The sequence below is a fragment of the Schistocerca gregaria genome, unplaced genomic scaffold (assembly GCF_023897955.1).
Source record: "Schistocerca gregaria isolate iqSchGreg1 unplaced genomic scaffold, iqSchGreg1.2 ptg000139l, whole genome shotgun sequence".
In the NCBI taxonomy this organism is placed as follows: Eukaryota; Metazoa; Arthropoda; class Insecta; order Orthoptera; family Acrididae; genus Schistocerca; species Schistocerca gregaria.
In genome coordinates, this window is record NW_026061718.1 from 1,359,390 (window position 1) to 1,647,747 (window position 288,358).

Here is a 288,358-nt window from a genome sequence, read left to right on the forward strand (position 1 = left end):
AGTTGATGTAATAGCCAGTAAGAAGTAGTCCAATTCAAGATTTAGGTTTCGATTATTGACTTTTTAGCTGGGTTTTGGTGCCTTGGACATGAGGTAGGACCTTAATATTCTGCATGAAAGGAGGACTAGCAGCCGAGTTGCATGGGGGAATGTGAAAAGTGTTCAAATGTAGTAAAAACCTGAGAAATCCGTCCGTTTTCGTCATTTGTTATCGAATCGACTTAAAGCCAGATCGTCACATTGGCTGCTCTTCTCTTTGAAACGGTTGTACTTATCGTCTGCAAAGCTATGTCGCATGATGCGGTATGCGGAGACACTAAAAGCAACATAGTAGAACACCCATTAAGCTTCTAAGTTGATGTAATACCCAGTAAGAAGTAGTAAAATTAGAGTTTTAGGTATCGATTATTGACTTTTTAGCTGGCTTTGGTGCCTTGGACATGCGATAGGACCCTAACATTCTGCATGAAAGGAGGACATGCAGCCGAGATGCACGGGAGAATGCGAAAAGTGTTCATATGTAGTAAAAACCTTAGAAATCCGTCCGTTTTCGTCATTTGTTATCGAATCGACTTAAAGCCAGATCGTCACATTGGCTGCTCTTCTCTCTGAAACGGTTGCACTTATCGTCTGCAAAGCTATGTCGCGTGCTGCGGTATGCGGAGACACTAAAATCACCATAGTAGAACACAGATGAAGCATCTAAGTTGATGTAATAGCCAGTAAGAAGTAATCCAATTCAAGTTTTAGGTATCGATTATTGACTTTTTAGCTGGCTTTGGTGCCTTTGACATGAGCTATGACCTTAAGATTCTGCATTAAAGGAGGACTAGCAGCCGAGTTGCATGGGAGAATGTGAAAAGTGTTCATATGTAGTAAAAACCTGAGAAATCCGTCCGTTTTCGTCATTTGTTATCGAATCGACTTAAAGCCAGATCGTCACATTGGCTGCTCTTCTCTCTGAAACGGTTGCACTTATCGTCTGCAAAGCTATGTCGCGTGCTGCGGTATGCGGAGACACTAAAATCACCATAGTAGAACACAGATGAAGCATCTAAGTTGATGTAATAGCCAGTAGGAGGTAATCCAATTCAAGTTTTAGGTATCGATTATTGACTTTTTAGCTGGCTTTGGTGCCTTGGACATGAGCTAGGACCTTAAGATTCTGCATGAAAGGAGGACTAGCAGCCGAGTTGCACGGGAGAAAGTGAAAAGTGTTCATATGTAGTAAAAACCTGAGAAATCCGTCCGTTTTCGTCATTTGTTATCGAATCGACTTAAAGCCAGATCGTCACATTGGCTGCTCTTCTCTCTGAAACGGTTGCACTTATCGTCTGCAAAGCTATGACGCGTGCTGCGGTATGCGGAGACACTAAAATCACCATAGTAGAACACAGATGAAGCATCTAAGTTGATTTAATAGCCAGTAAGAAGTAATCCAATTCACGTTTTAGGTATTGAATATTCACCTTTTAGCTGGCTTTGGTGCCTTGGACATGAGCTAGGACCTTAAGATTCAGCATGAAAGGAGGACTAGCAGCCGAGTTGCACGGGAGAATGTGAAAAGTGTTCATATGCAGTAAAAACCTGAGACATCCGTCTGTTTTCGTCATTTGTTATCGAATCGACTTAAAGCCAGATCGTCACATTGGCCGCTCTCCTCCCTGAAACGGTTGTACTTATCGTCTGCAAAGCTATGTCGCGTGCTGCGGTATGTGGACACACTAAAAGCACCATAGTAGAACACAGATGAAGCTTCTAAGTTGATGTAATAGCCAGTAAGAAGTAGTACAATTCAAGTTTTAGGTATCGATTATTGACTTTTTAGCTGGCTTTGGTGCCTTGGACATGAGCTAGGACCTTAAGATTCTGCATGAAAGGAGGACTAGCAGCCGAGTTGCACGGGAGAATGTAAAACGTGTTCATATGTAGTAAAAACCTGAGACATCCGTCCGTTTTCGTCATTTGTTATCGAATCGACTTAAAGCCAGATCGACACATTGGCCGCTCTTCTCTCTGAAACGGTTGTACTTATCGTCTGCAAAGCTATGTCGCGTGCTGCGGTATGCTGAGACACTAAAAGCACCATAATAGAACACAGATGAAGCTTCTAAGTTGATGTAATAGCCAGTAAGAAGTAGTACAATTCAAGTTTTAGGTATTGAATATGGAACTTTTAGCTGGCTTTGGTGCCTTGGACATGAGATAGGACCTTAACATTCTGCATGAAAGGAGGACTAGCAGCCGAGATGCACGGGAGAATGCGAAAATTGTTCAAATGTAGTAAAAACCTTAGAAATCCGTCCGTTTTCGTCATTTGTTATCGAATCGACTTAAAGCCAGATCGTCACATTGGCTGCTCTTCTCTCTGAAACGGTTGCACTTATCGTCTGCAAAGCTATGTCGCGTGCTGCGGTATGCGGAGACACTAAAATCACCATAGTAGAACACAGATGAAGCATCTAAGTTGATGTAATAGCCAGTAAGAAGTAATCCTATTCAAGTTTTAGGTATCGATTATTGACTTTTTAGCTGGCTTTGGTGCTTTTGACATGAGCTATGACCTTAAGATTCTGCATTAAAGGAGGACTAGCAGCCGAGTTGCACGGGAGAAAGTGAAAAGTGTTCATATGCAGTAAAAACCTGAGACATCCGTCCGTTTTCGTCATTTGTTATCGAATCGACTTAAAGCCAGATCGTCACATTGGCCGCTCTTCTGTCTGAAACGGTTGTACTTATCGTCTGCAAAGCTATGTCGCGTGCTGCGGTATGCGGACACAGTAAAAGCACCATAGTAGAACACAGATGAAGCTTCTAAGTTGATGTAATAGCCAGTAAGAAAAAGTAAAATTCAAGTTTTATCTATCGGTTATTGACTTTTTACACTTCTTTGGTGCCTTGGACACGAGCTAGGAACTTAAGATTTTGCATGAAGGAGGACTAGCAGCCGAGTTGCACGGGAGGATGTGAAAAGTTTTCATATGTAGTAAAAACCTAAAAATTCGTCCGTTTTCGTCATTTGTTATCGAATCTACTTAAAGCAAGATCGACACATTGGCCGCTCTTCTCTCTGAAACGGTTGTACTTATCGTCTACAAAGCTATGTCGCGTGCTGCGATATGCAGAGACACTAAAAGCACCATAGTAGAACACAGATGAAGCTTCTAAGTTGATGTAATATCCATTAAGAAGTAGTACAATTAAAAGTTTTAGGTATCGGTTATTGACTTTTTATCCTTCTTTGGTGCCTTGGACATGATCTAGGAACTTAAGATTTTGCATGAAGGAGGACTAGCAGCCGAGTTGCACGGGAGAATGTGAAAAGTGTTCATATATAGTAAAAACCTGAGAAATCCGTCCGTTTTCGTCATTTGTTATCGAATCGACTTAAAGCCAGATCGTCACATTGGCCGCTCTTCTCTCTGAAACGGTTGTACTTATCGTCTGCAAAGCTATGTCACGTGCTGCGGTATGCGGAGACACTAAAATCACAACAGTAGAACACAGATCAAGCTTCTAAGTTGATGCAATATCCAGTAAGAAGTAGTACAATTCGCGTTTTAGGTATCGATTATTGACTTTTTAGCTGGCTTTGGTGCCTTGGACATGAGCTAGGACCTTAAGATTCTGCATGAAAGGAGGACTAGCAGCTCAGTTGCACGGGAGTATGTGAAAAGTGTTCATATGTAGTAAAAACCTGAGAAATCCGTCCGTTTTCGTCATTTGTTATCGAATCGACTTAAAGCCAGATCGACACATTGGCCGCTTTTCTCTCTGAAACGGTTGTACTTATCGTCTGCAAAGCTATGTCTTGTGCTGCGGTATGCTGAGACACTAAAAGCACTATAGTAGAACACAGATCAAGCTTCTAAGTTGATGTAATAGCCAGTAAGAAGTAGTACAATACAAGTATTAGGTATTGAATATTGACCTTCTAGCTGGCTTTTGTGCCTTGGACATGAGCTGGGACCTTAAGATTCTGCATGAAAGGAGGACTAGCAGCCGAGTTCCACGGGAGAATGTGAAAAGTGTTCATATGTAGTAAAAACATGAGAAATACGTCCGTTTTCGTCATTTATTATCGAATCTACATAAAGCCAGATCGTCACATTGGCCGCTCTTCTCTCTCAAACGGTTGTACTTATCGTCTGCAAAGCTATGTCGCGTACTGCGGTAGTCGGAGACGCTAAAAGCACCATGGTAGAACACAGATGAAGCTTCTAAGATGATGTAATAGCCAGTAAGAAGTAGTACAATTCAAGTTTTAGGTATTGGTTGTTGACTTTTTAGCTGGCTTTGGTGCCTTGGACATGAGATAGGACCTTAACATTCTGCATGAAGGGAGGACTAGCAGCCGAGATGCACGGGAGAATGCGAAAAGTGTTCATATGTAGTAAAAACCTGAGAAATCGGTCCGTTTTCGTCATTTGTTATCGAATCGACTTAAAGCCAGATCGTCACATTGGCCGCTCTTCTCTCTGAAACGGTTGTACTTATCGTCTGCAAAGCTATGTCGCATGATGCGGTATGCGGAGACACTAAAATCACCATAGTAGAACACAGATGAAGCATCTAAGTTGATGTAATAGCCAGTAAGAAGTAATCCAATTCAAGTTTTAGGTATCGATTATTGACTTTTTAGCTGGCTTTGGTGCCTTGGACATGAGCTGGGACCTTAAGATTCTGCATGAAAGGAGGACTAGCAGCCGAGTTCCACGGGAGAATGTGAAAAGTGTTCATATGTAGTAAAAACATGAGAAATACGTCCGTTTTCGTCATTTATTATCGAATCTACATAAAGCCAGATCGTCACATTGGCCGCTCTTCTCTCTCAAACGGTTGTACTTATCGTCTGCAAAGCTATGTCGCGTACTGCGGTAGTCGGAGACGCTAAAAGCACCATGGTAGAACACAGATGAAGCTTCTAAGATGATGTAATAGCCAGTAAGAAGTAGTACAATTCAAGTTTTAGGTATTGGTTGTTGACTTTTTAGCTGGCTTTGGTGCCTTGGACATGAGCTAGGACTTTAAGATTCTGCAATAAAGGAGGACTAGCAGCCGAGTTGCACGGGAGAATGTGAAAAGTGTTCATATGTAGTAAAAACCTGAGAAATCGGTCCGTTTTCGTCATTTGTTATCGAATCGACTTAAAGCCAGATCGTCACATTGGCCGCTCTTCTCTCTGAAACTGTTGTACTTATCGTCTGCAAAGCTATGTCGCGTGTTGCCGTAGGCGGAAACAGGAAAAGCACCATAGTAGAACACAGATTAAACTTCTAAGTTGATGTAATAGCCAGTAAGAAGTAGTCCAATTCAAGATTTAGGTATCGATTATTGACTTTTTAGCTGGCTTTGGTGCCTTGGACATGAGCTAGGACCTTAAGAATCTGCATGAAAGGAGGACTAGCAGCCGAGTTGCACGGGAGAATGAGAAAAGTTTTCATATGTAGTAAAAACCTAAGAAATTCGTCCGTTTTCGTCATTTGTTATCGATCGACTTAAAGCCAGATCGTCACATTGGCCGCTCTTCTCTCTGAAACGGTTGTACTTATCGTCTGCAAAGCTATGTCGCATGATGCGGTATGCGGAGACACTAAAAGCAACATAGTAGAACACCCATTAAGCTTCTAAGTTGATGTAATACCCAGTAAGAAGTAGTAAAATTAGAGTTTTAGGTATCGATTATTGACTTTTTAGCTGGCTTTGGTGCCTTGGACATGAGATAGGACCTTAACATTCTGCATGAAGGGAGGACTAGCAGCCGAGATGCACGGGAGAATGCGAAAAGTGTTCATATGTAGTAAAAACCTTAGAAATCCGTCCGTTTTCGTCATTTGTTATCGAATCGACTTAAAGCCAGATCGTCACATTGGCTGCTCTTCTCTCTGAAACGGTTGCACTTATCGTCTGCATAGCTATGTCGCGTGCTGCGGTATGCGGAGACACTAAAATCACCATAGTAGAACACAGATGAAGCATCTAAGTTGATGTAATAGCCAGTAAGAAGTAATCCAATTCAAGTTTTAGGTATCGATTATTGACTTTTTAGCTGGCTTTAGTGCCTTTGACATGAGCTATGACCTTAAGATTCTGCATTAAAGGAGGACTAGCAGCCGAGTTGCATGGGAGAATGTGAAAAGTGTTCATATGTAGTAAAAACCTGAGAAATCCGTCCGTTTTCGTCATTTGTTATCGAATCGACTTAAAGCCAGATCGTCACATTGGCTGCTCTTCTCTCTGAAACGGTTGCACTTATCCTCTGCAAAGCTATGTCGCGTGCTGCGGTATGCGGAGACACTAAAATCACCATAGTAGAACACAGATGAAGCATCTAAGTTGATGTAATAGCCAGTAAGAGGTAATCCAATTCAAGTTTTAGGTATCGATTATTGACTTTTTAGCTGGCTTTGGTGCCTTGGACATGAGCTAGGACCTTAAGATTCTGCATGAAAGGAGGACTAGCAGCCGAGTTGCACGGGAGAAAGTGAAAAGTGTTCATATGTAGTAAAAACCTGAGAAATCCGTCCGTTTTCGTCATTTGTTATCGAATCGACTTAAAGCCAGATCGTCACATTGGCTGCTCTTCTCTCTGAAACGGTTGCACTTATCGTCTGCAAAGCTATGTCGCGTGCTGCGGTATGCGGAGACACTAAAATCACCATAGTAGAACACAGATGAAGCATCTAAGTTGATTTAATAGCCAGTAAGAAGTAATCCAATTCAAGTTTTAGGTATCGATTATTGACTTTTTAGCTGGCTTTGGTGCCTTGGACATGAGCTAGGACCTTAAGATTCTGCATGAAAGGAGGACTATCAGCCGAGTTGCACGGGAGAATGTGAAAAGTGTTCATATGCAGTAAAAAGCTGAGACATCCGTCAGTTTTCGTCATTTGTTATCGAATCGACTTAAAGCCAGATCGTCACATTGGCCGCTCTTCTGTCTGAAACGAATGTACTTATCGTCTGCAAAGCTATGTCGCGTCCTGCGGTATGCGGACACACTAAAAGCACCATAGTAGAACACAGACGAAGCATCCAAGTTGATGTAATAGCCAGTAAGAAGTAATCCAATTCAACTTTTATGTATTGAATATTCACCTTTTAGCTGGCTTTGGTGCCTTGGACATGAGCTAGGACCTTAAGATTCAGCATGAAAGGGGGACTAGCAGCCGAGTTGCACGGGAGAATGTGAAAAGTGTTCATATGCAGTAAAAACCTGAGACATCCGTCTGTTTTCGTCATTTGTTATCGAATCGACTTAAAGCCAGATCGTCACATTGGCCGCTCTCCTCTCTGAAACGGTTGTACTTATCGTCTGCAAAGCTATGTCGCGTGCTGCGGTATGTGGACACACTAAAAGCACCATAGTAGAACACAGATGAAGCTTCTAAGTTGATGTAATAGCCAGTAAGAAGTAGTACAATTCAAGTTTTAGGTATCGATTATTGACTTTTTAGCTGGCTTTGGTGCCTTGTTCATGAGCTAGGACCTTAAGATTCTGCATGAAAGGAGGACTAGCAGCCGAGTTGCACGGGAGAATGTGAAACGTGTTCATATGTAGTAAAAACCTGAGACATCCGTCCGTTTTCGTCATTTGTTATCGAATCGACTTAAAGCCAGATCGACACATTGGCCGCTCTTCTCTCTGAAACGGTTGTACTTATCGTCTGCAAAGCTATGTCGCGTGCTGCGGTATGCTGAGACACTAAAAGCACCATAATAGAACACAGATGAAGCTTCTAAGTTGATGTAATAGCCAGTAAGAAGTAGTATAATTCAAGTTTTAGGTATTGAATATGGAACTTTTAGCTGGCTTTGGTGCCTTGGACATGAGCTAGGACCTTAAGATTCTGCATGAAAGGAGGACTAGCAGCCGAGTTGCATGGGGGAATGTAAAAAGTATTCAAATGTAGTAAAATCCTGAGAAATCCGTCCGTTTTCGTCATTTGTTATCGAATCGACTTAAAGCCAGATCGTCACATTGGCCGCTCTTCTCTCTGAAACGGTTGTACTTATCGTCTGCAAAGCTATGTCGCATGATGCGGTATGCGGAGACACTAAAAGCAACATAGTAGAACACCCATTAAGCTTCTAAGTTGATGTAATACCCAGTAAGAAGTAGTAAAATTCAAGTTTTAGGTATCGATTATTGACTTTTTAGCTGGCTTTGGTGCCTTGGACATGAGATAGGACCATAACATTCTGCATGAAAGGAGGACTAGCAGCCGCGATGCACGGGAGAATGCGAAAATTGTTCAAATGTAGTAAAAACCTTAGAAATCCGTCCGTTTTCGTCATTTGTTATCGAATCGACTTAAAGCCAGATCGTCACATTGGCTGCTCTTCTCTCTGAAACGGTTGGACTTATCGTCTGCAAAGCTATGTCGCGTGCTGCGGTATGCGGAGACACTAAAATCACCATAGTAGAACACAGATGAAACATCTAAGTTGATGTAATAGCCAGTAAGAAGTAATCCTATTCAAGTTTTAGGTATCGATTATTGACTTTTTAGCTGGCTTTGGTGCCTTTGACATGAGCTATGACCTTAAGATTCTGCATTAAAGGAGGACTAGCAGCCGAGTTGCACGGGAGAAAGTGAAAAGTGTTCATATGCAGTAAAAACCTGAGACATCCGTCCGTTTTCGTCATTTGTTATCGAATCGACTTAAAGCCAGATCGTCACATTGGCCGCTCTTCTGTCTGAAACGGTTGTACTTATCGTCTGCAAAGCTATGTCGCGTGCTGCGGTATGCGGACACAGTAAAAGCACCATAGTAGAACACAGATGAAGCTTCTAAGTTGATGTAATTGCCAGTAAGAAAAAGTAAAATTCAAGTTTTATGTATCGGTTATTGACTTTTTACACTTCTTTGGTGCCTTGGACACGAGCTAGGAACTTAAGATTTTGCATGAAGGAGGACTAGCAGCCGAGTTGCACGGGAGGATGTGAAAAGTTTTCATATGTAGTAAAAACCTAAAAATTCGTCCGTTTTCGTCATTTGTTATCGAATCTACTTAAAGCAAGATCGTCACATTGGCCGCTCTTCTCTCTGAAACGGTTGTACTTATCGTCTACAAAGCTATGTCGCGTGCTGCGATATGCAGAGACACTAAAAGCACCTTAGTAGAACACAGATGAAGCTTCTAAGTTGATGTAATAGCCAGTAAGATGTAGTACAATTAAAAGTTTTAGGTATCGGTTATTGACTTTTTATCCTTCTTTGGTGCCTTGGACATGATCTAGGAACTTAAGATTTTGCATGAAGGAGGACTAGCAGCCGAGTTGCACGGGAGAATGTGAAAAGTGTTCATATATAGTAAAAACCTGAGAAATCCGTCCGTTTTCGTCATTTGTTATCGAATCGACTTAAAGCCAGATCGTCACATTGGCCGCTCTTCTCTCTGAAACGGTTGTACTTATCGTCTGCAAAGCTATGTCACGTGCTGCGGTATGCGGAGACACTAAAATCACAACAGTAGAACACAGATCAAGCTTCTAAGTTGATGCAATATCCAGTAAGAAGTAGTACAATTCGCGTTTTAGGTATCGATTATTGACTTTTTAGCTGGCTTTGGTGCCTTGGACATGAGCTAGGACCTTAAGATTCTGCATGAAAGGAGGACTAGCAGCTCAGTTGCACGGGAGTATGTGAAAAGTGTTCATATGTAGTAAAAACCTGAGAAATCCGTCCGTTTTCGTCATTTGTTATCGAATCGACTTAAAGCCAGATCGACACATTGGCCGCTTTTCTCTCTGAAACGGTTGTACTTATCGTCTGCAAAGCTATGTCGCGTGCTGCGGTATGCTGAGACACTAAAAGCACTATAGTAGAACACAGATCAAGCTTCTAAGTTGATGTAATAGCCAGTAAGAAGTAGTACAATACAAGTATTAGGTATTGAATATTGACCTTCTAGCTGGCTTTTGTGCCTTGGACATGAGCTGGGACCTTAAGATTCTGCATGAAAGGAGGACTAGCAGCCGAGTTCCACGGGAGAATGTGAAAAGTGTTCATATGTAGTAAAAACATGAGAAATACGTCCGTTTTCGTCATTTATTATCGAATCTACATAAAGCCAGATCGTCACATTGGCCGCTCTTCTCTCTCAAACGGTTGTACTTATCGTCTGCAAAGCTATGTCGCGTACTGCGGTAGTCGGAGACGCTAAAAGCACCATGGTAGAACACAGATGAAGCTTCTAAGATGATGTAATAGCCAGTAAGAAGTAGTACAATTCAAGTTTTAGGTATTGGTTGTTGACTTTTTAGCTGGCTTTGGTGCCTTGGACATGAGCTAGGACCTTAAGATTCTGCAATAAAGGAGGACTAGCAGCCGAGTTGCACGGGAGAATGTGAAAAGTGTTCATATGTAGTAAAAACCTGAGAAATCGGTCCGTTTTCGTCATTTGTTATCGAATCGACTTAAAGCCAGATCGTCACATTGGCCGCTCTTCTCTCTGAAACGGTTGTACTTATCGTCTGCAAAGCTATGTCGCATGATGCGGTATGCGGAGACACTAAAAGCAACATAGTAAAACACCCATTAAGCTTCTAAGTTGATGTAATACCCAGTAAGAAGTAGTAAAATTAGAGTTTTAGGTATCGATTATTGACTTTTTAGCTGGCTTTGGTGCCTTGGACATGAGATAGGACCTTAACATTCTGCATGAAGGGAGGACTAGCAGCCGAGATGCACGGGAGAATGCGAAAAGTGTTCATATGTAGTAAAAACCTTAGAAATCCGTCCGTTTTCGTCATTTGTTATCGAATCGACTTAAAGCCAGATCGTCAATTCTCAAGGCTGTCAATTCAACTAAGTACCTGGGTGTTAAAATTACGAACAACTTCAGTTGGAAGGACCACATAGATAATATTGTCGGGAAGGCGAGCCAACAGTTGCGTTTCATTGGCAGGACACTTACAAGATGCAACAAGTCATCTAAAGAGACAGCTTACACTACACTCGTTCGTCCTCTGTTAGAATATTGCTGCGCGGTGTGGGATCCTTACCAGGTGGGATTGACGGAGGACATCGAAAGGGTGCAAAAAAGGGTAGCTCGTTTTGTATTATCGCGTTATAGGGGAGAGAGTGTGGCAGATATGATACACGAGTTGGGATGGAAGTCATTACAGCATAGACGTTTTTCGTCGCGGCGAGACCTTTTTACGAAATGTCAGTCACCAACTTTCTCTTCCGAATGCGAAAATATTTTGTTGAGCCCAACCTACATAGGTAGGAATGATCATCAAAATAAAATAAGAGAAATCAGAGCTCGAAAAGAAAGGTTTAGGTGTTCGTTTTTCCCGCTCGCTGTTCGGGAGTGGAATAGTAGAGAGATAGTATGATTGTGGTTCGATGAACCCTCTGCCAAGCACTTAAATGTGAATTGCAGAGTAGTCATGTAGATGTAGATGTCACATTGGCTGCTCTTCTCTCTGAAACGGTTGCACTTATCGTCTGCAAAGCTATGTCGCGTGCTGCGGTATGCGGAGACACTAAAATCACCATAGTAGAATACAGATGAAGCATCTAAGTTGATGTAATAGCCAGTAAGAAGTAATCCAATTCAAGTTTTAGGTATCGATTATTGACTTTTTAGCTGGCTTTGGTGCCTTGGACATGAGCTGGGACCTTAAGATTCTGCATGAAAGGAGGACTAGCAGCCGAGTTCCACGGGAGAATGTGAAAAGTGTTCATATGTAGTAAAAACATGAGAAATACGTCCGTTTTCGTCATTTATTATCGAATCTACATAAAGCCAGATCGTCACATTGGCCGCTCTTCTCTCTCAAACGGTTGTACTTATCGTCTGCAAAGCTATGTCGCGTACTGCGGTAGTCGGAGACGCTAAAAGCACCATGGTAGAACACAGATGAAGCTTCTAAGATGATGTAATAGCCAGTAAGAAGTAGTACAATTCAAGTTTTAGGTATTGGTTGTTGACTTTTTAGCTGGCTTTGGTGCCTTGGACATGAGCTAGGACCTTAAGATTCTGCAATAAAGGAGGACTAGCAGCCGAGTTGCACGGGAGAATGTGAAAAGTGTTCATATGTAGTAAAAACCTGAGAAATCGGTCCGTTTTCGTCATTTGTTATCGAATCGACTTAAAGCCAGATCGTCACATTGGCCGCTCTTCTCTCTGAAACTGTTGTACTTATCGTCTGCAAAGCTATGTCGCGTGTTGCCGTAGGCGGAAACAGGAAAAGCACCATAGTAGAACACAGATTAAACTTCTAAGTTGATGTAATAGCCAGTAAGAAGTAGTCCAATTCAAGATTTAGGTATCGATTATTGACTTTTTAGCTGGCTTTGGTGCCTTGGACATGAGCTAGGACCTTAAGAATCTGCATGAAAGGAGGACTAGCAGCCGAGTTGCACGGGAGAATGAGAAAAGTTTTCATATGTAGTAAAAACCTAAGAAATTCGTCCGTTTTCGTCATTTGTTATCGAAGCGACTTAAAGCCAGATCGTCACATTGGCCGCTCTTCTCTCTGAAACGGTTGTACTTATCGTCTGCAAAGCTATGTCGCATGATGCGGTATGCGGAGACACTAAAAGCAACATAGTAGAACACCCATTAAGCTTCTAAGTTGATGTAATACCCAGTAAGAAGTAGTAAAATTAGAGTTTTAGGTATCGATTATTGACTTTTTAGCTGGCTTTGGTGCCTTGGACATGAGATAGGACCTTAACATTCTGCATGAAGGGAGGACTAGCAGCCGAGATGCACGGGAGAATGCGAAAAGTGTTCATATGTAGTAAAAACCTTAGAAATCCGTCCGTTTTCGTCATTTGTTATCGAATCGACTTAAAGCCAGATCGTCACATTGGCTGCTCTTCTCTCTGAAACGGTTGCACTTATCGTCTGCATAGCTATGTCGCGTGCTGCGGTATGCGGAGACACTAAAATCACCATAGTAGAACACAGATGAAGCATCTAAGTTGATGTAATAGCCAGTAAGAAGTAATCCAATTCAAGTTTTAGGTATCGATTATTGACTTTTTAGCTGGCTTTAGTGCCTTTGACATGAGCTATGACCTTAAGATTCTGCATTAAAGGAGGACTAGCAGCCGAGTTGCATGGGAGAATGTGAAAAGTGTTCATATGTAGTAAAAACCTGAGAAATCCGTCCGTTTTCGTCATTTGTTATCGAATCGACTTAAAGCCAGATCGTCACATTGGCTGCTCTTCTCTCTGAAACGGTTGCACTTATCCTCTGCAAAGCTATGTCGCGTGCTGCGGTATGCGGAGACACTAAAATCACCATAGTAGAACACAGATGAAGCATCTAAGTTGATGTAATAGCCAGTAAGAGGTAATCCAATTCAAGTTTTAGGTATCGATTATTGACTTTTTAGCTGGCTTTGGTGCCTTGGACATGAGCTAGGACCTTAAGATTCTGCATGAAAGGAGGACTAGCAGCCGAGTTGCACGGGAGAAAGTGAAAAGTGTTCATATGTAGTAAAAACCTGAGAAATCCGTCCGTTTTCGTCATTTGTTATCGAATCGACTTAAAGCCAGATCGTCACATTGGCTGCTCTTCTCTCTGAAACGGTTGCACTTATCGTCTGCAAAGCTATGTCGCGTGCTGCGGTATGCGGAGACACTAAAATCACCATAGTAGAACACAGATGAAGCATCTAAGTTGATTTAATAGCCAGTAAGAAGTAATCCAATTCAAGTTTTAGGTATCGATTATTGACTTTTTAGCTGGCTTTGGTGCCTTGGACATGAGCTAGGACCTTAAGATTCTGCATGAAAGGAGGACTATCAGCCGAGTTGCACGGGAGAATGTGAAAAGTGTTCATATGCAGTAAAAAGCTGAGACATCCGTCAGTTTTCGTCATTTGTTATCGAATCGACTTAAAGCCAGATCGTCACATTGGCCGCTCTTCTGTCTGAAACGAATGTACTTATCGTCTGCAAAGCTATGTCGCGTCCTGCGGTATGCGGACACACTAAAAGCACCATAGTAGAACACAGACGAAGCATCCAAGTTGATGTAATAGCCAGTAAGAAGTAATCCAATTCAAGTTTTAGGTATTGAATATTCACCTTTTAGCTGGCTTTGGTGCCTTGGACATGAGCTAGGACCTTAAGATTCAGCATGAAAGGGGGACTAGCAGCCGAGTTGCACGGGAGAATGTGAAAAGTGTTCATATGCAGTAAAAACCTGAGACATCCGTCTGTTTTCGTCATTTGTTATCGAATCGACTTAAAGCCAGATCGTCACATTGGCCGCTCTCCTCTCTGAAACGGTTGTACTTATCGTCTGCAAAGCTATGTCGCGTGCTGCGGTATGTGGACACACTAAAAGCACCATAGTAGAACACAGATGAAGCTTCTAAGTTGATGTAATAGCCAGTAAGAAGTAGTACAATTCAAGTTTTAGGTATCGATTATTGACTTTTTAGCTGGCTTTGGTGCCTTGTTCATGAGCTAGGACCTTAAGATTCTGCATGAAAGGAGGACTAGCAGCCGAGTTGCACGGGAGAATGTGAAAAGTTTTCATATGTAGTAAAAACCTAAGAAATTCGTCCGTTTTCGTCATTTGTTATCGAATCGACTTAAAGCCAGATCGTCACATTGGCCGCTCTTCTCTCTGAAACGGTTGTACTTATCGTCTGCAAAGCTATGTCGCATGATGCGGTATGCGGAGACACTAAAAGCAACATAGTAGAACACCCATTAAGCTTCTAAGTTGATGTAATACCCAGTAAGAAGTAGTAAAATTAGAGTTTTAGGTATCGATTATTGACTTTTTAGCTGGCTTTGGTGCCTTGGACATGAGATAGGACCTTAACATTCTGCATGAAGGGAGGACTAGCAGCCGAGATGCACGGGAGAATGCGAAAAGTGTTCATATGTAGTAAAAACCTTAGAAATCCGTCCGTTTTCGTCATTTGTTATCGAATCGACTTAAAGCCAGATCGTCACATTGGCTGCTCTTCTCTCTGAAACGGTTGCACTTATCGTCTGCATAGCTATGTCGCGTGCTGCGGTATGCGGAGACACTAAAATCACCATAGTAGAACACAGATGAAGCATCTAAGTTGATGTAATAGCCAGTAAGAAGTAATCCAATTCAAGTTTTAGGTATCGATTATTGACTTTTTAGCTGGCTTTAGTGCCTTTGACATGAGCTATGACCTTAAGATTCTGCATTAAAGGAGGACTAGCAGCCGAGTTGCATGGGAGAATGTGAAAAGTGTTCATATGTAGTAAAAACCTGAGAAATCCGTCCGTTTTCGTCATTTGTTATCGAATCGACTTAAAGCCAGATCGTCACATTGGCTGCTCTTCTCTCTGAAACGGTTGCACTTATCGTCTGCAAAGCTATGTCGCGTGCTGCGGTATGCGGAGACACTAAAATCACCATAGTAGAACACAGATGAAGCATCTAAGTTGATGTAATAGCCAGTAAGAGGTAATCCAATTCAAGTTTTAGGTATCGATTATTGACTTTTTAGCTGGCTTTGGTGCCTTGGACATGAGCTAGGACCTTAAGATTCTGCATGAAAGGAGGACTAGCAGCCGAGTTGCACGGGAGAAAGTGAAAAGTGTTCATATGTAGTAAAAACCTGAGAAATCCGTCCGTTTTCGTCATTTGTTATCGAATCGACTTAAAGCCAGATCGTCACATTGGCTGCTCTTCTCTCTGAAACGGTTGCACTTATCGTCTGCAAAGCTATGTCGCGTGCTGCGGTATGCGGAGACACTAAAATCACCATAGTAGAACACAGATGAAGCATCTAAGTTGATTTAATAGCCAGTAAGAAGTAATCCAATTCAAGTTTTAGGTATCGATTATTGACTTTTTAGCTGGCTTTGGTGCCTTGGACATGAGCTAGGACCTTAAGATTCTGCATGAAAGGAGGACTATCAGCCGAGTTGCACGGGAGAATGTGAAAAGTGTTCATATGCAGTAAAAAGCTGAGACATCCGTCAGTTTTCGTCATTTGTTATCGAATCGACTTAAAGCCAGATCGTCACATTGGCCGCTCTTCTGTCTGAAACGAATGTACTTATCGTCTGCAAAGCTATGTCGCGTCCTGCGGTATGCGGACACACTAAAAGCACCATAGTAGAACACAGACGAAGCATCCAAGTTGATGTAATAGCCAGTAAGAAGTAATCCAATTCAAGTTTTAGGTATTGAATATTCACCTTTTAGCTGGCTTTGGTGCCTTGGACATGACCTAGGACCTTAAGATTCAGCATGAAAGGGGGACTAGCAGCCGAGTTGCACGGGAGAATGTGAAAAGTGTTCATATGCAGTAAAAACCTGAGACATCCGTCTGTTTTCGTCATTTGTTATCGAATCGACTTAAAGCCAGATCGTCACATTGGCCGCTCTCCTCTCTGAAACGGTTGTACTTATCGTCTGCAAAGCTATGTCGCGTGCTGCGGTATGTGGACACACTAAAAGCACCATAGTAGAACACAGATGAAGCTTCTAAGTTGATGTAATAGCCAGTAAGAAGTAGTACAATTCAAGTTTTAGGTATCGATTATTGACTTTTTAGCTGGCTTTGGTGCCTTGTTCATGAGCTAGGACCTTAAGATTCTGCATGAAAGGAGGACTAGCAGCCGAGTTGCACGGGAGAATGTGAAACGTGTTCATATGTAGTAAAAACCTGAGACATCCGTCCGTTTTCGTCATTTGTTATCGAATCGACTTAAAGCCAGATCGACACATTGGCCGCTCTTCTCTCTGAAACGGTTGTACTTATCGTCTGCAAAGCTATGTCGCGTGCTGCGGTATGCTGAGACACTAAAAGCACCATAATAGAACACAGATGAAGCTTCTAAGTTGATGTAATAGCCAGTAAGAAGTAGTACAATTCAAGTTTTAGGTATTGAATATGGAACTTTTAGCTGGCTTTGGTGCCTTGGACATGAGCTAGGACCTTAAGATTCTGCATGAAAGGAGGACTAGCAGCCGAGTTGCATGGGGGAATGTAAAAAGTATTCAAATGTAGTAAAAACCTGAGAAATCCGTCCGTTTTCGTCATTTGTTATCGAATCGACTTAAAGCCAGATCGTCACATTGGCCGCTCTTCTCTCTGAAACGGTTGTACTTATCGTCTGCAAAGCTATGTCGCATGATGCGGTATGCGGAGACACTAAAAGCAACATAGTAGAACACCCATTAAGCTTCTAAGTTGATGTAATACCCAGTAAGAAGTAGTAAAATTCAAGTTTTAGGTATCGATTATTGACTTTTTAGCTGGCTTTGGTGCCTTGGACATGAGATAGGACCATAACATTCTGCATGAAAGGAGGACTAGCAGCCGCGATGCACGGGAGAATGCGAAAATTGTTCAAATGTAGTAAAAACCTTAGAAATCCGTCCGTTTTCGTCATTTGTTATCGAATCGACTTAAAGCCAGATCGTCACATTGGCTGCTCTTCTCTCTGAAACGGTTGGACTTATCGTCTGCAAAGCTATGTCGCGTGCTGCGGTATGCGGAGACACTAAAATCACCATAGTAGAACACAGATGAAACATCTAAGTTGATGTAATAGCCAGTAAGAAGTAATCCTATTCAAGTTTTAGGTATCGATTATTGACTTTTTAGCTGGCTTTGGTGCCTTTGACATGAGCTATGACCTTAAGATTCTGCATTAAAGGAGGACTAGCAGCCGAGTTGCACGGGAGAAAGTGAAAAGTGTTCATATGCAGTAAAAACCTGAGACATCCGTCCGTTTTCGTCATTTGTTATCGAATCGACTTAAAGCCAGATCGTCACATTGGCCGCTCTTCTGTCTGAAACGGTTGTACTTATCGTCTGCAAAGCTATGTCGCGTGCTGCGGTATGCGGACACAGTAAAAGCACCATAGTAGAACACAGATGAAGCTTCTAAGTTGATGTAATTGCCAGTAAGAAAAAGTAAAATTCAAGTTTTATGTATCGGTTATTGACTTTTTACACTTCTTTGGTGCCTTGGACACGAGCTAGGAACTTAAGATTTTGCATGAAGGAGGACTAGCAGCCGAGTTGCACGGGAGGATGTGAAAAGTTTTCATATGTAGTAAAAACCTAAAAATTCGTCCGTTTTCGTCATTTGTTATCGAATCTACTTAAAGCAAGATCGTCACATTGGCCGCTCTTCTCTCTGAAACGGTTGTACTTATCGTCTACAAAGCTATGTCGCGTGCTGCGATATGCAGAGACACTAAAAGCACCTTAGTAGAACACAGATGAAGCTTCTAAGTTGATGTAATAGCCAGTAAGATGTAGTACAATTAAAAGTTTTAGGTATCGGTTATTGACTTTTTATCCTTCTTTGGTGCCTTGGACACGATCTAGGAACTTAAGATTTTGCATGAAGGAGGACTAGCAGCCGAGTTGCACGGGAGAATGTGAAAAGTGTTCATATATAGTAAAAACCTGAGAAATCCGTCCGTTTTCGTCATTTGTTATCGAATCGACTTAAAGCCAGATCGTCATATTGGCCGCTCTTCTCTCTGAAACGGTTGTACTTATCGTCTGCAAAGCTATGTCACGTGCTGCGGTATGCGGAGACACTAAAATCACAACAGTAGAACACAGATCAAGCTTCTAAGTTGATGCAATATCCAGTAAGAAGTAGTACAATTCGCGTTTTAGGTATCGATTATTGACTTTTTAGCTGGCTTTGGTGCCTTGGACATGAGCTAGGACCTCAAGATTCTGCATGAAAGGAGGACTAGCAGCTCAGTTGCACGGGAGTATGTGAAAAGTGTTCATAATAAGTAAAAACCTGAGAAATCCGTCCGTTTTCGTCATTTGTTATCGAATCGACTTAAAGCCAGATCGACACATTGGCCGCTTTTCTCTCTGAAACGGTTGTACTTATCGTCTGCAAAGCTATGTCTTGTGCTGCGGTATGCTGAGACACTAAAAGCACTATAGTAGAACACAGATCAAGCTTCTAAGTTGATGTAATAGCCAGTAAGAAGTAGTTCAATACAAGTATTAGGTATTGAATATTGACCTTTTAGCTGGCTTTTGTGCCTTGGACATGAGCTGGGACCTTAAGATTCTGCATGAAAGGAGGACTAGCAGCCGAGTTCCACGGGAGAATGTGAAAAGTGTTCATATGTAGTAAAAACATGAGAAATACGTCCGTTTTCGTCATTTATTATCGAATCTACATAAAGCCAGATCGTCACATTGGCCGCTCTTCTCTCTCAAACGGTTGTACTTATCGTCTGCAAAGCTATGTCGCGTACTGCGGTATTCGGAGACGCTAAAAGCACCATGGTAGAACACAGATGAAGCTTCTAAGATGATGTAATAGCCAGTAAGAAGTAGTACAATTCAAGTTTTAGGTATCGGTTGTTGACTTTTTAGCTGGCTTTGGTGCCTTGGACATGAGCTAGGACCTTAAGATTCTGCAATAAAGGAGGACTAGCAGCCGAGTTGCACGGGAGAATGTGAAAAGTGTTCATATGTAGTAAAAACCTGAGAAATCGGTCCGTTTTCGTCATTTGTTATCGAATCGACTTAAAGCCAGATCGTCACATTGGCCGCTCTTCTCTCTGAAACTGTTGTACTTATCGTCTGCAAAGCTATGTCGCGTGTTGCCGTAGGCGGAAACAGGAAAAGCACCATAGTAGAACACAGATTAAACTTCTAAGTTGATGTAATAGCCAGTAAGAAGTAGTCCAATTCAAGATTTAGGTATCGATTATTGACTTTTTAGCTGGCTTTGGTGCCTTGGACATGAGCTAGGACCTTAAGAATCTGCATGAAAGGAGGACTAGCAGCCGAGTTGCACGGGAGAATGTGAAAAGTTTTCATATGTAGTAAAAACCTAAGAAATTCGTCCGTTTTCGTCATTTGTTATCGAATCGACTTAAAGCCAGATCGTCACATTGGCCGCTCTTCTCTCTGAAACGGTTGTACTTATCGTCTGCAAAGCTATATCGCGTGCTGCTGTATGCGGAAACACTAAAAGCACCATAGTAGAACACAGATGAAGCTTCTAAGTTGACGTAATAGCCAGGAAGAAGTAGTACAATTCAAGTTTTAGGTGTCGGTTATTGACTTTTTAGCTGGCTTTGGTGCCTTGGACAAAAGCTAGGACCTTAACATTCTGTATGAAAGGGGGACTAGCAGCCGATTTGCATGGGAGAATGTGAAAAGTGTTCATATGTAGTAAAAACCTGAGAAATCCGTCCGTTTTCGTCATTTGTTATCGAATCGACTTAAAGCCAGATCGTCACATTGGCCGCTCTTCTCTCTGAAACGGATGTACTTATCGTCTGCAAACCTATGTCGCGTGCTGCGGTATGCTGAGACACTAAAAGTACCATAGTAGAACACAGATCAAGCTTCTAAGTTGATGTAATAGCCAGTAAGAAGTAGTACAATTCAAGTTTTTGGTATTGAATATTGAATTTTTAGCTGGCTTTGGTGCCTTGGACATGAGCTAGGACCTTAATATTCTGCATGAAAGGAGTGCTAGCAGCCGAGTTGCACGGGAGAATGTGAAAAGCGTTCATATGTAGTAAAAACCTGAGATATCCGTCCATTTTCGTCATTTGTTATCGAATCGACTTAAAGCCAGATCGTCACATTGGCCGCTCTTCTCTCTGAAAAAGTTGTACTTATCGTCTGCAAAGCTATGTTGCGTGCTGCGGAATGCGGACACACTAAAAGCACCATAGTAGAACCCAGATGAAGCTTCTAAGTTGATGTAATAGCGAGTAAGAAGTAGTACAATTAAAGTTTTAGGTATCAGTTAATGACTTTTTACTCTTCTTTGGTGCCTTGGACACGTTCTAGGAAATTAAGATTTTGCATGAAGGAGGACTATCAGCTGAGTTGCACGGGAGAATGTGAAAAGTGTTCATATGTGGTAAAAACCTGAGACATCCGTCCGTTTTCGTCATTTGTTATCGAATCGACTTAAAGCCAGACCGTCACATTGGCCGCTCTTCTCTCTGAAACGCTTGTACTTATCGTCTGCAAAGCCATGTCGCGTGCTGCGGTATGCGGAGGCACTAAAAACACCATAGTAGAACACAGATGAAGCTTCTAAGTTGATGTAATAGCCAGTAAGAAGTAGTACAATTCAAGTTTTAGGTATTGATTATTGACTTTTTAGCTGGCTTTGGTGCCTTGGACATGAGCTAGGACCTTAAGATTCTGCATGAAAGGAGGCCTAGCAGCCGAGTTGCACGGGAGAATGTGAAAAGTGTTCATATGTAGTAAAAACCTAAGAAATTCGTCCGTTTTCGTCATTTGTTATCGGATCGACTTAAAGCCAGATCGTCACATTGGCCGCTCTTCTCTCTGAAACGGTTGTACTTATCGTCTGCAAAGCTATGGCGCATGCTGCGGTATGCGGAGACAATAAAAGCACCATAGTAGAACACAGATGAAGCTTCTAATTTGACGTAATAGCCAGGAAGAAGTAGTACAATTCAAGTTTTAGGTATCGACTATTGACTTTTTAGCTGGCTTTGGTGCCTTGGACATGAGCTAGGACCTTATGATTCTGCATAAAACGAGGACTAGCGGCCGCGTTGCACGGGAGTATGTGAAAAGTGTTCATATGTAGTAAAAACCTGAGAAATCCGTCCATTTTCGTCATTTGTTATCAAATCGACTTAAAGCCAGATCGTCACATTGGCCGCTCTTCTCCCTGAAACGGTTGTACTTATCGTCTGCAAAACTATGTCGCGTGCTGCGGTATGCGGAGAAACTAAAAGCACCGTAGTAGAACACAGAAGAAGCTTCTAAGTTGATGTAATAGCCAGGAAGAAGTAGTACAATTCAAGTTTTAGGTATTGATTATTGACTTTTTAGCTGGCTTTGGTGCCTTGGACATGAGCTAGGACCTTAAGATTCTGCATGAAAGGAGGACTGGCAGCCGAGTTGCAAGGGAGAATGTGAAAAGTGTTCATATGTAGTAAAAACCTGAGAAATCGGTCGGTTTTCGTCATTTGTTATCGAATCGACTTAAAGCCAGATCGTAACATTGGCCGCTCTTCTCTCTGAAACGCTTGAACTTATCGTCTGCAAAGCTATGTCGCGTAATGCGGTATGCGGAGACACTAAAATCACCATAGTAGAACACAGATGAAGCTTCTAAGTTGATGTAATAGCCAGTAAGAAGTAGTACAATTCAAGTTTTAGGTATCGATTATTGACTTTTTAGCTGGCTTTGGTGCCTAGGACATGAGCTAGTATCTTTAGATTCTGCATCAAAGGAGGACTAGCAGTCGAGTTGCACGGGAGAATGTGAAAAGTGTTCATACGTAGTAAAATCCTGGGAAATTCGTCCGTTTTCGTCATTTGTTATCGAATCGACTTAAAGCCAGATCGTCACATTGGCCGCTCTTCTCTGAAACGCTTGTACTTATCGTCTGCAAAGCTATGTCGCATACTGCGGGATGCTGAGACACTACAAGCAGCATAGTAGAACACAGATGAAGTTTCTAAGTTGATGTAATAGCCAGTAAGAAGTAGTACAATTCAAGTTTTAGGTATCGATTATTGACTTTTTAGCTAGCTTTGGTGCCTTGGACATGAGCTAGGACCTTAAGATTCTGCATGAAAGGAGGACTAGCAGCCGAGTAGCACGGGAAAATGTGAAAAGTGTTCATATGTAGTAAAAACCTGAGAAATTCGTCCGTTTTCGTCATTTGTTATCGAATCGACTTAAAGCCAGATCGTCACATTGGCCGCTCTTCTCTCTGAAACGCTTGTACTTATCGTCTGCAAAGCTATGTCGCATGATGCGGTATGCTGAGACACTACAAGCAGCAAAGTAGAACACAGATGAGGCTTCTATGTTGACGTAATAGCCAGTAAGAAGTAGTACAATTCAAGTTTTAGGTATCGATTATTGACTTTTTAGCTGGCTTTGGTGCCTTGGACATGTGCTAGGACCTTAAGATTCTGCATGAAAGGTGGACTAGCAGCCGAGTTGCAGAGGAGAATGTAAAAAGTGTTCATATGAAGTTAAAACCTGAGAAATCCGTCCGTTTTCGTCATTTGTTATGGAATCGACTTAAAGCCAGATCGTCACATTGGCCGCTCTGCTCTCGGAAACGGTTGTACTTATCGTCTGCAAAGCTATGTCGCTTGTTGCTGTAGGCGGAAACAGAAAAGCACCATAGTAGAACACAGATGAAGCTTCTAAGTTGATGTAATAGCCAGTAAGAAGTAGTACAATTCTAGTTTTAGGTATCGATTATTGACTTTTTAGCTGGCTTTGGTGCCTAGGACATGAGCTAGTATCTTAAGATTCAGCATCAAAGGAGGACTAGCAGTCGAGTAGCACGGGAGAATGTGAAAAGTGTTCATAAGTAGTAAAAACCTTAGAGATCCATCCGTTTTCGTCATTTGTTATCGAATCGACTTAAAGCCAGATCGTCACATTGGCCGCTCTTCTCTCTGAAACGGTTGTACTTATCGTCTGCAAAGCTATGTCGCGTGCTGCGGTATGTGGAGACACTAAAAGCACCATATGAGATCACAGATGAAGCTTCTAAGTTGATGTAATAGCCAGTAAGAGGTAGTACAATTCATGTTTTAGGTATCGATTATTGACTTTTTAGCTGGCTTTGGTGCCTTGGACATGAGCTAGGACCTTAAGATTCTGCATGAAAGGAGGACTAGCAGCCGAGTTGCAGGGGAAAATGTGAAAAGTGTTCATATGTAGAAAAAACCTGAGAAATCCGTCCGTTTTCGTCATTTGTTATCGAATCGACTTTAAGCCAGATCGTCACTTTGGCCGCTCTTCTCTCTGAAACGGTTGTACTTATCGTCTGCAAAGCTATGTCGCGTGCTGCGGTATGTGGAGACACTAAAAGCACCATATGAGATCACAGATGAAGCTTCTAAGTTGATGTAATAGCCAGTAAGAAGTAGTACAATTCATGTTTTAGGTATCGATTATTGACTTTTTAGCTGGCTTTGGTGCCTTGGACATGAGCTAGGACCTTAAGATTCTGCATGAAAGGAGGACTAGCAGCCGAGTTGCAGGGGAAAATGTGAAAAGTGTTCATATGTAGAAAAAACCTGAGAAATCCGTCTGTTTTCGTCATTTGTTATCGAATCGACTTAAAGCCAGATCGTCACATTGGCCGCTCTTCTCTCTGAAACGGTTGTACTTATCGTCTGCAAAGCTATGTCGCGTGCTGCGGTATGTGGAGACACTAAAAGCACCATATGAGATCACAGATGAAGCTTCTAAGTTGATGTAATAGCCAGTAAGAGGTAGTACAATTCATGTTTTAGGTATCGATTATTGACTTTTTAGCTGGCTTTGGTGCCTTGGACATGAGCTAGGACCTTAAGATTCTGCATGAAAGGAGGACTAGCAGCCGAGTTGCAGGGGAAAATGTGAAAAGTGTTCATATGTAGAAAAAACCTGAGAAATCCGTCCGTTTTCGTCATTTGTTATCGAATCGACTTTAAGCCAGATCGTCACTTTGGCCGCTCTTCTCTCTGAAACGGTTGTACTTATCGTCTACAAAGCTATGTCGCGTGCTGCGGTATGCGGAGACACTAAAATCACCATAGTAGAACACAGATGGAGCTTCTAAGTTGATGTAATAGCCAGTAAGAAGTAGTACATTTCAAGTTTTAGGTATCGATTATTGACTTTTTAGCTAGCATTGGTACCTTGGACACGAGCTAGGACCTTAAGATTCTGCATGAATGGAGGACTAGCAGCCGAGTAACACGGGAGAATGTGAAAAGTGTTCATACGTAGTAAAATCCTGGGAAATTCGTCCGTTTTCGTCATTTGTTATCGAATCGACTTAAAGCCAGATCGTCACATTGGCCGCTCTTCTCTGAAACGCTTGTACTTATCGTCTGCAAAGCTATGTCGCATACTGCGGGATGCTGAGACACTACAAGCAGCATAGTAGAACACAGATGAAGTTTCTAAGTTGATGTAATAGCCAGTAAGAAGTAGTACAATTCAAGTTTTAGGTATCGATTATTGACTTTTTAGCTAGCTTTGGTGCCTTGGACATGAGCTAGGACCTTAAGATTCTGCATGAAAGGAGGACTAGCAGCCGAGTAGAACGGGAAAATGTGAAAAGTGTTCATATGTAGTAAAAACCTGAGAAATTCGTCCGTTTTCGTCATTTGTTATCGAATCGACTTAAAGCCAGATCGTCACATTGGCCGCTCTTCTCTCTGAAACGCTTGTACTTATCGTCTGTAAAGCTATGTCGCATGATGCGGTATGCTGAGACACTACAAGCAGCATAGTAGAACACAGATGAGGCTTCTATGTTGACGTAATAGCCAGTAAGAAGTAGTACAATTCAAGTTTTAGGTATCGATTATTGACTTTTTAGCTGGCTTTGGTGCCTTGGACATGAGCTAGGACCTTAAGATTCTGCATGAAAGGAGGACTAGCAGCCGAGTTGCAGGGGAGAATGTAAAAAGTGTTCATATGAAGTAAAGACCTGAGTAATCCGTCCGTTTTCGTCATTTGTTATCGAATCAACTTAAAGCCAGATCGTCACATTGGCCGCTCTGCTCTCAGAAACGGTTGTACTTATCGTCTGCAAAGCTATGTCGCGTGTTGCCGTAGGCGGAAACAGAAAAGCACCATAGTAGAACACAGATGAAGCTTCTAAGTTGATGCAATAGCCAGTAAGAAGTAGACCAATTGGAGATTTAGGTATCGATTATTGACTTTTTAGCTGGCTTTGGTGCCTTGGACATGAGCTAGGACTTTAAGATTCTGCATAAAAGGAGGACTAGCAGCCCAGTTGCACGGGAGAATGTGAAAAGTGTTCATATGTATTAAAAACCTGAGACATCCGTCCGTTTTCATCATTTGTTATCGAATCGACTTAAAGCCAGATCGTCACATTGGCCGCTCTTCTCTCTGAAACGGTTGTACTTATCGTCTGCAAAGCTATGTCGCGTGCTGCGTTATGCGGAGACACTAAACGCACCATAGTAGAACACAGATGAAGCTTCTAAGTTGATGTAATAGCCAGTAAGAAGTAGTACAATTCAAGTTTTAGGTATCGATTATTGACTTTTTAGCTGGCTTTGGTGCCTTGGACATGAGCTAGGACATTAAGATTCTGCATGAAAGGAGGACTAGCAGCCGAGTTGCACGGGAGAATGTGAAAAGTGTTCATATGTAGTAAAAACCTGAGAAATCCGTCTGTTTTCGTCATTTGTTATCGAATCGACTTTAAGTCAGATCGTCACATTGGCCGCTCTTCTCTCTGAAACGGTTGTACTTATCGTCTACAAAGCTATGTCACGTGCTGCGGTATGTGGAGACACTAAAAGCAAAATAGTAGAACACAGATGAAGCTTCTAAGCTGATGTAATAGCCAGTAAGAAGTAGTACAATTCAAGTTTTAGGTATCAATTATTGACTTTTTAGCTGGCTTTGGTGCCTTCGACATGAGCTAGGACCTTAAGATTCTGCATGTAAGGAGGACTAGCAGCCGAGTTGCACGGGAGAATGTGAAAAATGTTCATATGCAGTAAAAACCTGAGACATCCGTCCGTTTTCGTCATTTGTTATCGAATCGTCTTAAAGCCAGATAGTCACATTGGCCGCTCTTATCTCCGAAACGCTTGTACTTATCGTCTGCAAAGCTATGTCGCGTGCTGCGGTATGCGGAGACACTAAAATCACCATAGTAGAACACAGACCAAGCTTCTAAGTTGATGTAATAGCCAGTAAGAAGTAGTACAATTCACGTTTTAGGTATCGATTATTGACTTTTTAGCTGGCTTTGGTGCCTTGGACATGAGCTAGGTCCTTAAGATTCTGCATGAAAGGAGGAGTATCAGCCGAGTTGCAGGGGAAAATGTGAAAAGTGTTCATATGTAGTAAAAACCTGAGAAATCTGTCCGTTTTCGTCATTTGTTATCGAATCGACTTAAAGCCAGATCGTCACATTGGCCGCTCTGCTCTCGGAAACGGTTGTACTTATCGTCTGCAAAGCTATGTCGCGTGTTGCCGTAGGCGGAAACAGGAAAAGCACCATAGTAGAACACAGATGAAGCTTCTAAGTTGATGTAATAGCGAGTAAGAAGTAGTCCAATTCAAGTTTTAGGTATCGATTATTGACTTTTTAGCTGGCTTTGGTGCCTTGGACATGAGCTAGGACCTTAAGATTCTGCATGAAAGGAGGACTAGCAGCCGAGAAGCACGGGAGAATGTGAAAAGTGTTCATATGTAGTAAAATCCTGGGAAATTCGTCCGTTTTCGTCATTTGTTATCGAATCGACTTAAAGCCACATCGTCTTATTGGCCGCTCTTCTCTCTGAAACGCGTGTACTTATCGCCTGCAAAGCTATGTCGCATGCTGCGGTATGCTGAGACACTACAGGCAGCATAGTAGAACACAGATGAAGCTTCTAAGTTGATGTAATAGCCAGTAAGAATTAGTACAATTCAAGTTTTAGGTATCGATTATTGACTTTTTAGCTAGCTTTGGTGCCTTGGACATGAGCTAGGACCTTAAGATTCTGCATGAAAGGAGGACTAGCAGCCGAGTTGCAGGGGAGAATGTAAAAAGTGTTCATATGAAGTAAAGACCTGAGTAATCCGTCCGTTTTCGTCATTTGTTATCGAATCGACTTAAAGCCAGATCGTCACATTGGCCGCTCTGCTCTCAGAAACGGTTGTACTTATCGTCTGCAAAGCTATGTCGCGTGTTGCCGTAGGCGGAAACAGAAAAGCACCATAGTAGAACACAGATGAAGCTTCTAAGTTGATGTAATAGCCAGTAAGAAGTAGACCAATTGGAGATTTAGGTATCGATTATTGACTTTTTAGCTGGCTTTGGTGCCTTGGACATGAGCTAGGACTTTAAGATTCTGCATAAAAGGAGGACTAGCAGCCCAGTTGCACGGGAGAATGTGAAAAGTGTTCATATGTATTAAAAACCTGAGACATCCGTCCGTTTTCATCATTTGTTATCGAATCGACTTAAAGCCAGATCGTCACATTGGCCGCTCGTCTCTCTGAAACGGTTGTACTTATCGTCTGCAAAGCTATGTCGCGTGCTGCGGTATGCGGAGACACTAAAAGCACCATAGTAGAACACAGATGAAGCTTCCAAGTTGATGTAATAGCCAGTAAGAAGTAGTACAATTCAAGTTTTACGTATCGATTATTGCCTTTTTAGCTGGCTTTGGTGCCTTGGACATGAGCTAGTACCTTAAGATTCTGCATGAAAGGAGGACTAGCAGCCGAGTTGCACGGGAGAATGTGAAAAGTGTTCATATGTAGTAAAAACCTTAGATATCCATCCGTTTTTGTCATTTCTTATCGAATCGACTTAAAGCCAGATCGTCACATTGGCCGCTCTTCTCTCTGAAGCGGTTGTACTTATCGTCTGCAAAGCTATGTCGCGTGCTGCGGTATGTGGAGACACTAAAAGCACTATAGTAGAACACAGATGAAGCTTCTAAGTTGATGTAATAGCCAGTAAGAAGTAGTAGAATTCAAGTTTTAGGTATCGATTATTGACTTTTTAGCTGGCTTTGGTGCCTTGGACATGAGCTAGGACCTTAAGATTCTGCATGAAAGGAGGACTAGCAGCCGAGTTGCACGGGAGAATGTGAAAAGTGTTCATATGTAGTAAAAACCTGAGAAATCCGTCTGTTTTCGTCATTTGTTATCGAATCGACTTTAAGTCAGATCGTCACATTGGCCGCTCTTCTCTCTGAAACGGTTGTACTTATCGTCTACAAAGCTATGTCACGTGCTGCGGTATGTGGAGACACTAAAAGCAAAATAGTAGAACACAGATGAAGCTTCTAAGCTGATGTAATAGCCAGTAAGAAGTAGTACAATTCAAGTTTTAGGTATCAATTATTGACTTTTTAGCTGGCTTTGGTGCCTTCGACATGAGCTAGGACCTTAAGATTCTGCATGTAAGGAGGACTAGCAGCCGAGTTGCACGGGAGAATGTGAAAAATGTTCATATGCAGTAAAAACCTGAGACATCCGTCCGTTTTCGTCATTTCTTATCGAATCGTCTTAAAGCCAGATAGTCACATTGGCCGCTCTTATCTCCGAAACGCTTGTACTTATCGTCTGCAAAGCTATGTCGCGTGCTGCGGTATGCGGAGACACTAAAATCACCATAGTAGAACACAGACCAAGCTTCTAAGTTAATGTAATAGCCAGGAAGAAGTAGTACAATTCAAGTTTTAGGTATCGATTATTGACTTTTTAGCTGGCTTTGGTGCCTTGGACATGAGCTAGGTCCTTAAGATTCTGCATGAAAGGAGGAGTATCAGCCGAGTTGCAGGGGAAAATGTGAAAAGTGTTCATATGTAGTAAAAACCTGAGAAATCTGTCCGTTTTCGTCATTTGTTATCGAATCGACTTAAAGCCAGATCGTCACATTGGCCGCTCTGCTCTCGGAAACGGTTGTACTTATCGTCTGCAAAGCTATGTCGCGTGTTGCCGTAGGCGGAAACAGGAAAAGCACCATAGTAGAACACAGATGAAGCTTCTAAGTTGATGTAATAGCGAGTAAGAAGTAGTCCAATTCAAGTTTTAGGTATCGATTATTGACTTTTTAGCTGGCTTTGGTGCCTTGGACATAAGCTAGGACCTTAAGATTCTGCATGAAAGGAGGACTAGCAGCCGAGTAGCACGGGAGAATGTGAAAAGTGTTCATATGTAGTAAAAACCTGGGAAATTCGTCCGTTTTCGTCATTTGTTATCGAATCGACTTAAAGCCACATCGTCTTATTGGCCGCTCTTCTCTCTGAAACGCGTGTACTTATCGCCTGCAAAGCTATGTCGCATGCTGCGGTATGCTGAGACACTACAGGCAGCATAGTAGAACACAGATGAAGCTTCTAAGTTGATGTAATAGCCAGTAAGAATTAGTACAATTCAAGTTTTAGGTATCGATTATTTCTTTTTAGCTAGCTTTGGTGCCTTGGACATGAGCTAGGACCTTAAGATTCTGCATGAAAGGAGGACTAGCAGCCGAGTAGCACGGGAGAATGTGAAAAGTGATCATATGTAGTAAAAACCTGAGTAATCCGTCCGTTTTCGTCATTTGTTATCGAATCGACTTAAAGCCAGATCATCACATTGGCCGCTCTGCTCTCGGAAACGGTTGCACTTATCGTCTGCAAAGCAATGTCGCATTTTGCCGTAGGCGGAAACAGAAAAGCACCATAGTAGAACACAGATGAAGCTTCTAAGTTGATGTAATAGCCAGTAAGGAGTAGACCAATTGGAGATTTAGGTATCGATTATTGACTTTTTAGCTGGCTTTGGTGCCTTGGACATGAGCTAGGACTTTAAGATTCTGCATAAAAGGAGGACTAGCATCCGAGTTGCACGGGAGAATGTGAAAAGTGTTCATATGTAGTGAAAACCTTAGAAATCCATCCGTTTTCGTCATTTGTTATCGAATCGACTTAAAGCCAGATCGTCACATTGGCCGCTCTTCTCTCTGAAACGGTTGTACTTATCGTCTGCAAAGCTATGTCGCGTGCTGCGGTATGTGGAGACACTAAAATTACCATAGTAGAACACAGATGAAGCATCTAAATTGATGTAATATCCAGTAAGAAGTAGTACAATTCAAGTTTTAGGTATCGATTATTGACTTTTTAGCTGGCTTTGGTGCCTTCGACATGAGCTAGGACCTTAAGATTCTGCATGTAAGGAGGACTAGCAGCCGAGTTGCACGGGAGAATGTGAAAAGTGTTCATATGTAAAAAAATACCTGAGAAATCCATGCGTTTTCGTCATTTGTTATCGAATCGACTTAAAGCCAGATCGTCACATTGGTCGCTCTTCTCTCTGAAACGGTTGTTCTTATCGTCTGCAAAGCTATGTCGCATGCTGCGGTATGCTGAGACACTACAAGCAGCATAGTAGAACACAGATGAAGCTTCTAGGTTGATGTAATAGCCAGTAAGAAGTAGTCCAATTCAAGTTTTAGGTATCGATTATTGACTTTTTAGCTGGCTTTGGTGCCTTGGACATGAGCTAGGACCTAAAGATTCTGCATGAAAGGAGGACTAGCAGCCGAGTTGCAGGGGAAAATGTGAAAAGTGTTCATATGTAGTAAAAACCTGAGAAATCCGTCCGTTTTCGTCATTTGTTATCGAATCGACTTAATGCCAGATCGTCACATTGGCCGCTCTGCTCTCGGAAACGGTTGTACTTATCGTCTGCAAAGCTATGTCGCGTGTTGCCATAGGCGGAAACAGGAAATGCACCATAGTAGAACACAGATGAAGCTTCTAAGTTGATGTAATAGCCAGTAAGAAGTAGTACAATTAAAGTTCTAGGTATCGGTTAATGACATTTACCCTTCTTTGGTGCCTTGGACTCGAGCTAGGAAATTAAGATTTTGCATGAAGGAGGACTATCAGCCGAGTTGCACGGGAGAATGTGAAAAGTGTTCATATGTAGTAAAAACCTGAGAAATCCGTCCGTTTTCGTCATTTGTTATCGAATCGACTTAAAGCCAGATCGTCACATTGGCCGCTCTTCTCTCTGAAACGGTTGTACTTATCGTCTGTAAAACTATGTCGCGTGCTGCGGTATGCGGAGAAACTAAAAGCACCGTAGCAGAACACAGATGAAGCTTCTAAGTTGATGTAATAGCCAGGAAGAAGTAGTACAATTCAAGTTTTAGGTATCGATTATTGACATTTAGCTGGCTTTGGTGCCTTGGACATGAGCTAGGACCTTAACATTCTGCATGAAAGGATTACTACCAGCCGAGTTGCACGGGAGAATGTGAAAAGTGTTCATATGTAGTAAAAACCTTAGAAATCCGTCCGTTTTCGTCATTTGTTATCGAATCGACTTAAAGCCAGATCGTCACATTGGCCGCTCTTCTCTCTGAAACGGTTGTACTTATCGTCTGCAAAGCTATGTCGCGTGCTGCGGTATGCGGAGACACTAAAAGCACCATAGTAGAACACAGATGAAGCTTCTAAGTTGATGTAATAGCCAGTAAGAAGTAGTACAATTCAAGTTTTAGGTATCCATTATTGACTTTTTAGCTGGCTTTGGTACCTTGGACATGAGCTAAGACCTTAAGATTCTGCATGAAAGGAGGACTAGCAGCCGAGTTGCACGGGAGAATGTGAAAAGTGTTCATATGTAGTAAAAACCTGAGAAATCCGTACGTTTTCGACATTTGTTATCGAATCGACTTAAAGCCAGATCGTCACATTGGCTGCTTTTCTCTCTGAAAAAGTTGTACTTATCGTCTGCAAAGCTATGTCGCGTGTTGCCGTAGGCGGAAACAGGAAAAGCACCATAGTAGAACACAGATGAAGCTTCTAAGTTGATGTAATAGCGAGTAAGAAGTAGTCCAATTCAAGTTTTAGGTATCGATTATTGACTTTTTAGCTGGCTTTGGTGCCTTGGACATGAGCTAGGACCTTAAGATTCTGCATGAAAGGAGGACTAGCAGCCGAGTAGCACGGGAGAATGTGAAAAGTGTTCATATGTAGTAAAAACCTGGGAAATTCGTCCGTTTTCGTCATTTGTTATCGAATCGACTTAAAGCCACATCGTGTTATTGGCCGCTCTTCTCTCTGAAACGCTTGTACTTATCGTCTGCAAAGCTATGTCGCATGCTGCGGTATGCTGAGACACTACAAGCAGCATAGTAGAACACAGATGAAGCTTCTAAGATGATGTAATAGCCAGTAAGAAGTAGTACAATTCAAGTTTTAGGTATCGATTATTGACTTTTTAGCTAGCTTTGGTGCCTTGGACATGAGCTAGGACCTTAAGATTCTGCATTAAAGGAGGACTAGCAGCCGAATTGCACGGGAGAATGTGAAAAGTGTTCATATGTAGTAAAAACCTGAGAACTCCGTCCGTTTTCGTCATTTGTTATCGAATCGACTTAAAGCCAGATCGTCACATTGGCCGCTCTTCTCTCTGAAACGGTTGTACTTATCGTCTGGAAAGCTATGTCGCGTGCTGCGGTATGCGGAGACACTAAAATCACCATAGTAGAACACAGATGAAGCATCTAAGTTGATGTAATAGCCAGTAAGAAGTAGTCCAATTCAAGTTTTAGGTATCGATTATTGACTTTTTAGCTGGCTTTGGTGCCTTGGACATGAGCTAGGACCTTAAGATTCTGCATGAAAGGAGGACTAGCAGCCGAGTTGCAGGGGAGAATGTAAAAAGTGTTCATATGAAGTAAAAACCTGAGAAATCCGTCCGTTTTCGTCATTTGTTATCGAATCGACTTAAAGCCAGATCGTCACATTGGCCGCTCTTCTCTCTGAAACGGTTGTACTTATCGTCTGCAAAGCTATGTCGCGTCCTGCGGTATGCGGAGACACTAAACGCACCATAGTAGAACACAGATGAAGCTTCTAAGTTGATGTAATAGCCAGTAAGAAGTAGTACAATTCAAGTTTTAGGTATCCGTTATTGACTTTTTAGCTGGCTTTGGTACCTTGGACATGAGCTAAGACCTTAAGATTCTGCATGAAAGGAAGACTAGCAGCCGAGTTGCACGGGAGAATGTGAAAAGTGTTCATATGTAGTAAAAACCTGAGAAATACGTACGTTTTTGACATTAGTTATCGAATCGACTTAAAGCCAGAGCGTCACATTGGCCGCTTTTCTCTCTGAAAAAGTTGTACTTATCGTCCGCAAAGCTATGTCGCGTGTTGCCGTAGGCGGAAACAGGAAAAGCACCATAGTAGAACACAGATGAATCTTCTAAGTTGATGTAATAGCGAGTAAGAAGTAGTCCAATTCAAGTTTTAGCTATCGATTATTGACTTTTTAGCTGGCTTTGGTGCCTTGGACATGAGCTAGGACCTTGAGAGTCTGCATGAAAGGAGGACTAGCAGCCGAGTAGCACGGGAGAATGTGAAAAGTGTTCATATGTAGTAAAAACCTGGGAAATTCGTCCGTTTTCGTCATTTGTTATCGAATCGACTTAAAGCCACATCGTCTTATTGGCCGCTCTTCTCTCTGAAACGCTTGTACTTATCGTCTGCAAAGCTATGTCGCATGCTGCGGTATGCTGAGACTCTACAAGCAGCATAGTAGAACACAGATGAAGCTTCTAAGTTGATGTAATAGCCAGTAAGAAGTAGTACAATTCAAGTTTTAGGTATCGATTATTGACTTTTTAGCTACCTTTGGTGCCTTGGACATGAGCTAGGACCTTAAGATTCTGCATGCAAGGAGGACTAGCAGCCGAGTAGCACGGGAGAATGTGAAAAGTGATCATATATAGTAAAAACCTGAGAAATTCGTCCGTTTTCGTCATTTGTTATCGAATCGACTTAAAGCCAGATCGTCACATTGGCCGCTCTTCTCTCTGAAACGGTTGTACTTATCGTCTGCAAAGCTATGTCGCGTGCTGCGGTATGTGGAGACACTAAAATTACCATAGTAGAACACAGATGAAGCATCTAAGTTGATGTAATAGCCAGTAAGAAGTAGTACAATTCAAGTTTTAGGTATCGATTATTGACTTTTTAGCTGGCTTTGGTGCCTTCGACATGAGCTAGGACCTTAAGATTCTGCATGTAAGGAGGACTAGCAGCCGAGTTGCACGGGAGAATGTGAAAAGTGTTCATATGTAAAAAAATACCTGAGAAATCCATCCGTTTTCGTCATTTGTTATCGAATCGACTTAAAGCCAGATCGTCACATTGGTCGCTCTTCTCTCTGAAACGGTTGTTCTTATCGTCTGCAAAGCTATGTCGCATGCTGCGGTATGCTGAGACACTACAAGCAGCATAGTAGAACACAGATGAAGCTTCTAAGTTGATGTAATAGCCAGTAAGAAGTAGTCCAATTCAAGTTTTAGGTATCGATTATTGACTTTTTAGCTGGCTTTGGTGCCTTGGACATGAGCTAGGACCTTAAGATTCTGCATGAAAGGAGGACTAGCAGCCGAGTTGCAGGGGAAAATGTGAAAAGTGTTCATATGTAGTAAAAACCTGAGAAATCCGTCCGTTTTCGTCATTTGTTATCGAATCGACTTAATGCCAGATCGTCACATTGGCCGCTCTGCTCTCGGAAACGGTTGTAGTTATCGTCTGCAAAGTATGTCGCGTGTTGCCATAGGCGGAAACAGGAAAAGCACCATAGTAGAACACAGATGAAGCTTCTAAGTTGATGTAATAGCCAGTAAGAAGTAGTACAATTAAAGTTTTAGGTATCGGTTAATGACATTTACCCTTCTTTGGTGCCTTGGACACGAGCTAGGAAATTAAGATTTTGCATGAAGGAGGACTATCAGCCGAGTTGCACGGGAGAATGTGAAAAGTGTTCATATGTAGTAAAAACCTGAGAAATCCGTCCGTTTTCGTCATTTGTTATCGAATCGACATAAAGCCAGATCGTCACATTGGCCGCTCTTCTCTCTGAAACGGTTGTACTTATCGTCTGTAAAACTATGTCGCGTGCTGCGGTATGCGGAGAAACTAAAAGCACCGTAGCAGAACACAGATGAAGCTTCTAAGTTGATGTAATAGCCAGGAAGAAGTAGTACAATTCAAGTTTTAGGTATCGATTATTGACATTTTAGCTGGCTTTGGTGCCTTGGACATGAGCTAGGACCTTAACATTCTGCATGAAAGGATTACTACCAGCCGAGTTGCACGGGAGAATGTGAAAAGTGTTCATATGTAGTAAAAACCTTAGAAATCCGTCCGTTTTCGTCATTTGTTATCGAATCGACTTAAAGCCAGATCGTCACATTGGCCGCTCTTCTCTCTGAAACGGTTGTACTTATCGTCTGCAAAGCTATGTCGCGTGCTGCGGTATGCGGAGACACTAAAAGCACCATAGTAGAACACAGATGAAGCTTCTAACTTGATGTAATAGCCAGTAAGAAGTAGTACAATTCAAGTTTTAGGTATCCGTTATTGACTTTTTAGCTGGCTTTGGTACCTTGGACATGAGCTAAGACCTTAAGATTCTGCATGAAAGGAGGACTAGCAGCCGAGTTGCACGGGAGAATGTGAAAAGTGTTCATATGTAGTAAAAACCTGAGAAATCCGTACGTTTTCGACATTTGTTATCGAATCGACTTAAAGCCAGATCGTCACATTGGCCGCTTTTCTCTCTGAAAAAGTTGTACTTATCGTCTGCAAAGCTATGTCGCGTGTTGCCGTAGGCGGAAACAGGAAAAGCACCATAGTAGAACACAGATGAAGCTTCTAAGTTGATGTAATAGCGAGTAAGAAGTAGTCCAATTCAAGTTTTAGTTATCGATTATTGACTTTTTAGCTGGCTTTGGTGCCTTGGACATGAGCTAGGACCTTAAGATTCTGCATGAAAGGAGGACTAGCAGCCGAGTAGCACGGGAGAATGTGAAAAGTGTTCATATGTAGTAAAAACCTGGGAAATTCGTCCGTTTTCGTCATTTGTTATCGAATCGACTTAAAGCCACATCGTGTTATTGGCCGCTCTTCTCTCTGAAACGCTTGTACTTATCGTCTGCAAAGCTATGTCGCATGCTGCGGTATGCTGAGACACTACAAGCAGCATAGTAGAACACAGATGAAGCTTCTAAGATGATGTAATAGCCAGTAAGAAGTAGTACAATTCAAGTTTTAGGTATCGATTATTGACTTTTTAGCTAGCTTTGGTGCCTTGGACATGAGCTAGGACCTTAAGATTCTGCATGCAAGGAGGACTAGCAGCCGAGTAGCACGGTAGAATGTGTAAAGTGATCATATATAGTAAAAACCTGAGAAATTCGTCCGTTTTCGTCATTTGTTATCGAATCGACTTAAAGCCAGATCGTCACATTGGCCGCTCTTCTCTCTGAAACACTTGTACTTATCGTCTGCAAAGCTATGTCGCATGCTGCGGTATGCTGAGACACTACAAGCAGCATAGTAAAACACAGATGAAGCTTCTAAGTTGATGTAATAGCCAGTAAGAAGTAGTACAATTCAAGTTTTTGGTATTGATTATTGACTTTTTAGCTGGCTTTGGTGCCTTGGACATGAGCTAAGACCTTAAGATTCTGCATGAAAGGAGGACTAGCAGCCGAGTTGCACGGGAGAATGTGAAAAGTGTTCATATGTAGTAAAAACCTGAGAAATCCGTACGTTTTCGACATTTGTTATCGAATCGACTTAAAGCCAGATCGTCACATTGGCCGCTTTTCTCTCTGAAAAAGTTGTACTTATCGTCCGCAAAGCTATGTCGCGTGTTGCCGTAGGCGGAAACAGGAAAAGCACCATAGTAGAACACAGATGAAGCTTCTAAGTTGATGTAATAGCGAGTAAGAAGTAGTCCAATTCAAGTTTTAGCTATCGATTATTGACTTTTTAGCTGGCTTTGGTGCCTTGGACATGAGCTAGGACCTTAAGATTCTGCATGAAAGGAGGACTAGCAGCCGAGTAGCACGGGAGAATGTGAAAAGTGTTCATATGTAGTAAAAACCTGGGAAATTCGTCCGTTTTCGTCATTTGTTATCGAATCGACTTAAAGCCACATCGTCTTATTGGCCGCTCTTCTCTCTGAAACGCTTGTACTTATCGTCTGCAAAGCTATGTCGCATGCTGCGGTATGCTGAGACACTACAAGCAGCATAGTAGAACACAGATGAAGCTTCTAAGTTGATGTAATAGCCAGTAAGAAGTAGTACAATTCAAGTTTTAGGTATCGATTATTGACTTTTTAGCTAGCTTTGGTGCCTTGGACATGAGCTAGGACCTTAAGATTCTGCATGCAATGAGGACTAGCAGCCGAGTAGCACGGGAGAATGTGAAAAGTGATCATATATAGTAAAAACCTGAGAAATCCGTCCGTTTTCGTCATTTGTTATCGAATCGACTTAAAGCCAGATCGTCACATTGGCCGCTCTTCTCTCTGAAACACTTGTACTTATCGTCTGCAAAGCTATGTCGCATGCTGCGGTATGCTGAGACACTACAAGCAGCATAGTAAAACACAGATGAAGCTTCTAAGTTGATGTAATAGCCAGTAAGAAGTAGTACAATTCAAGTTTTAGGTATCGATTATTGACTTTTTAGCTGGCTTTGGTGCCTTGGACATGAGCTAGGACCTTAAGATTCTCCATGAAAGGAGGACTAGCAGCCGAGTTGCAGGGGAGAATGTAAAAAGTGTTCATATGAAGTAAAAACCTGAGAAATCCGTCCGTTTTCGTCATTTGTTATCGAATCGACTTAAAGCCAGATCGTCACATTGGCCGCTCTTCTCTCTGAAACGGTTGTACTTATCGTCTGCAAAGCTATGTCGCGTGCTGCGGTATGCGGAGACACTAAAAGCACCATAGTAGAACACAGATGAAGCTTCTAAGTTGATGTAATAGCCAGTAAGAAGTAGTACAATTCAAGTTTTAGGTATCCATTATTGACTTTTTAGCTGGCTTTGGTACCTTGGACATGAGCTAAGACCTTAAGATTCTGCATGAAAGGAGGACTAGCAGCCGAGTTGCACGGGAGAATGTGAAAAGTGTTCATATGTAGTAAAAACCTGAGAAATCCGTACGTTTTCGACATTTGTTATCGAATCGACTTAAAGCCAGATCGTCACATTGGCCGCTTTTCTCTCTGAAAAAGTTGTACTTATCGTCCGCAAAGCTATGTCGCGTGTTGCCGTAGGCGGAAACAGGAAAAGCACCATAGTAGAACACAGATGAAGCTTCTAAGTTGATGTAATAGCGAGTAAGAAGTAGTCCAATTCAAGTTTTAGCTATCGATTATTGACTTTTTAGCTGGCTTTGGTGCCTTGGACATGAGCTAGGACCTTAAGATTCTGCATGAAAGGAGGACTAGCAGCCGAGTAGCACGGGAGAATGTGAAAAGTGTTCATATGTAGTAAAAACCTGGGAAATTCGTCCGTTTTCGTCATTTGTTATCGAATCGACTTAAAGCCACATCGTCTTATTGGCCGCTCTTCTCTCTGAAACGCTTGTACTTATCGTCTGCAAAGCTATGTCGCATGCTGCGGTATGCTGAGACACTACAAGCAGCATAGTAGAACACAGATGAAGCTTCTAAGTTGATGTAATAGCCAGTAAGAAGTAGTACAATTCAAGTTTTAGGTATCGATTATTGACTTTTTAGCTAGCTTTGGTGCCTTGGACATGAGCTAGGACCTTAAGATTCTGCATGCAATGAGGACTAGCAGCCGAGTAGCACGGGAGAATGTGAAAAGTGATCATATATAGTAAAAACCTGAGAAATCCGTCCGTTTTCGTCATTTGTTATCGAATCGACTTAAAGCCAGATCGTCACATTGGCCGCTCTTCTCTCTGAAACACTTGTACTTATCGTCTGCAAAGCTATGTCGCATGCTGCGGTATGCTGAGACACTACAAGCAGCATAGTAAAACACAGATGAAGCTTCTAAGTTGATGTAATAGCCAGTAAGAAGTAGTACAATTCAAGTTTTAGGTATCGATTATTGACTTTTTAGCTGGCTTTGGTGCCTTGGACATGAGCTAGGACCTTAAGATTCTGCATGAAAGGAGGACTAGCAGCCGAGTTGCAGGGGAGAATGTAAAAAGTGTTCATATGAAGTAAAAACCTGAGAAATCCGTCCGTTTTCGTCATTTGTTATCGAATCGACTTAAAGCCAGATCGTCACATTGGCCGCTCTTCTCTCTGAAACGGTTGTACTTATCGTCTGCAAAGCTATGTCGCGTGCTGCGGTATGCGGAGACACTAAAAGCACCATAGTAGAACACAGATGAAGCTTCTAAGTTGATGTAATAGCCAGTAAGAAGTAGTACAATTCAGGTTTTAGGTATCCATTATTGACTTTTTAGCTGGCTTTGGTACCTTGGACATGAGCTAGGACCTTAAGATTCTGCATGAAAGGAGGACTAGCAGCCGAGTTGCACGGGAGAATGTGAAAAGTGTTCATATGTAGTAAAAACCTGAGAAATCCGTACGTTTTCGTCATTTGTTATCGAATCGACTTAAAGCCACATCGTCTTATTGGCCGCTCTTCTCTCTGAAACGCTTGTACTTATCGTCTGCAAAGCTATGTCGCATGCTGCGGTATGCTGAGACACTACAAGCAGCATAGTAGAACACAGATGAAGCTTCTAAGTTGATGTAATAGCCAGTAAGAAGTAGTACAATTCAAGTTTTAGGTATCGATTATTGACTTTTTAGCTAGCTTTGGTGCCTTGGACATGAGCTAGGACCTTAAGATTCTGCATGCAAGGAGGACTAGCAGCCGAGTAGCACGGGAGAATGTGAAAAGTGATCATATATAGTAAAAACCTGAGAAATTCGTCCGTTTTCGTCATTTGTTATCGAATCGACTTAAAGCCAGATCGTCACATTGGCCGCTCTTCTCTCTGAAACACTTGTACTTATCGTCTGCAAAGCTATGTCGCATGCTGCGGTATGCTGAGACACTACAAGCAGCATAGTAAAACACAGATGAAGCTTCTAAGTTGATGTAATAGCCAGTAAGAAGTAGTACAATTCAAGTTTTAGGTATCGATTATTGACTTTTTAGCTGGCTTTGGTGCCTTGGACATGAGCTAGGACCTTAAGATTCTGCATGAAAGGAGGACTAGCAGCCGAGTTGCAGGGGAGAATGTAAAAAGTGTTCATATGAAGTAAAAACCTGAGAAATCCGTCCGTTTTCGTCATTTGTTATCGAATCGACTTAAAGCCAGATCGTCACATTGGCCGCTCTTCTCTCTGAAACGGTTGTACTTATCGTCTGCAAAGCTATGTCGCGTGCTGCGGTATGCTGAGACACTAAAAGCACCATAGTAGAACACAGATGAAGCTTCTAAGTTGATGTAATAGCCAGTAAGAAGTAGTACAATTCAAGTTTTAGGTATCCATTATTGACTTTTTAGCTGGCTTTGGTACCTTTGACATGAGCTAGGACCTTAAGATTCTGCATGAAAGGAGGACTAGCAGCCGAGTTGCACGGGAGAATGTGAAAAGTGTTCATATGTAGTAAAAACCTGAGAAATCCGTACGTTTTCGTCATTTGTTATCGAATCGACTTAAAGCCAGATCGTCACATTGGCCGCTCTTCTCTCTGAAAAAGTTGTACTTATCGTCTGCAAAGCTATGTCGCATGCTGCGGTATGCTGAGACACTACAAGCAGCATAGTAGAACACAGATGAAGCTTCTAAGTTGATGTAATAGCCAGTAAGAAGTAGTACAATTCAAGTTTTAGGTATCGATTATTGACTTTTTAGCTAGCTTTGGTGCCTTGGACATGAGCTAGGACCTTAAGATTCTGCATGCAAGGAGGACTAGCAGCCGAGTAGCACGGGAGAATGTGAAAAGTGATCATATATAGTAAAAACCTGAGAAATTCGTCCGTTTTCGTCATTTGTTATCGAATCGACTTAAAGCCAGATCGTCACATTGGCCGCTGTTCTCTCTGAAACACTTGTACTTATCGTCTGCAAAGCTATGTCGCATGCTGCGGTATGCTGAGACACTACAAGCAGCATAGTAAAACACAGATGAAGCTTCTAAGTTGATGTAATAGCCAGTAAGAAGTAGTACAATTCAAGTTTTAGGTATCGATTATTGACTTTTTAGCTGGCTTTGGTGCCTTGGACATGAGCTAGGACCTTAAGATTCTGCATGAAAGGAGGACTAGCAGCCGAGTTGCAGGGGAGAATGTAAAAAGTGTTCATATGAAGTAAAAACCTGAGAAATCCGTCCGTTTTCGTCATTTGTTATTGAATCGACTTAAAGCCAGATCGTCACATTGGCCGCTCTCTCTCTGAAACGGTTGTACTTATCGTCTGCAAAGCTATGTCGCGTGCGGCGGTATGCTGAGACACTAAAAGCACCATAGTAGAACACAGATGAAGCTTCTAAGTTGATGTAATAGCCAGTAAGAAGTAGTACAATTCAAGTTTTAGGTATCCATTATTGACTTTTTAGCTGGCTTTGGTACCTTGGACATGAGCTAGGACCTTAAGATTCTGCATGAAAGGAGGACTAGCAGCCGAGTTGCACGGGAGAATGTGAAAAGTGTTCATATGTAGTAAAAACCTGAGAAATCCGTACGTTTTCGTCATTTGTTATCGAATCGACTTAAAGCCAGATCGTCACATTGGCCGCTCTTCTCTCTGAAACGCTTGTACTTATCGTCTGCAAAGCTATGTCGTGTGTTGCCGTAGGCGGAAACAGGAAAAGCACCATAGTAGAACACAGATGAAGCTTCTAAGTTGATGTAATAGCGAGTAAGAAGTAGTCCAATTCAAGTTTTAGGTATCGATTATTGACTTTTTAGCTGGCTTTGGTGCCTTGGACATGAGCTAGGACCTTAAGATTCTGCATCAAAGGAGGACTAGCAGCCGAGTAGCACGGGAGAATGTGAAAAGTGTTCATATGTAGTAAAAACCTGGGAAATTCGTCCGTTTTCGTCATTTGTTATCGAATCGACTTAAAGCCACATCGTCTTATTGGCCGCTCTTCTCTCTGAAACGCTTGTACTTATCGTCTGCAAAGCTATGTCGCATGCTGCGGTATGCTGAGACACTACAAGCAGCATAGTAGAACACAGATGAAGCTTCTAAGTTGATGTAATAGCCAGTAAGAAGTAGTACAATTCAAGTTTTAGGTATCGATTATTGACTTTTTAGCTAGCTTTGGTGCCTTGGACATGAGCTAGGACCTTAAGATTCTGCATGCAAGGAGGACTAGCAGCCGAGTAGCACGGGAGAATGTGAAAAGTGATCATATATAGTAAAAACCTGAGAAATTCGTCCGTTTTCGTCATTTGTTTTCGAATCGACTTAAAGCCAAATCGTCACATTGGCCGCTCTTCTCTCTGAAACGGTTGTACTTATCGTCTGCAAAGCTATGTCGCATGCTGCAGTATGCTGAGACACTACAAGCAGCATAGTAAAACACAGATGAAGCTCCTAAGTTGATGTAATAGCCAGTAAGAAGTAGTACAATTCAAGTTTTAGGTATCGATTATTGACTTTTTAGCTGGCTTTGGTGCCTTGGACATGAGCTAGGACCTTAAGATTCTGCATGAAAGGAGGACTAGCAGCCGAGTTGCAGGGGAGAATGTAAAAAGTGTTCATATGAAGTAAAAACCTGAGAAATCCGTCCGTTTTCGTCATTTGTTATCGAATCGACTTAAAGCCAGATCGTCACATTGGCCGCTCTGCTCTCGGAAACGGTTGTACTTATCGTCTGCAAAGCTATGTCGCGTGTTGCCGTAGGCGGAAACAGGAAAAGCACCATAGTAGAACACAGATGAAGCTTCTAAGTTGATGTAATAGCGAGTAAGAAGTAGTCCAATTCAAGTTTTAGGTATCGATTATTGACTTTTTAGCTGGCTTAGGTGCCTTGGACATGAGCTAGGACCTTAAGATTCTGCATGAAAGGAGGACTAGCAGCCGAGTAGCACGGGAGACTGTGAAAAGTGTTCATATGTAGTAAAAACCTGAGAAATTCGTCCGTTTTCGTCATTTGTTATCGAATCGACTTAAAGCCAGATCGTCACATTGGCCGCTCTTCTCTCTGAAACGGTTGTACTTATCGTCTACAAAGCTATGTCGCGTGCTGCGGTATGCGGAGACACTAAAATCACCATAGTAGAACACAGATGGAGCTACTAAGTTGATGTAATAGCCAGTAAGAAGTAGTACAATTCAAGTTTTAGGTATCGATTAATGACTTTTTAGCTAGCTTTGGTGCCTTGGACATGAGCTATGACCTTAAGATTCTGCATGAAAGGAGGACTAGCAGCCGAGTTGCAGGGGAGAATGTAAAAAGTGTTCATATGAAGTAAAAACCTGAGAAATCCGTCCGTTTTCGTCATTTGTTATCGAATCGACTTAAAGCCACATCGTCTTATTGGCCGCTCTTCTCTCTGAAACGCGTGTACTTATCGCCTGCAAAGCTATGTCGCATGCTGCGGTATGCTGAGACACTACAGTCAGCATAGTAGAACACAGATGAAGCTTCTAAGTTGATGTAATAGCCAGTACGAATTACTACAATTCAAGTTTTAGGTATCGATTATTGACTTTTTAGCTAGCTTTGGTGCCTTGGACATGAGCTAGGACCTTAAGATTCTGCATGAAAGGAGGACTAGCAGCCGAGTAGCACGGGAGAATGTGAAAAGTGATCATATGTAGTAAAAACCTGAGAAATTCGTCCGTTTTCGTCATTTGTTATCGAATTAACTTAAAGCCAGATCGTCACATTGGCCGCTCTTCTCTCTGAAACGCTTGTACTTATCGTCTGCAAAGCTGTGTCGCATGCTGCGGTATGCTGAGACACTACAAGCAGCATAGTAAAACACAGATGAAGCTTCTAAGTTGATGTAATAGCCAGTAAGAAGTAGTACAATTCAAGTTTTAGGTATCGATTATTGACTTTTTAGCTGGCTTTGGTGCCTTGGACATGAGATCGGACCTTAAGATTCTGCATGAAAGGAGGACTAGCAGCCGAGTTGCAGGGGAGAATGTAAAAAGTGTTCATATGAAGTAAAAACCTGAGTAATCCGTCCGTTTTCGTCATTTGTTATCGAATTAACTTAAAGCCAGATCATCACATTGGCCGCTCTGCTCTCGGAAACGGTTGCACTTATCGTCTGCAAAGCAATGTCGCGTTTTGCCGTAGGCGGAAACAGAAAAGCACCATAGTAGAACACAGATGAAGCTCCTAAGTTGATGTAGTAGCCAGTAAGAAGTAGACCAATTCAAGTTTTAGGTATCGATTATTGACTTTTTAGCTGGCTTTGGTGGCTTCGACATGAGCTAGGACCTTAAGATTCTGCATGTAAGGAGGACTAGCAGCCGAGTTGCACGGGAGAATGTGAAAAGTGTTCATATGTAAAAAAATACCTGAGAAATCCGTCCGTTTTCGTCATTTGTTATCGTATCGACTTAAAGCCAGATCGTCACATTGGTCGCTCTTCTCTCTGAAACGCTTGTACTTATCGTCTGCAAAGCTATGTCGCATGCTGCGGTATGCTGAGACACTACAAGCACCATAGTAGAACACAGATGAAGCTTCTAAGTTGATGTAATAGCCAGTAAGAAGTAGTACAATTAAAGTTTTAGGTATCGGTTAATGACATTTACCCTTCTTTGATGCCTTGGACACGAGCTAGGAAATTAAGATTTTGCATGAAGGAGGACTATCAGCCGAGTTGCACGGGAGAATGTGAAAAGTGTTCATATGTAGTAAAAACCTGAGAAATCCGTACGTTTTCGTCATTTGTTATCGAATCGACTTAAAGCCAGATCGTCACATTGGCCGCTCTTCTCTCTGAAACGGTTGTACTTATCGTCTGTAAAACTATGTCGCGTGCTGCGGTATGCGGAGAAACTAAAAGCAATGTAGCAGAACACAGATGAAGCTTCTAAGTTGATGTAATAGCCAGGAAGAAGTAGTACAATTCAAGTTTTAGGTATCGATTATTGACTTTTTAGCTGGCTTTGGTGCCTTGGACATGTGCTAGGACCTTAACATTCTGCATGAAAGGATTACTACCAGCCGAGTTGCACGGGAGAATGTGAAAAGTGTTCATATGTAGTAAAAACCTTAGAAATCCGTCCGTTTTCGTCATTTGTTATCGAATCGACTTAAAGCCAGATCGTCACATTGGCCGCTCTTCTCCCTGAAACGGTTGTACTTATCGTCTGCAAAGCTATGTCGCGTGCTGCGGTATGCGGAGACACTAAAAGCACCATAGTAGAACACAGATGAAGCTTCTAAGTTGATGTAATAGCCAGTAAGAAGTAGTACAATTCAAGTTTTAGGTACCCATTATTGACTTTTTAGCTGGCTTTGGTACCTTGGACATGAGCTAAGACCTTAAGATTCTGAATGAAAGGAGGACTAGCAGCCGAGTTGCATGGGAGAATGTGAAAAGTGTTCATATGTAGTAAAAACCTGAGAAATCCGTACGTTTTCGTCATTTGTTATCGAATCGACTTAAAGCCAGATCGTCACATTGGCTGCTCTTCTCTCTGAAAAAGTTGTACTTATCGTCTGCAAAGCTATGTCGCGTGCTGCGGTATGCGGAGACACTAAAATCACCATAAAAGAACACAGATGGAGCTACTAAGTTGATGTAATAGCCAGTAAGAAGTAGTACAATTCAAGTTTTAGGTATCGAGTATTGACTTTTTAGCTAGCTTTGGTGCCTCGGACATGAGCTATGACCTTAAGATTCTGCATGAAAGGAGGACTAGCAGCCGAGTAGCACGGGAGAATGTGAAAAGTGTTCATATGTAGTAAAAACCTGGGAAATTCGTCCGTTTTCGTCATTTGTTATCGAATCGACTTAAAGCCACATCGTCTTATTGGCCGCCCTTCTCTCTGAAACGCGTGTACTTTTCGTCTGCAAAGCTATGTCGCATGCTGCGGTATGCTGAGACACTACAGGCAGCATAGTAGAACACAGATGAAGCTTCTAAGTTGATGTAATAGCCAGTAAGAAGTAGACCAATTCAAGATTTAGGTATCGATTATTGACTTTTTAGCTGGCTTTGGTGCCTTGGACATGAGCTAGGACTTTAAGATTCTGCATAAAAGGAGGACTAGCAGCCCAGTTGCACGGGAGAATGTGAAAAGTGTTCATATGTATTAAAAACCTGAGACATCCGTCCGTTTTCGTCATTTGTGATCGAATCGACTTAAAGCCAGATCGTCACATTGGCCGCTCTTCACTCTGTAACGGCTGTACTTATCGTCTGCAAAGCTATGTCGCGTGCTGCGGTATGCGGAGACACTAAAAGCACCGTAGTAGAACACAGATGGAGCTTCTAAGTCGATGTAATAGCCAGTAAGAAGTAGTACAATTCAAGTTTTAGTTATCGATTATTGACTTTTTAGCTGGCTTTGAGCCTTGGACATGAGCTAGTACCTTAAAATTCTGCATGAAAGGAGGACTAGCATCCGAGTTGCACGGGAGAATGTGAAAAGTGTTCATATGTAGTAAAAACCTTAGAAATCCATCCGTTTTCGCATTTGTTATCGAATCGACTTAAAGCCAGATCGTCACATTAGCCGCTCTTCTCTCTGAAACGGTTGTACTTATCGTCTGCAAAGCTATGTCGCGTGCTGCGGTATGTGGAGACACTAAAATTACCATAGTAGAACACAGATGAAGCATCTAAGTTGATGTAATAGCCAGTAAGAAGTAATCCAATTCAAGTTTTAGGTATCGATTATTGACTTTTTAGCTGGCTTTGGTGCCTTCGACATGAGCTAGGACCTTAAGATTCTGCATGTAAGGAGGACTAGCAGCCGAGTTGCACGGGAGAATGTGAAAAGTGTTCATATGTAAAAAAATACCTGAGAAATCCGTCCGTTTTCGTCATTTGTTATCGAATCGACTTAAAGCCAGATCGTCACATTGGTCGCTCTTCTCTCTGAAACGGTTGTACTTATCGTCTGCAAAGCTATGTCGCATGCTGCGGTATGCTGAGACACTACAAGCAGCATAGTAGAACACAGATGAAGCTTCTTCGTTGATGTAATAGCCAGTAAGAAGTAGTACAATTCAAGTTTTAGGTATCGATTATTGACTTTTTAGCTAGCTTTGGTGCCTTGGACATGAGCTAGGACCTTAAGATTCAGCATGAAAGGAGGACTAGCAGCCGAGTAGCATGGGAGAATGTGAAAAGTGTTCATATGTAGTAAAAACCTGAGAAATTCGTCCGTTTTCGTCATTTGTTATCGAATCGACTTAAAGCCAGATCGTCACATTGGCCGCTCTGCTCTCGGAAACGGTTGTACTTATCGTCTGCAAAGCTATGTCGCGTGTTGCCGTAGGCGGAAACAGGAAAGGCACCATAGTAGAACACAGATGAAGCTTCTAAGTTGATGTAATAGCCAGTAAGAAGTAGTCCAATTCAAGTTTTAGGTATCGATTATTGACTTTTTAGCTGGCTTTGGTGCCTTGGACATGAGCCAGGACCTTAAGATTCTGCAAGAAAGGTGGACTAGCAGCCGAGTTGTAGGGGAAAATGTGAAAAGTGTTCATATGTAGTAAAAACCTGAGAAATCCATCCGTTTTCGTCATTTGTTATCGAATCGACTTAATGCCAGATCGTCACATTGGCCGCTCTGCTCTCGGAAACGGTTGTACTTATCGTCTGCAAAGCTATGTCGCGTGTTGCCATAGGCGGAAACAGGAAAAGCACCATAGTAGAACACAGATGAAGCTTCTAAGTTGATGTAATAGCCAGTAAGAAGTAGTACAATTAAAGTTTTAGGTATCGGTTAATGACATTTACCCTTCTTTGGTGCCTTGGACACGAGCTAGAAAATTAAGATTTTGCATGAAGGAGGACTATCAGCCGAGTTGCACGGGAGAATGTGAAAAGTGTTCATATGTAGTAAAAACCTGAGAAATCCGTCCGTTTTCGTCATTTGTTATCGAATCGACTTAAAGCCAGATCGTCACATTGGCCGCTCTTCTCTCTGAAACGGTTGTACTTATCGTCTGCAAAGCTATGTCGCGTGCTGCGGTATGCGGAGACACTAAAAGCACCATAGTAGAACACAGATGAAGCTTCTAAGTTGATGTAATATCCAGTAAGAAGTAGTACAATTCAAGTTTTAGGTATCGATTATTGACTTTTTAGCTGGCTTTGGTGCCTTGGACATGAGCTAGGACCTTAAGATTCTCCAATAAAGGAGGACTAGCAGCCGAGTTGCACGGGAGAATGTGAAAAGTGTTCATATGTAGTAAAAACCTGAGAAATCCATCCGTTTTCGTCATTTGTTATCGAATCGACTTAATGCCAGATCGTCACATTGGCCGCTCTGCTCTCGGAAACGGTTGTACTTATCGTCTGCAAAGCTATGTCGCGTGCTGCGGTATGCGGAGACACTAAAAGCACCATAGTAGAACACAGATGAAGCTTCTAAGTTGATGTAATATCCAGTAAGAAGTAGTACAATTCAAGTTTTAGGTATCGATTATTGACTTTTTAGCTGGCTTTGGTGCCTTGGACATGAGCTAGGACGTTAAGATTCTGCATGAAAGGAGGACTAGCAGCCGAGTTGCCCAGGAGAATGTGAAAAGTGTTCATATGTAAAAAAATACCTGAGAAATCCGTCCGTTTTCGTCATTTGTTATCGAATCGACTTAAGGCCAGATCGACACATTGGTCGCTTTTCCCTCTGAAACGGTTGTACTTAACGTCTGCAAAGCAATGTCGCGTGCTGCGGTATGCTGAGACACTAAAAGCACTATAGTAGAACACAGATCAAGCTTCTAAGTTGATGTAATAGCCAGTAAGAAGTAGTACAATACAAGTATTAGGTATTGAATATTGACCTTTTAACTGGCTTTTGTGCCTTGGACATGAGCTGTGACCTTAAGATTCTGCATGAAAGGAGGACTAGCAGCCGAGTTGCACGGGAGAATGTGAAAAGTGTTCATATGTAGTAAAAACCTGAGATATCCGTCCATTTTCGTCATTTGTTATCGAATCGACTTAAAGCCAGATCGTCACATTGGCCGCTCTTCTCTCTGAAAAAGTTGTACTTATCGTCAGCAAAGCTATGTCGCGTGCTGCGGTATGCGGAGGCACTAAAAGCACCATAGTAGAACACAGATGAAGCTTCTAAGTTGATGTAATATCCAGTAAGAAGTAGTACAATTCAAGTTTTAGGTATCGATTATTGACTTTTAAGCTGGCTTTGGTGCCTTGGACATGAGCTAGGACCTTCAGAATCTGCATGAAAGGAGGACTAGCAGCCGAGTTGCACGGGAGAATGTGAAAAGTTTTCATATGTAGTAAAAACCTAAGAAATTCGTCCGTTTTCGTCATTTGTTATCGAATCGACTTAAAGCCAGATCGTCACATTGGCCGCTCTTCTCTCTGAAACGGTTGTACTTATCGTCTGCAAAGCTATGTCGCGTGCTGCGGTATGCGGAGACAATAAAAGCACCATAGTAGAACACAGATGAAGCTTCAAATTTGACGTAATAGCCAGGAAGAAGTAGTACAATTCAAGTTTTTGGTATTGATTATTGACTTTTTAGCTGGCTTTGGTGCCTTGGACAAAAGTTAGGACCTTAACATTCTGTATGAAAGGGGGACTAGCAGCCGATTTGCATGGGAGAATGTGAAAAGTGTTCATATGTAGTAAAAACCCGAGAAATCCGTCCGTTTTCTTCATTTGTTATCGAATCGACTTAAAGCCAGATCGTCACATTGGCCGCTCTTCTCTCTGAAACGTTTGTACTTATCGTCTGCAAAGCTATGTCGCGTGCTGCGGTATGCTGAGACACTAAAAGCACCATAGTAGAACACAGATCAAGCTTCTAAGTTGATGTAATAGCCAGTAAGAAGTAGTACAATTCAAGTTTTAGGTATTGAATATTGAATTTTTAGCTGGCTTTGGTGCCTTGGACATGAGCTAGGACGTTAATATTCTGCATGAAAGGAGGACTAGCAGCCGAGTTGCACGGGAGAATGTGAAAAGTGTTCATAAGTAGTAAAAACCTGAGAAATTCGTCCGTTTTCGTCATTTGTTATCGAATCGTCTTAAAGCCAGTTCGTCACATTGGCCGCTCTTCTCTCTGAAAAAGTTGTACTTATCGTCTGCAAAGCTATGTCGCGTGCTGCGGTATGCGGACACACTAAAAGCACCAAAGTAGAACCCAGATGAAGCTTCTAAGTTCATGTAATAGCCAGTAAGAAGTAGTACAATTCAAGTTTTAGGTATCGATTATTGACTTTTTAGCTAGCTTTGGTGCCTTGGACATGAGCTAGGACCTTAAGATTCTGCATGAAAGGAGGACTAGCAGCCGAGTTGCACGGGAGAATGTGAAAAGTGTTCATAAGTAGTAAAAACCTGAGAAATTCGTCCGTTTTCGTCATTTGTTTTCGAATCGACTTAAAGCCAGATCGTCACATTGGCCGCTCTTCTCTCTGAAACGCTTGTACTTATCGTCTGCAAAGCTATGTCGCATGCTGCGGTATGCTGAGACACTACAAGCAGCATAGTAGAACACAGATGAAGCTTCTAAGTTGATGTAATAGCCAGTAAGAAGTAGTACAATTCAAGTTTTAGGTATTGATTATTGACTTTATAGCTGGCTTTGGTGCCTTGGACATGAGCTAGGACCTTAAGATTCTGCATGAAAGGAGGACTAGCAGCCGAGTTGCACGGGAGAATGTGAAAAGTGTTCATATGTAGTAAAAACCTAAGATATTCGTCCGTTTTCGTCATTTGTTATCGAATCGACTTAAAGCCAGATCGTCACATTGGCCGCTTTTCTCTCTGAAACGGTTGTACTTATCGTCTGCAAAGCTATGTCGCATGCTGCGGTATGCGGAGACAATAAAAGCACCATAGTAGAACACAGATGAAGCTTCAAATTTGACGTAATAGCCAGGAAGAAGTAGTACAATTCAAGTTTTAGGTATCGACTATTGACTTTTTAGCTGGCTTTGGTGCTTTGGACATGAGCTAGGACCTTAACATTCTGCATGAAAGGAGGACTAGCTGCCGATTTGCATGGGAGAATGTGAAAAGTGTTCATATGTAGTAAAAACCCGAGAAATCCGGTCGTTTTCGTCATTTGTTATCGAATCGTCTTAAAGCCAGATCGTCACATTAGCCGCTCTTCACTCTGAAACGGTTGTACTTATCGATTGCAAAGCTATGTCGCGTGCTGCGGTATGGGGAGACACTAAAACCACCATAGTAGAACGCAGATGAAGCTTCTAAGTTGATGTAATAGCCAGTATGAAGTAGTACAATTCAAGTTTTAGGTATCGATTATTGACATTTAGCTAGCTTTGGTGCCTTGGACATGAGCTAGGACCTTATGATTCTGCATGAAAGGAGGACTAACAGCCGAGTTGCAAGGGAGACTGTGAAAAGTGTTCATATGTAGTAAAAACCTGAGAAATCCGTCCGTTTTCGTCATATGTTATCGAATCTACTTAAAGCAAGATCGTCACATTGGCCGCTCTTCTCTCTGAAACGGTTGTACTTATCCTCTACAAAGCTATGTCGCGAGCTGCGATATGCGGAGACAATAAAAGCACCATAGTAGAACACAGATGAAGCTTCTAAGTTGATGTAATAGCCAGTAAGAAGTAGTACAATTAAAGTTTTAGGTATCGGTTATTGACTTTTTACCCTTCTTTGGTGCCTTGGACACGAGCTAGGAACTTAAGATTTTGCATGAGGGAGGACCAGCAGCCGAGTTGCACGGGAGAATGTGAAAAGTGTTCATATGTAGTAAAAACCTGAGAAATCCGTCCGTTTTCGTCATTTGATATCGAATCGACTTAAAGCCAGATCGTCACATTGGCCGCTCTTCTCTCTGAAACGGTTGTACTTATCGTCTGCAAAGCTATGTCGCGTGCTGCGGTGTGCGGAGACACTAAAAGCACCATAGTAGAACACAGATCAAGCTTCTAAGTTGATGTAATAGCCAGTAAGAAGTAGTACAATTCAAGTTTTAGGTATTGAATATTGAATTTTTAGCTGGCTTTGGTGCCTTGGACATGAGCTAGGACCTTAATATTCTGCATGAAAGGAGGGCTAGCAGCCGAGTTGCACGGGAGAATGTGAAAAGTGTTCATATGTAGTAAAAACCTGAGATATCCGTCCATTTTCGTCATTTGTTATCGAATCGACTTAAAGCCAGATCGTCACATTGGCCGCTCTTCTCTCTGAAAAAGTTGTACTTATCGTCTGCAAAGCTATGTCGCGTGCTGCGGTATGCGGAGGCACTAAAAGCACCATAGTAGAACACAGATGAAGCTTCTAAGTTGATGTAATAGCCAGTAAGAAGTAGTACAATTCAAGTTTTAGGTATCGATTATTGACTTTTAAGCTGGCTTTGGTGCCTTGGACATGAGCTAGGACCTTCAGAATCAGCATGAAAGGAGGACTAGCAGCCGAGTTGCACGGGAGAATGTGAAAAGTTTTCATATGTAGTAAAAACCTAAGAAATTCGTCCGTTTTCGTCATTTGTTATCGAATCGACTTAAAGCCAGATCGTCACATTGGCCGCTCTTCTCTCTGAAACGGTTGTACTTATCGTCTGCAAAGCTATGTCGCGTGCTGCGGTATGCGGAGACACTAAAAGCACCATAGTAGAACACAGATGAAGCTTCTAAGTTGACGTAATAGCCAGGAAGAAGTAGTACAATTCAAGTTTTAGGTGTCGGTTATTGACTTTTTAGCTGGCTTTGGTGCCTTGGACAAAAGTTAGGACCTTAACATTCTGTATGAAAGGAGGACTAGCAGCCGATTTGCATGGGAGAATGTGAAAAGTGTTCATATGTAGTAAAAACCCGAGAAATCCGTCCGTTTTCTTCATTTGTTATCGAATCGACTTAAAGCCAGATCGTCACATTGGCCGCTCTTCTCTCTGAAACGTTTGTACTTATCGTCTGCAAAGCTATGTCGCGTGCTGCGGTATGCTGAGACACTAAAAGCACCATAGTAGAACACAGATCAAGCTTCTAAGTTGATGTAATAGCCAGTAAGAAGTAGTACAATTCAAGTTTTAGGTATTGAATATTGAATTTTTAGCTGGCTTTGGTGCCTTGGACATGAGCTAGGACGTTAATATTCTGCATGAAAGGAGGGCTAGCAGCCGAGTTGCACGGGAGAATGTGAAAAGTGTTCATATGTAGTAAAAACCTGAGATATCCGTCCATTTTCGTCATTTGTTATCGAATCGTCTTAAAGCCAGTTCGTCACATTGGCCGCTCTTCTCTCTGAAAAAGTTGTACTTATCGTCTGCAAAGCTATGTCGCGTGCTGCGGTATGCGGACACACTAAAAGCACCAAAGTAGAACCCAGATGAAGCTTCTAAGTTGATGTAATAGCCAGTAAGAAGTAGTACAATTCAAGTTTTAGGTATCGATTATTGACTTTTTAGCTAGCTTTGGTGCCTTGGACATGAGCTAGGACCTTAAGATTCTGCATGAAAGGAGGACTAGCAGCCGAGTTGCACGGGAGAATGTGAAAAGTGTTCATAAGTAGTAAAAACCTGAGAAATTCGTCCGTTTTCGTCATTTGTTTTCGAATCGACTTAAAGCCAGATCGTCACATTGGCCGCTCTTCTCTCTGAAACGCTTGTACTTATCGTCTGCAAAGCTATGTCGCATGCTGCGGTATGCTGAGACACTACAAGCAGCATAGTAGAACACAGATGAAGCTTCTAAGTTGATGTAATAGCCAGTAAGAAGTAGTACAATTCAAGTTTTAGGTATTGATTATTGACTTTTTAGCTGGCTTTGGTGCCTTGGACATGAGCTAGGACCTTAAGATTCTGCATGAAAGGAGGACTAGCAGCCGAGATGCACGGGAGAATGTGAAAAGTGTTCATATGTAGTAAAAACCTAAGATATTCGTCCGTTTTCGTCATTTGTTATCGAATCGACTTAAAGCCAGATCGTCACATTGGCCGCTCTTCTCTCTGAAACGCTTGTACTTATCGTCTGCAAAGCTATGTCGCATGCTGCGGTATGCTGAGACACTAAAAGCAGCATAGTAGAACACAGATGAAGCTTCTAAGTTGATGTAATAGCCAGTAAGAAGTAGTACAATTCAAGTTTTAGGTATCGATTATTGACTTTTTAGCTAGCTTTGGTGCCTTGGACATGAGCTAGGACCTTATGATTCTGCATGAAAGGAGGACTAGCAGCCGAGTTGCAAGGGAGACTGTGAAAAGTGTTCATATGTAGTAAAAACCTGAGAAATCCGTCCGTTTTCGTCATATGTTATCGAATCTACTTAAAGCAAGATCGTCACATTGGCCGCTCTTCTCTCTGAAACGGTTGTACTTATCCTCTAAGAAGCTATGTCGCGAGCTGCGATATGCGGAGACAATAAAAGCACCATAGTAGAACACAGATGAAGCTTCTAAGTTGATGTAATAGCCAGTAAGAAGTAGTACAATTAAAGTTTTAGGTATCGGTTATTGACGTTTTACCCTTCTTTGGTGCCTTGGACACGAGCTAAGAACTTAAGATTTTGCATGAGGGAGGACCAGCAGCCGAGTTGCACGGGAGAATGTGAAAAGTGTTCATATGTAGTAAAAACCTGAGAAATCTGTCCGTTTTCGTCATTTGTTATCGAATCACTTAAAGCCAGATCGTCACAATGGCCGCTCTTCTCTCTGAAACGGTTGTACTTATCGTCTGCAAAACTATGTCGCGTGCTGCGGTATGCGGAGAAACTAAAAGCACCGTAGTAGAACACAGATGTAGCTTCTACGTTGACGTAATAGCCAGGAAGAAGTAGTACAATTCAAGTTTTAGGTGTCGGTTATTGACTTTTTAGCTGGCTTTGGTGCCTTGGACAAAAGTTATGACCTTAACATTCTGTATGAAAGGAGGACTAGCAGCCGATTTGCATGGGAGAATGTGAAAAGTGTTCATATGTAGTAAAAACCCGAGAAATCCGTCCGTTTTCTTCATTTGTTATCGAATCGACTTAAAGCCAGATCGTCACATTTGCCGCTCTTCTCTCTGAAACGTTTGTACTTATCGTCTGCAAAGCTATGTCGCGTGCTGCGGTATGCTGAGACACTAAAAGCACCATAGTAGAACACAGATCAAGCTTCTAAGTTGATGTAATAGCCAGTAAGAAGTAGTACAATTCAAGTTTTAGGTATTGAATATTGAATTTTTAGCTGGCTTTGGTGCCTTGGACATGAGCTAGGACGTTAATATTCTGCATGAAAGCAGGGCTAGCAGCCGAGTTGCACGGGAGAATGTGAAAAGTGTTCATATGTAGTAAAAACCTGAGATATCCGTCCATTTTCGTCATTTGTTATCGAATCGTCTTAAAGCCAGTTCGTCACATTGGCCGCTCTTCTCTCTGAAAAAGTTGTACTTATCGTCTGCAAAGCTATGTCGCGTGCTGCGGTATGCGGACACACTAAAAGCACCAAAGTAGAACCCAGATGAAGCTTCTAAGTTGATGTAATAGCCAGTAAGAAGTAGTACAATTCAAGTTTTAGGTATCGATTATTGACTTTTTAGCTGGCTTTGGTGCCTTGGACATGAGCTAGGACCTTAAGATTCTCCAATAAAGGAGGACTAGCAGCCGAGTTGCACGGGAGAATGTGAAAAGTGTTCATAAGTAGTAAAAACCTGAGAAATTCGTCCGTTTTCGTCATTTGTTTTCGAATCGACTTAAAGCCAGATCGTCACATTGGCCGCTCTTCTCTCTGAAACGCTTGTACTTATCGTCTGCAAAGCTATGTCGCATGCTGCGGTATGCTGAGACACTACAAGCAGCATAGTAGAACACAGATGAAGCTTCTAAGTTGATGTAATAGCCAGTAAGAAGTAGTACAATTCAAGTTTTAGGTATTGATTATTGACTTTTTAGCTGGCTTTGGTGCCTTGGACATGAGCTAGGACCTTAAGATTCTGCATGAAAGGAGGACTAGCAGCCGAGTTGCAAGGGAGACTGTGAAAAGTGTTCATATGTAGTAAAAACCTGAGAAATCCGTCCGTTTTCGTCATATGTTATCGAATCTACTTAAAGCAAGATCGTCACATTGGCCGCTCTTCTCTCTGAAACGGTTGTACTTATCCTCTAAGAAGCTATGTCGCGAGCTGCGATATGCGGAGACAATAAAAGCACCATAGTAGAACACAGATGAAGCTTCTAAGTTGATGTAATAGCCAGTAAGAAGTAGTACAATTAAAGTTTTAGGTATCGGTTATTGACGTTTTACCCTTCTTTGGTGCCTTGGACACGAGCTAGGAACTTAAGATTTTGCATGAGGGAGGACCAGCAGCCGAGTTGCACGGGAGAATGTGAAAAGTGTTCATATGTAGTAAAAACCTGAGAAATCTGTCCGTTTTCGTCATTTGTTATCGAATCACTTAAAGCCAGATCGTCACAATGGCCGCTCTTCTCTCTGAAACGGTTGTACTTATCGTCTGCAAAACTATGTCGCGTGCTGCGGTATGCGGAGAAACTAAAAGCACCGTAGTAGAACACAGATGTAGCTTCTACGTTGACGTAATAGCCAGTAAGAAGTAGTACAATTCAAGTTTTAGGTATTGATTATTGACTTTTTAGCTGGCTTTGGTGACTTGTACATGAGCTAGGACCTTAAGATTCTGCATGAAAGGAGGACTAGCAGCCTAGTTGCAAGGGAGAATGGGAAAAGTGTTCATATATAGTAAAAACCTGAGAAATCGGTCCGTTTTCGTCATTTGTTATCGAATCGACTTAAAGCCAGATCGTCACATTGGCCGCTCTTCTCTCTGAAACGGTTGTACATATCGTCTACAAAGCTATGTCGCGTGCTGCGATATGCGGAGACACTAAAAGCACCATAGTAGAACGCAAATGATGCTTCTAGGTTGATGTAATAGCAAGTAAGAAGTAGTCAATTCAAGATTTAGGTATCGATTATTGACTTTTTAGCTGGCTTTGGTGCCTTGGACATGAGCTAGGACCTTATGATTCTGCATGAAACGAGGACTAGCGGCCGCGTTGCACGGGAGTATGTGAAAAGTGTTCATATGTAGTAAAAACCGGAGAAATCCGTCCATTTTCGTCATTTGTTATCGAATCGACTTAAAGCCAGATCGTCACATTGGCCGCTCTTCTCTCTGAAACGGTTGTACTTTTCGTCTGCAAAGCTATGTCGCGTGCTGCGGTATGCGGAGAAACTAACTAGCGGCCGCGTTGCAAGGGAGAATGTGAAAAGTGTTCATATGTAGTAAAAACCTGAGAAATCCGTCCATTTTCGTCATTTGTTATCGAATCGACTTAAAGCCAGATCGTCACATTGGCCGCTCTTCTCTCTGAAACGGTTGTACTTATCGTCTGCAAAACTATGTCGCGTGCAGCGGTATGCAGAGAAACTAAAAGCACCGTAGTAGAACACAGATGAAGCTTCTAAGTTGATGTAATAGAAAGTAAGAAGTAGTACAATTCAAGTTTTAGGTATTGATTATTGACTTTTTAGCTGGCTATGGTGCCTTGGACATGAGCTAGGACCTTAAGATTCTGCATGAAAGGAGGACTAGCAGCCGAGTTGCAAGGGAGAATGTGAAAAGTGTTCATAAGTAGTAAAAACCTGAGAAATCGGTCCGTTTTCGTCATTTGTTATCGAATCGACTTAAAGCCAGATCGTCACACTGGCCGCTCTTCTCTCTGAAACACTTGTACTTATCGTCTGCAAAGCTATGTCGCGTGCTGTGGTATGCGGAAACACTAAAATCACCATAGTAGAACACAGATGAACCTTCTAAGTTGATGTAATAGCCAGTAAGAAGTAGTACAATTCAAGTTTTAGGTATCGATTATTGACTTTTTAGCTGGCTTTGGTGCCTTGGACATGAGCTAGGACCTTAAGATTCTGCATGAAAGGAGGACAAGCAGCCGAGTTGCAGGGGAGAATGTAAAAAGTGTTCATATGAAGTAAAAACCTGATAAATCCGTCCGGTTTCGTCATTTGTTATCGAATCGACTTAAAGCCAGATCGTCACATTGGCCGCTCTGCCCTCGGAAACGGTTGTACTTATCGTCTGCAAAGCTATGTCGCGTGCTGCGGTATGCGGAGGCTCTAAAAGCACCATAGTAGATCACAGATGAAACTTCTAAGTTGCTGTAATAGCCAGTAAGAAGTATTACCATTCAAGTTTTAGGTATCGATTATTGACTTTTTAGCTGGCTTTGGTGCCTTGGACATGAGCTAGGACTTTAAGATTCTGCATAAAAGGAGGACTAGCAGCCCAGTTTCACGGGAGAATGTGAAAAGTGTTCATATGTATTAAAAACTTGAGACATCCGTCCGTTTTCGTCATTTGTTATCGAATCGACTTAAAGCCAGATCGTCACATTGGCCGCTCTTCTCTCTGAAACGGTTGTACTTATCGTCTGCAAAGCTATGTCGCGTGCTGCGGTATGCGGAGACACTAAAAGCACCATAGTAGAACACAGATGAAGCTTCTAAGTTGATGTAATAGCCAGTAAGAAGTAGTAGAATTCAAGTTTTAGGTATCGATTATTGACTTTTTAGCTGGCTCTGGTGCCTTGGACATGAGCTAGGACCTTAAGATTCTGCATGAAAGGAGGACTAACAGCCGAGTTGCAAGGGAGAATGTGAAAAGTGTTCGTATGTAGTAAAAACCTGAGAAATCGGTCCGTTTTCGTCATTTGTTATCGAATCGACTTAAAGCCAGATCGTCACACTGGCCGCTCTTCTCTCTGAAACACTTGTACTTATCGTCTGCAAAGCTATGTCGCGTGCTGCGGTATGCGGAAACACTAAAATCACCGTAGTAGAACACAGATGAACCTTCTAAGTTGATGTAATAGCCAGTAAGAAGTAGTACAATTCAAGTTTTAGGTATGGATTATTGACTTTTTAGCTGGCTTTGGTGCCTTGGACATGAGCTAGGAACTTAAGATTCTGCATGAAAGGAGGACTAGCAGCCGAGTTGCAGGGGAGAATGTAAAAAGTGTTCATATGAAGTAAAAACCTGAGAAATCCGTCCGGTTTCGTCATTTGTTATCGAATCGACTTAAAGCCAGATCGTCACATTAGCCGCTCTGCTCTCGGAAACGGTTGTACTTATCGTCTGCAAAGCTATGTCGCGTGCTGCGGTATGCGGAGGCTCTAAAAGCACCATAGTAGAACACAGATGAAGCTTCTAAGTTGCTGTAATAGCCAGTAAGAAGTAATACCATTCAAGTTTTAGGTATCGATTATTGACTTTTTAGCTGGCTTTGGTGCCTTGGACATGAGCTAGGACTTTAAGATTCTGCATAAAAGGAGGACTAGCAGCCCATTTGCACGGGAGAATGTGAAAAGTGTTCATATGCATTAAAAACTTGGGACATCCGTCCGTTTTCGTCATTTGTTATCGAATCGACTTAAAGCCAGATCGTCACATTGGCCGCTCTTCTCTCTGAAACGGTTGTACTTATCGTCTGCAAAGCTATGTCGCGTGCTGCGGTATGCGGAGACACTAAAAGCACCATAGTAGAACACAGATGAAGCTTCTAAGTTGATGTAATAGCCAGTAAGAAGTAGTCCAATTCAATTTTTAGGTATCGATTATTGACTTTTTCGCTGGCTTTATTGCCTTGGACATGAGCTAGGACGTTAAGATACTGCATGAAAGGAGGACTAGCAGCCGAGTTGCAAGGGAGAATGTGAATAGTGTTCATATGCAGTGAAAACCTGAGACATCCGTCCGTTTTCGTCATTTGTTATCGAATCGACTTAAAGCCAGATCGTCACATTGGCCGCTCTTCTCTCTGAAACGGTTGTACTTATCGTCTGCAAAGCTATGTCGCGTGCTGCGGTATGCGGAAACACTAAAATCACCATAGTAGAACACAGATAAACCTTCTAAGTTGATGTAATAGCCAGTAAGAAGTAGTACAATTCAAGTTTTAGGTATTGATTATTGACTTTTTAGCTGGCTTTGGTGCCTTGGACATGAGCTAGGACCTTAAGATTCTGCATGAAAGGAGGACTAGCAGCCGAGATGCACGGGAGAATGTGAAAAGTGTTCATATGTAGTAAAAACCTAAGATATTCGTCCGTTTTCGTCATTTGTTATCGAATCGACTTAAAGCCAGATCGTCACATTGGCCGCTTTTCTCTCTGAAACGGTTGTACTTATCGTCTGCAAAGCTATGTCGCATGCTGCGGTATGCGGAGACAATAAAAGCACCATAGTAGAACACAGATGAAGCTTCTAATTTGACGTAATAGCCAGGGAGAAGTAGTACAATTCAAGTTTTAGGTATCGACTATTGACTTTTAGCTGGCTTTGGTGCCTTGGACATGAGCTAGGACCTTAACATTCTGCATGAAAGGAGGACTAGCAGCCGATTTGCATGGGAGAATGTGAAAAGTGTTCATATGTAGTAAAAACCCGAGAAATCCGTCCGTTTTCGTCATTTGTTATCGAATCGTCTTAAAGCCAGATCGTCACATTAGCCGCTCTTCACTCTGAAACGGTTGTACTTATCGATTGCAAAGCTATGTCGCGTGCTGCGGTATGCAGAGACACTAAAACCACCATAGTAGAACACAGATGAAGCTTCTAAGTTGATGTAATAGCCAGTATGAAGTAGTACAATTCAAGTTTTAGGTATCGATTATTGACATTTAGCTAGCTTTGGTGCCTTGGACATGAGCTAGGACCTTATGATTCTGCATGAAAGGAGGACTAGCAGCCGAGTTGCAAGGGAGACTGTGAAAAGTGTTCATATGTAGTAAAAACCTGAGAAATCCGTCCGTTCTCGTCATATGTTATCGAATCTACTTAAAGCAAGATCGTCACATTGGCCGCTCTTCTCTCTGAAACGGTTGTACTTATCCTCTAAGAAGCTATGTCGCGAGCTGCGATATGCGGAGACAATAAAAGCACCATAGTAGAACACAGATGAAGCTTCTAAGTTGATGTAATAGCCAGTAAGAAGTAGTACAATTAAAGTTTTAGGTATCGGTTATTGACGTTTTACCCTTCTTTGGTGCCTTGGACACGAGCTAGGAACTTAAGATTTTGCATGAGGGAGGACCAGCAGCCGAGTTGCACGGGAGAATGTGAAAAGTGTTCATATGTAGTAAAAACCTGAGAAATCTGTCCGTTTTCGTCATTTGTTATCGAATCACTTAAAGCCAGATCGTCACAATGGCCGCTCTTCTCTCTGAAACGGTTGTACTTATCGTCTGCAAAACTATGTCGCGTGCTGCGGTATGCGGAGAAACTAAAAGCACCGTAGTAGAACACAGATGTAGCTTCTACGTTGACGTAATAGCCAGTAAGAAGTAGTACAATTCAAGTTTTAGGTATTGATTATTGACTTTTTAGCTGGCTTTGGTGACTTGTACATGAGCTAGGACCTTAAGATTCTGCATGAAAGGAGGACTAGCAGCCTAGTTGCAAGGGAGAATGGGAAAAGTGTTCATATATAGTAAAAACCTGAGAAATCGGTCCGTTTTCGTCATTTGTTATCGAATCGACTTAAAGCCAGATCGTCACATTGGCCGCTCTTCCCTCTGAAACGGTTGTACATATCGTCTACAAAGCTATGTCGCGTGCTGCGATATGCGGAGACACTAAAAGCACCATAGTAGAACACAAATGATGCTTCTAGGTTGATGTAATAGCAAGTAAGAAGTAGTCAATTCAAGATTTAGGTATCGATTATTGACTTTTTAGCTGGCTTTGGTGCCTTGGACATGAGCTAGGACCTTATGATTCTGCATGAAACGAGGACTAGCGGCCGCGTTGCACGGGAGTATGTGAAAAGTGTTCATATGTAGTAAAAACCGGAGAAATCCGTCCATTTTCGTCATTTGTTATCGAATCGACTTAAAGCCAGATCGTCACATTGGCCGCTCTTCTCTCTGAAACGGTTGTACTTTTCGTCTGCGAAGCTATGTCGCGTGCTGCGGTATGCGGAGAAACTAACTAGCGGCCGCGTTGCAAGGGAGTATGTGAAAAGTGTTCATATGTAGTAAAAACCTGAGAAATCCGTCCATTTTCGTCATTTGTTATCGAATCGACTTAAAGCCAGATCGTCACATTGGCCGCTCTTCTCTCTGAAACGGTTGTACTTATCGTCTGCAAAACTATGTCGCGTGCTGCGGTATGCGGAGGCTCTAAAAGCACCATAGTAGATCACAGATGAAACTTCTAAGTTGCTGTAATAGCCAGTAAGAAGTAGTACAATTCAAGTTTTAGGTATCGATTATTGACTTTTTAGCTGGCGTTGGTGCCTTGGACATGAGCTAGGACCTTATGATTCTGCATGAAAGGAGGACTAGCAGCCGAGTTGCAGGGGAGAATGTAAAAAGTGTTCATATGAAGTAAAAACCTGATAATCCGTCCGGTTTCGTCATTTGTTATCGAATCGACTCAAAGCCAGATCGTCACATTGGCCGCTCTGCCCTCGGAAACGGTTGTACTTATCGTCTGCAAAGCTATGTCGCGTGCTGCGGTATGCGGAGGCTCTAAAAGCACCATAGTAGATCACAGATGAAACTTCTAAGTTGCTGTAATAGCCAGTAAGAAGTATTACCATTCAAGTTTTAGGTATCGATTATTGACTTTTTAGCTGGCTTTGGTGCCTTGGACATGAGCTAGGACTTTAAGATTCTGCATAAAAGGAGGACTAGCAGCCCATTTGCACGGGAGAATGTGAAAAGTGTTCATATGTATTAAAAACTTGGGACATCCGTCCGTTTTCGTCATTTGTTATCGAATCGACTTAAAGCCAGATCGTCACATTGGCCGCTCTTCTCTCTGAAACGGTTGTACTTATCGTCTGCAAAGCTATGTCGCGTGCTGCGGTATGCGGAGACACTAAAAGCACCATAGTAGAACACAGATGAAGCTTCTAAGTTGATGTAATAGCCAGTAAGAAGTAGTCCAATTCAATTTTTAGGTATCGATTATTGACTTTTTCGCTGGCTTTATTGCCTTGGACATGAGCTAGGACGTTAAGATACTGCATGAAAGGAGGACTAGCAGCCGAGTTGCAAGGGAGAATGTGAAAAGTGTTCATATGCAGTGAAAACCTGAGACATCCGTCCGTTTTCGTCATTTGTTATCGAATCGACTTAAAGCCAGATCGTCACATTGGCCGCTCTTCTCTCTGAAACGGTTGTACTTATCGTCTGCAAAGCTATGTCGCGTGCTGCGGTATGCGGAAACACTAAAATCACCATAGTAGAACACAGATAAACCTTCTAAGTTGATGTAATAGCCAGTAAGAAGTAGTACAATTCAAGTTTTAGGTATTGATTATTGACTTTTTAGCTGGCTTTGGTGCCTTGGACATGAGCTAGGACCTTAAGATTCTGCATGAAAGGAGGACTAGCAGCCGAGATGCACGGGAGAATGTGAAAAGTGTTCATATGTAGTAAAAACCTAAGATATTCGTCCGTTTTCGTCATTTGTTATCGAATCGACTTAAAGCCAGATCGTCACATTGGCCGCTTTTCTCTCTGAAACGGTTGTACTTATCGTCTGCAAAGCTATGTCGCATGCTGCGGTATGCGGAGACAATAAAAGCACCATAGTAGAACACAGATGAAGCTTCTAATTTGACGTAATAGCCAGGAAGAAGTAGTACAATTCAAGTTTTAGGTATCGACTATTGACTTTTAGCTGGCTTTGGTGCCTTGGACATGAGCTAGGACCTTAACATTCTGCATGAAAGGAGGACTAGCAGCCGATTTGCATGGGAGAATGTGAAAAGTGTTCATATGTAGTAAAAACCCGAGAAATCCGTCCGTTTTCGTCATTTGTTATCGAATCGTCTTAAAGCCAGATCGTCACATTAGCCGCTCTTCACTCTGAAACGGTTGTACTTATCGATTGCAAAGCTATGTTGCGTGCTGCGGTATGCGGAGACACTAAAACCACCATAGTAGAACACAGATGAAGCTTCTAAGTTGATGTAATAGCCAGTATGAAGTAGTACAATTCAAGTTTTAGGTATCGATTATTGACATTTAGCTAGCTTTGGTGCCTTGGACATGAGCTAGGACCTTATGATTCTGCATGAAAGGAGGACTAGCAGCCGAGTTGCAAGGGAGACTGTGAAAAGTGTTCATATGTAGTAAAAACCTGAGAAATCCGTCCGTTTTCGTCATATGTTATCGAATCTACTTAAAGCAAGATCGTCACATTGGCCGCTCTTCTCTCTGAAACGGTTGTACTTATCCTCTAAGAAGCTATGTCGCGAGCTGCGATATGCGGAGACAATAAAAGCACCATAGTAGAACACAGATGAAGCTTCTAAGTTGATGTAATAGCCAGTAAGAAGTAGTACAATTAAAGTTTTAGGTATCGGTTATTGACGTTTTACCCTTCTTTGGTGCCTTGGACACGAGCTAGGAACTTAAGATTTTGCATGAGGGAGGACCAGCAGCCGAGTTGCACGGGAGAATGTGAAAAGTGTTCATATGTAGTAAAAACCTGAGAAATCTGTCCGTTTTCGTCATTTGTTATCGAATCACTTAAAGCCAGATCGTCACAATGGCCGCTCTTCTCTCTGAAACGGTTGTACTTATCGTCTGCAAAACTATGTCGCGTGCTGCGGTATGCGGAGAAACTAAAAGCACCGTAGTAGAACACAGATGTAGCTTCTACGTTGACGTAATAGCCAGTAAGAAGTAGTACAATTCAAGTTTTAGGTATTGATTATTGACTTTTTAGCTGGCTTTGGTGACTTGTACATGAGCTAGGACCTTAAGATTCTGCATGAAAGGAGGACTAGCAGCCTAGTTGCAAGGGAGAATGGGAAAAGTGTTCATATATAGTAAAAACCTGAGAAATCGGTCCGTTTTCGTCATTTGTTATCGAATCGACTTAAAGCCAGATCGTCACATTGGCCGCTCTTCTCTCTGAAACGGTTGTACATATCGTCTACAAAGCTATGTCGCGTGCTGCGATATGCGGAGACACTAAAAGCACCATAGTAGAACACAAATGATGCTTCTAGGTTGATGTAATAGCAAGTAAGAAGTAGTCAATTCAAGATTTAGGTATCGATTATTGACTTTTTAGCTGGCTTTGGTGCCTTGGACATGAGCTAGGACCTTATGATTCTGCATGAAACGAGGACTAGCGGCCGCGTTGCACGGGAGTATGTGAAAAGTGTTCATATGTAGTAAAAACCGGAGAAATCCGTCCATTTTCGTCATTTGTTATCGAATCGACTTAAAGCCAGATCGTCACATTGGCCGCTCTTCTCTCTGAAACGGTTGTACTTTTCGTCTGCAAAGCTATGTCGCGTGCTGCGGTATGCGGAGAAACTAACTAGCGGCCGCGTTGCAAGGGAGTATGTGAAAAGTGTTCATATGTAGTAAAAACCTGAGAAATCCGTCCATTTTCGTCATTTGTTATCGAATCGACTTAAAGCCAGATCGTCACATTGGCCGCTCTTCTCTCTGAAACGGCTGTACTTATCGTCTGCAAAACTATGTCGCGTGCTGCGGTATGCGGAGGCTCTAAAAGCACCATAGTAGATCACAGATGAAACTTCTAAGTTGCTGTAATAGCCAGTAAGAAGTAGTACAATTCAAGTTTTAGGTATCGATTATTGACTTTTTAGCTGGCTTTGGTGCCTTGGACATGAGCTAGGACCTTAAGATTCTGCATGAAAGGAGGACTAGCAGCCGAGTTGCAGGGGAGAATGTAAAAAGTGTTCATATGAAGTAAAAACCTGATAAATCCGTCCGGTTTCGTCATTTGTTATCGAATCGACTCAAAGCCAGATCGTCACATTGGCCGCTCTGCCCTCGGAAACGGTTGTACTTATCGTCTGCAAAGCTATGTCGCGTGCTGCGGTATGCGGAGGCTCTAAAAGCACCATAGTAGATCACAGATGAAACTTCTAAGTTGCTGTAATAGCCAGTAAGAAGTATTACCATTCAAGTTTTAGGTATCGATTATTGACTTTTTAGCTGGCTTTGGTGCCTTGGACATGAGCTAGGACTTTAAGATTCTGCATAAAAGGAGGACTAGCAGCCCAGTTTCACGGGAGAATGTGAAAAGTGTTCATATGTATTAAAAACTTGAGACATCCGTCCGTTTTCGTCATTTGTTATCGAATCGACTTAAAGCCAGATCGTCACATTGGCCGCTCTTCTCTCTGAAACGGTTGTACTTATCGTCTGCAAAGCTATGTCGCGTGCTGCGGTATGCGGAGACACTAAAAGCACCATAGTAGAACACAGATGAAGCTTCTAAGTTGATGTAATAGCCAGTAAGAAGTAGTAGAATTCAAGTTTTAGGTATCGATTATTGACTTTTTAGCTGGCTCTGGTGCCTTGGACATGAGCTAGGACCTTAAGATTCTGCATGAAAGGAGGACTAACAGCCGAGTTGCAAGGGAGAATGTGAAAAGTGTTCGTATGTAGTAAAAACCTGAGAAATCGGTCCGTTTTCGTCATTTGTTATCGAATCGACTTAAAGCCAGATCGTCACACTGGCCGCTCTTCTCTCTGAAACACTTGTACTTATCGTCTGCAAAGCTATGTCGCGTGCTGCGGTATGCGGAAACACTAAAATCACCGTAGTAGAACACAGATGAACCTTCTAAGTTGATGTAATAGCCAGTAAGAAGTAGTACAATTCAAGTTTTAGGTATGGATTATTGACTTTTTAGCTGGCTTTGGTGCCTTGGACATGAGCTAGGAACTTAAGATTCTGCATGAAAGGAGGACTAGCAGCCGAGTTGCAGAGGAGAATGTAAAAAGTGTTCATATGAAGTAAAAACCTGAGAAATCCGTCCGGTTTCGTCATTTGTTATCGAATCGACTTAAAGCCAGATCGTCACATTAGCCGCTCTGCTCTCGGAAACGGTTGTACTTATCGTCTGCAAAGCTATGTCGCGTGCTGCGGTATGCGGAGGCTCTAAAAGCACCATAGTAGAACACAGATGAAGCTTCTAAGTTGCTGTAATAGCCAGTAAGAAGTAATACCATTCAAGTTTTAGGTATCGATTATTGACTTTTTAGCTGGCTTTGGTGCCTTGGACATGAGCTAGGACTTTAAGATTCTGCATAAAAGGAGGACTAGCAGCCCATTTGCACGGGAGAATGTGAAAAGTGTTCATATGTATTAAAAACTTGGGACATCCGTCCGTTTTCGTCATTTGTTATCGAATCGACTTAAAGCCAGATCGTCACATTGGCCGCTCTTCTCTCTGAAACGGTTGTACTTATCGTCTGCAAAGCTATGTCGCGTGCTGCGGTATGCGGAGACACTAAAAGCACCATAGTAGAACACAGATGAAGCTTCTAAGTTGATGTAATAGCCAGTAAGAAGTAGTCCAATTCAATTTTTAGGTATCGATTATTGACTTTTTCGCTGGCTTTATTGCCTTGGACATGAGCTAGGACGTTAAGATACTGCATGAAAGGAGGACTAGCAGCCGAGTTGCAAGGGAGAATGTGAAAAGTGTTCATATGCAGTGAAAACCTGAGACATCCGTCCGTTTTCGTCATTTGTTATCGAATCGACTTAAAGCCAGATCGTCACATTGGCCGCTCTTCTCTCTGAAACGGTTGTACTTATCGTCTGCAAAGCTATGTCGCGTGCTGCGGTATGCGGACACACTAAAAGCACCGTAGTAGAACACAGATGAAGCTTCTAAGTTGATGTAATAGCCAGTAAGAAGGAGTAAAATTCAAGTTTTAGGTATCGGTTATTGACTTTTTACACTTCTTTGGTGCCTTGGACACGAGCTAGCAACTTAAGATTTTGCATGAAGGAGGAGTAGCAGCCGAGTTGCACGGGAGAATGTGAAAAGTGTTCATATGTAGTAAAAACCTGAGAAATCCGTCCGTTTTCGTCATTTGTTATCGAATCGACTTAAAGCTAGATCGTCACATTGGCCGCTCTTCTCTCTGAATCGGTTGTACTTATCGTCTGCAAAGCTATGTCACGTGCTGCGGTATGCGGAGACACTAAAATCACCACAGTAGAACACAGATGAAGCTTCTAAGTTGATGCAATATCCAGTAAGAAGTAGTACAATTCGCGTTTTAGGTATCGATTATTGACTTTTTAGCTGGCTTTGGTGCCTTGGACATGAGCTAGGACCTTAAGATTCTGCATGAAAGGAGGACTAGCAGCTCAGTTGCACGGGAGTGTGTGAAAAGTGTTCATATGTAGTAAAAACCTGAGAAATCCGTCCGTTTTCGTCATTTGTTATCGAATCGACTTAAAGCCAGATCGACACATTGGCCGCTTTTTTCTCTGAAACGGTTGTACTTACCGTCTGCAAAGCTATGTCGCGTGCTGCGGTATGCGGAAACACTAAAATCACCATAGTAGAACACAGATAAACCTTCTAAGTTGATGTAATAGCCAGTAAGAAGTAGTACAATTCAAGTTTTAGGTATGGATTATTGACTTTTTAGCTGGCTTTGGTGCCTTGGACATGAGCTAAGACCTTAAGATTCTGCATGAAAGGAGGACTAGCAGCCGAGTTGGAGGGGAGAATGTAATAAGTGTTCATATGAAGTAAAAACCTGAGAAATCCGTCCGGTTTCGTCATTTGTTATCGAATCGACTTAAAGCCAGATCGTCACATTGGCCGCTCTGCTCTCGGAAACGGTTGTACTTATCGTCTGCAAAGCTATGTCGCGTGCTGCGGTATGCGGAGGCTCTAAAAGCACCACAGTAGAACACAGATGAAACTTCTAAGTTGCTGTAATAGCCAGTAAGAAGTAATACCATTCAAGTTTTAGGTATCGATTATTGACTTTTTAGCTGGCTTTGGTGCCTTGGACATGAGCTAGGACCTTAAGATTCTGCATTAAAGGAGGACTAGCAGCCGAATTGCACGGGAGAATGTGAAAAGTGTTCATATGTAGTAAAAACCTGAGAACTCCGTCCGTTTTCGTCATTTGTTATCGAATCGACTTAAAGCCAGATCGTCACATTGGCCGCTCTTCTCTCTGAAACGGTTGTACTTATCGTCTGGAAAGCTATGTCGCGTGCTGCGGTATGCGGAGACACTAAAATCACCATAGTAGAACACAGATGAAGCATCTAAGTTGATGTAATAGCCAGTAAGAAGTAGTCCAATTCAAGTTTTAGGTATCGATTATTGACTTTTTAGCTGGCTTTGGTGCCTTGGACATGAGCTAGGACCTTAAGATTCTGCATGAAAGGAGGACTAGCAGCCGAGTTGCACGGGAGAATGTGAAAAGTGTTCATAGGCAGTAAAAACCTGAGACATCCGTCCGTTTTCGTCATTTGTTATCGAATCGACTTAAAGCCAGATCGTCACATTGGCCGCTCTTCTCTCTGAAACGGTTGTACTTATCGTCTGAAAAGCTATGTCGCGTGCTGCGGTATGCGGACACACTAAAAGCACCATAGTAGAACACAGATGAAGCTTCTAAGTTGATGTAATAGCCAGTAAGAAGAAGTAAAATTCAAGTTTTAGGTATCGGTTATTGACTTTTTACACTTCTTTGGTGCCTTGGACACGAGCTAGGAACTTAAGATTTTGCATGAAGGAGGACTAGCAGCCGAGTTGCACGGGAGAATGTGAAAAGTGGTCATATGTAGTAAAAACCTGAAAAATCCGTCCGTTTTCGTCATTTGTTATCGAATCGACTTAAAGCCAGATCGTCACATTGGCCGCTCTTCTCTCTGTAACGGTTGTACTTATCGTCTGCAAAGCTATGTCACGTGCTGCGGTATGCGGAGACACTAAAATCACCACAGTAGAACACAGATGAAGCTTCTAAGTTGATGCAATATCCAGTAAGAAGTAGTACAATTCGCGTTTTAGGTATCGATTATTGACTTTTTAGCTGGCTTTGGTGCCTTGGACATGAGCTAGGACCTTAAGATTCTGCATGAAAGGAGGACTAGCAGCCGAGTTGCACGGGAGAATGTGAAAAGTGTTCATATATAGTAAAAACCTGAGATATCCGTCCATTTTCGTTATTTGTTATCGAATCGACTTAAAGCCAGATCGTCACATTGGCCGCTCTTCTCTCTGAAAAAGTTGTACTTATCGTCTGCAAAGCTATGTCGCGTGCTGCGGTATGCGGACACACTAAAAGCACCATAGTAGAACCCAGATGAAGCTTCTATGTTGATGTAATAGCCAGTAAGAAGTAGTACAATTAAAGTTTTAGGTATCAGTTAATGACTTTTTACTCTTCTTTGGTGCCTTGGACACGTTCTAGGAAATTAAGATTTTGCATGAAGGAGGACTATCAGCCGAGTTGCACGGGAGAATGTGAAAAGTGTTCATATGTAGTAAAAACCTGAGACATCTGTCCGTTTTCGTCATTTGTTATCGAATCGACTTAAAGCCAGATCGTCACATTGGCCGGTCTTCTCTCTGAAACGCTTGTACTTATCGTCTGCAATGCTATGTCGCGTGCTGCGGTATGCGGAGGCACTAAAAGCACCATAGTAGAACACAGACGAAGCTTCTAAGTTGATGTAATAGCCAGTAAGAAGTAGTACAATTCAAGTTTTAGGTATCGATTATTGACTTTTTAGCTAGCTTTGGTGCCTTGGACATGAGCTAGGACCTTAAGATTCTGCATGAAAGGAGGACTAGCAGCCGAGTTGCACGGGAGAATGTGAAAAGTGTTCATAAGTAGTAAAAATCTGAGAAATTCTTCCGTTTTCGTCATTTGTTTTCGAATCGACTTAAAGCCAGATCGTCACATTGGCCGCTCTTCCCTCTGAAACGGTTGTACTTATCGTCTGCAAAGCTATGTCGCATGCTGCGGTATGCGGAGACAATAAAAGCACCATAGTAGAACACAGATGAAGCTTCTAATTTGACGTAATAGCCAGGAAGAAGTAGTACAATTCAAGTTTTAGGTATCGACTATTGACTTTTTAGCTGGCTTTGGTGCCTTGGACATGAGCTAGGACCTTAACATTCTGCATGAAAGGAGGACTAGCAGCCGATTTGCGTGGGAGAATGTGAAAAGTGTTCATATGTAGTAAAAACCCGAGAAATCCGTCCACTTTCGTCATTTGTTATCGAATCGTCTTAAAGCCAGATCGTCACATTAGCCGCTCTTCACTCTGAAACGGTTGTACTTATCGATTGCAAACCTATGTCGCGTGCTGCGGTATGCGGAGACACTAAAAGCACCATAGTAGAACACAGATGAAGCTTCTAAGTTGCTGTAATAGCCAGTAAGAAGTAATACCATTCAAGTTTTAGGTATCGATTATTAACTTTTTAGCTGGCTTTGGTGCCTTGGACATGAGCTAGGACTTTAAGATTCTGCATAAAAGGAGGACTAGCAGCCCAGTTGCACGGGAGAATGTGAAAAGTGTTCATATGTATTAAAAACCTGACACATCCGTCCGTTTTCGTCATTTGTTATCGAATCGACTTAAAGCCAGATCGTCACATTGGCCGCTCTTCTCTCTGAAACGGTTGTACTTATCGTCTGCAAAGCTATGTCACGTGCTGCGGTATGCGGAGACACTAAAAGCACCACAGTAGAACACAGATGAAGCTTCTAAGTTGATGTAATAGCCGGTAGGAAGTAGTACAATTAAAGTTTTAGTTATCGGTTATTGACTTTTTACCCTTCTTTGGTGCCTTGGACACGAGCTAGGAACTTAAGATTTTGCATGAGGGAGGACTAGCAGCCGAGTTGCAAGGGAGAATGTGAAAAGTGTTCATATGTAGTAAAAACCTGAGAAATCCGTCCGTTTTCGTCATTTGTTATCGAATCGACTTAAAGCCAGATCGTCACATTGGCCGCTCTTCTCTCTGAAACGGTTGTACTTATCGTCTACAAAGCTATGTCGCGTGCTGCGATATGCAGAGACATTAAAAGCACCATAGTAGAACACAAATGATGCTTCTAAGTTGATGTAATAGCCAGTAAGAAGTAGTCCAATTCAAGATTTAGGTATCGATTATTGACTTCTTAGCTGGCTTTGGTGCCTTGGACATGAGCTAGGACCTTATGATTCTGCATGAAACGAGGACTAGCGGCCGCGTTTCACGGGAGTATGTGAAAAGTGTTCATATGTAGTAAAAACCTGAGACATCCGTCCATTTTCGTCATTTGTTATCGAATCGACTTAAAGCCAGATCGTCACATTGGCCGATCTTCTCTCTGAAACGGTTGTACTTATCGTCTGCAAAGCTATGTCGCGTGCTGCGGTATGCGGAGACACTAAAAGCACCATAGTAGAACACAGATAAACCTTCTAAGTTGATGTAATAGCCAGTAAGAAGTAGTACAATTCAAGTTTTAGGTATAGATTATTGACTTTTTAGCTGGCTTTGGTGCCTTGGACATGAGCTAGGACCTTAAGATTCTGCATGAAAGGAGGACTAGCAGCCGAGTTGCAAGGGAGAATGTGAAAAGTGTTCATATGTAGTAAAAACCTGAGAAATCGGTCCGTTTTCGTCATTTGTTATCGAATCGACTTAAAGCCAGATCGTCTTATTTGCCGCTCTTCTCTCTGAAACGCTTGTACTTATCGTCTGCAAAGCTATGTCGCTCGTTGCCGTTATTCGGAAACAGAAAAGCACCATAGTAGAACACAGATGAAGCTTCTAAGTTGATGTAATAGCCAGTAAGAAGTAGTACAATTCAAGTTTTAGGTATAGATTATTGACTTTTTAGCTGGTTTGGTGCCTTGGACATGAGCTAGGACCTTAAGATTCTGCATGAAATTAGGACTAGCAGCCGAGTTGCAAGGGAGAATGTGAAAAGTGTTCATATGTAGTAAAAACCTGAGACATCCGTCCGTTTTCGTCATTTGTTATCGAATCGACTTAAAGTCAGATCGTCAAATTGGCCGCACTTCTCTCTGAAACGGTTGTACTTATCGTCTACAAAGCTATTTCACGTGCTGCGGTATGTGGAGACACTAAAAGCACCATATGAGATCACAGATGAAGCTTCTAAGTTGATGTAATAGCCAGTAAGAAGTAGTACATTTCATGTTTTTGGTATCGATTATTGACTTTTTAGCTGGCTTTGGTGCCTTGGACATGAGCTAGGACCTTAAGATTGTGCATGAAAGGAGGACTAGCAGCCGAGTTGCAGGGGAAAATGTGAAAAATGTTCATATGTAGAAAAAACCTGAGAAATCCGTCTGTTTTCGTCATTTGTTATCGAATCGACTTAAAGCCAGATCGTCACATTGGCCGCTCTTCTCTCTGAAACGGTTGTACTTATCGTCTGCAAAGCTATGTCGCGTGTTGCCGTAGGCGGAAACAGGAAAAGCACCATAGTAGAACACAGATGAAGCTTCTAAGTTGATGTAATAGCGAGTAAGAAGTAGTCCAATTCAAGTTTTTGGTATCGATTATTGACTTTTTAGCTGGCTTTGGTACCTTGGACACGAGCTAGGAAATTAAGATTTTGCATGAAGGAGGACTATTAGCCGAGTTGCACGGGAGAATGTGAAAAGTGTTCATATGTAGTAAAAACCTGAGAAATCCGTCCGTTTTCGTCATTTGTTATCGAATCGACTTAAAGCCAGATCGTCACATTGGCCGCTCTTTTCTCTGAAACGGTTGTACTTATCGACTGTAAAACTATGTCGCGTGCTGCGGTATGCGGAGAAACTAAATACACCGTAGTAGAACACAGATGAAGCTTCTAAGTTGATGTAATAGCCAGGAAGAAGTAGTACAATTCAAGTTTTAGGTATCGATTATTGACTTTTTAGCTGGCTTTGGTGCCTTGGACATGAGCTAGGACCTTAAGATTCTGCATGAAAGGAGGACTAGCAGCCGAGTTGCACGGGAGAATGTGAAAAGTGTTCATATGTAGTAAAAACCTTAGAAATCCGTCCGTTTTCGTCATTTGTTATCGAATCGACTTAAAGCCAGATCGTCACATTGGCCGCTCTTCTCTCTGAAACGGTTGTACTTATCGTCTGCAAAGCTATGTCGCGTGCTGCGCTATGTGGAGACACTAAAAGCACCATAGTAGAACACAGATGAAGCTTCTAAGTTGATGTAATAGCCAGTAAGAAGTAGTACAATACAAGTTTTAGGTATCGATTATTGACTTTTTAACTAGCATTGGTGCCTTGGACATGTGCTAGGACCTTAAGATTCTGCATGAAAGGAGGACTAGCAGCCGAGTAGCACGGGAGAATGTGAAACGTGTTCATATGTAGTAAAAACCTGGGATATTCGTCCGTTTTCGTCATTTGTTATCGAATCGACGTAAAGCCAGATCGTCACATTGGCCGCTCTTCTCTCTGAAACGCTTGTACTTATCGTCTGCAAAGCTATGTCGCATGCTGCGGTATGCTGAGACACTACAAGCAGCATAGTAGAACACAGATGAAGTTTCTAAGTTGATGTAATAGCCAGTAAGAAGTAGTACAATTCAAGTTTTAGGTATCGATTATTGACTTTTTAGCTGGCTTTGGTGCCTTCGACATGAGCTAGGACCTTAAGATTCTGCATGTAAGGAGGACTAGCAGCCGAGTTGCACGGAAGAATGTGAAAAGTGTTCATATGCAGTATAAACCTGAGACATCCGTCCGTTTTCGTCATTTGTTATCGAATCGACTTAAAGCCAGATAGTCACATTGGCCGCTCTTATCTCCGAAACGCTTGTACTTATCGTCTGCAAAGCTATGTCGCGTGCTGCGGTATGCGGAGACACTATAATAACCATAGTAGAACACAGACCAAGCTTCTAAGTTGATGTAATAGCCAGTAAGAAGTAGTACAATTCAAGTTTTAGGTATCGATTATTGACTTTTTAGCTGGCTTTGGTGCCTTGGACATGAGCTAGGACCTTAAGATTCTGCATGAAAGGAGGACTAGCAGCCGAGTAGCACGGGAGAATGTGAAAAGTGTTCATATGTAGTAAAAACCTGGGAAATTCGTCCGTTTTCGTCATTTGTTATCGAATCGACTTAAAGCCACATCGTCTTATTTGCCGCTCTTCTCTCTGAAACGGTTGTACTTATCGTCTGCAAAGCTATGTCGCATGCTGCGGTATGCTGAGACACTACAAGCAGCATAGTAAAACACAGATGAAGCTTCTAAGTTGATGTAATAGCCAGTAAGAAGTAGTACAATTCAAGTTTTAGGTATCGATTATTGACTTTTTAGCTGGCTTTGGTGCCTTGGACATGAGCTAGGACCTTAAGATTCTGCATGAAAGGAGGACTAGCAGCCGAGTTGCAGGGGAGAATGTAAAAAGTGTTCATATGAAGTAAAAACCTGAGTAATCCGTCCGTTTTCGTCATTTGTTATCGAATCGACTTAAAGTCAGATCGTCACATTGGCCGCTCTTCTCTCTGAAACGGTTGTACTTATCGTCTACAAAGCTATGTCACGTGCTTCGGTATGTGGAGACACTAAAAGCACCATAGTAGAACACAGATGAAGCTTCTAAGTTGATGTAATAGCCAGTAAGAAGTAGTACAATTCAAGTTTTAGGTATCGATTATTGACTTTTAAGCTGGCTTTGGTGCCTTCGACATGAGCTAGGACCTTAAGATTCTGCATGTAAGGAGGACTAGCAGCCGAGTTGCACGGGAGAATGTGAAAAGTGTTCATATGTAAAAAAATACCTGAGATATCCGTCCGTTTTCGTCATTTGCTATCGAATCGACTTAAAGCCAGATCGTTACATTGGTCGCTCTTCTCTCTGAAACGGTTGTACTTATCGTCTGCAAAGCTATGTCGCATGCTGCGGTATGCGGAGACACTAAAATCACAATAGTAGGAAACAGATGAAGCATCTAAGTTGATGTAATAGCCAGTAAGAAGTAATCCAATTCAAGTTTTAGGTATCGATTATTGACTTTTTAGCTGGCTTTGGTGCCTTGGACATGAGCTAGGACCTTAAGATTTAGCATGAAAGGAGGACTAGCAGCCGAGTTGCACGGGAGAATGCGAAAAGTGTTCATATGTAATAAAAACCTGATAAATCCGTCCGTTTTCGTCATTTGTTATCGAATCGACTTAAAGCCATTTCGTCACATTGGCCGCTCTGCTCTCGGAAACGGTTGTACTTATCGTCTACTAAGCTATGTCGCGTGTTGCGGTATGCGGAGACACTAAAAGCACCATAGTAGAACACAGATGAAGCTTCTAAGTTAATGTAATAGCCAGTAAGAAGTAGTACAATTCAAGTTTTAGGTATCGATTATTGACTTTTTAGCTAGCATTGGTGCCTTGGACATGAGCTAGGACCTTAAGATTCTGCATGAAAGGAGGACTAGCAGCCGAGTAGCACGGGAGAATGTGAAACGTGTTCATATGTAGTAAAAACCTGGGATATTCGTCCGTTTTCGTCATTTGTTATCGAATCGACTTAAAGCCAGATCGTCACATTGGCCGCTCTTCTCTCTGAAACGCTTGTACTTATCGTCTGCAAAGCTATGTCGCATGCTGCGGTATGCTGAGACACTACAAGCAGCATAGTAGAACACAGATGAAGTTTCTAAGTTGATGTAATAGCCAGTAAGAAGTAGTACAATTCAAGTTTTAGGTATCGATTATTGACTTTTTAGCTGGCTTTGGTGCCTTCGACATGAGCTAGGACCTTAAGATTCTGCATGTAAGGAGGACTAGCAGCCGAGTTGCACGGAAGAATGTGAAAAGTGTTCATATGCAGTATAAACCTGAGACATCCGTCCGTTTTCGTCATTTGTTATCGAATCGACTTAAAGCCAGATAGTCACATTGGCCGCTCTTATCTCCGAAACGCTTGTACTTATCGTCTGCAAAGCTATGTCGCGTGCTGCGGTATGCGGAGACACTATAATAACCATAGTAGAACACAGACCAAGCTTCTAAGTTGATGTAATAGCCAGTAAGAAGTAGTACAATTCAAGTTTTAGGTATCGATTATTGACTTTTTAGCTGGCTTTGGTGCCTTGGACATGAGCTAGGACCTTAAGATTCTGCATGAAAGGAGGACTAGCAGCCGAGTAGCACGGGAGAATGTGAAAAGTGTTCATATGTAGTAAAAACCTGGGAAATTCGTCCGTTTTCGTCATTTGTTATCGAATCGACTTAAAGCCACATCGTCTTATTTGCCGCTCTTCTCTCTGAAACGGTTGTACTTATCGTCTGCAAAGCTATGTCGCATGCTGCGGTATGCTGAGACACTACAAGCAGCATAGTAAAACACAGATGAAGCTTCTAAGTTGATGTAATAGCCAGTAAGAAGTAGTACAATTCAAGTTTTAGGTATCGATTATTGACTTTTTAGCTGGCTTTGGTGCCTTGGACATGAGCTAGGACCTTAAGATTCTGCATGAAAGGAGGACTAGCAGCCGAGTTGCAGGGGAGAATGTAAAAAGTGTTCATATGAAGTAAAAACCTGAGTAATCCGTCCGTTTTCGTCATTTGTTATCGAATCGACTTAAAGTCAGATCGTCACATTGGCCGCTCTTCTCTCTGAAACGGTTGTACTTATCGTCTACAAAGCTATGTCACGTGCTTCGGTATGTGGAGACACTAAAAGCACCATAGTAGAACACAGATGAAGCTTCTAAGTTGATGTAATAGCCAGTAAGAAGTAGTACAATTCAAGTTTTAGGTATCGATTATTGACTTTTAAGCTGGCTTTGGTGCCTTCGACATGAGCTAGGACCTTAAGATTCTGCATGTAAGGAGGACTAGCAGCCGAGTTGCACGGGAGAATGTGAAAAGTGTTCATATGTAAAAAAATACCTGAGATATCCGTCCGTTTTCGTCATTTGCTATCGAATCGACTTAAAGCCAGATCGTCACATTGGTCGCTCTTCTCTCTGAAACGGTTGTACTTATCGTCTGCAAAGCTATGTCGCATGCTGCGGTATGCGGAGACACTAAAATCACAATAGTAGGAAACAGATGAAGCATCTAAGTTGATGTAATAGCCAGTAAGAAGTAATCCAATTCAAGTTTTAGGTATCGATTATTGACTTTTTAGCTGGCTTTGGTGCCTTGGACATGAGCTAGGACCTTAAGATTTAGCATGAAAGGAGGACTAGCAGCCGAGTTGCACGGGAGAATGTGAAAAGTGTTCATATGTAATAAAAACCTGATAAATCCGTCCGTTTTCGTCATTTGTTATCGAATCGACTTAAAGCCATTTCGTCACATTGGCCGCTCTGCTCTCGGAAACGGTTGTACTTATCGTCTACTAAGCTATGTCGCGTGTTGCGGTATGCGGAGACACTAAAAGCACCATAGTAGAACACAGATGAAGCTTCTAAGTTAATGTAATAGCCAGTAAGAAGTAGTACAATTCAAGTTTTAGGTATCGATTATTGACTTTTTAGCTGGCTTTGGTACCTTGGACATGAGCTAGGACCTTACGATTCTGCATGAAAGGAGGACTAGCAGCCGAGTTGCACGGGAGAATGTGAAAAGTGTTCATATGTAATAAAAACCTGAGAAATCCGTCCGTTTTCGTCATTTGTTATCGAATCCACTTAAAGCCAGATCGTCACATTGGCCGCTCTGCTCTCGGAAACGGTTGTACTTATCGTCTACTAAGCTATGTCGCGTGCTGCGGTATGCGGAGACACTAAAAGCACCATAGTAGAACACAGATTAAGCTTCTAAGTTAATGTAATAGCCAGTAAGAAGTAGTACAATTCAAGTCTTAGGTATCGATTATTGACTTTTTAGCTGGCTTTGGTGCCTTGGACATGAGCTAGGACCTTAACATTCTGCATGAAAGGATTACTAGCAGCCGAGTTGCACGGGAGAATGTGAAAAGTGTTCATATGTAAAAAAATACCTGAGATATCCGTCCGTTTTCGTCATTTGTTATCGAATCGACTTAAAGCCAGATCGTCACATTGGTCGCTCTTCTCTCTGAAACGGTTGTACTTATCGTCTGCAAAGCTATGTCGCATGCTGCGGTATGCTGAGACACTACAAGCAGCATAGTAGAACACAGATGAAGCTTCTAAGTTGATGTAATAGCCAGTAAGAAGTAGACCAATTCAAGATTTAGGTATCTTTTATTGACTTTTTAGATGGTTTTTTGTGCCTTGGACATGAGCTAGGACTTTATGATTCTGCATAAAAGGAGGACTCGCAGCCCAGTTGCACGGGAGAATGTGAAAAGTGTTCATATGTATTAAAAACCTGAGACATCCGTCCGTTTTCGTCATTTGTGATCGAATCGACTAAAAGCCAGATCGTCACATTGGCCGCTCTTCTCTCTGAAACGGTTGTACTTATCGTCTACAAAGCTATGTCACGTGCTTCGGTATGTGGAGACACTAAAAGCACCATAGTAGAACACAGATGAAGCTTCTAAGTTGATGTAATAGCCAGTAAGAAGTAGTACAATTAAAGTTTTAGGTATCGATTATTGACTTTTTAGCTGGCTTTGATGCCTTGGACATGAGCTAGGACCTTAAGATTCTGCATGAAAGGAGGACTAGCAGCCGAGTTGCACGGGAGAATGTGAAAAGTGTTCATATGTAATAAAAACCTGAGAAATCCGTCCGTTTTCGTCATTTGTTGTCGAATCGACTTAAAGTCAGATCGTCACATTGGCCGCTCTTCTCTCTGAAACGGTTGTACTTATCGTCTACAAAGCTATGTCACGTGCTTCGGTATGTGGAGACACTAAAAGCACCATAGTAGAACACAGATGAAGCTTCTAAGTTGATGTAATAGCCAGTAAGAAGTAGTACAATTCAAGTTTTAGGTATCGATTATTGACTTTTTAGCTGGCTTTGGTGCCTTCGACATGAGCTAGGACCTTAAGATTCTGCATGTAAGGAGGACTAGCAGCCGCGTTGCACGGGAGAATGTGAAAAGTGTTCATATGTAAAAAAAAAACCTGAGATATCCGTCCGTTTTCGTCATTTGTTATCGAATCGACTTAAAGCCAGATCGTCACATTGGTCGCTCTTCTCTCTGAAACGGTTGTACTTATCGTCTGCAAAGCTATGTCGCATGCTGCGGTATGCTGAGACACTACAAGCAGCATAGTAGAACACAGATGAAGCTTCTAAGTTGATGTAATAGCCAGTAAGAAGTAGTACAATTCAAGTTTTAGGTATCGATTATTGACTTTTTAGCTAGCTTTGGTGCCTTGGACGTGAGCTAGGACCTTAAGATTCAGCATGAAAGGAGGACTAGCAGCCGAATAGCACGGGAGAATGTGAAAAGTGTTCATGTGTAGTAAAAACCTGAGAAATTCGTCCGTTTTCGTCATTTGTTACCGAATCGACTTAAAGCCAGATCGTCACATTGGCCGCTCTTCTCTCTGAAACGCTTGTATTTATCGTCTGCAAAGCTATGTCGCGAGCTGCGGTATGCGGAGACACTAAAATCACAATAGTAAGAAACAGATGAAGCATCTAAGTTGATGTAATAGCCAGTAAGAAGTAATCCAATTCAAGTTTTAGGTATCGATTATTGACTTTTTAGCTGGCTTTGGTGCCTTTGACATGAGCTAGGACCTTAAGATTTAACATGAAAGGAGCACTAGCAGCCGAGTTGCACGGGAGAATGTGAAAAGTGTTCATATGTAATAAAAACCTGAGAAATCCGTCCGTTTTCGTCATTTGTTTTCGAATCGACTTAAAGCCAGATCGTCACATTGGCCGCTCTGCTCTCGGAAACGGTTGTACTTATCGTCTACTAAGCTATGTCGCGTGCTGCGGTATGCGGAGACACTAAAAGCACCATAGTAGAACACAGATGAAGCTTCTAAGTTAATGTAATAGCCCGTAAGAAGTAGTACAATTCAAGTTTTAGGTATCGATTATTGACTTTTTAGCTGGCTTTGGTGCCTTGGACATGAGCTAGGACCTTACGATTCTGCATGAAAGGAGGACTAGCAGCCGAGTTGCATGGGAGAATGTGAAAAGTGTTCATATGTAATAAAAACCTGAGAAATCAGTCCGTTTTCGTCATTTGTTATCGAATCCACTTAAAGCCAGATCGTCACATTGGCCGCTCTGCTCTCGGAAACGGTTGTACTTATCGTCTACTAAGCTATGTCGCGTGCTGCGGTATGCGGAGACACTGAAAGCACCATAGTAGAACACAGATTAAGCTTCTAAGTTAATGTAATAGCCAGTAAGAAGTAGTACAATTCAAGTCTTAGGTATCGATTATTGACTTTTTAGCTGGCTTTGGTGCCTTGGACATGAGCTAGGACCTTACGATTCTGCATGAAAGGAGGACTAGCAGCCGAGTTGCATGGGAGAATGTGAAAAGTGTTCATATGTAATAAAAACCTGAGAAATCCGTCCGTTTTCGTCATTTGTTATCGAATCGACTTAAAGCCAGATCGTCACATTGGTCGCTCTTCTCTCTGAAACGGTTGTACTTATCGTCTGCAAAGCTATGTCGCATGCTGCGGTATGCTGAGACACTACAAGCAGCATAGTAGAACACTGATGAAGCTTCTAAGTTGATGTAATAGCCAGTAAGAAGTAGTACAATTCAAGTTTTAGGTATCGATTATTGACTTTTTAGCTAGCTTTGGTGCCTTGGACGTGAGCTAGGACCTTAAGATTCAGCATGAAAGGAGGACTAGCAGCCGAATAGCACAGGAGAATGTGAAAAGTGTTCATGTGTAGTAAAAACCTGAGAAATTCGTCCGTTTTCGTCATTTGTTATCGAATCGACTTAAAGCCAGATCGTCACATTGGCCGCTCTTCTCTCTGAAACGCTTGTATTTATCGTCTGCAAAGCTATGTCGCGAGCTGCGGTATGCGGAGACACTAAAATCACAATAGTAGGAAACAGATGTAGCATCTAAGTTGATGTAATAGCCAGTAAGAAGTAATCCAATTCAAGTTTTAGGTATCGATTATTGACTTTTTAGTTGGCTTTGGTGCCTTTGACATGAGCTAGGACCTTAAGATTTAGCATGAAAGGAGGACTAGCAGCCGAGTTGCACGGGAGAATGTGAAAAGTGTTCATATGTAATAAAAACCTGAGAAATCCGTCCGTTTTCGTCATTTGTTTTCGAATCGACTTAAAGCCAGATCGTCACATTGACCGCTCTGCTCTCGGAGACGGTTGTACTTATCGTCTACTAAGCTATGTCGCGTGCTGCGGTATGCGGAGACACTAAAAGCACCATAGTAGAACACAGATGAAGCTTCTAAGTTAATGTAATAGCCCGTAAGAAGTAGTACAATTCAAGTTTTAGGTATCGATTATTGACTTTTTAGCTGGCTTTGGTGCCTTGGACATGAGCTAGGACCTTACGATTCTGCATGAAAGGAGGACTAGCAGCCGAGTTGCATGGGAGAATGTGAAAAGTGTTCATATGTAATAAAAACCTGAGAAATGCGTCCGTTTTCGTCATTTGTTATCGAATCCACTTAAAGCCAGATCGTCACATTGGCCGCTCTGCTCTCGGAAACGGTTGTACTTATCGTCTACTAAGCTATGTCGCGTGCTGCGGTATGCGGAGACACTAAAAGCACCATAGTAGAACACAGATGAAGTTTCTAAGTTGATGTAATAGCCAGTAAGAAGTAGTACAATTCAAGTTTTAGGTATCGATTATTGACTTTTTAGCTGGCTTTGGTGCCTTCGACATGAGCTAGGACCTTAAGATTCTGCATGTAAGGAGGACTAGCAGCCGAGTTGCACGGAAGAATGTGAAAAGTGTTCATATGCAGTATAAACCTGAGACATCCGTCCGTTTCGTCATTTGTTATCGAATCGACTTAAAGCCAGATAGTCACATTGGCCGCTCTTATCTCCGAAACGCTTGTACTTATCGTCTGCAAAGCTATGTCGCGTGCTGCGGTATGCGGAGACACTATAATAACCATAGTAGAACACAGACCAAGCTTCTAAGTTGATGTAATAGCCAGTAAGAAGTAGTACAATTCAAGTTTTAGGTATCGATTATTGACTTTTTAGCTGGCTTTGGTGCCTTGGACATGAGCTAGGACCTTAAGATTCTGCATGAAAGGAGGACTAGCAGCCGAGTAGCACGGGAGAATGTGAAAAGTGTTCATATGTAGTAAAAACCTGGGAAATTCGTCCGTTTTCGTCATTTGTTATCGAATCGACTTAAAGCCACATCGTCTTATTTGCCGCTCTTCTCTCTGAAACGCTTGTACTTATCGTCTGCAAAGCTATGTCGCATGCTGCGGTATGCTGAGACACTACAAGCAGCATAGTAAAACACAGATGAAGCTTCTAAGTTGATGTAATAGCCAGTAAGAAGTAGTACAATTCAAGTTTTAGGTATCGATTATTGACTTTTTAGCTGGCTTTGGTGCCTTGGACATGAGCTAGGACCTTAAGATTCTGCATGAAAGGAGGACTAGCAGCCGAGTTGCAGGGGAGAATGTAAAAAGTGTTCATATGAAGTAAAAACCTGAGTAATCCGTCCGTTTTCGTCATTTGTTATCGAATCGACTTAAAGTCAGATCGTCACATTGGCCGCTCTTCTCTCTGAAACGGTTGTACTTATCGTCTACAAAGCTATGTCACGTGCTTCGGTATGTGGAGACACTAAAAGCACCATAGTAGAACACAGATGAAGCTTCTAAGTTGATGTAATAGCCAGTAAGAAGTAGTACAATTCAAGTTTTAGGTATCGATTATTGACTTTTAAGCTGGCTTTGGTGCCTTCGACATGAGCTAGGACCTTAAGATTCTGCATGTAAGGAGGACTAGCAGCCGAGTTGCACGGGAGAATGTGAAAAGTGTTCATATGTAAAAAAATACCTGAGATATCCGTCCGTTTTCGTCATTTGCAAACGAATCGAATTAAAGCCAGATCGTCACATTGGTCGCTCTTCTCTCTGAAACGGTTGTACTTATCGTCTGCAAAGCTATGTCGCATGCTGCGGTATGCGGAGACACTAAAATCACAATAGTAGGAAACAGATGAAGCATCTAAGTTGATGTAATAGCCAGTAAGAAGTAATCCAATTCAAGTTTTAGGTATCGATTATTGACTTTTTAGGTGGCTTTGGTGCCTTGGACATGAGCTAGGACCTTAAGATTTAGCATGAAAGGAGGACTAGCAGCCGAGTTGCACGGGAGAATGTGAAAAGTGTTCATATGTAATAAAAACCTGATAAATCCGTCCGTTTTCGTCATTTGTTATCGAATCGACTTAAAGCCATTTCGTCACATTGGCCGCTCTGCTCTCGGAAACGGTTGTACTTATCGTCTACTAAGCTATGTCGCGTGTTGCGGTATGCGGAGACACTAAAAGCACCATAGTAGAACACAGATGAAGCTTCTAAGTTGATGTAATAGCCAGTAAGAAGTAGTACAATTAAAGTTTTAGGTATCGATTATTGACTTTTTAGCTGGCTTTGATGCCTTGGACATGAGCTAGGACCTTAAGATTCTGCATGAAAGGAGGACTAGCAGCCGAGTTGCACGGGAGAATGTGAAAAGTGTTCATATGTAATAAAAACCTGAGAAATCCGTCCGTTTTCGTCATTTGTTGTCGAATCGACTTAAAGTCAGATCGTCACATTGGCCGCTCTTCTCTCTGAAACGGTTGTACTTATCGTCTACAAAGCTATGTCACGTGCTTCGGTATGTGGAGACACTAAAAGCACCATAGTAGAACACAGATGAAGCTTCTAAGTTGATGTAATAGCCAGTAAGAAGTAGTACAATTCAAGTTTTAGGTATCGATTATTGACTTTTTAGCTGGCTTTGGTGCCTTCGACATGAGCTAGGACCTTAAGATTCTGCATGTAAGGAGGACTAGCAGCCGCGATGCACGGGAGAATGTGAAAAGTGTTCATATGTAAAAAAAAAACCTGAGATATCCGTCCGTTTTCGTCATTTGTTATCGAATCGACTTAAAGCCAGATCGTCACATTGGTCGCTCTTCTCTCTGAAACGGTTGTACTTATCGTCTGCAAAGCTATGTCGCATGCTGCGGTATGCTGAGACACTACAAGCAGCATAGTAGAACACAGATGAAGCTTCTAAGTTGATGTAATAGCCAGTAAGAAGTAGTACAATTCAAGTTTTAGGTATCGATTATTGACTTTTTAGCTAGCTTTGGTGCCTTGGACGTGAGCTAGGACCTTAAGATTCAGCATGAAAGGAGGACTAGCAGCCGCGTTGCACGGGAGAATGTGAAAAGTGTTCATGTGTAGTAAAAACCTGAGAAATTCGTCCGTTTTCGTCATTTGTTACCGAATCGACTTAAAGCCAGATCGTCACATTGGCCGCTCTTCTCTCTGAAACGCTTGTATTTATCGTCTGCAAAGCTATGTCGCGAGCTGCGGTATGCGGAGACACTAAAATCACAATAGTAGGAAACAGATGAAGCATCTAAGTTGATGTAATAGCCAGTAAGAAGTAATCCAATTCAAGTTTTAGGTATCGATTATTGACTTTTTAGCTGGCTTTGGTGCCTTTGACATGAGCTAGGACCTTAAGATTTAGCATGAAAGGAGCACTAGCAGCCGAGTTGCACGGGAGAATGTGAAAAGTGTTCATATGTAATAAAAACCTGAGAAATCCGTCCGTTTTCGTCATTTGTTTTCGAATCGACTTAAAGCCAGATCGTCACATTGGCCGCTCTGCTCTCGGAAACGGTTGTACTTATCGTCTACTAAGCTATGTCGCGTGCTGCGGTATGCGGAGACACTAAAAGCACCATAGTAGAACACAGATGAAGCTACTAAGTTAATGTAATAGCCCGTAAGAAGTAGTACAATTCAAGTTTTAGGTATCGATTATTGACTTTTTAGCTGGCTTTGGTGCCTTGGACATGAGCTAGGACCTTACGATTCTGCATGAAAGGAGGACTAGCAGCCGAGTTGCATGGGAGAATGTGAAAAGTGTTCATATGTAATAAAAACCTGAGAAATCCGTCCGTTTTCGTCATTTGTTATCGAATCCACTTAAAGCCAGATCGTCACATTGGCCGCTCTGCTCTCGGAAACGGTTGTACTTATCGTCTACTAAGCTATGTCGCGTGCTGCGGTATGCGGAGACACTGAAAGCACCATAGTAGAACACAGATTAAGCTTCTAAGTTAATGTAATAGCCAGTAAGAAGTAGTACAATTCAAGTCTTAGGTATCGATTATTGACTTTTTAGCTGGCTTTGGTGCCTTGGACATGAGCTAGGACCTTACGATTCTGCATGAAAGGAGGACTAGCAGCCGAGTTGCATGGGAGAATGTGAAAAGTGTTCATATGTAATAAAAACCTGAGAAATCCGTCCGTTTTCGTCATTTGTTATCGAATCGACTTAAAGCCAGATCGTCACATTGGTCGCTCTTCTCTCTGAAACGGTTGTACTTATCGTCTGCAAAGCTATGTCGCATGCTGCGGTATGCTGAGACACTACAAGCAGCATAGTAGAACACAGATGAAGCTTCTAAGTTGATGTAATAGCCAGTAAGAAGTAGTACAATTCAAGTTTTAGGTATCGATTATTGACTTTTTAGCTAGCTTTGGTGCCTTGGACGTGAGCTAGGACCTTAAGATTCAGCATGAAAGGAGGACTAGCAGCCGAATAGCACGCGAGAATGTGAAAAGTGTTCATGTGTAGTAAAAACCTGAGAAATTCGTCCGTTTTCGTCATCGAATCGACTTAAAGCCAGATCGTCACATTGGCCGCTCTTCTCTCTGAAACGCTTGTATTTATCGTCTTCAAAGCTATGTCGCGAGCTGCGGTATGCGGAGACACTAAAATCACAATAGTAGGAAACAGATGAAGCATCTAAGTTGATGTAATAGCCAGTAAGAAGTAATCCAATTCAAGTTTTAGGTATCGATTATTGACTTTTTAGTTGGCTTTGGTGCCTTTGACATGAGCTAGGACCTTAAGATTTAGCATGAAAGGAGGACTAGCAGCCGAGTTGCACGGGAGAATGTGAAAAGTGTTCATATGTAATAAAAACCTGAGAAATCCGTCCGTTTTCGTCATTTGTTTTCGAATCGACTTAAAGCCAGATCGTCACATTGACCGCTCTGCTCTCGGAAACGGTTGTACTTATCGTCTACTAAGCTATGTCGCGTGCTGCGGTATGCGGAGACACTAAAAGCACCATAGTAGAACACAGATGAAGCTTCTAAGTTAATGTAATAGCCCGTAAGAAGTAGTACAATTCAAGTTTTAGGTATCGATTATTGACTTTTTAGCTGGCTTTGGTGCCTTGGACATGAGCTAGGACCTTACGATTCTGCATGAAAGGAGGACTAGCAGCCGAGTTGCATGGGAGAATGTGAAAGTGTTCATATGTAATAAAAACCTGAGAAATCCGTCCGTTTTCGTCATTTGTTATCGAATCCACTTAAAGCCAGATCGTCACATTGGCCGCTCTGCTCTCGGAAACGGTTGTACTTATCGTCTACTAAGCTATGTCGCGTGCTGCGGTATGCGGAGACACTAAAAGCACCATAGTAGAAAACAGATTAAGCTTCTAAGTTAATGTAATAGCCAGTAAGAAGTAGTACAATTCAAGTCTTAGGTATCGATTATTGACTTTTTAGCTGGCTTTGGTGCCTTGGACATGAGCTAGGACCTTAACATTCTGCATGAAAGGATTACTAGCAGCCGAGTTTCACGGGAGAACGTGAAAAGTGTTCATATGTAGTAAAAACCTTAGAAATCCGTCCGTTTTCGTAATTTGTTATCGAATCGACTTAAAGCCAGATCGTCACATTGGCCGCTCTTCTCTCTGAAACGGTTGTACTTATCGTCTGCAAAGCTATGTCGCGTGCTGCGGTATGTGGACACACTAAAAGCACCATAGTAGAACACAGATGAAGCTTCTAAGTTGATGTAATAGCCAGTAAGAAGTAGTTGAATTCAAGTTTTAATTATCGATTATTGACTTTTTAGCTGGTTTTGGTGCCTTGGACATGAGCTAGGACCTTAAGATTCTGCATGAAAGGAGGACTAGCAGCCGAGTTGCAGGGGAGAATGTAAAAAGTGTTCATATGAAGTAAAAACCTGAGTAATCCGTCCGTTTTCGTCATTTGTTATCGAATCGACTTAAAGCCAGATCGTCACATTGGCCGCTCTGCTCTTGAAACGGTTGTACTTATCGTCTGCAAAGCAATGTCGCGTTTTGCCGTAGGCGGAAACAGAAAAGCACCATAGTAGAACACAGATGAAGCTTCTAAGTTGATGTAATAGCCAGTAAGAAGTAGAGCAATTCAAGATTTAGGTATCGATTATTGACTTTTTAGCTGGTTTTTTGTGCCTTGGACATGAGCTAGGACTTTATGAATCTGCATAAAAGGAGGACTCGCAGCCCAGATGCACGGGAGATTGTGAAAAGTGTTCATATGTATTAAAAACCTGAGACATCCGTCCGTTTTCGTCATTTGTGATCGAATCGACTTAAAGCCAGATCGTCACATTGGCCGCTCTTCTCTCTGAAACGGTTGTACTTATCGTCTGCAAAGCTATGTCGCGTGCTGCGGTATGCGGAGACACTAAAAGCACCATAGTAGAACACAGATGGAGCTTCTAAGTTGATGTAATAGCCAGTAAGAAGTAGTACAATTCAAGTTTTAGGTATCGATTATTGACTTTTTAGCTGGCTTTGGTGCCTTGGACATGAGCTAGTACCTTAAAATTCTGCATGAAAGGAGGACTAGCAGCCGAGTTGCACGGGAGAATGTGAAAAGTGTTCATATGTAGTAAAAACCTGGGAAATTCGTCCGTTTTCGTCATTTGTTATCGAATCGACTTAAAGCCACATCGTCTTATTTGCCGCTCTTCTCTCTGAAACGCTTGTACTTATCGTCTGCAAAGCTATGTCGCATGCTGCGGTATGCTGAGACACTACAAGCAGCATAGTAGAACACAGATGAAGCTTCTAAGTTGATGTAATAGCCAGTAAGAAGTAGTACAATTCAAGTTTTAGGTATCGATTATTGACTTTTTAGCTAGCTTTGGTGCCTTGGACATGAGCTAGGACCTTAAGATTCTGCATGAAAGGAGGACTAGCAGCCGAGTAGCACGGGAGAATGTGAAAAGTGATCATATGTAGTAAAAACCTGAGAAATTCGTCTGTTTTCGTCATTTGTTATCGAATCGACTTAAAGCCAGATCGTCACATTGGCCGCTCTTCTCTCTGAAACGCTTGTACTTATCGTCTGCAAAGCTATGTCGCATGCTGCGGTATGCTGAGACACTACAAACAGCATAGTAAAACATAGATGAAACTTCTAAGTTGATGTAATAGCCAGTAAGAAGTAGTACAATTCAAGTTTTAGGTATCGATTATTGACTTTTTAGCTGGTTTTTTTTTGCCTTGGACATGAGCTAGGACTTTATGATTCTGCATAAAAGGAGGACTAGCAGCCCAGTTGCACGGGAGAATGTGAAAAGTGTTCATATGTATTAAAAACCTGAGACATCCGTCCGTTTTCGTCATTTGTTATCGAATCGACTTAAAGCCAGATCGTCACATTGGCCGCTCTTCACTCTGAAACGGTTGTACTTATCGATTGCAAAGCTATGTCGCGTGCTGCGGTATGCGGAGACACTAAAACCACCATAGTAGAACACAGATGAAGCTTCTAAGTTGATGTAATAGCCAGTAAGAAGTAGTACAATTAAAGTTTTAGGTATCGATTATTGACATTTAGCTAGCTTTGGTGCCTTGGATATGAGCTAGGACCTTATGATTCTGCATGAAAGGAGGACTAGCAGCCGAGTTGCACGGGAGAATGTGAAAAGTGTTCATATGTAGTAAAAACCTGAGAAATCCGTCCGTTTTCGTCATTTGTTATCGAATCTACTTAAAGCAAGATCGTCACATTGGCCGCTCTTCTCTCTGAAACGGTTGTACTTATCAACTACAAAGCTATGTCGCGAGCTGCGATATGCGGAGACACTAAAAGCACCATAGCAGAACACAGATGAAGCTTCTAAGTTGATGTAATAGCCAGTAAGAAGTAGTACAATTAAAGTTATAGGTATCGGTTATTGACTTTTTACCATTCTTTGGTGCCTTGGACACGAGCTAGGAACTTAAGATTTTGCATGAGGGAGGACTAGCAGCCGAGTTGCACGGGAGAATGTGAAAAGTGTTCATAAGTAGTAAAAACCTGAGAAATCCGTCCGTTTTCGTCATTTGTTATCGTATCGACTTAAAGCCAGATCGTCACAATGGCCGCTCTTCTCTCTGAAACCGTTGTACATATTGTCTGCAAAACTATGTCGCGTGCTGCGGTATGCGGAGAAACTAAAAGCACCGTAGTAGAACACAGATGTAGCTTCTACGTTGACGTAATAGCCAGGAAGAAGTAGTACAATTCAAGTTTTAGGTATTGATTATTGACTTTTTAGCTGGCTTTGGTGCCTTGGACATGAGCTAGGACCTTAAGATTCTGCATGAAAGGAGGAATAGCAGCCTAGTTGCAAGGGAGAATGTGAAAAGTGTTCATATGTAGTAAAAACCTGAGAAATCGGTCCGTTTTCGTCATTTGTTATCGAATCGACTTAAAGCCAGATCGTCACATTGGCCGCTCTTCTCTCTGAAACGGTTGTACTTATTGTCTACAAAGCTATGTCGCGTGCTGCGATATGCGGAGACACTAAAACAACCATAGTAGAACACAAATGATGCTTCTAAGTTGATGTAATAGCCAGTAAGAAGTAGTCCAATTCAAGATTTAGGTATCGATTATTGACTTTTTAGCTGGCTTTGGTGACTTGGACATGAGCTAGGACCTTATGATTCTGCATGAAACGAGGACTAGCGGCCGCGTTGCACGGGAGTATGTGAAAAGTGTTCATATGTAGTAAAAACCTGAGAAATCCGTCCATTTTCGTCATTTGTTATCGATTCGACTTAAAGCCAGATCGTCACATTGGCCGCTCTTCTCTCTGAAACGGTTGTACTTATCGTCTGCAAAGCTATGTCGCGTGCTGCGGTATGCGGAGACACTAAAAGCACCATAGTAGAACACAGATGAAGCTTCTAAGTTGATGTAATAGCCAATAAGAAGTAGTACAATTCAAGTTTTAGGTATAGATTATTGACTTTTTAGCTGGCTTTGGTGCCTTGGACATGAGCTAGGACCTTAAGATTCTGCATGAAAGGAGGACTAGCAGCCGAGTTGCAAGGGAGAATGTGAAAAGTGTTCATATGTAGTAAAAACCTGAGAAATCGGTCCGTTTTCGTCATTTGTTATCGAATCGACTTAAAGCCAGATCGTCTTATTTGCCGCTCTTCTCTCTGAAACGCTTGTACTTATCGTCTGCAAAGCTATGTCGCTTGTTGCCGTAGGCGGAAACAGAAAAGCACCATAGTAGAACACAGATGAAGCTTCTAAGTTGATGTAATAGCCAGTAAGAAGTAGTACAATTCAAGTTTTAGGTATCGATTATTGACTTTTTAGTTGGCTTTGGTGCCTTGGACATGAGCTAGTACCTTAAGATTCTGCATGAAAGGAGGACTAGCAGCCGAGATGCACGGGAGAATGTGAAAAGTGTTCATATGTAGTAAAAACCTGAGAAATCCGTCCGTTTTCGTCATTTGTTATCGAATCGACTTAAAGTCAGATCGTCAAATTGGCCGCACTTCTCTCTGAAACGGTTGTACTTATCGTCTACAAAGCTATTTCACGTGCTGCGGTATGTGGAGACACTAAAAGCACCATATGAGATCACAGATGAAGCTTCTAAGTTGATGTAATAGCCAGTAAGAAGTAGTACAATTCATGTTTTTGGTATCGATTATTGACTTTTTAGCTGGCTTTGGTGCCTTGGACATGAGCTAGGACCTTAAGATTGTGCATGAAAGGAGGACTAGCAGCCAAGTTGCAGGGGAAAATGTGAAAAGTGTTCATATGTAGAAAAAACCTGTGAAATCCGTCTGTTTTCGTCATTTGTTATCGAATCGACTTAAAGCCAGATCGTCACATTGGCCGCTCTTCTCTCTGAAACGTATGTACTTATCGTCTGCAAAGCTATGTCGCGTGTTGCCGTGGGCGGAAACAGGAAAAGCACCATAGTAGAACACAGATGAAGCTTCTAAGTTGATGTAATAGCGAGTAAGAAGTAGTCCAATTCAAGTTTTTGGTATCGATTATTGACTTTTTAGCTGGTTTTGGTGCCTTGGACATGAGCTAGGACCTTAAGATTCTGCATGAAAGGAGGACTAGCAGCCGAGTTGCACGGGAGAATGTGAAAAGTGTTCATATGTAGTAAAAACCTGAGAAATCCGTCCGTTTTCGTCATTTGTTATCGAATCGACATAGAGCCAGATCGTCACATTGGCCGCTCTTCTCTCTGAAACGGTTGTACTTATCGTCTGCAAAGCTATGTCGCGTGCTGCGGTATGCGGAGACACTAAAAGCACCATAGTAGAACACAGATGAAGCTTCTAAGTTGATGTAATAGCCAGCAAGAAGTTGTAGAATTCAAGTTTTTGGTATCGATTATTGACTTTTTTGCTGGCTTTGGTACCTTGGACATGAGCTAGGACCTTATGATTCTGCATGAAAGGAGGACTAGCAGCCGAGTTGCACGGGAGAATGTGAAAAGTGTTCATATGTAGTAAAAACCTGAGAAATCCGACCGTTTCGGTCATTTGTTATCGAATCGACTTAAAGCCAGATCGTCACAATGGCCGTTCTTCTCTCTGAAAAAGTTGTACTTATCGTCTGCAAAGCTATGTCGCGTGCTGCGGTATGCGGACACAATAAAAGCACCATAGTAGAACACAGATGAAGCTTCTAAGTTGATGTAATAGCCAGTAAGAAGTAGTACAATTAAAGTTTTAGGTATCAGTTAATGACTTTTTCCCTTCTTTGGTGCCTTGGACACGAGCTAGGAAATTAAGATTTAGCATGAAGGAGGACTAGCAGCCGAGTTGCACGGGAGAATGTGAAAACTGTTCATATGTAGTAAAAACCTTAGAAATCCGTCCGTTTTCGTCATTTGTTATCGAATCGACTTAAAGCCAGATCGTCACATTGGCCGCTCTTCTCTCTGAAACGGTTGTACTTATCGTCTGCAAAGCTATGTCGCGTGCTGCGGTATGTGGAGACACTAAAAGCACCATAGTAGAACACAGATGAAGCTTCTAAGTTGATGTAATAGCCAGTAAGAAGTAGTACAATACAAGTTTTAGTTATCGATTATTGACTTTTTAGCTAGCATTGGTGCCTTGGACATGAGCTAGGACCTTAAGATTCTGCATGAAAGGAGGACTAGCAGCCGAGTAGCACGGGAGAATGTGAAACGTGTTCATATGTAGTAAAAACCTGGGAAATTCGTCCGTTTTCGTCATTTGTTATCGAATCGACTTAAAGCCAGATCGTCACATTGGCCGCTCTTCTCTCTGAAACGCTTGTACTTATCGTCTGCAAAGCTATGTCGCATGCTGCGGTATGCTGAGACACTACAAGCAGCATAGTAGAACACAGATGAAGCTTCTAAGTTGATGTAATAGCCAGTAAGAAGTAGTACAATTCAAGTTTTAGGTATCGATTATTGACTTTTTAGCTGGCTTTGGTGCCTTGGACATGAGCTAGGACCTTAAGATTCTGCATGTAAGGAGGACTAGCAGCCGAGTTGCACGGAAGAATGTGAAAAGTGTTCATATGCAGTATAAACCTGAGACATCCGTCCGTTTTCGTCATTTGTTATCGAATCGACTTAAAGCCAGATAGTCACATTTGCCGCTCTTATCTCCGAAACGCTTGTACTTATCGTCTGCAAAGCTATGTCGCGTGCTGCGGTATGCGGAGATACTAAAATAACCATAGTAGAACACAGACCAAGCTTCTAAGTTAATGTAATAGCCAGAAAGAAGTAGTACAATTCAAGTTTTAGGTATCGATTATTGACTTTTTAGCTGGCTTTGGTGCCTTGGACATGAGCTAGGACCTTAAGATTCTGCATGAAAGGAGGACTAGCAGCCGAGTAGCACGGGAGAATGTGAAAAGTGTTCATATGTAGTAAAAACCTGGGAAATTCGTCCGTTTTCGTCATTTGTTATCGAATCGACTTAAAGCCACATCGTCTTATTTGCCGCTCTTCTCTCTGAAACGCTTGTACTTATCGTCTGCAAAGCTATGTCGCATGCTGCGGTATGCTGAGACACTACAAGCAGCATAGTAGAACACAGATGAAGCTTCTAAGTTGATGCTGAGACACTACAAGCAGCATAGTAGAACACAGATGAAGCTTCTAAGTTGATGTAACAGCCAGTAAGAAGTAGTACAATTCAAGTTTTGGGTATCGATTATTGACTTTTTAGCTAGCTTTGGTGCCTTGGACATGAGCTAGGACCTTAAGATTCTGCATGAAAGGAGGACTAGCAGCCGAGTTGCAGGGGAGAATGTAAAAAGTGTTCATATGAAGTAAAAACCTGAGTAATCCGTCCGTTTTCGTCATTTGTTATCGAATCGACTTAGAGCCAGATCGTCACATTGGCCGCTCTGCTCTTGAAACGGTTGTACTTATCGTCTGCAAAGCAATGTCGCGTTTTGCCGTAGGCGGAAACAGAAAAGCACCATAGTAGAACACAGATGAAGCTTCTAAGTTGATGTAATAGCCAGTAAGAAGTAGACCAATTCAAGATTTAGGTATCGATTATTGACTTTTTAGCTGGTTTTTTGTGCCTTGGACATGAGCTAGGACTTTATGATTCTGCATAAAAGGAGGACTCGCAGCCCAGATGCACGGGAGATTGTGAAAAGTGTTCATATGTATTAAAAACCTGAGACATCCGTCCGTTTTCGTCATTTGTGATCGAATCGACTTAAAGCCAGATCGTCACATTGGCCGCTCTTCTCTCTGAAACGGTTGTACTTATCGTCTGCAAAGCTATGTCGCGCGCTGCGGTATGCGGAGACACTAAAAGCACCATAGTAGAACACAGATGGAGCTTCTAAGTTGATGTAATAGCCAGTAAGAAGTAGTACAATTCAAGTTTTAGGTATCGATTATTGACTTTTTAGCTGGCTTTGGTGCCTTGGACATGAGCTAGTACCTTAAAATTCTGCATGAAAGGAGGACTAGCAGCCGAGTTGCACGGGAGAATGTGAAAAGTGTTCATATGTAGTAAAAACCTGGGAAATTCGTCCGTTTTCGTCATTTGTTATCGAATCGACTTAAAGCCACATCGTCTTATTTGCCGCTCTTCTCTCTGAAACGCTTGTACTTATCGTCTGCAAAGCTATGTCGCATGCTGCGGTATGCTGAGACACTACAAGCAGCATAGTAGAACACAGATGAAGCTTCTAAGTTGATGTAATAGCCAGTAAGAAGTAGTACAATTCAAGTTTTAGGTATCGATTATTGACTTTTTAGCTAGCTTTGGTGCCTTGGACATGAGCTAGGACCTTAAGATTCTGCATGAAAGGAGGACTAGCAGCCGAGTAGCACGGGAGAATGTGAAAAGTGATCATATGTAGTAAAAACCTGAGAAATTCGTCTGTTTTCGTCATTTGTTATCGAATCGACTTAAAGCCAGATCGTCACATTGGCCGCTCTTCTCTCTGAAACGCTTGTACTTATCGTCTGCAAAGCTATGTCGCATGCTGCGGTATGCTGAGACACTACAAACAGCATAGTAAAACATAGATGAAACTTCTAAGTTGATGTAATAGCCAGTAAGAAGTAGTACAATTCAAGTTTTAGGTATCGATTATTGACTTTTTAGCTGGTTTTTTTTTGCCTTGGACATGAGCTAGGACTTTATGATTCTGCATAAAAGGAGGACTAGCAGCCCAGTTGCACGGGAGAATGTGAAAAGTGTTCATATGTATTAAAAACCTGAGACATCCGTCCGTTTTCGTCATTTGTTATCGAATCGACTTAAAGCCAGATCGTCACATTGGCCGCTCTTCACTCTGAAACGGTTGTACTTATCGATTGCAAAGCTATGTCGCGTGCTGCGGTATGCGGAGACACTAAAACCACCATAGTAGAACACAGATGAAGCTTCTAAGTTGATGTAATAGCCAGTAAGAAGTAGTACAATTAAAGTTTTTGGTATCGATTATTGACATTTAGCTAGCTTTGGTGCCTTGGATATGAGCTAGGACCTTATGATTCTGCATGAAAGGAGGACTAGCAGCCGAGTTGCACGGGAGAATGTGAAAAGTGTTCATATGTAGTAAAAACCTGAGAAATCCGTCCGTTTTCGTCATTTGTTATCGAATCTACTTAAAGCAAGATCGTCACATTGGCCGCTCTTCTCTCTGAAACGGTTGTACTTATCAACTACAAAGCTATGTCGCGAGCTGCGATATGCGGAGACACTAAAAGCACCATAGCAGAACACAGATGAAGCTTCTAAGTTGATGCAATAGCCAGTAAGAAGTAGTACAATTAAAGTTATAGGTATCGGTTATTGACTTTTTACCATTCTTTGGTGCCTTGGACACGAGCTAGGAACTTAAGATTTTGCATGAGGGAGGACTAGCAGCCGAGTTGCACGGGAGAATGTGAAAAGTGTTCATAAGTAGTAAAAACCTGAGAAATCCGTCCGTTTTCGTCATTTGTTATCGTATCGACTTAAAGCCAGATCGTCACAATGGCCGCTCTTCTCTCTGAAACCGTTGTACATATTGTCTGCAAAACTATGTCGCGTGCTGCGGTATGCGGAGAAACTAAAAGCACCGTAGTAGAACACAGATGTAGCTTCTACGTTGACGCAATAGCCAGGAAGATGTAGTACAATTCAAGTTTTAGGTATTGATTATTGACTTTTTAGCTGGCTTTGGTGCCTTGGACATGAGCTAGGACCTTAAGATTCTGCATGAAAGGAGGAATAGCAGCCTAGTTGCAAGGGAGAATGTGAAAAGTGTTCATATGTAGTAAAAACCTGAGAAATCGGTCCGTTTTCGTCATTTGTTATCGAATCGACTTAAAGCCAGATCGTCACATTGGCCGCTCTTCTCTCTGAAACGGTTGTACTTATTGTCTACAAAGCTATGTCGCGTGCTGCGATATGCGGAGACACTAAAACAACCATAGTAGAACACAAATGATGCTTCTAAGTTGATGTAATAGCCAGTAAGAAGTACTCCAATTCAAGATTTAGGTATCGATTATTGACTTTTTAGCTGGCTTTGGTGACTTGGACATGAGCTAGGACCTTATGATTCTGCATGAAACGAGGACTAGCGGCCGCGTTGCACGGGAGTATGTGAAAAGTGTTCATATGTAGTAAAAACCTGAGAAATCCGTCCATTTTCGTCATTTGTTATCGATTCGACTTAAAGCCAGATCGTCACATTGGCCGCTCTTCTCTCTGAAACGGTTGTACTTATCGTCTGCAAAGCTATGTCGCGTGCTGCGGTATGCGGAGACACTAAAAGCACCATAGTAGAACACAGATGAAGCTTCTAAGTTGATGTAATAGCCAATAAGAAGTAGTACAATTCAAGTTTTAGGTATAGATTATTGACTTTTTAGCTGGCTTTGGTGCCTTGGACATGAGCTAGGACCTTAAGATTCTGCATGAAAGGAGGACTAGCAGCCGAGTTGCAAGGGAGAATGTGAAAAGTGTTCATATGTAGTAAAAACCTGAGAAATCGGTCCGTTTTCGTCATTTGTTATCGAATCGACTTAAAGCCAGATCGTCTTATTTGCCGCTCTTCTCTCTGAAACGCTTGTACTTATCGTCTGCAAAGCTATGTCGCTTGTTGCCGTAGGCGGAAACAGAAAAGCACCATAGTAGAACACAGATGAAGCTTCTAAGTTGATGTAATAGCCAGTAAGAAGTAGTACAATTCTAGTTTTAGGTATCGATTATTGAATTTTTAGTTGGCTTTGGTGCCTTGGACATGAGCTAGTACCTTAAGATTCTGCATGAAAGGAGGACTAGCAGCCGAGTTGCACGGGAGAATGTGAAAAGTGTTCATATGTAGTAAAAACCTGAGAAATCCGTCCGTTTTCGTCATTTGTTATCGAATCGACTTAAAGTCAGATCGTCAAATTGGCCGCACTTCTCTCTGAAACGGTTGTACTTATCGTCTACAAAGCTATTTCACGTGCTGCGGTATGTAGAGACACTAAAAGCACCATATGAGATCACAGATGAAGCTTCTAAGTTGATGTAATAGCCAGTAAGAAGTAGTACAATTCATGTTTTTGGTATCGATTATTGACTTTTTAGCTGGCTTTGGTGCCTTGGACATGAGCTAGGACCTTAAGATTGTGCATGAAAGGAGGACTAGCAGCCGAGTTGCAGGGGAAAATGTGAAAAGTGTTCATATGTAGAAAAAACCTGAGAAATCCGTCTGTTTTCGTCATTTGTTATCGAATCGACTTAAAGCCAGATCGTCACATTGGCCGCTCTTCTCTCTGAAACGGTTGTACTTATCGTCTGCAAAGCTATGTCGCGTGTTGCCGTGGGCGGAAACAGGAAAAGCACCATAGTAGAACACAGATGAAGCTTCTAAGTTGATGTAATAGCGAGTAAGAAGTAGTCCAATTCAAGTTTTTGGTATCGATTATTGACGTTTTAGCTGGTTTTGGTGCCTTGGACATGAGCTAGGACCTTAAGATTCTGCATGAAAGGAGGACTAGCAGCCGAGTTGCACGGGAGAATGTGAAAAGTGTTCATATGTAGTAAAAACCTGAGAAATCCGTCCGTTTTCGTCATTTGTTATCGAATCGACATAGAGCCAGATCGTCACATTGGCCGCTCTTCTCTCTGAAACGGTTGTACTTATCGTCTGCAAAGCTATATCGCGTGCTGTGGTATGCGGAGACACTAAAAGCACCATAGTAGAACACAGATGAAGCTTCTAAGTTGATGTAATAGCCAGCAAGAAGTTGTAGAATTCAAGTTTTTGGTATCGATTATTGACTTTTTTGCTGGCTTTGGTACCTTGGACATGAGCTAGGACCTTATGATTCTGCATGAAAGGAGGACTAGCAGCCGAGTTGCACGGGAGAATGTGAAAAGTGTTCATATGTAGTAAAAACCTGAGAAATCCGACCGTTTCGGTCATTTGTTATCGAATCGACTTAAAGCCAGATCGTCACAATGGCCGTTCTTCTCTCTGAAAAAGTTGTACTTATCGTCTGCAAAGCTATGTCGCGTGCTGCGGTATGCGGACACAATAAAAGCACCATAGTAGAACACAGATGAAGCTTCTAAGTTGATGTAATAGCCAGTAAGAAGTAGTACAATTAAAGTTTTAGGTATCAGTTAATGACTTTTTACCCTTCTTTGGTGCCTTGGACACGAGCTAGGAAATTAAGATTTAGCATGAAGGAGGACTAGCAGCCGAGTTGCACGGGAGAATGTGAAAACTGTTCATATGTAGTAAAAACCTTAGAAATCCGTCCGTTTTCGTCATTTGTTATCGAATCGACTTAAAGCCAGATCGTCACATTGGCCGCTCTTCTCTCTGAAACGGTTGTACTTATCGTCTGCAAAGCTATGTCGCGTGCTGCGGTATGCGGAGACACTAAAAGCACCATAGTAGAACACAGATGAAGCTTCTAAGTTGATGTAATAGCCAGTAAGAAGTAGTACAATACAAGTTTTAGTTATCGATTATTGACTTTTTAGCTAGCATTGGTGCCTTGGACATGAGCTAGGACCTTAAGATTCTGCATGAAAGGAGGACTAGCAGCCGAGTAGCACGGGAGAATGTGAAACGTGTTCATATGTAGTAAAAACCTGGGAAATTCGTCCGTTTTCGTCATTTGTTATCGAATCGACTTAAAGCCAGATCGTCACATTGGCCGCTCTTCTCTCTGAAACGCTTGTACTTATCGTCTGCAAAGCTATGTCGCATGCTGCGGTATGCTGAGACACTACAAGCAGCATAGTAGAACACAGATGAAGCTTCTAAGTTGATGTAATAGCCAGTAAGAAGTAGTACAATTCAAGTTTTAGGTATCGATTATTGACTTTTTAGCTGGCTTTGGTGCCTTGGACATGAGCTAGGACCTTAAGATTCTGCATGTAAGGAGGACTAGCAGCCGAGTTGCACGGAAGAATGTGAAAAGTGTTCATATGCAGTATAAACCTGAGACATCCGTCCGTTTTCGTCATTTGTTATCGAATCGACTTAAAGCCAGATAGTCACATTTGCCGCTCTTATCTCCGAAACGCTTGTACTTATCGTCTGCAAAGCTATGTCGCGTGCTGCGGTATGCGGAGACACTAAAATAACCATAGTAGAACACAGACCAAGCTTCTAAGTTAATGTAATAGCCAGAAAGAAGTAGTACAATTCAAGTTTTAGGTATCGATTATTGACTTTTTAGCTGGCTTTGGTGCCTTGGACATGAGCTAGGACCTTAAGATTCTGCATGAAAGGAGGACTAGCAGCCGAGTAGCACGGGAGAATGTGAAAAGTGTTCATATGTAGTAAAAACCTGGGAAATTCGTCCGTTTTCGTCATTTGTTATCGAATCGACTTAAAGCCACATCGTCTTATTTGCCGCTCTTCTCTCTGAAACGCTTGTACTTATCGTCTGCAAAGCTATGTCGCATGCTGCGGTATGCTGAGACACTACAAGCAGCATAGTAGAACACAGATGAAGCTTCTAAGTTGATGCTGAGACACTACAAGCAGCATAGTAGAACACAGATGAAGCTTCTAAGTTGATGTAACAGCCAGTAAGAAGTAGTACAATTCAAGTTTTGGGTATCGATTATTGACCTTTTAGCTAGCTTTGGTGCCTTGGACATGAGCTAGGACCTTAAGATTCTGCATGAAAGGAGGACTAGCAGCCGAGTAGCACGGGAGAATGTGAAAAGTGATCATATGTAGTAAAAACCTGAGAAATTCGTCTGTTTTCGTCATTTGTTATCGAATCGACTTAAAGCCAGATCGTCATATTGGCCGCTCTTCTCTCTGAAACGCTTGTACTTATCGTCTGCAAAGCTATGTCGCATGCTGCGGTATGCGGAGACACTAAAATCACAATAGTAGGAAACAGATGAAGCATCTAAGTTGATGTAATAGCCAGTAAGAAGTAATCCAATTCAAGTTTTAGGTATCGATTATTGACTTTTTAGCTGGCTTTGGTGCCTTGGACATGAGCTAGAACCTTAAGATTTAGCATGAAAGGAGGACTAGCAGCCGAGTTGCACGGGAGAATGTGAAAAGTGTTCATATGTAATAAAAACCTGATAAATCCGTCCGTTTTCGTCATTTGTTATCGAATCGACTTAAAGCCAGATCGTCACATTGGCCGCTCTGCTCTCGGAAACGGTTGTACTTATCGTCTACTAAGCTATGTTGCGTGCTGCGGTATGCGGAGACACTAAAAGCACCATAGTAGAACACAGATGAAGCTTCTAAGTTGATGTAATAGCCAGTAAGAAGTAGTACAATTCAAGTTTTAGGTATCGATTATTGACTTTTTAGCTGGCTTTGGTGCCTTGGACATGAGCTAGGACCTTACGATTCTGCATGAAAGGAGGACTAGCAGCCGAGTTGCACGGGAGAATGTGAAAAGTGTTCATATGTAATAAAAACCTGAGAAATCCGTCCGTTTTCGTCATTTGTTATCGAATCCACTTAAAGCCAGATCGTCACATTGGACGCTCTGCTCTCGGAAACGGTTGTACTTATCGTCTACTAAGCTATGTCGCGTGCTGCGGTATGCGGAGACACTAAAAGCACCATAGTAGAACACAGATTAAGCTTCTAAGTTAATGTAATAGCCAGTAAGAAGTAGTACAATTCAAGTCTTAGGTATCGATTATTGACTTTTTAGCTGGCTTTGGTGCCTTTGACATGAGCTAGGACCTTAACATTCTGCATGAAAGGATTACTAGCAGCCGAGTTGCACGGGAGAACGTGAAAAGTGTTCATATGTAGTAAAAACCTTAGAAATCCGTCCGTTTTCGTAATTTGTTATCGAATCGACTTAAAGCCAGATCGTCACATTGGCCGCTCTTCTCTCTGAAACGGTTGTACTTATCGTCTGCAAAGCTATGTCGCGTGCTGCGGTATGTGGACACACTAAAAGCACCATAGTAGAACACAGAGGAAGCTTCTAAGTTGATGTAATAGCCAGTAAGAAGTAGTTGAATTCAAGTTTTAGGTATCGATTATTGACTTTTTAGCTGGCTTTGGTGCCTTGGACATGAGCTAGGACCTTAAGATTATGCATGAAAGGAGGACTAGCAGCCGAGTTGCAGGGGAGAATGTAAAAAGTGTTCATATGAAGTAAAGACCTGAGTAATCCGTCCGTTTTCGTCATTTGTTATCGAATCGACTTAAAGCCGGATCGTCACATTGGCCGCTCTGCTCTTGAAACGGTTGTACTTATCGTCTGCAAAGCAATGTCGCGTTTTGCCGTAGGCGGAAACAGAAAAGCACCATAGTAGAACACAGATGAAGCTTCTAAGTTGATGTAATAGCCAGTAAGAAGTAGACCAATTCAAGATTTAGGTATCGATTATTGACTTTTTAGATGGTTTTTTGTGCCTTGGACATGAGCTAGGACTTTATGATTCTGCATAAAAGGAGGACTCGCAGCCCAGTTGCGCGGGAGAATGTGAAAAGTGTTCATATGTATTAAAAACCTGAGACATCCGTCCGTTTTCGTCATTTGTGATCGAATCGACTTAAAGCCAGATCGTCATATTGGCCGCTCTTCTCTCTGAAACGGTTGTACTTATCGTCTACAAAGCTATGTCACGTGCTTCGGTATGTGGAGACACTAAAAGCACCATAGTAGAACACAGATGAAGCTTCTAAGTTGATGTAATAGCCAGTAAGAAGTAGTACAATTAAAGTTTTAGGTATCGATTATTGACTTTTTAGCTGGCTTTGATGCCTTGGACATGAGCTAGGACCTTAAGATTCTGCATGAAAGGAGGACTAGCAGCCGAGTTGCACGGGAGAATGTGAAAAGTGTTCATATGTAATAAAAACCTGAGAAATCCGTCCGTTTTCGTCATTTGTTATCGAATCGACTTAAAGTCAGATCGTCACATTGGCCGCTCTTCTCTCTGAAACGGTTGTACTTATCGTCTACAAAGCTATGTCACGTGCTTCGGTATGTGGAGACGCTAAAAGCACCATAGTAGAACACAGATGAAGCTTCTAAGTTGATGTAATAGCCAGTAAGAAGTAGTACAATTCAAGTTTTAGGTATCGATTATTGACTTTTTAGCTGGCTTTGGTGCCTTCGACATGAGCTAGGACCTTAAGATTCTGCATGTAAGGAGGACTAGCAGCCGCGTTGCACGGGAGAATGTGAAAAGTGTTCATATGTAAAAAAAATACCTGAGATATCCGTCCGTTTTCGTCATTCTTTATCGAATCGACTTAAAGCCAGATCGTCACATTGGTCGCTCTTCTCTCTGAAACGGTTGTACTTATCGTCTGCGAAGCTATGTCGCATGCTGCGGTATGCTGAGACACTACAAGCAGCATAGTAGAACACAGATGAAGCTTCTAAGTTGATGTAATAGCCAGTAAGAAGTAGTACAATTCAAGTTTTAGGTATCGATTATTGACTTTTTAGCTAGCTTTGGTGCCTTGGACGTGAGCTAGGACCTTAAGATTCAGCATGAAAGGAGGACTAGCAGCCGAATAGCATGGGAGAATGTGAAAAGTGTTCATATGTAGTAAAAACCTGAGAAATTCGTCCGTTTTCGTCATTTGTTATCGAATCGACTTAAAGCCAGATCGTCACATTGGCCGCTCTTCTCTCTGAAACGCTTGTATTTATCGTCTGCAAAGCTATGTCGCGAGCTGCGGTATGCGGAGACACTAAAATCACAATAGTAGGAAACAGATGAAGCATCTAAGTTGATGTAATACCCAGTAAGAAGTAATCCAATTCAAGTTTTAGGTATCGATTATTGACTTTTTAGCTGGCTTTGGTGCCTTGGACATGAGCTAGGACCTTAAGATTTAGCATGAAAGGAGGACTAGCAGCCGAGTTGCACGGGAGAATGTGAAAAGTGTTCATATGTAATAAAAACCTGAGAAATCCGTCCGTTTTCGTCATTTGTTATCGAATCGACTTAAAGCCAGATCGTCACATTGGCCGCTCTTCTCTCTGAAACGCTTGTATTTATCGTCTGCAATGCTATGTCGCGAGCTGCGGTATGCGGAGACACTAAAATCACCAGAGTAGAACACAGATGAAGCTTCTAAGTTGACGTAATAGCCAGGAAGAAGTAGTACAATTCACGTTTTAGGTATCGATTATTGACTTTTTAGCTGGCTTTGGTGCCTTGGACATGAGCTAGGACCTTAACATTCTGCATGAAAGGAGGACTAGCAGCCGATTTGCATGGAAGAATGTGAAAAGTGTTCATATGTAGTAAAAACCCGAGAAATCCGTCCGTTTTCGTCATTTGTTATCGAATCGACTTAAAGCCAGATCGTTACATTAGCCGCTCTTCTCTCTGAAACGGTTGTACTTATCGATTGCAAAGCTATGTCGCGTGTTGCGGTATGCAGAGACACTAAAAGCACCATAGTAGAACACAGATGAAGCTTCTAAGTTGACGTAATAGCCAGGAAGAAGTAGTACAATTCAAGTTTTAGGTATCGATTATTGACTTTTTAGCTGGCTTTGGTGCCTTGGACACGAGCTAGGACCTTAACATTTTGCATGAAAGGAGGACTAGCAGCCGATTTGCATGGGAGAATGTGAAAAGTGTTCATATGTAGTAAAAACCTGAGAAATCCGACCACTTTCGTCATTTGTTATCGAATCGACTTAAAGCCAGATCGTCACATTGGCCGCTCTTCTCTCTCAAAAAGTTGTACTTATCGTCTGCAAAGCTATGTCGCGTGCTGCGGTATGCGGAGACACTAAAAGCACTATAGTAGAACACAGATGAAGCTTCTAAGTTGATGTAATAGCCAGTAAGAAGTAGTACAATTAAAGTTTTAGGTATCAGTTAATGACTTTTTACCCTTCCTTGGTGCCTTGGACACGAGCTAGGAAATTAAGATTTTGCATGAAGGAGGACTAGCAGCCGAGTTGCACGGGAGAATGTGAAAAGTGTTCATATGTAGTAAAAACTCGAGAAATCCGTCCGTTTTCGTCATTTGTTATCGAATCGACTTAAAGCCAGATCGTCACATTGGCCGCTCTTCTCTCTGAAACGGTTGTACTTATCGTCTACAGAGCTATGCCGCGTGCTGCGGTATGCGGAGACACTAAAAGCACCATAGTAGAACACAGATGATGCTTCTAAGTTGATGTAATAGCCAGTAAGAAGTAGTCCAATTCAAGATTTAGGTATCGATTATTGACTTTTTAGCTGGCTTTGGTGCCTTGGACATGAGCTAGGACTTTAAGATTCTGCATAAAAGGAGGACTAGCAGCCCAGTTGCACGGGAGAATGTGAAAAGTGTTCATATGTAGTAAAAACCTGAGAAATCCGTCAGTTTTCGTCATTTGTTATCGAATCGACATAAAGCCAGATCGTCACATTGGCCGCTCTTCTCTCAGAAACGGTTGTACTTATCGTCTGCAAAGCTATGTCGCTTACTGCGGTATGTATAGACACTAAAAGCACCATAGTAGAACACAGATGAACCTTCTACGCTGATGTAATAGCCAGTAAGAAGTAGTACAATTCAAGTTTTTGTATCGATTATTGACTTTTTAGCTGGCTTTGGTGCCTTGGACATGAGCTAGGGCCTTAAGATTCTGCATGAAAGGAGGACTAGCAGCCGTGTTGCAGAGAAGAATGTGAAAAATGTTCATATGTAGTAAAAACCAGAGAAATCCGTCCGTTTTCGTCATTTGTTATCGAATCGACTTAAAGCCAGATCGTCACATTAGCCGTTCTGCTCCCGGAAACGCTTGTACTTATCGTCTGCAAAGCTATGTCGCGTGTTGCCGTAGGCGGAAACAGGAAAAGCATCATAGTAGAACACAGATGAAGCTTCTAAGTTGATGTAATAGCCAGTAAGAAGTAGTCCATTTCAAGTTTTAGGTATCGATTATTGACTTTTTTAGCTGGCTTTGGTGCCTTGGACATGAGCTAGGACCTTACGATTCTGCATGAAAGGAGGACTGGCAGCCGAGTTGCAGGGGAGAATGTGAAAAGTGTTCATATGTAGTAAAAACCTGAGAAATCCGTCCGTTTTCATAATTTGTTATCGAATCGACTTAAAGCCAGATCGTCACATTGGCCGCTCTTCTCTCTGAAACGGTTGTACTTATCGTCTGCAATGCTATGTCCCGTGCTGCGGTAAGCGGAGACACTAAAATCTCCATAGTAGAACACAGATGAAGCATCTAAGTTGATGTAATAGCCAGTAAGAAGTAATCCAATTCAAGTTTTAGGTATCGATTATTGACTTTTTAGCTGGCTTTGGTGCCTTGGACATGAGCTAGGACCTTAAGATTCTGCATGAAAGGAGGACTAGCAGCCGAGTTGCACGGGAGAATGTGAAAAGTGTTCATATGTAGTAAAATCCTGAGAAATCAGTCCGTTCTCGTCATTTGTTATCGAATCGACTTAAAGCCAGATCGTCACATTGGCCGCTCTTCTCTCTGAAACGGTTGTACTTATCGTCTGCAAAGCTATGTCGCGTGCTGCGGTATGTGGAGACACTAAAAGCACCATAGTAGAACACAGATGAAGCTTCTAAGTTGATGTAATTGCCAGTAAGAAGTAATACAATTCAAGTTTTAGGTATCGATTATTGAATCTTTAGCTGGCTTTGGTGCCTTGGACATGAGCTTGGACCTTAAATTTCTGCATGAAAGGAGGACTAGCAGCCGTGTTGCACGGGAGAATGTGAAAAGTGTTCATATGTAGTAAAAACCTTAGAAATACTTCCGTTTTCGTCATTTGTTATCGAATCGACTTAAAGCCAGATCGTCACATTGGCCGCTCTTCTCTCTGAAACGGTTGTACTTATCGTCTGCAAAGCTATGTCGCGTGCTGCGGTATGCGGAGACACTAAAATCACCATAGTAGAACACAGATGAAGCTTTTAAGTTGATGTAATAGCCAGTAAGAAGTAGTACAATTCATGTTTTAGGTATCGATTATTGACTTTATAGCTGGCTTTGGTGCCTTGGACATGAGCTAGGACCTTAACATTCTGCATGAAAGGAGGACTAGCAGCCGAGTTGCACGGGAAAATGTTAAAAGTGTTCATATGTAGTAAAAACCTTAGACATCCGTCCGTTTTCGTCATTTGTTATCGAATCGACTTAAAGCCAGATCGTCACATTGGCCGCTCTTCTCTCTGAAACGCTTGTACTTATCGTCTGCAAAGCTATGTCGCGTGCTGCGATATGCGGAGACACTGCACTCACCATAGTAGAACACAGTTCAAGCTTCTAAGTTGAGGTAATAGCCAGTAAGAAGTAGTACAATTCAAGTTTTAGGTATCGTTTATTGACTTTTTAGCTGGCTTTGGTGCCTTGGACTTGAGCTAGGACCTTAAGATTCTGCATGAAAGGAGGACTAGCAGCCGAGTTGCAGGGGAGAATGTGAAAAGTGTTCATATGTAGTAAAAACCTGAGAAATCCGTCCGTTTTCGTCATTTGTTATCGAATCGACTTAAAGCCAGATCGTCACATTGGCCGCTCTGCTCTCGGAAACGGTTGTACTTATCGTCTGCAAAGCTATGTCGCGTGTTGCCGTAGGCGGAAACAGGAAAATCACCATTGTAGAACACAGACGAAGCTTCTAAGTTGATGTAATAGCCAGTAAGAAGTAGTCCAATTCAAGTTTTAGGTATCGATTATTGACTTTTTAGCTGGCTTTGGTGCCTTGGACATGAGCTAGGACCTTAAGATTCTGCATGAAAGGAGGACTAGCAGCCGAGTTGCACGGGAGAATGTGAAAAGTGTTCATATGTAGTAAAAACCTGAGAAATCCGTCCGTTTTGGTCATTTGTTATCGAATCGACTTAAAGCCACATCGTCACATTGGCCGCTCTTCTCTCTGAAACGCTTGTACTTATCGTCTGCAAAGCTATGTCGCGTGCTGCGGTATGTGGAGACACTAAAAGCACCATAGTAGAACACAGATGAAGCTTCTAAGTTGATGTAATAGCCAGTAAGAAGTAGTGGAATTCAAGTTTTAGGTATCGATTATTGACTTTTTAGCTGGCTTTGGTGCCTTGGACATGAGCTAGCACCTTAAGATTCTGCATGAAAGGAGGACTAGCAGCCGAGTTGCACGGGAGAATCTGAAAAGTGTTCATATGCAGTAAAAACCTGAGAAATCCGTCCGTTTTCGTCATTTGTTATCGAATCGACTTAAAGCCAGATCGTCACATTGGCCGCTCTTCTCTCTGAAACGGTTGTACTTATCGTCTGCAAAGCTATGTCGCGTGCTGCGGTATGTGGAGACACTAAAATCACCATAGTAGAACACAGATGAAGCTTCTAAGTTGATGTAATAGCCAGTAAGAAGTAGTACAATTCAAGTTTTAGGTATCGATTATTGACTTTTTAGCTGGCTTTGTTGCCTTGGACATGAGCTAGTACCTTAAATTTCTGCATGAAAGGAGGACTAGCAGCCGCGTTGCACGGGAGAATGTGAAAAGTGTTCATATGTAGTAAAAACCTTAGAAATCCTTCCGTTTTCGTCATTTGTTATCGAATCGACTTAAAGCCAGATCGTCACATTGGCCGCTCTTCTCTCTGAAACGCTTGTACTTATCGTCTGCAAAGCTATGTCGCGTGCTGCGATATGCGGAGACACTAAAATCACCATAGTAGAACACAGTTGAAGCTTTTAAGTTGATGTAATAGCCAGTGCGAAGTAGTACAATTCATGTTTTAGATATCGATTATTGACTTTTTAGCTGGCTTTGTTGCCTTGGACATGAGCTAGGACCTTAACATTCTGCATGAAAGGAGGACTAGCAGCCGAGTTGCACGGGAGAATGTGAAAAGTGTTCATATGTAGTAAAAACCTTAGAAATCCGTCCATTTTCGTCATTTCTTATCGAATCGACTTAAAGCCAGATCGTCACATTGGCCGCTCTTCTCTCCGAAACGCTTGTACTTATCGTCTGCAAAGCTATGTCGCGTGCTGCGGTATCCGGAGACACTGCACTCACCTTAGTAGAACACAGTTCAAGCTTCTAAGTTGATGTAATAGCCAGTAAGAAGTAGTACAATTCAAGTTTTAGGTATCGATTATTGACTTTTTAGCTGGCTTTGGTGTCTTGGACATGAGCTAGGACTTTAAGATTCTGCATGAAAGGAGGACTAGCAGCCGAGTTGCAGGGAAGAATGTGAAAAATGTTCATATGTAGTAAAAACCAGAGAAATCCGTCCATTTTCGTCATTTGTTATCGAATCGACTTAAAGCCAGATCGTCACATTGGCCGTTCTGCTCTCGGAAACACTTGTACTTATCGTCTGCAAAGCTATGTCGCGTGTTGCCGTAGGCGGAAAAAGGAAAAGCATCATAGTAGAACACAGATGAAGCTTCTAAGTTGATGTAATAGCCAGTAAGAAGTAGTCCATTTCAAGTTTTAGGTATCGATTATTGACTTTTTAGCTGGCTTTGGTGCCTTGGACATGAGCTAGGACCTTACGATTCTGCATGAAAGGAGGACTGGCAGCCGAGTTGCAGGGGAGAATGTGAAAAGTGTTCATATGTAGTAAAAACCTGAGAAATCCGTCCGTTTTCATCATTTGTTATCGAATCGACTTAAAGCCAGATCGTCACATTGCCCGCTGTGCTCTCGGAAACGGTTGTACTTATCGTCTGCAAAGCTATGTCGCGTGTTGCCGTAGGCGGAAACAGGAAAAGCACCGTAGTAGAACACAGATGAAGCTTCCAAGTTGATGTAATAGCCAGTAAGAAGTAGTCCAATTCAAGTTTTAGGTATCGATTATTGACCTTTTAGCTGGCTTTGGTGCCTTGGACATGAGCTAGGACATTAACATTCTGCATGAAAGGAGGACTAGCTGCCGCGTTGCATGGGAGAATGTGAAAAGTGTTCATATGTAGTAAAAACCTTAGAAATCCGTCCATTTTCGTCATTTGTTATCGAATCGACTTAAAGCCAGATCGTCACATTGGCCGCTCTTCTCTCTGAAACGGTTGTACTTATCGTCTGCAATGCTATGTCGCGTGCTGCGGTAAGCGGAGACACTAAAATCACCATAGTAGAACACAGATGAAGCATCTAAGTTGATGTAATAGCCAGTAAGAAGTAATCCAATTCAAGTTTTAGGTATCGATTATTGACTTTTTAGCTGGCTTTGGTGCCTTGGACATGAGCTAGGACCTTAACATTCTGCATGAAAGGAGGACTAGCAGCCGAGTTGCACGGGAGAATGTGAAAAGTGTTCATATGTAGTAAAATCCTGGGAAATCAGTCCGTTTTCGTCATTTGTTATCGAATCGACTTAAAGCCAGATCGTCACATTGGCCGCTCTTCTCTCTGAAACGGTTGTACTTATCGTCTGCAAAGCTATGTCACGTGCTGCGGTATGTGGAGACACTAAAAGCACCATAGTAGAACACAGATGAAGCTTCTAAGTTGATGTAATTGCCAGTAAGAAGTAGTACAATTCAAGTTTTAGGTATCGATTATTGACTTTTTAGCTGGCTTTGGTGCCTTGGACATGAGCTAGGACCTTAAATTTCTGCATGAAAGGAGGACTAGCAGCCGCGTTGCACGGGAGAATGTGAAAAGTGTTCATATGTAGTAAAAACCTTAGAAATCCTTCCGTTTTCGTCATTTGTTATCGAATCGACTTAAAGCCAGATCGTCACATTGGCCGCTCTTCTCTCTGAAACGGTTGTACTTATCGTCTGCAAAGCTATGTCGCGTGCTGCGGTATGCGGAGACACTAAAATCACCATAGTAGAACACAGATGAAGCTTTTAAGTTGATGTAATAGCCAGTAAGAAGTAGTACAATTCATGTTTTAGGTATCGATTATTGACTTTTTAGCTGGCTTTGTTGCCTTGGACATGAGCTAGGACCTTAACATTCTGCATGAAAGGAGGACTAGCAGCCGAGTTGCACGGGAGAATGTTAAAAGTGTTCATCTGTAGTAAAAACCTTAGAAATCCGTCCGTTTTCGTCATTTGTTATCAAATCGACTTAAAGCCAGATCGTCACATTGGCCGCTCTTCTCTCTGAAACGCTTGTACTTATCGTCTGCAAAGCTATGTCGCGTGCTGCGGTATCCGGAGACACTGCACTCACCATAGTAGAACACAGATGAAGCTTCTAAGTTGATGTAATAGCCAGTAAGAAGTAGTACAATTCAAGTTTTAGGTATCGATTATTGACTTTTTAGCTGGCTTTGGTGCCTTGGACATGAGCTAGGACCTTAACATTCTGCATGAAAGGAGGACTAGCTGCCGCGTTGCACGGGAGAATGTGAAAAGTGTTCATATGTAGTAAAAACCTTAGAAATCCGTCCATTTTCGTCATTTGTTATCGAATCGACTTAAAGCCAGATCGTCACATTGGCCGCTCTTCTCTCTGAAACGGTTGTACTTATCGTCTGCAATGCTATGTCGCGTGCTGCGGTAAGCGGAGACACTAAAATCACCATAGTAGAACACAGATGAAGCATCTAAGTTGATGTAATAGCCAGTAAGAAGTAATCCAATTCAAGTTTTAGGTATCGATTATTGACTTTTTAGCTGGCTTTGGTGCCTTGGACATGAGCTAGGACCTTAAGATTCTGCATGAAAGGAGGACTAGCAGCCGAGTTGCACGGGAGAATGTAAAAAGTGTTCATATGTAGTAAAATCCTGAGAAATCAGTCCGTTTTCGTCATTTGTTATCGAATCGACTTAAAGCCAGATCGTCACATTGGCCGCTCTTCTCTCTGAAACGGTTGTACTTATCGTCTGCAAAGCTATGTCACGTGCTGCGGTATGTGGAGACACTAAAAGCACCATAGTAGAACACAGATGAAGCTTCTAAGTTGATGTAATTGCCAGTATGAAGTAGTACAATTCAAGTTTTAGGTATCGATTATTGACTTTTTAGCTGGCTTTGGTGCCTTGGACATGAGCTAGGACCTTAAATTTCTGCATGAAAGGAGGACTAGCAGCCGCGTTGCACGGGAGAATGTGAAAAGTGTTCATATGTAGTAAAAACCTTAGAAATCCTTCCGTTTTCGTCATTTGTTATCGAATCGACTTAAAGCCAGATCTTCACATTGGCCGCTCTTCTCTCTGAAACGGTTGTACTTATCGTCTGCAAAGCTATGTCGCGTGCTGCGGTATGCGGAGACACTAAAATCACCATAGTAGAACACAGATGAAGCTTTTAAGTTGATGTAATAGCCAGTAAGAAGTAGTACAATTCATGTTTTAGGTATCGATTATTGACTTTTTAGCTGGCTTTGGTGCCTTGGACATGAGCTAGGACCTTAACATTCTGCATGAAAGGAGGACTAGCAGCCGAGTTGCACGGGAGAATGTTAAAAGTGTTCATCTGTAGTAAAAACCTTAGAAATCCGTCCGTTTTCGTCATTTGTTATCGAATCGACTTAAAGCCAGATCGTCACATTGGCCGCTCTTCTCTCTGAAACGCTTGTACTTATCGTCTGCAAAGCTATGTCGCGTGCTGCGGTATCCGGAGACACTGCACTCACCATAGTAGAACACAGATGAAGCTTCTAAGTTGATGTAATAGCCAGTAAGAAGTAGTACAATTCAAGTTTTAGGTATCGATTATTGACTTTTTAGCTGTCTTTGGTGCCTTGGACATGAGCTAGGACCTTAAGATTCTGCATGAAAGGAGGACTAGCAGCCGAGTTGCACGGGAGAATGTGAAAAGTGTTCATATGTAGTAAAAACCTGAGAAATCCGTCCGTTTTCGTCATTTGTTATCGAATCGACTTAAAGCCAGATCGTCACATTGGCCGCTCTGCTCTCGGAAACGGTTGTACTTATCGTCTGCAAAGCTATGTCGCGTGTTGCCGTAGGCGGAAACAGGAAAAGCACCATTGTAGAACACAGACGAAGCTTCTAAGTTGATGTAATAGCCAGTAAGAAGTAGTCCAATTCAAGTTTTAGGTATCGATTATTGACTTTTTAGCTGGCTTTGGTGCCTTGGACATGAGCAAGGACCTTAAGTTTCTGCATGAAAGGAGGACTTGCAGCCGAGTTGCAGGGGAGAATGTGAAGTGTTCATATGTAGTAAAAACCCGAGAAATCCGTCCGTTTTTGTCATTTGTTATCGAATCGACTTAAAGCCAGATCGTCACATTGGCCGCTCTTCTCTCTGAAACGGTTGTACTTATCGTCTGCAAAGCTATGTCGCGTGCTGCGGTATGCGGAGACACTAAAATCACCATAGTAGAACACAGATGAAGCTTTTAAGTTGATGTAATAGCCAGTAAGAAGTAGTACAATTCATGTTTTAGGTATCGATTATTGACTTTTTAGCTGGCTTTGTTGCCTTGGACATGAGCTAGGACCTTAACATTCTGCATGAAAGGAGGACTAGCAGCCGAGTTGCACGGGAGAATGTTAAAAGTGTTCATCTGTAGTAAAAACCTTAGAAATCCGTCCGTTTTCGTCATTTGTTATCAAATCGACTTAAAGCCAGATCGTCACATTGGCCGCTCTTCTCTCTGAAACGCTTGTACTTATCGTCTGCAAAGCTATGTCGCGTGCTGCGGTATCCGGAGACACTGCACTCACCATAGTAGAACACAGATGAAGCTTCTAAGTTGATGTAATAGCCAGTAAGAAGTAGTACAATTCAAGTTTTAGGTATCGATTATTGACTTTTTAGCTGGCTTTGGTGCCTTGGACATGAGCTAGGACCTTAACATTCTGCATGAAAGGAGGACTAGCTGCCGCGTTGCACGGGAGAATGTGAAAAGTGTTCATATGTAGTAAAAACCTTAGAAATCCGTCCATTTTCGTCATTTGTTATCGAATCGACTTAAAGCCAGATCGTCACATTGGCCGCTCTTCTCTCTGAAACGGTTGTACTTATCGTCTGCAATGCTATGTCGCGTGCTGCGGTAAGCGGAGACACTAAAATCACCATAGTAGAACACAGATGAAGCATCTAAGTTGATGTAATAGCCAGTAAGAAGTAATCCAATTCAAGTTTTAGGTATCGATTATTGACTTTTTAGCTGGCTTTGGTGCCTTGGACATGAGCTAGGACCTTAAGATTCTGCATGAAAGGAGGACTAGCAGCCGAGTTGCACGGGAGAATGTAAAAAGTGTTCATATGTAGTAAAATCCTGAGAAATCAGTCCGTTTTCGTCATTTGTTATCGAATCGACTTAAAGCCAGATCGTCACATTGGCCGCTCTTCTCTCTGAAACGGTTGTACTTATCGTCTGCAAAGCTATGTCACGTGCTGCGGTATGTGGAGACACTAAAAGCACCATAGTAGAACACAGATGAAGCTTCTAAGTTGATGTAATTGCCAGTATGAAGTAGTACAATTCAAGTTTTAGGTATCGATTATTGACTTTTTAGCTGGCTTTGGTGCCTTGGACATGAGCTAGGACCTTAAATTTCTGCATGAAAGGAGGACTAGCAGCCGCGTTGCACGGGAGAATGTGAAAAGTGTTCATATGTAGTAAAAACCTTAGAAATCCTTCCGTTTTCGTCATTTGTTATCGAATCGACTTAAAGCCAGATCTTCACATTGGCCGCTCTTCTCTCTGAAACGGTTGTACTTATCGTCTGCAAAGCTATGTCGCGTGCTGCGGTATGCGGAGACACTAAAATCACCATAGTAGAACACAGATGAAGCTTTTAAGTTGATGTAATAGCCAGTAAGAAGTAGTACAATTCATGTTTTAGGTATCGATTATTGACTTTTTAGCTGGCTTTGGTGCCTTGGACATGAGCTAGGACCTTAACATTCTGCATGAAAGGAGGACTAGCAGCCGAGTTGCACGGGAGAATGTTAAAAGTGTTCATCTGTAGTAAAAACCTTAGAAATCCGTCAGTTTTCGTCATTTGTTATCGAATCGACTTAAAGCCAGATCGTCACATTGGCCGCTCTTCTCTCTGAAACGCTTGTACTTATCGTCTGCAAAGCTATGTCGCGTGCTGCGGTATCCGGAGACACTGCACTCACCATAGTAGAACACAGATGAAGCTTCTAAGTTGATGTAATAGCCAGTAAGAAGTAGTACAATTCAAGTTTTAGGTATCGATTATTGACTTTTTAGCTGTCTTTGGTGCCTTGGACATGAGCTAGGACCTTAAGATTCTGCATGAAAGGAGGACTAGCAGCCGAGTTGCACGGGAGAATGTGAAAAGTGTTCATATGTAGTAAAAACCTGAGAAATCCGTCCGTTTTCGTCATTTGTTATCGAATCGACTTAAAGCCAGATCGTCACATTGGCCGCTCTGCTCTCGGAAACGGTTGTACTTATCGTCTGCAAAGCTATGTCGCGTGTTGCCGTAGGCGGAAACAGGAAAAGCACCATTGTAGAACACAGACGAAGCTTCTAAGTTGATGTAATAGCCAGTAAGAAGTAGTCCAATTCAAGTTTTAGGTATCGATTATTGACTTTTTAGCTGGCTTTGGTGCCTTGGACATGAGCAAGGACCTTAAGTTTCTGCATGAAAGGAGGACTTGCAGCCGAGTTGCAGGGGAGAATGTGAAGTGTTCATATGTAGTAAAAACCCGAGAAATCCGTCCGTTTTTGTCATTTGTTATCGAATCGACTTAAAGCCAGATCGTCACATTGGCCGCTCTTCTCTCTGAAACGCTTGTACTTATCGTCTGCAAAGCTATGTCGCGTGCTGCGGTATGTGGAGACACTAAAAGCACCATAGTAGAACACAGATGAAGCTTCTAAGTTGATGTAATAGCCAGTAAGAAGTAGTGGAATTCAAGTTTTAGGAATCGATTATTGACTTTTTAGCTGGCTTTGGTGCCTTGGACATGAGCTAGCACCTTAAGATTCTGCATGAAAGGAGGACTAGCAGCCGAGTTGCACGGGAGAATGTGAAAAGTGTTCATATGTAGTAAAAACCTGAGAAATCCGTCCGTTTTCGTCATTTGTTATCGAATCGACTTAAAGCCAGATCGTCACATTGGCCGCTCTTCTCTCTGAAACGGTTGTACTTATCGTCTGCAAAGCTATGTCGCGTGCTGCGGTATGTGGAGACACTAAAATCACCATAGTAGAACACAGATGAAGCTTCTAAGTTGATGTAATAGCCAGTAAGAAGTATTACAATTCAAGTTTTAGGTATCGATTATTGACTTTTTAGCTGGCTTTGTTGCCTTGGACATGAGCTAGGACCTTAAATTTCTGCATGAAACAAGGACTAGCAGCCGCGTTGCATGGGAGAATGTTAAAAGTGTTCATATGTAGTAAAAACCTTAGAAATCCGCCCGTTTTCGTCGTTTGTTATCGAATCGACTTAAAGCCAGATCGTCACATTGGCCGCTCTTCTCTCTGAAACGCTTGTACTTATCGTCTGCAAAGCTATGTCGCGTGCTGCGGTATGTGGAGACACGAAAAGCACCATAGTAGAACACAGATGAAGCTTCTAAGTTGATGTAATAGCCAGTAAGAAGTAGTACAATTCAAGTTTTAGGTATCGATTATTGACTTTTTAGCTGGCTTTGTTGCCTTGGACATGAGCTAGGACCTTAACATTCTGCATGAAAGGAGGACTAGCAGCCGAGTTGCACGGGAGAATGTGAAAAGTGTTCATAAGTAGTAAAAACCTTAGAAATCCGTCCATTTTCGTCATTTGTTATCGAATCGACTTAAAGCCAGATCGTCACATTGGCCGCTCTTCTCTCCGAAACGCTTGTACTTATCGTCTGCAAAGCTATGTCACGTGCTGCGGTATGTGGAGACACTAAAAGCACCATAGTAGAACACAGATGAAGCTTCTAAGTTGATGTAATTGCCAGTAAGAAGTAGTACAATTCAAGTATTAGGTATCGATTATTGACTTTTTAGCTGGCTTTGGTGCCTTGGACATGAGCTAGGACCTTATGATTCTGCATGAAAGGAGGACTAGCAGCCGAGTTGCAGGGAAGAATGTGAAAAATGTTCATATGTAGTACAAACCACAGAAATCCGTCCATTTTCGTCATTTGTTATCGAATCGACTTAAAGCCAGATCGTCACATTGGCCGTTCTGCTCTCGGAAACGCTTGTACTTATCGTCTGCAAAGCTATGTCGCGTGTTGCCGTAGGCGGAAACAGGAAAAGCATCATAGTAGAACACAGATGAAGCTTCTAAGTTGATGTAATAGCCAGTAAGAAGTAGTCCATTTCAAGTTTTAGGTATCGATTATTGACTTTTTAGCTGGCTTTGGTGCCTTGGACATGAGCTAGGACCTTACGATTCTGCATGAAAGGAGGACTGGCAGCCGAGTTGCAGGGGAGAATGTGAAAAGTGTTCATATGTAGTAAAAACCTGAGAAATCCGTCCGTTTTCGTCATTTGTTATCGAATCGACTTAAAGTCAGATCGTCACATTGCCCGCTGTGCTCTCGGAAACGGTTGTACTTATCGTCTGCAAAGCTATGTCGCGTGTTGCCGTAGGCGGATACAGGAAAAGCACCGTAGTAGAACACAGATGAAGCTTCTAAGTTGATGTAATAGCCAGTAAGAAGTAGTACAATTCATGTTTTAGGTATCGATTATTGACTTTTTAGCTGGCTTTGGTGCCTTGGACATGAGCTAGGACCTTAACATTCTGCATGAAAGGAGGACTAGCTGCCGCGTTGCACGGGAGAATGTGAAAAGTGTTCATATGTAGTAAAAACCTTAGAAATCCGTCCATTTTCGTCATTTGTTATCGAATCGACTTAAAGCCAGATCGTCACATTGGCCGCTCTTCTCTCTGAAACGCTTGTACTTATCGTCTGCAATGCTATGTCGCGTGCTGCGGTAAGCGGAGACACTAAAATCACCATAGTAGAACACAGATGAAGCATCTAAGTTGATGTAATAGCCAGTAAGAAGTAATCCAATTCAAGTTTTAGGTATCGATTATTGACTTTTTAGCTGGCTTTGGTGCCTTGGACATGAGCTAGGACCTTAAGATTCTGCATGAAAGGAGGACTAGCAGCCGAGTTGCACGGGAGAATGTGAAAAGTGTTCATATGTAGTAAAATCCTGAGAAATCAGTCCGTTTTCGTCATTTGTTATCGAATCGACTTAAAGCCAGATCGTCACATTGGCCGCTCTTCTCTCTGAAACGGTTGTACTTATCGTCTGCAAAGCTATGTCGCGTGCTGCGGTATGTGGAGACACTAAAAGCACCATAGTAGAACACAGATGAAGCTTCTAAGTTGATGTAATTGCCAGTAAGAAGTAGTACAATTCAAGTTTTAGGTATCGATTATTGACTTTTTCGCTGGTCTTGGTGCCTTGGACATGAGCTAGGACCATACGATTCTGCATGAAAGGAGGACTGACAGCCGAGTTGCAGGGGAGAATGTGAAAAATGTTCATATGTAGTAAAAACCTGAGAAATACGTCCGTTTTCGTCATTTGTTATCGAAACGACTTAAAGCCAGATCGTCACATTGGCCGCTCTGCTCTCGGAAACGGTTGTACTTATCGTCTGCAAAGCTATGTCGCGTGTTGCCGTAGGCGGAAACAGGAAAAGCATCATAGTAGAACACAGATGAAGCTTCTCTGTTGATGTAATAGCCAGTAAGAAGTAGTCCAATTCAAGTTTTAGGTATCGATTATTGACTTTTTAGCTGGCCTTGGTGCCTTGGACATGAGCAAGGACCTTAAGATTCTGCATGAAAGGAGGACTAGCAGCCGAGTTGCAGGGAAGAATGTGAAGTGTTCATATGTAGTAAAAACCCGAGAAATCCGTCCGTTTTTGTCATTTGTTATCGAATCGACTTAAAGCCAGATCGTCACATTGGCCGCTCTTCTCTCTGAAACGCTTGTACTTATCGTCTGCAAAGCTATGTCGCGTGCTGCGGTATGTGGAGACACTAAAAGCACCATAGTAGAACACAGATGAAGCTTCTAAGTTGATGTAATAGCCAGTAAGAAGTAGTGGAATTCAAGTTTTAGGAATCGATTATTGACTTTTTAGCTGGCTTTGGTGCCTTGGACATGAGCTAGCACCTTAAGATTCTGCATGAAAGGAGGACTAGCAGCCGAGTTGCACGGGAGAATGTGAAAAGTGTTCATATGTAGTAAAAACCTGAGAAATCCGTCCGTTTTCGTCATTTGTTATCGAATCGACTTAAAGCCAGATCGTCACATTGGCCGCTCTTCTCTCTGAAACGGTTGTACTTATCGTCTGCAAAGCTATGTCGCGTGCTGCGGTATGTGGAGACACTAAAATCACCATAGTAGAACACAGATGAAGCTTCTAAGTTGATGTAATAGCCAGTAAGAAGTAGTACAATTCAAGTTTTAGGTATCGATTATTGACTTTTTAGCTGGCTTTGTTGCCTTGGACATGAGCTAGGACCTTAAATTTCTGCATTAAACAAGGACTAGCAGCCGCGTTGCACGGGAGAATGTTAAAAGTGTTCATATGTAGTAAAAACCTTAGAAATTCGCCCGTTTTCGTCATTTGTTATCGAATCGACTTAAAGCCAGATCGTCACATTGGCCGCTCTTCTCTCTGAAACGCTTGTACTTATCGTCTGCAAAGCTATGTCGCGTGCTGCGGTATGTGGAGACACGAAAAGCACCATAGTAGAACACAGATGAAGCTTCTAAGTTGATGTAATAGCCAGTAAGAAGTAGTACAATTCAAGTTTTAGGTATCGATTATTGACTTTTTAGCTGGCTTTGTTGCCTTGGACATGAGCTAGGACCTTAACATTCTGCATGAAAGGAGGACTAGCAGCCGAGTTGCACGGGAGAATGTGAAAAGTGTTCATATGTAGTAAAAACCTTAGAAATCCGTCCATTTTCGTCATTTGTTATCGAATCGACTTAAAGCCAGATCGTCACATTGGCCGCTCTTCTCTCCGAAACGCTTGTACTTATCGTCTGCAAAGCTATGTCGCGTGCTGCGGTATCCGGAGACACTGCACTCACCATAGTAGAACACAGTTCAAGCTTCTAAGTTGATGTAATAGCCAGTAAGAAGTAGTACAATTCAAGTATTAGGTATCGATTATTGACTTTTTATCTGGCTTTGGTGCCTTGGACATGAGCTAGGACCTTATGATTCTGCATGAAAGGAGGACTAGCAGCCGAGTTGCAGGGAAGAATGTGAAAAATGTTCATATGTAGTACAAACCACAGAAATCCGTCCATTTTCGTCATTTGTTATCGAATCGACTTAAAGCCAGATCGTGACATTGGCCGCTCTTCTCTCCGAAACGCTTGTACTTATCGTCTGCAAAGCTATGTCGCGTGCTGCGGTATCCAGAGACACTGCACTCACCATAGTAGAACACAGTTCAAGCTTCTAAGTTGATGTAATAGCCAGTAAGAAGTAGTACAATTCAAGTATTAGGTATCGATTATTGACTTTTTAGCTGGCTTTGGTGCCTTGGACATGAGCTAGGACCTTAAGATTCTGCATGAAAGGAGGACTAGCAGCCGAGTTGCACGGGAGAATGTGAAAAGTGTTCATATGTAGTAAAATCCTGAGAAATCAGTCCGTTTTCGTCATTTGTTATCGAATCGACTTAAAGCCAGATCGTCACATTGGCCGCTCTTCTCTCTGAAACGGTTGTACTTATCGTCTGCAAAGCTATGTCACGTGCTGCGGTATGTGGAGACACTAAAAGCACCATAGTAGAACACAGATGAAGCTTCTAAGTTGATGTAATTGCCAGTAAGAAGTAGTACAATTCAAGTTTTAGGTATCGATTATTGACTTTTTAGCTGGCTTTGGTGCCTTGGACATGAGCTAGGACCTTAACTTTCTGCATGAAAGGAGGACTAGCAGCCGCGTTGCACGGGAGAATGTGAAAAGTGTTCATATGTAGTAAAAACCTTAGAAATCCTTCCGTTTTCGTCATTTGTTATCGAATCGACTTAAAGCCAGATCGTCACATTGGCCGCTCTTCTCTCTGAAACGGTTGTACTTATCGTCTGCAAAGCTATGTCGCGTGCTGCGGTATGCGGAGACACTAAAATCACCATAGTAGAACACAGATGAAGCTTTTAAGTTGATGTAATATCCAGTAAGAAGTAGTACAATTCATGTTTTAGGTATCGATTATTGACTTTTTAGCTGGCTTTGGTGCCTTGGACATGAGCTAGGACCTTAACATTCTGCATGAAAGGAGGACTAGCAGCCGAGTTGCACGGGAGAATGTTAAAAGTGTTCATCTGTAGTAAAAACCTTAGAAATCCGTCCGTTTTCGTCATTTGTTATCGAATCGACTTAAAGCCAGATCGTCACATTGGCCGCTCTTCTCTCTGAAACGCTTGTACTTATCGTCTGCAAAGCTATGTCGCGTGCTGCGGTATCCGGAGACACTGCACTCACCATAGTAGAACACAGATGAAGCTTCTAAGTTGATGTAATAGCCAGTAAGAAGTAGTACAATTCAAGTTTTAGGTATCGATTATTGACTTTTTAGCTGTCTTTGGTGCCTTGGACATGAGCTAGGACCTTAAGATTCTGCATGAAAGGAGGACTAGCAGCCGAGTTGCAGGGGAGAATGTGAAAAGTGTTCATATGTAGTAAAAACCTGAGAAATCCGTCCGTTTTCGTCATTTGTTATCGAATCGACTTAAAGCCAGATCGTCACATTGGCCGCTCTGCTCTCGGAAACGGTTGTACTTATCGTCTGCAAAGCTATGTCGCGTGTTGCCGTAGGCGGAAACAGGAAAAGCACCATTGTAGAACACAGGCGAAGCTTCTAAGTTGATGTAATAGCCAGTAAGAAGTAGTCCAATTCAAGTTTTAGGTATCGATTATTGACTTTTTAGCTGGCTTTGGTGCCTTGGACATGAGCTAGGACCTTAAGATTCTGCATGAAAGGAGGACTAGCAGCCGAGTTGCAGGGGAGAATGTGAAGTGTTCATATGTAGTAAAAACCCGAGAAATCCGTCCGTTTTTGTCATTTGTTATCGAATCGACTTAAAGCCAGATCGTCACATTGGCCGCTCTTCTCTCTGAAACGCTTGTACTTATCGTCTGCAAAGCTATGTCGCGTGCTGCGGTATGTGGAGACACTAAAAGCACCATAGTAGAACACAGATGAAGCTTCTAAGTTGATGTAATAGCCAGTAAGAAGTAGTGGAATTCAAGTTTTAGGAATCGATTATTGACTTTTTAGCTGGCTTTGGTGCCTTGGACATGAGCTAGCACCTTAAGATTCTGCATGAAAGGAGGACTAGCAGCCGAGTTGCACGGGAGAATGTGAAAAGTGTTCATATGTAGTAAAAACCTGAGAAATCCGTCCGTTTTCGTCATTTGTTATCGAATCGACTTAAAGCCAGATCGTCACATTGGCCGCTCTTCTCTCTGAAACGGTTGTACTTATCGTCTGCAAAGCTATGTCGCGTGCTGCGGTATGTGGAGACACTAAAATCACCATAGTAGAACACAGATGAAGCTTCTAAGTTGATGTAATAGCCAGTAAGAAGTAGTACAATTCAAGTTTTAGGTATCGATTATTGACTTTTTAGCTGGCTTTGTTGCCTTGGACATGAGCTAGGACCTTAAATTTCTGCATTAAACAAGGACTAGCAGCCGCGTTGCACGGGAGAATGTTAAAAGTGTTCATATGTAGTAAAAACCTTAGAAATCCGCCCGTTTTCGTCATTTGTTATCGAATCGACTTAAAGCCAGATCGTCACATTGGCCGCTCTTCTCTCTGAAACGCTTGTACTTATCGTCTGCAAAGCTATGTCGCGTGCTGCGGTATCCGGAGACACTGCACTCACCATAGTAGAACACAGTTCAAGATTCTAAGTTGATGTAATAGCCAGTAAGAAGTAGTACAATTCAAGTTTTAGGTATCGATTATTGACTTTTTAGCTGGCTTTGTTGCCTTGGACATGAGCTAGGACCTTAACATTCTGCATGAAAGGAGGACTAGCAGCCGAGTTGCACGGGAGAATGTGAAAAGTGTTCATATGTAGTAAAAACCTTAGAAATCCGTCCATTTTCGTCATTTGTTATCGAATCGACTTAAAGCCAGATCGTCACATTGGCCGCTCTTCTCTCCGAAACGCTTGTACTTATCGTCTGCAAAGCTATGTCGCGTGCTGCGGTATCCGGAGACACTGCACTCACCATAGTAGAACACAGTTCAAGCTTCTAAGTTGATGTAATAGCCAGTAAGAAGTAGTACAATTCAAGCATTAGGTATCGATTATTGACTTTTTAGCTTTCTTTGGTGCCTTGGACATGAGCTAGGACCTTATGATTCTGCATGAAAGGAGGACTAGCAGCCGAGTTGCAGGGAAGAATGTGAAAAATGTTCATATGTAGTACAAACCACAGAAATCCGTCCATTTTCGTCATTTGTTATCGAATCGACTTAAAGCCAGATCGTCACATTGGCCGTTCTGCTCTCGGAAACGCTTGTACTTATCGTCTGCAAAGCTATGTCGCGTGTTGCCGTAGGCGGAAACAGGAAAAGCATCATAGTAGAACACAGATGAAGCTTCTAAGTTGATGTAATAGCCAGTAAGAAGTAGTCCATTTCAAGTTTTAGGTATCGATTATTGACTTTTTAGCTGGCTTTGGTGCCTTGGACATGAGCTAGGACCTTACGATTCTGCATGAAAGGAGGACTGGCAGCCGAGTTGCAGGGGAGAATGTGAAAAGTGTTCATATGTAGTAAAAACCTGAGAAATCCGTCCGTTTTGTCATTTGTTATCGAATCGACTTAAAGTCAGATCGTCACATTGGCCGCTCTTCTCTCTGAAACGGTTGTACTTATCGTCTGCAAAGCTATGTCGCGTGCTGCGGTATGTGGAGACACTAAAATCACCATAGTAGAACACAGATGAAGCTTCTAAGTTGATGTAATAGCCAGTAAGAAGTAGTACAATTCAAGTTTTAGGTATCGATTATTGACTTTTTAGCTGGCTTTGTTGCCTTGGACATGAGCTAGGACCTTAAATTTCTGCATTAAACAAGGACTAGCAGCCGCGTTGCACGGGAGAATGTTAAAAGTGTTCATATGTAGTAAAAACCTTAGAAATCCGCCCGTTTTCGTCATTTGTTATCGAATCGACTTAAAGCCAGATCGTCACATTGGCCGCTCTTCTCTCTGAAACGCTTGTACTTATCGTCTGCAAAGCTATGTCGCGTGCTGCGGTATCCGGAGACACTGCACTCACCATAGTAGAACACAGTTCAAGATTCTAAGTTGATGTAATAGCCAGTAAGAAGTAGTACAATTCAAGTTTTAGGTATCGATTATTGACTTTTTAGCTGGCTTTGTTGCCTTGGACATGAGCTAGGACCTTAACATTCTGCATGAAAGGAGGACTAGCAGCCGAGTTGCACGGGAGAATGTGAAAAGTGTTCATATGTAGTAAAAACCTTAGAAATCCGTCCATTTTCGTCATTTGTTATCGAATCGACTTAAAGCCAGATCGTCACATTGGCCGCTCTTCTCTCCGAAACGCTTGTACTTATCGTCTGCAAAGCTATGTCGCGTGCTGCGGTATCCGGAGACACTGCACTCACCATAGTAGAACACAGTTCAAGCTTCTAAGTTGATGTAATAGCCAGTAAGAAGTAGTACAATTCAAGCATTAGGTATCGATTATTGACTTTTTAGCTTTCTTTGGTGCCTTGGACATGAGCTAGGACCTTATGATTCTGCATGAAAGGAGGACTAGCAGCCGAGTTGCAGGGAAGAATGTGAAAAATGTTCATATGTAGTACAAACCACAGAAATCCGTCCATTTTCGTCATTTGTTATCGAATCGACTTAAAGCCAGATCGTCACATTGGCCGTTCTGCTCTCGGAAACGCTTGTACTTATCGTCTGCAAAGCTATGTCGCGTGTTGCCGTAGGCGGAAACAGGAAAAGCATCATAGTAGAACACAGATGAAGCTTCTAAGTTGATGTAATAGCCAGTAAGAAGTAGTCCATTTCAAGTTTTAGGTATCGATTATTGACTTTTTAGCTGGCTTTGGTGCCTTGGACATGAGCTAGGACCTTACGATTCTGCATGAAAGGAGGACTGGCAGCCGAGTTGCAGGGGAGAATGTGAAAAGTGTTCATATGTAGTAAAAACCTGAGAAATCCGTCCGTTTTGTCATTTGTTATCGAATCGACTTAAAGTCAGATCGTCACATTGGCCGCTGTGCTCTCGGAAACGGTTGTACTTATCGTCTGCAAAGCTATGTCGCGTGTTGCCGTAGGCGGATACAGGAAAAGCACCGTAGTAGAACACAGATGAAGCTTCTAAGTTGATGTAATAGCCAGTAAGAAGTAGTACAATTCATGTTTTAGGTATCGATTATTGACTTTTTAGCTGGCTTTGGTGCCTTGGACATGAGTTAGGACCTTAACATTCTGCATGAAAGGAGGACTAGCTGCCGCGTTGCACGGGAGAATGTGAAAAGTGTTCATATGTAGTAAAAACCTTAGAAATCCGTCCATTTTCATCATTTGTTATCGAATCGACTTAAAGCCAGATCGTCACATTGGCCGCTCTTCTCTCTGAAACGGTTGTACTTATCGTCTGCAATGCTATGTCGCGTGCTGCGGTAAGCGGAGACACTAAAATCACCATAGTAGAACACAGATGAAGCATCTAAGTTGATGTAATAGCCAGTAAGAAGTAATCCAATTCAAGTTTTAGGTATCGATTATTGACTTTTTAGCTGGCTTTGGTGCCTTGGACATGAGCTAGGACCTTAAGATTCTGCATGAAAGGAGGACTAGCAGCCGAGTTGCACGGGAGAATGTGAAAAGTGTTCATATGTAGTAAAATCCTGAGAAATCAGTCCGTTTTCGTCATTTGTTATCGAATCGACTTAAAGCCAGATCGTCACATTGGCCGCTCTTCTCTCTGAAACGGTTGTACTTATCGTCTGCAAAGCTATGTCGCGTGCTGCGGTATGTGGAGACACTAAAAGCACCATAGTAGAACACAGATGAAGCTTCTAAGTTGATGTAATTGCCAGTAAGAAGTAGTACAATTCAAGTTTTAGGTATCGATTATTGACTTTTTCGCTGGCCTTGGTGCCTTGGACATGAGCTAGGACCATACGATTCTGCATGAAAGGAGGACTGGCAGCCGAGTTGCAGGGGAGAATGTGAAAAGTGTTCATATGTAGTAAAAACCTGAGAAATACGTCCGTTTTCGTCATTTGTTATCGAATCGACTTAAAGACAGATCGTCACATTGGCCGCTCTGCTCTCTGAAACGGTTGTACTTATCGTCTGCAAAGCTATGTCGCGTGTTGCCGTAGGCGGAAACAGGAAAAGCATCATAGTAGAACACAGATGAAGCTTCTAAGTTGATGTAATAGCCAGTAAGAAGTAGTCCAATTCAAGTTTTAGGTATCGATTATTGACTTTTTAGCTGGCCTTGGTTCCTTGGACATGAGCAAGGACCTTAAGTTTCTGCATGAAAGGAGGACTAGCAGCCGAGTTGCAGGGGAGAATGTGAAGTGTTCATATGTAGTAAAAACCCGAGAAATCCGTCCGTTTTTGTCATTTGTTATCGAATCGACTTAAAGCCAGATCGTCACATTGGCCGCTCTTCTCTCTGAAACGCTTGTACTTATCGTCTGCAAAGCTATGTCGCGTGCTGCGGTATGTGGAGACACTAAAAGCACCATAGTAGAACACAGATGAAGCTTCTAAGTTGATGTAATAGCCAGTAAGAAGTAGTGGAATTCAAGTTTTAGGAATCGATTATTGACTTTTTAGCTCGCTTTGGTGCCTTGGACATGAGCTAGCACCTTAAGATTCTGCATGAAAGGAGGACTAGCAGCCGAGTTGCACGGGAGAATGTGAAAAGTGTTCATATGTAGTAAAAACCTGAGAAATCCGTCCGTTTTCGTCATTTGTTATCGAATCGACTTAAAGCCAGATCGTCACATTGGCCGCTCTTCTCTCTGAAACGGTTGTACTTATCGTCTGCAAAGCTATGTCGCGTGCTGCGGTATGTGGAGACACTAAAATCACCATAGTAGAACACAGATGAAGCTTCTAAGTTGATGTAATAGCCAGTAAGAAGTAGTACAATTCAAGTTTTAGGTATCGATTATTGACTTTTTAGCTGGCTTTGTTGCCTTGGACATGAGCTAGGACCTTAAATTTCTGCATGAAACAAGGACTAGCAGCCGCGTTGCACGGGAGAATGTTAAAAGTGTTCATATGTAGTAAAAAAATTAGAAATCCGCCCGTTTTCGTCATTTGTTATCGAATCGACTTAAAGCCAGATCGTCACATTGGCCGCTCTTCTCTCTGAAACGGTTGTACTTATCGTCTGCAAAGCTATGTCGCGTGCTGCGGTATGTGGAGACACGAAAAGCACCATAGTAGAACACAGATGAAGCTTCTAAGTTGATGTAATAGCCAGTAAGAAGTAGTACAATTCAAGTTTTTAGTTATCGATTATTGACTTTTTAGCTGGCTTTGTTGCCTTGGACATGAGCTAGGACCTTAACATTCTGCATGAAAGGAGGACTAGCAGCCGAGTTGCACGGGAGAATGTGAAAAGTGTTCATATGTAGTAAAAACCTTAGAAATCCGTCCATTTTCGTCATTTGTTATCGAATCGACTTAAAGCCAGATCGTCACATTGGCCGCTCTTCTCTCCGAAGCGCTTGTACTTATCGTCTGCAAAGCTATGTCGCGTGCTGCGGTATCCGGAGACACTGCACTCACCATAGTAGAACACAGTTCAAGCTTCTAAGTTGATGTAATAGCCAGTAAGAAGTAGTACAATTCAAGTATTAGGTATCGATTATTGACTTTTTAGCTAGCTTTGGTGCCTTGGACATGAGCTAGGACCTTATGATTCTGCATGAAAGGAGGACTAGCAGCCGAGTTGCAGGGAAGAATGTGAAAAATGTTCATATGTAGTACAAACCACAGAAATCCGTCCATTTTCGTCATTTGTTATCGAATCGACTTAAAGCCAGATCGTCACATTGGCCGTTCTGCTCTCGGAAACGCTTGTACTTATCGTCTGCAAAGCTATGTCGCGTGTTGCCGTAGGCGGAAACAGGAAAAGCATCATAGTAGAACACAGATGAAGCTTCTAAGTTGATGTAATAGCCAGTAAGAAGTAGTCCATTTCAAGTTTTAGGTATCGATTATTGACTTTTTAGCTGGCTTTGGTGCCTTGGACATGAGCTAGGACGTTACGATTCTGCATGAAAGGAGGACTGGCAGCCGAGTTGCAGGGGAGAATGTGAAAAGTGTTCATATGTAGTAAAAACCTGAGAAATCCGTCCGTTTTCGTCATTTGTTATCGAATCGACTTAAAGTCAGATCGTCACATTGCCCGCTGTGCTCTCGGAAACGGTTGTACTTATCGTCTGCAAAGCTATGTCGCGTGTTGCCGTAGGCGGATACAGGAAAAGCACCGTAGTAGAACACAGATGAAGCTTCTAAGTTGATGTAATAGCCAGTAAGATGTAGTACAATTCATGTTTTATGTATCGATTATTGACTTTTTAGCTGGCTTTGGTGCCTTGGACATGAGCTAGGACCTTAACATTCTGCATGAAAGGAGGACTAGCTGCCGCGTTGCACGGGAGAATGTGAAAAGTGTTCATATGTAGTAAAAACCTTAGAAATCCGTCCATTTTCGTCATTTGTTATCGAATCGACTTAAAGCCAGATCGTCACATTGGCCGCTCTTCTCTCTGAAACGGTTGTACTTATCGTCTGCAAAGCTATGTCGCGTGCTGCGGTAAGCGGAGACACTAAAATCACCATAGTAGAACACAGATGAAGCATCTAAGTTGATGTAATAGCCAGTAAGAAGTAATCCAATTCAAGTTTTAGGTATCGATTATTGACTTTTTAGCTGGCTTTGGTGCCTTGGACATGAGCTAGGACCTTAAGATTCTGCATGAAAGGAGGACTAGCAGCCGAGTTGCACGGGAGAATGTGAAAAGTGTTCATATGTAGTAAAATCCTGAGAAATCAGTCCGTTTTCGTCATTTGTTATCGAATCGACTTAAAGCCAGATCGTCACATTGGCCGCTCTTCTCTCTGAAACGGTTGTACTTATCGTCTGCAAAGCTATGTCGCGTGCTGCGGTATGTGGAGACACTAAAAGCACCATAGTAGAACACAGATGAAGCTTCTAAGTTGATGTAATTGCCAGTAAGAAGTAGTACAATTCAAGTTTTAGGTATCGATTATTGACTTTTTCGCTGGCCTTGGTGCCTTGGACATGAGCTAGGACCATACGATTCTGCATGAAAGGAGGACTGGCAGCCGAGTTGCAGGGGAGAATGTGAAAAGTGTTCATATGTAGTAAAAACCTGAGAAATACGTCCGTTTTCGTCATTTGTTATCGAATCGACTTAAAGCCAGATCGTCACATTGGCCGCTCTGCTCTCGGAAACGGTTGTACTTATCGTCTGCAAAGCTATGTCGCGTGTTGCCGTAGGCGGAAACAGGAAAAGCATCATAGTAGAACACAGATGAAGCTTCTAAGTTGATGTAATAGCCAGTAAGAAGTAGTCCAATTCAAGTTTTAGGTATCGATTATTGACTTTTTAGCTGGCCTTGGTGCCTTGGACATGAGCAAGGACCTTAAGATTCTGCATGAAAGGAGGACTAGCAGCCGAGTTGCAGGGGAGAATGTGAAGTGTTCATATGTAGTAAAAACCCGAGAAATCCGTCCGTTTTTGTCATTTGTTATCGAATCGACTTAAAGCCAGATCGTCACATTGGCCGCTCTTCTCTCTGAAACGCTTGTACTTATCGTCTGCAAAGCTATGTCGCGTGCTGCGGTATGTGGAGACACTAAAAGCACCATAGTAGAACACAGATGAAGCTTCTAAGTTGATGTAATAGCCAGTAAGAAGTAGTGGAATTCAAGTTTTAGGAATCGATTATTGACTTTTTAGCTCGCTTTGGTGCCTTGGACATGAGCTAGCACCTTAAGATTCTGCATGAAAGGAGGACTAGCAGCCGAGTTGCACGGGAGAATGTGAAAAGTGTTCATATGTAGTAAAAACCTGAGAAATCCGTCCGTTTTCGTCATTTGTTATCGAATCGACTTAAAGCCAGATCGTCACATTGGCCGCTCTTCTCTCTGAAACGGTTGTACTTATCGTCTGCAAAGCTATGTCGCGTGCTGCGGTATGTGGAGACACTAAAATCACCATAGTAGAACACAGATGAAGCTTCTAAGTTGATGTAATAGCCAGTAAGAAGTAGTACAATTCATGTTTTAGGTATCGATTATTGACTTTTTAGCTGGCTTTGTTGCCTTGGACATGAGCTAGGACCTTAAATTTCTGCATGAAACAAGGACTAGCAGCCGCGTTGCACGGGAGAATGTTAAAAGTGTTCATATGTAGTAAAAACCTTAGAAATCTTCCCGTTTTCGTCATTTGTTATCGAATCGACTTAAAGCCAGATCGTCACATTGGCCGCTCTTCTCTCTGAAACGCTTGTACTTATCGTCTGCAAAGCTATGTCGCGTGCTGCGGTATGTGGAGACACGAAAAGCACCATAGTAGAACACAGATGAAGCTTCTAAGTTGATGTAATAGCCAGTAAGAAGTAGTACAATTCAAGTTTTAGGTATCGATTATTGACTTTTTAGCTGGCTTTGTTGCCTTGGACATGAGCTAGGACCTTAACATTCTGCATGAAAGGAGGACTAGCAGCCGAGTTGCACGGGAGAATGTGAAAAGTGTTCATATGTAGTAAAAACCTTAGAAATTCGTCTATTTTCGTCATTTGTTATCGAATCGACTTAAAGCCAGATCGTCACATTGGCCGCTCTTCTCTCCGAAACGCTTGTACTTATCGTCTGCAAAGCTATGTCGCGTGCTGCGGTATCCGGAGACACTGCTCTCACCATAGTAGAACACAGTTCAAGCTTCTAAGTTGATGTAATAGCCAGTAAGAAGTAGTACAATTCAAGTATTAGGTATCGATTATTGACTTTTTAGCTGGCTTTGGTGCCTTGGACATGAGCTAGGACCTTATGATTCTGCATGAAAGGAGGACTAGCAGCCGAGTTGCAGGGAAGAATGTGAAAAATGTTCATATGTAGTACAAACCACAGAAATCCGTCCATTTTCGTCATTTGTTATCGAATCGACTTAAAGCCAGATCGTCACATTGGCCGTTCTGCTCTCGGAAACGCTTGTACTTATCGTCTGCAAAGCTATGTCGCGTGTTGCCGTAGGCGGAAACAGGAAAAGCATCATAGTAGAACACAGATGAAGCTTCTAAGTTGATGTAATAGCCAGTAAGAAGTAGTCCATTTCAAGTTTTAGGTATCGATTATTGACTTTTTAGCTGGCTTTGGTGCCTTGGACATGAGCTAGGACCTTACGATTCTGCATGAAAGGAGGACTGGCAGCCGAGTTGCAGGGGAGAATGTGAAAAGTGTTCATATGTAGTAAAAACCTGAGAAATCCGTCCGTTTTCGTCATTTGTTATCGAATCGACTTAAAGTCAGATCGTCACATTGCCCGCTGTGCTCTCGGAAACGGTTGTACTTATCGTCTGCAAAGCTATGTCGCGTGTTGCCGTAGGCGGATACAGGAAAAGCACCGTAGTAGAACACAGATGAAGCTTCTAAGTTGATGTAATAGCCAGTAAGAAGTAGTACAATTCATGTTTTAGGTATCGATTATTGACTTTTTAGCTGGCTTTGGTGCCTTGGACATGAGCTAGGACCTTAACATTCTGCATGAAAGGAGGACTAGCTGCCGCGTTGCACGGGAGAATGTGAAAAGTGTTCATATGTAGTAAAAACCTTAGAAATCCGTCCATTTTCGTCATTTGTTATCGAATCGACTTAAAGCCAGATCGTCACATTGGCCGCTCTTCTCTCTGAAACGGTTGTACTTATCGTCTGCAATGCTATGTCGCGTGCTGCGGTAAGCGGAGACACTAAAATCACCATAGTAGAACACAGATGAAGCATCTAAGTTGATGTAATAGCCAGTAAGAAGTAATCCAATTCAAGTTTTAGGTATCGATTATTGACTTTTTAGCTGGCTTTGGTGCCTTGGACATGAGCTAGGACCTTAAGATTCTGCATGAAAGGAGGACTAGCAGCCGAGTTGCACGGGAGAATGTGAAAAGTGTTCATATGTAGTTAAATCCTGAGAAATCAGTCCGTTTTCGTCATTTGTTATCGAATCGACTTAAAGCCAGATCGTCACATTGGCCGCTCTTCTCTCTGAAACGGTTGTACTTATCGTCTGCAAAGCTATGTCGCGTGCTGCGGTATGTGGAGACACTAAAAGCACCATAGTAGAACACAGATGAAGCTTCTAAGTTGATGTAATTGCCAGTAAGAAGTAGTACAATTCAAGTTTTAGGTATCGATTATTGACTTTTTCGCTGGCCTTGGTGCCTTGGACATGAGCTAGGACCATACGATTCTGCATGAAAGGAGGACTGGCAGCCGAGTTGCAGGGGAGAATGTGAAAAGTGTTCATATGTAGTAAAAACCTGAGAAATACGTCCGTTTTCGTCATTTGTTATCGAATCGACTTAAAGCCAGATCGTCACATTGGCCGCTCTGCTCTCGGAAACGGTTGTACTTATCGTCTGCAAAGCTATGTCGCGTGTTGCCGTAGGCGGAAACAGGAAAAGCATCATAGTAGAACACAGATGAAGCTTCTAAGTTGATGTAATAGCCAGTAAGAAGTAGTCCAATTCAAGTTTTAGGTATCGATTATTGACTTTTTAGCTGGCCTTGGTGCCTTGGACATGAGCTAGGACCATACGATTCTGCATGAAAGGAGGACTGGCAGCCGAGTTGCAGGGGAGAATGTGAAAAGTGTTAATATGTAGTAAAAACCTGAGAAATCCGTCCGTTTTGGTCATTTGTTATCGAATCGACTTAAAGTCAGATCGTCACATTGCCCGCTGTGCTCTCGGAAACGGTTGTACTTATCGTCTGCAAAGCTATGTCGCGTGTTGCCGTAGGCGGATACAGGAAAAGCACCGTAGTAGAACACAGATGAAGCTTCTAAGTTGATGTAATAGCCAGTAAGAAGTAGTACAATTCATGTTTTAGGTATCGATTATTGACTTTTTAGCTGGCTTTGGTGCCTTGGACATGAGCTAGGACCTTAACATTCTGCATGAAAGGAGGACTAGCTGCCGCGTTGCACGGGAGAATGTGAAAAGTGTTCATATGTAGTAAAAACCTTAGAAATCCGTCCATTTTCGTCATTTGATATCGAATCGACTTAAAGCCAGATCGTCACATTGGCCGCTCTTCTCTCTGAAACGGTTGTACTTATCGTCTGCAATGCTATGTCGCGTGCTGCGGTAAGCGGAGACACTAAAATCACCATAGTAGAACACAGATGAAGCATCTAAGTTGATGTAATAGCCAGTAAGAAGTAATCCAATTCAAGTTTTAGGTATCGATTATTGACTTTTTAGCTGGCTTTGGTGCCTTGGACATGAGCTAGGACCTTAAGATTCTGCATGAAAGGAGGACTAGCAGCCGAGTTGCACGGGAGAATGTGAAAAGTGTTCATATGTAGTAAAATCCTGAGAAATCAGTCCGTTTTCGTCATTTGTTATCGAATCGACTTAAAGCCAGATCGTCACATTGGCCGCTCTTCTCTCTGAAACGGTTGTACTTATCGTCTGCAAAGCTATGTCGCGTGCTGCGGTATGTGGAGACACTAAAAGCACCATAGTAGAACACAGATGAAGCTTCTAAGTTGATGTAATTGCCAGTAAGAAGTAGTACAATTCAAGTTTTAGGTATCGATTATTGACTTTTTCGCTGGCCTTGGTGCCTTGGACATGAGCTAGGACCATACGATTCTGCATGAAAGGAGGACTGGCAGCCGAGTTGCAGGGGAGAATGTGAAAAGTGTTCATATGTAGTAAAAACCTGAGAAATACGTCCGTTTTCGTCATTTGTTATCGAATCGACTTAAAGCCAGATCGTCACATTGGCCGCTCTGCTCTCGGAAACGGTTGTACTTATCGTCTGCAAAGCTATGTCGCGTGTTGCCGTAGGCGGAAACAGGAAAAGCATCATAGTAGAACACAGATGAAGCTTCTAAGTTGATGTAATAGCCAGTAAGAAGTAGTCCAATTCAAGTTTTAGGTATCGATTATTGACTTTTTAGCTGGCCTTGGTGCCTTGGACATGAGCTAGGACCATACGATTCTGCATGAAAGGAGGACTGGCAGCCGAGTTGCAGGGGAGAATGTGAAAAGTGTTAATATGTAGTAAAAACCTGAGAAATCCGTCCGTTTTGGTCATTTGTTATCGAATCGACTTAAAGTCAGATCGTCACATTGCCCGCTGTGCTCTCGGAAACGGTTGTACTTATCGTCTGCAAAGCTATGTCGCGTGTTGCCGTAGGCGGAAACAGGAAAAGCACCGTAGTAGAACACAGATGAAGCTTCTAAGTTGATGTAATAGCCAGTAAGAAGTAGTCCAATTCAAGTTTTAGGTATCGATTATTGACTTTTTAGCTGGCTTTGGTGCCTTGGACATGAGCTAGGACCTTAACATTCTGCATGAAAGGAGGACTAGCTGCCGCGTTGCACGGGAGAATGTGAAAAGTGTTCATATGTAGTAAAAACCTTAGAAATCCGTCCATTTTCGTCATTTGTTATCGAATCGACTTAAAGCCAGATCGTCACATTGTCCGCTCTTCTCTCTGAAACGGTTGTACTTATCGTCTGCAATGCTATGTCGCGTGCTGCGGTAAGCGGAGACACTAAAATCACCATAGTAGAACACAGATGAAGCATCTAAGTTGATGTAATAGCCAGTAAGAAGTAATCCAATTCAAGTTTTAGGTATCGATTATTGACTTTTTAGCTGGCTTTGGTGCCTTGGACATGAGCTAGGACCTTAAGATTCTGCATGAAAGGAGGACTAGCAGCCGAGTTGCACGGGAGAATGTGAAAAGTGTTCATATGTAGTAAAATCCTGAGAAATCAGTCCGTTTTCGTCATTTGTTATCGAATCGACTTATAGCCAGATCGTCACATTGGCCGCTCTTCTCTCTGAAACGGTTGTACTTATCGTCTGCAAAGCAATGTCGCGTGCTGCGGTATGCGGAGACACTAAAATCACCATAGTAGAACACAGATGCAGCTTTTTTAGTTCATGTAATAGCCAGTAAGAAGTAGTACAATTCATGTTTTAGGTATCGATTATTGACTTTTTAGCTGGCTTTGGTGCCTTGGACATGAGCTAGGACCTTAACATTCTGCATGAAAGGAGGACTAGCAGCCGAGTTGCACGGGAGAATGTTAAAAGTGTTCATATGTAGTAAAAACCTTAGAAATCCGCCCGTTTTCGTCATTTGTTATCGAATCGACTTAAAGCCAGATCGTCACATTGGCCGCTCTGCTCTCGGAAACGGTTGTACTTATCGTCTGCAAAGCTATGTCGCGTGTTGCCGTAGGCGGATACAGGAAAAGCACCGTAGTAGAACACAGATGAAGCTTCTAAGTTGATGTAATAGCCAGTAAGAAGTAGTACAATTCATGTTTTAGGTATCGATTATTGACTTTTTAGCTGGCTTTGGTGCCTTGGACATGAGCTAGGACCTTAACATTCTGCATGAAAGGAGGACTAGCTGCCGCGTTGCACGGGAGAATGTGAAAAGTGTTCATATGTAGTAAAAACCTTAGAAATCCGTCCATTTTCGTCATTTGTTATCGAATCGACTTAAAGCCAGATCGTCACATTGGCCGCTCTTCTCTCTGAAACGGTTGTACTTATCGTCTGCAATGCTATGTCGCGTGCTGCGGTAAGCGGAGACACTAAAATCACCATAGTAGAACACAGATGAAGCATCTAAGTTGATGTAATAGCCAGTAAGAAGTAATCCAATTCAAGTTTTAGGTATCGATTATTGACTTTTTAGCTGGCTTTGGTGCCTTGGACATGAGCTAGGACCTTAAGATTCTGCATGAAAGGAGGACTAGCAGCCGAGTTGCACGGGAGAATGTGAAAAGTGTTCATATGTAGTAAAATCCTGAGAAATCAGTCCGTTTTCGTCATTTGTTATCGAATCGACTTAAAGCCAGATCGTCACATTGGCCGCTCTTCTCTCTGAAACGGTTGTACTTATCGTCTGCAAAGCTATGTCGCGTGCTGCGGTATGTGGAGACACTAAAAGCACCATAGTAGAACACAGATGAAGCTTCTAAGTTGATGTAATTGCCAGTAAGAAGTAGTACAATTCAAGTTTTAGGTATCGATTATTGACTTTTTCGCTGGCCTTGGTGCCTTGGACATGAGCTAGGACCATACGATTCTGCATGAAAGGAGGACTGGCAGCCGAGTTGCAGGGGAGAATGTGAAAAGTGTTCATATGTAGTAAAAACCTGAGAAATACGTCCGTTTTCGTCATTTGTTATCGAATCGACTTAAAGCCAGATCGTCACATTGGCCGCTCTGCTCTCGGAAACGGTTGTACTTATCGTCTGCAAAGCTATGTCGCGTGTTGCCGTAGGCGGAAACAGGAAAAGCATCATAGTAGAACACAGATGAAGCTTCTAAGTTGATGTAATAGCCAGTAAGAAGTAGTCCAATTCAAGTTTTAGGTATCGATTATTGACTTTTTAGCTGGCCTTGGTGCCTTGGACATGAGCTAGGACCATACGATTCTGCATGAAAGGAGGACTGGCAGCCGAGTTGCAGGGGAGAATGTGAAAAGTGTTAATATGTAGTAAAAACATGAGAAATCCGTCCGTTTTGGTCATTTGTTATCGAATCGACTTAAAGTCAGATCGTCACATTGCCCGCTGTGCTCTCGGAAACGGTTGTACTTATCGTCTGCAAAGCTATGTCGCGTGTTGCCGTAGGCGGATACAGGAAAAGCACCGTAGTAGAACACAGATGAAGCTTCTAAGTTGATGTAATAGCCAGTAAGAAGTAGTACAATTCATGTTTTAGGTATCGATTATTGACTTTTTAGCTGGCTTTGGTGCCTTGGACATGAGCTAGGACCTTAACATTCTGCATGAAAGGAGGACTAGCTGCCGCGTTGCACGGGAGAATGTGAAAAGTGTTCATATGTAGTAAAAACCTTAGAAATCCGTCCATTTTCGTCATTTGTTATCGAATCGACTTAAAGCCAGATCGTCACATTGGCCGCTCTTCTCTCTGAAACGGTTGTACTTATCGTCTGCAATGCTATGTCGCGTGCTGCGGTAAGCGGAGACACTAAAATCACCATAGTAGAACACAGATGAAGCATCTAAGTTGATGTAATAGCCAGTAAGAAGTAATCCAATTCAAGTTTTAGGTATCGATTATTGACTTTTTAGCTGGCTTTGGTGCCTTGGACATGAGCTAGGACCTTAAGATTCTGCATGAAAGGAGGACTAGCAGCCGAGTTGCACGGGAGAATGTGAAAAGTGTTCATATGTAGTAAAATCCTGAGAAATCAGTCCGTTTTCGTCATTTGTTATCGAATCGACTTAAAGCCAGATCGTCACATTGGCCGCTCTTCTCTCTGAAACGGTTGTACTTATCGTCTGCAAAGCTATGTCGCGTGCTGCGGTATGTGGAGACACTAAAAGCACCATAGTAGAACACAGATGAAGCTTCTAAGTTGATGTAATTGCCAGTAAGAAGTAGTACAATTCAAGTTTTAGGTATCGATTATTGACTTTTTCGCTGGCCTTGGTGCCTTGGACATGAGCTAGGACCATACGATTCTGCATGAAAGGAGGACTGGCAGCCGAGTTGCAGGGGAGAATGTGAAAAGTGTTCATATGTAGTAAAAACCTGAGAAATACGTCCGTTTTCGTCATTTGTTATCGAATCGACTTAAAGCCAGATCGTCACATTGGCCGCTCTGCTCTCGGAAACGGTTGTACTTATCGTCTGCAAAGCTATGTCGCGTGTTGCCGTAGGCGGAAACAGGAAAAGCATCATAGTAGAACACAGATGAAGCTTCTAAGTTGATGTAATAGCCAGTAAGAAGTAGTCCAATTCAAGTTTTAGGTATCGATTATTGACTTTTTAGCTGGCCTTGGTGCCTTGGACATGAGCTAGGACCATACGATTCTGCATGAAAGGAGGACTGGCAGCCGAGTTGCAGGGGAGAATGTGAAAAGTGTTAATATGTAGTAAAAACCTGAGAAATCCGTCCGTTTTGGTCATTTGTTATCGAATCGACTTAAAGTCAGATCGTCACATTGCCCGCTGTGCTCTCGGAAACGGTTGTACTTATCGTCTGCAAAGCTATGTCGCGTGTTGCCGTAGGCGGAAACAGGAAAAGCACCGTAGTAGAACACAGATGAAGCTTCTAAGTTGATGTAATAGCCAGTAAGAAGTAGTCCAATTCAAGTTTTAGGTATCGATTATTGACTTTTTAGCTGGCTTTGGTGCCTTGGACATGAGCTAGGACCTTAACATTCTGCATGAAAGGAGGACTAGCTGCCGCGTTGCACGGGAGAATGTGAAAAGTGTTCATATGTAGTAAAAACCTTAGAAATCCGTCCATTTTCGTCATTTGTTATCGAATCGACTTAAAGCCAGATCGTCACATTGTCCGCTCTTCTCTCTGAAACGGTTGTACTTATCGTCTGCAATGCTATGTCGCGTGCTGCGGTAAGCGGAGACACTAAAATCACCATAGTAGAACACAGATGAAGCATCTAAGTTGATGTAATAGCCAGTAAGAAGTAATCCAATTCAAGTTTTAGGTATCGATTATTGACTTTTTAGCTGGCTTTGGTGCCTTGGACATGAGCTAGGACCTTAAGATTCTGCATGAAAGGAGGACTAGCAGCCGAGTTGCACGGGAGAATGTGAAAAGTGTTCATATGTAGTAAAATCCTGAGAAATCAGTCCGTTTTCGTCATTTGTTATCGAATCGACTTATAGCCAGATCGTCACATTGGCCGCTCTTCTCTCTGAAACGGTTGTACTTATCGTCTGCAAAGCAATGTCGCGTGCTGCGGTATGCGGAGACACTAAAATCACCATAGTAGAACACAGATGCAGCTTTTTTAGTTCATGTAATAGCCAGTAAGAAGTAGTACAATTCATGTTTTAGGTATCGATTATTGACTTTTTAGCTGGCTTTGGTGCCTTGGACATGAGCTAGGACCTTAACATTCTGCATGAAAGGAGGACTAGCAGCCGAGTTGCACGGGAGAATGTTAAAAGTGTTCATATGTAGTAAAAACCTTAGAAATCCGCCCGTTTTCGTCATTTGTTATCGAATCGACTTAAAGCCAGATCGTCACATTGGCCGCTCTGCTCTCGGAAACGGTTGTACTTATCGTCTGCAAAGCTATGTCGCGTGTTGCCGTAGGCGGATACAGGAAAAGCACCGTAGTAGAACACAGATGAAGCTTCTAAGTTGATGTAATAGCCAGTAAGAAGTAGTACAATTCATGTTTTAGGTATCGATTATTGACTTTTTAGCTGGCTTTGGTGCCTTGGACATGAGCTAGGACCTTAACATTCTGCATGAAAGGAGGACTAGCTGCCGCGTTGCACGGGAGAATGTGAAAAGTGTTCATATGTAGTAAAAACCTTAGAAATCCGTCCATTTTCGTCATTTGTTATCGAATCGACTTAAAGCCAGATCGTCACATTGGCCGCTCTTCTCTCTGAAACGGTTGTACTTATCGTCTGCAATGCTATGTCGCGTGCTGCGGTAAGCGGAGACACTAAAATCACCATAGTAGAACACAGATGAAGCATCTAAGTTGATGTAATAGCCAGTAAGAAGTAATCCAATTCAAGTTTTAGGTATCGATTATTGACTTTTTAGCTGGCTTTGGTGCCTTGGACATGAGCTAGGACCTTAAGATTCTGCATGAAAGGAGGACTAGCAGCCGAGTTGCACGGGAGAATGTGAAAAGTGTTCATATGTAGTAAAATCCTGAGAAATCAGTCCGTTTTCGTCATTTGTTATCGAATCGACTTAAAGCCAGATCGTCACATTGGCCGCTCTTCTCTCTGAAACGGTTGTACTTATCGTCTGCAAAGCTATGTCGCGTGCTGCGGTATGTGGAGACACTAAAAGCACCATAGTAGAACACAGATGAAGCTTCTAAGTTGATGTAATTGCCAGTAAGAAGTAGTACAATTCAAGTTTTAGGTATCGATTATTGACTTTTTCGCTGGCCTTGGTGCCTTGGACATGAGCTAGGACCATACGATTCTGCATGAAAGGAGGACTGGCAGCCGAGTTGCAGGGGAGAATGTGAAAAGTGTTCATATGTAGTAAAAACCTGAGAAATACGTCCGTTTTCGTCATTTGTTATCGAATCGACTTAAAGCCAGATCGTCACATTGGCCGCTCTGCTCTCGGAAACGGTTGTACTTATCGTCTGCAAAGCTATGTCGCGTGTTGCCGTAGGCGGAAACAGGAAAAGCATCATAGTAGAACACAGATGAAGCTTCTAAGTTGATGTAATAGCCAGTAAGAAGTAGTCCAATTCAAGTTTTAGGTATCGATTATTGACTTTTTAGCTGGCCTTGGTGCCTTGGACATGAGCTAGGACCATACGATTCTGCATGAAAGGAGGACTGGCAGCCGAGTTGCAGGGGAGAATGTGAAAAGTGTTAATATGTAGTAAAAACCTGAGAAATCCGTCCGTTTTCGTCATTTGTTATCGAATCGACTTAAAGTCAGATCGTCACATTGCCCGCTGTGCTCTCGGAAACGGTTGTACTTATCGTCTGCAAAGCTATGTCGCGTGTTGCCGTAGGCGGATACAGGAAAAGCACCGTAGTAGAACACAGATGAAGCTTCTAAGTTGATGTAATAGCCAGTAAGAAGTAGTACAATTCATGTTTTAGGTATCGATTATTGACTTTTTAGCTGGCTTTGGTGCCTTGGACATGAGCTAGGACCTTAACATTCTGCATGAAAGGAGGACTAGCTGCCGCGTTGCACGGGAGAATGTGAAAAGTGTTCATATGTAGTAAAAACCTTAGAAATCCGTCCATTTTCGTCATTTGTTATCGAATCGACTTAAAGCCAGATCGTCACATTGGCCGCTCTTCTCTCTGAAACGGTTGTACTTATCGTCTGCAATGCTATGTCGCGTGCTGCGGTAAGCGGAGACACTAAAATCAAGATAGTAGAACACAGATGAAGCATCTAAGTTGATGTAATAGCCAGTAAGAAGTAATCCAATTCAAGTTTTAGGTATCGATTATTGACTTTTTAGCTGGCTTTGGTGCCTTGGACATGAGCTAGGACCTTAAGATTCTGCATGAAAGGAGGACTAGCAGCCGAGTTGCACGGGAGAATGTGAAAAGTGTTCATATGTAGTTAAATCCTGAGAAATCAGTCCGTTTTCGTCATTTGTTATCGAATCGACTTAAAGCCAGATCGTCACATTGGCCGCTCTTCTCTCTGAAACGGTTGTACTTATCGTCTGCAAAGCTATGTCGCGTGCTGCGGTATGTGGAGACACTAAAAGCACCATAGTAGAACACAGATGAAGCTTCTAAGTTGATGTAATTGCCAGTAAGAAGTAGTACAATTCAAGTTTTAGGTATCGATTATTGACTTTTTCGCTGGCCTTGGTGCCTTGGACATGAGCTAGGACCATACGATTCTGCATGAAAGGAGGACTGGCAGCCGAGTTGCAGGGGAGAATGTGAAAAGTGTTCATATGTAGTAAAAACCTGAGAAATACGTCCGTTTTCGTCATTTGTTATCGAATCGACTTAAAGCCAGATCGTCACATTGGCCGCTCTGCTCTCGGAAACGGTTGTACTTATCGTCTGCAAAGCTATGTCGCGTGTTGCCGTAGGCGGAAACAGGAAAAGCATCATAGTAGAACACAGATGAAGCTTCTAAGTTGATGTAATAGCCAGTAAGAAGTAGTCCAATTCAAGTTTTAGGTATCGATTATTGACTTTTTAGCTGGCCTTGGTGCCTTGGACATGAGCTAGGACCATACGATTCTGCATGAAAGGAGGACTGGCAGCCGAGTTGCAGGGGAGAATGTGAAAAGTGTTAATATGTAGTAAAAACCTGAGAAATCCGTCCGTTTTGGTCATTTGTTATCGAATCGACTTAAAGTCAGATCGTCACATTGCCCGCTGTGCTCTCGGAAACGGTTGTACTTATCGTCTGCAAAGCTATGTCGCGTGTTGCCGTAGGCGGAAACAGGAAAAGCACCGTAGTAGAACACAGATGAAGCTTCTAAGTTGATGTAATAGCCAGTAAGAAGTAGTCCAATTCAAGTTTTAGGTATCGATTATTGACTTTTTAGCTGGCTTTGGTGCCTTGGACATGAGCTAGGACCTTAACATTCTGCATGAAAGGAGGACTAGCTGCCGCGTTGCACGGGAGAATGTGAAAAGTGTTCATATGTAGTAAAAACCTTAGAAATCCGTCCATTTTCGTCATTTGTTATCGAATCGACTTAAAGCCAGATCGTCACATTGTCCGCTCTTCTCTCTGAAACGGTTGTACTTATCGTCTGCAATGCTATGTCGCGTGCTGCGGTAAGCGGAGACACTAAAATCACCATAGTAGAACACAGATGAAGCATCTAAGTTGATGTAATAGCCAGTAAGAAGTAATCCAATTCAAGTTTTAGGTATCGATTATTGACTTTTTAGCTGGCTTTGGTGCCTTGGACATGAGCTAGGACCTTAAGATTCTGCATGAAAGGAGGACTAGCAGCCGAGTTGCAGGGGAGAATGTGAAAAGTGTTCATATGTAGTAAAATCCTGAGAAATCAGTCCGTTTTCGTCATTTGTTATCGAATCGACTTATAGCCAGATCGTCACATTGGCCGCTCTTCTCTCTGAAACGGTTGTACTTATCGTCTGCAAAGCTATGTCGCGTGCTGCGGTATGTGGAGACACTAAAAGCACCATAGTAGAACACAGATGAAGCTTCTAAGTTGATGTAATTGCCAGTAAGAAGTAGTACAATTCAAGTTTTAGGTATCGATTATTGACTTTTTCGCTGGCTTTGGTGCCTTGGACATAAGCTAGGACCTTAAATTTCTGCATGAAAGGAGGACTAGCAGCCGCGTTGCACGGGAGAATGTGAAAAGTGTTCATATGTAGTAAAAACCTTAGAAATCCTTCCGTTTTCGTCTTTTGTTATCGAATCGACTTAAAGCCAGATCGTCACATTGGCCGCTCTTCTCTCTGAAACGCTTGTACTTATCGTCTGCAAAGCAATGTCGCGTGCTGCGGTATGCGGAGACACTAAAATCACCATAGTAGAACACAGATGCAGCTTTTTTAGTTCATGTAATAGCCAGTAAGAAGTAGTACAATTCATGTTTTAGGTATCGATTATTGACTTTTTAGCTGGCTTTGGTGCCTTGGACATGACCTAGGACCTTAACATTCTGCATGAAAGGAGGACTAGCAGCCGAGTTGCACGGGAGAATGTGAAAAGTGTTCATATGTAGTAAAAACCTTAGAAATCCGCCCGTTTTCGTCATTTGTTATCGAATCGACTTAAAGCCAGATCGTCACATTGGCCGCTCTGCTCTCGGAAACGGTTGTACTTATCGTATGCAAAGCTATGTCGCGTGTTGCCGTAGGCGGAAACAGGAAAAGCACCATAGTAGAACACAGATGAAGCTTCTAAGTTGATGTAATAGCCAGTAAGAAGTAGTCCAATTCAAGTTTTAGGTATCGATTATTGACTTTTTAGCTGGCTTTGGTGCCTTGGACATGAGCTAGCACCTTAAGATTCTGCATGAAAGGAGGACTAGCAGCCGAGTTGCAGGGGAGAATGTGAAAAGTGTTCATATGTAGTAAAAACCTGAGAAATCCGTCCGTTTTGGTCATTTGTTATCGAATCGACTTAAAGCCAGATCGTCACATTGGCCGCCCATCTCTCTGAAACGGTTGTACTTATCGTCTGCAAAGCTATGTCGCGTTCTGCGGTATGCGGAGACACTAAAATCACCATAGTAGAACACAGATCAAGCTTCTAAGTTGATGTAATAGCCAGTAAGAAGTAGTACAATTCAAGTTTTAGGTATCGATTATTGACTTTTTAGCTGGCTTTGGTGCCTTGGACATAAGCTAGGACCTTAAATTTCTGCATGAAAGGAGGAATAGCAGCCGCGTTGCACGGGAGAATGTGAAAAGTGTTCATATGTAGTAAAAACCTTAGAAATCCGTCCGTTTTCGTCTTTTGTTATCGAATCGACTTAAAGCCAGATCGTCACATTGGCCGCTCTTCTCTCTGAAACGCTTGTACTTATCGTCTGCAAAGCAATGTCGCGTGCTGCGGTATGCGGAGACACTAAAATCACCATAGTAGAACACAGATGCAGCTTTTTTAGTTCATGTAATAGCCAGTAAGAAGTAGTACAATTCATGTTTTAGGTATCGATTATTGACTTTTTAGCTGGCTTTGGTGCCTTGGACATGAGCTAGGACCTTAACATTCTGCATGAAAGGAGGACTAGCAGCCGAGTTGCACGGGAGAATGTTAAAAGTGTTCATATGTAGTAAAAACCTTAGAAATCCGCCCGTTTTCGTCATTTGTTATCGAATCGACTTAAAGCCAGATCGTCACATTGGCTGCTCTGCTCTCGGAAACGGTTGTACTTATCGTATGCAAAGCTATGTCGCGTGTTGCCGTAGGCGGAAACAGGAAAAGCACCATAGTAGAACACAGATGAAGCTTCTAAGTTGATGTAATAGCCAGTAAGAAGTAGTCCAATTCAAGTTTTAGGTATCGATTATTGACTTTTTAGCTGGCTTTGGTGCCTTGGACATGAGCTAGCACCTTAAGATTCTGCATGAAAGGAGGACTAGCAGCCGAGTTGCAGGGGAGAATGTGAAAAGTGTTCATATGTAGTAAAAACCTGAGAAATCCGTCCGTTTTGGTCATTTGTTATCGAATCGACTTAAAGCCAGATCGTCACATTGGCCGCCCATCTCTCTGAAACGGTTGTACTTATCGTCTGCAAAGCTATGTCGCGTTCTGCGGTATGCGGAGACACTAAAATCACCATAGTAGAACACAGATCAAGCTTCTAAGTTGATGTAATAGCCAGTAAGAAGTAGTACAATTCTAGTTTTAGGTATCGATTATTGACTTTTTAGCTGGCTTTAGTGCCTTGGACCTGAGCTAGGACCTTAAGATTCTGCATGGAAGGAGGACTAGCAGCCGAGTTGCAGGGGAGAATGTGAAAAATGTTCATATGTAGTAAAAACCAGAGAAATCCGTCCGTTTTCGTCATTTGTTATCGAATCGACTTAAAGCCAGATCGTCACATTGGCCGTTCTGCTCTCGGAAACGCTTGTACTTATCGTCTGCAAAGCTATGTCGCGTGTTGCCGTAGGCGGAAACAGGAAAAGCACCGTAGTAGAACACAGACGAAGCTTCTAAGTTGATGTAATAGCCAGTAAGAAGTAGTCCAATCCAAGTTTTAGGTATCGATTATTGACTTTTTAGCTGGCTTTGGTGCCTTGGACATGAGCTAGGACTTTATCATTCTGCATGAAAGGAGGACTAGCTGCCGCGTTGCACGGGAGAATGTGAAAAGTGTTCATATGTAGTAAAAACCTTAGAAATCCGTCCGTTTTCGTCATTTGTTATCGAATCGACTTAAAGCCAGATCGTCACATTGGCCGTTCTGCTCTCGGAAACGCTTGTACTTATCGTCTGCAAAGCTATGTCGCGTGTTGCCGTAGGCGGAAACAGGAAAAACACCATAGTAGAACACAGATGAAGCTTCTAAGTTGATGTAATAGCCAGTAAGAAGTAGTCCAATTCAAGTTTTAGGTATCGATTATTGACTTTTTAGCTGGCTTTGGTGCCTTGGACATGAGCTAGGACCTTAAGATTCTGCATGAAAGGAGGACTAGCAGCCGAGTTGCAGGGGAGAATGTGAAAAGTGTTCATATGTAGTAAAAACCTGAGAAATCCGTCCGTTTTCGTCATTTGTTATCGAATCGACATAAAGCCAGATCGTCACATTGGCCGCCCATCTCTCTCAAACGGTTGTACATATCGTCTGCAAAGCTATGTCGAGTTCTGCGGTATGCGGAGACACTAAAATCACCATAGTAGAACACAGATCAAGCTTCTAAGTTGATGTAATAGCCAGTAAGAAGTAGTCCAATTCAAGTTTTAGGTATCGATTATTGACTTTTTAGCTGGCTTTGGTGCCTTGGACATGAGCTAGGACTTTATCATTCTGCATGAAAGGAGGACTAGCTGCCGCGTTGCACGGGAGAATGTGAAAAGTGTTCATATGTAGTAAAAACCTTAGAAATCCGTCCGTTTTCGTCATTTGTTATCGAATCGACTTAAAGCCAGATCGTCACATTGGCCGTTCTGCTCTCGGAAACGCTTGTACTTATCGTCTGCAAAGCTATGTCGCGTGTTGCCGTAGGCGGAAACAGGAAAAACACCATAGTAGAACACAGATGAAGCTTCTAAGTTGATGTAATAGCCAGTAAGAAGTAGTCCAATTCAAGTTTTAGGTATCGATTATTGACTTTTTAGCTGGCTTTGGTGCCTTGGACATGAGCTAGGACCTTAAGATTCTGCATGAAAGGAGGACTAGCAGCCGAGTTGCAGGGGAGAATGTGAAAAGTGTTCATATGTAGTAAAAACCTGAGAAATCCGTCCGTTTTGGTCATTTGTTATCGAATCGACATAAAGCCAGATCGTCACATTGGCCGCCCATCTCTCTCAAACGGTTGTACATATCGTCTGCAAAGCTATGTCGAGTTCTGCGGTATGTGGAGACACTAAAAGCACCATAGTAGAACACAGATGAAGCTTCTAAGTTGATGTAATTGCCAGTAAGAAGTAGTACAATTCAAGTTTTAGGTATCGATTATTGACTTTTTCGCTGGCCTTGGTGCCTTGGACATGAGCTAGGACCATACGATTCTGCATGAAAGGAGGACTGGCAGCCGAGTTGTAGGGGAGAATGTGAAAAGTGTTCATATGTAGTAAAAACCTGAGAAATACGTCCGTTTTCGTCATTTGTTATCGAATCGACTTAAAGCCAGATCGTCACATTGGCCGCTCTGCTCTCGGAAACGGTTGTACTTATCGTCTGCAAAGCTATGTCGCGTGTTGCCGTAGGCGGAAACAGGAAAAGCATCATAGTAGAACACAGATGAAGCTTCTAAGTTGATGTAATAGCCAGTAAGAAGTAGTCCAATTCAAGTTTTAGGTATCGATTATTGACTTTTTAGCTGGCCTTGGTGCCTTGGACATGAGCTAGGACCATACGATTCTGCATGAAAGGAGGACTGGCAGCCGAGTTGCAGGGGAGAATGTGAAAAGTGTTCATATGTAGTAAAAACCTGAGAAATCCGTCCGTTTTGGTCATTTGTTATCGAATCGACTTAAAGTCAGATCGTCACATTGCCCGCTGTGCTCTCGGAAACGGTTGTACTTATCGTCTGCAAAGCTATGTCGCGTGTTGCCGTAGGCGGAAACAGGAAAAGCACCGTAGTAGAACACAGATGAAGCTTCTAAGTTGATGTAATAGCCAGTAAGAAGTAGTCCAATTCAAGTTTTAGGTATCGATTATTGACTTTTTAGCTGGCTTTGGTGCCTTGGACATGAGCTAGGACCTTAACATTCTGCATGAAAGGAGGACCAGCTGCCGCGTTGCACGGGAGAATGTGAAAAGTGTTCATATGTAGCAAAAACCTTAGAAATCCGTCCATTTTCGTCATTTGTTATCGAATCGACTTAAAGCCAGATCGTCACATTGGCCGCTCTTCTCTCTGAAACGGTTGTACTTATCGTGTGCAATGCTATGTCGCGTGCTGCGGTAAGCGGAGACACTAAAATCACCATAGTAGAACACAGATGGAGCATCTAAGTTGATGTAATAGCCAGTAAGAAGTAATCCAATTCAAGTTTTAGGTATCGATTATTGACTTTTTAGCTGGCTTTGGTGCCTTGGACATGAGCTAGGACCTTAAGATTCTGCATGAAAGGAGGACTAGCAGCCGAGTTGCAGGGGAGAATGTGAAAAGTGTTCATATGTAGTAAAATCCTGAGAAATCAGTCCGTTTTCGTCATTTGTTATCGAATCGACTTAAAGCCAGATCGTCACATTGGCCGCTCTTCTCTCTGAAACGGTTGTACTTATCGTCTGCAAAGCTATGTCGCGTGCTGCGGTATGTGGAGACACTAAAAGCACCATAGTAGAACACAGATGAAGCTTCTAAGTTGATGTAATTGCCAGTAAGTAGTAGTACAATTCAAGTTTTAGGTATCGATTATTGACTTTTTCGCTGGCTTTGGTGCCTTGGACATAAGCTAGGACCTTAAATTTCTGCATGAAAGGAGGACTAGCAGCCGCGTTGCACGGGAGAATGTGAAAAGTGTTCATATGTAGTAAAAACCTTAGAAATCCTTCCGTTTTCGTCTTTTGTTATCGAATCGACTTAAAGCCAGATCGTCACATTGGCCGCTCTTCTCTCTGAAACGCTTGTACTTATCGTCTGCAAAGCAATGTCGCGTGCTGCGGTATGCGGAGACACTAAAATCACCATAGTAGAACACAGATGCAGCTTTTTTAGTTCATGTAATAGCCAGTAAGAAGTAGTACAATTCATGTTTTAGGTATCGATTATTGACTTTTTAGCTGGCTTTGGTGCCTTGGACCTGAGCTAGGACCTTAACATTCTGCATGAAAGGAGGACTAGCAGCCGAGTTGCACGGGAGAATGTTAAAAGTGTTCATATGTAGTAAAAACATTAGAAATCCGCCCGTTTTCGTCTTTTGTTATCGAATCGACTTAAAGCCAGATCGTCACATTGGCCGCTCTGCTCTCGGAAACGATTGTACTTATCGTCTGCAAAGCTATGTCGCGTGTTGCCGTAGGCGGAAACAGGAAAAGCACCGTAGTAGAACACAGATGAAGCTTCTAAGTTGATGTAATAGCCAGTAAGAAGTAGTCCAATTCAAGTTTTAGGTATCGATTATTGACTTTTTAGCTGGCTTTGGTGCCTTGGACATGAGCTAGGACCTTAACATTCTGCATGAAAGGAGGACTAGCTGCCGCGTTGCACGGGAGATTGTGAAAAGTGTTCATATGTAGTAAAAACCTTAGAAATCCGTCCATTTTCGTCATTTGTTATCGAATCGACTTAAAGCCAGATCGTCACATTGGCCGCTCTTCTCTCCGAAACACTTGTACTTATCGTCTGCAAAGCTATGTCGCGTGCTGCGGTATCCGGAGACACTGCACTCACCATAGTAGAACACAGATGAACCTTCTAAGTTGATGTAATAGCCAGTAAGAAGTAGTACAATTCAAGTTTTAGGTATCGATTATTGACTTTTTAGCTGGCTTTGGTGCCTTGGACATGAGCTAGGACCTTAAGATTCTGCATGAAAGGAGGACTAGCAGCCGAGTTGCAGGGGAGAATGTGAAAAGTGTTCATATGTAGTAAAAACCTGAGAAATCCGTCCGTTTTCGTCATTTGTTATCGAATCGACTTAAAGCCAGATCGTCACATTGGCCGCTCTGCTCTCGGAAACGGTTGTACTTATCGTCTGCAAAATTATGTCGCGTGTTGCCGTAGGCGGAAACAGGAAAAACACCATAGTAGAACACAGATGAAGCTTCTAAGTTGATGTAATAGCCAGTAAGAAGTAGTCCAATTCAAGTTTTAGGTATCGATTATTGACTTTTTAGCTGGCTTTGGTGCCTTGGACATGAGCTAGGACCTTAAGATTCTGCATGAAAGGAGGACTAGCAGCCGAGTTGCAGGGGAGAATGTGAAAAGTGTTCATATGTAGTAAAAACCTGAGAAATCCGTCCGTTTTGGTCATTTGTTATCGAATCGACTTAAAGCCAGATCGTCACATTGGCCGCCCATCTCTCTCAAACGGTTGTACATATCGTCTGCAAAGCTATGTCGCGTTCTGCGGTATGCGGAGACACTAAAATCACCATAGTAGAACACAGATCAAGCTTCTAAGTTGATGTAATAGCCAGTAAGAAGTATTCCATTTCAAGTTTTAGGTATCGATTATTGACTTTTTAGCTGGCTTTGGTGCCTTGGACATGAGCTAGGACCTTACGATTCTGCATGAAAGGAGGACTGGCAGCCGAGTTGCAGGGGAGAATGTGAAAAGTGTTCATATGTAGTAAAAACCTGAGAAATCCGTCCGTTTTCGTCATTTGTTATCGAATCGACTTAAAGTCAGATCGTCACATTGCCCGCTGTGCTCTCGGAAACGGTTGTACTTATCGTCTGCAAAGCTATGTCGCGTGTTGCCGTAGGCGGAAACAGGAAAAGCACCGTAGTAGAACACAGATGAAGCTTCTAAGTTGATGTAATAGCCAGTAAGAAGTAGTCCAATTCAAGTTTTAGGTATCGATTATTGACTTTTTAGCTGGCTTTGGTGCCTTGGACATGAGCTAGGACCTTAACATTCTGCATGAAAGGAGGACTAGCTGCCGCGTTGCACGGGAGAATGTGAAAAGTGTTCATATGTAGTAAAAACCTTAGAAATCCGTCCATTTTCGTCATTTGTTATCGAATCGACTTAAAGCCAGATCGTCACATTGGCCGCTCTTCTCTCTGAAACGGTTGTACTTATCGTCTGCAATGCTATGTCGCGTGCTGCGGTAAGCGGAGACACTAAAATCACCATAGTAGAACACAGATGAAGCATCTAAGTTGATGTAATAGCCAGTAAGAAGTAATCCAATTCAAGTTTTAGGTATCGATTATTGACTTTTTAGCTGGCTTTGGTGCCTTGGACATGAGCTAGGACCTTAAGATTCTGCATGAAAGGAGGACTAGCAGCCGAGTTGCACGGGAGAATGTGAAAAGTGTTCATATGTAGTAAAATCCTGAGAAATCAGTCCGTTTTCGTCATTTGTTATCGAATCGACTTAAAGCCAGATCGTCACATTGGCCGCTCTTCTCTCTGAAACGGTTGTACTTATCGTCTGCAAAGCTATGTAGCGTGCTGCGGTATGTGGAGACACTAAAAGCACCATAGTAGAACACAGATGAAGCTTCTAAGTTGATGTAATTGCCAGTAAGAAGTAGTACAATTCAAGTTTTAGGTATCGATTATTGACTTTTTCGCTGGCTTTGGTGCCTTGGACATGAGCTAGGACCTTAAATTTCTGCATGAAAGGAGGACTAGCAGCCGCGTTGCACGCGAGAATGTGAAAAGTGTTCATATGTAGTAAAAACCTTAGATATCCTTCCGTTTTCGTCATTTGTTATCGAATCGACTTAAAGCCAGATCGTCACATTGGCCGCTCTTCTCTCTGAAACGTTTGTACTTATCGTCTGCAAAGCTATGTCGCGTGCTGCGGTATGCGGAGACACTAAAATCACCATAGTAGAACACAGATGAAGCTTTTAAGTTCATGTAATAGCCAGTAAGAAGTAGTACAATTCATGTTTTAGGTATCGATTATTGACTTTTTAGCTGGCTTTGGTGCCTTGGACATGAGCTAGGACCTTAACGTTCTGCATGAAAGGAGGACTAGCAGCCGAGTTGCACGGGAGAATGTTAAAAGTGTTCATATGTAGTAAAAACCTTAGAAATCCGTCCGTTTTCGTCATTTGTTATCGAATCGACTTAAAGCCAGATCGTCACATTGGCCGCTCTTCTCTCTGAAACGGTTGTACTTATCGTCTGCAATGCTATGTCGCGTGCTGCGGTAAGCGGAGACACTAAAATCACCATAGTAGAACACAGATGAAGCATCTAAGTTGATGTAATAGCCAGTAAGAAGTAATCCAATTCAAGTTTTAGGTATCGATTATTGACTTTTTAGCTGGCTTTGGTGCCTTGGACATGAGCTAGGACCTTAATATTCTGCATGAAAGGAGGACTAGCAATCGCGTTGCACGGGAGAATGTGAAAAGTGTTCATATGTAGTAAAAACCTTAGAAATCCGTCCATTTTCGTCATTTGTTATCGAATCGACTTAAAGCCAGATCGTCACATTGGCCGCTCTTCTCTCCGAAACGCTTGTACTTATCGTCTGCAAAGCTATGTCGCGTGCTGCGGTATCCGGAGACACTGCACTCACCATAGTAGAACACAGTTCAAGCTTCTAAGTTGATGTAATAGACAGTAAGAAGTAGTACAATTCAAGTTTTAGGTATCGATTATTGACTTTTTAGCTGGCTTTGGTGCCTTGGACATGAGCTAGGACCTTAAGATTCTGCATGAAAGGAGGACTAGCAGCCGAGTTGCAGGGGAGAATGTGAACAGTGTTCATATGTAGTAAAAACCTGAGAAATCCGTCCGTTTTGGTCATTTGTTACCGAATCGACTTAAAGCCAGATCGTCACATTGGCCGCTCATCTCTCTCAAACGGTTGTACATATCGTCTGCAAAGCTATGTCGCGTTCTGCGGTATGCGGAGACACTAAAATCACCATAGTAGAACACAGATCAAGCTTCTAAGTTGATGTAATAGCCAGTAAGAAGTAATCCAATTCAAGTTTTAGGTATCGATTATTGACTTTTTAGCTGGCTTTGGTGCCTTGGACATGAGCTAGGACCTTAACGTTCTGCATGAAAGGAGGACTAGCAGCCGAGTTGCACGGGAGAATGTTAAAAGTGTTCATATGTAGTAAAAACCTTAGAAATCCGTCCATTTTCGTCATTTGTTATCGAATCGACTTAAAGCCAGATCGTCACATTGGCCGCTCTTCTCTCTGAAACGGTTGTACTTATCGTCTGCAATGCTATGTCGCGTGCTGCGGTATTCGGAGACACTAAAATCACCATAGTAGAACACAGATGAAGCTTTTAAGTTCATGTAATAGCCAGTAAGAAGTAGTACAATTCATGTTTTAGGTATCGATTATTGACTTTTTAGCTGGCTTTGGTGCCTTGGACATGAGCTAGGACCTTAACGTTCTGCATGAAAGGAGGACTAGCAGCCGAGTTGCACGGGAGAATGTTAAAAGTGTTCATATGTAGTAAAAACCTTAGAAATCCGTCCGTTTTCGTCATTTGTTATCGAATCGACTTAAAGCCAGATCGTCACATTGGCCGCTCTTCTCTCTGAAACGCTTGAACTTATCGTCTGCAAAGCTATGTCGCGTGCTGCGGTATTCGGAGACACTGCACTCACCATAGTAGAACACAGTTCAAGCTTCTAAGTTGATGTAATAGCCAGTAAGAAGTAGTACAATTCAAGTTTTAGGTATCGATTATTGACTTTTTAGCTGGCTTTGGTGCCTTGGACATGAGCTAGGACCTTAAGATTCTGCATGGAAGGAGGACTAGCAGCCGAGTTGCAGGGGAGAATGTGAAAAATGTTCATATGTAGTAAAAACCAGAGATATCCGTCCGTTTTCGTCATTTGTTATCGAATCGACTTAAAGCCAGATCGTCACATTGGCCGTTCTGCTCTCGGAAACGCTTGTACTTATCGTCTGCAAAGCTATGTCGCGTGTTGCCGTAGGCGGAAACAGGAAAAGCACCGTAGTAGAACACAGATGAAGCTTCTAAGTTGATGTAACAGCCAGTAAGAAGTAGTCCAATTCATGTTTTAGGTATCGATTATTGACCTTTTAGCTGGCTTTGATGCCTTGGACATGAGCTAGGACCTTACGATTCTGCATGAAAGGAGGACTAGCAGCCGAGTTGCAGGGGAGAATGTGAAAAGTGTTCATATGTAGTCAAAACCTGAGAAATCCGTCCGTTTTCGTCATTTGTTATCGAATCGACTTAAAGTCAGATCGTCACATTGCCCGCTGTGCTCTCGGAAACGGTTGTACTTATCGTCTGCAAAGCTATGTCGCGTGTTGCCGTAGGCGGAAACAGGAAAAGCACCGTAGTAGAACACAGATGAAGCTTCTAAGTTGATGTAATAGCCAGTAAGAAGTAGTCCAATTCAAGTTTTAGGTATCGATTATTGACTTTTTAGCTGGCTTTGGTGCCTTGGACATGAGCTAGGACCTTAACATTCTGCATGAAAGGAGGACTAGCTGCCGCGTTGCACGGGAGAATGTGAAAAGTGTTCATATGTAGTAAAAACCTTAGAAATCCGTCCATTTTCGTCATTTGTTATCGAATCGACTTAAAGCCAGACCGTCACATTGGCCGCTCTTCTCTCTGAAACGGTTGTACTTATCGTCTGCAATGCTATGTCGCGTGCTGCGGTAAGCGGAGACACTAAAATCACCATAGTAGAACACAGATGAAGCATCTAAGTTGATGTAATAGCCAGTAAGAAGTAATCCAATTCAAGTTTTAGGTATCGATTATTGACTTTTTAGCTGGCTTTGGTGCCTTGGACATGAGCTAGGACCTTAAGATTCTGCATGAAAGGAGGACTAGCAGCCGAGTTGCACGGGAGAATGTGAAAAGTGTTCATATGTAGTAAAATCCTGAGAAATCAGTCCGTTTTCGTCATTTGTTATCGAATCGACTTAAAGCCAGATCGTCACATTGGCCGCTCTTCTCTCTGAAACGGTTGTACTTATCGTCTGCAAAGCTATGTAGCGTGCTGCGGTATGTGGAGACACTAAAAGCACCATAGTAGAACACAGATGAAGCTTCTAAGTTGATGTAATTGCCTGTAAGAAGTAGTACAATTCAAGTTTTAGGTATCGATTATTGACTTTTTCGCTGGCTTTGGTGCCTTGGACATGAGCTAGGACCTTAAATTTCTGCATGAAAGGAGGACTAGCAGCCGCGTTGCACGCGAGAATGTGAAAAGTGTTCATATGTAGTAAAAACATTAGAAATCCGTCCGTTTTCGTCATTTGTTATCGAATCGACTTAAAGCCAGATCGTCACATTGGCCGCTCTTCTCTCTGAAACGCTTGTACTTATCGTCTGCAAAGCTATGTCGCGTGCTGCGGTATCCGGAGACACTGCACTCACCATAGTAGAACACAGTTCAAGCTTCTAAGTTGATGTAATAGCCAGTAAGAAGTAGTACAATTCAAGTTTTAGGTATCGATTATTGACTTTTTAGCTGGCTTTGGTGCCTTGGACATGAGCTAGGACCTTAAGATTCTGCATGAAAGGAGGACTAGCAGCCGAGTTGCAGGGGAGAATGTGAAAAGTGTTCATATGTAGTAAAAACCTGAGAAATCCGTCCGTTTTCGTCATTTGTTATCGAATCGACTTAAAGCCAGATCGTCACATTGGCCGCTCTTCTCTCTGAAACGGTTGTACTTATCGTCTGCAATGCTATGTCGCGTGCTGCGGTAAGCGGAGACACTAAAATCACCATAGTAGAACACAGATGAAGCATCTAAGTTGATGTAATAGCCAGTAAGAAGTAATCCAATTCAAGTTTTAGGTATCGATTATTGACTTTTTAGCTGGCTTTGGTGCCTTGGACATGAGCTAGGACCTTAATATTCTGCATGAAAGGAGGACTAGCAATCGAGTTGCACGGGAGAATGTGAAAAGTGTTCATATGTAGTAAAAACCTTAGAAATCCGTCCATTTTCGTCATTTGTTATCGAATCGACTTAAAGCCAGATCGTCACATTGGCCGCTCTTCTCTCCGAAACGCTTGTACTTATCGTCTGCAAAGCTATGTCGCGTGCTGCGGTATCCGGAGACACTGCACTCACCATAGTAGAACACAGTTCAAGCTTCTAAGTTGATGTAATAGACAGTAAGAAGTAGTACAATTCAAGTTTTAGGTATCGATTATTGACTTTTTAGCTGGCTTTGGTGCCTTGGACATGAGCTAGGACCTTCAGATTCTGCGTGAAAGGAGGACTAGCAGCCGAGTTGCAGGGGAGAATGTGAAAAGTGTTCATATGTAGTAAAAACCTGAGAAATCCGTCCGTTTTGGTCATTTGTTACCGAATCGACTTAAAGCCAGATCGTCACATTGGCCGCCCATCTCTCTCAAACGGTTGTACATATCGTCTGCAAAGCTATGTCGCGTTCTGCGGTATGCGGAGACACTAAAATCACCATAGTAGAACACAGATCAAGCTTCTAAGTTGATGTAATAGCCAGTAAGAAGTATTCCATTTCAAGTTTTAGGTATCGATTATTGACTTTTTAGCTGGCTTTGGTGCCTTGGACATGAGCTAGGACCTTACGATTCTGCATGAAAGGAGGACTGGCAGCCGAGTTGCAGGGGAGAATGTGAAAAGTGTTCATATGTAGTAAAAACCTGAGAAATCCGTCCGTTTTCGTCATTTGTTATCGAATCGACTTAAAGTCAGATCGTCACATTGCCCGCTGTGCTCTCGGAAACGGTTGTACTTATCGTCTGCAAAGCTATGTCGCGTGTTGCCGTAGGCGGAAACAGGAAAAGCACCGTAGTAGAACACAGATGAAGCTTCTAAGTTGATGTAATAGCCAGTAAGAAGTAGTCCAATTCAAGTTTTAGGTATCGATTATTGACTTTTTAGCTGGCTTTGGTGCCTTGGACATGAGCTAGGACCTTAACATTCTGCATGAAAGGAGGACTAGCTGCCGCGTTGCACGGGAGAATGTGAGAAGTGTTCATATGTAGTAAAAACCTTAGAAATCCGTCCATTTTCGTCATTTGTTATCGAATCGACTTAAAGCCAGATCGTCACATTGGCCGCTCTTCTCTCTGAAACGGTTGTACTTATCGTCTGCAATGCTATGTCGCGTGCTGCGGTAAGCGGAGACATTAAAATCACCATAGTAGAACACAGATGAAGCATCTAAGTTGATGTAATAGCCAGTAAGAAGTAATCCAATTCAAGTTTTAGGTATCGATTATTGACTTTTTAGCTGGCTTTGGTGCCTTGGACATGAGCTAGGACCTTAAGATTCTGCATGAAAGGAGGACTAGCAGCCGAGTTGCACGGGAGAATGTGAAAAGTGTTCATATGTAGTAAAATCCTGAGAAATCAGTCCGTTTTCGTCATTTGTTATCGAATTGACTTAAAGCCAGATCGTCACACTGGCCGCTCTTCTCTCTGAAACGGTTGTACTTATCGTCTGCAAAGCTATGTAGCGTGCTGCGGTATGTGGAGACACTAAAAGCACCATAGTAGAACACAGATGAAGCTTCTAAGTTGATGTAATTGCCAGTAAGAAGTAGTACAATTCAAGTTTTAGGTATCGATTATTGACTTTTTCGCTGGCTTTGGTGCCTTGGACATGAGCTAGGACCTTAAATTTCTGCATGAAAGGAGGACTAGCAGCCGCGTTGCACGCGAGAATGTGAAAAGTGTTCATATGTAGTAAAAACCTTAGAAATCCTTCCGTTTTCGTCATTTGTTATCGAATCGACTTAAAGCCAGATCGTCACATTGGCCGCTCTTCTCTCTGAAACGTTTGTACTTATCGTCTGCAAAGCTATGTCGCGTGCTGCGGTATGCGGAGACACTAAAATCACCATAGTAGAACACAGATGAAGCTTTTAAGTTCATGTAATAGCCAGTAAGAAGTAGTACAATTCAAGTTTTAGGTATCGATTATTGACTTTTAGCTGGCTTTGGTGCCTTGGACATGAGCTAGGACCTTAAGATTCTGCATGGAAGGAGGACTAGCAGCCGAGTTGCAGGGGAGAATGTGAAAAATGTTCATATGTAGTAAAAACCAGAGATATCCGTCCGTTTTCGTCATTTGTTATCGAATCGACTTAAAGCCAGATCGTCACATTGGCCGTTCTGCTCTCGGAAACGCTTGTACTTATCGTCTGCAAAGCTATGTCGCGTGTTGCCGTAGGCGGAAACAGGAAAAGCACCGTAGTAGAACACAGATGAAGCTTCTAAGTTGATGTAACAGCCAGTAAGAAGTAGTCCAATTCAAGTTTTAGGTATCGATTATTGACCTTTTAGCTGGCTTTGATGCCTTGGACATGAGCTAGGACCTTACGATTCTGCATGAAAGGAGGACTGGCAGCCGAGTTGCAGGGGAGAATGTGAAAAGTGTTCATATGTAGTAAAAACCTGAGAAATCCATCCGTTTTGGTCATTTGTTATCGAATCGACTTAAAGTAAGATCGTCACATTGCCCGCTGTGCTCTCGGAAACGGTTGTACTTATCGTCTGCAAAGCTATGTCGCGTGTTGCCGTAGGCGGAAACAGGAAAAGCACCGTAGTTGAACACAGATGAAGCTTCTAAGTTGATGTAATAGCCAGTAAGAAGTAGTCCAATTCAAGTTTTAGGTATCGATTATTGACTTCTTAGCTGGCTTTGGTGCCTTGGACATGAGCTAGGACCTTAACATTCTGCATGAAAGGAGGACTAGCTGCCGCGTTGCACGGGAGAATGTGAAAAGTGTTCATATGTAGTAAAAACCTTAGAAATCCGTCCATTTTCGTCATTTGTTATCGAATCGACTTAAAGCCAGATCGTCACATTGGCCGCTCTTCTCTCTGAAACGGTTGTACTTATCGTCTGCAATGCTATGTCGCGTGCTGCGGTAAGCGGAGACACTAAAATCACCATAGTAGAACACAGATGAAGCATCTAAGTTGATGTAATAGCCAGTAAGAAGTAATCCAATTCAAGTTTTAGGTATCGATTATTGACTTTTTAGCTGGCTTTGGTGCCTTGGACATGAGCTAGGACCTTAATATTCTGCATGAAAGGAGGACTAGCAATCGAGTTGCACGGGAGAATGTGAGAAGTGTTCATATGTAGTAAAAACCTGAGACATCCGTCTGTTTTCGTCATTTGTTATCGAATCGACTTAAAGCCAGATCGTCACATTGGCCGCTCTGCTCTCGGAAACGGTTGTACTTATCGTCTGCAAAGCTATGTCGCGTGTTGCCGTAGGGGGAAACAGGAAAAGCACCGTAGTAGAACACAGATGAAGCTTCTAAGTTGATGTAATAGCCAGTAAGAAGTAGTCCAATTCAAGTTTTAGGTATCGATTATTGACTTTTTAGCTGGCTTTGGTGCCTTGGACATGAGCTAGGACCTTAACATTCTGCATGAAAGGAGGACTAGCAGCCGAGTTGCAGGGGAGAATGTGAAAAGTGTTCATATGTAGTAAAATCCTGAGAAATCCGTCAGTTTTGGTCATTTGTTATCGAATCGACTTAAAGCCAGATCGTCACATTGGCCGCCCATCTCTCTGAAACGGTTGTACTTATCGTCTGCAAAGCTATGTCGCGTTCTGCGGTATGCGGAGACACTAAAATCACCATAGTAGAACACAGATCAAGCTTCTAAGTTGATGTAATAGCCAGTAAGAAGTAGTACAATTCTAGTTTTAGGTATCGATTATTGACTTTTTAGCTGGCTTTGGTGCCTTGGACATGAGCTAGGACCTTAAGATTCTGCATGGAAGGAGGACTAGCAGCCGAGTTGCAGGGGAGAATGTGAAAAATGCTCATATGTATTAAAAACCAGAGAAATCCGTCCGTTTTCGTCATTTGTTATCGAATCGACTTAAAGCCAGATCGTCACATTGGCCGTTCTGCTCTCGGAAACGCTTGTACTTGTCGTCTGCAAAGCTATGTCGCGTGTTGCCGTAGGCGGAAACAGGAAAAGCACCGTAGTAGAACACAGATGAAGCTTCTAAGTTGATGTAATAGCCAGTAAGAAGTAGTCCAATTCAAGTTTTAGGTATCGATTATTGACTTTTTAGCTGGCTTTGGTGCCTTGGACATGAGCTAGGACCTTAAGATTCTGCATGAAAGGAGGACTAGCTGCCGCGTTGCACGGGAGAATGTGAGAAGTGTTCATATGTAGTAAAAACCTTAGAAATCCGTCCGTTTTCGTCATTTGTTATCGAATCGACTTAAAGCCAAATCGTCACATTGGCCGTTCTGCTCCCGGAAACGCTTGTACTTATCGTTTGCAAAGCTATGTCGCGTGTTGCCGTAGGCGGAAACAGGAAAAGCATCATAGTAGAACACAGATGAAGCTTCTAAGTTGATGTAATAGCCAGTAAGAAGTAGTCCATTTCAAGTTTTAGGTATCGATTATTGACTTTTTAGCTGGCTTTGATGCCTTTGACATGAGCTAGGACCTTACGATTCTGCATGAAAGGAGGACTGGCAGCCGAGTTGCAGGGGAGAATGTGAAAAGTGTTCATATGTAGTGAAAACCCTAGAAATCCGTCCATTTTCGTCATTTGTTATCGAATCGACTTAAAGTAAGATCGTCACATTGCCCGCTGTGCTCTCGGAAACGGTTGTACTTATCGTCTGCAAAGCTATGTCGCGTGTTGCCGTAGGCGGAAACAGGAAAAGCACCGTAGTAGAACACAGATGAAGCTTCTAAGTTGATGTAATAGCCAGTAAGAAGTAGTCCAATTCAAGTTTTAGGTATCGATTATTGACTTTTTAGCTGGCTTTGGTGCTTCGTACATGAGCTAGGACCTTAACATTCTGCATGAAAGGAGGACTAGCTGCCGCGTTGCACGGGAGAATGTGAAAAGTGTTCATATGTAGTAAAAACCTTAGAAATCCGTCCATTTTCGTCATTTGTTATCGAATCGACTTAGAGCCAGATCGTCACATTGGCCGCTCTTCTCTCTGAAACGGTTGTACTTATCGTCTGCAATGCTATGTCGCGTGCTGCGGTAAGCGGAGACACTAAAATCACCATAGTAGAACACATATGAAGCATCTAAGTTGATGTAATAGCCAGTAAGAAGAAATCCAATTCAAGTTTTAGGTATCGATTATTGAGTTTTTAGCTGGCTTTGGTGCCTTGGACATGAGCTAGGACCTTAATATTCTGCATGAAAGGAGGACTAGCAATCGAGTTGCACGGGAGAATGTGAAAAGTGTTCATATGTAGTAAAAACCTGAGACATCCGTCTGTTTTCGTCATTTGTTATCGAATCGACTTAAAGCCAGATCGTCACATTGGCCGCTCTTCTCTCTGAAACGGTTGTACTTATCGTCTGCAAAGCTATGTCGCGTGCTGCGGTATGCGGAGACACTAAAAGCACCATAGTAGAACACAGATGAAGCTTCTAAGTTGATGTAATAGCCAGTAAGAAGTAGTACAATTCAAGTTTTAGGTATCGATTATTGACTTTTTCGCTGTCTTTGGTGCATTGGACATGAGCTAGGACCTTAAATTTCGGCATGAAAGGAGGACTAGCAGCCGAGTTGCATGGGAGAATGTGAAAAGTGTTCATATGTAGTAAAAACCTGAGAAATCTGTCCGTTTTCGTCATTTGTTATCGAATCGACTTAAAGCCAGATCGTCACATTGGCCGCTCTTCTCTCTGAAACGGTTGCACTTATCGTCTGCAAAGCTTTGTTGCGTGCTGCGTTATGTGGAGACACTAAAAGCACCATAGTAGGAAACAGATGAAGCATCTAAGTTGATGTAATAGCCAGTAAGAAGTAATCCAATTCAAGTTTTGAGTATCGATTATTGACTTTTTAGCTGGCTTTGGTGCCTTGGACATGAGCTAGGACCTTAAGATTCTGCATGAAAGGAGGACTAGCAGCCGAGTTGCACGGGAGAATGTGAAAAGTTTTCATATGTAGTAAAAACCTGAGAAATCCGTCCGTTTTCGTCATTTGTTATCGAATCGACTTAAAGCCAGATCGTCACATTGGCCGCTCTGCTCTCGGAAACGGTTGTACTTATCGTCTGCAAAGCTATGTCGCGTGTTGCCGTAGGCGGAAACAGGAAAAGCACCATAGTAGAACACAGATGAAGCTTCTAAGTTGATGTAATAGCCAGTAAGAAGTAGTCCAATTCAAGATTTAGGTATCGATTATTGACTTTTTAGCTGGCTTTGGTGCCTTGGACATGAGCTAGGACCTTAAGATTCTGCATGAAAGGAGGACTAGCAGCCGAGTTGCAGGGTAGAATGTGAAAAGTGTTCATATGTAGTAAAAACCTGAGAAATCCGTCCGTTTTGGTCATTTGTTATCGAATCGACTTAAAGCCAGATCGTCACATTGGCCGCCCATCTCTCTGAAACGGTTGTACTTATCGTCTGCAAAGCTATGTCGCGTTCTGCGGTATGCGGAGACACTAAAATCACCATAGTAGAACACAGATCAAGCTTCTAAGTTGATGTAATAGCCAGTAAGAAGTAGTACAATTCTAGTTTTAGGTATCGATTATTGACTTTTTAGCTGGCTTTGGTGCCTTGGACATGTGCTAGGACCTTAAGATTCTGCATGGAAGGAGGACTAGCAGCCGAGTTGCAGGGGAGAATGTGAAAAATGTTCATATGTATTAAAAACCAGAGAAATCAGTCCGTTTTCGTCATTTGTTATCGAATCGACTTAAAGCCAGATCGTCACATTGGCCGTTCTGCTCTCGGAAACCCTTGTACTTATCGTCTGCAAAGCTATGTCGCGTGCTGCGGTATACGGAGAAACTAATAGCACCGTAGTAGAACACAGATGAACCTTCTATGTTGATGTATTAGCCAGTAAGAAGTAGTACAATTCAAGTTTAAGGTATTGATTATTGACTTTTTAGCTGGCTTTGGTGCCTTGGACACGAGATAGGACCTTAAGATTCTGCATGAAAGGAATACTAGCAGCCAAGTTGCACGGGAGAATGTGAAAAGTGTTCATATGTAGTAAAAACCTGAGAAATCCGTCCGTTTTCGTCATTTGTTATCGAATCGACTTAAAGGCAGATCGTCACATTGGCCGCTCTTCTCTCTGAAACGGTTGTACTTATCGTCTGCAAAATTATGCCGCGTGCTGCGGTATGCGGAGAAACTAAAAGCAACGTAGTAGAACACAGATGAAGCTTCTAAGTTGATGTAATAGCCAGTAAGAAGCAGTACATTTCAAGTTTTAGGTATTGATTATTGACTTTTTAGCTGGCTTTGGTGCCTTGGACATGAGCTAGGACCTTAAGATTCTGCATGAAAGTAGGACTAGTAGCCGAGTTGCACGGGAGAATGTGAAAAGTGTTCATATGTAGTAAAAACCTGAGAAATCCGTCCGTTTTCGTCATTTGTTATCGAATCGACTTAAAGCCAGATCGTCACATTGGCCGCTCTTCTCTCTGAAACGGTTGTACTTATCGTCTGCAAAGCTATGTCGCGTACTGCGGTATTCGGAGACACTAAAAGCAACATAGTAGAACACAGATGAAGCTTCTAAAATGATGTAATAGCCGGTAAGAAGTAGTACAATTCAAGTTTTAGGTATCGGTTATTGACTTTTTAGCTGGCTTTGGTGCCTTGGACATGAGCTAGGACCTTAAGATTCTGCATGAAAGGAGGACTAGCAGCCGAGTTGCACGGGAGAATGTGAAAAGTGTTCATATGTAGTAAAAACCTGAGAAATCAGTCCGTTTTCCTCATTTGTTACCGAATCGACTTAAAGCCAGATCGTCACATTGACCGATCTTCTCTCTGAAACGGTTGTACTTATCGTCTGCAAAGCTATGTCGCGTGTTGCCGTAGACGGAAACAGGAAAAGCACCATAATATAACACAGATGAAGCTTCTAAGTTGATGTAATAGCCAGTAAGAAGTAGTCCAATTCAAGTTTTAGGTATCGGTTATTGACTTTTTAGCTGGCTTTGGTGCCTTGACCATGAGCTAGGACCTTAAGATTCTGCATGAAAGGAGGACTAGCAGCCGAGTTGCACGGCAGAATGTGAAAAGTGTTCATATGTAGTAAAAACCTGAGAAATCCGTCCGTTTTCGTCATTTGTTATCGAATCGACTTAAAGCCAGATCGTCACATTGGCCGCTCTTCTCTCTGAAACGGTTGTACTTATCATCTGCAAAACTATGTCGCGTGCTGCGGTATGCGGAGAAACTAAAACCACCGTAGGAGAACACACATGAAGCTTCTAAGTTGATGTAATAGCCAGTAAGAAGTAGTACAATTCAAGTTTTAGGTATTGATTATTGATCTTTTAGCTGGCTTTGGTGCCTTGGACATGAGATAAGACCTTAAGATTCTGCATGAAAGGAGGACTAGCAGCCGAGTTGCACGGGAGAATGTGAAAAGTGTTCATATGTAATAAAAACCTGAGACATCCGACCGTTTTCGTCATTTGTTATCGAATCGACGTAAAGCCAGATCGTCACATTGGCCGCTCTGCTCTCTGAAATGGTTGTACTTATCGTCTGCAAAGCTATGTCGCGTACTGCGGTATTCGGAGACACTAAAAGCACCACAGTAGAACACAGATGAAGCTTCTAAGCTGATTTAATATCCAGTAAGAAGTAGTACAATTCAAGTTTTAGGTATTGAATATTGACCTTTTAGCTGGCTTTGGTGCCTTGGACATGAGCTAGGACCTTAAGGTTCTGCATGAAAGGAGGACTAGCAGCCGAGTTGCACGGGAGAATGTGAAAAGTGTTCATATGTAGTAAAAAAATGAGACATCCGTCCGTTTTCGTCATTTGTTATAGAATCGACTTAAAGCCACATCGTCACATTGGCCGCTCTTCTCTCTGAAACGGTTGTACTTATCGTCTGCAAAACTATGTCGCGTGCTGCGGTATGCGGAGAAACTAAAAGCACCGTAGTAGAACACAGATGAAGCTTCTAAGTTGATGTAACAGCCAGTAAGAAGTAGTACAATTCCAGTTTTAGGTATTGAATATTGACCTTTTTGCTGGCTTTGGTGCCTTGGACATGTGCTAGGACCTTAAGATTCTGCATGAAAGGAGGACTAGCTGCCGAGTTGCACGGGAGAATTTGAAAAGTGTTCATATGTAGTAAAAACCTGAGAAATCCGTCCGTTTTCGTCATTTGTTATCGAATAGACTTAAAGCCAGATCGTCACATTGGCCGCTCTTCTCTCTGAAACGGTTGTACTTATCGTCTGCAAAGCTATGTCGCGTGCTGCGGTATGGTGAGACACTAAAAGCACCGTAGTAGAACACAGATGAAGCTTCTAAGTTGATGTATTAGAAAGTAAGACGTTGTACAATTCAAGTTTTAGGTATTGATTATTGACTTTTTAGCTGGCTTTGGTGCCTTGGACATGAGCTAGGACCTTAAGATTCTGCATGAAAGGAGGACTAGCAGCCAAGTTGCACGGGAGAATGTGAAAAGTGTTCATATGTAGTAAAAACCTGAGAAATCCGTCTGTTTTCGTCATTTGTTATCGAATCGACTTAAAGCCAGATCGTCACATTGGCCGCTCTTCTCTCTGAAACGGTTGTACTTATCGTCTGCAAAACTATGTCGCGTGCTGCGGTATGCGGAGAAACTAAAAGCAACGTAGTAGAACACAGATGAAGCTTCTAAAATGATGTAATAGCCAGTAAGAAGTAGTACAATTCAAGTTTTAGGTATTAAATATTGAATTTATAGCTGGCTTTGGTGCCTTGGACATGAGCTAGGACCTTAATATTCTGCATGAAAGGAGGACTAGCAGCCGAGTTGCATGAGACAATGTGAAAAGTGTTCAAATGTAGTAAAAACCTGAGAAATACGTCTGTTTTCGTCATTGGTTATCGAATCGACTTCAAGCCAGATCGTCACACTGGCCGCTCTTCTCTCTGAAACGCTTGTACTTATCGTCTGCAAGGCTACGTCGCGTGCTGCGGTATGCGGCGACACTAAAAGCACCATAGTAGAACACAGATGAAGCTTGTAAGTTGATGTAATACCCAGTAAGAATTAGTACAATTCAAGTTTTAGGTATTGATTATTGACTTTTTAGCTGGCTTTGGTGCCTTGGACATGAGCTAGGACCTTAAGATTCTGCATGAAAGGAGGACTAGCAGCCGAGTTGCACGGGAGAATGTGAAAAGTGTTCATATGTAGTAAATACCTGAGAAATCCGTCCGTTTTCGTCATTTGTTATCGAATCGACTTAAAGCCAGATCGTCACATTGGCCGCTCTTCTCTCTGAAACGGTTGAACTTATCGTCTGCAAAGCTATGTCGCGTGCTGCGGTATGCTGAGACACTAAAAGCACCGTAGTAGAACACAGATGAAGCTTCTAAGTTGATGTATTAGCCAGTAAGAAATAGTACAATTCAAGTTTTAGGTATTGATTATTGACTTTTTAGCTGGCTTTGGTGCCTTGGACATAAGCTAGGACCTTATGATTCTGCATGAAAGGAGGACTAGCAGCCAAGTTGCACGGGAGAATGTGAAAAGTGTTCATATGTAGTAAAAACCTGAGAAATCCGTCCGTTTTCGTCATTTGTTATCGCATCGACTTAAAGCCAGATCGACACATTGGCCGTTCTTCTCTCTGAAACGGTTGTACTTATCGTCTGCGAAGCTTTGTCGCGTGCTGCGGTATGCTGAGACACTACAAGCACCATAGTAGAACACAGATGAAGCTTCTAAGTTGAGGTAATAGCCAGTAAGAGGTAGTACAATTCAAGTTTTAGGTATTGAATATTGACCTTTTAGCTGGCTTTGGTGCCTTGGACATGAGATAGGACCTTAAGGTTCTGCATGAAAGGAGGACTGGCAGCCGAGTTGCACGGGAGAATGTGAAAAGTGTTCATATGTAATAAAAACCTGAGACATCCGACCGTTTTCGTCATTTGTTAGCGAATCGACGTAAAGCCAGATCGTCACATTGGCCGCTCTGCTCTCTGAAATGGTTGTACTTATAGTCTGCAAAGCTATGTCGCGTGCTGCGGTATGCTGAGACACTACAAGCACCATAGTAGAACACAGATGAAGCTTCTAAGTTGATGTAATATCCAGTAAGAAGTAGTACAATTCAAGTTTTAGGTATTGAATATTGAATTTTTAGCTGGCTTTGGTGCCTTGGACCTGAGCTAGGACCTTAATATTCTGCATGAAAGGAGGACTAGCAGCCGAGTTGCACGGGAGAATGTGAAAAGTGTTCATATGTAGTAAAAACCTGAGAAATCCGTCCGTTTTGGTCATTTGTTATCGAATCGACTTAAAGCCAGATCGTCACATTGGCCGACCTTCTCTCTGAAACGGATATACTTATCGTCTGCAAAGCTATGTCGCGTGCTGCGGTATGCTGAGACACTAAATGCACCATAGTAGAACACAGATCAAGATTCTAAGTTGATGTAATAGCCAGTAAGAAGTAGTAAAATTCAAGTTTTAGGTATTGAATATTGACCTTTTAGCTGGCTTTGGTGCTTTGGACATGAGCTAGGACCTTAAGATTCTGCATGAAAGGAGGACTAGCAGCCGAGTTGCAGGGGAGAATGTGAAAAGTGTTCATATGTAGTAAAAACCTGAGAAATCCGTCCGTTTTGGTCATTTGTTATCGAATCGACTTAAAGCCAGATCGTCACATTGGCCGCTCTTCTCTCTGAAACGGTTGTACTTATCGTCTGCAAAACTATGTCGCGTGCTGCGGTATGCGGAGAAACTAAAAGCAACGTAGTAGAACACAGATGAAGCTTCTAAGTTGATGTAATAGCCAGTAAGAAGCAGTACATTTCAAGTTTTAGGTATCGATTATTGACTTTTTAGCTGGCTTTGGTGCCTTGGACATGAGCTAGGACCTTAAGATTCTGCATGAAAGGAGGACTAGCAGCCGAGTTGCACGGGAGAATGTGAAAAGTGTTCATATGTAGTAAAAACCTGAGAAATCCGTCCGTTTTCGTCATTTGTTACCGAATCGACTTAAAGCCAGATCGTCACATTGGCCGCTCTTCTCTCTGAAACGGTTGTACTTATCGTCTGCAAAGCTATGTCGCGTGTTGCCGTAGGCGGAAACAGGAAAAGCACCATAATAGAACACAGATGAAGCTTCTAAGTTGATGTAATAGACAGTAAGAAGTAGTCCAATTCAAGTTTTAGGTATCGGTTATTGACATTTTAGCTGGCTTTGGTGCCTTGGACATGAGCTAGGACCTTAAGATTCTGCATGAAAGAAGGAATAGCAGCCGAGTTGCACGGGAGAATGTGAAAAGTGTTCATATGTAATAAAAACCTGAGAAATCCGTCCGTTTTCGACATTTGTTATCGAATCGACTTAAAGCCAGATCGTCACATTGGCCGCTCTTCTCTCTGAAACGGTTGTACTTATCGTCTGCAAAGCTATGTCGCGTGCTGCGGTATGCTGAGACACTAAAAGCACTATAGTAGAACACAGATGAAGCTTCTAAGTTGATGTAATAGCCAGTAAGAAGTAGTACAATTCAAGTTTTAGGTATTGAATATTGAATTTTTAGCTGGCTTTGGTGCCTTGGACATGAGCTAGGATCTTAATATTCTGCATGAAAGTAGGACTAGCAGCCGAGTTGCATGAGACAATGTGAAAAGTGTTCAAATGTAGTAAAAACCTGAGAAATACGTCTGTTTTCGTCATTGGTTATCGAATCGACTTCAAGCCAGATCGTCACATTGGCCGCTCTTCTCTCTGAAACGCTTGTACTTATCGTCTGCAAAGCTATGTCGCGTGCTGCGGTATGCTGAGACACTACAAGCACCATAGTAGAACACAGATGAAGCTTCTAAGTTGATGTAATATCCAGTAAGAAGTAGTACAATTCAAGTTTTAGGTATTGAATATTGAATTTTTAGCTGGCTTTGGTGCCTTGGACCTGAGCTAGGACCTTAATATTCTGCATGAAAGGAGGACTAGCAGCCGAGTTGCACGGGAGAATGTGAAAAGTGTTCATATGTAGTAAAAACCTGAGAAATCCGTCTGTTTTCGTCATTTGTTATCGAATCGACTTAAAGCCAGATCGTCACATTGGCCGCTCTTCTCTCTGAAACGGTTGTACTTATCGTCTGCAAAACTATGTCGCGTACTGCGGTATGCGGCGAAACTAAATGCACCGTAGTAGAACACAGATGAAGCTTCTAAGTTGATGTAATAGCCAGTAAGAAGCAGTACAATTCAAGTTTTAGGTACTGATTATTGACTTTTTAGCTGGCTTTGGTGCCTTGGACATGAGCTAGGACCTTAAGATTCTGCATGAAAGGAGGACTAGCAGCCAAGATGCACGGGAGAATGTGAAAAGTGTTCATATGTAGTAAAAACCTTTGAAATCCCTCCGTTTTCGTCATTTGTTATCGAATCGACTCAAAGCCAGATCGTCACATTGGCCGCTCTTCTCTCTGAAACGCTTGTACTTATCGTCTGCAAAGCTATGTCGCGTACTGCGGTATTCGGAGACACTAAAAGCACCATAGTAGAACACAGATGAAGCTTCTAAAATGATGTAATAGCCAGTAAAAAGTAGCACAATTCAAGTTTTAGGTATCGGTTATTGACATTTTAGCTGGCTTTGGTGCCTTGGACATGAGCTAGGACCTTAAGATTCTGCATGAAAGGAGGACTAGCAGCCGAGTTGCACGGGAGAATGTGAAAAGTGTTCATATGTAATAAAAACCTGAGACATCCGACCGTTTTCGTCATTTGTTATCGAATCGACGTAAAGTCAGATCGTCACATTGGCCGCTCTGCTCTCTGAAATGGTTGTTTTTATCGTCTGCAAAGCTATGTCGCGTACTGCGGTATTCGGAGACACTAAAAGCACCACAGTAGAACACAGATGAAGCTTCTAAGTTGATGTAATATCCAGTAAGAAGTAGTACTATTCAAGTTTTAGGTATCGATTATTGACTTTTTAGCTGGCTTTGGTGCCTTGGACATGAGCTAGGACCTTAAGATAATGCATGAAAGGAGGACTAGCAGCCGAGTTTCACGGGAGAATGTGAAAAGTGTTCATATGTAGTACAAACCTGAGAAATCCGTCCGTTTTCGTCATTTGTTATCGAATCGACTTAAAGCCAGATCGTCACATTGGCCGCTCTTCTCTCTGAAACGGTTGTACTTATCGTCTGCAAAGCTATGTCGCGTGCTGCGGTATGCTGAGACACTAAAAGCACCATAGTAGAACACAGATCACGCTTCTAAGTTGATGTAATAGCCAGTAAGAAGTAGTACAATTCAAGTTTTAGGTATTGAATATTGACCTTTTAGCTGGCTTTGGTGCCTTGGACATGAGCTAGGACCTTAAGGTTCTGCATGAAAGGAGGACTAGCAGCCGAGTTGCACGGGAGAATGTGAAAAGTGTTCATATGTAGTAAAAAAATGAGACATCCGTCCGTTTTCGTCATTTGTTATCGAATCGACTTAAAGCCACATCGTCACATTGGCCGCTCTTCTCTCTGAAACCGTTGTACTTATCGTCTGCAAAACTATGTCGCGTGCTGCGGTATGCGGAGAAACTAAAAGCACCGTAGTAGAACACAGATGAAGCTTCTAAGTTGATCTAATAGCCAGTAAGAAGTAGTACAATTCAAGTTTTAGGTATTGATTATTGACTTTTTAGCTGGCTTTGGTGCCTTGGACATGAGCTAGGATCTTAATATTCTGCATGAAAGGAGGACTAGCAACCGAGTTGCACGGGAGAATGTGAAAAGTCTTCATATGTAGTAAAAACCTTAGAAATCCGTCCGTTTTCGTCATTTGTTATCGAATCGACTTAAAGCCAGATCGTCACATTAGCCGCTCTTCTCTCTGAAACGGTTGTTCTTATCGTCTGCAAAGCTATGTCGCGTGCTGCGGTATGCGGAGACACTAAAATCACTACAGTAGAACACAGATGAAGCTTCTAAGTTGATGTAACAGCCAGTAAGAAGTAGTACAATTCCAGTTTTAGGTATTGAATATTGACATTTTTGCTGGCTTTGGTGCCTTGGACATGTGCTAGGACCTTAAGATTCTGCATGAAAGGAGGACTAGCTGCCGAGTTGCACGGGAGAATTTTAAAAGTGTTCATATGTAGTAAAAACCTGAGAAATCCGTCCGTTTTCGTCATTTGTTATCGAATAGACTTAAAGCCAGATCGTCACATAGGCCGCTCTTCTCTCTGAAACGGTTGTACTTATCGTCTGCAAAGCTATGTCGCGAGCTGTGGTATGCGGATACACTAAAATCACCATAGTAGGAACAGATGAAGCATCTAAGTTGATGTAATAGCCAGTAAGAAGTAATCCAATTCAAGATTTGGGTATCGATTATTTACTTTTTAGCTGGCTTTGGTGCCTTGGACATGAGCTAGGACCTTAAGATTCTGCATGAAAGGAGGAATAGCAGCCGAGTTGCACGGGAGAATGTGAAAAGTGTTCATATGTAATAAAAACCTGAGAAATCCGTCCGTTTTCGACATTTGTTATCGAATCGACTTAAAGCCAGATCGTCACATTGGCCGCTCTTCTCTCTGAAACGGTTGTACTTATCGTCTGCAAAGCTATGTCGCGTGCTGCGGTATGCTGAGACACTAAAAGCACTATAGTAGAACACAGATGAAGCTTCTAAGTTGATGTAATAGCCAGTAAGAAGTAGTACAATTCAAGTTTTAGGTATTGAATATTGAATTTTTATCTGGTTTTGGTGCCTTGGACATGAGCTAGGACCTTAATATTCTGCATGAAAGTAGGACTAGCAGCCGAGTTGCATGAGACAATGTGAAAAGTGTTCAAATGTAGTAAAAACCTGAGAAATACGTCTGTTTTCGTCATTGGTTATCGAATCGACTTCAAGCCAGATCGTCACATTGGCCGCTCTTCTCTCTGAAACGCTTGTACTTATCGTCTGCAAAGCTATGTCGCGTGCTGCGGTATGCGGAGACACTAAAAGCACCATAGTAGAACACAGATGAAGCTTGTAAGTTGATGTAATACCCAGTAAGAATTAGTACAATTCAAGTTTTAGGTATTGATTATTGACTTTTTAGCTGGCTTTGGTGCCTTGGACATGAGCTAGGACCTTAAGATTCTGCATGAAAGGAGGACTAGCAGCCGAGTTGCACGGGAGAATGTGAAAAGTGTTCATATGTAGTAAATACCTGAGAAATCCGTCCGTTTTCGTCATTTGTTATCGAATCGACTTAAAGCCAGATCGTCACATTGGCCGCTCTTCTCTCTGAAACGGTTGTACTTATCGTCTGCAAAGCTATGTCGCGTGCTGCGGTATGCTGAGACACTAAAAGCACCGTAGTAGAACACAGATGAAGCTTCTAAGTTGATGTATTAGCCAGTAAGAAGTAGTACAATTCTAGTTTTAGGTATCGATTATTGACTTTTTAGCTGGCTTTGGTGCCTTGGACATGAGCTAGGACCTTAAGATTCTGCATGAAAGGAGGACTAGCAGCCAAGTTGCACGGCAGAATGTGAAAAGTGTTCATATGTAGTAAAAACCTGAGAAATCCGTCTGTTTTCGTCATTTGTTATCGAATCGACTTAAAGCCAGATCGTCACATTGGCCGCTCTTCTCTCTGAAACGGTTGTACTTATCGTCTGCAAAACTATGTCGCGTGCTGCGGTGTGCGGCGAAACTATATGCACCGTAGTAGAACACAGATGAAGCTTCTAAGTTGATGTAATAGCCAGTAAGAAGCAGTACAATTCAAGTTTTAGGTATTGATTATTGACTTTTTAGCTGGCTTTGGTGCCTTGGACATGAGCTAGGACCTTAAGATTCTGCATGAAAGGAGGACTAGCAGCCAAGATGCACGGGAGAATGTGAAAAGTGTTCATATGTAGTAAAAACCTTTGAAATCCCTCCGTTTTCGTCATTTGTTATCGAATCGACTCAAAGCCAGATCGTCACATTGGCCGCTCTTCTCTCTGAAACGCTTGTACTTATCGTCTGCAAAGCTATGTCGCGTACTGCGGTATTCGGAGACACTAAAAGCACCATAGTAGAACACAGATGAAGCTTCTAAAATGATGTAATAGCCAGTAAAAAGTAGCACAATTCAAGTTTTAGGTTTCGGTTATTGACTTTTTAGCTGGCTTTGGTGCCTTGGACATGAGCTAGGACCTTAAGATCTGCATGAAAGGAGGACTAGCAGCCGAGTTGCACGGGAGAATGTGAAAAGTGTTCATATGTAGTAAAAACCTGAGAAATCCGTCCGTTTTCGTCATTTGTTATCGAATCGACTTAAAAGCCAGATCGTCACATTGGCCGATCTTCTCTCTGAAACGGTTGTACTTATCGTCTGCAAAGCTATGTCGCGTGTTGCCGTAGGCGGAAACAGGAAAAGCACCATAATAGAACACAGATGAAGCTTCTAAGTTGATGTAATAGCCAGTAAGAAGTAGTCCAATTCAAGTTTTATGTATCGGTTATTGACTTTTTAGCTGGCTTTGGTGCCTTGGACATGAGCTAGGACCTTAAGATTCTGCATGGAAGGAGGACTAGCAGCCGAGTTGCACGGGAGAATGTGAAAAGTGTTCATATGTAGTAAAAACCAGAGAAATACGTCCGTTTTCGTCATTTGTTATCGAATCGACTTAAAGCCAGATCGTCACATTGGCCGATCTTCTCTCTGAAATGGTTGTAATTATCGTATGCAAAGCTATGTCGCGTGTTGCCGTAGGCGGAAACAGGAAAAGCACCATAATAGAACACAGATGAAGCTTCTAAGTTGATGTAATAGCCAGTAAGAAGTAGTCCAATTCAAGTTTTAGGTATCGATTATTGACTTTTTAGCTGGCTTTGGTGCCTTGGACATGAGCTAGGACCTTAAGATTCTGCATGAAAGGAGGACTAGCAGCCGAGTTGCACGGGAGAATGTGAAAAGTGTTCATATGTAGTAAAAACCTGAGACATCCGTCCGTTTTCATCATTTGTTATTGAATCGATGTAAAGCCAGATCGTCACATTGGCCGCTCTTCTCTCTGAAACGGTTGTACTTATCGTCTGCAAAGCTATGTCGCGTACTGCGGTATTCGGAGACACTAAAAGCACCACAGTAGAACACAGATGTAACTTCTAAGTTGATGTAATATCCAGTAAGAAGTAGTACAATACAAGTTTTAGGTATCGATTATTGAGTTTTTAGCTGGCTTTGGTGCCCAGGACATGAGCTGTTACCTTAAGATTCTGCATGAAAGGAGGACTAGCAGCCGAGTTGCACGGGAGAATGTGAAAACTGTTCATATGTAGTACAAACCTGAGACATCCGTCCGTTTTCATCATTTGTTATTGAATCGATGTAAAGCCAGATCGTCACATTGGCCGCTCTTCTCTCTGAAACGGTTGTACTTATCGTCTGCAAAGCTATGTCGCGTACTGCGGTATGCGGAGAAACTAAAAGCAACGTAGTAGAACACAGATGAAGCTTCTAAGTTGATGTAATACCCAGTAAGAAGTAGTACAATTCAAGTTTTAGGTATCGGTTATTGACTTTTTAGCTGGCTTTGGTGCCTTGGACATGAGCTAGGACCTTAAGATTCTGCATGAAAGGAGGACTAGCAGCCGAGTTGCACGGGAGAATGTGAAAAGTGTTAATATGTAGTACAAACCTGAGAAATCCGTCCGTTTTCGTCATTTGTTATCGAATCGACTTAAAGCCAGATCGTCACATTGGCCGCTCTTCTCTCTGAAACGGTTGTACTTATCGTCTGCAAAGCTATGTCGCGTACTGCGGTATTCGGAAACAATAAAAGCACCAAAGTAGAACACAGATGAAGCTCCTAAGATGATGTAATAGCCAGTAAGAAGTAGTACAATTCAAGTTTTAGGTATCGGTTATTGACTTTTTAGCTGGCTTTGGTGCCTTGGACATGAGCTAGGACCTTAAGATTCTGCATGAAAGGAGGACTAGCAGCCGAGTTGCACGGGAGAATGTGAAAAGTGTTCATATGTAGTACAAACCTGAGAAATCCGTCCGTTTTCGTCATTTGTTATCGAATCGACTTAAAGCCAGATCCTCACATTGGCCGCTCTTCTCTCTGAAACGGTTGTACTTATCGTCTGCAAAGCTATGTCGCGTACTGCGGTATTCGGAGACACTAAAAGCACCATAGTAGAACACAGATCAAGCTTCTAAGATGATGTAATAACCAGTAAGAAGAAGTACAATTCTAGTTTTAGGTATCGGTTATTGACTTTTTAGCTGGCTTTGGTGCCTTGGACATGAGCTAGGACCTTAAGATTCTGCATGAAAGGAGGACTAGCAGCCGAGTTGCACGGGACAATGTGAAAACTGTTCATATGTAGTACAAACCTGAGAAATCCGTCCGTTTTCGTCATTTGTTATCGAATCGACTTAAAGCCAGATCGTCACATTGGCCGCTCTTCTCTCTTAAACGGTTGTACTTATCGTCTGCAAAGCTATGTCGCGTGTTGCCGTAGGCGGAAACAGGAAAACCACCATAATAGAACACAGATGAAGCTTCTAAGTTGATGTAATAGCCAGTAAGAAGTAGTCCAATTCAAGTTTTATGTATCGGTTATTGACTTTTTAGCTGGCTTTGGTGCCTTGGACATGAGCTAGGACCTTAAGATTCTGCATGGAAGGAGGACTAGCAGCCGAGTTGCACGGGAGAATGTGAAAAGTGTTCATATGTAGTAAAAACCAGAGAAATACGTCCGTTTTCGTCATTTGTTATCGAATCGACTTAAAGCCAGATCGTCACATTGGCCGATCTTCTCTCTGAAATGGTTGTAATTATCGTATGCAAAGCTATGTCGCGTGTTGCCGTAGGCGGAAACAGGAAAAGCACCATAATAGAACACAGATGAAGCTTCTAAGTTGATGTAATAGCCAGTAAGAAGTAGTCCAATTCAAGTTTTAGGTATCGATTATTGACTTTTTAGCTGGCTTTGGTGCCTTGGACATGAGCTAGGACCTTAAGATTCTGCATGAAAGGAGGACTAGCAGCCGAGTTGCACGGGAGAATGTGAAAAGTGTTCATATGTAGTAAAAACCTGAGACATCCGTCCGTTTTCATCATTTGTTATTGAATCGATGTAAAGCCAGATCGTCACATTGGCCGCTCTTCTCTCTGAAACGGTTGTACTTATCGTCTGCAAAGCTATGTCGCGTACTGCGGTATTCGGAGACACTAAAAGCACCACAGTAGAACACAGATGTAACTTCTAAGTTGATGTAATATCCAGTAAGAAGTAGTACAATACAAGTTTTAGGTATCGATTATTGAGTTTTTAGCTGGCTTTGGTGCCCAGGACATGAGCTGTTACCTTAAGATTCTGCATGAAAGGAGGACTAGCAGCCGAGTTGCACGGGAGAATGTGAAAACTGTTCATATGTAGTACAAACCTGAGACATCCGTCCGTTTTCATCATTTGTTACTGAATCGATGTAAAGCCAGATCGTCACATTGGCCGCTCTTCTCTCTGAAACGGTTGTACTTATCGTCTGCAAAGCTATGTCGCGTACTGCGGTATGCGGAGAAACTAAAAGCAACGTAGTAGAACACAGATGAAGCTTCTAAGTTGATGTAATACCCAGTAAGAAGTAGTACAATTCAAGTTTTAGGTATCGGTTATTGACTTTTTAGCTGGCTTTGGTGCCTTGGACATGAGCTAGGACCTTAAGATTCTGCATGAAAGGAGGACTAGCAGCCGAGTTGCACGGGAGAATGTGAAAAGTGTTAATATGTAGTACAAACCTGAGAAATCCGTCCGTTTTCGTCATTTGTTATCGAATCGACTTAAAGCCAGATCGTCACATTGGCCGCTCTTCTCTCTGAAACGGTTGTACTTATCGTCTGCAAAGCTATGTCGCGTACTGCGGTATTCGGAAACAATAAAAGCACCAAAGTAGAACACAGATGAAGCTCCTAAGATGATGTAATAGCCAGTAAGAAGTAGTACAATTCAAGTTTTAGGTATCGGTTATTGACTTTTTAGCTGGCTTTGGTGCCTTGGACATGAGCTAGGACCTTAAGATTCTGCATGAAAGGAGGACTAGCAGCCGAGTTGCACGGGAGAATGTGAAAAGTGTTCATATGTAGTACAAACCTGAGAAATCCGTCCGTTTTCGTCATTTGTTATCGAATCGACTTAAAGCCAGATCCTCACATTGGCCGCTCTTCTCTCTGAAACGGTTGTACTTATCGTCTGCAAAGCTATGTCGCGTACTGCGGTATTCGGAGACACTAAAAGCACCATAGTAGAACACAGATCAAGCTTCTAAGATGATGTAATAACCAGTAAGAAGAAGTACAATTCTAGTTTTAGGTATCGGTTATTGACTTTTTAGCTGGCTTTGGTGCCTTGGACATGAGCTAGGACCTTAAGATTCTGCATGAAAGGAGGACTAGCAGCCGAGTTGCACGGGACAATGTGAAAACTGTTCATATGTAGTACAAACCTGAGAAATCCGTCCGTTTTCGTCATTTGTTATCGAATCGACTTAAAGCCAGATCGTCACATTGGCCGCTCTTCTCTCTTAAACGGTTGTACTTATCGTCTGCAAAGCTATGTCGCGTGTTGCCGTAGGCGGAAACAGGAAAACCACCATAATAGAACACAGATGAAGCTTCTAAGTTGATGTAATAGCCAGTAAGAAGTAGTCCAATTCAAGTTTTAGGTATCGATTATTGACTTTTTAGATGGCTTTGGTGCCTTGGACATGAGCTAGGACTTTAAGATTCTGCATAAAAGGAGGACTAGCAGCCCAGTTGCACGGGAGAATGTGAAAAGTGTTCATATGTAGTAAAAACCTGAGACATCCGTCCGTTTTCGTCATTTGTTATCGAATTGACTTAAAGCCAGATCGTACATTTTCCGCTCTTCTCTCTGAAACGGTTGTACTTATCGTCTGCAAAGCTATGTCGCGTGCTGCGGTATGCGGAGACACTAAAAGCACCATAGTAGAACACAGATGATGCTTCTAAGTTGATGTAATAGCCAGTAAGAAGTAGTACAATTCAAGTTTTAGGTATTGAATATTGACCTTTTAGCTGGCTTTGGTGCCTTGGACATGAGCTAGGACCTTAAGATTCTGCATGAAAGGAGGACTAGCAACCGAGTTGCACGGGAGAATGTGAAAAGTGTTCATATGTAGTAAAAACCTGAGAAATCCGTCCGTTTTCGTCATATGTTATCGAATTGACTTAAAGCCAGATCGTCACATTGGCCGCTCTTCTCACTGAAACGGTTGTACTTATCGTCTGCAAAGCTATGTCGCGTGCTGCGGTATGTGGAGACACTAAAAGCACCTTAATAGAACACAGATGAAGCTTCTAAGTTGATGTAATACCCAATAAGAAGTAGTACAATTCAAGTTTTAGGTATCGAATATTGACTTTTTAGCTGGCTTTGGTGCCTTGGACATGAGCTAGGACCTTAAGATTCTGCATGAAAGGAGGACTAGCAGCCGAGTTCCACGGGAGAATGTGAAAAGTGTTCATATGTAGTAAAAACCTGAGAAATCCGTCCGTTTTCGTCATTTGTTATCGAATCGACTTAAAGCCAGATCGTCACATTGGGCGCTCTTCTCTCTGAAACGGTTGTACTTAGCGTCTGCAAAACTATGTCGCGTGCTGCGGTATTCGGAGACACTAAAAGCACCATAGTATAACACAGATGAAGCTTCTAAGATGATGTAATAGCCAGTAAGAAGAAGTACAATTCAAGTTTTAGGTATCGGTTATTGACTTTTTAGCTGGCTTTGGTGCCTTGGACATGAGCTAGGACCTTAAGATTCTGCATGAAAGGAGGACTAGCAGCCGAGTTGCACGGGAGAATGTGAAAAGTGTTCATATGTAGTACAAACCTGAGAAATCCGTCCGTTTTCGTCATTTGTTATCGAAACGACTTAAAGCCAGGTCGTCACATTGGCCGCTCTTCTCTCTGAAACGGCTGTACTTACCGTCTGCAAAGCTATGTCGCGTGCTGCGGTATGCGGAGACACTAAAATCACCATAGTAGAACACAGATGAAGCTTCTAAGTTGATGCAATAGCCAGTAAGAAGTAGTACTATTCAAGTTTTAGGTATCGATTATTGACCCTTTAGCTGGCTTCGGTACATTGGACATGAGCTAGGACCTTAAGATTCTGCATGAAAGGAGGACTAGCAGCCGAGTTGCTCGTCAGAATGTGAAAAGTGTTCATATGTAGTAAAAACCTGAGAAATCCGTCCGTTTTCGTCATTTGTTATCGAATCGACTTAAAGCCAGATGGTCACATTGGCCGCTCTTCTCTCTGAAACGTTTGTACATATCGTCTGCAAAGCTATGTCGCGTGCAGCGGTATGTGGAGACACTAAAATCACCATAGTAGAACACAGATGAAGCATCTAAGTTGATATAATAGCCAGTAAGAAGTAGTACAATTCAAGTTTTAGGAATCGATTATTGACTTTTTAGCTAGCTTTGGTGCCATGGACATGAGCTAGGACTTTAAGATTCTGCATGTAAGGAGGACTAGCAGCCGAGTTGCACGGGAGAATGTGAAAAGTGTTCATATGTAGTAAAAACCTGAGATCGGTACGTTTTCGTCATTTGTTATCGAATCGACTTAAAGCCAGATCGTCACATTGGCCGCTCTTCTCTCTAAAACGGTTGTACTTGTCGTCTGCAAAGCTATGTCACGTGCTGCGGTATGCGGAGACACTAAAATCACCACAGTAGAAGACAGATGAAGCTTCTAAGTTGATGTAATAGCCAGTAAGAAGTAGTACAATTCAAGTTTTACGTATTGAATATTGACCTTTTTGCTGGCTTTTGTGCCTTGGACATGTGCTAGGACCTTAAGATTCTGCATGAAAGGAGGACAAGCAGCCGAGTTGCACGGGAGAATGTGAAGAGTGTTGATATGTAGTAAAAACCTGAGAAATCCGTCAGTTTTCGTCATTTGTTATCGAATCGACTTAAAGCCAGATCGTCAAATTGGCCGCTCCTCTCTCTGAAACGGTTGTACTTATGGTCTGCAAAGCTATGTCGCGTACTGCGGTATTCGGAGACACTAAAAGCACCATAGTAGAATACAGATCAAGCTTCTAAATTGATGTAATAGCCAGTAAGAAGTAGTACAATTCAAGTTTTAGGTATTGAATATTGACCTTTTAGTTGGCTTTGGTGCCTTGGACATGAGCTAGGACCTTAAGATTCTGCATGAAAGGAGGACTAGCAGACGAGTTGCACGGGAGAATGTGAAAAATGTTCATATGTAGTAAAAAAATGAGACATCCGTCCGTTTTCGTCATTTGTTATCGAATCGACTTAAAGCCACATCGTCACATTGGCCGCTCTTCTCTCTGAAACGGTTGTACTTATCGTCTGCAAAACTATGTCGCGTGCTGCGGTATGCTGAGACACTAAAAGCACCATAGTAGAACACAGATGAAGCTTCGAAGTTGATGTAATAGCCAGTAAGAAGTAGTACAATTCAAGTTTTAGGTATCGGTTATTGACTTTTTACCCTTCTTTGGTGCCTTGGACACGAGCTAGGAACTTAAGATTTTGCATGAAGGAGGACTAGCAGCCGAGTTGCACGGGAGGATGTGAAAAGTGTTCATATGTAGTAAAACCTGAGAAATACGTCCGTTTTCGTCATTTGTTATCGAATCGACTTAAAGCCAGATCGTCACATTGGCCGCTCTTCTCTCTGAAACGGTTGTACTTATCGTCTGCAAAGCTATGTCGCGTGCTGCGGTATGCTGAGACACTAAAAGCACCATAGTAGAACACAGATGAAGCTTCGAAGTTGATGTAATAGCCAGTAAGAAGTAGTACAATTCAAGTTTTAAGTATTGAATATTGATCTTTTAGCTGGCTTTTGTGCCTTGGACATGAGCTAGGACCTTAAGATTCTGCATGAAAGGAGGACTAGCAGCCGAGTAGCACGGGAGAATGTGAAAAGTGTTCATATGTAGTAAAAACCTGAGAAATCCGTCCGTTTTCGTCATTTGTTATCGAATTGACTTAAAGCCAGATAGTCACATTGGCCGCTCTTCTCACTGAAACGGTTGTACTTATCGTCTGCAAAGCTATGTCGCGTGCTGCGGTATGTGGAGACACTAAAAGCACCATAGTAGAACACAGATGAAGCTTCGAAGTTGATGTAATACCCAATAAGAAGTAGTACAATTCAAGTTTTAGGTATCGAATATTGACTTTTTAGCTGGCTTTGGTGCCTTGGACATGAGCTAGGACCTTAAGATTCTGCATGAAAGGAGGACTAGCAGCCGAGTTGCACGGGAGAATGTGAAAAGTGTTCATATGTAGTAAAAACCTGAGAAATCCGTTCTTTTTCGACAATTGTTATCGAATCGACTTAAAGCCAGATCGTCACATTGGCCGCTCTTCTCTCTGAAACGGTTGTACTTATCGTCTGCAAAGCTATGTCGCGTGCTGCGGTATGCTGAGACACTAAAAGCACCTTAATAGAACACAGATGAAGCTTCTAAGTTGATGTAATACCCAATAAGAAGTAGTACAATTCAAGTTTTAGGTATCGAATATTGACTTTTCAGCTGGCTTTGGTGCATTGGACATGAGCTAGGACCTTAAGATTCTGCATGAAAGGTGGACTAGCAGCCGAGTTCCACGGGAGAATGTGAAAAGTGTTCATATGTAGTAAAAACCTGAGGAATCCGTCCGTTTTCGTCATTTGTTATCGAATCGACTTAAAGCCAGATCGTCACATTGGGCGCTCTTCTCTCTGAAACGGTTGTACTTATCGTCTGCAAAGCTACGTCGCGTGCTGCGGTATGCGGAGAAACTAAAAGCAACGTAGTAGAACACAGATGAATCTTCTAAGTTGATGTAATAGCCAGTAAGAAGTAGTACAATTCAAGTTTTACGTATTGATTATTGATTTTTAGCTGGCTTTGGTGCCTTGGACATGAGCTAGGACCTTAAGATTCTGCATGAAAGGAGGACTAGCAGCCGAGTTGCATGGGAGAATGTGAAAAGTGTTCATATGTAGTAAAAACCTGAGAAATCCGTCCGTTTTCGTCATTTGTTATCGAATCGACTTAAAGCCAGATCGTTACATTGGCCGCTCTTCTCTCTGAAAAAGTTGTACTTATCGTCTGCAAAGCTATGTCGCGTACTGTGGTATTCGGAAACACTAAAAGCACCATAGTAGAACACAGATGAAGCTCCTAAGATGATGTAATAGCCAGTAAGAAGTAGTACAATTCAAGTTTTAGGTATCGGTTATTGACTTTTTAGCTGGCTTTGGTGCCTTGGACATGAGCTAGGACCTTAAGATTCTGCATGAAAGGAGGACTAGCAGACGAGATGCACGGGAGAATGTGAAAAATATTCATATGTAGTAAAAAAATGAGACATCCGTCCGTTTTCGTCATTTGTTATCGAATCGACTTAAAGCCACATCGTCACATTGGCCGCTCTTCTCTCTGAAACGGTTGTACTTATCGTCTGCAAAACTATGTCGCGTGCTGCGGTATGCTGAGACACTAAAAGCACCATAGTAGAACACAGATGAAGCTTCGAAGTTGATGTAATAGCCAGTAAGAAGTAGTACAATTCAAGTTTTAGGTATCGGTTATTGACTTTTTACCCTTCTTTGGTGCCTTGGACACGAGCGAGGAACTTAAGATTTTGCATGAAGGAGGACTAGCAGCCGAGTTGCACGGGAGAATGTGAAAAGTGTTCATATGTAGTAAAACCTGAGAAATACGTCCGTTTTCGTCATTTGTTATCGAATCGACTTAAAGCCAGATCGTCACATTGGCCGCTCTTCTCTCTGAAACGGTTGTACTTATCGTCTGCAAAGCTATGTCGCGTGCTGCGGTATGCTGAGACACTAAAAGCACCATAGTAGAACACAGATGAAGCTTCGAAGTTGATGTAATAGCCAGTAAGAAGTAGTACAATTCAAGTTTTAGGTATTGAATATTGACCTTTTAGCTGGCTTTGGTGCCTTGGACATGAGCTAGGACCTTAAGATTCTGCATGAAAGGAGGACTAGCAGCCGAGTTGCACGGGAGAATGTGAAAAGTGTTCATATGTAGTAAAAACCTGAGAAATCCGTCCGTTTTCGTCATTTGTTATCGAATTGACTTAAAGCCAGATAGTCACATTGGCCGCTCTTCTCACTGAAACGGTTGTACTTATCGTCTGCAAAGCTATGTCGCGTGCTGCGGTATGTGGAGACACTAAAAGCACCATAGTAGAACACAGATGAAGCTTCGAAGTTGATGTAATACCCAATAAGAAGTAGTACAATTCAAGTTTTAGGTATCGAATATTGACTTTTTAGCTGGCTTTGGTGCCTTGGACATGAGCTAGGACATTAAGATTCTGCATGAAAGGAGGACTAGCAGCCGAGTTGCACGGGAGAATGTGAAAAGTGTTCATATGTAGTAAGAACCTGAGAAATCCGTCCTTTTTCGACATTTGTTATCGAATCGACTTAAAGCCAGATCGTCACATTGGCCGCTCTTCTCTCTGAAGCGGTTGTACTTATCGTCTGCAAAGCTATGTCACGTGCTGCGGTATGTGGTGACACTAAAATCACCGCAGTAGAACACAGATGAAGCTTCTAAAATGATGTAATATCCAGTAAGAAGTAGTACAATTCAAGTTTTAGGTATCGAATATTGACTTTTCAGCTGGCTTTGGTGCATTGGACATGAACTAGGACCTTAAGATTCTGCATGAAAGGTGGACTAGTAGCCGAGTTCCACGGGAGAATGTGAAAAGTGTTCATATGTAGTAAAAACCTGAGGAATCCGTCCGTTTTCGTCATTTGTTATCGAATCGACTTAAAGCCAGATCGTCACATTGGGCGCTCTTCTCTCTGAAACGGTTGTACTTATCGTCTGCAAAGCTATGTCGCGTGCTGCGGTATGCGGAGAAACTAAAAGCAACGTAGTAGAACACAGATGAATCTTCTAAGTTGATGTAATAGCCAGTAAGAAGTAGTACAATTCAAGTTTTACGTATTGATTATTGATTTTTAGCTGGCTTTGGTGCCTTGGACATGAGCTAGGACCTTAAGATTCTGCATGAAAGGAGGACTAGCAGCCGAGCTGCACGGGAGAATGTGAAAAGTGTTCATATGTAGTAAAAACCTGAGAAATCCGTCCGTTTTCGTCATTTGTTATCGAATCGACTTAAAGCCAGATCGTTACATTGGCCGCTCTTCTCTCTGAAACGGTTGTACTTATCGTCTGCAAAGCTATGTCGCGTACTGCGGTATTCGGAAACACTAAAAGCACCATAGTAGAACACAGATGAAGCTCCTAAGATGATGTAATAGCCAGTAAGAAGTAGTACAATTCAAGTTTTAGGTATCGGTTATTGACTTTTTAGCTGGCTTTGGTGCCTTGGACATGAGCTAGGACCTTAAGATTCTGCATGAAAGGAGGACTAGCAGCCGAGTTGTACGGGAGAATGTGAAAAGTGTTCATATGTAGTACAAACCTGAGAAATCCGTCCGTTTTCGTCATTTGTTATCGAATCGACTTAAAGCCAGATCGTCACATTGGCCGCTCTTCTCTCTGAAACGGTTGTACTTACCGTCTGCAAAGCTATGTCGCGTGCTGCGGTATGCGGAGACACTAAAATCACCATAGTAGAACACAGATGAAGCTTCTAAGTTGATGCAATAGCCAGTAAGAAGTAGAACAATTCAAGTTTTAGGTATCGATTATTGACTCTTTAGCTGGCTTTGGTACCTTGGACATGAGCTAGGACCTTAAGATTCTGCATGAAAGGAGGACTAGCAGCCGATTTGCACGGGAGAATGTGAAAAGTGTTCATATTTAGTAAAAACCTGAGAAATCCGTCCGTTTTCGTCATTTGTTATCGAATCGACTTAAAGCCTGATGGTCACATTGGCCGCTCTTCTCTCTGAAACGTTTGTACATATCGTCTGCAAAGCTATGTCGCGTGCTGCGGTATGCTGAGACACTAAAAGCACCATAGTAGAACACAGATGAAGCTTCGAAGTTGATGTAATAGCCAGTAAGAAGTAGTACAATTCAAGTTTTAGGTATTGAATATTGACCTTTTAGCTGGCTTTGGTGCCTTAGACATGTGCTAGGACCTTAAGATTCTGCATGAAAGGAGGACAAGCAGCCGAGTTGCACGGGAGAATGTGAAGAGTGTTCATATGTAGTAAAAACCTGAGAAATCCGTCAGTTTTCGTCATTTGTTATCGAATCGACTTAAAGCCATATCGTCAAATTGGCCGCTCTTCTCTCTGAAACGGTTGTACTTATCGTCTGCAAAGCTATGTCGCGTACTGCGGTATTCGGAGACACTAAAAGCACCATAGTAGAATACAGATCATGCTTCTAAGTTGATGTAATAGCCAGTAAGAAGTAGTACAATTCAAGTTTTAGGTATTGAATATTGACCTTTTAGTTGGCTTTGGTGCCTTGGACATGAGCTAGGACCTTAAGATTCTGCATGAAAGGAGGACTAGCAGACGAGTTGCACGGGAGAATGTGAAAAATGTTCATATGTAGTAAAAAAATGAGACATCCGTCCGTTTTCGTCATTTGTTATCGAATCGACTTAAAGCCACATCGTCACATTGGCCGCTCTTCTCTCTGAAACGGTTGTACTTATCGTCTGCAAAACTATGTCGCGTGCTGCGGTATGCTGAGACACTAAAAGCACCATAGTAGAACACAGATGAAGCTTCGAAGTTGATGTAATAGCCAGTAAGAAGTAGTACAATTCAAGTTTTAGGTATCGGTTATTGACTTTTTACCCTTCTTTGGTGCCTTGGACACGAGCTAGGAACTTAAGATTTTGCATGAAGGAGAACTAGCAGCCGAGTTGCACGGGAGAATGTGAAAAGTGTTCATATGTAGTAAAACCTGAGAAATACGTCCGTTTTCGTCATTTGTTATCGAATCGACTTAAAGCCAGATCGTCACATTGGCCGCTCTTCTCTCTGAAACGGTTGTACTTATCGTCTGCAAAGCTATGTCGCGTGCTGCGGTATGCTGAGACACTAAAAGCACCATAGTAGAACACAGATGAAGCTTCGAAGTTGATGTAATAGCCAGTAAGAAGTAGTACAATTCAAGTTTTAGGTATTGAATATTGACCTTTTAGCTGGCTTTGGTGCCTTGGACATGAGCTAGGACCTTAAGATTCTGCATGAAAGGAGGACTAGCAGCCGAGTTGCACGGGAGAATGTGAAAAGTGTTCATATGTAGTAATAACCTGAGAAATCCGTCCTTTTTCGTCATTTGTTATCGAATCGACTTAAAGCCAGATCGTCACATTAGCCGCTCTTCTCTCTGAAACGGTTGTACTTATCGTCTGCAAAGCTATGTCGCGTACTGCGGTATTCGGAAACAATAAAAGCACCAAAGTAGAACACAGATGAAGCTCCTAAGATGATGTAATAGCCAGTAAGAAGTAGTACAATTCAAGTTTTAGGTATCGGTTATTGACTTTTTAGCTGGCTTTGGTGCCTTGGACATGAGCTAGGACCTTAAGATTCTGCATGAAAGGAGGACTAGCAGCCGAGTTGCACGGCAGAATGTGAAAAGTGTTCATATGTAGTAAAAACCTGAGAAATCCGTCCGTTTTCGTCATTTGTTATCGAATCGACTTAAAGCCAGATCGTCACATTGGCCGCTCTTCTCTCTGAATCGGTTGTACTTATCGTCTGCAAAGCTATGTCGCGTGCTGCGGGATGCTGAGACACTAAAAGCACCATAGTAGACCACAGATCAAGCTTCTAAGTTGATGTAATATCCAGTAAGATGTAGTACAATTCAAGTTTTAGGTATTGAATATGGACCTTTTAGCTCGCTTTGGTGCCTTGGACATGAGCTAGGACCTTAAGATTCTGCATGAAAGTAGGACTAGCAGCCGAGTTGCACGGGAGAATGTGAAAAGTGGTCATATATAGTAAAAACCTGAGAAATCCGTTCGTTTTCGTCATTTGTTATCGAATCGACTTAAAGCCAGATCGTCACATTGGCCGCTCTTCTCTCTGAAACGGTTGTACTTATCGTCTGCAAAGCTATGTCGCGTGCTGCGGTACCTTGGACATGAGCTAGGACCTTAAGATTCTGCATGAAAGGAGGACTAGCAGCCGATTTGCACGGGAGAATGTGAAAAGTGTTCATATGTAGTAAAAACCTGAGAAATCCGTCCGTTTTCGTCATTTGTTATCGAATCGACTTAAAGCCAGATCGTCACATTGGCCGCTCTTCTCTCTGAAACGGTTGTACCTATCGTCTGCAAAACTATGTCGCGTGCTGCGGTATGCTGAGACACTAAAAGCACCATAGTAGAACACAGATGAAGCTTCGAAGTTGATGTAATAGCCAGTAAGAAGTAGTACAATTCAAGTTTTAGGTATCGGTTATTGACTTTTTACCCTTCTTTGGTGCCTTGGACACGAGCTAGGAACTTAAGATTTTGCATGAAGGAGAACTAGCAGCCGAGTTGCACGGGAGTATGTGAAAAGTGTTCATATGTAGTAAAACCTGAGAAATACGTCCGTTTTCGTCATTTGTTATCGAATCGACTTAAAGCCAGATCGTCACATTGGCCGCTCTTCTCTCTGAAACGGTTGTACTTATCGTCTGCAAAGCTATGTCGCGTGCTGCGGTACCTTGGACATGAGCTAGGACCTTAAGATTCTGCATGAAAGGAGGACTAGCAGCCGATTTGCACGGGAGAATGTGAAAAGTGTTCATATGTAGTAAAAACCTGAGAAATCCGTCCGTTTTCGTCATTTGTTATCGAATCGACTTAAAGCCAGATCGTCACATCGGCCGCTCTTCTCTCTGAAACGGTTGTACTTATCGTCTGCAAAGCAATGTCACGTGCTGCGGTATGTGGAGACACTAAAATCACCACAGTAGAACACAGATGAAGCTTCTAAGTTGATGCAATAGCCAGTAAGAAGTAGAACAATTCAAGTTTTAGGTATCGATTATTGACTCTTTAGCTGGCTTTGGTACCTTGGACATGAGCTAGGACCTTAAGATTCTGCATGAAAGGAGGACTAGCAGCCGATTTGCACGGGAGAATGTGAAAAGTGTTCATATGTAGTAAAAACCTGAGAAATCCGTCCGTTTTCGTCATTTGTTATCGAATCGACTTAAAGCCAGATCGTCACATCGGCCGCTCTTCTCTCTGAAACGGTTGTACTTATCGTCTGCAAAGCAATGTCACGTGCTGCGGTATGTGGAGACACTAAAATCACCACAGTAGAACACAGATGAAGCTTCTAAGTTGATGCAATAGCCAGTAAGAAGTAGAACAATTCAAGTTTTAGGTATCGATTATTGACTCTTTAGCTGGCTTTGGTACCTTGGACATGAGCTAGGACCTTAAGATTCTGCATGAAAGGAGGACTAGCAGCCGAGTTGCACGGGAGAATGTGAAAAGTGTTCATATGTAGTAAAACCTGAGAAATACGTCCGTTTTCGTCATGTGTTATCGAATCGACTTAAAGCCAGATCGTCACATTGGCCGCTCTTCTCTCTGAAACGGTTGTACTTATCGTCTGCAAAGCTATGTCGCGTGCTGCGGTATGCTGAGACACTAAAAGCACCATAGTAGAACACAGATGAAGCTTCGAAGTTGATGTAATACCCAATAAGAAGTAGTACAATTCAAGTTTTAGGTACCGAATATTGACTTTTTAGCTGGCTTTGGTGCCTTGGACATGTGCTAGGACCTTAAGATTCTGCATGAAAGGAGGACTAGAAGCCGAGTTGCACGGGAGAATGTGAAAAGTGTTCATATGTAGTAATAACCTGAGAAATCCGTCCTTTTTCCTCATTTGTTATCGAATCGACTTAAAGCCAGATCGTCACATTGGCCGCTCTTCCCTCTGAAGCGGTTGTACTTATCGTCTGCAAAGCTATGTCACGTGCTGCGGTATGTGGTGACACTAAAATCACCGCAGTAGAACACAGATGAAGCTTCTAAAATGATGTAATATCCAGTAAGAAGTAGTACAATTCAAGTTTTAGGTATCGATTATTGACGTTTCAGCTGGCTTTGGTGCATTGGACATGAGCTAGGACCTTAAGATTCTGCATGAAAGGTGGACTAGCAGCCGCGTTCCACGGGAGAATGTGAAAAGTGTTCATATGTAGTAAAAACCTGAGGAATCCGTCCGTTTTCGTCATTTGTTATCGAATCGACTTAAAGCCAGATCGTCACATTGTGCGCTCTTCTCTCTGAAACGGTTGTACTTATCGTCTGCAAAGCTATGTCGCGTGCTGCGGTATGCGGAGAAACTAAAAGCAACGTAGTAGAACACAGATGAAGCTTCTAAGTTGATGTAATAGCCAGTAAGAAGTAGTACAATTCAAGTTTTACGTATTGATTATTGACTTTTTAGCTGGCTTTGGTGCCTTGGACATGAGCTAGGACCTTAAGATTCTGCATGAAAGGAGGACTAGCAGCCGAGTTGCACGGGAGAATGTGAAAAGTGTTCATATGTAGTAAAAACCTGAGAAATCCGTCCGTTTTCGTCATTTGTTATCGAATCGACTTAAAGCCAGATCGTCACATTGGCCGCTCTTCTCTCTGAAACGGTTGTACTTGTCGTCTGCAAAGCTATGTCGCGTACTGCGGTATTCGGAAACACTAAAAGCACCAAAGTAGAACACAGATGAAGCTCCTAAGATGATGTAATAGCCAGTAAGAAGTAGTACAATTCAAGTTTTAGGTATCGGTTATTGACTTTTTAGCTGGCTTTGGTGCCTTGGACATGAGCTAGGACCTTAAGATTCTGCATGAAAGGAGGACTAGCAGCCGAGTTGCACGGGAGAATGTGAAAAGTGTTCATATGTAGTACATACCTGAGAAATCCGTCCGTTTTCGTCATTTGTTATCGAATCGACTTAAAGCCAGATCGTCACATTGGCCGCTCTTCTCTCTGAAACGGTTGTACTTATCGTCTGCAAAGCTATGTCGCGTGCTGCGGGATGCTGAGACACTAAAAGCACCATAGTAGACCACAGATCAAGCTTCTATGTTGATGTAATATCCAGTAAGAAGTAGTACAATTCAAGTTTTAGGTATTGAATATGGACCTTTTAGCTCGCTTTGGTGCCTTGGACATGAGCTACGACCTTAAGATTCTGCATGAAAGTAGGACTAGCAGCCGAGTTGCACGGGAGAATGTGAAAAGTGATCATATGTAGTAATAACCTGAGAAACCCGTCCTTTTTCGTCATTTGTTAGCGAATCGACTTAAAGCCAGATCGTCACATTGGCCGCTCTTCTCTCTGAAACGGTTGTACTTATCGTCTGCAAAGCAATGTCACGTGCTGCGGTATGCGGAGACACTAAAATCACCACAGTAGAACACAGATGAAGCTTCTAAGTTGATGTAATATCCAGTAAGAAGTAGTACAATTCAAGTTTTAGGTATCGATTATTGACTTTTTACGTGTCTTTGGTGCATTGGACATGAGCTAGGACCTTAATATTCTGCATGAAAGGTGGACTAGCAGCCGAGTTGCACGGCAGAATGTGAAAACTGTTCAAATGTAGTAAAAACCTGAGAAATCCGTCCGTTTTCGTCATTTGTTATCGAATCGACTTAAAGCCAGATCGTCACATTGGCCGCTCTTCTCTCTGAAACGGTTGTACTTATCGTCAGCAAAGCTATGTCACGTGCTGCGGTATGCGGAGACACTAAAATCACCACAGTAGAACACAGATGAAGCTTCTAAGTTGATGTAATATCCAGTAAGAAGTAGTACAATTCAAGTTTTAGGTATCGATTATTGACTTTTTAGCTGGCTTTGGTGCCTTGGACATGAGCTAGGACCTTAATATGCTGCATGAAAGGAGGACTAGCAGCCGAGTTGCACGGGAGAATGTGAAAACTGTTCAAATGTAGTAAAAACATGAGAAATACGTCCGTTTTCTTCATTTGTTATCGAATCGACTTAAAGCCAGATCGTCACATTGGCCGCTCTTCTCTCTGAAACGGTTGTACTTATCGTCTGCAAAGCTATGTCGCGTGTTGCGGTATGCGGAGACACGAAAAGCACCATAGTAGAACACAGATGAAGCTTCTAAGTTGATGTAATACCCAGTAAGAAGTAGTACAATTCAAGTTTAAGATATCGATTATTGACTTTTTAGCTGGCTTTGGTGCCTTGGACATGAGCTAGGACCTTAACATTCTTCATGAAAGGAGGACTAGCAGCCGAGTTGCACGGGAGAATGTGAAAAGTGTTCACATGTAGTAAAAACCTTAGAAATCCGTCCGTTTTCGTCATTTGTTATCGAATCGACTTAAAGCCAGATCGTCACATTGGCCGCTCTTCTCTCTGAAACGGTTGTACCTATCGTCTGCAAAGCTATGTCACGTGCTGCGGTATGCGGAGACACTAAAATCACCACAGTAGAACACAGATGAAGCTTCTAAGTTGATGTAATAGCCAGTAAGAAGTAGTACAATTCAAGTTTTAGGTATTGAATATTGACCTTTTTGCTGGCTTTGGTGCCTTGGACATGTGCTAGGACCTTAAGATTCTGCATGAAAGGAGGACAAGCAGCCGAGTTGCACGGGAGAATGTGAAAAGTGTTCATATGTAGTAAAAACCTGAGAAATCCGTCAGTTTTCGTCATTTGTTATCGAATCGACTTAAAGCCAGATCGTCACATTGGCCGCTCTTGTCTCTGAAACGGTTGTACCTATCGTCTGCAAAGCTATGTCGCGTACTGCGGTATTCGGAGACACTAAAAGCACCATAGTAGAACACAGATGAAGCTTCTAAGATGATGTAATAGCCAGTAAGAAGAAGTACAATTCAAGTTTTAGGTATCGGTTATTGACATTTTAGCTGGCTTTGGTGCCTTGGACATGAGCTAGGACCTTAAGATTCTGCATGAAAGGAGGACTAGCAGCCGAGTTGCACGGGAGAATGTGAAAAGTGTTCATATGTAGTAAAAACCTGAGAAATCCGTCAGTTTTCGTCATTTGTTATCGAATCGACTTAAAGCCAGATCGTCACATTGGCCGCTCTTCTCTCTGAAACGGTTCTGCTTATCGTCTGCAAAGCTATGTCGCGTGTTGCCGTAGGCGGAAACAGGAAAACCACCATAATAGAACACAGATGAAGCTTCTAAGTTGATGTAATAGCCAGTAAGGAGTAGTCCAATTCAAGTTTTAGGTATAGATTATTGACTTTTTAGCTGGCTTTGATGCCTTGGACATGAGCTAGGACCTTAAGATTCTGCATGAAAGGAGGACTAGCAGCCGAGTTGCACGGGAGAATGTGAAAAGTGTTCATATAAAGTAAAAACCAGAGAAATCGGTCCGTTTTCGTCATTTGTTATCGAATCGACTTAAAGCCAGATCGTCAAAATGGCCGCTCTTCTCCCTGAAACGGTTGTACTTATCGTCTGCAAAGCTATGTCGCGTGCTGCGATATGCTGAGACACTAAAAGGACCATAGTAGAATACAGATCAAGCTTCTAAGTTGATGTAATAGCCAGTAAGAAGTAGTACAATTCAAGTTTTAGGTATTGAATATTGACCTTTTAGTTGGCTTTGGTGCCTTGGACATGAGCTAGGACCTTAAGATTCTGCATGAAAGGAGGACTAGCAGCCGAGTTGCACGTGAGAATGTGAAAATTGTTCATATGTAGTAAAAAAATGAGACATCCGTCCGTTTTCGTCATTTGTTATCGAATCGACTTAAAGCCACATCGTCACATTGGCAGCTCTTCTCTCTGAAACGGTTGTACTTATCGTCTGCAAAACTATGTCGCGTGCTGCGGAATGCGGAGAAACTAAAAGCACCGTAGTAGAACACAGATGAAGCTTCTAAGTTGATGTAATAGCCAGTAAGAAGTAGTACAATTCAAGTTTTAGGTATTGATTATTGACTTTTTAGCTGGTTTTGGTGCCTTGGACATGAGCTAGGACCTTAATATTCTGCATGAAAGGAGAACTAGCAGCCGCGTTGCACGGGAGAATGTGAAAAGTGTTCATATGTAGTAAAAACCTTAGAAATCCGTCCGTTTTCGTCATTTGTTATCGAATCGACTTAAAGCCAGATCGTCACATTGGTCGCTCTTCTCTCTGAAACGGTTGTACTTGTCGTCTGCAAAGCTATGTCACGTGCTGCGGTATGCGGAGACACTAAAATCACCACTGTAGAACACAGATGAAGCTTCTAAGTTGATGTAATAGCCAGTAAGAAGTAGTACAATTCAAGTTTTAGGTATTGAATATTGACCTTTTTGCTGGCTTTGGTGCCTTGGACATGTGCTAGGACCTTAAGATTCTGCATGAAAGGAGAACTAGCAGCCGAGTTGCACGGGAGAATGAGAAAAGTGTTCATATGTAGTACAAACCTGAGAAATCCGTCCGTTTTCGTCATTTGTTATCGAATCGACTTAAAGCCAGATCGTCACATTGGCCGCTCTTCTCTCTGAAACGGTTGTACTTATCGTCTGCAAAGCCATGTCACGTACTGCGGTATTCGGAGACACTAAAAGCACGATAGTAGAACACAGATGAAGCTTCTAAGATGATGTAATAGCCAGTAAGAAGAAGTACAATTCAAGTTTTAGGTATCGATTATTGACTTTTTAGCTGGCTTAGGTGCCTTGGACATGAGCTAGGACTTTAAGATTCTGCATAAAAGGAGGACTAGCAGCCCAGTTGCACGGGAGAATGCGAAAAGTGTTCATATGTAGTAAAAACCTGAGACATCCGTCCGTTTTCGTCATTTGTTATCGAATTGACTTAAAGCCAGATCGTCACATTTTCCGCTCTTCTCTCTGAAACGGTTGTACTTATCGTCTGCAAAGCTATGTTGCGTGCTGCGGTATGCGGAAACACTAAAAGCACCATAGTAGAACACAGATGATGCTTCTAAGTTGATGTAATAGCCAGTAAGAAGTAGTACAATTCAAGTTTTAGGTATCGGTTATTGACTGTTTACCCTTCTTTGGTGCCTTGGACACGAGCTAGGAACTTAAGATTTTGCATGAAGGAGGACTAACAGCCGAGTTGCACGGGAGAATGTGAAAAGTGTTCATATGTAGTAAAACCTGAGAAATACGTCCGTTTTCGTCATTTGTTATCGAATCGACTTAAAGCCAGATCGTCACATTGTCCGCTCTTGTCCCTGAAACGGTTGTACTTATCGTCTGCAAAGCTATGTCGCGTGCTGCGGTATGCTGACACACTAAAATCACCATAGTAGAACACAGATGAAGCTTCGAAGTTGATGTAATAGCCAGTAAGAAGTAGTTCAATTCAAGATTTAGGTATCGATTATTGACTTCTTAGCTGGCTTTCGTGCCTTGGACATGAGCTAGGACTATAAGATTCTGCATAAAAGGATGACTAGCAGCCCAGTTGCACGGGAGAATGTGAAAAGTGTTCATATGTAGTAAAAACCTGAGAAATCCGTCCGTTTTCGTCATTTGTTATCGAATCGACTTAAAGCCAGATCGTCACATTGGCCGCTCTTCTCTCTGAAACGGTTGTACTTACCGTCTGCAAAGCTATGTCGCGTGCTGCGGTATGCGGAGACACTAAAATCACCATAGTAGAACACAGATGAAGCTTCTAAGTTGATGCAATAGCCAGTAAGAAGTAGTACAATTCAAGTTTTAGGAATCGATTATTGACTTTTTAGCTAGCTTTTTGTGCCTTGGACATGAGCTAGGACTTTAAGATTCTGCATGTAAGGAGCACTAGCAGCCGAGTTGCACGGGAGAATGTGAAAAGTGTTCATATGTAGTAAAAACCTGAGAAATCCGTACGTTTTCGTCATTTGTTATCGAATCGACTTAAAGCCAGATCGTCACATTGGCCGCTCTTCTCTCTGAAACGGTTGTACTTATCGTCTGCAAAGCTATGTCGCGTGCTGCGGGATGCTGAGACACTAAAAGCACCATAGTAGACCACAGATCAAGCTTCTAAGTTGATGTAATATCCAGTAAGAAGTAGTACAATTCAAGTTTTAGGTATTGAATATGGACCTTTTAGCTCGCTTTGGTGCCTTGGACATGAGCTAGGACCTTAAGATTCTGCATGAAAGTAGGACTAGCAGCCGAGTTGCACGGGAGAATGTGAAAAGTGATCATATGTAGTAATAACCTGAGAAACCCGTCCTTTTTCGTCATTTGTTAGCGAATCGACTTAAAGCCAGATCGTCACATTGGCCGCTCTTCTCTCTGAAACGGTTGTACTTATCGTCTGCAAAGCAATGTCACGTGCTGCGGTATGCGGAGACACTAAAATCACCACAGGAGAACACAGATGAAGCTTCTAAGTTGATGTAATATCCAGTAAGAAGTAGTACAATTCAAGTTTTAGGTATCGATTATTGACTTTTTACGTGTCTTTGGTGCATTGGACATGAGCTAGGACCTTAATATTCTGCATGAAAGGTGGACTAGCAGCCGAGTTGCACGGGAGAATGTGAAAACTGTTCAAATGTAGTAAAAACCTGAGAAATCCGTCCGTTTTCGTCATTTGTTATCGAATCGACTTAAAGCCAGATCGTCACATTGGCCGCTCTTCTCTCTGAAACGGTTGTACTTATCGTCTGCAAAGCTATGTCACGTGCTGCGGTATGTGGTGACACTAAAAGCACCGCAGTAGAACACAGATGAAGCTTCTAAGATGATGTAATATCCAGTAAGAAGTAGTACAATTCAAGTTTTAGGTATCGATTATTGACTTTTCAGCTGGCTTTGGTGCATTGGACATGAGCTAGGACCTTAAGATTCTGCATGAAAGGAGGACTAGCAGCCGAGTTCCACGGGAGAATGTGAAAAGTGTTCATATGTAGTACAAACCTGAGAAATCCGTCCGTTTTCGTCATTTGTTATCGAATCGACTTAAAGCCAGATCGTCACATTGGCCGCTCTTCTCTCTGAAACGGTGGTACTTATCGTCTGCAAAGCTATGTCGCGTGTTGCCGTAGGCGGAAACAGGAAAAGCACCATAATAGAACACAGATGAAGCTTCTAAGTTGATGTAATAGCCAGTAAGAAGTAGTCCAATTCAAGTTTTAGGTATCGATTATTGACTTTTTAGCTGGCTTAGGTGCCTTGGACATGAGCTGGGACTTTAAGATTCTGCATAAAAGGAGGACTAGCTGCCCAGTTGCACGGGAGAGTGTGAAAAGTGTTCATATGTAGTAAAAACCTGAGACATCCGTCCGTTTTCGTCATTTGTTATCGAATTGACTTAAAGCCAGATCGTCACATTTTCCGCTCTTCTCTCTGAAACGGTTGTACTTATCGTCTGCAAAGCTATGTCGCGTGCTGCGGTATGCGGAAACACTAAAAGCACCATAGTAGAACACAGATGATGCTTCTAAGTTGATGTAATAGCCAGTAAGAAGTAGTACAATTCAAGTTTTAGGTATCGGTTATTGACTGTTTACCCTTCTTTGGTGCCTTGGACACGAGCTAGGAACTTAAGATTTTGCATGAAGGAGGACTAACAGCCGAGTTGCACGGGAGAATGTGAAAAGTGTTCATATGTAGTAAAACCTGAGAAATACGTCCGTTTTCGTCATTTGTTATCGAATCGACTTAAAGCCAGATCGTCACATTGGCCGCTCTTCTCTCTGAAACGGTTGTACTTACCGTCTGCAAAGCTATGTCGCGTGCTGCGGTATGCGGAGACACTAAAATCACCATAGTAGAACACAGATGAAGCTTCTAAGTTGATGCAATAGCCAGTAAGAAGTAGTACAATTCAAGTTTTAGGAATCGATTATTGACTTTCTAGCTAGCTTTTTGTGCCTTGGACATGAGCTAGGACTTTAAGATTCTGCATGTAAGGAGCACTAGCAGCCGAGTTGCACGGGAAAATGTGAAAAGTGTTCATATGTAGTAAAAACCTGAGAAATCCGTACGTTTTCGTCATTTGTTATCGAATCGACTTAAAGCCAGATCGTCACATTGGCCGCTCTTCTCTCTGAAACGGTTGTACTTATCGTCTGCAAAGCTATGTCGCGTGCTGCGGGATGCTGAGACACTAAAAGCACCATAGTAGACCACAGATCAAGCTTCTAAGTTGATGTAATATCCAGTAAGAAGTAGTACAATTCAAGTTTTAGGTATTGAATATGGACCTTTTAGCTCGCTTTGGTGCCTTGGACATGAGCTAGGACCTTAAGATTCTGCATGAAAGTAGGACTAGCAGCCGAGTTGCACGGGAGAATGTGAAAAGTGATCATATGTAGTAATAACCTGAGAAACCCGTCCTTTTTCGTCATTTGTTAGCGAATCGACTTAAAGCCAGATCGTCACATTGGCCGCTCTTCTCTCTGAAACGGTTGTACTTATCGTCTGCAAAGCAATGTCACGTGCTGCGGTATGCGGAGACACTAAAATCACCACAGGAGAACACAGATGAAGCTTCTAAGTTGATGTAATATCCAGTAAGAAGTAGTACAATTCAAGTTTTAGGTATCGATTATTGACTTTTTACGTGTCTTTGGTGCATTGGACATGAGCTAGGACCTTAATATTCTGCATGAAAGGTGGACTAGCAGCCGAGTTGCACGGGAGAATGTGAAAACTGTTCAAATGTAGTAAAAACCTGAGAAATCCGTCCGTTTTCGTCATTTGTTATCGAATCGACTTAAAGCCAGATCGTCACATTGGCCGCTCTTCTCTCTGAAACGGTTGTACTTATCGTCTGCAAAGCTATGTCACGTGCTGCGGTATGCGGAGACACTAAAATCACCACAGTAGAACACAGATGAAGCTTCTAAGTTGATGTAATATCCAGGAAGAAGTAGTACAATTCAAGTTTTAGGTATCGATTATTGACTTTTTAGCTGGCTTTGGTGCCTTGGACATGAGCTAGGACCTTAATATGCTGCATGAAAGGAGGACTAGCAGCCGAGTTGCACGGGAGAATGTGAAAACTGTTCAAATGTAGTAAAAACATGAGAAATACGTCCGTTTTCGTCATTTGTTATCGAATCGACTTAAAGCCAGATCGTCACATTGGCCGCTCTTCTCTCTGAAACGGTTGTACTTATCGTCTGCAAAGCTATGTCGCGTGTTGCGGTATGCGGAGACACTAAAAGCACCATAGTAGAACACAGATGAAGCTTCTAAGTTGATGTAATACCCAGTAAGAAGTAGTACAATTCAAGTTTAAGATATCGATTATTGACTTTTTAGCTGGCTTTGGTGCCTTGGACATGAGCTAGGACCTTAACATTCTTCATGAAAGGAGGACTAGCAGCCGAGTTGCACGGGAGAATGTGAAAAGTGTTCATATGTAGTAAAAACCTTAGAAATCCGTCCGTTTTCGTCATTTGTTATCGAATCGACTTAAAGCCAGATCGTCACATTGGCCGCTCTTCTCTCTGAAACGGTTGTACTTGTCGTCTGCAAAGCTATGTCACGTGCTGCGGTATGCGGAGACACTAAAATCACCACAGTAGAACACAGATGAAGCTTCTAAGTTGATGTAATAGCCAGTAAGAAGTAGTACAATTCAAGTTTTAGGTATTGAATATTGACCTTTTTGCTGGCTTTGGTGCCTTGGACATGTGCTAGGACCTTAAGATTCTGCATGAAAGGAGGACAAGCAGCCGAGTTGCACGGGAGAATGTAAAAAGTGTTCATATGTAGTAAAAACCTGAGAAATCCGTCAGTTTTCGTCATTTGTTATCGAATCGACTTAAAGCCAGATCGTCACATTGGCCGCTCTTGTCTCTGAAACGGTTGTACTTATCGTCTGCAAAGCTATGTCGCGTACTGCGGTATTAGGAGACACTAAAAGCACCATAGTAGAACACAGATGAAGCTTCTAAGATGATGTAATAGCCAGTAATAAGAAGTACAATTCAAGTTTTAGGTATCGGTTATTGACTTTTTAGCTGGCTTTGGTGCCTTGGACATGAGCTAGGACCTTAAGATTCTGCATGAAAGGAGGACTAGCAGCCGAGTTGCACGGGAGAATGTGAAAAGTGTTCATATGTAGTAAAAACCTGAGAAATCCGTCAGTTTTCGTCATTTGTTATCGAATCGACTTAAAGCCAGATCGTCACATTGGCCGCTCTTCTCTCTGAAACGGTTCTGCTTATCGTCTGCAAAGCTATGTCGCGTGTTGCCGTAGGCGGAAACAGGAAAAGCACCATAATAGAACACAGATGAAGCTTCTAAGTTGATGTAATAGCCAGCAAGGAGTAGTCCAATTCAAGTTTTAGGTATAGATTATTGACTTTTTAGCTGGCTTTGATGCCTTGGACATGAGCTAGGACCTTAAGATTCTGCATGAAAGGAGGACTAGCAGCCGAGTTGCACGGGAGAATGTGAAAAGTGTTTATATAAAGTAAAAACCTGAGAAATCGGTCCGTTTTCGTCATTTGTTATCGAATCGACTTAAAGCCAGATCGTCAAAATGGCCGCTCTTCTCCCTGAAACGGTTGTACTTATCGTCTGCAAAGCCATGTCGCGTACTGCGGTATTCGGAGACACTAAAAGCACGATAGTAGAACACAGATGAAGCTTCTAAGTTGATGTAATACCCAATAAGAAGTAGTACAATTCAAGTTTTAGGTATCGAATATTGACTTTTTAGTTAGCTTTGGTGCCTTGGACATGAGCTAGGACCTTAAGATTCTGCATGAAAGGAGGACTAGCAGCCGAGTTGCACGGGAGAATGTGAAAAGTGTTCATATGTAGTAATAACCTGAGAAATCCGTCCTTTTTCGTCATTTGTTATCGAATCGACTTAAAGCCAGATCGTCACATTGGCCGCTCTTCTCTCTGAAACGGTTGTACTTATCGTCTGCAAAGCTATGTCACGTGCTGCGGTATGTGGTGACACTAAAATCACCGCAGTAGAACACAGATGAAGCTTCTAAGATGATGTAATATCCAGTAAGAAGTAGTACAATTCAAGTTTTAGGTATCGATTATTGACTTTTCAGCTGTCTTTGGTGCATTGGACATGAGCTAGGACCTTAAGATTCTGCATGAAAGGAGGACTAGCAGCCGAGTTCCACGGGAGAATGTGAAAAGTGTTCATATGTAGTACAAACCTGAGAAATCCGTCCGTTTTCGTCATTTGTTATCGAATCGACTTAAAGCCAGATCGTCACATTGTCCGCTCTTGTCCCTGAAACGGTTGTACTTATCGTCTGCAAAGCTATGTCGCGTGCTGCGATATGCTGACACACTAAAATAACCATAGTAGTACACAGATGAAGCTTCGAAGTTGATGTAATAGCCAGTAAGAAGTAGTCCAATTCAAGATTTAGGTATCGATTATTGACTTCTTAGCTGGCTTTCGTGCCTTGGACATGAGCTAGGACTATAAGATTCTGCATAAAAGGATGACTAGCAGCCCAGTTGCCCGGGAGAATGTGAAAAGTGTTCATATGTAGTAAAAACCTGAGAAATCCGTCCGTTTTCGTCATTTGTTATCGAATCGACTTAAAGCCAGATCGTCACATTGGCCGCTCTTCTCTCTGAAACGGTTGTACTTATCGTCTGCAATTCTATGTCGCATGTTGCGGTATGCGGAGACACTAAAAGCACCATAGTAGAACACAGATGAAGCTTCTAAGCTGATGTAATACCCAGTAAGAAGTAGTACATTTCAAGTTTAAGGTATCGATTATTGACTTTTTAGCTGGCTTTGGTGCCTTGGACATGAGCTAGGACCTTAACATTCTTCATGAAAGGAGGACTAGCAGCCGAGTTGCACGGGAGAATGTGAAAAGTGTTCATATGTAGTAAAAACCTTAGAAATCCGTCCGTTTTCGTCATTTGTTATCGAATCGACTTAAAGCCAGATCGTCACATTGGCCGCTCTTCTCTCTGAAACGGTTGTACTTATCGTCTGCAAAGCTATGTCACGTGCTGCGGTATGCGGAGACACTAAAATCACCACAGCAGATCACAGATGAAGCTTCTCAGTTGATGTAATATCCAGGAAGAAGTAGTACAATTCAAGTTTTAGGTATCGATTATCGACTTTTTAGCTGGCTTTGGTGCATTGGACATGAGCTAGGACCTTAAGATTCTGCATGAAAGGTAGACTAGCAGCCGAGTTCCACGGGAGAATGTGAAAAGTGTTCATATGTAGTAAAAACCTGAGAAATCCGTCCGTTTTCGTCATTTGTTATCGAATCGACTTAAAGCCAGATCGTCACATTGGTCGCTCTTCACTCTGAAACGGTTGTACTTGTCGTCTGCAAAGCTATGTCACGTGCTGCGGTATGCGGAGACACTAAAATCACCACAGTAGAACACAGATGAAGCTTCTAAGTTGATGTAATAGCCAGTAAGAAGTAGTACAATTCAAGTTTTAGGTATTGAATATTGACCTTTTTGCTGGCTTTGGTGCCTTGGACATGTGCTAGGACCTTAAGATTCTGCATGAAAGGAGAACTAGCAGCCGAGTTGCACGGGAGAATGAGAAAAGTGTTCATATGTAGTACAAACCTGAGAAATCCGTCCGTTTTCGTCATTTGTTATCGAATCGACTTAAAGCCAGATCGTCACATTGGCCGCTCTTCTCTCTGAAACGGTTGTACTTATCGTCTGCAAAGCCATGTAGCGTACTGCGGTATTCGGAGACACTAAAAGCACGATAGTAGAACACGGATGAAGCTTCTAAGATGATGTAATAGCCAGTAAGAAGAAGTACAATTCAAGTTTTAGGTATCGATTATTGACTTTTCAGCTGGCTTTGGTGCATTGGACATGAGCTAGGACCTTAAGATTCTGCATGAAAGGAGGACTAGCAGCCGAGTTCCACGGGAGAATGTGAAAAGTGTTCATATGTAGTACAAACCTGAGAAATCCGTCCGTTTTCGTCATTTATTATCGAATCGACTTAAAGCCAGATCGTCACATTGGCCGCTCTTCTCTCTGAAACGGTGGTACTTATCGTCTGCAAAGCTATGTCGCGTGTTGCCGTAGGCGGAAACAGGAAAAGCACCATAATAGAGCACAGATGAAGCTTCTAAGTTGATGTAATAGCCAGTTAGAAGTAGTCCAATTCAAGTTTTAGGTATCGATTATTGACTTTTTAGCTGGCTTAGGTGCTTGGACATGAGCTGGGACTTTAAGATTCTGCATAAAAGGAGGACTAGCTGCCCAGTTGCACGGGAGAGTGTGAAAAGTGTTCATATGTAGTAAAAACCTGAGACATCCGTCCGTTTTCGTCATTTGTTATCGAATTGACTTAAAGCCAGATCGTGACATTTTCCGCTCTTCTCTCTGAAACGGTTGTACTTATCGTCTGCAAAGCTATGTCGCGTGCTGCGGTATGCGGAAACACTAAAAGCACCATAGTAGAACACAGATGATGCTTTTAAGTTGATGTAATAGCCAGTAAGAAGTAGTACAATTCAAGTTTTAGGTATCGGTTATTGACTGTTTACCCTTCTTTGGTGCCTTGGACACGAGCTAGGAACTTAAGATTTTGCATGAAGGAGGACTAACAGCCGAGTTGCACGGGAGAATGTGAAAAGTGTTCATATGTAGTAAAACCTGAGAAATACGTCCGTTTTCGTCGTTTGTTATCGAATCGACTTAAAGCCAGATCGTCACATTGTCCGCTCTTGTCCCTGAAACGGTTGTACTTATCGTCTGCAAAGCTATGTCGCGTGCTGCGGTATGCTGACACACTAAAATCACCATAGTAGAACACAGATGAAGCTTCGAAGTTGATGTAATAGCCAGTAAGAAGTAGTCCAATTCAAGATTTAGGTATCGATTATTGACTTCTTAGCTGGCTTTCGTGCCTTGGACATGAGCTAGGACTATAAGATTCTGCATAAAAGGATGACTAGCAGCCCAGTTGCACGGGAGAATGTGAAAAGTGTTCATATGTAGTAAAAACCTTAGAAATCCGTCCGTTTTCGTCATTTGTTATCGAATCGACTTAAAGCCAGATCGTCACATTGGCCGCTCTTCTCTCTGAAACGGTTGTACTTATCGTCTGCAAAACTATGTCCCGTGCTGCGGTATGCGGAGAAACTAAAAGCACCGTAGTAGAACACAGATGAAGCGTCTAAGTTGATGTAATAGCCAGTAAGAAGTAGTACAATTCAAGTTTTACGTATCGATTATTGACTTTTTAGCTGGCTTTGGTGCCTTGGACATGAGCTAGGACCTTAAGATTCTGCATGAAAGGAGGACTAGCAGCCGAGTTGCACGGGAGAATGTGAAAAGTGTTCATATGTAGTAAAAACCTGAGAAATCCGTCCGTTTTCGTCATTTGTTACCGAATCGACTTAAAGCCAGATCGTCACATTGGCCGATCTTCTCTCTGAAACGGTTGTACTTATCGTCTTCAAAGCTATGTCTCGTGCTGCGGTATCCGGAGACACTAAAATCACCATAGTAGAACACAGATGAAGCTTCTAAGTTGATGCAATAGCCAGTAAGAAGTAGAAAAATTCAAGTTTTAGGTAACGATTATTGTCTTTTTAGCTGGCTTCGGTATCTTGGACATGAGCTAGGACCTTAAGATTCTGCATGAAAGGAGGACTAGCAGCCGAGTTGCACGTCAGAATGTGAAAAGTGTTCATATATAGTAAAAACCTGAGAAATCCGTCCGTTTTCGTCATTTGTTATCGAATCGACTTAAAGCCAGATGGTCACATTGGCCGCTCTTCTCTCTGAAACGTTTGTACATATCGTCTGCAAAGCTATGTAACGTGCAGCGGTATGTTCAGACACTAAAATCACCATAGTAGAACACAGATGAAGCATCTAAGTTGATGTAATAGCCAGTAAGACGTAGTACAAATCAAGTTTTAGGAATCGATTATTGACTTTTTAGCTGGCTTTGGTGCCTTGGACATGAGCTAGGACTTTAAGATTCTGCATAAAAGGAGGACCAGCAGCCCAGTTGCACGGGAGAATGTGAAAAGTGTTCATATGTAGTAAAAACCTGAGAAATCCGTCCGTTTTCGTCATTTGTTATCGAATCGACTTAAAGCCAGATCGTCACATTGGCCGCTCTTCTCTCTGAAACGGTTGTACTTATCGTCTGCAAAGCTATGTCGCGTGTTGCGGTATGCGGAAACAGGAAAAGCACCATAATAGAACACAGATGAAGCTTCTAAGTTGATGTAATAGCCAGTAAGAAGTAGTCCAATTCAAGTTTTAGGTATCGATTATTGACTTTTTAGCTGGCTTAGGTGCCTTGGACATGAGCTGGGACTTTAAGATTCTGCATAAAAGGAGGACTAGCTGCCCAGTTGCACGGGAGAGTGTGAAAAGTGTTCATATGTAGTAAAAACCTGAGACATCCGTCCGTTTTCGTCATTTGTTATCGAATTGACTTAAAGCCAGATCGTCACATTTTCCGCTCTTCTCTCTGAAACGGTTGTACTTATCGTCTGCAAAGCTATGTCGCGTGCTGCGGTATGCGGAAACACTAAAAGCACCATAGTAGAACACAGATGATGCTTCTAAGTTGATGTAATAGCCAGTAAGAAGTAGTACAATTCAAGTTTTAGGTATCGGTTATTGACTGTTTACCCTTCTTTGGTGCCTTGGACACGAGCTAGGAACTTAAGATTTTGCATGAAGGAGGACTAACAGCCGAGTTGCACGGGAGAATGTGAAAAGTGTTCATATGTAGTAAAACCTGAGAAATACGTCCGTTTTCGTCATTTGTTATCGAATCGACTTAAAGCCAGATCGTCACATTGTCCGCTCTTGTCCCTGAAACGGTTGTACTTATCGTCTGCAAAGCTATGTCGCGTGCTGCGGTATGCTGACACACTAAAATCACCATAGTAGAACACAGATGAAGCTTCGAAGTTGATGTAATAGCCAGTAAGAAGTAGTCCAATTCAAGATTTAGGTATCGATTATTGACTTCTTAGCTGGCTTTCGTGCCTTGGACATGAGCTAGGACTATAAGATGCTGCATAAAAGGATGACTAGCAGCCCAGTTGCACGGGAGAATGTGAAAAGTGTTCATATGTAGTAAAAACCTGAGAAATCCGTCCGTTTTCGTCATTTGTTATCGAATCGACTTAAAACCAGATCGTCACATTGGCCGCTCTTCTCTCTGAAACGGTTGTACTTATCGTCTGCAAATCTATGTCGCGTGTTGCGGTATGCGGAGACGCTAAAAGCACCATAGTAGAACACAGATGAAGCTTCTAAGTTGATGTAATACCCAGTAAGAAGTAGTACATTTCAAGTTTAAGGTATCGATTATTGACTTTTTAGCTGGCTTTGGTGCCTTGGACATGAGCTAGGACCTTAACATTCTTCATGAAAGGAGGACTAGCAGCCGAGTTGCACGGGAGAATGTGAAAAGTGTTCATATGTAGTAAAAACCTTAGAAATCCGTCCGTTTTCGTCATTTGTTATCGAATCGACTTAAAGCCAGATCGTCACATTGGCCGCTCTTCTCTCTGAAACGGTTGTACTTATCGTCTGCAAAGCTATGTCACGTGCTGCGGTATGCGGAGACACTAAAATCACCACAGCAGAACACAGATGAAGCTTCTAAGTTGATGTAATATCCAGGAAGAAGTAGTACAATTCAAGTTTTAGGTATCGATTATCGACTTTTTAGCTGGCTTTGGTGCATTGGACATGAGCTAGGACCTTAAGATTCTGCATGAAAGGTGGACTAGCAGCCGAGTTCCACGGGAGAATGTGAAAAGTGTTCATATGTAGTAAAAACCTGAGAAATCCGTCCGTTTTCGTCATTTGTTATCGAATCGACTTAAAGCCAGATCGTCACATTGGCCGCTCTTCTCTCTGAAACGATTGTACTTATCGTCTGCAAAACTATGTCCCGTGCTGCGGTATGCGGAGAAACTAAAAGCACCGTAGTAGAACACAGATGAAGCGTCTAAGTTGATGTAATAGCCAGTAAGAAGTAGTACAATTCAAGTTTTACGTATCGATTATTGACTTTTTAGCTGGCTTTGGTGCCTTGGACATGAGCTAGGACCTTAAGATTCTGCATGAAAGGAGGACTAGCAGCCGAGTTGCACGGGAGAATGTGAAAAGTGTTCATATGTAGTACAAACCTGAGAAATCCGTCCGTTTTCGTCATTTGTTATCGAATCGACTTAAAGCCAGATCGTCACATTGGCCGCTCTTCTCTCTGAAACGGTTGTACTTATCGTCTTCAAAGCTATGTCTCGTGCTGCGGTATCCGGAGACACTAAAATCACCATAGTAGAACACAGATGAAGCTTCTAAGTTGATGCAATAGCCAGTAAGAAGTAGAAAAATTCAAGTTTTAGGTAACGATTATTGTCTTTTTAGCTGGCTTCGGTATCTTGGACATGAGCTAGGACCTTAAGATTCTGCATGAAAGGAGGACTAGCAGCCGAGTTGCACGTCAGAATGTGAAAAGTGTTCATATGTAGTAAAAACCTGAGAAATCCGTCCGTTTTCGTCATTTGTTATCGAATCGACTTAAAGCCAGATGGTCACATTGGCCGCTCTTCTCTCTGAAACGTTTGTACATATCGTCTGCAAAGCTATGTAACGTGCAGCGGTATGTTCAGACACTAAAATCACCATAGTAGAACACAGATGAAGCATCTAAGTTGATGTAATAGCCAGTAAGACGTAATACAAATCAAGTTTTAGGAATCGATTATTGACTTTTTAGCTGGCTTTGGTGCCTTGGACATGAGCTAGGACTTTAAGATTCTGCATAAAAGGAGGACCAGCAGCCCAGTTGCACGGGAGAATGTGAAAAGTGTTCATATGTAGTAAAAACCTGAGAAATCCGTCCGTTTTCGTCATTTGTTATCGAATCGACTTAAAGCCAGATCGTCACATTGGCCGCTCTTCTCTCTGAAACGGTTGTACTTATCGTCTGCAAAGCTATGTCGCGTGTTGCGGTATGCGGAAACAGGAAAAGCACCATAATAGAACACAGATGAAGCTTCTAAGTTGATGTAATAGCCAGTAAGAAGTAGTCCAATTCAAGTTTTAGGTATCGATTATTGACTTTTTAGCTGGCTTAGGTGCCTTGGACATGAGCTGGGACTTTAAGATTCTGCATAAAAGGAGGACTAGCTGCCCAGTTGCACGGGAGAGTGTGAAAAGTGTTCATATGTAGTAAAAACCTGAGACATCCGTCCGTTTTCGTCATTTGTTATCGAATTGACTTAAAGCCAGATCGTCACATTTTCCGCTCTTCTCTCTGAAACGGTTGTACTTATCGTCTGCAAAGCTATGTCGCGTGCTGCGGTATGCGGAAACACTAAAAGCACCATAGTAGAACACAGATGATGCTTCTAAGTTGATGCAATAGCCAGTAAGAAGTAGAACAATTCAAGTTTTAGGTAACGATTATTGTCTTTTTAGCTGGCTTCGGTATCTTGGACATGAGCTAGGACCTTAAGATTCTGCATGAAAGGAGGACTAGCAGCCGAGTTGCACGTCAGAATGTGAAAAGTGTTCATATGTAGTAAAAACCTGAGAAATCCGTCCGTTTTCGTCATTTGTTATCGAATCGACTTAAAGCCACATGGTCACATTGGCCGCTCTTCTCTCTGAAACGTTTGTACATATCGTCTGCAAAGCTATGTAGCGTGCACCGGTATGTTCAGACACTAAAATCACCTTAGTAGAACACAGATGAAGCATCTAAGTTGATGTAATAGCCAGTAAGACGTAGTACAAATCAAGTTTTAGGAATCGATTATTGACTTTTTAGCTGGCTTTGGTGCCTTGGACATGAGCTAGGACTTTAAGATTCTGCATAAAAGGAGGACCAGCAGCCCAGTTACACGGGAGAATGTGAAAAGTGTTCATATGTAGTAAAAACCTGAGAAATCCGTCCGTTTTCGTCATTTGTTATCGAATCGACTTAAAGCCAGATCGTCACATTGGCCGCTCTTCTCTCTGAAACGGTTGTACTTATCGTCTTCAAAGCTATGTCTCGTGCTGCGGTATCCGGAGACACTAAAATCACCATAGTAGAACACAGATGAAGCTTCTATGTTGATGCAATAGCCAGTAAGAAGTAGAACAATTCAAGTTTTAGGTAACGATTATTGTCTTTTTAGCTGGCTTCGGTACCTTGGACATGAGCTAGGACCTTAAGATTCTGCATGAAAGGAGGACTAGCAGCCGAGTTGCACGTCAGAATGTGAAAAGTGTTCATATGTAGTAAAAACCTGAGAAATCCGTCCGTTTTCGTCATTTGTTATCGAATCGACTTAAAGCCACATGGTCACATTGGCCGCTCTTCTCTCTGAAACGTTTGTACATATCGTCTGCAAAGCTATGTAGCGTGCAGCGGTATGTTCAGACACTAAAATCACCTTAGTAGAACACAGATGAAGCATCTAAGTTGATGTAATAGCCAGTAAGACGTAGTACAAATCAAGTTTTAGGAATCGATTATTGACTTTTTAGCTGGCTTTGGTGCCTTGGACATGAGCTAGGACTTTAAGATTCTGCATAAAAGGAGGACCAGCAGCCCAGTTGCACGGGAGAATGTGAAAAGTGTTCATATGTAGTAAAAACCTGAGAAATCCGTCCGTTTTCGTCATTTGTTATCGAATCGACTTAAAGCCAGATGGTCACATTGGCCGCTCTTCTCTCTGAAACGTTTGTACATATCGTCTGCAAAGCTACGTCGCGTGCAGCGGTATGTGGAGACACTAAAATCACCATAGTAGAACACAGATGAAGCATCTAAGTTGATGTAATAGCCAGTAAGAAGTTGTACAATTCAAGTTTTAGGAATCGATTACTGACTTTTTAGCTGGCTTTGGTGCCTTGGCCATGAGCTAGGACCTTAAGATTCTGCATGAAAGGAGGACTAGCAGCCGAGTTGCACGTCAGAATGTGAAAAGCGTTCATATGTAGTAAAAACCTGAGAAATCCATCCGTTTTCGTCATTTGTTATCGAATCGACTTAAAGCCAGATGGTCACATTGGCCGCTCTTCTCTCTGAAACGTTTGTACATATCGTCTGCAAAGCTACGTCGCGTGCAGCGGTATGTGGAGACACTAAAATCACCATAGTAGAACACAGATGAAGCATCTAAGTTGATGTAATAGCCAGTAAGAAGTAGTACAATTCAAGTTTTAGGTATCGGTTATTGACTGTTTACCCTTCTTTGGTGCCTTGGACACGAGCTAGGAACTTCAGATTTTGCATGAAGGAGGACTAACAGCCGAGTTGCACGGGAGAATGTGAAAAGTGTTCATATGTAGTAAAACCTGAGAAATACGTCCGTTTTCGTCATTTGTTATCGAATCGACTTAAAGCCAGATCGTCACATTGTCCGCTCTTGTCCCTGAAACGGTTGTACTTATCGTCTGCAAAGCTATGTCGCGTGCTGCGGTATGCGGAAACACTAAAAGCACCATAGTAGAACACAGATGATGCTTCTAAGTTGATGTAATAGCCAGTAAGAAGTAGTACAATTCAAGTTTTAGGTATCGGTTATTGACTGTTTACCCTTCTTTGGTGCCTTGGACACGAGCTAGGAACTTAAGATTTTGCATGAAGGAGGACTAACAGCCGAGTTGCACGGGAGAATGTGAAAAGTGTTCATATGTAGTAAAACCTGAGAAATACGTCCGTTTTCGTCATTTGTTATCGAATCGACTTAAAGCCAGATCGTCACATTGGCCGCTCTTGTCCCTGAAACGGTTGTACTTATCGTCTGCAAAGCTATGTCGCGTGCTGCGGTTTGCTGACACACTAAAATCACCATAGTAGAACACAGATGAAGCTTCGAAGTTGATGTAATAGTCAGTAAGAAGTAGTCCAATTCAAGATTTAGGTATCGATTATTGACTTCTTAGCTGGCTTTCGTGCCTTGGACATGAGCTAGGACTATAAGATTCTGCATAAAAGGATGACTAGCAGCCCAGTTGCACGGGAGAATGTGAAAAGTGTTCATATGTAGTAAAAACCTGAGAAATCCGTCCGTTTTCGTCATTTGTTATCGAATCGACTTAAAGCCAGATCGTCACATTGGCCGCTCTTCTCTCTGAAACGGTTGTACTTATCGTCTGCAAAGCTATGTCGCGTGTTGCGGTATGCGGAGACACTAAAAGCACCATAGTAGAACACAGATGAAGCTTCTAAGTTGATGTAATACCCAGTAAGAAGTAGTACATTTCAAGTTTAATTTATCGATTATTGACTTTTTAGCTGGCTTTGGTGCCTTGGACATGAGCTAGGACCTTAACATTCTTCATGAAAGGAGGACTAGCAGCCGAGTTGCACGGGAGAATGTGAAAAGTGTTCATATGTAGTAAAAACCTTAGAAATCCGTCCGTTTTCGTCATTTGTTATCGAATCGACTTAAAGCCAGATCGTCACATTGGCCGCTCTTCTCTCTGAAACGGTTGTACTTATCGTCTGCAAAGCTATGTCACGTGCTGCGGTATGCGGAGACACTAAAATCACCACAGCAGAACACAGATGAAGCTTCTAAGTTGATGTAATATCCAGGAAGAAGTAGTACAATTCAAGTTTTAGGTATCGATTATCGACTTTTTAGCTGGCTTTGGTGCATTGGACATGAGCTAGGACTTTAAGATTCTGCATGAAAGGTGGACTAGCAGCCGAGTTCCACGGGAGAATGTGAAAAGTGTTCATATGTAGTAAAAACCTGAGAAATCCGTCCGTTTTCGTCATTTGTTATCGAATCGACTTAAAGCCAGATCGTCACATTGGCCGCTCTTCTCTCTGAAACGGTTGTACTTATCGTCTGCAAAACTATGTCCCGTGCTGCGGTATGCGGAGAAACTAAAAGCACCGTAGAAGAACACAGATGAAGCGTGTAAGTTGATGTAATAGCCAGTAAGAAGTAGTACAATTCAAGTTTTACGTATCGATTATTGACTTTTTAGCTGGCTTTGGTGCCTTGGACATGAGCTAGGACCTTAAGATTCTGCATGAAAGGAGGACTAGCAGCCGAGTTGCACGGGAGAATGTGAAAAGTGTTCATATGTAGTAAAAACCTGAGAAATCCGTCCGTTTTCGTCATTTGTTATCGAATCGACTTAAAGCCAGATCGTCACATTGGCCGCTCTTCTCTCTGAAACGGTTGTACTTATCGTATTCAAAGCTATGTCTCGTGCTGCGGTATCCGGAGACACTAAAATCACCATAGTAGAACACAGATGAAGCTTCTAAGTTGATGCAATAGCCAGTAAGAAGTAGTAAATTCAAGTTTTAGGTAACGATTATTGTCTTTTTAGCTGGCTTCGGTATCTTGGACATGAGCTAGGACCTTAAGATTCTGCATGAAAGGAGGACTAGCAGCCGAGTTGCACGTCAGAATGTGAAAAGTGTTCATATGTAGTAAAAACCTGAGAAATCCATCCGTTTTCGTCATTTGTTATCGAATCGACTTAAAGCCAGATGGTCACATTGGCCGCTCTTCTCTCTGAAACGTTTGTACATATCGTCTGCAAAGCTATGTAACGTGCAGCGGTATGTTCAGACACTAAAATCACCATAGTAGAACACAGATGAAGCATCTAAGTTGATGTAATAGCCAGTAAGACGTAGTACAAATCAAGTTTTAGGAATCGATTATTGACTTTTTAGCTGGCTTTGGTGCCTTGGACATGAGCTAGGACTTTAAGATTCTGCATAAAAGGAGGACCAGCAGCCCAGTTACACGGGAGAATGTGAAAAGTGTTCATATGTAGTAAAAACCTGAGAAATCCGTCCGTTTTCGTCATTTGTTATCGAATCGACTTAAAGCCAGATCGTCACATTGGCCGCTCTTCTCTCTGAAACGGTTGTACTTATCGTCATTAAAGCTATGTCTCGTGCTGCGGTATCCGGAGACACTAAAATCACCATAGTAGAACACAGATGAAGCTTCTAAGTTGATGCAATAGCCAGTAAGAAGTAGAACAATTCAAGTTTTAGGTAACGATTATTGTCTTTTTAGCTGGCTTCGGTATCTTGGACATGAGCTAGGACCTTAAGATTCTGCATGAAAGGAGGACTAGCAGCCGAGTTGCACGTCAGAATGTGAAAAGTGTTCATATGTAGTAAAAACCTGAGAAATCCGTCCGTTTTCGTCATTTGTTATCGAATCGACTTAAAGCCACATGGTCACATTGGCCGCTCTTCTCTCTGAAACGTTTGTACATATCGTCTGCAAAGCTATGTAGCGTGCAGCGGTATGTTCAGACACTAAAATCACCTTAGTAGAACACAGATGAAGCATCTAAGTTGATGTAATAGCCAGTAAGACGTAGTACAAATCAAGTTTTAGGAATCGATTATTGACTTTTTAGCTGGCTTTGGTGCCTTGGACATGAGCTAGGACTTTAAGATTCTGCATAAAAGGAGGACCAGCAGCCCAGTTGCACGGGAGAATGTGGAAAGTGTTCATATGTAGTAAAAACCTGAGAAATCCGTCCGTTTTCGTCATTTGTTATCGAATCGACTTAAAGCCAGATGGTCACATTGGCCGCTCTTCTCTCTGAAACGTTTGTACATATCGTCTGCAAAGCTACGTCGCGTGCAGCGGTATGTGGAGACACTAAAATCACCATAGTAGAACACAGATGAAGCATCTAAGTTGATGTAATAGCCAGTAAGAAGTTGTACAATTCAAGTTTTAGGAATCGATTACTGACTTTTTAGCTGGCTTTGGTGCCTTGGCCATGAGCTAGGACCTTAAGATTCTGCATGAAAGGAGGACTAGCAGCCGAGTTGTACGTCAGAATGTGAAAAGCGTTCATATGTAGTAAAAACCTGAGAAATCCATCCGTTTTCGTCATTTGTTATCGAATCGACTTAAAGCCAGATGGTCACATTGGCCGCTCTTCTCTCTGAAACGTTTGTACATATCGTCTGCAAAGCTACGTCGCGTGCAGCGGTATGTGGAGACACTAAAATCACCATAGTAGAACACAGATGAAGCATCTAAGTTGATGTAATAGCCAGTAAGAAGTTGTACAATTCAAGTTTTAGGAATCGATTATTGACTTTTTAGCTGGCTTTGGTGCCTTGGACATGAGCTAGGACCTTAAGATTCTGCATGAAAGGAGGACTAGCAGCCGAGTTGCACGTCAGAATGTGAAAAGCGTTCATATGTAGTAAAAACCTGAGAAATCCGTCCGTTTTCACCATTTGTTATCGAATCGACTTAAAGCCAGATCGTCACATTGGCCGCTCTTCTCTCTAAAACGGTTGTACTTATCGTCTGCAAAGCTATGTCGCGTGTTGCGGTATGCGGAGAAACTAAAAGCACCGTAGTAGAACACAGATGAAGCGTCTAAGTTGATGTAATAGCCAGTAAGAAGTAGTACAATTCAAGTTTTACGTATCGATTATTGACTTTTTAGCTGGCTTTGGTGCCTTGGACATGAGCTAGGACCTTAAGATTCTGCATGAAAGGAGGACTAGCAGCCGAGTTGCACGGGAGAATGTGAAAAGTGTTCATATGTAGTACAAACCTGAGAAATCCGTCCGTTTTCGTCATTTGTTATCGAATCGACTTAAAGCCAGATCGTCACATTGGCCGCTCTTCTCTCTGAAACGGTTGTACTTATCGTCTTCAAAGCTATGTCTCGTGCTGCGGTATCCGGAGACACTAAAATCACCATAGGAGAACACAGATGAAGCTTCTAAGTTGATGCAATAGCCAGTAAGAAGTTGAAAAATTCAAGTTTTAGGTAACGATTATTGTCTTTTTAGCTGGCTTCGGTATCTTGGACATGAGCTAGGACCTTAAGATTCTGCATGAAAGGAGGACTAGCAGCCGAGTTGCACGTCAGAATGTGAAAAGTGTTCATATGTAGTAAAAACCTGAGAAATCCGTCCGTTTTCGTCATTTGTTATCGAATCGACTTAAAGCCAGATCGTCACATTGGCCGCTCTTATCTCTGAAACGTTTGTACATATCGTCTGCAAAGCTATGTAACGTGCAGCGGTATGTTCAGACACTAAAATCGCCATAGTAGAACACAGATGAAGCATCTAAGTTGATGTAATAGCCAGTAAGACGTAGTACAAATCAAGTTTTAGGAATCGATTATTGACTTTTTAGCTGGCTTTGGTGCCTTGGACATGAGCTAGGACTTTAAGATTCTGCATAAAAGGAGGACCAGCAGCCCAGTTGCACGGGAGAATGTGAAAAGTGTTCATATGTAGTAAAAACCTGAGAAATCCGTCCGTTTTCGTCATTTGTTATCGAATCGACTTAAATCCAGATCGTCACATTGGCCGCTCTTCTCTCTGAAACGGTTGTACTTATCGTCTGCAAAGCTATGTCGCGTGTTGCGGTATGCGGAAACAGGAAAAGCACCATAATAGAACACAGATGAAGCTTCTAAGTTGATGTAATAGCCAGTAAGAAGTAGTCCAATTCAAGTTTTAGGTATCGATTATTGACTTTTTAGCTGGCTTAGGTGCCTTGGACATGAGCTGGGACTTTAAGATTCTGCATAAAAGGAGGACTAGCTGCCCAGTTGCACGGGAGAGTGTGAAAAGTGTTCATATGTAGTAAAAACCTGAGACATCCGTCCGTTTTCGTCATTTGTTATCGAATTGACTTAAAGCCAGATCGTCACATTTTCCGCTCTTCTCTCTGAAACGGTTGTACTTATCGTCTGCAAAGCTATGTCGCGTGCTGCGGTATGCGGAAACACTAAAAGCACCATAGTAGAACACAGATGATGCTTCAAAGTTGATGTAATAGCCAGTAAGAAGTAGTACAATTCAAGTTTTACGTATCGATTATTGACTTTTTAGCTGGCTTTGGTGCCTTGGACATGAGCTAGGACCTTAAGATTCTGCATAAAAGGAGGACCAGCAGCCCAGTTGCACGGGAAAATGTGAAAAGTGTTCATATGTAGTAAAACCTGAGAAATACGTCCGTTTTCGTCATTTGTTATCGAATCGACTTAAAGCCAGATCGTCACATTGTCCGCTCTTGTCCCTGAAACGGTTGTACTTATCGTCTGCAAAGCTATGTCGCGTGCTGCGGTATGCTGACACACTAAAATCACCATAGTAGAACACAGATGAAGCTTCGAAGTTGATGTAATAGCCAGTAAGAAGTAGTTCAATTCAAGATTTAGGTATCGATTATTGACTTCTTAGCTGGCTTTCGTGCCTTGGACATGAGCTAGGACTATAAGATTCTGCATAAAAGGATGACTAGCAGCCCAGTTGCACGGGAGAATGTGAAAAGTGTTCATATGTAGTAAAAACCTGAGAAATCCGTCCGTTTTCGTCATTTGTTATCGAATCGACTTAAAGCCAGATCGTCACATTGTCCGCTCTTGTCCCTGAAACGGTTGTACTTATCGTCTGCAAAGCTATGTCGCGTGCTGCGGTATGCTGACACACTAAAATCACTATAGTAGAACACAGATGAAGCTTCGAAGTTGATGTAATAGCCAGTAAGAAGTAGTCCAATTCAAGATTTAGGTATCGATTATTGACTTTTTAGCTGGCTTTGGTGCCTTGGACATGAGCTAGGACCTTAAGATTCTGCATGAAAGGAGGACTAGCAGCCGAGTTGCACGGGAGAATGTGAAAAGTGTTCATATGTAGTACAAACCTGAGAAATCCGTCCGTTTTCGTCATTTGTTATCGAATCGACTTAAAGCCAGATCGTCACATTGGCCGCTCTTCTCTCTGAAACGGTTGTACTTATTGTCTTCAAAGCTATGTCTCGTGCTGCGGTATCCGGAGACACTAAAATCACCATAGTAGAACACAGATGAAGCTTCTAAGTTGATGCAATAGCCAGTAAGAAGTAGAAAAATTCAAGTTTTAGGTAACGATTATTGTCTTTTTAGCTGGCTTCGGTATCTTGGACATGAGCTAGGACCTTAAGATTCTGCATGAAAGGAGGACTAGCAGCCGAGTTGCACGTCAGAATGTGAAAAGTGTTCATATGTAGTAAAAACCTGAGAAATCCGTCCGTTTTCGTCATTTGTTATCGAATCGACTTAAAGCCAGATGGTCACATTGGCCGCTCTTTTCTCTGAAACGTTTGTACATATCGTCTGCAAAGCTATGTAACGTGCAGCGGTATGTTCAGACACTAAAATCACCATAGTAGAACACAGATGAAGCATATAAGTTGATGTAATAGCCAGTAAGACGTAGTACAAATCAAGTTTTAGGAATCGATTATTGACTTTTTAGCTGGCTTTGGTGCCTTGGACATGAGCTAGGACTTTAAGATTCTGCATAAAAGGAGGACCAGCAGCCCAGTTGCACGGGAGAATGTGAAAAGTGTTCATATGTAGTAAAAACCTGAGAAATCCGTCCGTTTTCGTCATTTGTTATCGAATCGACTTAAAGCCAGATCGTCACATTGGCCGCTCTTCTCTCTGCAACGTTTGTACTTATCGTCTTCAAAGCTATGTCTCGTGCTGCGGTATCCGGAGACACTAAAATCACCATAGTAGAACACAGATGAAGCTTCTAAGTTGATGCAATAGCCAGTAAGAAGTAGAACAATTCAAGTTTTAGGTAACGATTATTGTCTTTTTAGCTGGCTTCGGTATCTTGGACATGAGCTAGGACCTTAAGATTCTGCATGAAAGGAGGACTAGCAGCCGAGTTGCACGTCAGAATGTGAAAAGTGTTCATATGTAGTAAAAACCTGAGAAATCCGTCCGTTTTCGTCATTTGTTATCGAATCGACTTAAAGCCACATGGTCACATTGGCCGCTCTTCTCTCTGAAACGTTTGTACATATCGTCTGCAAAGCTATGTAGCGTGCAGCGGTATGTTCAGACACTAAAATCACCTTAGTAGAACACAGATGAAGCATCTAAGTTGATGTAATAGCCAGTAAGACGTAGTACAAATCAAGTTTTAGGAATCGATTATTGACTTTTTAGCTGGCTTTGGTGCCTTGGACATGAGCTAGGACTTTAAGATTCTGCATAAAAGGAGGACCAGCAGCCCAGTTGCACGGGAGAATGTGAAAAGTGTTCATATGTAGTAAAAACCTGAGAAATCCGTCCGTTTTCGTCATTTGTTATCGAATCGACTTAAAGCCAGATCGTCACATTGGCCGCTCTTCTCTCTGAAACGGTTGTACTTATCGTCTTCAAAGCTATGTCTCGTGCTGCGGTATCCGGAGACACTAAAATCACCGTAGTAGAACACAGATGAAGCTTCTAAGTTGATGCAATAGCCAGTAAGAAGTAGAACAATTCAAGTTTTAGGTATCGATTATTGACTTTTTAGCTGGCTTCGGTACCTTGGACATGAGCTAGGACCTTAAGATTCTGCATGAAAGGAGGACTAGCAGCCGAGTTGCACGTCAGAATGTGAAAAGCGTTCATATGTAGTAAAAACCTGAGAAATCCATCCGTTTTCGTCATTTGTTATCGAATCGACTTAAAGCCAGATGGTCACATTGGCCGCTCTTCTCTCTGAAACGTTTGTACATATCGTCTGCAAAGCTACGTCGCGTGCAGCGGTATGTGGAGACACTAAAATCACCATAGTAGAACACAGATGAAGCATCTAAGTTGATGTAATAGCCAGTAAGAAGTTGTACAATTCAAGTTTTAGGAATCGATTATTGACTTTTTAGCTGGCTTTGGTGCCTTGGACATGAGCTAGGACCTTAAGATTCTGCATGAAAGGAGGACTAGCAGCCGAGTTGCACGTCAGAATGTGAAAAGCGTTCATATGTAGTAAAAACCTGAGAAATCCATCCGTTTTCGTCATTTGTTATCGAATCGACTTAAAGCCAGATGGTCACATTGGCCGCTCTTCTCTCTGAAACGTTTGTACATATCGTCTGCAAAGCTACGTCGCGTGCAGCGGTATGTGGAGACACTAAAATCACCATAGTAGAACACAGATGAAGCATCTAAGTTGATGTAATAGCCAGTAAGAAGTTGTACAATTCAAGTTTTAGGAATCGATTATTGACTTTTTAGCTGGCTTTGGTGCCTTGGACATGAGCTAGGACCTTAAGATTCTGCATGAAAGGAGGACTAGCAGCCGAGTTGCACGTCAGAATGTGAAAAGCGTTCATATGTAGTAAAAACCTGAGAAATCCGTCCTTTTTCGTCATTTGTTAGCGAATCGACTTAAAGCCAGATCGTCACATTGGCCGCTCTTCTCTCTGAAACGGTTGTACTTACCGTCTGCAAAGCTATGTCGCGTGCTGCGGTATGCGGAGACACTAAAAGCACCATAGTAGAACACAGATGAAGCTTCTAAGTTGATGTAATACCCAGTAAGAAGTAGTATATTTCAAGTTTTAGGTAACGATTATTGACTTTTCAGCTGGCTTTGGTGCATTGGACATGAGCTAGGACCTTAAGATTCTGCATGAAAGGTGGACTAGCAGCCGAGTTCCACGGGAGAATGTGAAAAGTGTTCATATGTAGTAAAAACCTGAGAAATCCGTCCGTTTTCGTCATTTGTTATCGAATCGACTTAAAGCCAGATCGTCACATTGGCCGCTCTTCTCTCTGAAACGGTTGTACTTATCGTCTGCAAAACTATGTCGCGTGCTGCGGTATGCGGAGAAACTAAAAGCAACGTAGTAGAACACAGATGAAGCTTCTAAGTTGATGTAATAGCCAGTAAGAAGTAGTACAATTCAAGTTTTAGGTATTGATTATTGACTTTTTAGCTGGCTTTGGTGCCTTGGACATGAGCTAGGACCTTAAGATTCTGCATGAAAGGAGGACTAGCAGCCGAGTTGCACGGGAGAATGTGAAAAGTGTTCATATGTAGTAAAAACCTGAGAAATCCGTCCGTTTTCGTCATTTGTTATCGAATCGACTTAAAGCCAGATCGTCACATTGGCCGCCCTTCTCTCTGAAACGGTTGTACTTACCGTCTGCAAAGCTATGTCGCGTGCTGCGGTATGCGGAGACACTAAAATCACCATAGTAGAACACAGATGAAGCTTCTAAGTTGATGCAATAGCCAGTAAGAAGTAGAACAATTCAAGTTTTAGGTATCGATTATTGACTTTTTAGCTGGCTTCGGTACCTTGGACATGAGCTAGGACCTTAAGATTCTGCATGAAAGGAGGACTAGCAGCCGAGTTGCACGTCAGAATGTGAAAAGCGTTCATATGTAGTAAAAACCTGAGAAATCCATCCGTTTTCGTCATTTGTTATCGAATCGACTTAAAGCCAGATTGTCACATTGGCCGCTCTTCTCTCTGAAACGGTTGTACTTATCGTCTGCAAAGCTATGTCGCGTGCTGCGGTATGCGGAGACACTAAAAGCACCATAGTAGAACACAGATGAAGCTTCTAAGTTGATGTAATACCCAGTAAAAAGTAGTATATTTCAAGTTTTAGGTATCGATTATTGACTTTTCAGCTGGCTTTGGTGCATTGGACATGAGCTAGGACCTTAAGATTCTGCATGAAAGGTGGACTAGCAGCCGAGTTCCACGGGAGAATGTGAAAAGTGTTCATATGTAGTAAAAACCTGAGAAATCCGTCCGTTTTCGTCATTTGTTATCGAATCGACTTAAAGCCAGATCGTCACATTGGCCGCTCTTCTCTCTGAAACGGTTGTACTTATCGTCTGCAAAACTATGTCGCGTGCTGCGGTATGCGGAGAAACTAAAAGCAACGTAGTAGAACACAGATGAAGCTTCTTAGTTGATGTAATAGCCAGTAAGAAGTAGTACAATTCAAGTTTTAGGTATTGATTATTGACTTTTTAGCTGGCTTTGGTGCCTTGGACATGAGCTAGGACCTTAAGATTCTGCATGAAAGGAGGACTAGCAGCCAAATTGCACGGGAGAATGTGAAAAGTGTTCATATGTAGTAAAAACCTGAGAAATCCGTCCGTTTTCGTCATTTGTTATCGAATCGACTTAAAGCCAGATCGTCACATTGGCCGCTCTTCTCTCTGAAACGGTTGTACTTACCGTCTGCAAAGCTATGTCGCGTGCTGCGGTATGCGGAGACACTAAAATCACCATAGTAGAACACAGATGAAGCTTCTAAGTTGATGCAATACCCAGTAAGAAGTAGAACAATCCAAGTTTTAGGTATCGATTATTGACTTTTTAGCTGGCTTCGGTACCTTGGACATGAGCTAGGACCTTAAGATTCTGCATGAAAGGAGGACTAGCAGCCGCGTTGCACGTCAGAATGTGAAAAGCGTTCATATGTAGTAAAAACCTGAGAAATCCATCCGTTTTCGTCATTTGTTATCGAATCGACTTAAAGCCAGATGGTCACATTGGCCGCTCTTCTCTCTGAAACGTTTGTACATATCGTCTGCAAAGCTATGTCGCGTGCAGCGGTATGTGGAGACACTAAAATCACCATAGTAGAACACAGATGAAGCATCTAAGTTGATGTAATAGCCAGTAAGAAGTTGTACAATTCAAGTTTTAGGAATCGATTATTGACTTTTTAGCTGGCTTTGGTGCCTTGGACATGAGCTAGGACTTTAAGATTCTGCATGTAAGGAGGACTAGCAGCCGAGTTGCACGGGAGAATGTGAAAAGTGTTCATATGTAGTAAAAACCTGAGAAATCCGTCCGTTTTCGTCATTTGTTACCGAATCGACTTAAAGCCAGATCGTCACATTGGCCGCTCTTCTCTCTGAAACGGTTGTACTTATCGTCTGCAAAGCTATGTCGCGTGCTGCGGCATGCTGAGACACTAAAAGCACCATAGTAGACCACAGATCAAGCTTCTAAGTTGATGTAATAGCCAGTAAGAAGTAGTACAATTCAAGTTTTAGGTATTGAATATCTACCTTTTAGTTGGCTTTGGTGCCTTGAACATGAGCTAGGACCTTAAGATTCTGCATGAAAGGAGGACTAGCAGCCGAGTTGCACGGGAGAATGTGAAAAGAGTTCATATGTAGTAATAACCTGAGAAATCCGTCCTTTTTCGTCATTTGTTAGAGAATCGACTTAAAGCCAGATCGTCACATTGGCCGCTCTTCTCTCTGAACCGGTTGTGCTTATAGTCTGCAATGCTATGTCGCGTGTTGCCGTAGGCGGAAACAGGAAAAGCACCATAGTAGAACACAGATGAAGCTTCTAAGTTGATGTAATACCCAGTAAAAAGTAGTATATTTCAAGTTTTAGGTATCGATTATTGACTTTTCAGCTGGCTTTGGTGCATTGGACATGAGCTAGGACCTTAAGATTCTGCATGAAAGGTGGAGTAGCAGCCGAGTTCCACGGGAGAATGTGAAAAGTGTTCATATGTAGTAAAAACCTGAGAAATCCGTCCGTTTTCGTCATTTGTTATCGAATCGACTTAAAGCCAGATCGTCACATTGGCCGCTCTTCTCTCTGAAACGGTTGTACTTACCGTCTGCAAAGCTATGTCGCGTGCTGCGGTATGCGGAGACACTAAAATCACCATAGTAGAACACAGATGAAGCTTCTAAGTTGATGCAATACCCAGTAAGAAGTAGAACAATTCAAGTTTTAGGTATCGATTATTGACTTTTTAGCTGGCTTCGGTACCTTGGACATGAGCTAGGACCTTAAGATTCTGCATGAAAGGAGGACTAGCAGCCGAGTTGCACGTCAGAATGTGAAAAGCGTTCATATGTAGTAAAAACCTGAGAAATCCATCCGTTTTCGTCATTTGTTATCGAATCGACTTAAAGCCAGATGGTCACATTGGCCGCTCTTCTCTCTGAAACGTTTGTACATATCGTCTGCAAAGCTATGTCGCGTGCAGCGGTATGTGGAGACACTAAAATCACCATAGTAGAACACAGATGAAGCATCTAAGTTGATGTAATAGCCAGTAAGAAGTTGTACAATTCAAGTTTTAGGAATCGATTATTGACTTTTTAGCTGGCTTTGGTGCCCTGGACATGAGCTAGGACTTTAAGATTCTGCATGTAAGGAGGACTAGCAGCCGAGTTGCACGGGAGAATGTGAAAAGTGTTCATATGTAGTAAAAACCTGAGAAATCCGTCCGTTTTCGTCATTTGTTACCGAATCGACTTAAAGCCAGATCGTCACATTGGCCGCTCTTCTCTCTGAAACGGTTGTACTTATCGTCTGCAAAGCTATGTCGCGTGCTGCGGCACGCTGAGACACTAAAAGCACCATAGTAGACCACAGATCAAGCTTCTAAGTTGATGTAATAGCCAGTAAGAAGTAGTACAATTCAAGTTTTAGGTATTGAATATTGACCTTTTAGTTGGCTTTGGTGCCTTGAACATGAGCTAGGACCTTAAGATTCTGCATGAAAGGAGGACTAGCAGCCGAGTTGCACGGGAGAATGTGAAAAGAGTTCATATGTAGTAATAACCTGAGAAATTCGTCCTTTTTCGTCATTTGTTAGAGAATCGACTTAAAGCCAGATCGTCACATTGGCCGCTCTTCTCTCTGAACCGGTTGTGCTTATAGTCTGCAATGCTATGTCGCGTGTTGCCGTAGGCGGAAACAGGAAAAGCACCATAGTAGAACACATATGAAGTTTCTAAGTTGATGTAATACCCAGTAAGAAGTAGTACATTTCAAGTTCAAGGTATCGATTATTGACTTTTTAGCTGGCTTTGGTGCTTTGGACATGAGCTAGGACCTTAACATTCTTCATGAAAGGAGGACTAGCAGCCGAGTTGCACGTTAGAATGTGAAAACAGTTCAAATGTAGTAAAAACCTGAGAAATCCGTCCGTTTTCGTCATTTGTTATCGAATCGACTTAAAGCCAGATCGTCACATTGGCCGCTCTTCCCTGTGAAACGGATGTACTTATCGTCTGCAAAGATATGTCGCGTGCTGCGGTATGCGGAGACACTAAAAGCACCATAGTAGAACACAGATGAAGCTTCTAAGTTGATGTAATACCCAGTAAGAAGTAGTATAATTCAAGTTTAAGGCATCGATTATTGCCTTTTTAGCTGGGTTTGGTCCCTTGGACATGAGCTAGGACCTTAACATTCTTCATGAAAGGAGGACTAGCAGCCGAGTTGCACGGGAGAATGTGAAAAGTGTTCATATGTAGTAAAAACATTAGAATTCCATCCGTTTTCGTCATTTGTTATCGAATCGACTTAAAGCCAGATCGTCACATTGGCCGCTCTTCTCTCTGAAACGGTTGTACTTATCGTCTGCAAAGCTATGTCACGTGCTGCGGTATGCGGAGACACTAAAATCACCACAGTAGAACACAGATGAAGATTCTAAGTTGATGTAATATCCAGTAAGAAGTAGTACAATTCAAGTTTTAGGTATCGGTTATTGACTTTTTAGCTGGCTTAGGTGCCTTGGACATGAGCTAGGACCTTAAGATTTTGCATGAAAGGACGGCTAGCAGCCGAGTTGCACGGGAGAATGTGAGAAGTGTTCATATGTAGTAAAAACCTGAGAAATCCGTCCGTTTTCCTCATTTGTTATCGAATCGACTTGAAGCCAGATCGTCACATTGGCCGCTCTTCTCTCTGAAACGGTTGTACTTATCGTCTGCAAAGCTATGTCGCGAGTTGCTTTAGGCGGAAACAGGAAAAGCACCATAATAGAACACAGATGAAGCTTCTAAGTTGATGTAATACCCAGTAAGAAGTAGTCCAATTCAAGTTTTAGGTATCGATTATTGACTTTTTAGCTGGCTTTGGTGCCTTGGACATGAGCTAGGACCTTAAGATTCTGCATAATAGGAGGACTAGCAGCCGAGTTGCACGGGAGAATGTGAAAAGTGTTCATATGTAGTAATAACCTGAGAAATCCGTTCGTTTTCGTCATTTGTTATCGAATCGACTTAAAGCCAGATCGTCACATTGGCAGCTCTTCTCTCTGAAATGGTTGTACCTATCGTCTGCAAAACTATGTCGCGTGTGGCGGTATGCGGAGAAACTAAAAGCACCGTAGTAGAACACAGATGAAGCTTCTAAGCTGATGTAATAGCCAGTAAGAAGTAGTACAATTCAAGTTTTAGGTATTGATTATTGACTTTTTAGCTGGCTTTGGTGATTTGGACATGAGCTAGGACCTTAAGATTCTGCATGAAAGGAGGACTAGCAGCCGAGTTGCACGGGAGAATGTGAAAAGTGGTCATATGTAGTATAAACCTGAGAAATCCGTTCGTTTTCGTCATTTGTTATCGAGTCGACTTAAAGCCAGATCGTCACATTGGCCGCTCTTCTCTCTGAAACGGTTGTACTTATCGTCTGCAAAGCTATGTCGCGTACTGCGGTATTCGGAGACACTAAAAGCACCATAGTAGAACACAGATGAAGCTCCTAAGATGAGGTAATAGCCAGTAAGAAGTAGTACAATTCAAGTTTTAGGTATCGGTTATTGACTTTTTAGCTGGCTTTGGTGCCTTGGACATGAGCTAGGTCCTTAAGATTCTGCATGAAAGGAGGACTAGCAGCCGAGTTGCACGGGAGAATGTGAAAAGTGTTCATATGTAGTAAAAACCTGAGAAATCCGTCCGTTTTCCTCATTTGTTATCGAATCGACTTAAAGCCAGATCGTCACATTGGCCGCTCTTCTCTCTGAAACGGTTGTACTTATCGTCTGCAAAACTATGTCGCGTGCTGCGGTATGCGGAGAAACTAAAAGCACCGTAGTAGAACACAGATGAAGCTTCTAAGTTGATGTAATAGCCAGTAAGAAGTAGTACAATTCAAGTTTTAGGTATCGATTATTGACTTCTTAGCTGGCTTTGGTGCCTTGGACATGAGCTATTACCTTAAGATTCTGCATGAAAGGAGGACTAGCAGCCGAGTTGCACGGGAGAATGTGAAAAGTGTTCATATGTAGTAAAAACCTGAGAAATCCGTCCGTTTTCGTCATTTGTTATCGAATCGACTTAAAGCCAGATCGTCACATTGGCCGCTCTTCTCTCTGAAACGGTTGTACATATCGTCTGCAAAGGTATGTCACGTTTTGCCGTAGGCGAAAACAGGAAAAGCACCATAGTAGAACACAGACGAAGCTTCTAAGTTGATGTAATAGCCAGTAAGAAGAAGTACAATTCAAGTTTTAGGTATCGATTATTGACTTTTTAACTGGCTTTGGTGCCTTGGCCATGAGCTAGGACCTTGACATTCAGCATGAAAGGAGGACTAGCAGCCTAGTTGCACGGGAGAATGTGAAAAGTGTTCATATGTAGTAAAAACCTGAGAAATCCGTCCGTTTTCGTCATTTGTTATCGAATCGACTTAAAGCCAGATCGTCACATTGGCTGCTCTTCTCTCTGAAACGGTTGTACTTATCGTCTGCAAAGCTATGTCGCGTGCTGCGGTATGCGGAGACACTAAAATGACCATAGTAGAACACAGATGAAGCTTCTAAGTTGGTGCAATAGCCAGTAAGAAGTAGAACAATTCAAGTTTTAGGTATCGATTATTGTCTTTTTAGCTGGCTTCGGTACCTTGGACATGAGCTAGGACCTTAAGATTCTGCATGAAAGGAGGACTAGCAGCCGACTTGCACGTCAGAATGTGAAAAGTGTTCATATGTAGTAAAAACCTGAGAAATCCGACCGTTTTCGTCATTTGTTATCGAATCTACTTAAAGCCAGATGGTCACATTGGCCGCTCTAATCTCTGAAACGTTTGTACATATCGTCTGCAAAGCTATATCGCGTGCGGCGGTATGTGGAGACACTAAAATCACCATAGTACAACACAGATGAAGCATCTAAGTTGATGTAATAGCCAGTAAGAAGTAGTACAATTCAAGTTTTAGGAATCGATTATTGACTTTTTAGCTGGCTTTGGTGCCTTGGCCATGAGCTAGGACTTTAAGATTCTGCATGAAAGGAGGACTAGCAGCCGAGTTGCGCCGGAGAATGTGAAATGTGTTCATATGTAGTAAAAACCTGAGTAATCCGTCCGTTTTCGTCATTTGTAATCGAACCGACTTAAAGACAGATCGTCACATTGGCCGCTCTTCTCTCTGAAACGGTTGTACTTATCGTCTGAAAAGCTATGTCGCGTGCTGCGGCATGCTGAGACACTAAAAGCACAATAGTAGAACACAGATCAAGCTTCTAAGTTGATGTAATAGCCAGTAAGAAGTAGTACAATTCAAGTTTTAGGTATTGAATATGGACCTTTTAGCTGGCTTTGGTGCCTTGGACATGAGCTAGGACCTTAAGATTCTACATGAAAGGAGGACTAGCATCCGAGTTGCACGGTAGAATGTGAAAAGTGTTCATATGTAGTAATAACCTTAGAAATCCGTCCTTTCTCGTCATTTGTTAGCGAACCGACATAAAGCCAGATCGTCACATTGGCCGCTCTTCTCTCTGAAACGGTTGTGCTTATCGTCTGCAAAGCTATGTCGCGTGTTGCCGTAGGCGGAAACAGGAAAAGAACCATAGTAGAACACAGACGAAGCTTCTAAGTTCATGTAATAGCCAGTAAGAAGTAGTCCAATTCAAGATTTAGGTATCGATTATTGACTTTTTAGCTGGCTTTCGTGCCTTGGACATGAGCTAGGACTTTAAGATTCTGCATAATAGGAGGACTAGCAGCCGAGTTGCACGGGAGAATGTGAAAAGTGTTCATATGTAGTAATAACCTGAGAAATCCGTCCTTTTTCGTCATTTGTTATCGAATCGACTTAAAGCCAGATCGTCACATTGGCAGCTCTTCTGTCTGAAATGGTAGTACTTATCGTCTGCAAAACTATGTCGCGTGCTGCGGTATGCGGAGAAACTAAAACCACCGTAGTAGAACACAGATGAAGCTTCTAAGTTGATGTAATAGCCAGTAAGAAGTAGTACAATTCAAGTTTTAGGTATTGATTATTGACTTTTTAGCTGGCTTTGCTGCCTTTGACATGAGCTAGGACCTTAAGATTCTGCATGAAAGGAGGACTAGCAGCCGAGTTGCACGGGAGAATGTGAAAAGTGGTCATATATAGTAAAAACCTGAGAAATCCGTTCGTTTTCGTCATTTGTTATCGAATCGACTTAAAGCCAGATCGTCACATTGGCCGCTCTTCTCTCTGAAACGGTTGTACTTATCGTCTCCAAAGCTATGTCGCGTACTGCGATATTCGGAGACACTAAAAGCACCATAGTAGAACACAGATGAAGCTCCTAAGATGATGTAATAGCCAGTAAGAAGTAGTACAATTCAAGTTTTAGGTATCGGTTATTGACTTTTTAGCTGGCTTTGGTGCCTTGGACATGAGCTAGGACCTTAAGATTCTGCATGAAAGGAGGACTAGCAGCCGAGTTGCACGGGAGAATGTGGAAAGTGTTCATATGTAGTAAAAACCTGAGAAATCCGTCCGTTTTCGTCATTTGTTATCGAATCGACGTAAAGCCAGATCGTCACATTGGCCGCTCTTCTCTCTGAAACGGTTGTACTTATCGTCTGCAAAGCTATGTCGCGTGCTGCGCTATGTGGAGACACTAAAAGCACCATAGTAGAACACAGACGAAGCTTCTAAGTTGATGTAATAGCCAGTAAGAAGTAGTACAATTCAAGTTTTAGGTATCGATTATTGACTTTTTAGCTGGCTTTGGTGCATTGGACATGAGCTAGGACCTTAAGATTCTGCATGAAAGGTGGACTAGCAGCCGAGTTCCACGGGAGAATGTGAAAAGTGTTCATATGTAGTAAAAACCTGAGAAATCCGTTCGTTTTCGTCATTAGTTATCGAATCGACTTAAAGCCAGATCGTCACATTGGCCGCTCTTCTCTCTGAAACGGTTGTACTTATCGTCTGCAAAACTATGTCGCGTGCTGCGGTATGCGGAGAAACTAAAAGCACCGTAGTAGAACACAGATGAAGCTTCTAAGTTGATGTAATAGCCAGTAAGAAGTAGTACAATTCAAGTTTTAGGTATCGATTATTGACTTTTTAGCTGGCTTTGGTGCCTTGGACATGAGCTAGGACCTTAAGATTCTGCATGAAAGGAGGACTAGCAGCCGAGTTGCGCCGGAGAATGTGAAATGTGTTCATATGTAGTAAAAACCTGAGAAATCCGTCCGTTTTCGTCATTTGTTATCGAATCGACTTAAAGCCAGATCGTCACATTGGCCGCTCTTCTCTCTGAAACGGTTGTACTTATCGTCTGCAAAGCTATGTCGCGTGCTGCGGTATGTGGAGACACTAAAATCACCATAGTAGAACACAGATGAAGCTTCTAAGTTGATGCAATAGCCAGTAAGAAGTAGAACAATTCAAGTTTTAGGTATCGATTATTGTCTTTTTAGCTGGCTTCGGTACCTTGGATATGAGCTAGGACCTTAAGATCCTGCATGAAAGGAGGACTAGCAGCCGAGTTGCACGTCAGAATGTGAAAAGTGTTCATATGTATTAAAAACCTGAGAAATCCGTCCGTTTTCGTCATTTGTTATCGAATCTACTTAAAGCCAGATGGTCACATTGGCCGCTCTTCTCTCTGAAACGTTTTTAAATATCGTCTGCAAAGCTATGTCACGTGCTGCGGTATGTGGAGACACTAAAATCACCATAGTAGAACACAGATGAAGCATCTAAGTTGATGTAATAGCCAGTAAGAAGTAGTACAATTCAAGTTTTAGGAATCGATTATTGACTTTTTAGCTGGCTTTGGTGCCTTGGACATGAGCTAGGACTTTAAGATTCTGCATGAAAGGAGGACTAGCAGCCGAGTTGCGCGGGAGAATGTGAAATGTGTTCATATGTAGTAAAAACCTGAGTAATCCGTCCGTTTTCGTCATTTGTTATCGATTCGACTTAAAGACAGATCGTCACATTGGCCGCTCTTCTCTCTGAAACGGTTGTACTAATCGTCTGAAAAGCTATGTCGCGTGCTGCGGCATGCTGAGACACTAAAAGCACCATAGTAGAACACAGATCAAGCTTCTAAGTTGATGTAATAGCCAGTAAGAAGTAGTACAATTCAAGTTTTAGGTGTTGAATATGGACCTTTTAGATGGCTTTGGTGCCTTGGACATGAGCTAGGACCTTAAGATTCTGCATGAAAGGAGGACTAGCAGCCGAGTTGCACGGGAGAATGTGAAAAGTGTTCATATGTAGTAATAAACTTAGAAATCCGTCCTTTTTCGTCATTTGTTAGCGAATCGACTTAAAGCCAGATCGTCACATTGGCCGCTCTTCTCTCTGAAACGGTTGAACTTATCGTCTGCAAAACTATGTCGCGTGCTGCGGTATGCGGAGACACTAAAAGCACCATAGTAGAACACAGATGAAGCTTCTAAGTTGATGTAATACCCAGTAAGAAGTAGTACAATTCAAGTTTAAGGTATCGATTATTGACTTTTTAGCTGGCTTTGGACCCTTGGACATGAGCTAGGACCTTAACATTCTTCATGAAAGGAGGACTAGCAGCCGAGTTGCACGGGAGAATGTGAAAAGTGTTCATATGTAGTAAAAACCTCAGAAATCCGTCCGTTTTCGTCATTTGTTATCGAATCGACTTAAAGCCAGATCGTCACATTGGCCGCTCTTCTCTCTGAAACGGTTGTACTTATCGTCAGCAAAGCTATGTCACGTGCTGCGTTATGCGGAGACACTAAAATCACCACAGTAGAACACAGATGAAGCTTCTAAGTTGATGTAATATCCAGTAAGAAGTAGTACAATTTAAGTTTTAGGTATCGGTTATTGACTTTTTAGCTGGCTTTGGTGCCTTGGACATGAGCTAGGTCCTTAAGATTCTGCATGAAAGGAGGACTAGCAGCCGAGTTACACGGGAGAATGTGAAAAGTGTTCATATGTAGTAAAAACCTGAGAAATCCGTCCGTTTTCCTCATTTGTTATCGAATCGACTTAAAGCCAGATCGTCACATTGGCCGCTCTTCTCTCTGAAACGGTTGTACTTATCGTCTGCAAAACTATGTCGCGTGCTGCGGTATGCGGAGAAACTAAAAGCACCGTAGTAGAACACAGATGAAGCTTCTAAGTTGATGTAATAGCCAGTAAGAAGTAGTACAATTCAAGTTTTAGGTATCGATTATTGACTTCTTAGCTGGCTTTGGTGCCTTGGACATGAGCTATTACCTTAAGATTCTGCATGAAAGGAGGACTAGCAGCCGAGTTGCACGGGAGAATGTGAAAAGTGTTCATATGTAGTAAAAACCTGAGAAAGCCGTCCGTTTTCGTCATTTGTTATCGAATCGACTTAAAGCCAGATCGTCACATTGGCCGCTCTTCTCTCTGAAACGGTTGTACTTATCGTCTGCAAAGCTATGTCACGTTTTGCCGTAGGCGGAAAGAGGAAAAGCACCATAGTAGAACACAGACGAAGCTTCTAAGTTGATGTAATAGCCAGTAAGAAGAAGTACAATTCAAGTTTCAGGTATCGATTATTGACTTTTTAACTTGCTTTGGTGCCTTGGCCATGAGCTAGGACCTTGACATTCTGCATGAAAGGAGGACTAGCAGCCGAGTTGCACAGGAGAATGTGAAAAGTGTTCATATGTAGTAAAAACCTGAGAAATCCGTCCGTTTTCGTCATTTGTTATCGAATCGACTTAAAGCCAGATCGTCACATTGGCCGCTCTTCTCTCTGAAACGGTTGTACTTATCGTCTGCAAAGCTATGTCGCGTGCTGCGGTATGCGGAGACACTAAATCACCATAGTAGAACACAGATGAAGCTTCTAAGTTGGTGCAATAGCCAGTAAGAAGTAGAACAATTCAAGTTTTAGGTATCGATTATTGTCTTTTTAGCTGGCTTCGGTACCTTGGACATGATCTAGGACCTTAAGATTCTGCATGAAAGGAGGACTAGCAGCCGAGTTGCACGTCAGAATGTGAAAAGTGTTCATATGTAGTAAAAACCTGAGAAATCCGACCGTTTTCGTCATTTGTTATCGAATCTACTTAAAGCCAGATCGTCACATTGGCCGCTCTTCTCTCTGAAACGTTTGTACATATCGTCTGCAAAGCTATGTCGCGTGCAGCGGTATGTGGAGACACTAAAATCACCATAGTAGAACACAGATCAAGCATCTAAGTTGATGTAATAGCCAGTAAGAAGTAGTACAATTCAAGTTTTAGGAATCGATTATTGACTTTTTAGCTGGCTTTGGTGCCTTGGACATGAGCTAGGACTTTAAGATTCTGCATGAAAGGAGGACTAGCAGCCGAGTTGCGCTGGAGAATGTGAAATGTGTTCATATGTAGTAAAAACCTGAGTAATCCGTCCGTTTTCGTCATTTGTAATCGAACCGACTTAAAGACAGATCGTCACATTGGCCGCTCTTCTCTCTGAAACGGTTGTACTTATCGTCTGAAAAGCTATGTCGCGTGCTGCGGCATGCTGAGACACTAAAAGCACAATAGTAGAACACAGATCAAGCTTCTAAGTTGATGTAATAGCCAGTAAGAAGTAGTACAATTCAAGATTTAGGTATTGAATATGGACCTTTTCGCTGGCTTTGGTGCCTTGGACATGAGCTAGGACCATAAGATTCTACATGAAAGGAGGACTAGCATCCGAGTTGCACGGTAGAATGTGAAAAGTGTTCATATGTAGCAATAACCTTAGAAATCCGTCCTTTCTCGTCATTTGTTAGCGAACCGACTTAAAGCCAGATCGTCACATTGGCCGCTCTTCTCTCTGAAACGGTTGTGCTTATCGTCTGCAAAGCTATGTCGCGTGTTGCCGTAGGCGGAAACAGGAAAAGAACCATAGTAGAACACAGATGAAGCTTCTAAGTTGATGTAATAGCCAGTAAGAAGTAGTCCAATTCAAGATTTAGGTATCGATTATTGACTTTTTAGCTGGCTTTCGTGCCTTGGACATGAGCTAGGACTTTAAGATTCTGCATAATAGGAGGACTAGCAGCCGAGTTGCACGGGAGAATGTGAAAAGTGTTCATATGTAGTAATAACCTGAGAAATCCGTCCTTTTTCGTCATTTGTTATCGAATCGACTTAAAGCCAGATCGTCACATTGGCAGCTCTTCTGTCGGAAATGGTAGTACTTATCGTCTGCAAAACTATGTCGCGTGCTGCGGTATGCGGAGAAACTAAAAGCACCGTAGTAGAACACAGATGAAGCTTCTAAGTTGATGTAATAGCCAGTAAGAAGTAGTACAATTCAAGTTTTAGGTATCGATTATTGACTTTTTAGCTGGCTTTGGTGCCTTGGACATGAGCTAGGACCTTAAGATTCTGCATGAAAGGAGGACTAGCAGCCGAGTTGCACGGGAGAATGTGAAAAGTGGTCATATATAGTAAAAACCTGAGAAATCCGTTCGTTTTCGTCATTTGTTATCGAATCGACTTAAAGCCAGATCGTCACATTGGCCGCTCTTCTCTCTGAAACGGTTGTACTTATCGTCTGCAAAGCTATGTCACGTGCTGCGGTATGCGGAGACACTAAAATCACCACAGTAGAACACAGATGAAGCTTCTAAGTTGATGTAATATCCAGTGAGAAGTAGTACAATTCAAGTTTTAGGTATCCATTATTGACTTTTTAGCTGGCTTTGGTGCATTGGACATGAGCTAGGACCTTAACATTCTTCATGAAAGGAGGACTGGCAGCCGAGTTGCACGGGAGAATGTGAAAAGTGTTCATAAGTAGTAAAAACCTGAGAAATCCGTCCGTTTTCGTCATTTGTTATCGAATCGACTTAAAGCCAGATCGTCACATTGGCCGCTCTTCTCTCTGAAACGGTTGTACTTATCGTCTGCAAAGCTATGTCGCGTACTGCGGTATTCGGAGACACTAAAAGCACCATAGTAGAACACAGATGAAGCTACTAAGCTGATGTAATAGCCATTAAGAAGAAGTACAATTCAAGTTTTAGGTATCGGTTATTGACTTTTTAGCTGGCTTTGGTGCTTTGGACATGAGCTAGGACCTTAAGATTCTGCATGAAAGGAGGACTAGCAGCCGAGTTGCACGGGAGAATGTGAAAAGTGTTCATATGTAGTAAAAACCTGAGAAATCCGTCCGTTTTCGTCATTTGTTATCGAATCGACTTAAAGCCAGATCGTCACATTGGCCGCTCTTCTCTCTGAACCGGTTGTACTTATCGTCTGCAAAGCTATGTCGCGTGTTGCCGTAGGCGGAAACAGGAAAAGCACCATAATAGAACACAGATGAAGCTTCTAAGTTGATGTAATACCCAGTAAGAAGTAGTCCAATTCAAGTTTTAGGTATCGATTATTGACTTTTTAGCTGGCTTTGGTGCCTTGGACATGAGCTAGGACTTTAAGATTCTGCATAATAGGAGGACCAGCAGCCGAGTTGCACGGGAGAATGTGAAAAGTGTTCATATGTAGCAAAACCTGAGAAATCCGTCCGTTTTCGTCATTTGTTATCCAATCGACTTAAAGACAGATCGTCACATTGGCCGCTCTTCTCTCTGAAACGGTTGTACTTATCGTCTGCAAAGCTATGTCGCGTACTGCGGTATGCTGAGACACTAAAAGCACCATAGTAGAACACAGACGAAGCTTTTAAGTTGATGTAATAGCCAGTAAGAAGTAGTACAATTCAAGTTTTAGGTATAGATTATTGACTTTTTAACAGGCTTTGGTGCCTTGGCCATGAGCTAGGACCTTGACATTCTGCATGAAAGGAGGACTAGCAGCCGAGTTGCACGGGAGAATGTGAAAAGAGTTCATATGTAGTAAAAACCTCAGAAATCCGTCCGTTTTCGTCATTTGCTATCGAATCGACTTAAAGCCAGATCGTCACATTGGCCGCTCTTCTCTCTGAAACGGTTGTACTTATCGTCTGCAAAGCTATGTCGCGTGCTGCGGTATGCGGAGACACTAAAAGCACCATAGTAGAACACAGATGAAGCTTCTAAGTTGATGTAATAGCCAGTAAGAAGTAGTACAATTCAAGTTTTAGGTATTGATTATTGACTATTTAGCTGGCTTTGGTTCCTTGGACATGAGCTAGAACCTTAAGATTCTGCATGAAAGGAGGACTAGCAGCCGAGTTGCACGGGAGAATGTGAAAAGTTTTCATATGTAGTAAAAACCTGAGAAATCCGTCCGTTTTCGTCATTTGTTATCGAATCGACTTAAATCCAGATCGTCACATTGGCCGCTCTTCTCTCTGAAACGGTTGTACTTATCATCTGCAAAGCTATGTCGCGTGTTGCCGTAGGCGGAAACAGGAAAAGCACCATAATAGAACACAGATGAAGCTTCTAAGTTGATGTAATAGCCAGTAAGAAGTAGTACAATTCAAGTTTTAGGTATCGATTATTGACTTTTTAGCTGGCTTCGGTGCCTTGGACATGAGCTAGGACTTTAAGATTCTGCATAAAAGGAGGACTAGCAGCCGAGTTGCACGGGAGAATGTGAAAAGTGTTCATATGTAGTAATAACCTGAGAAATCCGTCCTTTTTCGTCATTTGTTATCGAATCGACTTAAAGCCAGATCGTCACATTGGCCACTCTTCTCTCTGAAACGGTTGTACTTATCGTCCGCAAAACTATGTCGCGTGCTGCGGTATGCGGAGAAACTAAAAGCACCGTGGTAGAACACAGATGAAGCTTCTAAGTTGATGTAATAGCCAGTAAGAAGTAGTACAATTCAAGTTTTAGGTATTGATTATTGACTTTTTAGCTGGCTTTGGTTCCTTGGACATGAGCTAGGGCCTTAAGATTCTGCATGAAAGGAGGACTAGCAGCCGAGTTGCACGGGAGAATGTGAAAAGTTTTCATATGTAGTAAAAACCTGAGAAATCAGTCCGTTTTCGTCATTTGTTATCGAATCGACTTAAAGCCAGATCGTCACATTGGCCGCTCTTCTCTCTGAAACGGTTGTACTTATCGTCTGCAAAGCTATGTCACGTGTTGCCGTAGGCGGAAACAGGAAAAGCACCATAGTAGAACACAGACGAAGCTTCTAAGTTGATGTAATAGCCAGTAAGAAGTAGTACAATTGAAGTATTAGGTATCGATTATTGACTTTTTAACTGGCTTTGGTGCCTTGGCCATGAGCTAGGACCTTGACATTCTGCATGAAAGGAGGACTAGCAGCCGAGTTGCACGGGAGAATGTGAAAAGTGTTCATATGTAGTAAAAACATGAGAAATCCGTCCGTTTTCGTCATTTGTTATCGAATCGACTTAAAGCCAGATCGTCTCATTGGCCGCTCTTCTCTCTGAAACGGTTGTACTTATCGTCTGCAAAGCTATGTCGCGTACTGCGGTATGCGGAGACACTAAAATCACCATAGTAGAACACAGATGAAGCTTCTAAGTTGATGCAATAGCCAGTAAGAAGTAGAACAATTCAAGTTTTTGGTATCGATTATTGACTTTTTAGCTGGCTTCGGTACCTTGGACATGAGCTAGGACCTTAAGATTCTGCATGAAAGGAGGGCTAGCAGCCGAGTTGCACGTCAGAATGTGAAAAGTGTTCATATGTAGTAAAAACCTGAGAAATCCGTCCGTTTTCGTCATTTGTTATCGAACCGACTGAAAGCCAGATCGTCACATTGGCCGCTCTTCTCTCTGAAACGGTTGTACTTATCGTCTGCAAAGCTATGTCGCGTGCTGCGGCATGCTGAGACACTAAAAGCACCATAGTAGAACACAGACCAAGCTTCTAAGTTGATGTAATAGCCAGTAAGAAGTAGTACAATTCAAGTTTTAGGTATTGAATATGGACCTTTTAGCTGGCTTTGGTGCCTAGGACATGAGCTAGGACCTTAAGATTCTGCATGAAATAAGGACTAGCAGCCGAGTTGCACGGGAGAATGTGAAAAGTGTTCATATGTAGTAATAACCTGAGAAATCCGTCCTTTTTTGTCATTTGTTATCGAATCGACTTAAAGCCAGATCGTCACATTGGCCGCTCTTCTCTCTGAAACAGTTGTGCTTATCGTCTGCAAAGCTATGTCGCGTGTTGCCGTAGGCGGAAACAGGAAAAGCACCATAGTAGAACACAGATGAAGCTTCTAAGTTGATGTAATAGCCAGTAAGAAGTAGTCCAATTCAAGATTTAGGAATCGATTATTGACTTTTTAGCTGGCTTTCGTGCCTTGGACATGAGCTAGGACTTTAAGATTCTGCATAATAAGAGGAGTAGCAGCCCAGTTGCACGGGAGAATGTGAAAAGTTTTCATATGTAGTAAAAACCTGAGAAATCCGTCCGTTTTCGTCATTTGTTATCGAATTGACTTAAAGCCAGATCGTCACATTGGCCGCTCTTCTCTCTGAAACGGTTGTACTTATCGTCTGCAAAGCTAGGTCGCGTGCTGCGGTATGCTGAGACACTAAAAGCACCATAGTAGAACACAGATCAAGCTTCTAAGTTGATGTAATAGCCAGTAAGAAGTAGTACAATTCAAGTTTTAGGTGTTGAATATGGACCTTTTAGATGGCTTTGGTGCCTTGGACATGAGCTAGGACCTTAAGATTCTGCATGAAAGGAGGACTAGCAGCCGAGTTGCACGGGAGAATGTGAAAAGTGTTCATATGTAGTAATAAACTTAGAAATCCGTCCTTTTTCGTCATTTGTTAGCGAATCGACTTAAAGCCAGATCGTCACATTGGCCGCTCTTCTCTCTGAAACGGTTGTACTTATCGTCTGCAAAACTATGTCGCGTGCTGCGGTATGCGGAGACACTAAAAGCACCATAGTAGAACACAGATGAAGCTTCTAAGTTGATGTAATACCCAGTAAGAAGTAGTACAATTCAAGTTTAAGGTATCGATTATTGACTTTTTAGCTGGCTTTGGACCCTTGGACATGAGCTAGGACCTTAACATTCTTCATGAAAGGAGGACTAGCAGCCGAGTTGCACGGGAGAATGTGAAAAGTGTTCATATGTAGTAAAAACCTCAGAAATCCGTCCGTTTTCGTCATTTGTTATCGAATCGACTTAAAGCCAGATCGTCACATTGGCCGCTCTTCTCTCTGAAACGGTTGTACTTATCGTCAGCAAAGCTATGTCACGTGCTGCGTTATGCGGAGACACTAAAATCACCACAGTAGAACACAGATGAAGCTTCTAAGTTGATGTAATATCCAGTAAGAAGTAGTACAATTTAAGTTTTAGGTATCGGTTATTGACTTTTTAGCTGGCTTTGGTGCCTTCGACATGAGCTAGGTCCTTAAGATTCTGCATGAAAGGAGGACTAGCAGCCGAGTTACACGGGAGAATGTGAAAAGTGTTCATATGTAGTAAAAACCTGAGAAATCCGTCCGTTTTCCTCATTTGTTATCGAATCGACTTAAAGCCAGATCGTCACATTGGCCGCTCTTCTCTCTGAAACGGTTGTACTTATCGTCTGCAAAACTATGTCGCGTGCTGCGGTATGCGGAGATACTAAAAGCACCGTAGTAGAACACAGATGAAGCTTCTAAGTTGATGTAATAGCCAGTAAGAAGTAGTACAATTCAAGTTTTAGGTATCGATTATTGACTTCTTAGCTGGCTTTGGTGCCTTGGACATGAGCTATTACCTTAAGATTCTGCATGAAAGGAGGACTAGCAGCCGAGTTGCACGGGAGAATGTGAAAAGTGTTCATATGTAGTAAAAACCTGAGAAAGCCGTCCGTTTTCGTCATTTGTTATCGAATCGACTTAAAGCCAGATCGTCACATTGGCCGCTCTTCTCTCTGAAACGGTTGTACTTATCGTCTGCAAAGCTATGTCACGTTTTGCCGTAGGCGGAAACAGGAAAAGCACCATAGTAGAACACAGACGAAGCTTCTAAGTTGATGTAATAGCCAGTAAGAAGAAGTACAATTCAAGTTTCAGGTATCGATTATTGACTTTTTAACTTGCTTTGGTGCCTTGGCCATGAGCTAGGACCTTGACATTCTGCATGAGAGGAGGACTAGCAGCCGAGTTGCACAGGAGAATGTGAAAAGTGTTCATATGTAGTAAAAACCTGAGAAATCCGTCCGTTTTCGTCATTTGTTATCGAATCGACTTAAAGCCAGATCGTCACATTGGCCGCTCTTCTCTCTGAAACGGTTGTACTTATCGTCTGCAAAGCTATGTCGCGTGCTGCGGTATGCGGAGACACTAAAATCACTATAGTAGAACACAGATGAAGCTTCTAAGTTGGTGCAATAGCCAGTAAGAAGTAGAACAATTCAAGTTTTAGGTATCGATTATTGTCTTTTTAGCTGGCTTCGGTACCTTGGACATGATCTAGGACCTTAAGATTCTGCATGAAAGGAGGACTAGCAGCCGAGTTGCACGTCAGAATGTGAAAAGTGTTCATATGTAGTAAAAACCTGAGAAATCCGACCGTTTTCGTCATTTGTTATCGAATCTACTTAAAGCCAGATCGTCACATTGGCCGCTCTTCTCTCTGAAACGTTTGTACATATCGTCTGCAAAGCTATGTCGCGTGCAGCGGTATGTGGAGACACTAAAATCACCATAGTAGAACACAGATCAAGCATCTAAGTTGATGTAATAGCCAGTAAGAAGTAGTACAATTCAAGTTTTAGGAATCGATTATTGACTTTTTAGCTGGCTTTGGTGCCTTGGACATGAGCTAGGACTTTAAGATTCTGCATGAAAGGAGGACTAGCAGCCGAGTTGCGCCGGAGAATGTGAAATGTGTTCATATGTAGTAAAAACCTGAGTAATCCGTCCGTTTTCGTCATTTGTAATCGAACCGACTTAAAGACAGATCGTCACATTGGCCGCTCTTCTCTCTGAAACGGTTGTACTTATCGTCTGAAAAGCTATGTCGCGTGCTGCGGCATGCTGAGACACTAAAAGCACAATAGTAGAACACAGATCAAGCTTCTAAGTTGATGTAATAGCCAGTAAGAAGTAGTACAATTCAAGATTTAGGTATTGAATATGGACCTTTTAGCTGGCTTTGGTGCCTTGGACAAGAGCTAGGACCATAAGATTCTACATGAAAGGAGGACTAGCATCCGAGTTGCACGGTAGAATGTGAAAAGTGTTCATATGTAGCAATAACCTTAGAAATCCGTCCTTTCTCGTCATTTGTTAGCGAACCGACTTAAAGCCAGATCGTCACATTGGCCGCTCTTCTCTCTGAAACGGTTGTGCTTATCGTCTGCAAAGCTATGTCGCGTGTTGCCGTAGGCGGAAACAGGAAAAGAACCATAGTAGAACACAGATGAAGCTTCTAAGTTGATGTAATAGCCAGTAAGAAGTAGTCCAATTCAAGATTTAGGTATCGATTATTGACTTTTTAGCTGGCTTTCGTGCCTTGGACATGAGCTAGGACTTTAAGATTCTGCATAATAGGAGGACTAGCAGCCGAGTTGCACGGGAGAATGTGAAAAGTGTTCATATGTAGTAATAACCTGAGAAATCCGTCCTTTTTCGTCATTTGTTATCGAATCGACTTAAAGCCAGATCGTCACATTGGCAGCTCTTCTGTCGGAAATGGTAGTACTTATCGTCTGCAAAACGATGTCGCGTGCTGCGGTATGCGGAGAAACTAAAAGCACCGTAGTAGAACACAGATGAAGCTTCTAAGTTGATGTAATAGCCAGTAAGAAGTAGTACAATTCAAGTTTTAGGTATTGATTATTGACTTTTTAACAGGCTTTGGTGCCTTGGCCATGAGCTAGGACCTTGACATTCTGCATGAAAGGAGGACTAGCAGCCGAGTTGCACGGGAGAATGTGAAAAGAGTTCATATGTAGTAAAAACCTCAGAAATCCGTCCGTTTTCGTCATTTGCTATCGAATCGACTTAAAGCCAGATCGTCACATTGGCCGCTCTTCTCTCTGAAACGGTTGTACTTATCGTCTGCAAAGCTATGTCGCGTGCTGCGGTAGGCGGAGACACTAAAAGCACCATAGTAGAACACAGATGAAGCTTCTAAGTTGATGTAATAGCCAGTAAGAAGTAGTACAATTCAAGTTTTAGGTATTGATTATTGACTATTTAGCTGGCTTTGGTTCCTTGGACATGAGCTAGGACCTTAAGATTCTGCATGAAAGGAGGACTAGCAGCCGAGTTGCACGGGAGAATGTGAAAAGTTTTCATATGTAGTAAAAACCTGAGAAATCCGTCCGTTTTCGTCATTTGTTATCGAATCGACTTAAATCCAGATCGTCACATTGGCCGCTCTTCTCTCGAAACGGTTGTACTTATCATCTGCAAAGCTATGTCGCGTGTTGCCGTAGGCGGAAACAGGAAAAGCACCATAATAGAACACAGATGAAGCTTCTAAGTTGATGTAATAGCCAGTAAGAAGTAGTACAATTCAAGTTTTAGGTATCGATTATTGACTTTTTAGCTGGCTTCGGTGCCTTGGACATGAGCTAGGACTTTAAGATTCTGCATAAAGGGAGGACTAGCAGCCGAGTTGCACGGGAGAATGTGAAAAGTGTTCATATGTAGTAATAACCTGAGAAATCCGTCCTTTTTCGTCATTTGTTATCGAATCGACTTAAAGCCAGATCGTCACATTGGCCACTCTTCTCTCTGAAACGGTTGTACTTATCGTCCGCAAAACTATGTCGCGTGCTGCGGTATGCGGAGAAACTAAAAGCACCGTGGTAGAACACAGATGAAGCTTCTAAGTTGATGTAATAGCCAGTAAGAAGTAGTACAATTCAAGTTTTAGGTATTGATTATTGACTTTTTAGCTGGCTTTGGTTCCTTGGACATGAGCTAGGACCTTAAGATTCTGCATGAAAGGAGGACTAGCAGCCGAGTTGCACGGGAGAATGTGAAAAGTTTTCATATGTAGTAAAAACCTGAGAAATCAGTCCGTTTTCGTCATTTGTTATCGAATCGACTTAAAGCCAGATCGTCACATTGGCCGCTCTTCTCTCTGAAACGGTTGTACTTATCGTCTGCAAAGCTATGTCACGTGTTGCCGTAGGCGGAAACAGGAAAAGCACCATAGTAGAACACAGACGAAGCTTCTAAGTTGATGTAATAGCCAGTAATAAGTAGTACAATTGAAGTATTAGGTATCGATTATTGACTTTTTAACTGGCTTTGGTGCCTTGGCCATGAGCTAGGACCTTGACATTCTGCATGAAAGGAGGACTAGCAGCCGAGTTGCACGGGAGAATGTGAAAAGTGTTCATATGTAGTAAAAACATGAGAAATCCGTCCGTTTTCGTCATTTGTTATCGAATCGACTTAAAGCCAGATCGTCTCATTGGCCGCTCTTCTCTCTGAAACGGTTGTACTTATCGTCTGCAAAGCTATGTCGCGTGCTGCGGTATGCGGAGACACTAAAATCACCATAGTAGAACACAGATGAAGCTTCTAAGTTGATGCAATAGCCAGTAAGAAGTAGAACAATTCAAGTTTTTGGTATCGATTATTGACTTTTTAGCTGGCTTCGGTACCTTGGACATGAGCTAGGACCTTAAGATTCTGCATGAAAGGAGGACTAGCAGCCGAGTTGCACGTCAGAATGTGAAAAGTGTTCATATGTAGTAAAAACCTGAGAAATCCGTCCGTTTTCGTCATTTGTTATCGAATTGACTTAAAGCCAGATCGTCACATTGGCCGCTCTTCTCTCTGAAACGGTTGTACTTATCGTCTGCAAAGCTAGGTCGCGTGCTGCGGTATGCTGAGACACTAAAAGCACCATAGTAGAACACAGATCAAGCTTCTAAGTTGATGTAATAGCCAGTAAGAGGTAGTACAATTCAAGTTTTAGGTATTGAATATGGACCTTTTAGCTGGCTTAGGTGCCTTGGACATGAGCTAGGACCTTAAGATTCTGCATGAAAGGAGGACTAGCAGCCGAGTTGCACGGGAGAATGTGAAAAGTGTTCATATGTAGTAAAAACCTGAGAAATCCGTCCGTTTTCGTCATTTGTTATCGAATTGACTTAAAGCCAGATCGTCACATTGGCCGCTCTTCTCTCTGAAACGGTTGTACTTATCGTCTGCAAAGCTATGTCGCGTGTTGCCGTAGGAGGAAACAGGAAAAGCACCATAGTAGAACACAGACGAAGCTTCTAAGTTGGTGCAATAGCCAGTAAGAAGTAGTCCAATTCAAGATTTAGGTATCGATTATTGATTTTTGGCTGGCTTTGGTGCCTTGGACATGAGCTAGGACTTAAAGATTCTGCATAAAAGGAGGACTAGCAGCCCAGTTGAACGGGAGAATGTGAAAAGTGTTCATATGTAGTAAAAACCTGAGAAATCCGTCCGTTTTCGTCATTTGTTATCGAATCGACATAAAGCCAGATCGTCACATTAGCCGCTCTTCTCTCTGAAACGGTTGTACTTATCGTCTGCAAAGCTATGTCACGTGCTGCGGTATGCGGTGACACTAAAATCACCACAGTAGAACACAGATGAAGCTTCTAAGTTGAAGTAATATAAAATAAGATGTAGTACAATTCAAGTTTTAGGTATCGATTATTGACTTTTTAGCTAGCTTTGGTGCATTGGACATAAGCTAGGACCTTAAGATTCTGCATGAAAGGTGGACTAGCAGCCGAGTTCCACGGGAGAATGTGAAAATTGTTCATATGTAATAAAAACCTGAGAAATCCGTCCGTTTTCGTCATTTGTTATCGAATCGACTTAAAGCCAGATCGTCACATTGGACGCTCTTCTCTCTGAAACGGTTGTACTTATCGTCTGCAATACTGTGTCGCGTGCTGCGGTATGCGGAGAAACTAAAAGCACCGTAGTAGAACACAGATGAAGCTTGTAAGTTGATGTAATAGCCAGTAAGAAGTAGTACAATTCAAGTTTTAGGTATTGATTATTGACTTTTTGGCTGGCTTTGGTGCCTTGGACATGAGCTAGGACATTAAGATTCTGCATGAATGGAGGACTAGCAGCCGAGTTGCACGAGAGAATGTGAAAAGTGTTCATATGTAGTAAAAACCTGAGTAATCCGTCCGTTTTCGTCATTTGTTATCGATTCGACTTAAAGACAGATCGTCACATTGGCCGCTCTTCTCTCTGAAACGGTTGTACTAATCGTCTGAAAAGCTATGTCGCGTGCTGCGGCATGCTGAGACACTAAAAGCACCATAGTAGAACACAGATCAAGCTTCTGAGTTGATGTAATAGCCAGTAAGAAGTAGTACAATTCAAGTTTTAGGTGTTGAATATGGACCTTTTAGATGGCTTTGGTGCCTTGGACATGAGCTAGGACCTTAAGATTCTGCATGAAAGGAGGACTAGCAGCCGAGTTGCACGGGAGAATGTGAAAAGTGTTCATATGTAGTAATAAACTTAGAAATCCGTCCTTTTTCGTCATTTGTTAGCGAATCGACTTAAAGCCAGATCGTCACATTGGCCGCTCTTCTCTCTGAAACGGTTGTACTTATCGTCTGCAAAACTATGTCGCGTGCTGCGGTATGCGGAGACACTAAAAGCACCATAGTAGAACACAGATGAAGCTTCTAAGTTGATGTAATACCCAGTAAGAAGTAGTACAATTCAAGTTTAAGCTATCGATTATTGACTTTTTAGCTGGCTTTGGACCCTTGGACATGAGCTAGGACCTTAACATTCTTCATGAAAGGAGGACTAGCAGCCGAGTTGCACGGCAGAATGTGAAAAGTGTTCATATGTAGTAAAAACCTCAGAAATCCGTCCGTTTTCGTCATTTGTTATCGAATCGACTTAAAGCCAGATCGTCACATTGGCCGCTCTTCTCTCTGAAACGGTTGTACTTATCGTCTGCAAAGCTATGTCACGTGCTGCGGTATGCGGAGACACTAAAATCACCATAGTAGAACACAGATGAAGCTTCTAAGTTGATGTAATATCCAGTAAGAAGTAGTACAATTCAAGTTTTAGGTATCGATTATTGACTTTTTAGCTGGCTTTGGTGCATTGGACATGAGCTAGGACTTTAACATTCTTCATGAAAGGAGGACTAGCAGCCGAGTTGCACGGGAGAATGTGAAAAGTGTTCATAAGTAGTAAAAACCTGAGAAATCCGTCCGTTTTCGTCATTTGTTATCGAATCGACTTAAAGCCAGATCGTCACATTGGCCGCTCTTCTCTCTGAAACGGTTGTACTTATCGTCTGCAAAGCTATGTCGCGTACTGCGGTATTCGGAGACACTAAAAGCACCATAGTAGAACACAGATGAAGCTACTAAGATGTTGTAATAGCCAGTAAGAAGAAGTACAATTCAAGTTTTAGGTATCGGTTATTGACTTTTTAGCTGGCTTTGGTGCTTTGGACATGAGCTAGGACCTTAAGATTCTGCATGAAAGGAGGACTAGCAGCCGAGTTGCACGGGAGAATGTGAAAAGTGTTCATATGTAGTAAAAACCTGAGAAATCCGTCCGTTTTCGTCATTTGTTATCGAATCGACTTAAAGCCAGATCGTCACATTGGCCGCTCTTCTCTCTGAACCGGTTGTACTTATCGTCTGCAAAGCTATGTCGCGTGTTGCCGTAGGCGGAAACAGGAAAAGCACCATAATAGAACACAGATGAAGCTTCTAAGTTGATGTAATACCCAGTAAGAAGTAGTCCAATTCAAGTTTTAGGTATCGATTATTGACTTTTTAGCTGGCTTTGGTGCCTTGGACATGAGCTAGGACTTTAAGATTCTGCATAATAGGAGGACCAGCAGCCGAGTTGCACGGGAGAATGTGAAAAGTGTTCATATGTAGCAAAAACCTGAGAAATCCGTCCGTTTTCGTCATTTGTTATCCAATCGACTTAAAGCCAGATCGTCACATTGGCCGCGCTTCTCTCTGAAACGGTTGTACTTATCGCCTGCAAAGCTATGTTGCGTACTGCGGTATGCTGAGACACTAAAAGCACCATAGTAGAACACAGACGAAGCTTCTAAGTTGATGTAATAGCCCGTAAGAAGTAGTACAATTCAAGTTTTAGGTATAGATTATTGACTTTTTAACAGGCTTTGGTGCCTTGGCCATGAGCTAGGACCTTGACATTCGGCATGAAAGGAGGACTAGCAGCCGAGTTGCACGGGAGAATGTGAAAAGAGTTCATATGTTGTAAAAACCTCAGAAATCCGTCCGTTTTCGTCATTTGTTATCGAATCGACTTAAAGCCAGATCGTCACATTGGCCGCTCTTCTCTCTGAAACGGTTGTACTTATCGTCTGCAAAGCTATGTCGCGTGCTGCGGTATGCGGAGACACTAAAAGCACCATAGTAGAACACAGATGAAGCTTCTAAGTTGATGCAATAGCCAGTAAGAAGTAGAACAATTCAAGTTTTAGGTATCGATTATTACCTTTTTAGCTGGCTTCGGTACCTTGGACAATAGCTAGGACCTTAAGATTCTGCATGAAAGGAGGACTAGCAGCCGTGTTGAACGGGAGAATTTGAAAAGTGTTCATATGTAGTAAAAACCTGAGAAATCCGTCCGTTTTCGTCATTTGTTATCGAATCGACTTAAATCCAGATCGTCACATTGGCCGCTCTTCTCTCTGAAACGGTTGTACTTATCATCTGCAAAGCTATGTCGCGTGTTGCCGTAGGCGGAAACAGGAAAAGCACCATAATAGAACACAGATGAAGCTTCTAAGTTGATGTAATAGCCAGTAAGAAGTAGTACAATTCAAGTATTAGGTATCGATTATTGACTTTTTAACTGGCTTTGGTGCCTTGGCCATGAGCTAGGACCTTGACATTCTGCATGAAAGGAGGACTAGCAGCCGAGTTGCACGGGAGAATGTGAAAAGTGTTCATATGTAGTAAAAACATGAGAAATCCGTCCGTTTTCGTCATTTGTTATCGAATCGACTTAAAGCCAGATCGTCTCATTGGCCGCTCTTCTCTCTGAAACGGTTGTACTTATCGTCTGCAAAGCTATGTCGCGTGCTGCGGTATGCGGAGACACTAAAATCACCATAGTAGAACACAGATGAAGCTTCTAAGTTGATGCAATAGCCAGTAAGAAGTAGAACAATTCAAGTTGTTGGTATCGATTATTGACTTTTTAGCTGGCTTCGGTACCTTGGACATGAGCTAGGACCTTAAGATTCTGCATGAAAGGAGGACTAGCAGCCGAGTTGCACGTCAGAATGTGAAAAGTGTTCATATGTAGTAAAAACCTGAGAAATCCGTCTGTTTTCGTCATTTGTTATCGAAACGACTTAAAGCCAGATCGTCACATTGGCCGCTCTTCTCTCTGAAACGGTTGTACTTATCGTCTGCAAAGCTATGTCGCATGCTGCGGCATGCTGAGACACTAAAAGCACCATAGTAGAACACAGATCAAGCTTCTAAGTTGATGTAATAGCCAGTAAGAAGTAGTACAATTCAAGTTTTAGGTATTGAATATGGACCTTTTCGCTGGCTTTGGTGCCTAGGACATGAGCTAGGACCTTAAGATTCTGCATGAAATAAGGACTAGCAGCCGAGTTCCACGGGAGAATGTGAAAAGTGTTCATATGTAGTAATAACCTGAGAAATCCGTCCTTTTTCGTCATTTGTTATCGAATCGACTTAAAGCCAGATCGTCACATTGGCCGCTCTTCTCTCTGAAACAGTTGTGCTTATCGTCTGCAAAGCTATGTCGCGTGTTGCCGTAGGCGGAAACAGGAAAAGCACCATAGTAGAACACAGAAGAAGCTTCTAAGTTGATGTAATAGCCAGTAAGAAGTAGTCCAATTCAAGATTTAGGAATCGATTATTGACTTTTTAGCTGGCTTTCGTGCCTTGGACATGAGCTAGGACTTTAAGATTCTGCATAATAGGAGGACTAGCAGCCCAGTTGCACGGGAGAATGTGAAAAGTGTTCATATGTAGTAAAAACCTGAGAAATCCGTCCGTTTTCGTCATTTGTTATCGAATTGACTTAAAGCCAGATCGTCACATTGGCCGCTCTTCTCTCTGAAACGGTTGTACTTATCGTCTGCAAAGCTAGGTCGCGTGCTGCGGTATGCTGAGACACTAAAAGCACCATAGTAGAACACAGATCAAGCTTCTAAGTTGATGTAATAGCCAGTAAGAAGTAGTACAATTCAAGTTTTAGGTATTGAATATGGACCTTTTAGCTGGCTTAGGTGCCTTGGACATGAGCTAGGACCTTAAGATTCTGCATGAAAGGAGGACTAGCAGCCGAGTTGCACGGGAGAATGTGAAAAGTGTTCATATGTAGTAATAACCTGAGAAATCCGTCCTTTTTCGTCATTTGTTATCGAATGGACTTAAAGCCAGATCGTCACATTGGCCGCTCTTCTCTCTGAAACGGTTGTGCCTATCGTCTGCAAAGCTATGTCGCGTGTTGCCGTAGGAGGAAACAGGAAAAGCACCATAGTAGAAGACAGACGAAGCTTCTAAGTTGATGTAATAGCCAGTAAGAAGTAGTCCAATTCAAGATTTAGGTATCGATTATTGACTTTTTAGCTGGCTTTGGTGCCTTGGACATGAGATAGGACTTAAAGATTCTGCATAAAAGGAGGACTAGCAGCCGAGTTGCACGAGAGAATGTGAAAAGTGTTCATATGTAGTAAAAACCTGAGATATCCGTCCGTTCTCGTCATTTGTTATCGAATCGACTTAAAGCCAGATCGTCACATTGGCCGCTCTTCTCTCTGAAACGGTTGTACTTATCGTCTGCAAAGCTATGTCGCGTACTGCGGTATTCGGAGACACTAAAAGCACGATAGTAGAACACAGATGAAGCTTCTAAGATGATGTAATAGCCAGTAAGAAGAAGTACAATTCAAGTTTTAGGTATCGGTTATTGTCTTTTTAGCTGTCTTTGGTGCCTTGGACATGAGCTAGGACCTTAAGATTCTGCATGAAAGGAGGACTAGCAGCCGAGTTGCACGGGAGAATGTGAAAAGTGTTCATATGTAGTAAAAACCTGAGAAATCCGTCCGTTTTCGTCATTTGTTATCGAATCGACATAAAGCCAGATCGTCACATTAGCCGCTCTTCTCTCTGAAACGGTTGTACTTATCGTCTGCAAAGCTATGTCACGTGCTGCGGTATGCGGTGACACTAAAATCACCACAGTAGAACACAGATGAAGCTTCTAAGTTGAAGTAATATAAAATTAGATGTAGTACAATTCAAGTTTTAGGTATCGATTATTGACTTTTTAGCTAGCTTTGGTGCATTGGACATACGCTAGGACCTTAAGATTCTGCATGAAAGGTGGACTAGCAGCCGAGTTCCACGGGAGAATGTGAAAATTGTTCATATGTAGTAAAAACCTGAGAAATCCGTCCGTTTTCGTCATTTGTTATCGAATCGACTTAAAGCCAGATCGTCACATTGGCCGCTCTTCTCTCTGAAACGGTTGTACTTATCGTCTGCAATACTGTGTCGCGTGCTGCGGTATGCGGAGAAACTAAAAGCACCGTAGTAGAACACAGATGAAGCTTGTAAGTTGATGTAATAGCCAGTAAGAAGTAGTACAATTCAAGTTTTAGGTATTGATTATTGACTTTTTGGCTAGCGTTGGTGCCTTGGACATGAGCTAGGACATTAAGATTCTGCATGAATGGAGGACTAGCAGCCGAGTTGCACGAGAGAATGTGAAAAGTGTTCATATGTAGTAAAAACCTGAGTAATCCGTCCGTTTTCGTCATTTGTTATCGATTCGACTTAAAGACAGATCGTCACATTGGCCGCTCTTCTCTCTGAAACGGTTGTACTAATCGTCTGAAAAGCTATGTCGCGTGCTGCGGCATGCTGAGACACTAAAAGCACCATAGTAGAACACAGATCAAGCTTCTAAGTTGATGTAATAGCCAGTAAGAAGTAGTACAATTCAAGTTTTAGGTGTTGAATATGGACCTTTTAGATGGCTTTGGTGCCTTGGACATGAGCTAGGACCTTAAGATTCTGCATGAAAGGAGGACTAGCAGCCGAGTTGCACGGGAGAATGTGAAAAGTGTTCATATGTAGTAATAAACTTAGAAATCCGTCCTTTTTCGTCATTTGTTAGCGAATCGACTTAAAGCCAGATCGTCACATTGGCCGCTCTTCTCTCTGAAACGGTTGTACTTATCGTCTGCAAAACTATGTCGCGTGCTGCGGTATGCGGAGACACTAAAAGCACCATAGTAGAACACAGATGAAGCTTCTAAGTTGATGTAATACCCAGTAAGAAGTAGTACAATTCAAGTTTAAGGTATCGATTATTGACTTTTTAGCTGGCTTTGGACCCTTGGACATTAACTAGGACCTTAAAATTCTTCATGAAAGGAGGACTAGCAGCCGAGTTGCACGGGAGAATGTGAAAAGTGTTCATATGTAGTAAAAACCTCAGAAATCCGTCCGTTTTCGTCATTTGTTATCGAATCGTCTTAAAGCCAGATCGTCACATTGGAGGCTCTTCTCTCTGAAACGGTTGTACTTATCGTCTGCAAAGCTATGTCACGTGCTGCGGTATGCGGAGACACTAAAATCACCACAGTAGAACACAGATGAAGCTTCTAAGTTGATGTAATATCCAGTAAGAAGTAGTACAATTCAAGTTTTAGGTATCGATTATTGACTTTTTAGCTGGCTTTGGTGCATTGGACATGAGCTAGGACCTTAACATTCTTCATGAAAGGAGGACTAGCAGCCGAGTTGCACGGGAGAATGTGAAAAGTGTTCATAAGTAGTAAAAACCTGAGAAATCCGTCCGTTTTCGTCATTTGTTATCGAATCGACTTAAAGCCAGATCGTCACATTGGCCGCTCTTCTCTCTGAACCGGTTGTACTTATCGTCTGCAAAGCTATGTCGCGTGTTGCCGTAGGCGGAAACAGGAAAAGCACCGTAATAGAACACAGATGAAGCTTCTAAGTTGATGTAATACCCAGTAAGAAGTAGTCCAATTCAAGTTTTAGGTATCGATTATTGACTTTTTAGCTGGCTTTGGTGCCTTGGACATGAGCTAGGACTTTAAGATTCTGCATAATAGGAGGACCAGCAGCCGAGTTGCACGGGAGAATGTGAAAAGTGTTCATATGTAGCAAAAACCTGAGAAATCCGTCCGTTTTCGTCATTTGTTATCCAATCGACTTAAAGCCAGATCGTCACATTGGCCGCTCTTCTCTCTGAAACGGTTGTACTTATCGTCTGCAAAGCTATGTCGCGTACTGCGGTATGCTGAGACACTAAAAGCACCATAGTAGAACACAGACGAAGCTTCTAAGTTGATGTAATAGCCAGTAAGAAGTAGTACAATTCAAGTTTTAGGTATAGATTATTGACTTTTTAACAGGCTTTGGTGCCTTGGCAATGAGCTAGGACCTTGACATTCTGCATGAAAGGACTACTAGCAGCCGAGTTGCACGGGAGAATGTGAAAAGAGTTCATATGTAGTAAAAACCTCAGAAATCCGTCCGTTTTCGTCATTTGTTATCGAATCGACTTAAAGCCAGATCGTCACATTGGCCGCTCTTCTCTCTGAAACGGTTGTACTTATCGTCTGCAAAGCTATGTCGCGTGCTGCGGTATGCGGAGACACTAAAAGCACCATAGTAGAACACAGATGAAGCTTCTAAGTTGATGCAATAGCCAGTAAGAAGTAGAACAATTCAAGTTTTAGGTATCGATTATTGCCTTTTTAGCTGGCTTCGGTACCTTGGACATGAGCTAGGACCTTAAGATTCTGCATGAAAGGAGGACTAGCAGCCGAGTTGAACGGGAGAATTTGAAAAGTGTTCATATGTAGTAAAAACCTGAGAAATCCGTCCGTTTTCGTCATTTGTTATCGAATCGACTTAAATCCAGATCGTCACATTGGCCGCTCTTCTCTCTGAAACGGTTGTACTTATCATCTGCAAAGCTATGTCGCGTGTTGCCGTAGGCGGAAACAGGAAAAGCACCATAATAGAACATAGATGAAGCTTCTAAGTTGATGTAATAGCCAGTAAGAAGTAGTACAATTCAAGTTTTAGGTATCGATTATTGACTTTTTAGCTGGCTTTGGTGCCTTGGACATGAGCTAGGACTTTAAGATTCTGCATAAAAGGAGGACTAGCAGCCGAGTTGCACGGGAGAATGTGAAAAGTGTTCATATGTAGTAATAACCTGAGAAATCCGTCCTTTTTCGTCATTTGTTATCGAATCGACTTAAAGCCAGATCGTCACATTGGCCGCTCTTCTCTCTGAAACGGTTGTACTTATCGTCCGCAAAACTATGTCGCGTGCTGCGGTATGCGGAGAAACTAAAAGCACCGTGGTAGAACACAGATGAAGCTTCTAAGTTGATGTAATAGCCAGTAAGAAGTAGTACAATTCAAGTTTTAGGTATTGATTATTGACTTTTTAGCTGGCTTTGGTTCCTTGGACATGAGCTAGGACCTTAAGATTCTGCATGAAAGGAGGACTAGCAGCCGAGTTGCACGGGAGAATGTGAAAAGTTTTCATATGTAGTAAAAACCTGAGAAATCAGTCCGTTTTCGTCATTTGTTATCGAATCGACTTAAAACCAGATCGTCACATTGGCCGCTCTTCTCTCTCTAACGGTTGTACTTATCGTCTGCAAAGCTATGTCACGTGTTGCCGTAGGCGGAAACAGGAAAAGCACCATAGTAGAACACAGACGAAGCTTCTAAGTTGATGTAATAGCCAGTAAGAAGTAGTACAATTCAAGTATTAGGTATCGATTATTGACTTTTTAACTGGCTTTGGTGCCTTGGTCATGAGCTAGGACCTTGACATTCTGCATGAAAGGAGGACTAGCAGCCGAGTTGCACGGGAGAATGTGAAAAGTGTTCATATGTAGTAAAAACATGAGAAATCCGTCCGTTTTCGTCATTTGTTATCGAATCGACTTAAAGCCAGATCGTCTCATTGGCCGCTCTTCTCTCTGAAACGGTTGTACTTATCGTCTGCAAAGCTATGTCGCGTGCTGCGGTATGCGGAGACACTAAAATCACCATAGTAGAACACAGATGAAGCTTCTAAGTTGATGCAATAGCCAGTAAGAAGTAGAACAATTCAAGTTTTTGGTATCGATTATTGACTTTTTAGCTGGCTTCGGTACCTTGGACATGAGCTAGGACCTTAAGATTCTGCATGAAAGGAGGACTAGCAGCCGAGTTGCACGTCAGAATGTGAAAAATGTTCATATGTAGTAAAAACCTGAGAAATCCGTCCGTTTTCGTAATTTGTTATCGAACCGACTTAAAGCCAGATCGTCACATTGGCCGCTCTTCTCTCTGAAACGGTTGTACTTATCGTCTGCAAAGCTATGTCGCGTGCTCCGGCATGCTGAGACACTAAAAGCACCATAGTAGAACACAGATCAAGCTTCTAAGTTGATGTAATAGCCAGTAAGAAGTAGTACAATTCAAGTTTTAGGTATTGAATATGGACCTTTTAGCTGGCTTTGGTGCCTAGGACATGAGCTAGGACCTTAAGATTCTGCATGAAATAAGGACTAGCAGCCGAGTTCCACGGGAGAATGTGAAAAGTGTTCATATGTAGTAATAACCTGAGAAATCCGTCCTTTTTCGTCATTTGTTATCGAATCGACTTAAAGCCAGATTGTCACATTGGCCGCTCTTCTCTCTGAAACAGTTGGGCTTATCGTCTGCAAAGCTATGTCGCGTGTTGCCGTAGGCGGAAACAGGAAAAGCACCATAGTAGAACACAGATGAATCTTCTAAGTTGATGTAATAGCCAGTAAGAAGTAGTCCAATTCAAGATTTAGGAATCGATTATTGACTTTTTAGCTGGCTTTCGTGCCTTGGACATGAGCTAGGACTTTAAGATTCTGCATAATAGGAGGACTAGCAGCCCAGTTGCACGGGAGAATGTGAAAAGTGTTCATATGTAGTACAAACCTGAGAAATCCGTCCGTTTTCGTCATTTGTTATCGAATCGACTTAAAGCCAGATCGTCACATTGGCCGCTCTTCTCTCTGAACCGGTTGTACTTATCGTCTGCAAAGCTATGTCGCGTGTTGCCGTAGGCGGAAACAGGAAAAGCACCATAATAGAACACGGATGAAGCTTCTAAGTTGATGTAATACCCAGTAAGAAGTAGTCCAATTCAAGTTTTAGGTATCGATTATTGACTTTTTAGCTGGCTTTGGTGCCTTGGACATGAGCTAGGACTTTAAGATTCTGCATAATAGGAGGACCAGCAGCCGAGTTGCACGGGAGAATGTGAAAAGTGTTCATATGTAGCAAAAACCTGAGAAATCCGTCCGTTTTCGTCATTTGTTATCCAATCGACTTAAAGCCAGATCGTCACATTGGCCGCTCTTCTCTCTGAAACGGTTGTACTTATCAACTGCAAAGCTATGTCGCGTACTGCGGTATGCTGAGACACTAAAAGCACCATAGTAGAACACAGACGAAGCTTCTAAGTTGATGTAATAGCCAGTAAGAAGTAGTACAATTCAAGTTTTAGGTATAGATTATTGACTTTTTAACAGGCTTTGGTGCCTTGGCCATGAGCTAGGACCTTGACATTCTGCATGAAAGGAGGACTAGCAGCCGAGTTGCACGGGAGAATGTGAAAAGAGTTCATATGTAGTAAAAACCTCAGAAATCCGTCCGTTTTCGTCATTTGTTATCGAATCGACTTAAAGCCAGATCGTCACATTGGCCGCTCTTCTCTCTGAAACGGTTGTACTTATCGTCTGCAAAGCTATGTCGCGTGCTGCGGTATGCGGAGACACTAAAAGCACCATAGTAGAACACAGATGAAGCTTCTAAGTTGATCCAATAGCCAGTAAGAAGTAGAACAATTCAAGTTTTAGGTATCGATTATTGCCTTTTTAGCTGGCTTCGGTACCTTGGACATGAGCTAGGACCTTAAGATTCTGCATGAAAGGAGGACTAGCAGCCGAGTTGAACGGGATAATTTGAAAAGTGTTCATATGTAGTAAAAACCTGAGAAATCCGTCCGTTTTCGTCATTTGTTATCGAATCGACTTAAATCCAGATCGTCACATTGGCCGCTCTTCTCTCTGAAACGGTTGTACTTATCATCTGCAAAGCTATGTCGCGTGTTGCCGTAGGCGGAAACAGGAAAAGCACCATAATAGAACATAGATGAAGCTTCTAAGTTGATGTAATAGCCAGTAAGAAGTAGTACAATTCAAGTTTTAGGTATCGATTATTGACTTTTTAGCTGGCTTTGGTGCCTTGGACATGAGCTAGGACTTTAAGATTCTGCATAAAAGGAGGACTAGCAGCCGAGTTGCACGGGAGAATGTGAAAAGTGTTCATATGTAGTAATAACCTGAGAAATCCGTCGTTTTTCGTCATTTGTTATCGAATCGACTTAAAGCCAGATCGTCACATTGGCCGCTCTTTTCTCTGAAACGGTTGTACTTATCGTCCGCAAAACTATGTCGCGTGCTGCGGTATGCGGAGAAACTAAAAGCACCGTGGTAGAACACAGATGAAGCTTCTAAGTTGATGTAATAGCCAGTAAGAAGTAGTACAATTCAAGTTTTAGGTATTGATTATTGACTTTTTAGCTGGCTTTGGTTCCTTGGACATGAGCTAGGACCTTAAGATTCTGCATGAAAGGAGGACTAGCAGCCGAGTTGCACGGGAGAATGTGAAAAGTTTTCATATGTAGTAAAAACCTGAGAAATCAGTCCGTTTTCGTCATTTGTTATCGAATCGACTTAAAACCAGATCGTCACATTGGCCGCTCATCTCTCTGAAACGGTTGTACTTATCGTCTGCAAAGCTATGTCACGTGTTGCCGTAGGCGGAAACAGGAAAAGCACCATAGTAGAACACAGACGAAACTTCTAAGTTGATGTAATAGCCAGTAAGAAGTAGTACAATTCAAGTATTAGATATCGATTATTGACTTTTTAACTGGCTTTGGTGTCTTGGTCATGAGCTAGGACCTTGACATTCTGCATGAAAGGAGGACTAGCAGCCGAGTTGCACGGGAGAATGTGAAAAGTGTTCATATGTAGTAAAAACATGAGAAATCCGTCCGTTTTCGTCATTTGTTATCGATTCGACTTAAAGACAGATCGTCACATTGGCCGCTCTTCTCTCTGAAACGGTTGTACTAATCGTCTGAAAAGCTATGTCGCGTGCTGCGGCATGCTGAGACACTAAAAGCACCATAGTAGAACACAGATCAAGCTTCTAAGTTGATGTAATAGCCAGTAAGAAGTAGTACAATTCAAGTTGTAGGTGTTGAATATGGACCTTTTAGAAGGCTTTGGTGCCTTGGACATGAGCTAGGACCTTAAGATTCTGAATGAAAGGAGGACTAGCAGCCCAGTTGCACGGGAGAATGTGAAAAGTGTTCATATGTAGTAAAAACCTGAGTAATCCGTCCTTTTTCGTCATTTGTTAGCGAATCGACTTAAAGCCAGATCGTCACATTGGCCGCTCTTCTCTCTGAAACGGTTGTACTTATCGTCTGCAAAACTATGTCGCGTGCTGCGGTATGCGGAGACACTAAAAGCACCATAGTAGAACACAGATGAAGCTTCTAAGTTGATGTAATACCCAGTAAGAAGTAGTACAATTCAAGTTTAAGGTATCGATTATTGACTTTTTAGCTGGCTTTGGACCCTTGGACATGCGCTAGGACCTTAACATTCTTCATGAAAGGAGGACTAGCAGCCGAGTTGCACGGGAGAATGTGAAAAGTGTTCATATGTAGTAAAAACCTCAGAAATCCGTCCGTTTTCGTCATTTGTTATCGAATCGACTTAAAGCCAGATCGTCACATTGGCCGCTCTTCTCTCTGAAACGGTTGTACCTATCGTCTGCAAAGCTATGTCACGTGCTGCGGTATGCGGAGACACTAAAATCACCACAGTAGAACACAGATGAAGCTTCTAAGTTAATGTAATATCCAGTAAGAAGTAGTACAATTCAAGTTTTAGGTATCGATTATTGACTTTTTAGCTGGCTTTGGTGCATTGGACATGAGCTAGGACCTTAACATTCTTCATGAAAGGAGGACTAGCAGCCGAGTTGCACGGGAGAATGTGAAAAGTGTTCATAAGTAGTAAAAACCTGAGAAATCCGTCCGTTTTCGTCATTTGTTATCGAATCGACTTAAAGCCAGATCGTCACATTGGCCGCTCTTCTCTCTGAAACGGTTGTACTTATCGTCTGCAAAGCTATGTCGCGTACTGCGGTATTCGGAGACACTAAAAGCACCATAGTAGAACACAGATGAAGCTACTAAGATGTTGTAATAGCCAGTAAGAAGAAGTACAATTCAAGTATTAGGTATCGGTTATTGACTTTTTAGCTGGCTTTGGTGCTTTGGAAATGAGCTAGGACCTTAAGATTCTGCATGAAAGGAGGACTAGCAGCCGAGTTGCACGGGAGAATGTGAAAAGTGTTCATATGTAGTAAAAACCTGAGAAATCCGTCCGTTTTCGTCATTTGTTATCGAATCGACTTAAAGCCAGATCGTCACATTGGCCGCTCTTCTCTCTGAACCGGTTGTACTTATCGTCTGCAAAGCTATGTCGCGTGTTGCCGTAGGCGGAAACAGGAAAAGCACCATAATAGAACACAGATGAAGCTTCTAAGTTGATGTAATACCCAGTAAGAAGTAGTCCAATTCAAGTTTTAGGTATCGATTATTGACTTTTTAGCTGGCTTTGGTGCCTTGGACATGAGCTAGGACTTTAAGATTCTGCATAATAGGAGGACCAGCAGCCGAGTTGCACGGGAGAATGTGAAAAGTGTTCATATGTAGCAAAAACCTGTGAAATCCGTCCGTTTTCGTCATTTGTTATCCAATCGACTTAAAGCCAGATCGTCACATTGGCCGCTCTTCTCTCTGAAACGGTTGTACTTATCGTCTGCAAAGCTATGTCGCGTACTGCGGTATGCTGAGACACTAAAAGCACCATAGTAGAACACAGACGAAGCTTCTAAGTTGATGTAATAGCCAGTAAGAAGTAGTACAATTCAAGTTTTAGGTATAGATTATTGACTTTTTAACAGGCTTTGGTGCCTTGGCCATGAGCTAGGACCTTGACATTCTGCATGAAAGGAGGACTAGCAGCCGAGTTGCACGGGAGAATGTGAAAAGAGTTCATATGTAGTAAAAACCTGAGAAATCCGTCCGTTTTCGTCATTTGTTATCGAATCGACTTAAAGCCAGATCGTCACATTGGCCGCTCTTCTCTCTGAAACGGTTGTACTTATCGTCTGCAAAGCTATGTCGCGTATTGCGGTATGCGGAGACACTAAAAGCACCATAGTAGAACACAGATGAAGCTTCTAAGTTGATGCAATAGCCAGTAAGAAGTAGAACAATTCAAGTTTTAGGTATCGATTATTGCCTTTTTAGCTGGCTTCGGTACCTTGGACATGAGCTAGGACCTTAAGATTCTGCATGAAAGGAGGACTAGCAGCCGAGTTGAACGGGAGAATTTGAAAAGTGTTCATATGTAGTAAAAACCTGAGAAATCCGTCCGTTTTCGTCATTTGTTATCGAATCGACTTCAAGCCAGATCGTCACATTGGCCGCTCTTCTCTCTGAAACGGTTGTACTTATCATCTGCAAAGCTATGTCGCGTGTTGCCGTAGGCGGAAACAGAAAAAGCACCATAATAGAACACAGATGAAGCTTCTAAGTTGATGTAATAGCCAGTAAGAAGTAGTACAATTCAAGTTTTAGGCATCGATTATTGACTTTTTAGCTGGCTTTGGTGCCTTGGACATGAGCTAGGACTTTAAGATTCTGCATAAAAGGAGGTCTAGCAGCCGAGTTGCACGGGAGAATGTGAAAAGTGTTCATATGTAGTAATAGCCTGAGAAATCCGTCCTTTTTCGTCATTTGTTATCGAATCGACTTAAAGCCAGATCGTCACATTGGCCGCTCTTCTCTCTGAAACGGTTGTACTTATCGTCCGCAAAACTATGTCGCGTGCTGCGGTATGCGGAGAAACTAAAAGCACCGTGGTAGAACACAGATGAAGCTTCTAAGTTGATGTAATAGCCAGTAAGAAGTAGAACAATTCAAGTTTTAGGTATTGATTATTGACTTTTTAGCTGGCTTTGGTTCCTTGGACATGAGCTAGGACCTTAAGATTCTGCATGAAAGGAGGACTAGCAGCCGAGTTGCACGGGAGAATGTGAAAAGTTTTCATATGTAGTAAAAACCTGAGAAATCAGTCCGTTTTCGTCATTTGTTATCGAATCGACTTAAAGCCAGATCGTCACATTGGCCGCTCTTCTCTCTGAAACGGTTGTACTTATCGTCTGCAAAGCTATGTCACGTGTTGCCGTAGGCGGAAACAGGAAAAGCACCATAGTAGAACACAGACGAAGCTTCTAAGTTGATGTAATAGCCAGTAAGAAGTAGTACAATTCAAGTATTAGGTATCGATTATTGACTTTTTAACTGGCTTTGGTGCCTTGGCCATGAGCTAGGACCTTGACATTCTGCATGAAAGGAGGACTAGCAGCCGAGTTGCACGGGAGAATGTGAAAAGTGTTCATATGTAGTAAAAACAAGAGAAATCCGTCCGTTTTCGTCATTTGTTATCGAATCGACTTAAAGCCAGATCGTCTCATTGGCCGCTCTTCTCTCTGAAACGGTTGTACTTATCGTCTGCAAAGCTATGTCGCGTGCTGCGGTATGCGGAGACACTAAAATCACCATAGTAGAACACAGATGAAGCTTCTAAGTTGATGCAATAGCCAGTAAGAAGTAGAACAATTCAAGTTTTTGGTATCGATTATTGACTTTTTAGCTGGCTTCGGTACCTTGGACATGAGCTAGGACCTTAAGATTCTGCATGAAAGGAGGACTAGCAGCCGAGTTGCACGTCAGAATGTGAAAAGTGTTCATATGTAGTAAAAACCTGAGAAATCCGTCCGTTTTCGTCATTTGTTATCGAACCGACTTAAAGCCAGATCGTCACATTGGCCGCTCTTCTCTCTGAAACGGTTGTACTTATCGTCTGCAAAGCTATGTCGCGTGCTGCGGCATGCTGAGACACTAAAAGCACCATAGTAGAACACAGATCAAGCTTCTAAGTTGATGTAATAGCCAGTAAGAAGTAGTACAATTCAAGTTTTAGGTATTGAATATGGACCTTTTAGCTGGCTTTGGTGCCTAGGACATGAGCTAGGACCTTAAGATTCTGCATGAAATAAGGACTAGCAGCCGAGTTCCACGGGAGAATGTGAAAAGTGTTCATATGTAGTAATAACCTGAGAAATCCGTCCTTTTTCGTCATTTGTTATCGAATCGACTTAAAGCCAGATCGTCACATTGGCCGCTCTTCTCTCTGAAACAGTTGTGCTTATCGTCTGCAAAGCTATGTCGCGTGTTGCCGTAGGCGGAAACAGGAAAAGCACCATAGTAGAACACAGATGAAGCTTCTAAGTTGATGTAATAGCCAGTAAGAAGTAGTCCAATTCAAGATTTAGGAATCGATTATTGACTTTTTAGCTGGCTTTCGTGCCTTGGACATGAGCTAGGACTTTAAGATTCTGCATAATAGGAGGACTAGCAGCCCAGTTGCACGGGAGAATGTAAAAAGTGTTCATATGTAGTAAAAACCTGAGAAATCCGTCCGTTTTCGTCATTTGTTATCGAATTGACTTAAAGCCAGATCGCCACATTGGCCGCTCTTCTCTCTGAAACGGTTGTACTTATCGTCTGCAAAGCTATGTCGCGTACTGCGGTATTCGGAGACACTAAAAGCACCATAGTAGAACACAGATGAAGCTTCTAAGATGATGTAATAGCCAGTAAGAAGAAGTACAATTCAAGTTTTAGGTATCGGTTATTGTCTTTTTAGCTGTCTTTGGTGCCTTGGACATGAGCTAGGACCTTAAGATTCTGCATGAAAGGAGGACTAGCAGCCGAGTTGCACGGGAGAATGTGAAAAGTGTTCATATGTAGTAAAAACCTGAGAAATCCGTCCGTTTTCGTCATTTGTTATCGAATCGACATAAAGCCAGATCGTCACATTAGCCGCTCTTCTCTCTGAAACGGTTGTACTTATCGTCTGCAAAGCTATGTCACGTGCTGCGGTATGCGGTGACACTAAAATCACCACAGTAGAACACAGATGAAGCTTCTAAGTTGAAGTAATATAAAGTAAGATGTAGTACAATTCAAGTTTTAGGTATCGATTATTGACTTTTTAGGTAGCTTTGGTGCATTGGACATAAGCTAGGACCTTAAGATTCTGCATGAAAGGTGGACTAGCAGCCGAGTTCCACGGGAGAATGTGAAAATTGTTCATATGTTGTAAAAACCTGAGAAATCCGTCCGTTTTCGTCATTTGTTATCGAATCGACTTAAAGCCAGATCGTCACATTGGCCGCTCTTCTCTCTGAAACGGTTGTACTTATCGTCTGCAATACTGTGTCGCGTGCTGCGGTATGCGGAGAAACTAAAAGCACCGTAGTAGAACACAGATGAAGCTTGTAAGTTGATGTAATAGCCAGTAAGAAGTAGTACAATTCAAGTTTTAGGTATTGATTATTGACTTTTTAGCTGGCTTTGGTGCCTTGGACATGAGCTAGGACATTAAGATTCTGCATGAATGGAGGACTAGCAGCCGAGTTGCACGAGAGAATGTGAAAAGTGTTCATATGTAGTAAAAACCTGAGATATCCGTCCGTTCTCCTCATTTGTTATCGAATCGACTTAAAGCCAGATCGTCACATCGGCCGCTCTTCTCTCTGAAACGGTTGTGCTTTTCGTCTGCAAAGCTATGTCGCGTGTTGCCGTATGCGGAAACAGGAAAAGCACCATAGTAGAACACAGATGAAGCTTCTAAGTTGATGTAATAGCCAGTAAGAAGTAGTCCAATTCAAGATTTAGGTATCGATTATTGACTTTTTAGCTGGCTTTGGTGCCTTGGACATGAGCTAGGACTTTAAGATTCTGCATAAAAGGAGGACTAGCAGCAGAGTTGCACGGGAGAATGTGAAAAGTGTTCATATGTAGTAAAAACCTGAGAAATCCGTCCGTTTTCGTCATTTGTTATCGAATCGACTTAAAGCCCGATCGTCACATTGGCCGCTCTTCTCTCTGAAACGGTTGTGCTTATCGTCTGCAAAGCTATGTCGCGTGTTGCCGTAGGCGGAAACAGGAAAATCACCATAGTAGAACACAGATGAAGTTTCTAAGTTGATGCAATAGCCAGTAAGAAGTAGAACAATTCAAGTTTTAGGTATCGATTATTGACTTTTTAGCTGGCTTCGGTACCTTGGACATGAGCTAGGACCTTAAGATTCTGCATGAAAGGAGGACTAGCAGCCGAGTTGCACGTGAGAATGTGAAAAGAGTTCATATGTAGTAAAAACCTGAGAAATCCGTCCGTTTTCGTCATTTGTTATCGAATCGACTTAAAGCCAGATCGTCACATTGGCCGCTCTTCTCTCTGAAACGGTTGTACTTATCGTCTGCAAAGCTATGTCGCGTGCAGCGGTGTGAGGAGACACTAAAAGCACCATAGTAGAACACAGATCAAGCTTCTAAGTTGATGTAATAGCCAGTAAGAAGTAGTACAATTCAAGTTATAGGTATTGAATATGGAACTTTTAGCTGGCTTTGGTGCCTTGGACATGAGCTAGGACCTTAAGATTCTGCATGAAAGGAGGACTAGAAGCCGAGTTGCATGGGAGAATGTGAAAAGTGTTCATATGTAGTAATAACCTGAGAAATCCGTCCTTTTTCGTCATTCGTTATCGAATCGACTTAAAGCCAGGTCGTCAAATTGGCCGCTCTTCTCTCTGAAACGGTTGTGCTTATCGTCTGCAAAGCTATGTCGCGTGTTGCCGTAGGCGTAAACAGTAAAAGCACCATAGTAGAACACAGATGAAGCTTCTAAGTTGACGTAATAGCCGGTAAGATGTAGTCCAATTCAAGATTTATGTATCGATTATTGACTTTTTAACTGGTTTTGGTGCCTTGGACATGAGATAAGACCTTGACATTCTGCATGAAAGGAGGACTAGCAGCCAAGTTGCACGGGAGAATGTGAAAATTGTTCATATGTAGTAAAAACCTGAGAAATCCGTCCGTTTTCGTCATTTGTTATCGAATCGACTTAAAGCCAGATGGTCACATAAGCCGCTCTTCTCTCTGAAACGGTTGTACATATCGTCTGCAAAGCTATGTCGCGTGCAGCGGCATGTGGAGACACTAAAATCACCATAGTAGAACACAGATGAAGCATCTAAGTTGATGTAATAGCCAGTAAGAAGTAGTACAATTCAAGTTTTAGGAATCTATTATTGACTTTTTAGCTGGCTTTGGTGACTTGGACATGAGCTAGGAACTTAAGATTCTGCATGAAAGGAGGACTAGCAGCCGATTTGCACGGGAGAATGTGAAAAGTGTTCATATGTAGTAAAATCATGAGAAATCCGTCCGTTTTCGTCATTTGTTATCGAATCGACTTAAAGCCAGATCGTCACATTGGCCGCCCTTCTCTCTGAAACGGTTGTACTTATCGTCTGCAAACCTATGTCGCGTGCTGCGGTATGCTAAGACACTAAAAGCACCATAGTAGAACACAGATCAAGCTTCTAAGTTGATGTAATAGCCATTAAGAAGTAGCACAATTCAAGTTTTAGGTAGTGAATATGGAACTTTTAGGTGGCTTTGGTGCCTTGGACATGAGCTAGGACCTTGAGATTCTGACTGAAAGGAGGACTAGCAGCCGAGTTGCACGGGAGAATGTGAAAAGTGTTCATATGTAGTAAAAACCTGAGAAATCCGTCCTTTTTCGTCATTTGTTATCGAATCGACTTAAAGCCAGATCGTCACATTGACCGCTCTTCTCTCTGAAACGGTTGTGCTTATCGTCTCCAAAACTATGTCGCGTGCTGCGGTATGCGGAGAAACTAAAAGCATCGTAGTAGAACACAGATGATGCTTCTAAGTTGATGTAATAGCCAGTAAGAAGTAGTATAATTCAAGTTTTAGGTATCGATTATTGACTTTTTAGCTGGCTTTGGTGCCTTGGAAATGAGCTAGGACTTTAAGATTCTGCATAAAAGGAGGACTAGCAGCCCAGTTGCACAGGAGAATGTCAAAAGTGTTCACATGTAGTAAGAACCTGAGACATCCGTCCGTTTTCGTCATTTGTTATCAATCGACTTAAAGCCAGATCGTCACATTGGCCGCTCTTCTCTCTGAAACTGTTGTACTTATCGTCTGCAAAGCTATGTCGCGCGCTGCGGTATGCGGAGACACTAAAATCACCATAATAGAACTCAGATGAAGCTTCTAAGTTGATGCAATAGCCAGTAAGAAGTAGAACAATTCAAGTTTTAGGTATCGATTATTGACTTTTTAGCTGGCTTCGGTACCTTGGACATGAGCTAGGACGTTAAGTTTCTGCATGAAAGGTAGACTGGCAGCCGAGTTGCACGGGAGAATGTGAAAAGTGTTCATATGTAGTAAAAACCTGAGAAATCCGTCCGTTTTCGTCATTTGTTATCGAATCGACTTAAAGCCAGATCGTCACATTGACCTCACTTCTCTCTGAAACGGTTGTGCTTATCGTCTCCAAAACTATGTCGCGTGCTGCGGTATGCGGAGAAACTAAAAGCATCGTAGTAGAACACAGATGATGCTTCTAAGTTGATGTAATAGCCAGTAAGAAGTAGTCCAATTCAAGTTTTAGGTATCGATTATTGACTTTTTAGCTGGCTTTGGTGCCTTGGAAATGAGCTAGGACTTTAAGATTCTGCATAAAAGGAGGACTAGCAGCCCAGTTGCACAGGAGAATGTCAAAAGTGTTCACATGTAGTAAGAACCTGAGACATCCGTCCGTTTTCGTCATTTGTTATCAATCGACTTAAAGCCAGATCGTCACATTGGCCGCTCTTCTCTCTGAAACTGTTGTACTTATCGTCTGCAAAACTATGTCGCGTGCTGCGGTATGCGGAGAAACTAAAAGCACCGTAGTAGAACACAGATGAAGCTTCTAAGTTGATGTAATAGCCAGTAAGAAGTAGTCCAATTCAAGTTTTAGGTATCGATTATTGAATTTTGAGCTGGCTTTGGTGCCTTGGACATGAGCTAGGACCTTAAGATTCTGCATAAAAGGAGGACTAGCAGCCGAGTTGCACGGGAGAGTGTGAAAAGTGTTCATATGTAGTAAAAACCTGAGAAATCCGTCCGTTTTCGTCATTTGTTATCGAATCGACTTAAAGCCACATCGTCACATTGGACGCTCTTCTCTCTGAAACGGTTGTACTTATCGTCGGCAAAGCTATGTCGCGTACTGCGGTATTCGGAGTCACTAAAAGCACCATAGTAGAACACAGATGAAGCTCCTAAGATGATGTAATAGCCAGTAAGAAGTAGTACAATTCAAGTTTTAGGTATCGGTTATTGACTTTTTAGCTGGCTTTGGGCTCCTTGGACATGAGCTAGGACCTTAAGATTCTGCATGAAAGGAGGACTAGCAGCCGAGTTGCACGGGAGAATGTGAAAAGTGTTCATATGTAGTAAAAACCTGAGAAATCCGTCCGTTTTGGTCATTTGTTATCGAATCGACTTAAAGCCAGATCGTCACATTGGCCGCTCTTCTCTCTGAAACGGTTGTACTTTTCGTCTGCAAAGCTATGTCGCGTGTTGCCGTAGGCGGAAACAGTAAAAGCACCATAGTAGAACACAGATGAACCTTCTACGTTGATGTAATAGCCAGTAAGAAGTAATCCAATTCAAGATTTAGGTATCGATTATTGACTTTTTAGCTGGCTTTGTTGCCTTGGACATGAGCTAGGACTTTAAGATTCTGCGTAAAAGGAGGACTAGCAGCCCAGTTGCACGGGAGAATGTGAAAAGTGTTCATATGTAGTAAAAACCTGAGAAATCCGTTTTCGTCATTTGTTATCGAATCGACTTAAAGCCAGATCGTCACATTGGCCCCTCTTCTCTCTGAAACGGTTGTAGTTATCGTCTGCAAAGCTATGTCGCGTGCTGCGGTATGCGGAGACACTAAAATCACCATAGTAGAACACAGATGAAGCTTCTAAGATGATGCAATAGCCAGTAAGAAGTAAAACAATTCAAGTTTTAGGTATCGATTATTGACTTTTTAGCTGGCTTCGGTACCTTGGACATGAGCTAGGACCTTAAGATTCTGCATGAAAGGAGGACTAGCAGCCGGGTTGCACGAGAGAATGTAAAAAGTGTTCATATGTAGTAAAAACCTGAGAAATCCGTCCGTTTTCGTCATTTGTTATCGAATCGACTTAAAGCCAGATCGTCACAATGGCCGCTCTTCTCTCTGAAACGGTTGTACTTATCGTCTGCAAAGCTATGTCGCTTGCTGCGGTATGCTGAGACACTAAAAGCACCATAGTAGAACACAGATGAAGCATCTAAGTTGATGTAATAGCCAGTAAGAAGTAGTACAATTCAAGTTTTAGGTATCGATTATTGACTTTTTAGCTGCCTTTGGTGCCTTGGACATGAGCTAGGACCTTGACATTCTGCATGAAAGAAGGACTAGCAGCCGAGTTGCACGGGAGACTGTGAAAAGTTTTCATATGTAGTAAAATCCTTAGAAATCCGTCCGTTTTCGTCATTTGTTATAGAATCGACTTAAAGCCAGATCGTCACATTGGCCGCTCTTCTCTCTGAAACGGTTGCACTTTTCGTCTGCAAAGCTATGTCGCGTGTTGCCGTAGGCGGAAACAGTAAAAGCACCATAGTAGAACACTGATGAACCTTCTACGTTGATGTAATAGCCAGTAAGAAGTAATCCAATTCAAGATTTAGGTATCGATTATTGACTTTTTAGCTGGCTTTGGTGCCTTGGACATGAGCTAGGACTTTAAGATTCTGCATAAAAGGAGGACTAGCAGCCCAGTTGCACGGGAGAATGTGAAAAGTGTTCATATGTAGTAAAAACCTGAGAAATCCGTTTTCGTCATTTGTTATCGAATCGACTTAAAGCCAGATCGTCACATTGGCCGCTCTTCTCTCTGAAACGGTTGTAGTTATCGTCTGCAAAGCTATGTCGCGTGCTGCGGTATGCGGAGACACTAAAATCACCATAGTAGAACACAGATGAAGCTTCTAAGATGATGCAATAGCCAGTAAGAAGTAGAACAATTCAAGTTTTAGGTATCGATTATTGACTTTTTAGCTGGCTTCGGTACCTTGGACATGAGCTAGGACCTTAAGATTCTGCATGAAAGGAGGACTAGCAGCCGGGTTGCACGAGAGAATGTAAAAAGTGTTCATATGTAGTAAAAACCTGAGAAATCCGTCCGTTTTTGTCATTTGTTATCGAATCGACTTAAAGCCAGATCGTCACATTGGCCGCTCTTCTCTCTGAAACGGTTGTACTTATCGTCTGCAAAGCTATGTCGCTTGCTGCGGTATGCTGAGACACTAAAAGCACCATAGTAGAACACAGATGAAGCATCTAAGTTGATGTAATAGCCAGTAAGAAGTAGTACAATTCAAGTTTTAGGTATCGATTATTGACTTTTTATCTGCCTTTGGTGCCTTGGACATGAGCTAGGACCTTGACATTCTGCATGAAAGAAGGACTAGCAGCCGAGTTGCACGGGAGACTGTGAAAAGTTTTCATATGTAGTAAAATCCTTAGAAATCCGTCCGTTTTCGTCATTTGTTATCGAATCGACTTAAAGCCAGATCGTCACATTGGCCGCTCTTCTCTCTGAAACGGTTGTGCTTACCGTCTGCAAAGCTATGTCGCGTGTTGCCGTAGGCGGAAACAGAAAAAGCACCATAGTAGAACACAGATGAAGCTTCTAAGTTGATGTAATAGCCAGTAAGAAGTAGTACAATTCAAGTTTTAGGAATCGATTATTGACTTTTTAGCTGGCTTTTGCCTTGGACATGAGCTAGGACTTTAAGATTCTGCATAAAAGGAGGACTAGCAGCCCAGTTGCATGGGAGAATGTGAAAAGTGTTCATATGTAGTAAAAACCTGAGAAATCCGTCCGTTTTCGTCATTTGTTATCGAATCGACTTAAAGCCAGATCGTGACATTGGCCGCTCTGCTCTCTGAAACGGTTGTACTTATCGTCTGCAAAGCAATGTCGCGTGCTGCGGTATGCCGTGACACTAAAATTACCATAGCAGAACACAGATGAAGCTTCTAAGTTGATGCAATAGCCAGTAAGAAGTAGAACAATTCATGTTTTAGGTATCGATTATTGACTTTTTAGCTGGCTTTGGTGCCTTGGACATGAGCTAGGACCTCAAGATTCTGCATGAAAGGAGGACTAGCAGCCGAGTTGCACGGGAGAATGTGAAAAGTGTTCATATGTAGTAAAAACCTGAGAAATCCGTCCGTTTTCGTCATTTGTTATCGAATCGACATAAAGCCGATCGTCACATTAGCCGCTCTTCTCTCTGAAACGGTTGTACTTATCGTCTGCAAAGCTATGTCACGTGCTGCGGTATGCGGTGACACTAAAATCACCACAGTAGAACACAGATGAAGCTTCTAAGTTGAAGTAATATAAAGTAAGATGTAGTACAATTCAAGTTTTAGGTATCGATTATTGACTTTTTAGGTAGCTTTGGTGCATTGGACATAAGCTAGGACCTTAAGATTCTGCATGAAAGGTGGACTAGCAGCCGAGTTCCACGGGAGACTGTGAAAAGTTTTCATATGTAGTAAAATCCTTAGAAATCCGTCCGTTTTCGTCATTTGTTATCGAATCGACTTAATGCCAGATCGTCACATTGGCCGCTCTTCTCTCTGAAACGGTTGTACTTATCGTCTGCAAAGCTATGTCGCGTGCTGCGGTATGCTGAGACACTAAAAGCACCATAGTAGAACACAGATGAAGCTTCTAAGTTGATGTAATAGCCAGTAAGAAGTAGTACAATTCAAGTTTTAGGTATCGATTATTGACTTTTTAGCTGGCTTTGGTGCCTTGGACATGAGCTAGGACCTTGACATTCTGCATGAAAGAAGGACTAGCAGCCGAGTTGCACGGGAGACTGTGAAAAGTTTTCATATGTAGTAAAAACCTGAGAAATCCGTCCGTTTTCGTCATTTGTTATCGAATCGACTTAAAGCCAAATCGTCACATTGGCTACTCTTCTCTCTGAAACGGTTGTACTTATCGTCTGCAAAGCTATGTCGCGTGCTGCGGTATGTGGAGACACTAAAAGCACCGTAGTAGAACACAGATGAAGCTTCTAAGTTGATGTAATAGCCAGTAAGAAGTAGTCCAATTCAAGTTTTAGATATCGATTATTGACTTTTTAGCTGGCTTTGGTGCCTTGGACATGAGCTATGACTTAAAGATTCTGCATAAAATGAGGACTAGCAGCCTAGTCTCACGGGAGAATGTGAAAAGTGTTCACATGTAGTAAAAACCTGAGACATCCGTCCGTTTTCGTCATTTGTTATTGAATCGGCTTAAAGCCAGATCGTCACATTGGCCGCTCTTCTCTCTGAAACGGTTGTACTTATCGTCTGCAAAGCTATGTCGCGTGCTGCGGTATGCTAAGACACTAAAATCACCATAGTAGAACACAGATGAAGCATCTAAGTTGATGTAATAGCCAGTAAGAAGTAGTACAATTCAAGTTTTAGGAATCGATTATTGACTTTTTAGCTGGCTTTTGCCTTGGACATGAGCTAGGACTTTAAGATTCTGCATAAAAGGAGGACTAGCTGCCCAGTTGCACGGGAGAATGTGACAAGTGTTCACATGTAGTAAAAACCTGAGACATCCGTCCGTTTTCGTCATTTGTTATTGAATCGACTTAAAGTCAGATCGTCACATTGGCCGCTCTTCTCTCTGAAACGGTTGTACTTATCGTCTGCAAAGCTATGTCGCGTACTGCGGTATGCTGAGACACTAAAAGCACCATAGTAGAACACAGATGAAGCATCTAAGTTGATGTAATAGCCAGTAAGAAGTAGTACAATTCAAGTTTTAGGAATCGATTATTGACTTTTTAGCTGGCTTTGGTGCCTTGGACATGAGCTAGGACCTTAAGATTCTGCATGAAAGGAGGACTAGCAGCCGAGTTGCACGGGAGAATGTGAAAAGTGTTCATATGTAGTAAAATCATGAGAAATCCGTCCGTTTTCGTCATTTGTTATCGAATCGACTTAAAGCCAGATCGTCACATTGGCCGCCCTTCTCTCTGAAACGGTTGTACTTATCGTCTGCAAACCTATGTCGCGTGCTGCGGTATGCTAAGACACTAAAAGCACCATAGTAGAACACAGATCAAGCTTCTAAGTTGATGTAATAGCCATTAAGAAGTAGCACAATTCAAGTTTTAGGTAGTGAATATGGAACTTTTAGGTGGCTTTGGTGCCTTGGACATGAGCTAGGACCTTGAGATTCTGACTGAAAGGAGGACTAGCAGCCGAGTTGCACGGGAGAATGTGAAAAGTGTTCATATGTAGTAAAAACCTGAGAAATCCGTCCTTTTTCGTCATTTGTTATCGAATCGACTTAAAGCCAGATCGTCACATTGACCGCTCTTCTCTCTGAAACGGTTGTGCTTATCGTCTCCAAAACTATGTCGCGTGCTGCGGTATGCGGAGAAACTAAAAGCATCGTAGTAGAACACAGATGAAGCTTCTAAGTTGATGTAATAGCCAGTAAGAAGTAGTCCAATTCAAGTTTTAGGTATCGATTATTGACTTTTTAGCTGGCTTTGGTGCCTTGGAAATGAGCTAGGACTTTAAGATTCTGCATAAAAGGAGGACTAGCAGCCCAGTTGCACAGGAGAATGTCAAAAGTGTTCACATGTAGTAAGAACCTGAGACATCCGTCCGTTTTCGTCATTTGTTATCAATCGACTTAAAGCCAGATCGTCACATTGGCCGCTCTTCTCTCTGAAACTGTTGTACTTATCGTCTGCAAAGCTATGTCGCGTGCTGCGGTATGCGGAGACACTAAAATCACCATAATAGAACTCAGATGAAGCTTCTAAGTTGATGCAATAGCCAGTAAGAAGTAGAACAATTCAAGTTTTAGGTATCGATTATTGACTTTTTAGCTGGCTTCGGTACCTTGGACATGAGCTAGGACGTTAAGATTCTGCATGAAAGGTAGACTGGCAGCCGAGTTGCACGGGAGAATGTGAAAAGTGTTCATATGTAGTAAAAACCTGAGAAATCCGTCCGTTTTCGTCATTTGTTATCGAATCGACTTAAAGCCACATCGTCACATTGGCCGCTCTTCTCTCTGAAATGGTTGTGCTTATCGTCTGCAAAACTATGTCGCGTGCTGCGGTATGCGGAGAAACTAAAAGCACCGTAGTAGAACACAGATGAAGCTTCTAAGTTGATGTAATAGCCAGTAAGAAGTAGTCCAATTCAAGTTTTAGGTATCGATTATTGACTTTTGAGCTGGCTTTGGTGCCTTGGACATGAGCTAGGACTTTAAGATTCTGCATAAAAGGAGGACTAGCAGCCCAGTTTCACAGGAGAATGTGAAAAGTGTTCACATGTAGTAAAAACCTGAGACATCCGTCAGTTTTCGTCATTTGTTATTCAATCGACTTATAGCCAGATCGTCACATTGGCAGCTCTTCTCTCTGAAACGGTTGTACTTATCGTCTGCAAAGCTATGTCGCGTGCTGCGGTATGCGGAGACACTAAAAGCACCATAGTAGATCACAGATGATGCTTCTAAGTTGATGTAATAGCCAGTAAGAAGTAGTACAATTCAAGTTTTAGGTATCGGTTATTGACTATTTACCCTTCTTCGGTGCCTTGGACACGAGCTAGGAACTTAAGATTTTGCATGAAGGAGGACTAGCAGCCGAGTTGCACGTGAGAATGTGAAAAGTGTTCATATGTAGTAAAAACCTGAGAAATCCGTCCGTTTTCGTCATTTGTTATCGAATCGACTTAAAGCCACATCGTCACATTGGCCGCTCTTCTCTCTGAAACGGTTGTGCTTATCGTCTGCAAAACTATGTCGCGTGCTGCGGTATGCGGAGAAACTAAAAGCACCGTAGTAGAACACAGACGAAGCTTCTAAGTTGATGTAATAGCCAGTAAGAAGTAGTCCAATTCAAGTTTTAGGTATCGATTATTGACTTTTGAGCTGGCTTTGGTGCCTTGGACATGAGCTAGGACCTTAAGATTCTGCATAAAAGGAGGACTAGCAGCCGAGTTGCACGGGAGAATGTGAAAAGTGTTCATATGTAGTAAAAACCTGAGAAATCCGTCCGTTTTCGTCATTTGTTATCGAATCGACTTAAAGCCATATCGTCACATTGGACGCTCTTCTCTCTGAAACGGTTGTACTTATCGTCGGCAAAGCTATGTCGCGTACTGCGGTATTCGGAGTCACTAAAAGCACCATAGTAGAACACAGATGAAGCTCCGAAGATGATGTAATAGCCAGTAAGAAGTAGTACAATTCAAGTTTTAGGTATCGGTTATTGACTTTTTAGCTGGCTTTGGGCTCCTTGGACATGAGCTAGGACCTTAAGATTCTGCATGAAAGGAGGACTAGCAGCCGAGTTGCACGGGAGAATGTGAAAAGTGTTCATATGTAGTAAAAACCTGAGAAATCCGTCCGTTTTGGTCATTTGTTATCGAATCGACTTAAAGCCAGATCGTCACATTGGCCGCTCTTCTCTCTGAAACGGTTGTACTTTTCGTCTGCAAAGCTATGTCGCGTGTTGCCGTAGGCGGAAACAGTAAAAGCACCATAGTAGAACACAGATGAACCTTCTACGTTGATGTAATAGCCAGTAAGAAGTAATCCAATTCAAGATTTAGGTATCGATTATTGACTTTTTAGCTGGCTTTGTTGCCTTGGACATGAGCTAGGACTTTAAGATTCTGCGTAAAAGGAGGACTAGCAGCCCAGTTGCACGGGAGAATGTGAAAAGTGTTCATATGTAGTAAAAACCTTAGAAATCCGTCCGTTTTCGTCATTTGTTATCGAATCGACTTAAAGCCAGATCGTCACATTGGCCGCTCTTCTCTCTGAAACGGTTGTACTTGTCGTCTGCAAAGCTATGTCGCGTGCTGCGGTATGCGGAGACACTAAAATCACCATAGTAGAACACAGATGAAGCTTCTAAGATGATGCAATAGCCAGTAAGAAGTAGAACAATTCAAGTTTTAGGTATCGATTATTGACTTTTTAGCTGGCTTCGGTACCTTGGACATGAGCTAGGACCTTAAGATTCTGCATGAAAGGAGGACTAGCAGCCGGGTTGCACGAGAGAATGTAAAAAGTGTTCATATGTAGTAAAAACCTGAGAAATCCGTCCGTTTTCGTCATTTGTTATCGAATCGACTTAAAGCCAGATCGTCACATTGGCCGCTCTTCTCTCTGAAACGGTTGTACTTATCGTCTGCAAAGCTATGTCGCTTGCTGCGGTATGCTGAGACACTAAAAGCACCATAGTAGAACACAGATGAAGCATCTAAGTTGATGTAATAGCCAGTAAGAAGTAGTACAATTCAAGTTTTAGGTATCGATTATTGACTTTTTATCTGCCTTTGGTGCCTTGGACATGAGCTAGGACCTTGACATTCTGCATGAAAGAAGGACTAGCAGCCGAGTTACACGGGAGACTGTGAAAAGTTTTCATATGTAGTAAAATCCTTAGAAATCCGTCCGTTTTCGTCATTTGTTATCGAATCGACTTAAAGCCAGATCGTCACATTGGCCGCACTTCTCTCTGAAACGGTTGTGCTTACCGTCTGCAAAGCTATGTCGCGTGTTGCCGTAGGCGGAAACAGAAAAAGCACCATAGTAGAACACAGATGAAGCTTCTAAGTTGATGTAATAGCCAGTAAGAAGTAGTACAATTCAAGTTTTAGGAATCGATTATTGACTTTTTTGCTGGCTTTTGCCTTGGACATGAGCTAGGACTTTAAGATTCTGCATAAAAGGAGGACTAGCAGCCCAGTTGCATGGGAGAATGTGAAAAGTGTTCATATGTAGTAAAAACCTGAGAAATCCGTCCGTTTTCGTCATTTGTTATCGAATCGACTTAAAGCCAGATCGTGACATTGGCCGCTCTGCTCTCTGAAACGGTTGTACTTATCGTCTGCAAAGCTATGTCGCGTGCTGCGGTATGCCGTGACACTAAAATCACCATAGCAGAACACAGATGAAGCTTCTAAGTTGATGCAATAGCCAGTAAGAAGTAGAACAATTCATGTTTTAGGTATCGATTATTGACTTTTTAGCTGGCTTTGGTGCCTTGGACATGAGCTAGGACCTCAAGATTCTGCATGAAAGGAGGACTAGCAGCCGAGTTGCACGGGAGAATGTGAAAAGTGTTCATATGTAGTAAAAACCTGAGAAATCCGTCCGTTTTCGTCATTTGTTATCGAATCGACATCAAGCCAGATCGTCACATTAGCCGCTCTTCTCTCTGAAACGGTTGTACTTATCGTCTGCAAAGCTATGTCACGTGCTGCGGTATGCGGTGACACTAAAATCACCACAGTAGAACACAGATGAAGCTTCTAAGTTGAAGTAATATAAAGTAAGATGTAGTACAATTCAAGTTTTAGGTATCGATTATTGACTTTTTAGGTAGCTTTGGTGCATTGGACATAAGCTAGGACCTTAAGATTCTGCATGAAAGGTGGACTAGCAGCCGAGTTCCACGGGAGACTGTGAAAAGTTTTCATATGTAGTAAAATCCTTAGAAATCCGTCCGTTTTCGTCATTTGTTATCGAATCGACTTAATGCCAGATCGTCACATTGGCCGCTCTTCTCTCTGAAACGGTTGTACTTATCGTCTGCAAAGCTATGTCGCGTGCTGCGGTATGCTGAGACACTAAAAGCACCATAGTAGAACACAGATCAAGGTTCTAAGTTGATGTAATAGCCAGTAAAAAGTAGTACAATTCAAGTTTTAGGTATTGAATATGGACCTTTTAGCTGGCTTTGGTGTCTTGGACATGAGCTAGGACCTTAAGATTCTGCATGAAAGGAAGACTAGCAGCCGAGTTGCACGGGAGAATGTGAAAAGTGTTCATATGTAGTAATAACCTGAGAAATCCGTCCTTTTTCGTCATTTGCTATCGAATCGACATAAAGCCAGATCGTCACATTGGCCGCTCTTCTCTCTGAAACGGTTGTGCTTACCGTCTGCAAAGCTATGTCGCGCGTTGCCGTAGGCGGAAACAGGAAAAGCACCATAGTAGAACACAGATGAAGCTTCTAAGTTGATGTAATAGCCAGTAATAAGTAGTCCAATTCAAGATTTAGGTATCGATTATTGACTTTTTAGCTGGCTTTCGTGCCTTGGACATGAGCCAGGACTTTAAGATTCTGCATAAAAGGAGGACTAGCAGCCCAGTTGCACGGGAGAATGTGAAAAGTGTTCATATGTAGTAAAAACCTGAGTAATCAGTTTTCGTCATTTGTTATCGAATCGACTTAAAGCCAGATCGTCACATTGGCCGCTCTTCTCTCTGAAACGGTTGTACTTATCGTCTGCAAAGCTATGTCGCGTGCTGCGGTATGCTGAGACACTAAAAGCACCATAGTAGAACACAGATGAAGCTTCTACGTTGATGTAATAGCCAGTAAGAAGTAGTACAATTCAAGTTTTAGGTATCGATTATTGACTTTTTAGCTGGCTTTGGTGCCTTGGACATGAGCTAGGACCTTGACATTCTGCATGAAAGAAGGACTAGCAGCCGAGTTGCACGGGAGACTGTGAAAAGTTTTCATATGTAGTAAAAACCTGAGAAATCCGTCCGTTTTCGTCATTTGTTATCGAATCGACTTAAAGGCAAATAGTCACATTGGCTACTCTTCTCTCTGAAACGGTTGTACTTATCGTCTGCAAAGCTATGTCGCGTGCTGCGGTATGTGGAGACACTAAAAGCACCGTAGTAGAACACAGATGAAGCTTCTAAGTTGATGTAATAGCCAGTAAGAAGTAGTCCAATTCAAGTTTTAGATATCGATTATTGACTTTTTAGCTGGCTTTGGTGCCTTGGACATGAGCTATGACTTAAAGATTCTGCATAAAATGAGGACTAGCAGCCTAGTCTCACGGGAGAATGTGAAAAGTGTTCACATGTAGTAAAAACCTGAGACATCCGTCCGTTTTCGTCATTTGTTATTGAATCGGCTTAAAGCCAGATCGTCACATTGGCCGCTCTTCTCTCTGAAACGGTTGTAGTTATCGTCTGCAAAGCTATGTCGCGTGCTGCGGTATGCTGAGACACTAAAATCACCATAGTAGAACACAGATGAAGCATCTAAGTTGATGTAATAGCCAGTAAGAAGTAGTACAATTCAAGTTTTAGGAATCGATTATTGACTTTTTAGCTGGCTTTTGCCTTGGACATGAGCTAGGACTTTAAGATTCTGCATAAAAGGAGGACTAGCTGCCCAGTTGCACGGGAGAATGTGACAAGTGTTCACATGTAGTAAAAACCTGAGACATCCGTCCGTTTTCGTCATTTGTTATTGAATCGACTTAAAGTCAGATCGTCACATTGGCCGCTCTTCTCTCTGAAACGGTTGTACTTATCGTCTGCAAAGCTATGTCGCGTACTGCGGTATGCTGAGACACTAAAAGCACCATAGTAGAACACAGATCAAGCTTCTAAGTTGATGTAATAGCCAGTAAGAAGTAGTACAATTCAAGTTTTAGGTATTGAATATTGACCTTTTAGCTGGCTTTGGTGCCTTGGACATGAGCTAGGACCTTAAGATTCTGCATGAATGGAGGACTAGCAGCCGCGTTGCACGGGAGAATGTGAAAAGGTTTCATATGTAGTAAAAACCTGAGAAATCCGTCTGTCTTCGTCATTTGTTATCGAATAGACTTAAAGCCAGTTCGTCACATTGGCCGCTCTGCTCTCTGAAACGGTTGTACTTGTCGTCTGCAAAGCTATGTCGCGTGCTGCGCTATGCGGAGACACTAAAAGCACCACAGTAGAACACAGATGAAGCTCCTAAGATGACGTAATAGCCAGTAAGAAGTAGTACATTTCAAGTTTTAGGTATCGGTTATTGACTTTTTAGCTGGCTTTGGTGCCTTGGACATGAGCTAGGACCTTAAGATTCTGCATGAAAGGAGGACTAGCAGCCGAGTTGCACGGGAGAATGTGAAAAGTGTTCATATGTAGTAAAAACCTGAGAAATCCGTCCGTTTTCGTCATTTGTTATCGAATCGACTTAAAGCCAGATCGTCACATTGGCCGCTCTTCTCTCTGAAACGGTTGTACTTATCGTCTGCAAAGCTATGTCGCGGGCTGCGGTATGCGGAGACACTAAAATCACCATAGTAGAACACAGATGAAGCTTCTAAGTTGATGTAATAGCCAGTAAGAAGTAGTACAATTCAAGTTTTAGGTATTGAATATGGACCTTTTAGCAGGCTTTGGTGCCTTGGACATGAGCTAGGACCTTAAGATTCTGCATGAAAGGAGGACTAGCAGCCGGGTTGCACGGAAGAATGTGAAAAGTGTTCATATGTAGTAAAAACCTGAGAAATCCGTCCTTTTTCGTCATTTGTTATCGAATCGACATAAAGCCAGATCGTCACATTAGCCGCTCTTCTCTCTGAAACTTTTGTGCTTATCGTCTGCAAAGCTATGTCGCGTGTTGCCGTAGGCGGAAACAGGAAAAGCACCATAGTAGAACACAGATGAAGCTTCTAAGTTGATGTAATAGACAGTAATAAGTAGTCCTATTCAAGTTTTAGCTATCGATTATTGACTTTTTAGCTGGCTTTCGTGCCTTGGACATGAGCCATGACCTTAAGATTCTGCATAAAAGGAGGACTAGCAGCCCAGTTGCACGGGAGAATGTGAAAAGTGTTCATATGTAGTAAAAACCTGAGAAATCCGTCCGTTTTCGTCATTTGTTATCGAATCGACTTAAAGCAAGATCGTCACATTGGCCGCTCTTCTCTCTGAAAAGGTTGTACTTATCGTCTGCAAAGAATTGTCGCGTGCTGCGGTATGCGGAGACACTAAAAGCACCATAGTAGAACACAGAAGAAGCTTCTAAGTTGATGTAATAGCCAGTAAGAAGTAGTACAATTCAAGTTTTAGATATCGATTATTGACTTTTTAACTGGCTTTGGTGCCTTGTACATGAGCTAGGACCTTGAAATTCTGCATGAAAGGAGGACTAGCAGCCGAGTTGCACGGGAGAATGGGAAAAGTGTTCATATGTAGTAAAAACCTGAGAAATCCGTCCGTTTTCGTCATTTGTTATCGAATAGACTTAAAGCCAGATCGTCACATTGGCCGCTCTTCTCTCTGAAACGGTTGTATTTATCGTCTGCAAAGCTATGTCGCGTGCTGCGGTATGCGGAGACACTAAAAACACCATAGTAGAACACAGATCATGCTTCTAAGTTGATGTAATAGCCAGTAAGAAGTAGTACAGTTCAAGTTTTAGGTATTGAATATTGACCTTTTAGCTGGCTTTGGTGCCTTGGACATGAGCTACGACCTTAAGATTCTGCATGAAAGGAGGACTAGCAGCCGAGTTGCACGGCAGAATGTGAAAAGTGTTCATATGTAGTAATAAACTGAGAAATCTGTCCGTTTTCGTCATTTGTCATCGAATTGACTTAAAGCAAGATCGTCACATTGGCCGCTCTTCTCTCTGAAAAGGTTGTACTTATCGTCTGCAAAGATTTGTCGCGTGCTGCGGTATGCGGAGACACTAAAAGCACCATAGTAGAACACAGAAGAAGCTTCTAAGTTGATGTAATAGCCAGTAAGAAGTAGTACAATTCAAGTTTTAGATATCGATTATTGACTTTTTAACTGGCTTTGGTGCCTTGGACATGAGCTAGGACCTTGAAATTCTGCATGAAAGGAGGACTAGCAGCCGAGTTGCACGGGAGAATGGGAAAAGTGTTCATATGTAGTAAAAACCTGAGAAATCCGTCCGTTTTCGTCATTTGTTATCGAATCGACTTAAAGCCAGATCGTCACATTGGCCGCTCTTCTCTCTGAAACGGTTGTATTTATCGTCTGCAAAGCTATGTCGCGTGCTGCGGTATGCGGAGACACTAAAAACACCATAGTAGAACACAGATCATGCTTCTAAGTTGATGTAATAGCCAGTAAGAAGTAGTACAGTTCAAGTTTTAGGTATTGAATATTGACCTTTTAGCTGGCTTTGGTGCCTTGGACATGAGCTACGACCTTAAGATTCTGCATGAAAGGAGGACTAGCAGCCGAGTTGCACGGCAGAATGTGAAAAGTGTTCATATGTAGTAATAAACTGAGAAATCCGTCCGTTTTCGTCATTTGTCATCGAATTGACTTAAAGCCAGATCGTCACATTGGCCGCTCTTCTCTCTGAAACGGTTGTACTTATCGTCTGCAAAGCTGTGTCGCGTGCTGCGGTATGCGGAGAAACAAAAAGCACCGTAGTAGAACACAGATGAAGCTTCTAAGTTGATGTAATAGCCAGTAAGAAGTTAGGTATCGATTATTGACTTTTTAGCTGGCTTTGGTGCCTTGGAAATGAGCTAGGACCTTAACATTCTGCATGAAAGGAGGACTAGCAGCCGCGTTGCTCGGGAGAATGTGAAAAGTGTTCATATGTAGTAAATACCTGAGAAATCCGTCCGGTTTCGTCATTTGTTATCGAATCGAGTTAAAGCCAGATCGTCATATTGGCCGCTCTTCTCTCTGAAACGGTTGTACTTATCGTCTGCAAAGCTATGTCGCGTGCTGCGGTATGCTGAGACACTAAAAGCACCATAGTAGAACACAGATGAAGCTTCTAAGTTGATGTAATAGCCAGAAAGAAGTAGGCCAATTCAAGTTTTAGGTATCGATTATTGACATTTTAGCTGGCTTTGGTGCCTTGGACATGAGCTGGGACCTTAAGATTCTGCATAAAAGGAGGACTAGCAGCCAAGTTGCACGGGAGAATGTGAAAAGTGCTCATATGTAGTAAAAACCTGAGAAATCCGTCCGTTTTCGTCATTTGTTATCGAATCGACTTAAAGCCAGATCGTCACATTGGCCGCTCTTCTCTCTGAAACGGTTGTACTTATCGTCTGCAAAGCTATGTCTCGTGCTGCGGTATGCGGAGACACTAAAAGCACCATAGTAGAACACATATGAAGCTTCAAAGTTGATGTAATAGCCAGTAACAAGTAGTACAGTTCAAGTTTTAGGTATGGATCATTTACTTTTTAGCTGGCTTTGGTGCATTGGACATGAGCTAGGACCTTAAGATTCTGCATGAAAGGAGGACTAGCAGCCGAATTGCACGGGAGAATCTGAAAAGTGTTCATATGTAGAAAAACCTGAGAAATTCGTCCGTTTTCGTCATTTGTTATCGAATCGACTTAAAGCCAGATCGTCACATTGGCCGCTCTTCTCTCTGAAACGCTTGTACTTATGGTCTGCAAAGCTATGTCGCGTGCTGCGGTATGCGGAGACACTAAAATCACCATAGTAGAACACAGATGAAGCTACTAAGTTGATGCAATAACCAGTAAGAAGTAGTCCAATTCAAGATTTAGGTATTGAATATTGACCTTTTAGCTGGCTTTGGTGCCTTGGACATGAGCAAGGACCTTAAGATTCTGCATGAAAGGAGGACTAGCAGCCGAGTTGCACGGGAGAATGTGAAAAGTGTTCATATGTAATAAAAAAATGAGAAATCCGTCCGTTTTCGTCATTTGTTATCGAATCGACTTAAAGCCAGATCGTCACATTGGCCGCTCTTCTCTCTGAAACGGTTGTATTTATCGTCTGCAAAGCTATGTCGCGTGCTGCGCTATGCGGAGACACTAAAAGCACCATAGTAGAACACAGATGAAGCTTCTAAGTTGATGTAATAGCCAGTAAGAAGTAGTACAATTCAAGTTTTAGGTATCGATTATTGACTTCTTAGCTGGCTTTGGTGCCTTGTACATGAGCTAGGACCTTAAGATTCTGCATGAAAGGAGGAGTAGCAGCCGAGTTGCACGGGAGAATGTGAAAAGTGTTTATATGTAGTAAAAACCGGAGAAATTCGTCCGTTTTCGTCATTTGTTATCGAATCGACTGAAAGCCAGATCGTCACATTGGCCGCTCTTCTCTCTGAAACGGTTGTGCTTATCGTCTGCAAAGCTATGTCGCGTGTTTCCGTAGGCGGAAACAGGAAAAGCACCATAGTAGAACACAGATGAAGCTTCTAAGTTGATGTAATAGACAGTAATAAGTAGTCCTATTCAAGATTTAGGTATCGATTATTGACTTTGTAGCTGGCTTTCGTGCCTTGGACATGAGCCATGACCTTAAGATTCTGCATAAAGGGAGGACTAGCAGCCCAGTTGCACGGGAGAATGTGAAAAGTGTTCATATGTAGTAAAAACCTGAGAAATCCGTCCGTTTTCGTCATTTGTTATCGAATCGGCTAAAAGCAATATCGTCACATTGGCCGCTCTTTTCTCTGAAAAGGTTGTACTTATCGTCTGCAAAGATTTGTCGCGTACTACGGTATTCGGAGACACTAAATGAACCATAGTAGAACACAGATAAAGCTCCTAAGATGATGTAATAGCCAGTAAGAAGTAGTAGAATTCAAGTTTTAGGTAATGAATATTGATCTTTTAGCTGGCTTTGGTGCCTTGGACATGAGCTAGGACCTTAAGATTCTGCATGAAAGGAGGACCAACAGCCGAGTTGCACTGGAGAATGTGAAAAGTGTTCATATGTAGTAAAAACCTGAGAAATCTGTCCGTTTTCGTCATTTGTTATCGAATCGACTTAAAGCCAGATCGTCACATTGGCCGCTCTTCTCTCTGAAACGGTTGTATTTATCGTCTGCAAAGCTATGTCGCGTGCTGCGGTATGCGGAGACACTAAAAACACCATAGTAGAACACAGATCAAGCTTCTAAGTTGATGTAATAGCCAGTAAGAAGTAGTACAGTTCAAGTTTTAGGTATTGAATATTGAACTTTTAGCTGGCTTTGGTGCCTTGGACATGAGCTAGGACCTTAAGATTCTGCATGAAAGGAGGACTAGCAGCCGAGTTGCACGGGAGAATGTGAAAAGATTCATATGTAGTAAAAACCTGAGAAATCCGTCCGGTTTCGTCATTTGTTATCGAATCGAGTTAAAGCCAGATCGTCACATTGGCCGCTCTTCTCTCTGAAACGGTTGTACTTATCGTCTGCAAAGCTATGTCGCGTGCTGCGGTATGCTGAGACACTAAAAGCACCATAGTAGAACACAGATGAAGCTTCTAAGTTGATGTAATAGCCTGTAAGAAGTAGTCCAATTCAAGTCTTAGGTATCGACTATTGACTTTTTAGCTGGCTTTGGTGCCTTGGACATGAGCTAGGACTTTAAGATTCTGCATAAAAGGAGGACTAGCAGCCCACTTGCACTGGAGAATGTGAAAAGTGCTCATATGTAGTAAAAACCTGAGAAATTCGTCCGTTTTCGTCATTTGTTATCGAATCGACTTAAAGCCAGATCGTCACATTGGCCGCTCTTCTCTCTGAAACGCTTGTACTTATGGTCTGCAAAGCTATGTCGCGTGCTGCGGTATGCGGAGACACTAAAATCACCATAGTAGAACACAGATGAAGCTACTAAGTTGATGCAATAACCAGTAAGAAGTAGTCCAATTCAAGATTTAGTTATTGAATATTGACCTTTTAGCTGGCTTTGGTGCCTTGGACATGAGCAAGGACCTTAAGATTCTGCATGAAAGGAGGACTAGCAGCCGAGTTGCACGGGAGAATGTGAAAAGTGTTCATATGTAATAAAAAAATGAGAAATCCGTCCGTTTTCGTCATTTGTTATCGAATCGACTTAAAGCCAGATCGTCACATTGGCCGCTCTTCTCTCTGAAACGGTTGTATTTATCGTCTGCAAAGCTATGTCGCGTGCTGCGCTATGCGGAGACACTAAAAGCACCATAGTAGAACACAGATGAAGCTTCTAAGTTGATGTAATAGCCAGTAAGAAGTAGTACAATTCAAGTTTTAGGTATCGATTATTGACTTCTTAGCTGGCTTTGGTGCCTTGTACATGAGCTAGGACCTTAAGATTCTGCATGAAAGGAGGAGTAGCAGCCGAGTTGCACGGGAGAATGTGAAAAGTGTTTATATGTAGTAAAAACCGGAGAAATTCGTCCGTTTTCGTCATTTGTTATCGAATCGACTGAAAGCCAGATCGTCACATTGGCCGCTCTTCTCTCTGAAACGGTTGTGCTTATCGTCTGCAAAGCTATGTCGCGTGTTGCCGTAGGCGGAAACAGGAAAAGCACCATAGTAGAACACAGATGAAGCTTCTAAGTTGATGTAATAGACAGTAATAAGTAGTCCTATTCAAGATTTAGGTATCGATTATTGACTTTGTAGCTGGCTTTCGTGCCTTGGACATGAGCCATGACCTTAAGATTCTGCATAAAGGGAGGACTAGCAGCCCAGTTGCACGGGAGAATGTGAAAAGTGTTCATATGTAGTAAAAAGCTGAGAAATCCGTCCGTTTTCGTCATTTGTTATCGAATCGGCTAAAAGCAATATCGTCACATTGGCCGCTCTTTTCTCTGAAAAGGTTGTACTTATCGTCTGCAAAGATTTGTCGCGTACTACGGTATTCGGAGACACTAAATGAACCATAGTAGAACACAGATAAAGCTCCTAAGATGATGTAATAGCCAGTAAGAAGTAGTAGAATTCAAGTTTTAGGTAATGAATATTGATCTTTTAGCTGGCTTTGGTGCCTTGGACATGAGCTAGGACCTTAAGATTCTGCATGAAAGGAGGACCAACAGCAGAGTTGCACTGGAGAATGTGAAAAGTGTTCATATGTAGTAAAAACCTGAGAAATCTGTCCGTTTTCGTCATTTGTTATCGAATCGACTTAAAGCCAGATCGTCACATTGGCCGCTCTTCTCTCTGAAACGGTTGTATTTATCGTCTGCAAAGCTATGTCGCGTGCTGCGGTATGCGGAGACACTAAAAACACCATAGTAGAACACAGATCAAGCTTCTAAGTTGATGTAATAGCCAGTAAGAAGTAGTACAGTTCAAGTTTTAGGTATTGAATATTGAACTTTTAGCTGGCTTTGGTGCCTTGGACATGAGCTAGGACCTTAAGATTCTGCATGAAAGGAGGACTAGCAGCCGAGTTGCACGGGAGAATGTGAAAAGTGTTCATATGTAGTAAAAACCTGAGAAATCCGTCCGGTTTCGTCATTTGTTATCGAATCGAGTTAAAGCCAGATCGTCACATTGGCCGCTCTTCTCTCTGAAACGGTTGTACTTATCGTCTGCAAAGCTATGTCGCGTGCTGCGGTATGCTGAGACACTAAAAGCACCATAGTAGAACACAGATGAAGCTTCTAAGTTGATGTAATAGCCTGTAAGAAGTAGTCCAATTCAAGTCTTAGGTATCGACTATTGACTTTTTAGCTGGCTTTGGTGCCTTGGACATGAGCTAGGACCTTAAGATTCTGCATGAAAGGAGGACTATCAGCCCAGTTGCACGGGAGAATGTGAAAAGTGTTCATATGTAGTAAAAACCTTAGAAATCCGTCCGTTTTCGTCATTTGTTATCGAATCGACTTAAAGCCAGATCTTCACATTGGCCGCTCTTCTCTCTGAAACGGTTGTACTTATCTTCTGCAAAGCTATGTCGCGTGCTGCGGTATGTGGAGACACTAAAAGCACCATAGTAGAACAGAGATGAAGCTTCGAAGTTGATGTAATAGCCAGTAAGAAGAAGTAGAATTCAAGTTTTAGGTATCGATTATTGACTTTTTAGCTGGCTTTGGTGCCTTGGACATGAGCAAGGACCTTAAGATTCTGCATGAAAGGAGGACTAGCAGCCGAGTTGCACGGTAGAATGTGAAAAGTGTTCATATGTAGTAAAAACCTGAGAAATCCGTCCGTTTTCGTCATTTGTTATCAGCAACTTAAAGCCAGATCGTCACATTGGACACTCTTCTCCGTGAAACGGTTGTACTTATCGTCTGCAAAGCTATGTCACGTGCTGCGGTATGCGGAGACACGAAAATCATCATAGTAGAACACAGATGAAGCTTCTAAGTTGATGTAATAGCCTGTAAGAAGTAGTCCAATTCAAGTCTTAGGTATCGACTATTGACTTTTTAGCTGGCTTTGGTGCCTTGGACATGAGCTAGGACTTTAAGATTCTGCATAAAAGGAGGACTAGCAGCCCAGTTGCACGGGAGAATGTGAAAAGTGCTCATATGTAGTAAAAACCTGAGAAATCCGTCCGTTTTCGTCATTTGTTATCGAATCGACTTAAAGCCAGATCGTCACATTGGCCGCTCTTCTCTCTGAAACGGTTGTACTTATCGTCTGCAAAGCTATGTCGCGTGCTGCGGTATGCGGAGACACTAAAAGCACCATAGTAGAACACATATGAAGCTTTAAAGTTGATGTAATAGCCAGTAACAAGTAGTACAGTTCATGTTTTAGGTGTCGATTATTGACTTCTTAGCTGGCTTTGGTGCATTGGACATGAGCTAGGACCTTAATGTTCTGGATGAAAGGAGGACTAGCAGCCGAGTTGCATGGGAGAATGTGAAAAGTGTTCATATGTAGTAAAAACCTTAGAAATCCGTCCGTTTTCGTCATTTGTATCGAATCGACTTAAAGCCAGATCGTCACATTGGCCACTCTCTCCGTGAAACGGTTGTACTTATCGTCTGCAAAGCTATGTCGCGTGCTGCGGTATGCGGAGACACGAAAATCATCATAGTAGAACACAGATGAAGCTTCTAAGTTGATGCAATAGTCAGTAAGAAGTAGTACAGTTCAAGTTTTAGGTATCAATTATTGACTTTTTAGCTGTCTTTGGTGTCTTGGACATGAGCTAGGACCTTAAGATTCTGCATGAAAGGAGGACTATCAGCCGAGTTGCACGGGAGAATGTGAAAAGTGTTCATATGTAGTAAAAACCTTAGAAATCCGTCCGTTTTCGTCATTTGTTATCGAATCGACTTAAAGCCAGATCTTCACATTGGCCGCTCTTCTCTCTGAAACGGTTGTACTTATCTTCTGCAAAGCTATGTCGCGTGCTGCGCTATGTGGAGACACTAAAAGCACCATAGTAGAACAGAGATGAAGCTTCGAAGTTGATGTAATAGCCACTAAGAAGAAGTAGAATTCAAGTTTTAGGTATCGATTATTGACTTTTTAGCTGGCTTTGGTGACTTGGACATGAGCAAGGACCTTAAGATTCTGCATGAAAGGAGGACTAGCAGCCGAGTTGCACGGTAGAATGTGAAAAGTGTTCATATGTAGTAAAAACCTGAGAAATCCGTCCGTTTTCGTCATTTGTTATCAGCAACTTAAAGCCAGATCGTCACATTGGCCACTCTTCTCCGTGAAACGGTTGTACTTATCGTCTGCAAAGCTATGTCACGTGCTGCGGTATGCGGAGACACGAAAATCATCATAGTAGAACACAGATGAAACTTCTAAGTTGATGTAATAGCCAGTAAGAAGCAGTACAATTCAAGTTTTAGGTATCGATTATTGACTTTTTAGCTGGCTTTGGTGCCTTGGACATGAGCTACGACCTTGAGATTCTGCGTGAATGGAGGACTAGCAGCAGAGTTGCACGGGAGAATGTGAAAAGTGTTCGCATGTAGTAAAAACCTGAGAAATCCGTCCGTTTTCTTCATTTGTTATCGAATCGACTTAAAGCCAGATCGTCACATTGGCCGCTCTTCTCTCTGAAACGGTTGTACTTATCTTCTGCAAAGCTATGTCGCGTGCTGCGGTATGTGAAGACAATAAAAGCACCATAGTAGAACAGAGATGAAGCTTCTAAGTTGATGTAATAGCCAGTAAGAAGTAGTACAATTCAAGTTTTAGGAACTGAATATTGAATATTTAGATGGCTTTGGTGCCTTGGACATGAGCTAGGACCTTAATATTCTGCATGAAAGGAGGACTAGCAGCCGAGTTGCACGGGAGAATGTGAAAAGTGTTCATATGTAATAAAAACCTGAGAAATCCGTCCGTTTTCGTCATTTGTTATCGAATCGACTTAAAGCCAGATCGTCACATTGGCCGCTCGTCTCTCTGAAACGGTTGTACTTATCGTCTACAAAGCTATATCGCGTGCTGCGGTATGCGGAGACACTAAAATCACCATAGTAGAACACAGATGAAGCTACTAAGTTGATGCAATAGCCAGTAAGAAGTAGTCCAATTCAAGATTTAGGTATTGAATATTGACCTTTTAGCTGGCTTTGGTGCCTTGGACATTAGCAAGGACCTTAAGATTCTGCATGAAAGGTGGACTAGCAGCCGAGTTGCACGGGAGAATGTGAAAAGTGTTCATATGTAGTAAAAACCTGAGAAATCCGTCCGTTTTCGTCATTTGTTATCGAATCGACTTAAAGCCAGATCGTCACATTGGCCGCTCTTCTCTCTGAAACGGTTGTATTTATCGTCTGCAAAGCTATGTCGCGTGCTGCGCTATGCGGAGACACTAAAAGCACCATAGTAGAACACAAATGAAACTTCTAAGTTGATGTAATAGCCAGTAAGAAGTAGTACAATTCAAGTTTTAGGTTTCGATTATTGACTTCTTAGCCGGCTTTGGTGCCTTGGACATGAGCTAGGACCTTAAGATTCTGCATGAAAGGAGGAGTATCAGCCGCGTTGCACGGGAGAATGTGAAAAGTGTTTATATGTAGTAAAAACCGGAGAAATTCGTCCGTTTTCGTCATTTGTTATCGAATCGACTGAAAGCCAGATAGTCACATTGGCCGCTCTTCTCTCTGAAACGCTTGTACGTATCGTCTGCAAAGCTATGTCACGTGCTGCGGTATGCGGAGACACTAAAATCACCATAGTAGAACACAGGTGAAGCTACTAAGTTGATGCAATAGCCAGTAAGAAGTAGTCCAATTCAAGATTTAGGTATCGATTAATGACTTTTTAGCTGGCTTCGGTGCCTTGGACATAAGCTAGGACCTTAAGATTCTGCATAAAAGGAGGACTAGCAGCCCAGTTGCACGGGAGAATGTGAAAAGTGTTCATATGCAGTAAAAACCTGAGAAATCCGTCCGTTTTCGTCATTTGTTATCGAATCGACTTAAAGCCAGATCGTCACATTGGCCGCTCTTCTCTCTGAAACGGTTGTGCTTATCGTCTGCAAAGCTATGTCGCGTGCTGCGCTACGCGGAGGCACTAAAAGCACCATAGTAGAACAGAGATGAAGCTTCTAAGTTGATGTAATAGCCAGTAAGAAGTAGTACAATTTAAGTTTTAGGTATCGATTATTGACTACTTAGCTGTCTTTGGTGCCTTGGACATGAGCTATTACCTTAAGATTCTGCATGAAAGTAGGACTAGCAGCCGAGTTGCACGGGAGAATTTGAAAAGTGTTCATATGTAGTAAAAACCTGAGAAATTCGTCCGTTTTCGTCATTTGTTATCGAATCGACTTAAAGCCAGATCGTCACATTGGCCGCTCTTCTCTCTGAAACGCTTGTACTTATCGTCTGAAAAGCTATGTCGCGTGCTGCGGTATGCGGAGACACTAAAATCACCATAGTAGAACACAGATGAAGCTACTAAGTTGATGCAATAACCAGTAAGAAGTAGTCCAATTCAAGATTTAGGTATTGAATATTGACCTTTTAGCTGGCTTTGGTGCCTTGGACATGAGCAAGGACCTTAAGATTCTGCATGAAAGGAGGACTAGCAGCCGAGTTGCACGGGAGAATGTGAAAAGTGTTCATATGTAATAAAAACCTGAGAAATCCGTCCGTTTTCGTCATTTGTTATCGAATCGACTTAAAGCCAGATCGTCACATTGGCCGCTCTTCTCTCTGAAACGGTTGTATTTATCGTCTGCAAAGCGATGTCGCGTGCTGCGCTATGCGGAGACACTAAAAGCACCATAGTAGAACACAGATGAAGCTTCTAAGTTGATGTAATAGCCAGTAAGAAGTAGTACAATTCAAGTTTTAGGTATCGATTATTGACTTCTTAGCTGCCTTTGGTGCCTTGTACATGAGCTAGGACCTTAAGATTCTGCATGAAAGGAGGAGTAGCAGCCGAGTTGCACGGGAGAATGTGAAAAGTGTTTATATGTAGTAAAAACCGGAGAAATTCGTCCGTTTTCGTCATTTGTTATCGAATCGACTGAAAGCCAGATCGTCACATTGGCCGCTCTTCTCTCTGAAACGGTTGTACTCATCGTCTGCAAAGCTATGTCACGTGCTGCGGTATGCGTAGACACTAAAATCACCATAGTAGAACACAGATGAAGCTACTAAGATGATGCAATAGCCAGTAAGAAGTAGTCCAATTCAAGATTTAGGTATCGATTATTGACCTTTTAGCTGGCTTCGGTACCTTGGACATGAGCTAGGACCTTAAGTTTCTGCATAAAAGGAGGACTAGCAGCCCAGTTGCACGGGAGAATGTGAAAAGTGTTCATATGCAGTAAAAACCTGAGAAATCCGTCGGTTTTCGTCATTTGTTATCGAATCGACTTAAAGCCAGATCGTCACATTGGCCGCCCTTCTCTCTGAAACGCTAGTACTTATCGTCTGCAAAGCTATGTCGCGTACTACGGTATTCGGAGACACTAAATGCACCATAGTAGAACACAGATGAAGCTCCTAAGATGATGTAATAGCCAGTAAGAAGTAGTAGAATTCAAGTTTTAGGTAATGAATATTGACCTTTTAGCTGGCTTTGGTGCCTTGGACATGAGCTAGGACCTTAAGATTCTGCATGAAAGGAGGACTAGCAGCCGAGTTGCACGGGAGTATGTGAAAAGTGTTCATATGTAGTAAAAACCTGAGAAATCCGTCCGGTTTCGTCATTTGTTATCGAATCGAGTTAAAGCCAGATCGTCACATTGGCCGCTCTTCTCTCTGAAACGGTTGTACTTATCGTCTGCAAAGCTAAGTCGCGTGCTGCGGTATGCTGAGACACTAAAAGCACCATAGTAGAACACAGATGAAGCTTCTAAGTTGATGTAATAGCCTGTAAGAAGTAGTCCAATTCAAGTTTTAGGTATCGACTATTGACTTTTTAGCTGGCTTTGGTGCCTTGGACATGAGCTAGGACTTTAAGATTCTGCATAAAAGGAGGACTAGCAACCCAGTTGCACGGGAGAATGTGAAAAGTGCTCATATGTAGTAAAAACCTGAGAAATCCGTCCGTTTTCGTCAT